Source organism: Aedes aegypti, chromosome 3 (assembly GCF_002204515.2).
Source record: "Aedes aegypti strain LVP_AGWG chromosome 3, AaegL5.0 Primary Assembly, whole genome shotgun sequence".
In the NCBI taxonomy this organism is placed as follows: Eukaryota; Metazoa; Arthropoda; class Insecta; order Diptera; family Culicidae; genus Aedes; species Aedes aegypti.
Genome location: NC_035109.1, coordinates 9742405 through 10017119, shown reverse-complemented (window position 1 = coordinate 10017119; position 274715 = coordinate 9742405). Strand labels below are relative to the sequence as shown.

The 274715-nt window shown below is 38.5% G+C and overlaps 5 protein-coding genes and 1 long non-coding RNA gene across 7 annotated transcripts; 3 read left to right on the top strand and 3 right to left on the bottom strand.

Annotated features, from left to right (window-relative positions):
- Positions 1-14692: 14692 nt before the first annotated feature.
- Positions 14693-23309, top strand: LOC5570229 (fatty acid synthase). Its single transcript, XM_001658958.2, has 5 exons — positions 14693-15993; positions 16059-18265; positions 18330-18750; positions 18811-21311; positions 21372-23309. Exons 1-5 carry the CDS (start codon positions 15724-15726, stop codon positions 23128-23130), a joined length of 7158 nt encoding a protein of 2385 aa, XP_001659008.2. The 5' UTR covers positions 14693-15723; the 3' UTR covers positions 23131-23309.
- Positions 23310-30946: 7637 nt separating this feature from the next.
- Positions 30947-49651, bottom strand: LOC110679308. Its single transcript, XR_002502378.1, has 2 exons — positions 49048-49651; positions 30947-31149 (listed from the first exon to the last, which is right to left on the bottom strand). It is a non-coding gene; the product is annotated as an uncharacterized LOC110679308 (long non-coding RNA).
- Positions 49652-65546: 15895 nt separating this feature from the next.
- LOC5570228 (arrestin domain-containing protein 17) lies at positions 65547-92320 on the top strand. Its single transcript, XM_001658957.2, has 3 exons — positions 65547-65956; positions 86175-87152; positions 91140-92320. Exons 1-3 carry the CDS (start codon positions 65842-65844, stop codon positions 91289-91291), a joined length of 1245 nt encoding a protein of 414 aa, XP_001659007.1. The 5' UTR covers positions 65547-65841; the 3' UTR covers positions 91292-92320.
- A 21432-nt stretch (positions 92321-113752) lies between these two features.
- Positions 113753-205527, bottom strand: LOC5570227 (jmjC domain-containing histone demethylation protein 1). Of its 2 annotated transcripts, XM_021852704.1 has the most exons (6): positions 205349-205527; positions 202735-202918; positions 202263-202607; positions 166814-166974; positions 142365-144297; positions 113753-117131 (listed from the first exon to the last, which is right to left on the bottom strand). In XM_021852704.1, exons 3-6 carry the CDS (start codon positions 202308-202310, stop codon positions 115593-115595), a joined length of 3681 nt encoding a protein of 1226 aa, XP_021708396.1. In that variant the 5' UTR covers positions 202311-202607; positions 202735-202918; positions 205349-205527; the 3' UTR covers positions 113753-115592. The 2 variants fall into 2 exon arrangements, with proteins under 2 accessions (XP_021708396.1, XP_001659006.2); XM_001658956.2 differs by lacking the exon at positions 202735-202918.
- Positions 205528-215578: 10051 nt separating this feature from the next.
- Positions 215579-236202, bottom strand: LOC110678426. The gene is made up of 3 exons (XM_021851283.1): positions 235779-236202; positions 235488-235712; positions 215579-216420 (listed from the first exon to the last, which is right to left on the bottom strand). Exons 1-3 carry the CDS (start codon positions 235847-235849, stop codon positions 215802-215804), a joined length of 915 nt encoding a protein of 304 aa, XP_021706975.1. The 5' UTR covers positions 235850-236202; the 3' UTR covers positions 215579-215801.
- Positions 236203-240906: 4704 nt separating this feature from the next.
- On the top strand, positions 240907-254845 carry LOC5570226. The gene is made up of 3 exons (XM_001658955.2): positions 240907-241842; positions 252610-254371; positions 254431-254845. Exons 1-3 carry the CDS (start codon positions 241059-241061, stop codon positions 254768-254770), a joined length of 2886 nt encoding a protein of 961 aa, XP_001659005.1. The 5' UTR covers positions 240907-241058; the 3' UTR covers positions 254771-254845.
- The last annotated feature ends 19870 nt before the right edge of the window (positions 254846-274715 follow it).

The window sequence follows — 274715 nt, the reverse complement described above, 5'->3', positions numbered from 1 at the left end:
AAGGGTCGGAGGAGGAGATTTTTCCGTGAAGTAACCATGTATTCTTCTATTCTCTTGGTCAGAAAAAAACATTTACGCTCTTTACTTTAATTACAGAGAGGTATTGAAATCATTCCCATTTTTTACTGTACACCCTTTAATCCAAAATAATGTTTGTCAGATTCTGAAGATGGCCGCCACAATGGCCGACATGTGCCCCTACTCACGTTTTCAAAGGCATCAAACTGGAAAAATAGTTGGCAAACGATCCTGATCTTCTTATTTTATGCTTTCTGTTAGTGCACAAAGTCAAAATAAAAAGTGCACTGTTGTTGGATGCTTCCTTCGTGAGATTTGGGCCTTTGAAGTTTTAGTGCAATCTTAGAAGTTGGTTCCGAACTGTTTCACCTTAAGGTGATTATAAAACGAAGCCGAACTTCGAATTTTCAAGTGCACAAGACTGGAGAACATGACAACAGTTCGCGTTGAAAATCAATCAAATTACTCGCTTGCTGGTGGTGACCAATCGGATAAATTTTCAACGCGGAGCGCTGTTTGTTTCTCAAGTTTTGTGCTCTTGACATTTTGAGGTGTGGTTTCGGTCTATAATCACCTTAAAATAACAAAAATCTGCAAAATTTTATTGTCATGCTGATTTTGTTTGAGAAACTAATCGAGATGTTTTTTTTTATCATCAGTGGCCGAAAATAGTGACTTTTAAGTGACCATTTCTGTGAAAAAAGTTACTTTTGTGTTTTTTTGTTGCGAATAGTGACTTTTTAGTGACCAAGTCATGTATTTCAAACCGAAGAAAGTTATTAAAACTTATCAAAGAAATGAAAAAAAAAGTGTGTTTAAACATAGCATAGTTAGATACAGTCAGCATAGTCAGATACAATTCGTTCTACATTTTTAATATAACCCAAAATCGTTTCTGGTTAGAGAACAATGGTCAAGTCATAATGTACGCATAGAAACACTTTACAACATATTTGAACGTGTAGGGGGATTAGGGGCATAATGAACATACGGTGTACGGTAATTTTTTACAGTTTTCGGTAAAATTTCACCGGAATCCGTTGAATTTCGACGGAATTACGGTGTTTTATTTTACCGAACTGTTCAGCTGTTGAGATTACGGTGAAATTCACGGATTACGGTAAAATAATTTAAGTATGTAATAGGTGCAGTCGACTCTCCACATCTCGATGTTCTACATCTCGATATCTCTCCCTATGTCGATAATTTCATAAGTCTCTTCAGTCTGCATACATTTTCACTCTCCATATCTCGATATCCTCCTTATCTCGATATCTCCATATCCCGATGTGTTTCTGTTGATTTTTCGTTCTCAATTTTCTCTCCGTATGTCGAAGGTTACTAGACCGAAGTTTTGGAATTCAAAACAAATTAGGAGCGTAAAATGACGTTTGTTTGTGTATTAAGGACTGTTCATTTTATAAAGTGGACACTTTGTTTATGCTATATCTTTTTTATTTATTGATAAAATCGTAATCGGTTTTCTGTGTATCGTTGACCTATTATTCTAAAATGCTATGAAAATATAAAATCTTTGAAAATGCTTTTGGTTGAAGAGCTAAATAGTTTTTCCAAAAACTCTTAAAAAAAGCTGTCCGTCAAAGTTTAACATTATTTTTCGCAAAACAAAAATCCTTATTTTTATGAACGAATTGTATGTTTGTATTTACTATTCTACTAAAGATTAAAAAATATCAATTATATTCCACCATTCTATGACATTAGGTAACTTTAGTGATTTACCCATTTATGGCCAAATTTACACCATCCTTTCACTCCCAGCAAAAGAGAAAAGTAAAAAGCGTGTTCAAAACTAGTTTGGATTACTATAGAAACTATATTAGTATAAACGAAAGCTAAATCGTGAGATTAAACTACAGTCTTAAGTATAAATTTTACTGTTTATGGTAGTTTTACTAAAAAGTCTCATACTTTTAAAATCATGTACGCATATTTATCGATCTACAGCAAATTGTAAACAGTTTTCTCCGAATTTTTCAATTGGTAATCTCAGAATAACATATTATGAAAATAATATGTGGAAAATAAAATCGATTTTATTACAGCAGTGTTGCCAATTTTGATGATTGTCAATGTACTTTGATAGGTCTTCTAAGAATAAAACAATTGTGTTTCTGTTGTGCTTTGAATGTGACGTGGGGACTTACTAAGTAACTCTATGAAGGCGTAAGTTATTTTTCATATTCATACTATATTAGGACTTTCGTCAGGACGTACTTTTACACAAAAAATTCTACTCATATCAATTCCCATCAAATTTTAAAAAACATTCTTTAAAAATATACGGGAAAATTGATTTTATTATATCTGTAAAATTGTTGCTCCAAAAATAACTTGATTTTTTCCATCAGGCTTCTGATTGATGATGTTTTCGAAGAACAAGCCTTTTTTGAAAATAGAAAATATAAATTATCGAATTTTACAGCCAATTTCTTACAATCATTGATTTTGATAACCTCAAAAAATCGACCGATCTAATCGTTGTTCCATATTCGTGTGAAATTTAATTATTTTGGAGAATTTTTATTATCACAACATTGTACAATACTAGTCGAACGATGTGCAAAAAACCGATTGAAATTTCATTGATTAATAAGAAAGATACAGCATGCACAAGGTGTCCACTTTATAAACACTTTATTTATTTTCATGGCAACGGAGTGTTTTTCAATTTAGTATTCATTAAAAATGTGTTCTTTGTCTCGTTCTCTCCCTATCTCGATGGTCCCTTCGATATCGAGATGTGGAGAGGCGACTATAGTAGCATTTCTAACTGTAAGCCGCTCTTTCTCTATTCGCCCCACTTTTTCACTTCGTTTATGGTAGTTAAATTAACGATTTGAAATTCCTTTGAGATTATTTCTTGCACTTTTTAGGTGTTGTCTCATGATGAATAAAAAAATAAATGGCTTAGAATAACGAAACAATTGCTGGAACGTGCAAAAAATGTCACTGTATCAAAATTAGATAAATGAGCGGTTCCACAGAAAATGACAACTTTTTTCCCAAATTTCATTTTTATATTTTTTGATTTGGATGAAATTTTGCACATGCTTTCTTTATGCCCAAAAATGCATCATCGGCTCGCCATTTTGACTCTAGCCTTACTTTTGAGAAGGGCCTAAGAAAAAATCCTTAATAATTTTCAAAAAATCAAAACTTAGAAACGGTTTGTCCGATCAGTTTGGTGCCTTCCGCAAAGTTTTAGGTTATTGTTGGAACTATCTGGAAAAAATATACACTGTAAAAAAATGTTGTAATTTTTTATATATCGAAAATAAAGCTTAAAAATCAATTTTCTCAAAAATCATATTTTTTATTTTTTTTTTATTTTTTTAATATGTTAAAGTAGAAATCATGGACAAAAAAGTTATGATTTTTTAAAAAAGGTTGATTTTTCAAAATGGTCTAAATAAACTTTTTGAATGCTTTTCGACCCGATTTTATGAAAGTACGCAAAATTTTCAACAAAAAAGGTATATGTGAAAATTTTGCTAATTGCTACCGAAACATTTGAAAAGTTTATCATGACCATTTTCAACAAATTCACCTTTTTTTAAAAAAAATCATAACTTTTTTGTCCATGATTTCTCCATCTTGACCCACTGTGCAAAAGACTTCATTTTTTGTCTACTTCAACATAAAAAAATAACAAAATCATAAATACGATTTTTGAGAAAATTGATTTTTAAGCTTTATTTTTGATATATAAAAAATTACAACAACCTAAAACTTTGCGGAAGACACCAAACTGATCGGACAAACCGTTTCAAAGTTATATTATAATGAACGAAAATTGAAAATTATATCATAATTTTGTATTAAAATCGCTGTATCTTTAAAACGGTAAAAGTTAGCCTGATTTTTCCGTATATCTTTTTTGTTGTAAATTTTGCGTACTTTCATAAAATCGAGTTGAAAAATATTTAAAAAGTTTATTATGACCATTTTCAAAAATAACCTTTTTTTAAAAAAATCATAACTTTTTTGTCCATGATTTCTCCATCTTGACCCACTGTGCAAAAGACTCCATTTTTTGTCTACTTTAAAATATAAAAAATAAAAAAATTCAAGAAAACGATTTTTGTGAAAATGGATTTTTAAGCTTTATTTTCGAAAAAAAAATACAATTTTTTTTTACTGTGTATATTTTTTCCAGATAGTTCAAACAATAACCTAAAACTTTGCGGAAGACACCAAACCGATCAGACAAATAGTTTCTGAGTTTTAATTTTTTGAAAATTGTTAAGCCTTTTTTTCTTAGGCCCTTCTCAAAAGTAACGCTAGGGTAAAAATGGCGAACCGATGATGCAAATAGACATTTTTGGGTATAAAGAAAGCATATGCCAAATTTCAGCCAAATCAAAAAATACAAAAGTAAACCGACATTCGAATTCAAATGGAACCGCTCAAATGCCTTCAGTGAACCTGCAACTTTCGACAGAAACGGAAAGTATATTTGGTATATAGCACTCAGTTGGATATTGTATAATTTCGTATATTGATTTCAAATAAATTACTTAACTAATCGTTTCATCACCATTAGGTACCGCGGGGCAAGTGGGAACGAAAAAAACGATAGTTCAAACAAATTGTTCAATCAAATTTTCAAATGTCAATATTTTTCAAATCCAACAACACAATCACGTTTTGGCCACATATTTGCTGGTGTGTGCATGAAACTAATCGAATAATTTCGAAATTGTGAAAACCTTGGAAGAAAGTTTTAGAATGAGCCAATGGTCCCACTTGCCTCGCTAAACGGGGCAAGTGGGACACATCCAGTTTCATGCGTCAATCCACATCAGTAAGTCAATCATTACAATAATAGGATTGGTAAGTCATAGATTTTTAATTTTAAGTACATATTTGATGTACATAAGGGATCAACCATAAAATACGTTACGTTTTAGGAAGAAACCCTTTATTTAATAGTATGTCACCTCACATTTAATGTTAACTGAAAATTCCTCAATAAAAGCGTAAAGAAGAATTAAACATGCTCAAAATATAAAATTTATAAGTTGTTAATTGAAATGTAGCACATAAACAATCAATAATTGACGAAATTATAAATATGTTTTTTTATTATTTATATGCATGGCAGAAAACCACTACTACTTAATTTGGTAGAAATAACAAATAAAGTTTAAATAAAATAGAAAAGTAATCTTTCTCATGATGCATTTCAAATTTCAGCTGTGTGTTTGTTCAACTTTGATGTCGTATTTCAAAAATAAAAAATAAATTAAAAAATAAAGAATAATAACACTTTTCTTCTCCCTCTTATGCAATTACGTAATTTGAGGTTGATCTTTTTTGATAAAAATCATTTGTTTGAATGTTTTAGTGCTACTCGCTAGCAAAATGTATGGAACGTGTACGAAAAGTTTTGATTCTGGTTTTTGTTTTGATAGGTCCCACTTACCCCAGGTACAAATATATTTTGGGGTAAGAAGACCAAGAAGAATTTCATATGAAATGAAAACAAAATACTGGTTTATCATTAGCAGCTTGTAATAATATTTAAAATCATAGCTTACTGATGGAAATTCGATTTAAAACACATTTATTTTTTGCGAGTCAATGCAAGACGTGAAACGTGTCACAATTTATCATACAAGTTGAAAATGGCGCTGAACTGACAACTGTTACATGCACCACATGGTAATAAAATATCAATATGTTTAGTACTAAATACATTCCCTGTCATTGTATCTTCAACTTTCTAGAAGAATACCCCCACGAAAAACTTTTCCTAGATGAGCTATGACGAAACGCCCCACTTACCCCGGATTCTCACTTGCCCCGGGGTACCTTACATCAGTGATTCCCAACCTTTTTTGAGCTTCGACCCCCTTTGTTTTTTTTTACGAACAACTCACGGCGAGTGAGAGTGCGAAAAAATGCGAGGATTTTTTCAGGTACTCTCTCTCTCTTGTTGCGATGCTCACCTTTACTCACACTTCAAAAGAACTCTTGAGTGTGCCGCCCGAACAAACAGTCCTCAGGGAGTTGTGCGAGCACCCTTTTTTGATGGAATTTTACTCTGTTGTCTTTTGTGGTGCATCTTCCTCGCTCATTTTTCGTTGCCTCTTTGCTTAGCATTTTTTCGCTCCCTCGCAAAGATGCAAAGGCAGCACGCTGCTCTAGAGTACGTCACAGAACTCTGATGATGTTGAGGAGAATTATCAAGCCTGCTCATCATGCTAAGGCCAATGACAATTTGCAAAATTTTCCGATTGTAGGCCCTCTTGATGAAGAGAGAACCCAACATTGGCCGTTTCGAGCAGGGGCCAATGAATAATTTGGAAAAAAGCTGTTATTGGCCGTTTTGAAAATCGAGTTTATAACGGTAAGTTTTATGATTATGTTTACAATGTTTGCATAGTTTGTGGGTGTTGGGAGGTGCTATCGAATGGTATCAAAACCCGATTTGTTTACAATTTGATCATTGGCCCTTTAAAATTGTTACGCGAGATTTCCAATAAAAAAAACTTTTAAAAAAGATTTCGCCAAAAAAAAAAAAAAATGTCAAAGACGTGTCACGAATAACGATGAAGATTTTATTGAAAACCAGTACAAAAGATTATCAAACAATTCGAATGACTTATTCGGGTATCCCCAGAGGTCATATCAGATTCTGGGAAGTTTTATTTCCAAAAATTGGTTATGTATTCCCTTAGCGTAATCTCTGCAAGCAGCTTTGCATATTTTGCGAAAATTTCTTACAGGCATCTTAGGACCCAAACTACGACCGTTGACCATTGGAGGGACCGACAGGAACTTTTCAAAACCTTTTTGGATACTTGTCTGCAGAAATAGACAAAGTAATAGAATTTTGAACTTCTTCAACACCATCCAGTGAGTCTCTGGTCAACCAACACGTAGCAACAAAGCCATTGTTCGCTCCTATTTTAATTGCAACAGTATTATTCTGCAACAATAGTTTATTAAAACTTGAACCGAATATGATAATGATCGCTCAACGCGTAAGTAGCGACATTTCGGGTTTTTCATTGCAATTTTTGAGAATTATCTTCGTGTTGGTACACATTATTGGTACATTATCAAAGAAAATCAATTCAACAAATTGGATTTTCTGTTCAAAATAACTAATTATTCAAGAGTTTAACAGTTCGCAACTATGTTATCATCTGTTTCTATCGTATTTTTTTTTTTAGATTTATCCCAATCCACACAAAATGGGACAATGGATTTTGAGCTCGTTCGATATGTAGTTAACTTTGCGTCAGCAATGAACTTTCAAATATATTTTGTATGACCTCAAAAAAGCTGGAAAAAAATTGTCAAAAATTACGCCAAAAAATCTGTTACTATAATAGTTTAATCTTTATGTTCGCACTGAAAAAAAACATGCAAACCCGGTGCGGTAAATTTAGAATTTTAATCTTTTAAAGGCATGCAATGTTAACGTTTCACCAGTAAATATGTTGATGACAAAACACAAATAAATTGATATAATAAAATTTAAAATAACATAAATGCAAACCTCATCAGATCTCTTGTGCAATCAGCGAGATAAGAGATTTCTCTCAGTTTTTCATCAATCAAGAAAAATGACTTCGTGGACCCCCTGTGAAGTCGTTACGGCCCCCTAGGGGTCCGCGGACCACTGGTTGAGAAACCCTGCCATCAGTGCCGTAGCGTGCGGTTGGCCAGATTGGCACCCGCCAAGGGCGCCAGCCTAGAGGGGGCGCAGAAAATCGTTAATCACTTGCTAAAATTTTGGAAAATGCATATAAAATTAGAACTTCTTATTAATTACAATTTCAAGAGGATTTCAACCAAATCTAAAAAGCTTTTAACTAAATATTCAATTAGCATCTCAAAAGTTTTTTCGAGTTTAAATAATTACACTTAAATTAAGTTTGTAAATGAGCAGAAACAAAGATTTTCATTATTCAGATTTGTATGTATTCTGGGAGTTAGAGTGTATGTTTCGTTCACTCGATTTGTTCATTGAAAATACAAGAAACCCTTTCTCACTTACGAATCTTTGATAAATTGAAAGGTAAAATAGGAATTATACTGAGCTTAGGCTGCTGCACAAAAACTACATTCGTCAAACAAGATTTCACTGAATCTAAAGCTGGATCATAAAAGAAGTTTTCATAGAATAGAAAACATGAATCTAACACTTTCCTGGGCGGGATCCACGAAACTCTGGACAGGGTTTCTACAGAAAATTGGGCAAGATTCTCACAGAATCAAGCAAAGGATACTGACCATTATTTTAAACTGCTTGACGGATTTTTCACAAAGTTTTCAGAATTTTCGAAAAATTTAAACCTGGCCAAAAGCTTTGCTTTGTTTTTTTTAATATATCATCGAAAATAATGGGGAAATCGCATTTGATAGATCCTTGACAAAATTTCTTTCCCACCATGAAGTGAAATTTGATTATAATATTCTAAAAAAAGTTTTTCAAATATTTCTAAAGATTTACTTGGTTACTTACTGTACAAAAAGTTTTTATTTTCAAGAATAACAACAATTCCTTGAATATTAATTGAGAACCCTTTGACATTTTTCAAGCATTTTTTTATTGAATAATGACATAATATATGATTTAAGCCCAGCTTGCTATTTTGCAATGAAACATTTTGAGAATATATTGACTACGCTTATTTTCTAAAACATCCCTTGAAATCTTTTTTTTTATATTTTTCCAAGAGTTCCCTGAAAAATGAAATATATTTACATTTAGGAAAAATCTAAATCATTCTATGACGGATTTCACGCCAACTCGACACGCGATTGGCAGCACCCCTTCAGAATTCAATGAAACTTTCTGGATTTCAAAAGTATGTGAAACTAAGATACTTTGCATACTTTGTTTTTTCAAAATCGATCTAGACTAACATTTGGAAAGGGTCAAAGTTTTTTTTACTTTTTTTTATAAACCCGTATAACTCAAAAACGGTAAGACCTACAAAAAAGTGTTGTATGAGGGACTGTCGTGAAATTTCCTGACGTTTTAGAGAAAAATATTAAAAAAATAAAAACACATGTTCTACACTGAAAAAAAGTTATTCAAAACTTTAAAGTCGATTTAAAAAAAACGGCCACTTCAGATTTTGATCATCCTTAAGCAAAAAGTTTCGTAATTAAATTTACTAAAAGTCGCCCATACATTGCAAATTGGGCATATTTTAGAGAAAAAAGTTTTTCTAACATCGAATTTTTTAAGTCCCAAAGTTTTTTTTTTACTTTTTTTTTATAAACTCGTATAACTCGAAAATGGCAAGACCTACAAAAAAGTGTTGTATGGGGGACTGTCGTGAAATTTCCTGAAGTTTGAGAAAAAAATATTGAAAAAATAAAAACACATTTTCTACACTGAAAAAAAAAAAAAATATTCAAAACTTTAAAGTCGATTTAAAAAAAACTGCCATTTCAGATTTTGATTATCCTTAAGCAAAAAGTTTCGTAAATAAATTTACTAAAAGTCGTCCATACGTGGGCAAATTTTAGGGAAAAAAGTTTTTCTAACTTCGAATTTTTTAAGTCCAAAACTGAATTTTTTTTTCAAAGATTTTGTTTTAAACCGTCAAATATGATCGTGTTTTCAAGTGATAAATGAGTTTGAATCAGAAAATAGATTGTATTTTTTATTGAGAATAGTTAAAAAACTAAATTATACAGTGATTATGTTTTTTAAATGAAGGCAATCAATGGACTTCGCCTCTGCCTATGAGGAAATAAATTCCGTCTAACAATCCGACGGATTTTTATGGTTCTAAAGGTATCACAACAGTATTGCAAACATTGAAAAGTTACAACCTTATCCATATCCCATTAAATTCTCTTCTAGAAAAATTTTTGTGAAAAATAACTTACTAAACGTACCTGCGTTAAACGCCAGATGAATAAGAAATAATGAATATGTTTGTATTGCTATCTACCTAACAAGTTGATAAGCTCATAACTCATGATTTTATTTGCAAAAAACAGTCTTCTTTTTCACGAAACAAAAGAGACTCCTTAAAACAAGGTTAAATACTGGTAATTAGCGACTTTTCTGAAAATTATAACGCTGCTCAAGGATATCACTAGAATAATTCCCAATTCTAAATTTATCATAAAAAAGATAATAAATTGGAAAATGTTAGTTTTATTATAATATCAGACCCATGACACAGTAGCAGTTCAGCTATTTATTTCAAAATTGATAAATTTTGTTAAACAAATCAGAAGTTATTTTTAAGTCAGATGGAGCTGCAGCTCATTATAAAAATAGAAAAAAATTGCCAGCTTATGTAATTTCAAGAAAATACATGGATTGGAAGCAGAGTGGCACTTTTTTGCCACATCCCACGGCAAAGGCCCCTGTGACGCTATTGGTGGCACTCTCAAGCGAATGGCAAAAAAAGCAAATCTTGCAAAATACTATGGAAACACAATCGCAACTCCGCGAGAACTATTCGACTGGGCAGTGAAACAAACTGATACATGTATCACCAAATTAAATTTCTGTTATATATCTAATGAACAATATGTTAAAATGTCAGAGGAATTGGTGGAATTGTTTGATAAGGTTAAAACTGTCCCTGGTACCCAAAAATATCATTGTTTTATGCCTACTAGTGATACACAAATTGCAGCCAAACGGTATACCAATTCAGAGGATGAACCAAAAATATTAAATTTATTCAGTAAAGCCCAAAAATAATGTAAATATTCATGTGCAGATACTACGTTTTAGGATATATAGCAATAATAAAAATAAAAACAAACCACGACTTTTTTCATAAGCATAATATTGACCCTTTCCAGACACCTGTTAAGATTGGCTTTGACCAAATAAGAAATTAAATATTATTGTGATATCTTTCCAACCATAAAAAAACCCATCGGATTGTTAGAAGGAGTTGATTTTCTCATAAGCGGTATGGTGCGAGATCAATTGAATTTAATTTAAAAAAAACTGTATAATTCCGTTTTATTTCTTTTAACTACTCCCAATCTATTTTGTGATTAAAACTCATTTATCACTTGAAAGTTGAAAATATGATCATACTAGACGATTTGAAGCGAAATAAAAATTAAATAAAAAGTTCATTTTGGACTTAAAAAATTCGATGTTATAAAAACTTTTTTCTCTAAAATATGCCAAATTTGCAATGTATGGACGACTTTTAGTAAATTTAATTACGAAACTTTTTGCTTAAGGATGATCACAATCAGAAGTGGCCGTTTTTTTAAATCGACTTTAAAGTTTTGAATGTTTTTTTTTTTCAGCGTAGAAAATGTGTTTTTATTTTTTAAATATTTTTTTCTCAAACTTCAAGAAATTTCACGACAGTCCCCCATACAACACTTTTTTGTAGGTCTTACCGCTTTCGAGTTATACGGGTTTATAAAAAAAGTAAAAAAAAAAAACTTTGAGACTTAAAAAATTCGATGTTAGAAAAACTTTTTTCCCTAAAATATGCCCAATTTGCAATGTATGGACGACTTTTAGTAAATTTAATTACGAAACTTTTTGCTTAAGGATGATCAAAATCTGAAGTGGCCGTTTTTTTTTAATCGACTTTGAAGTTTTGAATATTTTTTTTTTTCAGTGTAGAAAATGTGTTTTTATTTTTTTAATATTTTTCTCTAAAACGTCAGGAAATTTCACGACAGTCCCTCATACAACACTTTTTTGTAGGTCTTAACGTTTTCGAGTTATACGGGTTTATAAAAAAATTAAAAAAAAACTTTGACCCTTTCCAAATTGTAGTCTAGATCTATTTTGAAAAAAACAAAGTATGCAAAGTATCTTAGTTTCACATAGTCTTCACACCCAGAAAGTTTCATTGAATTTTGAAGGGGTGCTGCCAATCCCTTTGTCGAGTTGGCGTGAAATCCGTCCTATCTATCGCGAAGAATTTTATAATTTTTACTTTACTATGTACAGTTAACTCTCCCTTACTCGATATTCTGTATCTCGATATAGAGTTAGAGAACCATAGTAAGAGTTGATTTTCATGGCTACCTCGATGGTCCCTTGAATTGCATTTGCACTGGTTTTGTATTCTGTAACTCGATGGTCCCTTCAATATCGAGTTAGGAAGAGATGACTGTATTACCATATGAGATAAGTTTCGGTGAAACACTCTAAATTTTTAAGGAGCTATGGCCTTCAAGTTCTATTTCAAGCATTAGTACTTCAATTCTCTCCTGTTCATCCGAACAAAAAAAAAATTAAAGCTCTATTTAAAACAAATGTTTTAAAGAATATGCATATATCCTTTCAGGAGCTCAGTCAATACTTGAATGTCAGTTTTGACAAATGATCGTTTCTTAATAGAGCCTTGAGAAAATATGTTAGCTATTTATGATACTTTTGATGACTTTCGTAAAAAAAACATGTAGAAGCCGTTCTAGAATTCTACGAAGAATTTTAATTATATGTTTTAATAAGATTTGACTAAGGGGCGCTGAAATGAAGGTTTGCCAAGGGCGCCATGAGAGCACGCTACGGCTCTGCCTGCCATTCATACTGCCGTTCTACGCATATTTGTTCCGCGGTCCAGAAGGTTTACATAGAACATGGAACAAGTAGGCGTAAAAGAGCAGTTCCTATAGTTGACCACTTTTTCGTCGCAAGAAAAAAATGGACAAAATTTCATTCATCAACATCTGTATAATAAAACATATAACTTATAGTTCAAAAAGTAAATTAGGTCCTTCAAGAAAACTAGTATATTCAGCAGCAACAAATTAATGAATATGATGGTTTACAAATGAAGTAAGATAAATATTTTGCTCAAATTGTTGTGTAAGTTACTAAAAAAAAGATCAAAATACTTATGGCAACACTTCAGCGAACAATTAAGAACTCGGTGAATATAGAAGAATACCAAGATCATCTACATGTTATGACAAAGAATCAAACAAAATATGTTCTCTTCTAGCATAACTCTCGAACTATGATGATAAAACCGACTCAAATACAGTGGCTCAATTTCATTTTCGTACGGGGCACTGTTTTCATATCAAGTTGGTATAAAACTATTAAATGGTGCATGGACTTCGATATACTTTATCAATAACGAAGGTTATAGGTGTCATCTATTGTTTGGCAATGACAAACTGTATTCATTTGCTTAAATCTTTGGAATAATGGAAAAGTATTGAGATTGTGTCTATAATTGACCCAATTCCATATTCGTACACCTAACAAAAAAGAAATATACAGCATTCAAAACTAATTTATAATGGACTAGATGACTACTTAAGCTCTTCGTTGTGTTGTTCAGATGCAGTAGAATACATTTGGAAAATTTATAAACGGATATATTTGAAACTTAAGTAAATTTAAGAAAAATACCAGCTTTCCCATGTTTTTTGCTAAAATATTCGGTAAGTCGAAAAATAAATTGCATTTTTTTCATCATCACTTCCTCAAGAATGATAATTGCGAATATTGCAGAAGTTTCAAAAAATTTTAATCAGTTTTAGAGTAGCTAAGAGTGGATATCGACAACTTATACTTTTGAATCTTAGGTAATATAATATTTATAACAAATCCAAAACCAAAAATTTTAGTCAATTTCTTTATGTTTGGCTCCTAAATGTATATACATATATGCCATAGTTAATGCTCCTATCAAAACATTGCGTAATTATCATTTTTAATTTACATTTTACTACCAAACATGATTATAGAGATTTATAGAATAAATATTATTGCCATAACCGCAACACAAACGTGTTTTTAAAATGATGAAAACAACAGGATATATTCTATTAAATAGTGTATCAATGCTTTCTGCTCATTCAAGTTATTTTGTATTTTTCTTATAAAATCAATAAATTGCAAAATAGGGTGCTATTTTGAATATAATTTTAATATTATTTCAAAGATAATTGAATATTCCGATGACATCAATTATGTGGAGGTATGTACAGCGTAGTTTAGGGTACTTTATTGTAAAACGAAGTTCGTAGTTCAAATTATTTTTACAGACAAATTCGAAATTAACATTTACCTGTTGTTTAGAATGAAAATTTGGTTTACATTGATTAAAAATATCATTTTAGAAGAGTTTTGAACTTATGGCACAACAATTTTCTGAACTCAAAAGAGATAAAAAATGTTTATGATTTCTGTAAAGTGTATATATTTCAACTAAATTTCTATCAGAGCTTACGAGTATAATCTATAGATTGGATCCAATGACAAAAATAAACGTAATTGTTCAAATTATTGGATTTTATAGCAAAAATCATTGGAAAACTGGCATTTCTCATAATTTTACCTAAATTTTATATATGTCCACTAATAAATTGTCCAAATGTATTTCACTACATCTGAACATCATAATAAAGCACTTCAGTAATCAAATAGAGCTTCTAAATTTAGTTTTTAACGTTGTGCGTTTGAATTTTGGTAGGTGTACGAATATGGAATTGGGTGAATTTTAGACATCAATTCAATACTTTTCTATTAATCCAAAGATGAATGTAAATGGAAATATTTTGTGATTGGCAAACAATAGATGATACCTATTACCTTCAATGTGGATAAAGTATTTGTAGCTCAACACTTCATTTAATAGTTTTTTACTAACTTGATGTGGAATCAGTATCCTATACGAATATGAAATTGGGCCACTGTATGTTCAATCCATGTTAACAAATTTCACAGCAGTTCATCAAACTTTCATTGTGATTGAAACAAAACGAAAATAACAAACGAAATTTGAATTGAAAACTTCTAACTGGTATAGTCGAGCTAATCTGCATTAAATTCGGTTATTTGCCCGAATGCTTACTGCTGATGGTAGGTAACATGCATTTCTCACCCTTTCCATGTCACTCGAAGTACGTTTATTGCCATTCGGTACATACAAAGCAAGTTTCCATCGTTGATTCTAAGGGGGGTTAGAAAGGTTAAACATGGCTCACGACTTCTTCATTCCACAGTTACGAATTCGGAAAACTGTGTGGTGGCAGCACGTGAAACCCTATTTATAATAATATTTCTGAGTTTTATTATTTCGGACAATATTCGTTTTCGACAAGAATGAAACAAAATGCTGAGGGGTCATTCACAACTTACGCAACGGGATAGTCCCCGGTCGGCGTATTGACGCAGGAAGTTCTTTTCCCAGTGTCGCACGTTCACCGGTCAAAGCTTAATGAAAGTAAAGCGTCGCTAATCAGATGCATGGAATCGTTAATCGAAAGTCGATGCAAGAATCGTAATCGAACCACAGCGTATTGGTCGCACAGGTCAACGCTATAAAACGGCTTCCCACCGTTGGTTCTTCGTTCACAAGCGTATTGGTCGTTGCGCCGCTGAGGTCTTACGTTGGGTTTTTCGTTGAACGGTCATCGCGCGGATTGTGTGCAAATTTCTTTCGGTTGGATAACTTCTGCTGGTTCGGTTTGCAAGTTCAATGTCAATGTCTGCCTAGTGGATTGTCAGCTCAACTAGGACCGGATACGGACGCAGGACTCAGGCAGACGCTTACGGGAACTCCTCTGGCGGAATTTGGAATCTAACGCTTTGTGAAGATCGAGTTGGTGAAGTGACTTTTAAAGGCTTGTATTTGGGAACGGTGCTAAGCATTTGGTGATTTGTGGAACTATTTGTAAGGGATAAAATTGGTGTTTTTGTGAAGTGATTAGTGAACGAACTGATAAACAGTACAAATTGATATAACAATGGGTTCGAGAATTGAAAATCCCGCGATCGAACATCGCGCCAAGCCTCCTATGCCCGGTGAGGAGATCGTGATAGCTGGTATTTCCGGTCGTTTCCCCAATTCGGACAATGTCCGTGAATACGCCCACAACCTGTACAACAAGATCGATATGGTGGACGAACTGGAAACTCGTTGGCGTCACAGCAATGTGGAAATTCCTCGCCGTATGGGAAAGGTCAACAACCTGGAGAAGTTCGACGCTACGTTCTTCGGTGTGCATTTCAAGCAGGTAAGTCAGCGTAAGGAAATCTACGCAACATGAAGCTCAAGGTTACTTTTCGTTGATTCGTGTAGGCCCACACGATGGACCCGCAGTGTCGTATTCTGGTGGAACACGCCTACGAAGCAGTCATCGATGCCGGTGTCAATCCAAAGAGTCTTCGTGGATCGCGTACCGGAGTGTTCGTCGGAGCCTGCTTTGCCGAGTCTGAGAAGACTTGGTTCTACGAGAAGATTTCCTCCGGTGGATTCGGTATTACCGGTTGTTCCCGTGCTATGATGGCGAACCGTATTTCCTACACCATGGGTCTGAACGGTCCATCGTTCTTGTTGGATACCGCTTGCAGTAGTTCCATGTACGCTTTGGATTGCGCTTTCAACGCTATCCGCAACGGAGAATGCGACGCAGCTATTGTTGGCGGATCTAACCTGCTGCTGCATCCTTACGTAACTCTGCAATTTGCCCGTCTTGGAGTCTTGGCGGCCGACGGATATTGTCGCCCGTTCGACAAAGACGCCTCCGGTTATACCCGCTCGGAAGCCATTTGCGTTGTGTTCTTACAAAAGGCTAAGGATGCTAAGAGAATATACGCTGACGTCGTCTACTCGAAGACCAACTGCGATGGGTTCAAGGAGGAAGGCATCACCTACCCGTCAGGCCCGATGCAACGTAAGCTGCTTTCGGAATTCTACCAAGAAATCAACATCGATCCATCGACGGTTGACTACGTAGAAGCTCACAGTACCGGAACAGTTGTTGGTGATCCAGAAGAGTGCAACGGATTGGATAAGGTGTTTTGCCAAGGCCGCAAGAAACCACTGCCAGTCGGATCGGTCAAGTCTAACATCGGTCATTCCGAATCCAGCTCGGGTATCTGCTCTATCATCAAGTCGGTTTTGGCGTTCGAAAATCAACTTATTCCACCAAACATCAACTTCAGCGAAATCAGAGGAGACATTCCATCGCTGGTCGAGGGACGTTTGTCGGTTGTTTCGGAGCCTACACCTTTGGACGGCCCATTGATTGCGGTCAACTCTTTCGGTTTCGGTGGTGCCAATGCTCATGCTCTGCTTAAAGGTAACCCGAAGTTGAAGATTAACGGCGGTATTCCGGAGGATAACCTGCCACGTTTGGTCACATGGTCCGGTAGAACCGAAGAAGCCATCGATGTAATTCTAACTGAGCTTAGCAACAAACATCTGGACGCCGAATACGTCTCCTTGTTGCACAGCGTTCAGAGCGAGTCTATTCCCGGAAATGTGTTCCGTGGCTACGGAGTCTACGCCAAGAACGGAACGGAAAACGCTCTGTGCCTAGGACGTGATTGCCAACATTACACCGGTATGAAGCGCCCGCTGGTTTGGGTGTTCAGCGGTATGGGTTCGCAGTGGACCGAAATGGGTACTTCTCTTCTGGAAATCCCAATCTTCCGGGCTTCTGTTGAAAAATGCCATCAAGTGTTGGAGAAGAAGGGCCTGAATCTGATGGAGATTCTCACCTCTAAGGAATGCAAATATGAAAACATTCTTCACTCATTTGTGGGAATCGCCGCTGTTCAAATCGGTATAGTAGATGTCCTGCGATCGCTCGATATCGAACCAGACTTTGTGATTGGACATTCCGTCGGTGAGCTGGGTTGTGCGTACGCTGATGGATGCTTCACTGCCGAGCAAATGATTCTGTCTGCATACTCGCGAGGTATGGCCAGTTTGGAGACGAAGACCGTGTTTGGTTCGATGGCCGCTGTTGGTATGGGCTATCGCAAGATCCGTACGATGATTCCTCCAGGCATTGAAGTTGCATGCCACAACGGTCCGGATTCGTGTACCATTTCTGGACCCAAGGAAAACGTAGAGGCTTTCGTAAAGGAGTTGACTGGCAAGGGCATATTCGCCAAGGAAGTTCCTTGCTCGAACATTCCTTACCACAGCAAATACATCGCTGAAATGGGCCCAAGGCTGTTGGCACGACTGAACGAAGTCATCCCAGAACCGAAGAAACGCTCACCGAAATGGCTGAGCTCATCCGTACCGAAGATCCGCTGGGATCAACCGGAAAGCCAGTACTCATCGGCTCACTACCATACGAACAATCTGTTGAGCTCGGTACTGTTCGAAGAAACTTCCGCTCTGCTCCCGAACAACGCCATAACCATTGAAGTTGCTCCTCATGGATTGTTGCAAGCCATTTTGAAGAAATCTATGCCGAATGCTATCCATATTGGATTGACCAAGCGCGGTAATAAGGATAACGTGCAGTACATGTTCAACGCTTTGGGAAAGTAAGTTTCGGCCACGTACTCTTCGACATCTACATGACTATTCTATACTTTCCAATTCCCACAGATTGTACGTCAATGGATTGGACATCCCGGTTTCGCGTCTCTATCCTCAAGTGGAATATCCCGTCTCCCGAGGAACGCCCCTGATTTCCCACCTGGTCCGTTGGGATCACAGCGAAGATTGGTTCGTGACCAAGTTCGAAATGCAGAAGTCTTCGAAGAGTGGCGAACGTCGTGTCAAGATCAAACTCAGCGATCAGGACTTCAGCTACATCGCTGGACACGTTATCGACGGTCGAGTGCTGTTCCCTGCCACGGCATACCTTCATCTGGCGTGGGAAACTCTTGCCATGGTTAAGGGCCCGATGTACTTCGACTTGGAGGTTGAGTTTGAGGATGTTAAGTTCCTGCGGGCTACGTCGATTGCCAAAGATCAAGAGATCGAGTTCACCGTGATGCTGCAGCCGGGTACCGGCCGATTTGAGGTAAGAATGAGAACTTTAAATTTGTTTTTTCGTTTACTAACAATGTAACTTTCGATACAGATCACCGAAGGGTCGGCAGCAGTCGTTACAGGCTACGTCAAGCACGTTGAAAACATTCAACTGTCGGAAATTCCAGACCCACCAGAAAGCGACTTCCCCATGCTGTCCGCTCGTGACTTCTACAAGGAGCTGCGTCTGCGTGGTTACCATTACAACGGTGCTTTCCGCGCTGTCCAGGAAGCTCGAGCTGATGCCCGTTGTGGAAAGGTCAGCTGGGATCTGAACTGGGTGTCGTTCCTTGACTGCTTGCTGCAGTGCTGTATTGTTGGAAAGGACACTCGTTCTCTGATGATTCCAACCGGAATCGAACGCTTGCGCATCGACCCGAAGATGCACCTGGCCATTGCCAATACCATGGAGGAAGGTGAACAGGTGTTCGACTTCAAGTTCTCCGATGTACTAAACACGATCCGTTGCGGTGGAATCGAAGTGATTGGTCTGCAGGCTAGTACTGTTGGACGCAGGAAGCCACCAGGTTATCCAGTTTTGGAATCGTATCAATTCATCTCGCATCTTCCAGCACCGAAGATGACCAAGGCCGATGCCGTACGAGTGTGCGTCCAACTTGCTCTGGAAAACATCCCAGTACCGAAGGTTAAGGCTGTGGAAACTGACTTCCATAACGACACTCCGATTACGCCGCTGTTTGCTGAAGCACTTGGTGATCTCCCATTGGTAACCGCCGATTTGATGTTCCTTTCTCAGCAACAGCTATCCCTCACTGGAGTACATGTTGAAGACGGTAAACTATCCACTCAATCGAGCTGTCTGTTCTTGATTTCCGTGAACTGTCTCGGCCGTCCGGAATTGATCGAAGAAGCAGCCAACAGCTTGCACGATAGTGGTTTCATCCTCTCGCGTGAAGCCGCAAACCTGGCCTTAGATAGCGTCGTGGCTCCTGCTGGATACCAACTGATTGCCCTAATTCCTGTTGAAGATGAAACCTACGTACTATTGCAGCGTATCAAGCGCAAGTATATGGGAAGTCCAACTATTGTCCCCATTCCTAATGATGACAAGTATGACTGGGTCGCTAAGCTGCGGGATGCGATGAAGCAAGGATCGGTGATCGCTGTGGCCCAAGGAGATAGCATGTCTGGTATTCTCGGACTGGTTAACTGTATTCGTAAGGAGCCCGATGGTGGCATGGTGAGCTGCGTGTTTGTTGATGATCCTAAGGCACCTGCTTTCGAACTGGACAATCCTGTATATAAGTCGCATTTGAAGCTTGGACTTGCATTGAATGTCTACCGTAATGGTCGCTGGGGATCCTACCGTCATCTTCAACTGTTGCAACCGATTGTCACCAAGCCAAGACGTGACCATTGCTATGCTAATGCTCTCACTAAGGGAGATCTCTCATCGATGACCTGGCTCGGCGGACCGTACAATCAGCGTAGACCGACACGTGAACTCGTCAAGGTTTGCTACAGTTCGTTGAACTTCCGTGATGTGATGTTTGCTTCGGGCAAACTTACGGCCGACTTTGCCAATCTGTCACGTCTCGAGCAGCAGTGTGATCTTGGTTTCGAGTATTCCGGAGTTACGGAGAGCGGAAAACGATTGATGGGAATGCTTACGACCGGAGCAATGGCAACTCATGTTGAGAATGATGAGTCGTTGACATGGATTGTTCCCGAACACTGGACTCTGGAGGAGGCGGCTACAGTTCCGGTAGTCTATGGTACAGTGTACACTGCATTGTTCCTCAACGCAAACATTCAGAAAGGACAATCCATCCTTATCCACGCTGGTAGTGGAGGTGTTGGTCTGGCAGCTATCAACGTATGTCAGGCATACGGATTGGAAGTGTACACTACGGTGGGAACACAAGCGAAGCGGGACTTCCTGCTCCAAACCTTCCCGAAACTAAAGCCTGAGAACATCGGAAACTCTCGTGACACTTCATTCGAGAAGATGATCATGCTTCGTACTAACGGCATGGGAGTTGACTACGTACTGAACTCGTTGTCCGAAGATAAACTGCAAGCTTCGTTGCGCTGCTTGGGCAAATACGGGAAATTCCTGGAAATCGGAAAATACGATATGGCCAACGACAGCAAACTGGGCCTGCATAGATTCTTGCGAGCCCTGTCGTTCACGGCCATCTTGGTAGATTTCCTGTTCACAGCTCCATTGGAGGAGAAACAGGTCTTGCGCGATCTGGTCGATAAGGATATCAAGGCCGGAATCGTCAAGCCACTGAAGACTAACGTTTTCCCTGCCAGTGAAATTGAGAATGCCTTCCGATATCTTGCTAGCGGTAAGCACGTCGGTAAGGTTTTGTTGAAGATTCGCGAGAACCCGAACGACGTTGAATCGGTTCCGATTGCTTATCTGCCGAGAATGTACTGCAATCCGGACCATTCGTACATCATCGCTGGAGGTTTGGGAGGATTTGGTTTGGAACTTGCTGACTGGTTGGTATTGCGTGGATGCCGCAAACTAGTGTTGAGCTCCAGCCGAGGTATTACCAAGCCGTACCAAGCCTACAGAATCAAGTGAGTTTGTTTTGTGCCGTATATTTGATACGATTCGTAATTTTTTTTTTTATTTTACAGGATGTGGGAACAGTATGGAGTTCAGGTGGTAGTGAATACCGAGGACATCACGACCAAGAAGGGTTGCGAGGCATTGATAATGGCTGCTATGAAGTTGGGTCCAGTTGGTGGTATCTACAATCTGGCCGTACAGTTGCGCGATGGTATCTTTGAAAACCAGAGTGTGCAGAAGTTCATCGAGTGCATGGGTCCAAAGGCCGTTGCGACCAAGCATCTGGATGAGCTCAGCCGTAAGCTGTGTCCCAACCTGTCGTATTTCGTTGTGTTCTCCAGCGTGTCTTGCGGTCGTGGAAACGCTGGACAGAGCAACTACGGTATGGCGAACTCCGTCATGGAACGTATCATTGAACATCGTCATGCGAATGGACTGCCAGCTAAGGCTGTTCAGTGGGGAGCCGTTGGTGAAGTCGGTTTGGTTGCAGACATGCAAGAAGACAAGCTCGACATGGAAATCGGTGGCACTCTACAGCAAAGAATCTCATCTTGTCTTCAGGAGTTGGATCCTCTGCTGACAACTCCAGAACCAATCGTGGCCAGTATGGTTGTTGCTGAAAAGCGTGTGAGGAGCAGCGGCAAGGATAATATCATTGAATCTGTTATGAATATTATGAGCATTCGTGATATTAAGTCGGTATCGATGGACACGACGCTGTCGGAACTGGGAATGGACTCACTGATGGCCGTAGAGATCAAGCAGACCCTTGAACGTGAATACGAACTTTTCCTGACACCGCAGGACCTCCGATCGCTGACTTTCCTGAAACTTCAAGAGCTGACCGAAGCCAAGGCATGTTCCGACGACAACGTTAAACTGAAGCTGGCTAATGAAAAGACTCCAACTGGCGTTGCCATGTTGTTGCGTAACTTGGGCGATGAATTCAACAGCGAACATACGATTCTACGTCTTCAGTCCGAAAACGACTCGAAGAAGTACAATGCTTGCGTGCTCTTTACACCTGGAATTGAAGGCGTTGCCGGTAATGCCTGGCATAGTATCGCTTCGCAGCTGACTCTGCCTACGTTCATCACTCAACTAACCAAGACGATCAACATGAGCAGCATACCGGAGATTTGTCAATTCCTGTCCCAGGATGTGATCGAGAATGTGTTCAAGGGAACGGAACACTTCTATCTCGTCGGTTACTCGTTCGGTGCATTCATTACGCTGGAACTGGCACGATTGCTGGAGGAGACTGGTAAACGAGGAAAAATCCTGCTGATTGACGGAGCACCCAAGTTCTTGCACAAGTTGGCCCTGGATCAAATGTCCGATAACTGGACCGAGGAAACTGTTCAGATTGTTCTGTTCGCTGGCATCCTCAATACCATCTATCCAGATGAGACTACGGATGTGCTACCCATAATCAGCGGCTGCCCTTCGTTCGAGGCACGAATGGACAAACTGCTCGAACTTACCAAGGATCAGAACATCTACTCCGAATCATACCTGAGGATGATGACCAAGGCATTGTTCAACCGTATCAAGATCACCCTGCTCTACGACGTCAACAAGATTACCCCACTGGAGTCCCCGATCACCTTGGTTCGCCCAACGGAAGTGTCCGTCGTGGACATCGAAGAAGACTACGGACTGGCCGAGTACACCAAGGGAACGGTTAGTCTCAAGTTCCTGGAGGGTAACCACATCACCATGTTGGAGAACCCGAAGCTGACACAAATCATCACCGAGTCGGACCCAGTGCTCGAGTCGGATCGCTGCTTCCAGAAGTACCTTCAGAGCAATGTAATTGCCGAATAAGAATCGACCACGCCACGCCGATAACCGATAAAGCAACCCTAACAGCACGACCACTTCACCTTTTGCTATCGATTGTTGTTTGACAACCCAGGCACACACCTCTACTCCCAAAGAAACTATCGAATCCCAAGAAAAATCCAATCCCAAGTAAAGTTAATAAAAGAAAAGTTAATTTATAATTATGTTATCTATTGATGAATGACATCGGCCCTAAATAGTTATCCAACTTCAGTTAAGCAAGGATATTGTGTAAAACTAACAAAAAAAGGATACTAAGAGCTTTGAATACTACTCCTAAAAAACTCTCAACTTGAAAGATATTTGATGAATTAAGACCTTCTTTCGACTTCTTTCAATACCTGTATAAATATTTAAGCTAAAGTTGTTGTAGCTCTTAGGCTCATCACAGCAAATGCTGTCCATCTCGATACAAAAAAAAAAAACAGAGGAAGGGGATGGATTTGAAGATAATTCAATTTTCTGAAATATCTGCAGGAATTGATGGTTGCAGAAATTTCAGATTTAATTCCAAATTCAAGAAACTGTATTTAGACTTTTTCGAGATTTTTTCTTGGTAACTTTTTTGAAAATACGCCAAAAATGTTCATAGCCAGCATTAGAGAGCTTTATTTATTTATTTATTTATCAACAATTTCACGCCACAATACTCGGTTCGTGGCCGCATCTCTCCATCCTCGGTTCTGCCCCACGCTCGCCAAATCGATACGCACTTGATCCGCCCACCTAGCTCGCTGCGCTCCACGCCTTCTTGTACCAACCGGATCCGAAGCGAACACCATCTTTGCAGGGTTGCTGTCCGGCATTCTTGCAACATGCCCTGCCCATCGTATCCTTCCAGCTTTGGCCACCTTCTGGATACTGGGTTCGCCGTAGAGTTGGGCGAGCTCGTGGTTCATCCTTCGCCGCCACACACCGTTCTCCTGCACACCGCCGAAGATCGTCCTAAGCACCCGACGTTCGAAGACTCCAAGTGCTTGCAGGTCCTCCTCGAGCATCGTCCACGTTTCATGCCCGTAGAGGACTACCGGCCTTATGAGCGTTTTGTACATGGTACATTTGGTGCGGGCGTGAATCTTTTTTGACCGCAGCTTCTTCTGGAGGCCATAGTAGGCCCGACTTCCACTGATGATGCGCCTCCGTATTTCACGGCTAACGTTATTGTCAGCCGTCAGCAAGGATCCAAGGTAGACGAACTCGTCGACCACCTCGAACGTATCCCCGTCTATCGTAACACTGCTACCTAGGCGAGCCCTGTCGCGCTCGGCCCCACCAGCTAGCATGTACTTTGTCTTGGCCGCATTCACCACCAGTCCAACTTTTGCTGCCTCGCGTTTCAGGCGGGTGTACAGGTCTGCCACCTTTTCAAATGTTCGGCCGACGATGTCCATATCATCCGCGAAGCAAACAAATTGACTGGATCTCGTAAAAATCGTACCCCGGCTGTTAAGCCCGGCTCTCCGCATAACACCTTCTAGCGCAATATTGAACAACAGGCACGAAAGTCCATCACCTTGTCGTAGTCCCCGGTGGGATCCAAACGAACTGGAGTGTTCGCCTGAAACCTTCACACAATTTTGCACACCTTCCATCGTCGCTCTTATCAGTCTCGTGAGCTTCCCGGGAAAGCTGTTCTCGTCCATGATTTTCTATAGCTCTACGCGGTCGATACTGTCGTATGCCGCCTTGAAATCGATGAAAAGGTGATGCGTTGGGACCTGGTATTCACGACATTTTTGGAGGATTTGCCGCACAGTAAAGATCTGGTCCGTTGTCGATCGGCCGTCAACGAAGCCGGCTTGATAACTTCCCACGAACTCGTTTACTACGGGTGACAGACGACGGAAGATGATCTGGGATAATACTTTGTAGGCCGCATTTAGAATGGTGATAGCTCGAAAGTTCTCACAATCTAACTTGTCACTTTTCTTGTAGATGGGGCAGATTACCCCTTCCTTCCACTCCTCCGGTAGCTGTTCTGTTTCCCAGATTGTGCCTATCAGCCAGTGCAGACAAATGGCCAGCCTCTCCGGACCCATCTTTATGAGTTCAGCTCCGATACCATCCTTACCAGCAGCTTTATTGTTCTTGAGCTGGTGAATGGCATCCTTAACCTCCCTCAAAGTGGGGGCTGGTTGGTTTCCATCTTCCGCAGTACTAACGAAGGCATTTCCTCCATTGTCCCGTCCTTCATTGCCTGTGCTCTCAGCACCATTCAGGTGCTCGTCGAAGTGCTGCTTCCACCTTTCGATCACCTCACGCTCGTCCGTCAGAATGCTCCCATCCTTATCCCTGCACATCTCGGCTCGCGGCACGAAGCCGTTGCGGGATGCGTTGAGCTTCTGATAGAACCTACGTGTTTCCTGAGACCGGCACAGCTCTTCCATCTCCTCGCACTCCGTCTCCTCCAGGCGGCGTTTTTTCTCCCGAAAGAGGCGGGTCTGCTGTTGCCGTTTCCGTTTATAGCGTTCCACGTTCTGCCGGGTCCCTTGCTGCAGCATGACCGCCCGCGCTGCATTCTTCACCTTCAAAACCTCCTGGCACTCCTCGTCGAACCAATCGTTCCGTCGACTCCGTCCTACGTACCCGACGTTGCTCACGGCTGCATCAATCAGAACGTGGTCGATTTGCGATTCTGTCTGCTGTGGTGACCTCCAGGTGTATCGGTACGAAAGGCTGTGCTGGAAGTTGGTGCTACGAATGGCCATATTCTTGGAGGCGGCAAAATCAATTAGTCGTAGGCCGTTTTCGTTCGTCAGCCGGTGGGCGCTGAACTTTCCAATCGTCGGTCTGAATTCCTCCTCCTGGCCAACCTGAGCGTTTAGATCTCCTATGATGATTTTGACGTCGTGGCTTGGGCAACTGTCGTACTCGCGTTCAAGCTGCGCGTAAAAAGCGTCTTTATCATCATCAGTGCTTCCGGAGTGAGGGCTGTGCACGTTTATTATGCTGAAGTTGAAGAACCGGCCTTTGATCCTCAACTTGCACATTCTCTCATTGATCGGCCACAGCATTGGAGAGATCCGTAGCGCAATTTATTTATTTCATATTTTTGAATTCGTTGCGAAATTTTAGTACGAATTAATGAAGAGATTTCTATGGAAAATCTTGAAATTTATAGAATTCTTAGAAATTTATTCAAAAACATCTGTAGAACTCTATGACAGAGCTTTTTTCTGAAGCTGAATTCCAGAAGAAAATTCTGAAAGAAGTGGTTATGAAAATGTTCCATACGAAACGAGTCGTAAACATGTGCGTCTTAAACTCACCCTAGTACAGCCCCTTACCAAGGATGGAAACAAAGATGGTTAGAAGGAAAAAGATAACCGACTCCCATCTTTTCTAGGCGACATGAATAGTGCCGCCCTAGTGAGTCAAAAGCCAACTAATATGCAACGTTCTCCTAGTGACCACCAGATGTTGAAGTGTTTGTTTATGATATTCACGCTTGAAAAAAGGTACACAACTCAAACGAGGATGTCCGACAGTGCCATTCATCTCTAAGTGGCATAAAATGTAGGAAAAGAAGAAAAAACAGCACATGAACATTTTTTAGTATGTATAAAAATTACTCAAATTTTGTATTGATTCAGAAGAGCCTGATGTTATGTGTGTCGTACTCACTTCTGTGTAACATTTTTCAAGCGTGTTTGTTTTGATTTCTTCCACTTTTCGTTTTTTTGATTGCACGATGATTTAAATTTAGCTGAATATAATGTTTACGCGCTTTTGACTCAACAGATGGCAGTAGTGTTACTTGAATAGCGTGTCGTCGTGTATGGCGTGTATGGCAAAATAAAGAGTCGATCATCTTTTTCCTTTCAACCATCTTTGATGGAAATCTAGTGATCATGACAAAATCCATGATGCATCGCGGTTGTTCGTTATCGTGCGATCATAGCAACAACGATTAACCTTATGTCGTTAAGTAATCACAACAAACTGCGCTCGCCGAATAATGCATCGTTCTGCATGTGCGCTAGCGATTAATTGTTCGCGATTCAAAGTTTATTATTTTGAGGATTTTTTCATTTTTCCTTTGTGATTTGCCTTTGTACATGCTATTTGTGGTTCTAAAATCATTTACACATGGTCTGCGCGAAAAACACAAGCGCGAAGGTGGCATGATTCGAGTTGATCGCAACTTGTAACAATATCCGACAAACTCTTTGTCCCACGACAAACGATGCATCGGATGCTTCATATATCGGTAAAACGCAAGTGTCATGAAGTGCTCAAATCATGCTGCTTCAAGAGCGACGGCCCTCTTAGACCATTCAAATACCGTGTTGTTTGTCGCTAGAGACGATTTTTTTTTCCATCCTTGCCCCTTACACAACCTACCCAGCCAACGCCTCTGTGGTCGAGAGTTCCCACAGCGAATGAATGAACTCCGTGAGTTACCGAGTGATCACTCGTCAGTTCCAGTACCACGAGTGAGTGAACGCGCATCGCAACTAAAACGCGTGGCACGGTGCTATGAACACGCGAAACCTTCGCGTAGTTGAGTTAAGCCCCAAACACAATGTGAACGGCAGCACGGTGCAACGGCAAGCCCATCTTGATCTACATCATACTTGTCAAGTCAAGGTTGAATCTGATTTGATCAAAACATTGACATGTCATTGAAATCGGTGTTGCCGTTTTGCCGTTCTTGCCGTAATGCCGTTGCATTGTGTTTGACCCTTTAGTCTTGATATTATCGCCGCGAATTAAACATCGACAGTGTGATAAAAGTGAAAGTACCGTCAAATGGGGTAACTTGCAACAATTTTCATCTTTAAAGCTATATGGATGAAACATTTGAGGATTAAGATGAGACAAATACTATTTGTTACCCTAATCAAAGTTTTTTGAAACATTCTAACTACAGAATCTTCTCAAAAATAATTTCAAGACGAATCATTTTGGAATTTCCGAATGTTTTCTCGGAACAACCATCATGATGTAACTTTATAGTAGACCTGTGCGCCGCCGCGCCACGCCGCCGCCGCCGACCCATTTCACGTCACGCCGACGCCGATTGATACATCGGCGGCGCGCCATACGCCGATCAACGTCTCGCCGCCGATTTTGCGTTTTCACGCCGATAAATACAATAACTCAAATAATTTATATAATAATAAAAAAATGACCCAGGTTATTTAGGTATCGTCTAAGGACAAAAAAAAATGGTACATCAATGTTCAAGGGATTTTTTTTTCAAAAATTTGTCCCGAAAATCGCCCAGTGGATCCTTCAGAATTTTTTCTACGGATCCCATGGAGAATCTTTTCAAAGTTTCTTTAAAGAATACCTTCTGGAAGTGAATAATTCTTGAGATTCCACCAGGATTTTATTTTTTAAGATTAAGTCTTTCGTGAAATTTTATTTAAATTAGGCTGGTACAAATATTAAATTTCTTTTATGTCCGAGACCGCTTGGAAGGTACAAGAGGGGGATATAAATAAAAAAGGAACAAAAAAATAAAAATGAAAAAAAAGTTATTTTTTCGAATTTTTATTTTTAATGATAGTTGTTCAACTGTTTTAAATCGTCCTCTGGATCAATATTTTACTTGTTTTTTTTTAATTTTTAAATTGAAAAAACCTAACTGATGTCAAAAAAACTATGAATCTTTTTTTTTCTCCCCTTCAAAATTTTCGAATTTTTGAAGGCAAACCACCCCCCCCCCCCCCCGGGTGACATAAAAGAAAATCAATATTTGTATCAGCCTTATTCTAGTGATTTTACCAAGATTTTCTTCGGCGTTTCCTTCAAAAAATTGTTCTCCAAAAATTCCTTACTTTTCAAGAGCTCATGTATACATCGATAGATTTCCACCTCAATTTTTATTATGAATTCACCCTTATTCATATAAAATCGTTCAAGGATTGTCCAGAATTTTTGAATGGATTTCTCTATTATTTTTTTCGAAAAGAGTCGCTGAGACACCTAGCTCTTGAAATTCTCATAGTATTTCTTTAGGATTTTTTCAAAGAAATTTCTTCTGGAGTTTTTCTAAGAATTGCAAAATTAATTATTGTAGGAGTTGTTTCTAGCACTTCTTCAAAACTGTTCTAACGATGCGGCATAAATTTATTCAAAAATCTTAATCAGCTTACCAGTGTGTGAGAAAAATATCGCCTTAAAAATACTACTATGAACTAGGAGAATAAATAACTTACGGCACATTTATACTGTCAAAAAGTCCTGTGAGATTTCCTCTAGAAATTTCTTCAAAATTTGTTCAACTATTCCTCTAAGTTGTATTTTAAGGAATCCTACCATTGATTATTTTTAGAGTTTTTCTAATAAATCGTACAACAATCACTTCAAGAATTCTAACAGTAATTCCGCATTGCATTTTCTCAGGAATTATTCAATATGTTTCTTCATTTTTCCTGGAGTTTCTTCTGGGATTTCTCCGATGAATAGGGTCCTTAAATGTTCAATGAAATCTTGTGTTTATTCAATAACACGGAATAGCATGTTACTGCAACTTCTTTAGCAATTTTTCGAGCTCAAATAACGGCTATATCATATTAAAACTTTATTTTAAAAATAAGGTCCATAAATGAACCTTTGATCATGTTTGACGTTCGCTTAGTCGATAAAAACACCACAGGGGCTGTAGTTTTAACACTGGGGTTGTTCCTATCTGACATTTCGGAATGGACACGGAAAACAAAATACACCCGAAATTTGAATTTAAGCCAAGAGGTGTGACAAAATCTAAAATAACATAACAAATGTTTTTTGGACTTAAACAAACCAAAAACATTTAAAAATTGAGCAAACATTTGTTTTGAACCTAAATTTAAGCGTTTGGCACTAGAATTAGGATCCTATTCTCCAGAAGTTCTTACACGGTAATCTTGAGATGTTTTCTTCATAAATTTCGTGCAAGAATTTTTCTAGATTATGCTTGAATTACTTCAGTGGTTCAGTTAGAATTTTGTTGAATATTCTTACACGAATTACTGCAGAGCTTCATGCACTTACTTTCCAAAATTTCATTCTGAAAATTCTTTTAATATATCCTTACATTTTTTTCACTTAATGCTCCACGAATGCTTGAAAAGATTTTTCTATATAATCCTTGAATTATTTCTCCAGAGTCTTTTAAGGAACTATTTCTTGAGCATTTTCAGAGGTTTATAAAGAAAGTTTGCAAGAATTCCTCAAATAACATTTGTAGATATTCCACCAGGGGATCTCGTAAGAAATTCAGTGTTTCTTTGATCTTTGAAGAATATTTCCATAAATCAGTGAGTTGCTCTTCTCTCTTTAAAAAGGTGTCATGCCATCAATATTATGAAAACTCCTCTAAAAATATATTTTACTATTAATTCTCAAACATATTTTTCAGGGTTTGCTACACAGCAAAAAAAGTTGTTGAATATTACATCGAAACCGCTGCAACCAAGTCGTTCCCTAGGTTGTGTAATATTACACGGCTCGACGTACTCGCGGGCTATTGGTGTAATAGATGCAATCAATGTAATTCTTCCGATGTAATAGATTCAACGTACACAATACGATGTAATATGTGCGATGTAATATGAAAACTATGTAATCTAAGCTATTTAAAAAGCGATAAAGCAATCACGAATTCTTTTCAATGGCTTTTTTTGAATTGCTTTATTTTTATCCTTTTACGCGAGATTTTACGCTCATAAACTTCATTTGCAAGTGTAAAAACGATTTTTATTGAATTAAAATATTATTTTAGTAATAAAAGGATATATAGCAATTCATTCGGCCATTGAATAGAATTCAAATGTAATCAGATGCATGATAATTGAAACGAAGAAAATACGTTGATCTTTTATATTTTCTTTATTTTCTTTATAATTATTTACATGATTAATAGATACGTCATGGAAGTATGGCCCAAGAGGTCGTTGATGGATGAACTTTTGATCTGAAGGTATTGATAAATACAAAATGTGCTTATTTCCTAAAAGCAGCCAATTAAACGGTTAGTACAGTTCGATCAGCAAATCCAAACTCGTTGACCTAGCATGAAGAAATAAAACAAAAAGAGAAAATATTAATTGAATATAAAACATAACATTCACGTGTTTGAAGATAAGTACGTTGATAGACAAAATAGTTATGCTTAAGTGCTTCTAGTTTCGTGTACTAATGCCTATACAAAGTTCTGGATGTGTTTTTTCGTGAACTCAACCAAGATTTTTACGCATTTTTATATGAAATGGCCAAGAAACTCTTGCATTCACTATAACTTCTACTGGAATTCTATAGGGATTGCCCTAGAATCAATCAATATGGAAGCTTTAAAAACGTTTGTGTAACAATTGTATGCGGTACCACGATTATTTACAAAATGTCTTAAACGTTTTATTGAAAAAAAAAGATGTAGAACATCGTAAAACTTTTCTTTTTTTATTGTATGGTATTCAGTTGAAGCTGCCTGACAGCTTAACTTGTCAAGGCTGAACCCTCGATTAGTCTTTTGCCAAGTTTCCCCTCTACCAGGACCAATGGTCTTATTCACCGGCGTACTAAATTCACTCGGTTCAAGAATTGTGACACTTGAGCGGGGCACGCTCCCGTATGATCCCCACGTGATCTGGACCCGCTCTGGTGTCAAAATTCTTCGACCGAGCTAGTTTAGTACACCAGTGGACAAGACCATACTCAGATGAACTATGCTATCCCACATGAACACTGATTTTTATTAGTATTGTGACGTAGTAGTTTTGAAAAATACCCATATTCCCTTGCTTCTGAAAAAGGAAGCATCGTTAAAATCAGCAGCTCCATCATTTGTTTGAATTAGTAGTGTAGTAGTGTCATTACTAATACTGTCTAGTCGAAATGGTTTTGAATAATTTGTCATTTAAGTGCTATTTTGATTACTCCTGTCTTTTACGTAAGATAAGAGTCTTAAATGTCAATTGTCGTCAAGTCTTAACAAAATTAGGCTGTTTAGTAGTAGTTCTAGTTAATTTAGTTTTTTGTTGTTAAAAGTATTTATTGGTCATTACGTTCATACATCCTTAAAAAAAAGACACTTTCCTCGTCTGTTCAACAATTTCTCGAAACTAGCAAGTGTACCCTAATGATCGATCTCAGCGTCTTACTTTCCATAGTCATTATTATAGTGAATATTTAAGAGTAAAGTTACCTTAGACTTCTATTACAGTCTCCTACAGGATTCACTTTTCGGTGGCAAATGCAATGCTTCACAACGCCTACTTTCTACTTGTAAATTTTGCGAAAATGAAGCTGGAATTCGATTGTTTATACCATTGTTACAAAAAAGGTATTCTTTGTTATGGTAATGTAAAAACCATAATAAAATAAGATTGTCGCCACTTATTTGTACTCAGTGAATCTACTGGTCATTTTCTTCAGAGTAATATTCCCTAATTCGTATATGAGAACGATGTATCTAGCTAGCTAATAGTAAGAGTGGCTACGGATCATTCTGGTTAGCAAAAGGCTAACTGATCGTCGCGAATAGTAGGTATTTATTATTTGAAATGGGCATCAATGCTATCAACGACGCAGAACGTCCGTTGGATCACATCCGAGATATTAGTGCGTTCTTCTTCTGCTTGGCATTACGTCCTTACTAGGACAGAGCCTGCTTCTCAGCGTAATGTTCTTATAAGCACTTCCACAGTTATTAACTGAGAGCTTTCTTTGCCTTAGTTGCCATTTTCGCATTCGTATATCGTGTGGCAGGTACGATAATACTCAATGCCCAGGGAAGTCAAGGAAATTTTCATTACGAAAAGATCCTGGACCGACCGAAAATCAAACCCAGACACCTTCAGCATGGCTTTGCTTTGTAGCCGTGGACCAAAGACAAATTAAAGACCCCCATGTCCCTTGCAATTGCCCAAAATTTTATGGCTCATAAGGTAATCTAGAATGCCGTTCAAAGTGTACTGCGATCTGTCAAACTTGGGTACCTTTTGCACTACCGAGGGACCAAATGCAGTACTAGAAGTGGTACCCAATCTGAGCCCGAGTGGGACGGACCTGCGTGGACTCTAACCACTCGGCTAAGGCGTCTATGCCATATAAATTACGCGGCTTTAAGCAAACATGCCAAAATGTGATACCACCACTACAGGTTACGCCTTTGATGTCCATCTAATGGGCTAATGGATTGTGCCCTCCCATCGCGGCAAGGTCGCATAACCAAGGGGAGGGATAGAACATCGTAAGACTTTTCAATACATTATGATGACCTTGCGCATGAAACAATAATCGGGTTTGTTTTAGATATTTTTTTAAGAAGCTCTTCGGAAACTTTTCCGGTCATCCAGGGTTCTACCAATTTTGTGTATGACTCGCTCGTGAATGCCAGAAATATTGTCAGTACAGACAAACTCAAGAAAAAACACAAACTTCGTTCAACTTCTAATTTTAGTGCTCGAGCGACACAGGCAATATCGATACTGCAAAAGCACTCGCCAGTCTAAGCGACGCGACAGTTGAGCGACGTTGCAGCGATTACACGGATGCACTAATTCCAACGAAGTTTCTTCTTGCAGACTCTCAGAACTTTAATTGCTGCTAAAATTCTGCAACGGAGTTCATTGAGCTGTATCAAAAATATCTCCAGGCTAATTCAATTGGGACCTAAAAAATAAAAAGAAATATTAGTTACGGTTACTTTATGATTTTTAATATCTATTTATCTACAGCCAATTTTGAGATTCGTAGAATGTACATAAATATTGAGAAAAGTTTATACAACATTTTAGTATAAACACCTAGGTATTTCACAATTACCTATTTCTAATAAAAAAAAATCATGAAATGATAGATTTTCTAAACAAAATATACAAATTGGGAATGAATGAGACGGAGTCGTAAATTCGTTTTTAAATGTCATAACATCTCTTGATGGAATTCTGAGGAAAACATATCTAGTACCTAATACTTACATTAGGTACTATGAAAATTTCTATTCGGAAAAAGGTGGAAACTCGTGGATGTTCTAGCATAATGCCTGAAAAAAAAAACGTGTAAAAATGGAAAAATATCTGGATTTTCTAAAGATAGCCTTCAAACATTTGCGCAATAAATTGAATATGATCAATAGACTTAAGCACAGCTTTAAAATAGCTGAGTAGATTCGCCAGATTTGTTGGTAAAAGAATCGCATAAAAGCTTTCGTTCGTATGTACAGCACATTTACTCAGCATAAAGCCTTATAAAGAAAGCTTCGAGAATGTTTACATCCGCATAAAAATGTTAGTTGCGTTGCTAACATGTACGCAGCCGAACACACAGAATAATGCACTGGTTAAAGAATTAAACCATTACACTTCCTTATTTTCCAGATAAGAAATGCATGGAACATTTTTAGCGGAATTATTTTTGTGTATTTTGGACGGTTGCTAACAGAACCCACAAATTTCTAGAAATGGTACAGAAATGTGTAGATACAAGTATTACTAGGACAATCTTTATTTTAATTACTGAAGAAGTTTCGTAGCGCAGTTCTTGGAAATGTTGACAATGATTCAGTTTTTTTATGGAATTACTTGATGAAAGTTTTGAAATAAACTTAGATAAATTCGTCAAAACATCCCTGTAAATATTTTTGGTGGAATCCTAGTAGGGAGCCGAATTCTAAGCTTGGCACCTTTGATTTGAATCGGCAGGGGGTTCTATAAAAGGTATCAAATTCATATCTATTTATAACTCCGAAAAATTCTTCTGGATAGGTAGTTTGGTGATTTTCCTAGCATTTTTAGGAATAAGGAATTCATACACAAATTTTGTTTTAGAAACCATCTAGAATTTAACATGATTTTTTTTTAAAGATCATAGAATCACAAAAACCACTAAGAGCTTCTGTCAGCAATTTCTTAAGATTCTTGTAGACAAATATCATTAGATTTCTTAAGATTTTATCTAAGATTTTCGGTTTATAACATTTTCAAGTGTATGTAATTTCTACCTCAGGGATTTTGAAGTATTTCGTAAAAAGTTGTCGATCAAGATTTCTTCAATTTTCAACTCGTTCAAAGATTCTTGGAGAAATTTCCCAAGAATGTCTTGTTTTTCAGTAATATTTCTTCCAGGGATGTCTCCAGGGGAATGTTAAGAAAGTATTTCAAAAATTATTGGAGATTTCGAGAGATTGGACGGAATTCCTGAAATGTACAAATTATTGGAGGAATTACTAGGATAATTGCAGTTTTATCGACTGGCCTGGGAATTTTAAATTACATGGAGATTTTACTTGACAAACTACTTTACAAAGGTCTGAAAGAGCTGCGGGAATAATCCATGGATGAAATGCTGGAGAAATCTCCGGACTTTTTTTTTGACGAAAATTCGTGAAAAAACTAAGTTTGAATTTATTAAGAAATTTTTGGAAGAGTTGGTAATAGATTTGTGCGGATTATAACTGGAGGATTTTTTTAACAAAATCGTCGTAGGAATTTAAAGTGAAGACGCATCAAAGCCACAGCTCAAGTTTTCAAGACCAGAGATCAGGAAAGCCATTCACTCTGAAATTGTTATCGATTGGCCACTAAGTGACCAATGGAATGCCCAATCGATCGAATTTTCAGATAAAACGATTGTCTGGTTCTCCAAATTTGTGCTTTTCAAAATTTGAGATCGAAGCCAAACGATTCATCTTCATCTTAACCCTCTGTTTCTCACGTTTTTGATCGATTATTTCTTTACGAAAAAAGCGTATCTATAAAAAAATATTTTTCGAAATCGGGTTTTTTTCATAGTAAAATGATTGTGTACCAATAGTTTTACTATTAAAACAGCTATAATTGATTTTTGGATTAATCTGATGAGTATATAATCATATTCTAGTAACTATTGCTAAGTATTCATCTAATTCGGTTTGTCTCAGGAGCTACAATGGGGAAAAGAGGGTTGAACAATTGCCTACAATAAAACTTGGTCAATTTTGTTGGAAGAACTCAGAAGTGATCGTTGAAATGTCTCTTAGAATCTGAACTGGAAGAATAAGTGTAAAATTATTTGAAGGTAATCCTGGGATAGACTCTGGAAAACATTTCAGGGTAATCCCTATGAAAATTCTTGGAGATACCATGGAAGTGAATCCAGAAGGTGGCCAAAGCTGGAAGGATACGATGGACAAGGCATGTTGCAAGAATGCAGGACAGCAGCCCTGCAAAGATGGTGTTCGCTTCGGATCCGGAGGCGTGGAGCGCAGCGAGCTAGGTGGGCGGACCAAGTGTGCATCAATTTTGCGAGCGTGGGACAGAATCGAAGATTGAGAGATGCGGCCACGAATTGACCATTTTGGCGTAAAATTGTTGATTCAATGTTATCCGTTGATGTTAACTAAATAAATGAAATGTAATGAGCTTTGAAGTGCTCAAGAGCAAATTCTGGAAAAAATCTTTTTAGCATGCCTTTGAAAATTGTTGGAAGAATTTCTAGAAGAATTGGTTGAAAAATTTTAAACGTGACATAAACCCGATTCTATTTTTGCACGGCCGTGCAAAAAAAGTTTCTATACTCTTTTTTTCACAAAAATCTTATTTTTGCATGATACGTGTTACTTTTTTTGCACGGTTTTTGAAATTTTGAACTGAAAACTTTTTTTGCACGGTGCGCATCCCTTGTGCAAAAACAGAATCGGATGTAAAATTTTGGAAGGATTCCTGAAGTTTCGTTGAGGAAAGCGAGAAGACATTCCTGAAAAACCTGTCGAATATACCCAGCCCGCCTTCAGACGGGATACCCTCTGGATATTGTGTATTTTTCGTAGTTCGGAAATCAAAATGGTTCTATTTTTGGCCGATAACATGTATATGATGAAAGGTCTGAAAAAATTAATGATAAACTCCTGGAACAGTGAATCAACTTATCATCAAAATAGACAAATAACAAACAACAAAGCAAGCTCGCTCACAACCGTTTGTCGCAACTGTTGCGGATAAGGACACAATCAAAAGCAAAATTGTCATGACAATCGGAGAGCGCAACATTGTTGCAACCTTTTCAACTCGCGATTAATCAGTTATTTGAAACACAAAACCAAATTTGTTTTATGGATGCTGTTTGAAAATGCGTCAATGTTTACCAACACGTAGAAAGTTCTCGAAAATTGCAATGCGAAGCCCAGAAAATCGCTACGCGCTTGGTGATCGATCTTTGCCATATTCTGTGCAAGTGATGATAAACTCATGTTGCGGAATAAAATTGTTGCAACAAGAATAAGAGGTGACAATGTCTTTGTTGCTGTGTGTTGGGTGACAATTGATTCACTGTCCTGGAATGATCTCTGAAAGCACAAGTCCTGATGAAATTCGTGTGGAAATTGTCGGAACAAATGCTAAAATAATTCCTGTAATATTTGCTGGTGTGAAACCATGAATTGAATTTGAAGATATTATTGAATTTTATTGAAGAAAGTACTCAATAAATGTTAAGAATAACTGCAGTAGTAATCCCGAATAAAATTCTGGGAAAATGTTTAGAACTAAACGAATTTCTTCAAAAGCTGTGGACTAAACCTTCGAGAACTTTCTTAGAAGAACTCTTGAAATAATCACTGGCATACTAATATTGACTAATATTCCTAGCACTTAAGGCTAACAGTGACTTCAAATGCATCTGATAGGCATAAATTAGCTGATATTCGTGTAAATTTTAATTTCTTCACAAAGTCTAACTGTTAGCTGTTGGATGTGCCGTTAAAATTGTTTGTTTAAACTTGTTTGGTATTGTTTTTACGTAAAAGTTTGGAACAACATTTTCGTTCAAATGCCGAACACTGTGTTGATTTTGTAACATTCCAACCAAATCGCCATACAAGAACCGAGTGTTCGGAATTTGAGACAAAACGGTATACCTATATAAATAAAAAATGGAGTGGTGTTCGTATGTCACGAAATGGCTTGAGAACGGGTCAATGGATCTACGCAAGTTTTTCACTGTTGCCCTCCACAAGGGATGCGACGTGTTCGTACGAGGAATAAGTTCGGGAAAGTCTCCGGAATAATCGGGAAAACGGGAGAAGACCAATGACACCTTATGGGGGATTTTTTGACGTATTCCAACAGCCTACTTGATGGCAAGACGAAGTTTGCCGGGACAACTAGTCTATATCTATATAAATAAAAATGGAATGGTGTTTGTATGTCACGAAATGGCTTACGAACGGGTTAACGGATTTGAATGATTATTTCTCCGTTTTGTTCGTCAAGGGTTCCGACATGTTCGTGCGTATAAAAATCCCAGGATATTTACCGGGAAAGCCGAAAAATCGAGAGTGGACGGAACTGTTATTTTGTATAGGACGATCCATAGCGTATACAACAGCCTACTTGATGGCATGACGAAGTTTGACGGGACCACTAGTGCTAGAATAACTACTGGAGACAGGGTGTCAACTCATTCACGGAAAAGAAATTCCCTGAGATTTCCAGGTTTTAAAAAAATAATTCCAGGTTGAAGAAATCCCTCAAAATATAAAAATAGTAAATTTTAGATGACTAAACCTTTTTTTCAAATGAAAGGTATCTTTGAAAATAAATGTATCTAACAAAAAATTTCAAAGTTTTTTTTCACTTCAATAAAAAACAATTTTCTGTTTTGTGTTTCGTGTAAACATAGGAAAAATTAAAAAAAAATGGTGATTTTTTAAAGACACTGACACGTTAATGCTTCCAGTGGGCATTTATGCCCTTTGAAGGAAGCACCACACTAGACAACGGACTAGCATGCAACGCCCAGTGGCCCAGTCTGAAAACAGTCCTCACGAAAAGTTTCGGCCTGAGGTGGAAATCGAACCCACACTCCCTAGCACGATGCGGCTAAATGCCTGGTGACACTAACCGCACGGCTACGAAGCTACGATTTCTATTAAATTTCCACGGAAATAAAGAATGTTTATCAAATGATCTGAAAGTGCCTTAAATCGTCAAAGTCAGATATGAAAAAAATAGTCTATTCGATCTAAGGAAAAAAATATCCTTTCCCTTAAAATGGGATTCAGGATTTCTGGAGAGCATTTTTGGGGAAATCAGAGCTGGTAGTATGACCGTATTAGAAATAAAAACTTTGTAGACCTCTTCCTTGACAAAAAAAAAACGAGGAGGAAGCACGAGATGAGCGTTTGATTCCTAAGTTGAACAGACATTTTTCTAAATATAATTCTGAAGTCCTTTTCGGAACTTCTCATGACATTACGACAAGTAAAACAGCTCGCAGATCTCTTCCAGAGTTTGTCACGAAGTTTCTAAGTATTTTTTTTCATGAATTTCGTTTTATATACCTTCAATAATTCAATCTGGATAATCACATCTAAAATTATCCATCCAAAAGTTATTCCATTGATTTTCTTTTAGAGCATCTTCAAGAATTCAAAATTCCTTCAGGAATGCCCCAATTTTTTTTTATTTCTCAAAGTAGTTTTTAAATATTCTTTCATCCAGCGAAATATTAAGGATTTTTTTAGATTGTTTTGGAAAAAATAAAAAAATAAATGAGTTTGATTTCTGAAGAAAATCCTTGAGTAACCTCAGATGAATCTCGTGTGAGTTCTAAGTACGTCTTGATGAATTCCTTCGAGGATCTCTTTGATAAAATTTTTCCTAAAATATTAAAAAAATTATAAAAATCTTTAAATAATGTCCTACAAGACGATTTTAAGATATTACTTGGAGAAATTCGAACCGTATCCCTGAACCTTGACTAATGTTTTGAAGAATTAAAGGAAATTTGGTTAATTTTATTTGAATTTTTTTTAGAGAAATGTTTGAGCCCCTGCAACAATATTTCGATGATATGCTGGAGACATTACAAAAGTAGTTTCTGGAGGAACCTGATGAGGAATCCTATGCCAAATTTATCGAGGAATTATCGAGGAATGTTTATAATACATATCATTTAATAATGCCTGAAGGATTTTTGGAGCAATTCCGGAGAGTAATTGTGGATGAATATTTGAAAAATCCTTATCAAAATGCCTGGAATAAATGACACAATCGGCTTAGGAATTATTGTAGGATTTTGTGGAAAAAAGTCGAAACGATTTTTTCCAAAATCTCTGGAATAAACATTTGTGGAAGCGTTGGCGTGCTCTAAGAGTTTTGGACCCAATTCTGAAGAAATTCCTCAAAGCAGCCAATGAAAAATCGCTGGTAGCATCTCTGGAGTAATTTCTGAGTGTATTAAAGAAGGAACCCCTCGATAAATGACTAGAATTAATGGAACATTCATCGCGAGATCTAAGAAAAATATAATTAAGAACTTGTGGAAAATTCGCCAAAAAGTTTTTATAGATTTCTTTTGAGCCTTCAGAATTTTGGACCAGAATTCACTGCAAGCAGATTGAAAAAGTGACTTGAGAGATAATTTTTATTGAAATAGAGACTTTAAGGACCATAATCAAAAATGGAGACTTGCATTAAAACAGTGATCAAGACTTTTAAAGAAAATTTGTTTACTTGAGAAATGTACTATGTACCGTGCCTGTTGTAATTTTTGCTCATTTCCTACAAAGTTTATTATTTTTGTATAATAGGCGAAAAATCATTTCTGTTAAATTTTTTGAATGTTTTTAACTTATCAACTGCTCATGAACGCCTCCTTATTGGAGCTGTACTTGCCTTTACCAATTTGGCAATCTTAAGATTCCTGGTCGAAACATGTTTTACGCTGATTAATTAAAAATCGTTGAAAGGTCTGAACATGTCAATTAGCGTTTTATTGTGCAGACCAAAGTTCATTAAAAAAATGTAATATCCCCAACAAAAGTTCGCCGAAGTTCGGCGTCGGCATTCTACCGAAGTGCTACGCCGACAGAGGTATTGCTTATGCGTCGGCGAAGCACTAAATTAGAATGCCGACGCCGAACTTCGCCGAAGTTTTGACTACCGAACTTCTGATTGTCACTCGAATTGTGAACAATAGCGGCGCAGCCGAAAATTTTTTGATTGAGGAGATTTTGTGTCACAAAACCGACATATTCTTCCATCTATTAATGTTTCTAAATAACTTCCCTGAGTGTAGCCAAAATTCCCTGAGAATTCCAGTTTTTTTCCAGGTTGAATTAAATTCCCTGATAATTCCAGGTTTTCCAGGTTTTTCCAGGTAGTAGACACCCTGTAGAGATATCAGCGAAAGATGAAGTGTAAAATATGTGAAGGAAATCCTAGAAAACATTTTTAAAATTTGAATCGCCCTAGTGGTCAATTCCATCTAAGAATTAGAAAAATTTTGACGATGATACATATCTGCAACATAGGAGACCGATTAGTTGTTAGAGGAGCATAGAGGGGAGCTTTCTTCTAATGATCAATGAAAAAAACGATGCATGATCAATGAAAAAGAACAATGCTAACCAGTTATTGAAAGATTTTGCCAAAACATATTATTATATTGCCCATAATATTGCCAGCAGCTCAAAACAAAACCATTTTTGGGCGATGGTTTCGTTAATGGATCTATAAATAGGATATCTTCGGCAATAATCTAAGGTTTTTTTTTCGAGCACTCGACACTGAAGAAGTCTGTAAGTGGCTGGCAAACATTTTAGATTTGTAGTGTTTTAAACTAAACTAATGTAATACCTCCTTAATAATGATCTTGTCGTAAAGCATCCATTTTATATACTATGGGTACATGTTAGATGTATGGGGGAGAGTATACTCGAGGAGACAATAAAAGGGCATTCGTATTCTAACTAGTAACCTGACTTCACGTGTTTTACTCCAGCTTACGAAAATACTACATTTTGGCGGCGAGAATAAAAAAAAAATGGCCAGCTCATTTGGTAAGTAATTGATATTCAAAATTCGTATATTTGGAACTTACTCGGAAGAGGAAAAAAGACTTTGAAGATTAATCAGTAAAATGAAAATTGGCTTAAATGCGGAAACATTATGTCGGATTATGAGTTAATATGCGTTCAAGCAGATTATTGGTTATGGTACAGATGCTTAAATGCAGTGAGTCGAAACCTGTTTTGCGAAAGAGCAAGGAATGTTTGCAAGATGGTCGCTTCAATGCGGAGATAAAAAAAAAAAAAAAACATCTGATCTATAAAGAAAAGGGCACTGATTTCCAAAGTGAGCAGCCTATATGGTAGTATTGGTATAAGACGACAAAGGTACGATGCACATGATCTGCCAGTGAGCGAGCCGTATATTTTGCACTGGGGCAAACGTAACCAATACTGATGCACACGAAAACTGACAGATGATTTGACAAGAAGACGACGAGGTTGAAAGTTGGACAGAAAGTGTTGTTTTGAAGAAAGACGTGTTTACAGTTCCTTTTCTGTTCTGCAATTGCAAATCGTAAAAAGTATGTAAACAGTGTGATTAATTAATATTTATTGAGACCTAAAAAGTTGAAAACTGATAAGTTTAAGGAAACGCTAAAGTTGCCGTGTTTGGATCTTTTTCAGACATGATACGCTCACTCGGATTGCAGCTGCAACCGTTCGATTATGCCACCCACACGGACGATGTGGGCATTGAGTGGCGAAAGTGGTTAAGATCGTTTGAGACAATGATCCGCGCGAGTCGGATTGATGATGAAGAATGGAAAAAGGACTTGTTGTTGCATTACGCTGGATCGAACGTCCAGCAGCTATTTGATACGCTACCAGAAGTACCTGGAACCGAGATGCGTGGTCCGTTGCTGAACATCGAACATTATACACCGAACATGACGAGCTACGAAGAGGCTAGAGCGAAGCTGAACGAGTTTTTCTTACCGAAAGAGAATTCGACCTACGAGCGGCATTTGCTACGGCAGATGAAACAACGAGCGGGTGAGAATATTGACGCCTTTACTATCAGACTGCGAGTCCAAGCAGAGCGTTGCGGCTTTGGCGATAGGGTAGAGGAGAACATTAAAGACCAGATCATTCAGAACTGCCAGTCAGCTACGCTACGCCGCGATTTGCTGAAACGAGGAGATGCCAGTCTTGAGGAAGTGTTGAGCATCGCAAAAATTTTTGAGACTGTTGCTCAGCAAGAAAAGTCTTTTGTTAGTCGAAGTGAATCAAAACCAGACGTCGATGTTAACAGGATTGACACTACACCCTATGGAAAAAGGAGGAGAATCAGTGATTTAAAGCAGCTTGAATGCCATCGCTGCGGGTACTTCGGACATGTCGCTAAAGATGACAGATGCCCAGCAAAACGGAAGGTGTGCAATAAGTGCGGCGGCAAGGACCATTTTGCTAAAAAGTGTCGCACCAAGTATCCGATCAGTCAACACGCAAGAACGGATGGAAACGAGAAAATTCAACCACAAGGAATCGGTCGCAGCAATAAAATTGATCGCAAAGATGACGAAACTCACACGGTGAAGCACATAGTCGATGAGCATGTGGAATACGTCTTCCATTTAACCACACCTGATGGTAACGGAGAAGTGCAGTGTGAGATTGGCGGTGTAAGCACATATGCTGTGATAGACTCAGGATCCAAATACAATCTGCTCAGTCAGTCGAACTGGGAGCAATTAAAGGATAAGAAAGTGATTGTATCGAACCAACGACGGGAAGCGCAGATGGTGTTTAAAGCTTATGGAGGGCAGTCGTTGCCACTGATTGGTGTATTTACCGCTACAGTTAAACTGGGAAATGCGCGTAATTCAGCTGAATTCTTCGTTGTTAAAGGAAACGGTAAAATCTTGATTGGTCGCGATACTGCCACGGCAATGGGTGTTCTAAAGATCGACATACCTGTGAACGAAGTGGAAGTTGGTGCGAAATCCAAGAAACTAGGAACCATAAAGGACATCGTGGTGGATATTCCGATCAAAGCGGACGCTGTACCAGTTGTTCAACCATATCGACGCATTCCGGTTGCGCTGGAAACTATGGTCGATAAAAAACTTGACGAATTGCTTCACCAGGGAGTTATCGAGCCGGTGAACGAGCCGGCAAAGTGGATTTCTCCGGTAGTCGTGGTGCCGAAGGGAGATAACGATGTACGCATTTGCGTGGATATGCGACGCGCGAATGAAGCCGTGGAAAGAGAGAATCACCCCCTTCCAACGTTTGAAGATTTTCTACCGCATTTGGCGAAAGCTAAGGTTTTCTCTCGTTTGGATGTGAGAAATGCTTTCCATCAGGTATGTCATCCTTGTTTTGAGTAATTTCAGTCTGAATTGACACGTTTACGTTTACCGATGTGCAAACAATTGATCATAATTGAATTCGATTTATTTTTTTTATTTTTTTCTCGATGCACTACCTGAGATTTGTTTTACAATAAAACTGTCAGTTGTTGACTCCAATAAAAGAGATTTCAAACATTGGAAAATTGAGCTAGTTTGTTTTATTTTAGGTTGAAATTTCAAAACGATCGCGTGAAATTACAACATTTATCACGCGCAGAGGCCTGTTTCGCTATACCAGACTAATGTTTGGTATAAACTGCGCGCCTGAACTATTCCAAAAGACCATGGAACAAGTTCTTAGTGGTTGTGAAGGCTGTTTAATTTTCATTGACGATGTCATAGTGCATGGCTCTGACAAGGAAGAGCACGACATGAGGCTTAAAATGATTCTTCGGCGGCTAGATGACTGGAATGTGGCTCTAAATGATGGTAAATGTATGTATGGGGTGTCTGAAATGAAGATTTTGGGACATATTCTCTCGGCGGATGGAATTAAACCCGATTCAGATAAACTGGAATCCATTCGGCGCTTCCGCGAACCAAAATCCGGAGAAGAGGTTAGAAGCTTTTTGGGTCTGGTGAATTACCTTAGTAAGTTTATTCCCGATCTTGCGACACTAACGTATCCACTACGGCAACTAACGGTTCAGAAGCAATGTTTTGTCTGGGGAGTGGAGCAACAAACAGCATTTGAAAAACTGAAGGAACATATGACTCGTCCGACGACGCTTGGTTACTTTGATGTTTCGGATCGCACACAATTGGTGGCTGATGCTAGCCCAGTTGGTTTAGGAGCGGTCCTTATTCAGATAAATAAAACGGGCCCAAGAATTATAGCATATGCCAGCAAAAGTCTTTCAGACGTGGAAAAACGTTACGCGCAGATTGAGAAGGAGGCGCTAGCTCTCGTGTGGGCGGTTGAGCGCTTTCATTTTTATTTGTACGGTCGTTCGTTTGAACTGATAACCGATCACAAACCGTTGGAAACTATTTTCGGATCACGATCAAAACCATGCGCTAGAATCGAGAGGTGGGTAGTTCGGCTGCAATCATATAAGGCAAGAGTTGTTTACCGCCCGGGAAAATCGAATATTGCTGACCCGTTGTCCCGATTAGCAATTACGGGTAGCACGACTGGAAAAACTTTCGACGAATATGCTGAGCATTATATTGCATGGGTTGCTTCAAATGCATTACCGGTGGCGATTAAAATTTCAGAAATAGAGAAAGCTTCAGATTCCGACAAAATAATTCAGTCGGTTCGAGTTGGTATTGACCAAGGTGTTTGGTCCGAAGATGCGGATCCATTTAAAATATTTGCTACGGAACTATGCTTTGCTGATAAGATTTTGTTGCGAGGAACTAGGATAGTGATACCAGAAACCTTGAGGGAGCGAACGTTAGGCTTGGCTCACGAGGGTCATCCTGGCATGACCATCATGAAGCAACGGTTGAGAGCGAAGGTATGGTGGCCAAAACTGGATAAGCAGGTTGAGCGGTATGTCAGGAGTTGTCGTGGATGCATGCTGGTCGCAGCCCCATCTGCACCGGAACCAATGAAACGGAGAGAGTTGCCATCGGGTCCATGGCAACATGTAGCCATTGATTTTCTCGGCCCGCTTCCTTCAGGGCACTATTTGTTTGTAGTTGTTGATTATTTCAGCCGCTACATAGAAGTCGAGATTATGACAAAGACTGATTCTGGCGAGACTATCAAGCGTTTGAATTCGATTTTCGCACGGTTCGGCCTCCCTATGTCCATTACTGCTGATAACGGTCCCCAGTTCTCCAGCGAAGAATTCCGTATTTTTTGTGACTCTAGCAATATCAAACTGATCAGTACGACCCCGTATTGGCCACAGCAGAATGGCGAGGTTGAGCGACAGAACCGATCTCTGTTGAAAAGGCTAACGATCAGTCAGGCAACAAATGCTGATTGGATCGAAGAATTAAACAAATATCTGCTTATGTATCGCTCATCCCCTCACTCAACTACGAAGAAAACGCCATCGGAAATGCTTTTCGGCTACAACATACGGGATCGGCTGCCATCTATCTACCAACCGAAAGATGATGATGAAGAAACTGCTGATCGAGACAAGATTGCGAAGGAGAAAGGAAAATTGTATGCCGACGAACGCCGGAGTGCCAAACCAAGTCCAATCTCCGAAGGTGACAATGTTCTGTTAAAGAAAATGGCAAAGACAAATAAGCTTACGCCAAATTTTGAACCAAATGTTTTCAAAGTCTTAAAAAGAAAAGGCGGAGATGTCATTGTATCTTCAGAAGAATCCGGCGCAAAATACCGCAGACATGTTTCTCATCTACAGCAGATCCGCAGTGACGATGATACACTTTCGATTCCTGAAGAAGCAGATGACACACCAACCCCAGACAGTTCGTTGAGCAAGGAGAGCCGTTCAGAGGATTTGACTAGGAAACAAGTACCTGGACTTAAACGGGTCATCCGAAAGCCTGCTTATATGCGAGACTATGTTCAAGCGGTTAAAACTGATTAGAGTGCCGAGAAACTAAATTTATATAAAAAAGAGAAAGTGAATGTAGTGTTTTAAACTAAACTAATGTAATACCTCCTTAATAATGATCTTGTCGTAAAGCATCCATTTTATATACTATGGGTACATGTTAGATGTATGGGGGAGAGTATACTCGAGGAGACAATAAAAGGGCATTCGTATTCTAACTAGTAACCTGACTTCACGTGTTTTACTCCAGCTTACGAAAATACTACAAGATTGAGAGAAATTGTTTTGAGATTTATAAATAGATTCAGATAATTTGATCCTCTTCATTTTAGATTTGATAAATATTCACTCAACTTCTGAGCACTCATAGAGTGTTCATAAATATTCATAGAATTTCAAATATTCCATAAACATTTTCAGTTTGTCGTTGTCTTCGAATATTTTTGCAAAAGCTCTAATAACTTTAAGCTATAAGCTCTAAACTACTCAGAAATATTTTCATAATTTTGAAAATAATTTACTAGCATTCTAGGTTGACTCAAATATTATGAATTCGGCAGAAATCAGATACAAACATTTCTCGCGTATCTTCAGTGATCGATTTTCTTTTTGAATTAATACAAAAGTTCAATCTATATTGGTAACTTTTTACGATGCACCATGATAAAGGACGATGGGTTCTTTCTACTGATTCCAAAATAGCAGTCGAAAACTGTCGCTTGACCAAGTAATTATCTTAGATAAAATCGATGAAGAGACATAGACCATTGCAGTTATCCCCTTATGGTACTGAACGCGAGACTTTTAAATTTAACAGTGCGCTATGCTCATAATGCGACAATATGGAAGCCCTACATACTTAGTTAAGATTAAAAAAAAGTTTCCTTGGGGTGGTCAAGTCGAGGGGAGAGTTTCACAGTAGGCTCAAATATTCACCTAGAAGTCCCAAGTAATCATCATTAATTTTTAATGATTCTCAATATTTCAAATAACTGACAAATATTCTTAGTTTTTAGCGCTCCAAAAGTATTAGATTTAATTAATAGGGTGCCGCTACCAAGTGGTTGTAATGTACCAGTAGATTGGACTATGGAACAAAACGTAGATTTTTCGATAACAACGACATGCACTATTTTTTGGTAGGTAGATCGCCTCTAGTTTGATCGATATGCCAGATTTCAGCTTTTTAATTAACAAAGTTTGCTCCCTTGCACCAGTAGTTGCGTTCGTGTTCCAGTCATGGATCAAATGGCGGAAGCAGTTTTTTAAATAGATGTACAAAAATAAAGAATTGTCCCAGAGATGCTTCATTCGAAAAATTTGAGTTGCTGCTCCGAAGGAAAAAAGTTAAACATATGTAAAATTAAAGCATTTTGTTTAAAATTCCAAAGTGACTTTAGAAACCTATTTAGAGACTTGCTGTGAAATAGAGACAAAGTCTCTTAAAAGACATGCTACCAGCCCTGGAACTATTGAGAATTGAGTAATTAATACTGTTAACTGAATTTGTATTTAAATCAATGTATTTGGAATCTGAGACAATTAATAGTAAAGCAAGTATTTTCAGCAATGCCTATTTATAATAAACCACAGAAATCATTCCAAATTTTAGAGAACACTCAGCTTCTGTAAAAAAAAATCACTATCAAAACGTTTGAAAAAGCTGTAAAATTTCTTCAAATTCAAGGTATTTTCATGTTGATCGTATAACGATACGATAAAAGAACATATATGGGTTTATTCACAAGTTTCATAACGCCGAAAATGACGCCATTTTTGATAACCACCCATCCCTAGTAACACTTTTTGTATGAATATTCCACACATTTTGTATGATCTATAACAGTTAATCCTTCCTCTTCAGTGTCATGAAATTTGTGAATGGGCCATATAATTAGCAAGGAAAGTACAGCTCATAGAACACTAGGCTGAGACGTAGGATATAATCCAAATGGAACGTAACGCTAAATAGAAGCGGGCCCAGATAGCCGTAGCGGTAAACGCGCAGCAATTCAGCAAGACCAATCTGAGGGTCGTGGGTTCGAATTCCACTGGTCGAGGATCTTTTCGGGTTGGAAATTTTCTCGACTTCCCAGGGCATAGAGTATCTTCGTACCTGTCACACGATATACACATGCAAAAATGGTCAATTGGCATAGAAAGCTCTCAGTTAATAACTGTGGAAGTGCTCATAAGAACATTAAGCTGAGAAGCAGCCTTTGTCCCAGTTGGGACGTAACGCCAGAAAGAAGATGAAGCAGAAGTTGGAAAAGATATTAATATGAATAATTACCCTTTTCACTGTCGTCGCTGGAATTAGATCCATTCGAGCCAAACAAGCTGACGAAGATCCTTCATCGTCCCATAATGATAAACAGTGTTCTAGTTCAACTCCCTTGGTGGTCGATAATTTCCCTTGCACATAGGCAAATGTGTCCCATGGGCTGTGGTAATCACAAATCACGCCGCGTTTCTCCAGCTTCTTGAAATTGGTATCCCTTTCGCCGGAAAAATCGCCATCGGCAAGCCCAGCTTCTCCACAGAGCAGGGCACCCTAGTGGAGTAAACCATCTTGTAGCGCGGATCGGAACCGATCCCTGCACCGACGGTGCAAAACTGGTCGAACTGATTCTCCGACGCAATCAATTTGAAAGTCTTGTCAGCTCCATATATTTGGTTTATTCCCCTGGTCCCTGGCGGAAGATCCGGAATGGTCTGAGAAAGCGGAGGCATCGGAATAACTATGTCCTTCGGGGGCACATTGATGGGCACCTGTCCGGATTGCTGAAGTTACCGTTGGTAGTGGGCCAAGCACCGGATGTATTGAACTTCTTCCTGATCCTGTTGAATGAGAGAAAATATTCACATAAGTTATTTTTGGTGGATTTCGCTCCACGGCCGCTGGGACATTTTTCATTTTAACCCCCGGTTGATCGAAATTCCGATCCCGTCGTATCATGGTTTTTTTTCGTCGAAATCGATACTTACCACAATTACCACAATTAATACACGTTTTCATGGTCTAATGCACTAAATTTTCGATTTTGTTTTAAATTTTCCTAATATAATCACTTAAAAAGATTCGAACACGAACAGCTCCGAGAAAATGGCGCCGTCACTTGTCGACTATCAAACAACAACTTGCGGACAGTGTTGCGAGATTTATTATCGCATTGAGATTGAATGTGAAATAACATCGGTTTTGTGTAATATCACTTGAGCAGGTCGGAATGATGTGGTTTCAGCAGTTTATGTGTAATATTGTTCATGTTTCATATGTAAATATTACACAAGACCAACGTACTGCAGAGTGATGATGTCGTTTCAATGTAATTTAAGGGCAATGTGATATCACACAGCAGATAATATTATTATGCATCTGAAATTTGTGATTACATTGATTTTTCGTTACGTCGGCATTATTACATCGAGCCATATTACATAATTTTTTGCTGTGTATAGTACCGTTAAGTCACCAGTCACCGTGCGGCCTCCATTCAACGTACACACAAGCACTGGGTCCAGATAGCCGTAGCAGTAAACGCGCAGCTATTCAGCATGACCAAGCTGAGGGTCGTGGGTTCGAATCCCACCGGTCGAGGATCTTTCCGGGTTGGAATTTTTTTCGACTTCCCAGGGCATAGAGTATCTTCGTATCTGCCACACGATATACACATGCAAAAATGGTCATTGGCATAGTAAGCTCTCAGTTAATAACTGTGAAAGTGCTCATAAGAACACTAAGCTGAGAAGCAGGCTGTCCCAGTGGGGACGTAACGCCAGAAAGAAGAACAAGCATGGGGAAATTCACTCACTCACCCGAACGCCGCCGATAAAAAATAGTAAAAAATCTGCTGCTACCGAACATTCAGTGATAGCTGAACCGTACTGGGTGGAGTGTAGCATGAAAGCGTCGAAACCGATAGTGTAAAAGCGAGAATTGGAAGGAACACGAAGAGAAGTGAATACAAATACACTTATATCTGTGAGGTACGAGTGATCGCATTTAGCATCCATTCGCCGAATGCATTGAACTGACTGAGCGGATTCCCAATCACTGAGTCATTCCGTGGTGTGGATTGCCATTCAGTGAACGCTCATCAGCACTCAAACCCGAATGCCACTCCAACGGAATCAGAATGTAAACAATCATTCGGTATGCATTCGGTTGGCTTCAGCTTTCAGAATCGGTAGCGACTTAATCAGTTGTCGTTTTTTGTTTCGCTTGGCGTTCGTCGAAGAAGCAGAAAGGGCACTGGAAATTGAAACGTTCGGGTTGGTTACAGAAACGACTTTCTCGCTCCTGACTGTGCGTGGAAGCGAGTGAGGGAAACGCAAAAATTGAGTGAGTGTTTCCCATGCTTGCGTACACATATGCAAATTCCTACAGAATATTTATACAATATTCGCAAATTATTCTTTTGGCAGCAAAAGAAGATAGAACTGATGAAATGAGGTAGTTCTTGTCACAAAACATTTTGAAAAACCTAGTGTATGCAGTCAAAATCATGTGAACTCCGTTTAATAATGCGATTTTTCAATACTCTTAGTAGAAACGCCAAAAATTAACATTCTTCATTTCAACGTTAGAGTATCACATTTTTCATTATTTCAACAAGTTTTCGCTGCAGATACTTCTAGTAAGATGTATTTCATCGTATGAGGTGAGCCATAAGGTTTTATGCAAATCAGATTTTTTTTCTTGCGATTCAGTCGAAACACAAATGCACGGTGAATGGACCCTTTTCCTATTTATGGTTCCTTTTACCGTACCTTAGTATTAAAGGCTTGAAATTATTAGGTAATATTGAATTTATTGTTATATCGCGATTTAACTACTTTATATTTAGTTTTTGAGCAAATATGAAATGGTTTGAACAAAACAGTCAAACCTCCTATAACGATTTGGATGAAAAATTAGTGATTTTGTTATTTTTTAAACTTTCTATGATTTTGATTTCAATACAAGATTTGAATACTCTTAAAAGTGAGTGCGCATACTACTAGCAACATATTTTCTCCACCAACAACGTTTCGTCAAGGTACAACATTAAATCATGTCGAAAACTATACGCACGGTGAATGGTGATATAGAATAGTGCGAGGCGACCTTAACATGATATTTGTAAACATAATTTTTGAGTATTTTTTTGTTATGCATCACTGATTTTTTATTTTTCCCTGAATTATGGTATAATTGCACGCTTCGTAGTGGTATTCTAGTTCGCCTATAATGATTTGTAAAAAAATATAATTTATTGAAATGCATATATTTTTTTTAATGCACGGTGAATTGTAGCTTGACGGTAATTTATTCTGTCATTCTCATTGGAAACCTTGAAAAAATGGATGAACATTAGGCCGTCCCTTATTTTTCGAAAATGCAAAATGTTAAAAGTTCGTCATTGTAAAGTGCTCGTTTTGGTAAGAATAAATTTGAAGTCCGTACGTGGACGCTTAGTGGTCCCCTAAGTATTAGGTAGAGATGAACCCTGTGCGACAAATCGAGCTCGCTGCTCTAGTGTACGCAACATGAGTACGAAAAGCCACTAGTAACAAATTGATAATCAGCATGGACTTTTAAGTAAAATAATATTTTATATTGTGGATATCTTCATAACACTGCACGCTGACATAAAATTCAAAACTACAAAGGGATCGTTCAAATATTACGTAACGCAACAGGGGGAGGGGGGTCTTCCGTAGTGTTACGGTCCTTACATTTTTTTTTTCATACAAAAGTTGTTATGTGGTAGAGGGAGAGGGTCTAAAATTGACAAATTTTGCGTTACGTAATATTTAAATCAACCCAAAGAAAACAAACTTCTATGCTGATTATCAACGCGCGCAGAACAATTTGTTACTGGTGGTATTTTGTACTCATGCTGCGTGCACTAGAGCAGCGAGCACGATTACGCTCAAGGGGTCATCTACACCTAATGAATTCAGGGCCGTTGGGGGACCACTTGGCGTCCACGTACGGACTTCAAATTTTTACCTGATTTTTTTCTTACCAAAACGAGCACTTTACAATGACGAACTTATAACATTTCACATTTTCGAAAAATAAGGGACGGCCTAATGGACATGGATTTTCCTTCGAATAAGTACCTTTGGTATCTTCCGTTAGTATGACAGGAACAAATACGGGATAACAATTTCAGACGCTTGAGTACGGTCGTCCCGCCGCTTTGGATCAATGTTTGATGAAGTACAGAATTATTCATCATATAATTTTGGAATACAGTACTAACCCGATTTTGTTAGTCCCTTTTTTCAGAAATCTTTTTGTTCTCACTGTTTGATTAATGAATTTCAACCAAGTATTTTTTTAGTCATGTTATAGCTACTATCAATATTAATAACAAGGCAAATATAGAATATTGATCAATTGTTTACATTTTGAAGGAGAGCATCACAAAGTTTTGAAAAAGAGGCTGACAAAATCTGGGCATCTAATGTAAACAACATTTTAACTACGTGAAATGATACCAGAATAAACATTAGTTATATTGGGAACTAATGTTGATACTGTGATGCCGCAGATTTTGATTACTCAGCTTCTTATCATTTTGATCATTTTAACAGTTGAAATATCAAAACTGAAAGCAGAAACCTGTTCCTAAAAAATCAAATTAAAAACGATTTCTGTCATAAGTGACAGTGATGTTAAATGTAATGAACATCACGTGACTCTGACAATTGAATAATGCGAATATCTTCCATTCCCGCGGAAAAAGTCATTGGAAAATGTTTTTCTCTGGTGATCATATCTGAACTACTTGCAGTTGGCCATATATTGGCTTAGAAAAACGCTATAAGCACTTCAATGTTTCCGAAATTTCGACATTTAACAGCTCTTAGTGAAAGCAATTTAAAAATTTGCAAACTTTTTCCGCATTGAGAACTCATTGAGGTTACACATATTTTTGACTGGCATTGAAACGAAGTCATCAAAATAAAGACTTTATTTTTTATTAGTATGTAGCACTTTTGAGTTATAGTAGAAGAACAAAATATGATATCGAACTTAAGATAATAATAAATTGATACCAAACAAAGATATCATCTTACTGCTGAAAACAAGATATGTTTTCAACATGCTTTCTTCATGATGTTGAACTTTGCTCGAGTAATCTAAACAGCACGCAAGAAACTATGATAGAAATTTGTACATTTTTTCTGTTCCGAGAAAATATAATACCGACAATATCCAAGGCTGTGATTATTTATTGTGGAATATTATGAACGATTCTATAGATATGGATATCAGATAAGTTAGTTCAAAAAGTAACGCGAAAAGTCCAGTAGACTTCTACAAAAATACAAACAAAATTTTGCACAAAATTAAATTACTTTTCGTCAATTTTGTTAAATAAAAAGTTCGAATAATCAGGTCAGATAATATATCTTAGTAGCAACAACGGGGATATAATTTATTATATGATAGTTTTACTAGTGTTGAAACTAGGATTTTTTATATAAACTTCCAAACTTTGCATTCTTACCAAAATGACTGAAAGTATTCCTGCACTCTATTTCAATCATAAGATTGTAAGGCAGATATGGGAAATGGAATTTCAAGTTCGGTTTCGATTGCATTTGTACGCATACGGTTTCATAAGTTATATGTTCGATTTTTTTAATGTTCAATTTTTGTCCACGCCGATGTACGCCGCCGCCGCCGCCGCTGAAAATAGTCAACGGCGTGACGCCGATGACGCCGCCGCCGCCGGTACAAAAATGCTCTGACGCCAAAAATATTTCGGCGCACAGGTCTACTTTATAGTACCGTCAAACGAGGTAACTTGCAACAGGGGAGAACCTTGCAAAACCTCGACATGTAACCAAATTGTCGTTCAGCATTGAGTTAAATTTTCAATATTATTTTCCGCCATTTATTGACCTTAGGTATACTACAGAAGATTTAGGCGAGGGTGTTGTTTCTTTTTTTGCTTGGTTTGTTGGAGGTGAAAATCATATTAAATGTTAGATTGCATGAAATTTATGCTAGAAACGTTCCACGTACCACACAAACGGTAGAAATATGTCATTCGAGGCATTTGCTATCAGTTACAGTACTCAGTAGTGTACTAATCGACAATACAAAAGTTTTGGTAATTTGAAACTTAAACACTATAAAAATTCAAAAACGTTTTTGACTACCCTTTGTGGGGTAACTTGCAACAGCTATTTTGATTTCAATTGTTTGATATTTCCTGCCATTTATCATCGAAAACACATGAATAGGCAAAATTGAACATAAATGTGTTCAGTAACATTAAAGTTTTTGCACCGTAGTCAATTCAATAGACGTTTGGTAATAAATATTGAAAATATTACATGAATCGCATTATTATTATATTTAAATTTATTTTCTTCATGAAAATAATGAAAACATTTGATAATCTATATAAAAATTTACTTGCAGATCTGCCATTGGGAATTTTCTGCATGAAGTATGTGTCAGAACACAAACAGAGACCATTTCAAACAAACATATCAATATGTGATACGTCGTTTTGATTTTAATTTGTATAAAAAATAAGTTATGTGAAGCATAACCTAAAGTACAACTGTATTTGTAGAAAAATTGCATTAAAACGTTTGGCTTTCCAATAACTGTCAAGACTTATGATATGCTAGAATTTCCCCGTGTGGACCAATGCAATACCAATGAAGTTTTCAATCAAATTGGATTAATACTCATAATTCAATCAATAATAATTAGTTTTCTAAGAGTACAGTAGCTGTTTCTGATTATTGTCATACTTTTACTGCAGAAAATTAATGAATGATCATAATAATACGATAGAGGTTAAGTTTTCAATAGTGTACTTCAAGTAGTACTGTGTGTTGCATGTTACCCCACATCAGGGGTTGTATGAAAAACATATATTTTTCGTCTCTCCTGATCCCAGAAAACCAATTACCTACTGATAAAATTAATACCGCGTGGTATTCTTCACGTGGCGATTATGATACTAGAAGGTTTTTGTCTCATCTGAATCCTCCAATTTTCCATCCATATAGCTTTGAAGTTGAAAATTGTTGCATGTTACCCCGTTTGACGATAGTTAATTTTGAAACTTTGATTCCCCGTTGGTCCAGGATTGTAATAAATTTTTTCTTGGCTAACCTGAGCTCAGAGTTGGCAAAGGAACACTCTGTGAATAACTGTGAAACTGCTAGTAGAACCAGGAAATGAGAAGCTGTCCCTGTGGGAACGTAATGCCAAAATAATGAAAAATAATTAGGAAAAAATAACTAAGAAATTCTTTGACAAATCATGAAGCAACTTCCACAGACAAACAGACGTAACAGTTAGAAGAATGTCCTTCAAAATCCACCTATGTTGTACAATACGGTCAATAATTAATTTATTGCTGAATTTGTTAGCAAAGTTGAAACATTTATTGTTCTTAGTGTAAAAACACAATTAATTTTATTGCATCAATAAATTTTATTATTATTTTGCAGTTTTCCAGATCATTTTATTGTTGGGAGGAAATACAATCAAACTTCAATTTTATCAAAATGTGTAAAAATATTTATGAAAATTGTAAAAACTCTTGCCGATATCCGCAATGTCTGCGCTATAGTTTTTAAGTGCCGTGTCAGTACCATATTATAGACAGCGTCATATTCTAAACGATCTTTTCCATATAGGGTAAATGTGCCAATAGTGGAGGTAATAAGCACAATTCAACTTCATTTTACCCTTTGACAGATACGTGTATTTCGACCTCAACTGTAAGGCCGTCTTCAGTGTCGTGTACTATACTCGACTTCAAAAAATCAAAAAGTGCAAGAAATGTAAATATTATTGTTGTAACGGTAAGTAATGCCCTTTTACTTAATGAGGCAAATAATTTCATCGCAGAAACTAACGGCAAGTCAGTAAAAAATAATGTCACCACTTTTGTAAACTGTTCCTTTACTGCCCTTAACTGCATATTTGTCACATTCGACATTTTTAACAATTTCGAGTTAACACCGGGTCATCAGAGTCATCAAATGACAAATACTTTCGATCAACTTACTGAAATCTGTGAGATTGTTCTAAACAATTCGAAAAAAAAATACCAAGTTGTTTTGACACATTGGCAATTGTAACCGCATAACAGTCACATTGAGATTTCACATGAGCCTCATAATACAGTAGCAACGAAATTTCTATCAGCATTTTTTTCTGGCTATTCATCCAATATGCGATATAAGATGTACAAAATTTCTGCCTCAAATAAGCACTTTTAAATTCCTAGTGATTTTTTTAAATTTCAGTTTCCCCCCATACTGCAATAAAATACAAACTTGGTATCCCATTTACTCAATGCCTACATTTGTCGAATGTTACAAATATACAGTTATAGACAGTTTAGACGGCCTACTTTCCTGTACTGAATTATGCAGTGTTTTTTTTTGTTTTTTACAAGGGGGAAATCTGCAAACAGATCCCCTGAGAAGATAACTCAGGGAATGCAGGGATGACGCACCAACGACGACCCGCTAAAACCAGCCTATGCACTGTGCATGAGCAATTCATTTAGAATTGCTCAAGTGGTGAACAGTGCATCGACATGACCCTTGGACTCAGACCCTCATCTCCCCGGAACCACCTTACGGTATTTCTTCGGGAAGGGACCAGTGCATATAGCACAACACGTGTAGCAGAAGTAGCCTAGGCAAACTGCTTCTCCTAGCCGACTTAAACAATGTTACAAGGGACCAGCCTCGGCAGGGCTAATCCTCTGCAGCCAACTCTTGGTCGGCGCGCCATAGACGCTGCAATTCTAACATAATGTGAGTGACAGCCGTAGTTACTGCATTCCAGCACTCGGCATCCGCACACATTCTCTCTATAATATTGTCGGGGGACGTGTCCCCTCCGCATGTAGTGAGCATGCGACCTCTCACAACAATGAAACGGGGGCAATCGAACACGACATGCTCCGCTGTTTCCTCTACACCAGCACAATTGGGGCACGCAGGAGATTCTGAGTGCCCGAACCTATGCAGGTACTGTCTATAGCAACAATGTCCTGACAGAAACTGCGTCAGGTGGAAGTTCACTTCTCCATGGCTTCTACCATACCAATCTGACACATTTGGTATTAGTCGATGGGTCCATCTACCCTTAGTAGAGTTATCCCATTCCTGCTGCCAGCTTCTGAGCGTTTCCTCTTTACACGTGTCGCGGACTCCTCTGGTACCCCTTTGGTTGAAGCATTGAACATCTTCCTTGATGATGAGCCCGATGGGCGTCATCCCGGCTATGATGCACACGGCCTCTTTAGATACCGTCTGGTATGCACTTGCTACTCTTAAGCACATTATCCTGTACGTGCTTTCCAACCGCTTTAGGTTTCTGTTCGTTCTAAGCGCTTTTGACCAGATTGGTCCTCCATACCTTAGTATGGATAGCGCCACGCTTGCCAGCAGCTTGCGTTTGCTGGCAATTACAGCAGAGCTGTTAGACATCATCCTCGAAAGCGCCGCTATAGCCGTAGATGCCCTTTTACAGGCATATTCAACGTGGCTAGCGAAGCTCAGCTTGTCATCGATCATTACCCCAAGATGCCTAAGGGATCGCTTGGACTCTATGGTGCAATCACCTACCGAGATAAGCGCCTGTTGCTCGGACTTGCGGTTGTTGACCACCACCACCTCAGTCTTGTGACGGGCCAGTCCTAGTTTCCTAGACTTCATCCATTCCTCAACCAGGGAAATAGAGTGCGCTGCTGTCAACGCTACTTCCTCCATCGATTCACCATAGACCACTAGGGTGATATCGTCGGCGAAGCCAACAATCTTAACACCCGTCGGAAGGGGCAGCCTCAGTACGTCATCGTACATCGCATTCCATAACAGCGGGCCCAGGATTGAACCTTGAGGTACTCCCGCGGTAATTCGAACGCTTTTCTGCCCCTCCTCTGTGTCATACAGTAGAATCCTACCATCAAAATAGCTTTCTAAAAGCTTACACAACTGCACCGGTACCTTGAGGCGGTGAAGCGCGTGTGCTATTGCTTCCCAGCTTGCGCTGTTGAACGCATTCTTCACATCCAGAGTGACAACCGCGCAGTAACGGATGCCGCTCCTTTTATGCTCGATTGCCACCTCAGCTGTTTGAACGACCGACTGGATGGCGTCCAGAGTAGATTTACCTTTTCTGAATCCAAACTGGTTGTTGGACAGGCCGTCCGCACTCTCCGTATACGGTACTAGTCTGTTGAGAATCAACCTCTCCAATAACTTGCCCGTCGTATCTAGTAGACAGATAGGTCTATACGCCGACGGGTCACCTGGTGGTTTCCCCGCCTTTGGTAGTAGCACCAATTTCTGTCGCTTCCATACATCCGGGAAGATTCCTTGATCAATGCAGCGTTGCATCGTGGTTCCGAACATGTCCGGATCCGTGTTCACTGCCGCTTTTAAGGCAACATTCGGGATACCATTGGGTCCCGGTGCCTTGTTTGACGCGAATGATTTCACGACTTCTGCCAGCTCTTCGTTCGTCACTCTCGCCACTTCTTCTCCTTCATCTGCCGCATACGGCGCTGGGGGCCATGGGCTTATAGGATGGTGCGGGAAGAGTACATCGATTATCGATCGCAGCAACTCGGGCGATTTCTCTTGGGGCGCTATGGCTCCTTTGGTCTTAGCCATTACCACTCTGTAGGCGTCACCCCATGGACTAGAATTGGCACTCTCGCATAGACATTCAAAGCATGCCCGTTTTCGACTCTTGATTTCCTTTTTGAGAGCCAACTTTGCCTCTCTGAATGCTGCACCGCGTTCCTCTCTTTGTGCTTCTGTGCGTGCGCGTTGCATTCTTCGTCTAGCCCGAAGGCAGATTGCTCGAAGATTTGCAATTGATTCGCACCACCAATACACTGGCGGCCTGTTCTCTCTAGGAGGGGCTTTTCTCGGCATGGAAGCATCACACGCTCGTGATATCATAGCAACTAGCTCTTCACCGTTTAGGTCCAGAGTGTTTCGTTCGCGCCTCAGGGCTTCAGTGAATACTTCGCCGTCGAAGCGCGCTATTTTCCATCCTCGGGCTTGGGTCGAGTTACATCGCGCTGCCTTCTGCCCGCCTGGTATTATACTATAGCGAATCGATTGATGATCGCTATGAGTATAACCGTCATCAACGCGCCAGTTCATGGTACCTAAAAGGCTAGGACTACAAAACGTCACGTCGATGATCGATTCTGCACCATTTCTGCGGAAGGTACTCACTGTACCCACATTTGCCAGCTCTACATTTAATGCGGCCAGGGATTCCAACAATAGCTGGCCTCTTTGATTGGTGCAGCGGCTACCCCACTCCACTGCCCATGCATTAAAGTCGCCAGCTATCACTACTGGCTGCCGATTAGCTAGTTCGGCCATCATCCTGTCAACCATGTGGGAAAATTCCTCAATCGACCACCTTGGGGGCGCGTAACAACTGCAATAGAACACGCCGTTGATTTTTGCTATCGCACAACCGTCATTTGAGCTAGAGACTACTTCTTGGATTGGGTATCGTCCTGTCGTCCCTATAGCTGCTAGCTGTTGAGACCTATCCGCCACCCAGTTCCCGTTGTTGGCTGGTATGCGGTATGGGTCCGATAATAACACCACGTCAGTCTTGGTTTCCGAGACTGACTGCCAAAGCAGCTGCTGGGCTGCATCACAGTGGTTTAAATTTAACTGTGTTACTTCCGTTTTGGCTGCTTCGATACTCCGCTTGTGCCCGGACATTTGGGTCCGCCCGTTAAGTGTCCGTTGTCTGCTCTGTCGACACATATTAGGCACTTAGCGATTTGCTTACAATCGCTTGCCCTATGGCCTTCAGCGCCGCTTTTTCTGCACATCTTACTTCTGTCGGGACCATTGCAATTCCACGACTTATGGCCCTTCCCGAAACACTTGAAGCAAACTTCAGGAGGCTGTTGTATGCTCAGCCGGCAATCCGACCAGCCTACCTTGAGTATGCCCAAGTTCTTCGCTTTGTTGGCCTCTGCGACCGGCAGCCTGATCGCCGCCACCTGGGTGCCCTGCGGGCCCTTTCTAAGGTGGATGGCCTTACTGGCTACGTCGATGTCACACTGCTCTTTGAGGGCAGCCGAGACCTCAGCTGCATCGGTGACCTCATCCAGATTTTTACACTGGAGAGTCGCTTCAGCAGTAAGGGATCTTACATCAACCTCGTCACCAAGTACTTCTTGTGCCAGTTGCTTATAGACTGCACCCTTTTCCTTGGCGTCCTTCTTTAAGACTAGGATCATTTCACCAATCCTAGTTCGCCTTATGCTTCGCACGTCTGCGCCCAATGGCGATAGCTTCTCTGTGCTTCGCATCGCCTTCAGAACCTCGGCGTATTTTGCTTCCTCCGTTTTGATAACGAGGGCTTCGCCTAAATTCCTACGTTTCGCTGTTTTCGGTTTAGTGCTCTCCTTGGGCTCCGTTTTCGGTTTCCTCTGTTTTTTCTTATTTCCAACTCGTATCCACGGGTTGCTGTTGCCTTGCGCCCGTGGTTCCTGCGGATGCCCTGCCTGGTTCCGGTTAACCCGTGGCTCTTTTTTCTTGGCTTTCTTGGCCTTAGGATTGGTGTTGGCCTCTCCTTTGTTGCCATGTCCTCTTGATCGCGGGGCTTGGCTCGTGCCAGCTTTTCCGCTTTGGAGGACGGCCGCGTAGGTCACTTTTCCCTTAGCAACCATACGTCTTTTCGCCACGTATTCATCCCCGGAAGCTTCCCTCTTCCGCATCGCGTATCGAATAATATCATCAGATATATTCGCGTTGCCTGTGAAGGAAAACACTTCGGTCTGACACGACCTAGTGTCTTTTTGGCCTTCTACCTTGCCCAGTTGTTCCTTGGCTTTCTCGTAGTCCTGCTTTGCAGCTAGGACTGATTGTCGCAATTTCAGTAGACTTGTTTTCAAGTCTTTGCTGATATTTGTTTTGCTTTTAACATATTCGATGATGACATCAAGTTGCTCAGCAGCTACCTGCATTTTTGGGAGGTACTCCCTATTGCGATCCATGGCCTCGATTAGTCCCGGGCCATCGGTCACCACACATGTTGCACTGGAGCGGCCAGTGCCTGCCGTCGTCACAGTATCTAGGCTTTCCCGACCAGACGGAAGAAACAAGATTATAACAGAATGTGTTCTCCTGATATGATTATTTTATATCACCAGTTGTTATAAAACATGTACCGTTAGTAGTTAAAATAACAAAAATTCTAACAAAATTTGCACCAATTTAAACTAAAATATAACAAACCCTGTTACAAATATAACAAAATTATTACAGAATGTGTTGCAAGGATGTTACAAAATAACAAAATTATAGCAAACTGTGTTACTGTTTATGACATCGGATGTTATTTGCAACATACTTACAAATGCGATGTCAAAAATATAACGAATGTTGTTACAAACGTGTTACTGAAAATATAACAAGTTGAGAAAAAGGCCATTTTGATAACAAAATTATATCAAATTCTGTTACTTTTAACTGCTGCTGATAGGAATGTGTTGTAATCTTGTTAGGTGGTTCTGGTCGGGTTTGCCCACACTGTTTTCAATAAAGTTGGTCGCCTCCTTCCTTGGCGAGAACCTTAGCCGGTTACTGATAGGTCCAGAAGCCTCTCCTTCACATTCCGCTAGTTGTTTGTTTTGGTTGATCATCTCTTATGAGTCCCCCTAAGAGCCGCTATCCATCTCCGCTGGAATAGTCGCCTTTATAATCCCATGGTTATCTATGCAAGCAGGGAGGCCATGCTAGGGTTGACATAGTCCTTTATGGGGTACTATGTTCAGAGCCGGATCGGCGCAGATCAGGTAATGGCATCTGAGCCTACTCCCGCCCAGTTGGAACAACCAGGCGACGGATTTGGAACGTACTCTAAGGCCTGCCACGGTTTTACGGGACGGGGGCAGCCTGCGCCATTAACCCACTCGCCGTTTCGGGCCAGTGTCACCCGACCCTACTAAGGGAGTAGAATGCCGCCGCTGTCAGCCTCAAAGCCTATTATCCAGTACATATACCGTTACTTGTCCTTTGTCGTGCGCTGCCAGTATACATAATTGGGGCCGTACTGGCGTTGGTCCCAATGTTCTCGAAGCACTCCTACTCGTAATTCCATGCCTTGTCCGTTTGTATCGCGACCAGTATGCCATAATCAGGATCTCACTGGTATCAATCCTGATGTGCCGGTTGGCACTCCTGTTAGTTTGGGCTAGGGTACTTTAAGCGGCACCGGTCGCTGTGACAGAGTTGCATTCGGATTTTTGTGGTTTTTATGAAGGTTCATCAGAGCCCACTGCGAACTTCACCACATCCTGGGCAACTCCCCAACTCGCAGAGGACCTGGGGGGGGGGGTCCGTTAAGCCCCTGGACTGTCGTCCCTGCTGCCCCAATGCAGTGTCATTATAACCATTACGCAACTGATATACATAAGTTGCGTAATGACTATTACGCAACGCTTTTTCATTACACAATTGTTTTCAGTTGTGTAATGAATCATTACACAGTATTTTTGAGAAATTTCTAAATAATGTTGAATGCATCTCGATATGTTTTCTGAGACTCTGATAACCTCTGATAATAAAATCCAAAGAATCTCAATTTCTACAGCACTCGTCGTAATTATCCAACTCGTCAAACTTCGTTAGATAAATGTACCGATCGTGCTGCAAAAATCATCATTCTGCAAAATCATCTTCTACGTAAACTACTATAATTTGTGTATAGCTGTGGTATCCGTTGTTCTCTTATATGGTCCTCCATTATAGGAACACTTTTGGGTTTATTCTACGAGTGGCGTGGGGTGACAATTGTCGGTGTCGTATAGCGAGGCGACAATTCTCGACTCGAGTGAAGTGACTCGCCGTGCAAATCAAATGGAGAGTCACTTCACGCGAGTCGAGAATTGTCACCTCGCTATACGACACCGACAATTGTCACCTCACGCCAGTCGTAGAATAAACCCATTTATCGCAACTATTGATACAAATAGAAGTGTTGGTGATATTTCACAAATTTAAAAAAAAATTGAATGATGTTTTTAATTATTTCGAGTATCAACAAACTAATACGTCGATTGGCAGTGTCGGTTCTGTGGCTAATTCAATGAAATCAGTATGCCATTTATACTACCGCAACTGTAACCCATGAATGAATCATTTACCATACTGCACATTTGTCATTTGACATTCAAAATTGTAAACTGAAAGATTTAAACATGATTCATTGTAACATATCGTCCCCTTGATGCTACAACTAGATAACTCGAAATTTGAAATTTTTGACTTCAATATGTCAAAACATTTTTCTTAATTAGATCAGCAAAATATCCACAGGTCTTAAGCGTGTGATTCAAAATACACAAGTTAAAGATTATTTTTCAATCATAATCTCTGCGATTAACCATCACCTTGTTAAACGATCCTTCAAAGTTGCACATCTCAAAATTTTGATTTTCGAGTTATCTAGTTGTCGCATTAAGGGGACGATATCAAAACTAGAAGACACGATTAAGTTATTTTTTCAACAAATTGTATATGTCCATAATTAAGAATTTTGAATAACTTCAATAATTAAGGATTTCTACTGATAGGAATTTGTTTTGTCTTGTCGTTGCATTTGTCTAACAATCTAATGTCTAATCACAACGTATAGAATAACAAAATAAACATATAGAATAAAATAAGAATGTCAATTAATCAACAATCGTTAAAAAAAATCATACTATATTATGTATAGTCTGTCCCAAGACATATGATTTTTTTCACGATCGTTGATTAATGGACATCCTAATTTATTCTATATGTTTATTTTGATGTTAGAGAAATGCAACGACAAGATAACACAATATCCTAGCAGTTGAAATCCTTAATTATTGAAATTATTCAAAATGGATTTTCTTAAGCGTTCATGATATGATACATGCACGGAATCTAAGAAACAATCTCGCATAAGTCATCGATCAGATTTTTAATAACTGCAGACATCTACAATCGTTTTCAAGTTAGCTTACGCGAGAATTTTAATCACAACGTATAATAAAGCAAAATAAAAGTTTAGCACAATTGAAGCACAATACAAAACAACAATTTTTATTGTTTTGTAAGAAAGATGCCTTGAAACCATCTATACCATAAATTCTATTATTTTGGTCTCAATTTAATATGCGAAGTGTTTCAACCTCTATTTTTTATTAATTGTTAACCCTGACCGAAACTAGTTAACTCGAAATGGAATGAAGTAAAAAAGAGATACCTAAATGTTATTATACTGCCCTTCTACGTCTACTTGTCCCATGTTCTATGTAAACCTTATGGACCGCGGGATAAATATGCGTAGAACGGCAGTATACTATATTTTTTATATATACGTACAAAAATATTACTTTTCAATTTGAAGCAGTAAAATTAACAAATAAGTTTCAGAGAAAAATAATACAACATTAAAATCAATGGAAATATAAAACTCTTCAAAGGATTGTTGATAACAACAGAAAATTAAATAAGGAAAAAATAATGAAAATTTAAATCAGAAAGTACCTATATAAAAAAATTGGAATGCTTGAAAAATTGCTATGGCTTGCTAAACGAACCACACACCAAGAAATTCAAATAAATACACTACCTCACGTGTACGTTCCGGCACTCTAAACTAGCAGCTGATGATGACGACGATGATGGATAATGATGACAACAGTGCACTCTGAAGTTTGAGGGGTAACCAATACATATTAGCCCTCTGCCATCATCATCAGCATCATCATCCTCCGCCTTCAGTCAGTTCTGTCCGAACAGTCATACAGCCAGGGAGAGTAAACGCACGGTGGACGGATCGGGAAAACTCTGAAAGATATTTCGTTACCATTTGGGGCACTTATTAGAATCTAAGTGCTATATGGGACATTAGTTTGTGTTGTGATTAGTCAAATTATGGTAAATTCCTGTCGAAGTGCGTAGTCGACCCCAAAGATCCTAGTTCCTAGCGAAGAAAAATCTTGAGTGCTACCACACTGAACCGATTTCGAGCGGGTGGTGAAGAAAACCAGCCAAGTGCCACAGCAGGATGGGTCTGAAGGACTGTCAAATAGAGTTGGATAATCCCTGGAACACGTATTATGCCGGCCAGACGGTCAATGGGAAGGTCACGTTTACATTCGACTCACCGAAGAAGATTCGAGGTAAATCTTAGATTTAGGAAGCATGCATGATGAGCTGCAAAGCTTTGGAATACCTACGTACCATAAATAGCACTTTGATGACATCATTCGAATGCCGATGATGGACACCCCAATAGACTGCATACAGGAAGGTTGGTTTGGGTTGCAGCGATACGCGAGGATCGGGTTGAATGGGTTCGGGAGATTCTGCTCGATAAGCGATACAATTAGTGTGTCAGGAAGTTAAGGCCTTCAGGTGTTCAGCGGGCAATACGATTCAATGTCGAGATTGGAAAACTGCAGGCCCACAAAGGCGCTTGGTAGGTGTGCTTGATGATCCGGGTGGTTAAATTGATGATCCGGTTTCAAAGATTAATGAAATCTTAAAAAAATGGACCAAATGGCTTGGATTCTGATGAATCAATCAATTAGACAAGGAGTTGTTCAAAGGATGTTCACAGCAAAGTTTTAAAGCACTGGGCAATGATGCCAATAGTGAATCACCCTAAATTACCCACCCATACATACGCCATGTACTTGTTCGTGATATGATTCAACTCACCAGAACCAAGGTTGGATGCTAAACCACACAGAACAACATAGTCGAAAACCGGTGTTCTTCAAACTTAGCCGCACATGATGACAAGTCTCGTCTTATGTGTCGAGTCGAGTAGCTGGCCCACTCCCATAATTCGGCACTGCAGGTTACGAAGATCAATTGATTCCACTAATAGTGATAAAACGGGTTAGATAAAACCGAAACATTTTGTGCAACACATGTCGTTCGTCGGTAGATAGCTGTGGGTAGACGCACTCGCACACATTGTGTATCTATCTACAACTTTGAAGCAGCATGATCTGCACTGCTCTGCTCCACTGGCTGTTGGCATACCTAGTCTGTCTTCTTGAGAAACGAGCGGAATGATAATTATTTTTATAAATAGGATCCCTCGATGTGTTATGAAGCGCGACTTTGCGGCTACAAAACGCACTACTGATTTAGGTAGCTGGTGTGCATCCGATGTCAGTGCGGGAGGTGTTGGTGATGGCATTTTGAAGTGATTCTCCTTAATCCGGATGCGTATGCGGTTTATGTCATTTTGACATCGAGTGCATCAGTAGAATGTGAATAATAGTTTGTATATGCAAGACATTGATTTTGTGCACATAATCTGGAGCCTTTTTCCTTATGAAATATATTAATTCATGTATTCGTTTATGAGTCGAAAACCTAACGGTGATACACTGCCCACACACTTAAAATAAATCGCAGTATCCTGTGAAATAAATCACCGAACTCGAACTGTAAACAACAAAAATACAGATTTTCCTGTGAAATCTGATATTTTACCGAAAAAATCCGTGAAATCGACTGCTTTACAGGAGAAAACCCGTGAAATCTACTATTTCACCGGAAAAAATCCGTGAAATAATAAATTTTACTGTAACCCTGTGAAATACTAACGAACAGTTCGGTAACAGCATTATTTTCACCGAACTTCTGTGAAATCGTGTGACAGTCGCTCTGACAGGCATGAGCTTCCTTTTCTTTCAGTTTTTGCACATCTTTATCATGCAGTGAAAGCTGGCTTAGTGGTGGCAAGCCTGCTTCCTGATCGGAAGGTCGGGAGTTTGATTCCCAGTCGAACCATTTTCTTGTTTTTCTTTAAGATTTTGTTCAATCATTTTACAGATTGTTCGGTGATTTTTCACCGAACCTTCAGCTGTTGAGATTACGGTGAAATTTCACCGTAATTCGTATTTTTTTTAAGTGTGCATAATCGCATAACAGTCCCATGTCGATTTTTGGTTTTGACCGATTTGCATTTTTTGCATAAATCAATGCAACATCGTCAGAAGATCGATAAAAACTGCTAAAAAAGTAACCTTTGTTCCTAACTTTTACAAAAACAAACCCCACTTGTGTTGTCCCACCTTGAAAATATTCGCATAACAGTCACATCGAAGTCCGTATAGTAGTCGGGCTCAGAATGGGTACCACTTCAAGCACTACATACGGTCTCTCGATACTACTAGTCATTCACTTATGTGTAATGAAGTAAAGTGAAATCAATTATACTGTGAAACCTCCATGAGTCGATGTTCTATGTCTTAATATTGACTCATGAAACCATATTTAAACAAAATTCCATGGTAACTACAGTAAAACCTCCATGAGTCGATGTTCCATTACACGATATCGACTCATGGAACCATACTGAAAACAAAATTTCACGGTTACTATGATGGTCCCCTCAAACAGCTTTCCAAGGATTTTGTTTCCACGACTCGATATTTCCATGAGTCGATGGTCCCTTCAGATATCGACTCATGGAGGTTTGACTGTATGATGATTCGCTCAAACAGCATTCCAAAGCATTTCTGTTCCATGACTCGATGTTTCCATGAGTCTATGGTCCCTTCAGATATCGACTCATGGAAGTTTGACTGTATTTAATACACACTTGCTTACGGCATTGTAAATGTCATGTATTCACGTTGTTTCGAAAATATTTTTAAAGTAGTGGATATCACACATAATTATGTATTTTCAATTACAATGCATTACAGATTTTCATTTTAGATAAGGCTTATACAAATATTAACCTTCTTTTATGTCCGTAGTTAATCATTTGGGTGGTACAAGGGGAATACAAATAAATGAGGAACAAAAAATAAAATAAAATAAAGTTCATTCTACATTTTTCATTTAAATTTTGTTGTGATTCTTTGCTGTTGCTCAGAAAAATCGAACTAACTGTTAAAATTGACTTAAGGAGTACTTGTTTGTAAGTGTACAAAATAAAAACTTTTTAACGCAAAGCAATATTTCCATATAAATACCATCAGCAATTATCGTCTTCTTCATCTGCTTATTGGGAAAATACAGAAAGACTTTGGCTCGGCACATCCCATGAGCCACTGTATTTTAGATCAGCGGTCAAGGCTTACAGAAGTTACCTGAAAAATTTGTTTCGTCATTCTGGATCTCCCATATAACAGATTAGCTAGATTCGACCTGAATCAGGTTGTTCTGGAACATCTCGAATCATTTCCATCGGATTCCATTTCCGCACTATCAAAAAGATGATCATCTGGGTCTCTCATGACTGGGACTCATGACTGTAAGCACATTCCACATCATAACGTGTGTTTTGAGAAAACATTCAATCCGATGTTTTTTTTTATCTGGCGATTCATCCATGGACATACAGTATCTTATCCGTAATTCGCTATTCCGTATCTCGATATCGAGTTAAATAACGTGTAGTAAATGTGGGTTTTCATGGATACCTCGATGGTCCCTTTAACCAAAGTTACCCTGACTTTGTGCTCTTTAACACGATATTTCCCTAACTCGATAGTCGCCTTATCATCGAGTTACGGAGATTTGACTGTACTATAATAACTATGTTTTACGGCAAAAGAACATAAATAGCAAATGAAACAACCAGTGCATTAATAACAATGAGTGTTTTAGTAGCTGTCAAACGAGCCGATGAACATGATGGGACTGGTATGCAAAAACATTAATATATTATATTGTATATAATCGCATAACAGTCTCGCTACGATTTTTCTGCATTTTAAGGCAAATTTTCAACTTGAATTGAAAATAAATTTATTAGGTTTGTTCGTGTTCTCTACAAACAGTGATATGTAGAACATTAACACATTTTAGGCCAAATAGAGACTCAAAATGCAGCGAAATTGTTTCCACATTTCAATCGTCCTTTTTCAGTTTGTCGTTTTCCAACATGGGACTGTTGTGCAAAGAGGGGCAGTACAGATCTTTGATACTTGGAGTCGATGCACGGCCATCGCAATAAAAAAATCATCTACTTCAAACATTTAAATGGTACAAAACGCTATTTGGTATGTCATGTGATCAGGATATACTCAGCTTAAAAGATGTCCAATAAGGTGGTTCAAAAAATCGTTTTTGTTCCATACCGCTCATTCGATTCTAGCTCAAGTTGAGTGTCCTCCCAAAATTTGAGCTCATTTAGATAAAAAATTGAGACTGCCTTTGGCAAAGTTGTAGCTAATAAATGTATCTAATAAATGTCAGCATAGTTCTAACCCTCAATAGCACATGCACAAACACTGTGACCGATTGAATGAATTGCTTGCTTTTCCCATAGTAATTCCCATACAAACTTTGAATGGCTTGTGCAGTGTCAGATTTCATCCAAATGAGCTTAAATTTTGGGAGTACACTCAGAATTTGATGTGGAATAGAATGAGTAGAGTGGAACAGAAAACGTTTTTTTGAACCACCCTAGACTGTCCATCTTTCTCCCTCTCCGGCACTCAGATGCAGTTCTGAAAACACTTTAGGTTACAACAAGTCAGTCACACGTTCTGAGGCTCAAAACTGGATGAATTCAATGAGATAAAAAATAAGTCTGCAACCCGATCTTAAAAGCTTGATTCAAATATTGGATAAAAATGACAGTAATTTACCATTTATCAAATAACTTGAAGTTACAGTCAGTGACAAAAGTTAGTAACCAACATGCTGTTTTCACATACAACATGCCCAAGTTTGGGGCTCTGTATCTCTGCTTCTGGTTTTCCGATTTGGTTGAAATTTGAATAATGAACTACACATAACCTGATTTAGTCTGTGGTAAATTCATTAGGTTGTAGTCATTTTTTCAAAAAGTTTCATAGTTTAATTTAGGGGTCTATTTTATAAGACGAGTCGATCAAAATGACTCGACTGGAGTAACTGTCGACAAAAAATTTCGCTCGACTTGAGTTTATTGACAGTTGTAACTCTATGTGACTGGATTACTATGGACCAATGCACGAGTTAACTAATTTGACTTCTGAGCGGTGCCGAATTCACTCGTTGCCATGGTTACATAAATAACACGGCACCGCTCAAACGTCAACGAGTGAACGCGTGCATTGGTCCATGGGCGACTGGTGACATCTGAAATATGCATGCTAACTTTGATCGACAGTAATTACAGACGAATCACATGAATCTGCTCGATTTAAAAAAATAGACCCCTTAATTTACAAACTGTAAGCTGTGAATGATTGGTTTGTACGGAAATGATATTCACTATCAGCGTTAGCGTTAGCGTAGTTACGGTATACTTCGTAGATTGGATATTAGGTTGGTTGGTTGGTTTGACTTTATTAACGAGATTTTTAGCCCTGGGCTAGTTCATCTCGGGACCAACGGCTTTACCTCCCTTCCGAAGGAAGTCGTCACTATAACTTTTTACGTCATAAGTGACTATGTCGGGGGATGGGATTCGATCCCAGGTCCTCGGCGTGAGAGGCGAGTGTTCTAACCACTACACCAGGTCCGTCCCCAGATTGGATATTAGCAACATTCATGTTTTTTTAATAATCTCATCCTGACTACTTTCAGGAACAAGGCAGGGGAGTATACCTTGTTCAAATCATAAACAAGAATACTAAAAGCATGAATATCACTATTCCCGGCCACGCCCATCTTTACTGTAACTTGGGATAGGGGAAGGAAATGTTGATGTAGCACTTACTTAATGAGAGGCCACCGACTCAGCGACACCCTCATAAGTGCTACGGAGTGGTAGGTTGGGGAAGGTATATTGTCAGGATTCGCCTAGAAAGCTGGCGATAGACCATAAACATTTGTTGTTTAAGTGTTTTCAATTTAATCTTTTGAATGCCGGCAATCAAAAGAGAAAACAATAGTTTATTTATAGTATTTCGCGAAATGCTTGTCGATTGTGCAGTACTATTTTTGCTCAATAGCCAGTAAAAAGCAAAACCGATCCCTCCAGGGTCATCGGATTGTATTAAAAAAAAAACAAAGTCATAATTAAACTCTCAAAAGCGCGCCCCTTAATCAGGTTCAGCCACTAAGCTGGATACTGATTTTGACCATGCATCGGTACTCTAGCGTATCAAATTATTGCTTCTACTTATAAGGTTCAAAGTCGTTTTTTGAAGCTGTGAACAGGTTTCATCGCATGAGATATTTAGATTCCTTGAAACAAAAAGCTTATTTTAGAAGTTAAGAGGTCTGCTACTCCACTGATTCGGAATCGTTTCCCTCCTAGATATCGAAAGATAAACTCTTGAACTTGGAAAGAAATTGTCTCATGCGTTGAAACCAACCTCAGATGCTGATTGAGCCATTTTTCCACTTCGACCTCCTCATCATCTAGGACAAATAGGTGGGTCAGTGGCTTGTTACTCTCTTATACTCTTCCGACCGTAACTTATAAGTATTCACAAGAACAGATACATCAAGAGTACAATTTGGTAGATCTTACCCCGTAACGAACCTCGAACCTCGAAAAGGTGATCTACCCGCGTTACGGGTAGGAAATGATATTCACTATCAGAAGTAACGCAAATATGCAAAAAGCACAACTTATAACAAATTATTTTTTAAATTAAATTAAAAAAATCCCTCGATTACTTACTTTTGTCTTCAATTTTTTCTAACCTGCAAATAAAGAATAAACTATTATGCTAATCTGTCTACAGTCTGAGAAGTGATTAAGATAGAAGCACTGTCCAAGCAGAAGAAAACTGCTGCATAATACCAAGACGAGGTAGTCAACAATAGATAATTTCAAATACTCACCACCTGAATGAGGTATTACATAGCCCTATATAAGAGGTAAAAGTCCTCAGATAATTGGGCTTATTCTACGAGTGGCGTGAGGTGACAATTGTCGGTGTCGTATAGCGAGGTGACGATTGTCGACTCGAGTGAAGTGACTATCCATTTGATTTGCACGGCGAGTCACTTCACTCGAGTCGAGAATTGTCACCTCGCTATACGACACCGACAATTGTCACCTCACGCCACTCGTAGAATTACCCCAAATAAAATTTTATTACCACAATAATACCGAATTGAAGTGTGGACAATAACTGAACTTCTGAACCTGAATACTTAATTCAGTGTGTCTAGTCATTTACAAAAAAATAAATTCCCTGATGTTTCCCGATTTTTCCAGGTTTTATAAAATAATTTTAGACTCTACAAAATCTCTAAAATACATAAATGATGAACGAACATTGAATTTTACTTTTTGACTAAAGAATATTTTCAAAGATAGGTAGTTTGGCTTAGTAACACTTGAACAAAAAAATCTAACGATAAATTTCAAAGCATTTTTCACTTCTATAAAAACATGTATGTTTGTTCTAAATGTGTAAACTGCAAAATAATATATATTTTGTTTTAACTTTCAAAAGCCCGGAACGAGACTTGCGTGCTTTAAATGACTTGTTCTCAGAAACTACCCAACCGAATTACGAACCTTTTGAAGCTACTTCAAGGGGAAGAGTGGGGCTAAAGGATGGCATGCTCGGGTTGATTTTTTTTTTTTTGTTTCTGTTCGGGATGAACCACTGCGACCAGTTTTCTTCGATCTTTTGTGGTATACCCGTGTCCTTTGTTTAGTGCATGTCGTTCTACTCCATTACTATTGAGAAATAATGAAGTAGTCGTTTTTTATACAAATATCATTCTTTACCATTTTGCATAGAGCCTCTTTAGAAAAAGATACCGCTATTTATACCTTTTGGAGAAAACAGTTTGTCACCATTAAACGCTCAAAAGCGCGCCCCTTAATCAGGTTCGGCCACTAAGCTGGTTGAATGATACTGATTTTCACCATGCATCGGTACTCTAGCGTATCAAATTATTGCTTGTACAGTATGGCCCATAAAAAAAATGCGAAAATCGTCATATCATGTTTTATGGTAATTTTTGCATAGAAAATGTGTATGAAACATAAATATTATTCATTACTTGTATTGTTTAATCTATTTAGACTCAGTTTTTCGCTTTGGACATGATTTTTATCTGTTACTTTTACCTTACCAGAGAGGAATAGGAAGCATACCTTCAAATTTTTTCATGCGGACGTCGAGATCTATATCTTTGTGATGAAAGCTTCTAAAACATCAACGATGGCGTAAGATTCTTCACAAGCCTTGTCTCCAGCATACGCCCATATCAAATGATAAAACCGGTTCATACCTGGGTAAATGCAGACTTAAACATATTTTCGAAAAAACGACTCATTTTGGAAAGCTTTGATTGAACCTTCATATAAGTGTGATAAGCGGCTCCGTTTTGCTCAAAACCTATGAGCTAGTATTGATATAAGTTGTCTCTAACCGAAGAAACAAATTTGATTCTCAAAAATCTGTTATAGGCCTCCGTATTTATTTTTTACTCTTCTTTAACAAAAAATAAAGGCATATCAAACCTATAAGACGCAAATGCTCTCAAAACTATGACCCTGGCAATATATTTTATTGTGATCATGAAGAACACGTTCTCTAAGAACTCCTCCATCCTCTGATACCAAACAAACTAAAATTTTCAATAATAAAGTGTGATTTTTGAAGCTGGAAAGTTTATCACCAGAGTATACGACAATCAGACGCTATTTCTAGCTTTGGGCGGAAAAACCCTTTGAACTTATTTGCTTTATTACATTATTTAGAACAGTAAGAAAAACATGAAAAAAATTGTCCTGGATAGCGAAGTTGTGTCAGAATATACTACAACAATCAGAAATTACATTCAATTTCAAAAACAATGTAAATAACGCCTGTGGATGCTATATTTACGTTCAAATAATTTTCGCATTTTTTTATGGGCCATACTGTACTTATAAGGTTCAAAGTCGTTTTTCGAAACTGTGAACAGGTTTCATCGCATGAGACATTTAGATTCCTTGAAACAAAAAGCTTATTTTAGAAGTTAAGAGGTCTGCTACTCCACTGATTCGGAATCGTTTCGCTCCTAGATATCGAAAGATAAACTTGTTGGGGTTGATTTCTTGATCCTCCCCTTTTTCTGAGAGGCAGATGTAGGTGTGACATAAGGCATAATTTTAACTAACCTTGATTATATGAACATGACAATAACAAAAGATCGTAGTTTTCCAGGGGCAAATCATTCTGAACTAGTAACGTTTTACTTATGTTATTAAAATAGACACATTTTGGCCATCCAGAGGCCCCAGAACAGGTTCTGTAAGCCCTTGAAACTTTTCTGGGGATGAACGATTCTTCTAGAGCTATAGAGCCTTTTATGTGACGCATATATTTTGTTTTTGATTTTCTGGCTAATCTAAAATTGGTCAAACATAATTTCAGATTGATCGTCTGGAGACACATTTGGTACAGGATACCCAGGAATCCCTGGTAGAGGGGGACGACATCTCCAGGAAAGTGGCAACTTTTAGAATTATTCTGAAACTTTTCTTGCGATACGTTAAACTTCACGGTCACGTTACGCAAAACAAGTTCAATACAAGACATTTCAATTACTTCTGACGACATTGAACACCTACTGGCAAATCCCGGTGATTGTGCCGTTATATTCGGAGAAACGACATTCGGGGAAAAGTATCTGATTGTCGTTTCTCCGAATATCATTTCCCCGAATGCCAATTCCTCGAAAGACCAATTTCTCCCCGAATTACCCATTTCCAAAAAAAAATGATGCAGTTCAAGAATGGACAAGAATAATCTGCATTGATAGTGGGAAGAATGAAGAGCAATCCAAAGAAGGAGATATTTTGACCTTCTCTACTAAACACATACAGTACTGACCCGATTTTGTCAGCCTATTTTATGTATATAAAATAATGTCTTTGTCATGTTTCACCACGTTTACATTAATACTGATGATAATGTTCGATGTCATTCACGCATGGGCGTAGCCAGAGGAGGTATCGGCAACAGGGTTGGGAAAAATCTCGAAATCTACTCTACAGTAGCCAAGCAAAGCAGTCAGCGAAGCCAGTAAAATTCACGCCCATGGACCAATGCACGAGCTCACTAATTTGACGTTTGAGCGGTGCCGAATTCACTTGTTTCCATGGTCACGTAAATGACACGGCACCGCTCAAACGTCAACGAGTGAACGCGTGCATTGGTCCATAGTTGCTGTAGGAAAGAAGCCTTGAAAATAGCAAAACACCCGTTGCTAAGGGCAACCCAAAATTTTTGTAGAAAAATATTCTATTTCCCGCTGCATTTCCCGAATTGAGAGCCTTCAATGACACTAATGATTTAGAAAATTCATGCACCCAACATAGGCTGCTTGATGATGTTCACGTTTTTGAACTACTGTACTAGGAAGAGCCACGTGATTTTCGCGAAATTGAAGCCTACTACTATTACCATTCCCAGCACTGATCGGCAATACCTCCTTCTTTCTGTATGATAGAATTCTTCAATGATAGTCTTCAGCACTCGTATTTATACAATAATTACGTCATGATAGATTATAAAACATATAGAGTCTACCAAACAATCAGGCATTTTAAAAACAAATAGTTCGAAGATTTTACCAACAACCCACAATGGAGATATGCACAGCCCAGTAGCGCAACCAGGATTTGGCTCTAGGGGGGGTTTTGTGAACTTGAAGGTAATGTGTTTTTGAGAAAGTGAAATGGGTATGAAAAATTCCGAGAAGAAAAAATTAAACATATTGCCAGATTAACATTAAAGAAAAAACGTAACAACATATGCAAACTTAAGCTTTTCTCGTCCACCCTTGGCATATTTTTTTTATATAAATTCACAACGCTACTCAAAGGAAATCTATTGTAACTGGTGAACTTTTGCTTCCAAAAGTTTTCCGAAATATGGAAAATCTTCAGGTTTCAAAGAACATTTCATTCGTTATAAACATTGCCTCAGATTCTACTTTTTGGATATGAATAGGTAAACGGAATCTGATATCGTTTAAATCTACTTTTTTCGTCGATAGTTCAAAATTTTACCAAACCACATTAGGATAGCGTTCGATCATTCTCCGTCTGTCCTGTTCCTTGCATACGTTTTCAAGTTTCTTAACGAACAGACTTATCTTTCAGCGCAAGTCACAGTAAAAAGCATTGCGATTTTCATTAGCAGTTGAAGACAAATCAACATTGCAGATTTCAAAGCATTTCCAGATTATAGATGAAAATTTGTGATTTTTCAGCTACGTCACGGAACCACGATCTCCCTTAATATTTCCAAGAATTGTTATTTGTTATCATTGAAAATTGTTTTCATGTGCTCTTTGGAGGTCATAAAATTTGGCTAAATGCTGAGCCAACTGAAAGATTTTTCTAAACATTGTATTTTGTACCGATCAGCTTTTCAAACGGTCCCGATATGCATACATATCTGCTTGTTTGTTTGGCAATATTCTATTGAAAAACCTGTAGCTTATTTTAGTGCCAAACGCTTTAATTTAGGTAAAAAACACATATTTACTCGATGGCTTAAACTCCCATTTTGTTTTCCGTGCTTCTTCCGGAATGTCAGATAGGAACAACCCCAGTGTCAAAACTAAAACCCCTGTGGTGTTTTTGTCGCCTAAGCAAACGTGATCGAGGTTCATTTATAGACTTAATTTTTAAATTTAAAGTTTAAATATGATATAGCCGTTATTTGAGCGGGAAAAGTTACCATAGTAGTTGCAGTAACATACTCTTTCGTGTTATTAAATAAAAACAGGATTTCATTAAATATTTTAGGACCCTGTTCCTCAACATAGAACAAAATAATTGTTAAAACAACTTACTGCTCCGGTGTTTGTTAATTTAATGTTGAATTTCAAAACTATTCAATAATTCTTATGAAAATTTTCTGCTCTGCGCAATCAAGGGGGGATTTAACCCCCAAAATCCCCCCTTGATTGCGCCACTGAGCCGAGTAGTCGACAAACGAATTTTATAAGATCTCGAGTAAGTTTTAGTAAATCGTGCTTCGTTAATTCGCAACCTGATAATTAGTTCATGAAAAAAAAAACTAGGTGTGTAGGTTCCTTCATGAATTCCTCCAAGAATTTTTCATGAGGTGAAGATGCATCGAAGCTAAACCTCAAATTTTCAAAAGCACAAATCTAGAGAACTTGTCAACCGTTTGTGTTGGAAATTTAACTCACTGGTGACTTGCTGGTGATGACGAATCGTTCACATTTTCAGCGCGTGCGGTTGTCGTGTTCTCTAGATTTGTGCTCTCGGAAATTCGAAGTATAACTTCGATGCATCTTACCCTTAATACTTCTCCAAAAATTATTCTATGGAATCCTGGTGAAACTTTTTTTTTCAAAAATGTTCAGGGAATAATTTTTTGAAATGTTCCAGAAATATACTGGGTACATTGAAGAGATTTTTTCAAAATATTCGTTTAAGATTACATTTCTTCATGCGTTCCCTATTACGTCCCGAAACGTCCAGAAACTACACCGGAAATTCCTATAAGGTAATAAAGGAATGACATCGATTACTTCAACTCTTTTTCCATTCTTTAGATTTTATCTTCAGTAATATCTTAAAATATTCCTTTAAAAATTGCAACTAATGCTTTATTGAGAAGCTCTTGAAAGGATCTCATCAAAATTACATTTTGTTGAAACATTCATAATCATTATGGAGTTTGGCCTAGGACTTATAAAAAAATTTAGATAATTTCAAAATTCCTCTTAAAACTGTCTTAGAGATTCCTTCAGAAATTCCTTTAATTGCATTTCTTTTTTTTTTGCAAAATTGCTAAAATTGTTGAAGGATTCTTCATGGAATCATCTCACGAATTTCGACCAGGAATTTCCCTGAGATCCTTTTCAAGCCTTTAATCGAATGTCATTTACGAATATCTTTTAGAACACGGAAAAAAAAACAGAAACTAAAGAAAGTTTCTAAAAATTTTACATTTTGGTTTTCTGTAAAAAAAAATTTTTACAACAATTCCAGGTCAAATTCTTGATGCTTGTAAAATTTCTAAAATAATTCTATAAAGATCTTCAAAACACTTCGGGATGAAATATGTTTTAGGAAAATTTATACAGAAATTTACAATTGAAACATTCTATGAATTATACTTAAAGGAATTCCAAGAAGAGCTTTGAGGCAATTACTGATGTCATTTTAAAGGAATTTCTTGAGAAAAACTTTAAAGAATTTTCATATGATTTTTTTTATGAATTTCGGTGTCCTAAGAGAAGTTCTTAGATAATTCAACGGTCATGTAGAACTAGGATCCAGGTTGATTCCGGTTGTCTTACTAGTCAGAGCAAAATTAACGATCAATACGATTCGTAGTTTCCAATAAGTCATTCTCCAAAACGTAAAATGGGCCCGTTACTCAAGACGCGTTCAGGACCTTTCTTTGCTTACTGTGAAAAAGTGGGGTGGATACAAAGATTTATGGCACATGCCAAAAAGGGCACGGATGGAGTGATCTCCCCCCTTATAAACAAAAAAAGCTGGCTACGCTTATGTACATCGCCCCCTTAAAAGAAGGTTGCAAACGCGGTTCATGAGCACATGTTAACACGTCAAAATTAGAAAAAACATCAATAAAAAATATGACCCGATTTTGTCAGGTGCCCCATTTTGTTAGCCTACAGGGTGTCCGCAAATTATCCGTACAAACTTTGAAGACATGGCTCCATACAATCAAGCATAATAAATTCAATGTTCTTGCATGGTTTTAAACATTGGCTTATTAAGAAGTAAAGTTGGCTAAGAAGTAAGTTTGACACATTTCCGATTTCAAATATTTGCAAAACCAAGCTAAATGTATTGAGGTGTCTTAACTCTCAAACCCCCAACGTCTGACTTTTCATTAAAAATCATAACTCGTTAACTTCGTTTATCGCGGATTTAAATGTTGTTTTAGCGATTCGATTATCGAGTCCGACCTGTATTTGAATCTACAGACATATTAAGTTTAGTTTGTTTTTCATTATACAATGCAACTAAATTATCTATTGGTACTACAGATCGGACTCGAGTATCGATTGTATTTCACTCCGGATAATCGAACCCTCCTTCATTCGTTATTATATTTATATGATGCAGTGGCGTAGCAAGATATTATTTCTAGGAACATTTGGGGGTCTTGAGAAGAAAAAACATTTTTTGACCAACGTACACAAAAAAAACTTTTTCAAACCCCCTTTTCTTACCTACGTCCAAAACTGCTAAACCATCCATATTGTATAGTGCAATACTAAAGTATCTCAAATTTTTGCACAAATACTGAAAAACAAGAATATCAAATATCGTACTCCGGATAATCGAGTCTAAAATTCTGGATAATCAAATCCCGGATAATCGAGTCCGACTTGTACTGAAATTTATATACAAAAAAAATACATCATGGGTTAGTCCCCGATCTTGGTTATCTTAATGTTTCTTTGTTTCTTTTTTTTTTTCAAAATAAATAAATTTTATCCGTGTTTATAAATACAAAAGTATGATTAAAACAACTGTTTGATTTTGACACGGTTCGATATTGGCAACATGATTTTTTTCTGGAATTCTGCCAAAATCAAACGGCACTATACCTTATCAAAATTTATTGAGTCCCTTTCATAAATGTTGTTGAAAAAACGCTACAAATTCTTTTGACTATTTCATCCTATATATCCTTTATGACATCATGTTGTTTTTTGGAATTCGTTCTCAATGCTAAATACATTCTTATACAATTTATTGTTAACCTTGATGTAATTGACTAGAGAAAAGTATAATTTTATTTTTAGAATATCAGTTAATCTTGTGGCAGAAGTGCTCCAAATTTAAATAATAAAGAAATTTGAAAATTTATATAGAATGTCATATGATGAAATTCTATATCATTTGTTAAGCTTTGATGCTGGTTCATAAACTACATCATTTTATTAATTTGTATTCGTCCTTAAAATGAAGCCATTTCATTATACCTTGTATCCCTTATTATAGTTGCTAACGACAGTATTGAAATTAGTTGCCAAGCTCTTCCGTGAGCTCCTCCCAACCAAATCCACCTAGCATCAATTTCTCCAGACTACCAAGTTCCTTCCAACACTGTTGGCCAGTTCCTTAGATGAGTCAGCATTCGCATCACGCTGAATTTGTTCAACGCGTATTGACCTTCAAATCTATATTAGATTTTCGTCCATGCTAACTCTTCCTCCAGACTTCAGCTCAGCCTCCAGGCTCTATCTCCACGAAGTGGTTCTGCTTCCGTGTCCAGGCTCTGTGTCTTAGTCTAGGTTCTTTTTCCTTTGAACCAACCTCAGCATTTCACTAAGATTTCAAGTATCTAGTCAGAACCTTTATATTGATTTATGGAGTGATGCTGTTGGATAAACAATTCGAGGCATTATATCTATGATATTCCGGATAAAAAATCAGGAATTTTCAGCCGTCGCACGATATGAGTGAGTAGGATTACAAAAGTGTCCCACTGAGGGCTTGCCGGAACCGATTCCGGGGTATCCAGACGTGGCGAGAACCTCATATTGGTCTTTGGCATTATATTTAAGATGTTCCGGATAAAAAATCAGGCATTTTGAGCCGTCGCACGATATGAGTGAGTAAGATTACAAAAGTGTCCCACTGAGGCCCCACCGGAACCGATTCCGGGGTATCCGGATGTGGCCAGAACCTCATATTGGTCTTTGGCATTATATCTATGATATTCCGGATAAAAATCATGAATTTTGAGCCGTCGCACGATATGAAGGAGAAGATTTACAAAAGTGTGCTACTGAGGTCCTGTCGGAACCGATTCCGGGGTATCCGGCTGTGGCCAGAACCTCATATTGGTCTTTGGCACTATATCTATGATGTTCCGGATAAAAAATCAGGAATTTTGAGTCGTTGCACGATATGAGTGAGTAAGATTACAAAAGTGTCCCACTGAGGGCTTGCCGGAACCGATTCCGGGGTATCCGGACGTGGCGAGAACCTCATATTGGTCTTTGGCATTATATTTAAGATGTTCCGGATAAAAAATCAGGCATTTTGAGCCGTCGCACGATCTGAGTGAGTAAGATTACAAAAGTGTCCCACTGAGGCCCCACCGGAACCGATTCCGGGGTATCCGGATGTGGCCAGAACCTCATATTGGTCTTTGGCATTATATCTATGATGTTCCGGATAAAAAATCAGGAATTTTGAGCCGTCGCACGGTAGTATTCTTTGAGTTTCAGAAAATGTCCTCTCTGGGTACAATCAGGAACCGGTGCCAGGTGACCGGGTATCCGAAATGGCCAGAATCAATGAGAACCAATGTCATTCGACCTTCTGGCAGCTTTTTACTTATAGAAAGTACACAATGAATAATTTTCTTACCGCTAATCTTGAAAAATCTAAGGGAACTATCACTTCCGGAACGAATATACCCCATTTGAATCCGGAATAACTCCGGAACCAAGTGGCCAATCCCATTTCTTCCGGAACACAATAAATCTTGAGGAGTATGCGGTTTGTTAGGTTCCTTCAAATAATAATAGGACATTTGGATTCATCTCTTTGAGATTTTAGGGATGAAACATCTGCAGTATGACTAGCGGCCCTCAGGAAAAACGTCACCGAAAAATTTAAACTTACCTATCTCAGTAACAAGAAATCATTTCGAAATTATTTGAAGTTGTGTTTTGTGTTAATATGTAGGGTGATGTGTTAGTATCCATCGTATTAAGCATTGATCAGTGAGAACTGCAATTTTACCAGTATTGCAGTGAATGATGCTGATACAAACCGATGTCAAACAATTCTTTCTCAAAACGGCTTTAGCATTGTACAATAACATTTTGATAAATCTTGATCTCTTTTTGGAAATAATGCAAAGAAAATGCATCTTACCGTATTCTCAGTCCGTCGTATCGTTTTCAACTCCGTCGCAATCAGTTTCCAGATTCGTCTCACAATTTACGGCTCACTGTGTGTATTGAATGGTTAAAACACAACATATCAATGCTATAATAAAATGTTTTACTAGAATATATAGATCTACGGGCATCTCCCTCCATTCCTTCAGCATGATGGAATATACTAATTTCCTTTAAAATTAATTGTTCGTCATCAAAATTCAGCCCAAACATATGAACACAATACCTTTTGACCGTACAATTATGGCATTTGCTCACAGTACAGCGAAAACAACACAATCAAAGGAATCGTATTTTTACGTCGAGCGTCGCGCACACATTGATGAGCACAAGCTTTTTTTTCTCAGTACGACGGATTGAACTTTGTTTACATTCTCAATTATTCGCGGCGGTTGAGGAAATTTCGTAAAATTTGGTGATTTATTGGAGTTTTACGGCGTGTGATTGGAATGAAATCCTTCAGTGAAGAAATACGAAGGTTTTCCATAGTGAAAATAAGTGCCCGGCGAAGTAAGTCACCCACGGGGGCGGGAAGAAACTTGTGTTGGAAAGTGGTGTGTGGCTCAGTCGATCGCTAAGCATTTCTCTCAAATCGTATTCGTCCATGCGATTTCGGTGAAAAAGTGCAAAGTGGATAATTGAACTGAAGTTATTTACCGAAATACAGTAGTTTTATTGCATTTTTGGTGTACAAGTGTACAAACCATAACAGCTTTCACAAAATTATACTTGGATAATGAATCCATGTTGCAAGTAAGTTTGAATATCCGCCGTAGTGGAACATTTAAAGTTTGATACGACGAATAGTAACGCTCACGACGAAGTAGAACAAAACCCTAGCTGTATTACAAAAGGTACATGGACATTGATTGTTCATTGTTTCTAATACGAGATCATGTTTCCAATATTTTGCTGTTCGGATAATTTGCGGACACCCTGTAAAATTCATCGAGGGGCTGACAAAATCGGGTCCCTACTGTATATCTACGACAATTAAATATCGAGTGAAAAAAGCTATACAGGGAAATGGGCTATTCAAGGAACTGGGTATTCGGAGAACTGGCGTTCTTGGAAACGAAAATCGGGGAACCGACATTCGAGAAAAAGTAGTACAACCATTCCGGGGATGTGGGGCCCTCAAGGAATGCCCACTTTGAAACTTTCCTTGTGACACACACCACTTAAAAATTTTACAAAACAAGTTCAATGAAAGACACATCAATGACTTGTAACCTACTGGCATATTTCGTCATTGATGTCTCCTTTGTTTCGTAACCCCATCCCATATATTATTTTACGTCACAAGTAAAGTTTCAGTATAAGTCATTCCCATGAGAGCTTTTGATAGGGGAAGGGGTGGTAAAATGAACACCTTAAGGTTATCATCCTATTTCTGGTAGAAAAACGAGGAAATTGTATAGTTCTATCGCACAACATCAAAAATAGGGATGTTATCTATAGCAGCGACACGAATTCAGACTGAAATAGTTAAAGTTGCACATATTTTTATCTATAATGATTCAAAAATAAATCTAAAGATTACAAATTTGGCATCATAGCATAACGATATTGACCTCAATAAAAATTCTCAAGACTTCCGAGCTAAAAGTTACGTCAGTTCTAGTTTTCTAAAATCTTAGTTTTCGTTGACATTTTCACTTCAGTTGACCTCCGTATCTACCCAAACACTCCGGTTCATGTTGCCACCACTTCCCTTAATGGTATCAGAATGAATTCTGAAGTGGCTTGTTTCTTGAAGGAACCGCATCCCGGGAAAATACTAAGCGATACCCAATATCGCCAGAAGTCATTGAAACTTCTTTTGTTGATCTTATTTGCAGAACAATTGAGTTTGCAACATCCTCGGAATATGCCAGTAGGTGGCCAATATCGCAAGCTATCATTGATATGTCTTTCAACGAACTTGTTTTGCGAAACCATAAAGTTTGGTGTGTGCGATGATAATATCATGCGTGAGATTTACGAAACAGATCTCTAATGAGTTTGCTCGCGCGGGAGGATTCAATCTGGATTTTTTCTAGATAACCGCAGAAATTACTTCGTATATTCCGTCCGAAGATCGTTTGACATTTGTAAAGGGGAACCCAAGTTCTCCTGAAATTTATCAATTGATTTTCCTATGATTTCCTCCAACATTCCCGTTAAGGCGAAGTAGGCCGTCATTGAAATTTGTATGCGTCGTTGATGATTGTTGCTAATTCATCTTACGATTTCGAATCAAAGAAAATCAGTTGGTGTTGCACTGACACAGCTGAAAAAGTATCAGCATACTTTCTGCAAGTTAGCACGTACAGTGATACTTTTTCAAGTGAATATAAACTATCAAGACTGAGTTTTATCACTTTGAAATGCATGCTGAACAGTCATCATTGGTGCCAAAACGAATGACGGGCTACTTAGCCTTAAGAGCATCATCAAAAATATAAAATGTCATCAAGAGTTCCTCCAATTTTTTTTTTTTCAAATTTCTCAAGGATGTCTTCAAAAAATGTTTAAGCCATTCATCCAGGAATTTCTCCAGGAAAATGTCAAGGAAATGTTTCAGATTTTTTATGGGGAATATTTTGAAAACATGCGCGAGGAATTTCTAAAGATAATCCTAGAGCAATTCCTGATGAAACTTGTGTGAGTTCTAACTTAGAACTTCTAAGTATGTCTGGATGAATTCCTACGAGGATCTCTCGAAGAACTCCTAGATTCTGCTTGAAATTTTCATGGTTAATTGATAACATAACTAAAAACCCTTTTGATTTCTGAATAATGTCCTACAAGACTTTTTGAAGACTTGTGAAATTCTGAAGACTTGTAGAAATTCTGATAGAGTCCCTAAAGAAATTTATGATCAGAACAATGACTATAATAAATGCTGTAATATTTTGATGAAATGCTGGAGTAATGCCAAGAGGAATTTCTGCAGACACTTAAGGTGAAATAGCTTGAAATCAAATCTCAATAATGTACCAAAACTTTGAAGGCACAAATCTCGCGAAAGAAGCATCAAACTACAGTGCAATTTCTATTTTAGCTTTGTGCACTAGCAGAAAGCTTAAAATAAGAAGATTGACTTTGTGCGTTCATTATTTCAGCAGATTAGTGCCTTTGAAATCGTGAGTAGGGGCACAAGCCGGCCATTGTGCCTGCCATGTTTGGATTCCGAGATGTGTCACCTTAAGGCGGAATCTCTGTGAAAATTAATGTAGGTTGGAGTGCTCTAAGATTTTACGTACCAAATTCTGAAGACAATGCTTGAACAATCGCTGGTGCTTGAAAAATGCCCTGGAAATGTTTCTAAAAGTGTTCCAGAAGGAAAAATCACTAGAATTCCTGAATCATTCCTTAGGATCTGAGGATAATATTATTAAGAACTTGTGGAATAGTCGCGTCATAGTCTCTGATGGAGCCTCTTAAATTTTGCAACAGGTTTCAGTATTAGCAGATTAAGGCTAAAAAGTGACTAGAGACCATTTTGACTAAAATAGAGACCAAAAGGTTCCTAACCTTACATAACAAGCAAACCTTTAGAGAATTGATAACTTAAACACTGTTTTTTTCTCTTCATTATAGGCATAGTGATCAAGTTCTCGGGAGAGGCGGAAACCAAATGGAGTCAAACCGAAACGAAAACCGACCAGGAAGGCAAACAGTATGAATCGACAACCAACCTTACCGGTCAGGAGGAGTACTTCCAGATCCAGTACTATCTGCTGGGCGGCAAGAACAGCAAGGAAATCGATTTGGAGGCTGGAACTCACAGCTATCCGTTCACGTGTGCGTTGCCCCCCACTCTTCCGTCATCGTTCGAAGGGGAATGGGGCTTCGTGCGGTACACGATCAAGGTTACGCTGGATCGGCCGTGGAAGTTCGATCAAGATATTAAGATGGCCTTCACAGTCATCTCGCCGGTAGATCTCAACGCGAATCCCCGAGTCAAAGACCCATTCAAGTTGGAGTTGGAGAAAACGTTCTGCTGTTTCTGCTGCGCTTCCGGACCTCTTAGTATCATCGTGCACATTCCCGTGACTGGGTTTGTGTCCGGACAGACAATTCCTTTGACGATCGAATGCGACAATGCAAGTAACGTAGGGGTAGAATCCGTTAAACTGGTACTCCGCAAGTTGCTGGCTTTCCACGTTCACACTCCCCGTCGCGAGACGAAGAAAAAGAAGGAAGTCGTGTCGGAAGTATCCGTAGGACCGGTGGAGGCCGGAAACAGCCAAACGTGGAATCAGAGCATTCAAATACCGCCGCTACCGCCGTCTAATCTAGTCAACTGCGGGATCATCGACGTCGATTACGACATCAAGGTGGAGGCAGTCGTTTCCGGTCCCCATGCCAACCTGGACGGAAACATTCCGATCGTGCTGGGAACGGTGCCGTTGAGCACGTTCCAGCCGCCGCCACCGTACACGGACAGTCCTCCGGAGGTGGACCCGTCGATGGCGCCAACCCAGCCGGTTAGCCCAGCTAGTCCACCGAATGGGGCCGGAGGGGCTCTGGGTTGGAACATCGCCGATGGAGGCGAAAGCCTGTATCCCAATATTCGTAAGTATGCGTAACTTGTCCTTGTGGGTGTACTTAGGGTTTTGTAGAGTTACTGCCACGTTGGTCTAGCGGTTCTATCTGAACGTTTTTTTTTACTGGAATTTTAGCACTTCTAGCAAAAATTAGAAACTTTCACCTAACCCGGCTAGCTGGAATGCAATGGAGTTTAGGCTCTGTGGTTTTCACTTACACGCTGTGGTTCTCTGGACACCACTGCGCTGTTCGGACAGACTGGTTAGTTACCGAGATCGGCCTTGCGATTCTGGTTGAGGGATGACTTCCGGTAGGCAAGCGCCCTGAAGATCCAATGTCGCGATTCGTCGTGATCAATACCGGTAACGTTACGCGTTGCCCTTACTCTGTTTGTTTACCGGTGTTACAGTGCCGAAGTCGGCCTAGCGATTACAGTTGGAGGATGACTAGCGGTTCACTGGCGCTCTGACAACTCAAGCCAGTGATACATTACGTACTATTCAGAATAGTCCCCGGCGGTGGAACTCTCCTACTCCGACGAAAAATTCCTCGGCGGCGGAAGATCTTCCGAACCGATGCTATCCGAGCAGATGCCGAGGTCGGTCCTGCGATTCCGGTGGAGCGAAACCCCCGGTTCAGAGGCGCCCCGACAACCTTTTGCCGGTGCTACTTCGCCACTGATATTCTCGCCATTTTTGTTGCAGCGACGACAAGATTTGCGTTATCACTCTGTTCACCGCGTGCCACGTACTTACGTGTTGACACATTTTCTGTACGATGTTGTCGGGATTTAGATCTACGTCGCTGCTTCCGAGCATTTCGTTCCGCACTTCCGCGAATCTTTGGCAGTCAAAAACTACATGTTGCGTTGTCTCCTCGATGTTTGGACAATTTGGGCTCTGCGGGCCCGAATCTTTTTAGATACTTTCTGAAATATTCATGACCTGGTAGGAACTGTGTCAGGTAGAAGTTCTCTCTCCATGCTTCCTATTCATCCACGTCGACAGGTTTGGGGTGTGTGGGTCCATCTTCCTTTCTCCGCGCAGTCCCATTCGTGCTGCCATAGATCCGAGCCTGACCATCTTCCGTATGTTTCTGACGTCTTCGTTGGTAGCACTCGATATCCTCCGCCAAAGTGATGCAAATGGGGATCATACCGGCTATAACGCATACAGCATCTGATGATATCGTTCTATATGCACGCGCAACTCGCACTGTCATTTACAGAAACGCTCTGTTCAGCTTTCCGTAGTTCCACTTTCTATCCAATACCTTTCCTGAAGCAGGAACTCCATACCTCAGTATCGATGACAAGACATTGGCTAATAGACACCTCGTATTGCTGCTAAGACCACCCAAGTTTGGCATGATTCTCCCTATTGCAATTATGTTTTCTCGGACTTTTCGCATGCGTAATAAACGTGGCTGTTAAAATTCAGCCGATCGTCGATCATTACTTCTTCTTTAGTGCTTCAATACGCGCTTCGGTGCAATCATACCTTCCGACGTTGATTTCCATCTGATGAATCGCCTTGCAGTTGCTGACTGACAGCAGCTCTGTTTTGTGGTGAGTTATCTGCTGTAAAACTCCGCTCATCCAGCCCCCGTTCCACTCAATTGTTTCTATCTCCGACATCTCCACTTCTTCCAGCGTCCCGCCCATCACCGTTGATGAACGCCCGCTGTCACTTGCAATGACTTCTGCCCTTCATTTGTGTCGCACACCATGATTCTGCTCTGGAAGTAGCTCTTCAGGATCTTGTACAGATAGTCGGGGACCTGAATTCTATGAAGTGCTACGGCGATGTCCTTCCAGCTGGCGCTGTTGAATGCGTTTTTCACATCTATTATAATCACGGCACAGCATTGATCGTTTCTGCTTCGACGCTTTCTCAGCATACTCGAGTACGAAATGCGTCTACTGTCGATACTCCTTTGCAGAATCTAAACTGCATTTTCGACAACCGGTGCTAACTCTCCGTACACTTTATCAACCTGTGGAGAATGATTCTTTCCAGGAGTTTTCCGAGCGTATCCAGCAGGCGAATGGGCCTAAACGAGGCTGGATCTCTAGCTTTCAGCGCCACATTCGGTATTGCGTCTATACCAGGGACTTTTTTCGATTTTATGCGTTTCACCATTTCTTCGAACTCGTCATTAGACACTTGCTGGTCCTCGGCGATTGCTTCTGCGTCTTCACCGTACGGCGTTGGTGGTCAGGACGTTGGATCGTGTTTCGGGAAGAAACCTTCCACGATCACCTTCAGCTTGTCTTGGCACATCTCAGCTGGCGTCGAAGGACCCTTGATCTTTGCTATAACGAATCGATTCGCATTACCCCAAGGACTGTTGTCTGCATCTCAACAGTTCCTCGTAGCAATTGTATTTACTAAGCTAAGTTCTAATAGAATGCGGTCCTAGCTTCTCAAAACCCGTCTTTTGCTCCCTTCTATCCATTTCTTTCCCTGCTCTCTGAGCTTACCTTCTGGTTTTGAGTTAGCGAAGCGTGCTGAGCGTGTCATTCCACCAGTGAGTTGGTCGCCGTCTGTTCCTCGGCTACAGTTATTGCGCCATAGTTGCATCACAAGCCGATACCATCTTATGTGTTAGCACGGAGGCGTCGATATCCTCGTTATCGTCGAAGTGCCTCAACGAATAGTTCCTTGTTAAAGGCTTTTGTCTTCCACCTCCGCTCGTTATTCTTCCCATTGTTGTGCTAACGGAACCTTCATTGCACAATCGTACATTCAACTTCGCTAAGGTTTTCTGCAGGATGTATCCTCTTGCGTTGGTCACTCTGCTGCCTCACACCACAGCCCAGGCATTGAAGTCTCCTGCAAGGAGTACCGGCTTCCTTCCGATGAACTTGTCAGTTAGCTGATTCACCATCTGGTTGAACTGCTCCAATGCAATGTCATATATAACAGGTCCGGCTCTTAGTATGTGTTTGCTTGTATTAGTCACGAAAAAGATGTAAATAAAACAAACAGCTGATGGTGACGACAAGTTTGCCAAAAATGTTGTTCGCAGATTGCCAACATGACGCCATCTTCGTGTAACTTCGTGAACTTTCGGCTCGCCGAAGTTGGCATTGCACAACTACCACTTAAAAACTGATGTTATCACAAATACTAATTTGAACTTCACCCGCACCTCTAATGTGGGGTATACATCGGCTCCAATGTCCACATTTGAGGTGCAAAACAACTGCATACGGTTCATCTGTATAACTACTCTTATTGACCCTCATCAATCTGGCCAGTTACCAAAGAGAACCTTGTTCGAAATCGAACTGGATAATACGGAAATAATGCATTGGAATATTTCCTGACTTAAACTATATAGAAGATTGGCTTTGTTAGTAGTTCTGTAAAGGTTCGCGATGGTCCACAAAAGCATACAAATGACTTCAATAGTTTCTGGGTATTTTTTGGCTACTTTAGTGAACCGCTTATGAATGAGGAAACCGTATGCCGAAACTATCTCTAGCATTTTCTTTCCAAGATTGTAATTCTTCAGAAGTCTTCTGATTCGTGGAAGAATGAAGTTTGCCTCTTCGAAACGAGTCTTGCCAACTATCGCTTTGTAGGGCTTTGGCATAAGTTTGATAATTCCGTTAGTGAGTTCACTCTCAAACGTCAGCAGGGGCTATCGTTTATCTTTTGCTTCATCTGTTTGCCGTAATCCGCCTTTTCCACAACAACGACCGCATTTCCTTTGTCCATTTTGATACTGACAATCGGTTTGTCCTTCAGTTGTTTTGCAATCCTCGTCTGCTTTTGTATTATTCTGCCTCAAAAAGTTATCAAAAGGTGGGTCTTAACGTAACAAACGGTCAAATCAGTTACAAATTCCTTATAACGTTTTTCCATTCGCAATAGGTAAATGCTGAAAAGAGCGTTATACAAACAGACGTTATTGATACAACATTTATGTGTTCATCATTGTACTGCTTCCACCTTTCAATAATCTGACGTTCACCCGCCAATTTTCTCTATTTTCTTCCCCATACAGCGCCACCCACGTTTGCGGAAGCCACATTCAAGGCACCCAACATCTCCAACAAGAACGACAGCGAATTTACTCGCTTTGTGGGACCATCTGAGTACGCTCCACGCTATCCAACGTACGCATTCACGCCATCGGCCCCACCAGCGGACTTGTAGACCCTTGAGCACAAAACCATTTTGTGCCGGATTTTGCTCGAACAAAAAGGTGCAGCCAGGAAAACAAATGTCAAACATTTTTTGTTACATATTACGTAGACATCATCACTGAACAATATATATTTTTTTCGAATAATATACCATATTGCAACGATACGAAAGGTCAAAACGCACATAAAGTTTAAAACAGTCTAGGAGGAACAAATTCACCAATTCTTAATATTTTAGTACTGTATCATCCACTTTTGTGACTGCAATTTACTTATTTAGAGACCGGAGCGATACAAATAAAATAAATTGAGTTAGGTAGTCGAACATGAAACAGCAGAGGGAGTGAGATAGAAGCAATCTAACTCTCATAAAAAACACATCACAAAATCATTAAACTGTCTCATTGTTGACTGCTTTTCCCTATCTTATAGAAAACCATTATCCTCATACTATTACTACTACTAACCAACATATAAAGGTGCAGCTTACCGTCTTTACCACTACTACCTTCCTAGCCTTACCAATTTTAAACAGCTAGAAGTAGACAAGCATAGCTCGAATAATCAAATTCAGTAATTTGATTCGGACTCACATCACATCATTAGAAACAAGCTTGCTACCATATATGTAGCACGTAGATGTTATATTTTACGCAGAAAAAAAAAACTAGGAAACTATAACGACACAAATATTTCACTTTGAACAATCGTCAATGCCAAATCCGGTAACCAGAACAGAATATAAACTGTGGATAACGAAAAGCCGTTCTACATCAGAGTGCCTAGGTTTCAAACGAAACTAGAACACAAATCAGTGGAAATGCCAAAACATGTGAAGTTTGAAAATAACAAATAATCATCTTCCTAAAGAAGACAGAAAAAAATGAATGAGAGTTAGTCAGGAGTTGAACAAAAGTGCATGATAACAATGATATTTTTGAACTTTGGTCAAACCACAAAATACGCCACACTACCTGTATGTGAGGACAGCATACCGTCGTACTGTAGGAAAAAAAAAATATTTTGCTAAGGAATCGAACGAACAGTGAGCATAAGCAACTAAGTAGGAGTCCGTTTTAGGTAGGTTGTTAGTAGTTGTTGCGTATCATACCAATTAGACTGGCCCAGTTTAGTATGGGAGAAAAATAAAGTTGTATGATTCCACGGGGCACCCCCCAGGATTATTCCTTGGGGTTAGAGGAAGGCTTTCTGAAAAGTTCAGCTCATTTGGTCGTTCCATGAGCTGGCGCATTTGAATTAAAGTTAATATGGGATTGAAGTGCATCATGCAATACTGCTTGTGTTTCTTAAACATAGCTTGGAGGTAGCCAATAAGCGCATCATAGCCACCTATGACGCTGGGCGAGCTGAGGCACATGTCGCATGCATATAAGTGACTGTACGGGAGTGCTGATCTAAGCCTAACTTTCAACAACTGAAATAGTAATGAAAATGAGACTAAACCTAGATACAACCTTCTGCAATTATGTTCATTAGGGTATCAACTAGTGTATTTGTCTTTCTGAGTTAAATTGAACGCGAACAATCAGTATACGGAACGAAACAGTGACATAGGGTCAATTTTCAATATATTTGAAACGAATATCCCATACAAACTTCAAATCGAATGCGCCAGCTGGTGGAGCAACCAATTGAATTGAAATTTCGAGAGAGAGTTTTTCTTACCCTAAGGCTCATATCTAGGGGGTGCCCCATCGAGTTTTACAACTTTTTTGTTTGAGGGCCAGTCTAATACCAATGCTTCCGAAAGTTTCTGTTCTTTGCGCTTTTTCAAAAAGTTTATCTTTTTTTGGAACAAGCATTATGAAGAAATAAAGCATTTTCTTACTGTAATTTGTGAGTTTTATTCCATGGGTTAACTTATTTGTGAAAACATGTAGATGTTTATTGTAGTATAGGTTCCACCTTTTAATCCGTATAGGCCTGAGTGAAAGAAAAATTACTAAAACTCTCACCGCTCAGCGAATACTCAACGGATTTCAATTATTTTTTGTCAATATACTGGTACACATATCTAGTTTCTAAAAGTGGTCATAGGATATCGGGAATGTTCCTGTGGCCGGAGTAATTGCGGTGGATCACTGGGTCAGGTCGGGTGACAAGGGTTCTGTTTATGTTTATAATTATGTTAACTGCATTTGATTGACCCTACAACTGACCATTTCCGGGTTCCCGGGATGCCTCAAATTTAGGATAAAATGCACAATTTGTATCTCAACATCTGTGACAACCATAAGCTTTAGTGAACTATTATGTTCGATCTATACTTTTAAGAGATTTGAAACAGTCTAGTACCTAACAAATCTAGAGCCGGTTCTTCCGGGCATTAGCATTAAGCATTTCGCACAAATTCGTAGGTGTTACAGTCCTAGACCAATGAGGGTTGCCTCCTTCCCGTCCGTTACCAAAGTTAGAGATTTGGGACTAACCTCTAACTCTTGGACAAGATTGACGCATCCTCCAATAATCGAGAGCTGTCCTGGCCACGTCCTTGCGAAAGCTGGGGAATGTGAAAGGATGATTGATTGAACACCTACTTAAGAAAGATGCAGATAACTCTACGACCTCTCATAGGTGTTACGGGATGTTGTGGAATGTTGATGGAAAGGGTAGTGCCATAGGATACGTTCGGTAGACGTTCTGACCGACAAATGGTTAGTATTTACGCATTGTGATTTTGCGCTGCTGATCAGAACAAACTTACCAAATTCCTTTTTCGAAAATCCGCTGCAATCTGTCGCTGAACAATAGCGTGAGCCGTAATTTAGCCCTGCCTATCAAAATGCACGCACTGTAGTTCTTAATTCATCCCGAATCGAGCATCCACGAACCACATTCAATTTTTGAATTAACACGCACGGGAGATAAAAAAACGAGTCACGCGAAATGAATTCAATTGATGGTACCATTACAGAGCACTCTCGAGCAAAACGCAAGCAAATCGAATAAAAGTAAAAAACAAAACTTCACAAAACATCTTCAGATATAATCTCCGATAAAAACACATCTATCACTTCTAAAAACTTGTTTCCACAGAACATTTGCACGTGGCGTAGCACCGCCGAATCAAATTTTCTCCAGCGGAATTGAGAAAAAAAAAGAACGCGGACGAGGTAAACGTGACACAAAGTTCAGAACGCAGCCGTCCGCGCGCATGGCTTGCTGCGATCCATAAATTAAGATAACTTGGCATGTCCCAAAAAAAACGCCTTTTTCTACCCGACTTGACCCAGTGACCCACCGCAATAACTCCGGGTACAGGAGTATTCCCGAGTTCCTCCGACCACTTTTAGAAACTAGATATGTAGGCCAGTATTTGCTGAGTGGTAAGAGTTTTAGTATTTTTGCTTTCACACTCGGGTTAATTATTTCACATGAATTTATTCTTAGCCCAGTACATTTCTCGCATAACTAGTGATCTCGCCTTAAAAGCCATTGGCAACCAAGTGTCTAGCTTGATGTTACTGAACAAATTAATGGATGTACACGTTATTTAGCAATGCTGCGATGAAGACTAGATCGTCCTCTATCTCCCAGAAGGGATATTTTTTTATCTTGATCCATTTATTTGGTAAAAAAACAACGAGCTACACACTCGCTTACCAATAACTTTTGAAGCGAGATCATAAGATATGCAAGATTCCGACTTTGCACTGTGAAAGCCATTGCTGGATGGAAAACCAAATATTATTTCATCTATTTTCTAATCGAATTTCTTTCTATTCTGAATTCTGCTTCAGGAAGTAATCCAGGAGTCTTAGGATAAAAAATCTCTTAGAACACATTCCGGATTCCGGATCTTTATGCATCATTCGAAAGATATTGATTGCTGTTCCGAGGGAAAAATGTTGAAACAATGTAAAAATTAACTATTTTGTTTAAACTTCCTAGTATCATTCCTGAACGTCTATTACTGGAGCACTAGCGCAACTACTGAAACACGTGTACCAATAGTGGTTCAAATGATGTCATGCTAAAAATAGTTTTAGTACTCTTTTTATATTTTCCCATGTAGCAGAGGTTGAAATCTGTCTGGTGACGCCAAAAGATCTCTGTTAAGACTTTTCGCTATTATATTATGAATTTTTATAGCTTAGGTAGTCCACTAATGGCACCAGCACCGGCATCCTATACCTTGATTTCCTCCTAAAATTCCTTAAGAAATTCGTCCCAATTTTTTTTTTTCAGGAAAATCCCAAGATTTCAATCAGGAATTCTTCTAAGAATTCATAAGCAATCACTCCAGGGTTTCTCAGACAGCCACCCAGTAAAGTGACTCGTTCAAAAGGTACTATAGATATTTATCTAAGAATACCTCTAAGGACATTATTAATAATTTCACTAAGGAATTATAAAAACCCAAATTTCATTGACACCAGGAATTCCAATTTAAAAAATTTAGAGTTTTCATTTTTGAAAATTCTCTAGGAATTCTTCTGGACTTTCTCCAGAATTTTTAAAGGATTTCTTATAGAACTTTCGCAGCGATATCTAAGGACAGCGATTATCTAATGCAAACTCCACAAGAAATATCTGCAGGCACTGTTCCAGAATTGTACGGAAATTTTCTGAGAGAACGATGAAAAACTATAAATTCTGAAGCAATCCACTATATTTTTTCTCGAAGAATTTACGTAGAAAGTTATGGGAATCTTTAGAATATCTGTAAAATATTAAAAACATACGAGGATTCAGTTAACCTCGGGAGAAGTTCCGGAAGAATTTCTAGAACAACTCTAGAAAAAGATTGTCACACAACCAATGAAGGATTGATAAACTCGAAAGTAGAAGAATGTAGCGCGGATCTTTCGGGAGAAAAAACTCCGCTTGGAGGAAGAGAAGTGTGATGAGATGGAATAGCCGTGTTGGCCTCAAGAAAACGGCAAGTCGAGATGTTTAGAAATAAGGATGATAGCATCTTGACGGACGGAGGTAAAGTGATCGAAAGGTGGAAGCAGCATTTCGATGAACACCAGAGTGGTGCTGAGAGCGCCGATCGTGAAGATCAAGACAACAATGACAATGTACACACCAGTTCAGTATATGGTGGAAACCAATGCGATTCAACACAGCTGAAAAACAATAAAGCAGCTGGTAAGGATGGCATCGGAGCTAAACTCATCAAGATCCAAACCATCTTCGGGCCATTTGTCTGCACCGGTTGATATGGAAGGAAGGGATAATATGCCGCATCTACAAGATGGCGACAAGTTAATGTGAGAACTTCCGAGCGACCACCGTCCAAAATGCAACTTATGAAGTGTTAGAGATGTGTTTAGTTTTGAGTGTGTTATCTCAGATCAACTTCCATCTCTTATCATCTGTAGTGAACACGATTTCGTTCAAGCGTTATCAAACTGGCTTCCTTGACGTCCTATCGACAACAGACAGGATCTCCAATTACTGTTCAGTGAATATCAGGTCCCAACGAATTATCATCGATTTCAAAGTAGTATACTATGATATTGAGCGCGTAGAACTATAAAAATCATGGACGAGATCAACTTGACAGCTCACAAGATTGATCAGAGTGTAGCGTGTGCATTTCCACATGTCATTAAACCTCGCAGAGCAACTGTGTTGCTAACGAAAATAACACCGTTTGCACAACGCCGTAAAAATCCAATACGATCCCATAGCATCGATCTACTTAGGCGACAATTGCAATATGTGCATAAGTAGACCGATGACCACCAATTCTGATGTGAGAAGCTCATGTTTCACTTTCCCAAGGCACGTCGTAAAATAGTTACTAAGCGCCTTTGGCCTTGAACCTGCCTTCTCCATATATCCGCTCTCTGGATATTCTCTCTCTCTTTCCAATACCGATCGCCGTCGATCGTTTACACAATTGATATCCAACATTCCAATAAGGCTGGAACAAATCCTAAAATCTGTCAAAATGTGTCGAGGGGGGGGGGGGTGGTTACAAAAAATAATAAAATGGAAATTCAGGGAAATCCATCATTTTTTATTCTCATATGGTGAAAAACCATGTTTTGCCACATATATCCGTCAAATCAAAATGTTTGAATAATAAACACGACATTTTTTCGATGTTCGTAACATCGATCGCATAATATTTTTCATAAAACGGCTTTCAAATTGTACTCTAGATAATAACAATTTCAAGAAGACTGCGAAAATGTTGCACTTAGGGTTTTGTTCTTCTTCGTCGTAAGCGCTACTGTTCGTCGTATCAAACTTTAAATGTTCCACTACAGCGGATATTCAAACTTACCTGCAACATAGATTCATTACACAAGTGTAATTTTGTGAAAGCTGTTATGGTTTGTACACTTATACACCAAAAATGCAATAAAACTACTGTATTTCGGTAAATAACTTCAGTTCAATTATCCACTTTGCACTTTTTCACCGAAATCGCATGGACGAACACGATTTGAGAGAAATGCTTAGCGATCGACTGAGCCACACCACTTTCCAGCACAAATTTCTTCCCGCCCCCGTGGGTGACTTACTTCGCCGGGCACTTATTTTCACTATGGAAAACCTTCGTACTTCTTCACTGAAGGATTTCATTCCAATCACACGCCGTAAAACTTCAATAAATCACTAAATTTTACGAAATTTCCTGAACCGCCGCGTATAATTGAGAATGTAAACAAAGTTTAATCCGTCGCACTGAGAAAAAAAAAGCTTGTGCGCGACGCTCGATGTAAAAATACGGTTTCTTTGATTGTGTTGTTATCGCTGTACTGTGAGCAAATGTCATAATTGTACGGTCAAAAGGAATTGTGTTCATATGTTTGGGCTGAATTTTGATAACGAACAATGAATTTTAAAGGAAATTAGTATATTCCATCATGCTGAAGGAATGGAGGGAGATGCCCGTAGATCTATATATTCTAGTAAAACATTTTATTATAGCGTTGATATGTTGTGTTTTAACCATTCAATACACACAGTGAGCCGTAAGTTGTGAGACGAATCTGGAAATTGATTGCGACGGAGTTGAAAACGATACGACGGACGGAGAATACGGTAAGATGCATTTTCTTTGCATTATTTCCAAAAAGAGATCAAGATTTATCAAAATGTTATTGTACAATGCTAAAGCCGTTTTGAGAAAGAATTGTTTGGCATCGGTTTGTGTCAGCATCATTCATTGCAATACTGGGAAAATTGCAGTTCTTACTGATCAATGCTTAATACGATGGATACTAGCACATCACCCTATATGCAACTTGAAATCATATTTAGATTGTATCAATTTGGTCCAACATGTGTAACATTAAGGCGAATCAAATCTTAAAAATGTTTGAAAATCCAATTTCTCATATCTTTTTTATAATCTTCACCATAAAAATAGTGTTCTGTGAAATTTTCAGCTTTCTAGGTAGTGATTTAAAGTTGGCCCAAAGACGATGTAGGTTTATATGAAAATTAATATGCTGAAATTCTGAAAAATGTTCCAATTACGTTAGTACTGTTAGTACAAACATATCATTCCATAGGGAAAACTTATTCTTCAAGTCTTAATGAAGGAAGTTGGTGAAGAAACAAATCAGTTTTGAGCAAATTTTGTTTGGGATTTTTGTAGATTGCAGGGCTGTGAAGCTTAATAATAGCTAACAAACTCATGAATATCTTTTCTCCTATCGGTCGGATTGAATTGCTCTCTTCAGCAAACTTTTTTATTATGGTTTGAAGAATGAGTTTTTACTATGGGATGATAAATTTGTACTTACATTCCAGTACTACACACTCAATATGTTCGGTAAAAATAACTGGGTTTTGGAACTACCGAAAAAGTCAGTAAACTAAAAAAAAATGTCAAAAATCGAAAAACAGAGATTTTTTACTGAAATTTTGCAGTGAGCTTTCTTTTTATATCATATATCGATAAAAAATAAAACATGGTGAAATTTGCTTTTCAATTACACGTGGCGACAGTTTTCATTTTACTGACTTTTTCGGTAGTTCCAAAACCCAGTAAAATTTTACCGACCCCAGTTATATAATCTAAGTGTGTAACGTGCTTGGAACATGTTTCAACATTTCTTCATAGTAATTTCCATGTAAACCAACATCGTCTATGGGTCACTTTAAAATACCACCTAGAAAGCTGAAAATTTCACCAAACTCTATTTTTATGGTACGGATTGCAAAAAAGATTTGCGAGATTGAATTTTCAAACTTTTTTTTAGATTTTGAACAGCCCTAATGTAACATTCCCAGTTGGTCCAGGATTTTTTCGTTATGGAAATTTCCTTGACTTCCCTGGACATTAAGTGTCATAGTACCTGCCACATGATATACGAATGCGAAAATGGCAACTTTGGCAAAGAAAGCTTTCGGTTAATAACTGTGAAAGTGTTCATAAGGACAACAAGCTGAGAAGCAGGCTCTGTCTGACGAAGAATAATGAAAATCTACACTGAAAATAAGATGTTTTATTTATTTTCCCCTTCTGATTTTTTGAAAATTTTGAAGGGGGGGGGGGAGAGAAAAGTAAAAATTCAAATTTGTTCCGGCCTAATTATAATTATACCGAATTGCAATATAGCCCGACAGTATAAATCCAACCATAAGTGAAGCAGGTCTGTCTGCCGATAGTAACATCACACCCAGAAGTGCAGTTATAACAAGAGCAAGGAAAGAAACTGTGGGAAGATTTCTGGCAAACATTTTAAATCCTTAGTTTAGTGGTGAAGTCCCGTAATACAAAGCAAAACCACAGTGAAGGTGTAGTTTTTTTCTAATATTTCTTGCAGAAACTTAAGAATGTAAGAACCAATATTATTTCGAGAAATTTGCTTTGAATTATGCAGATGATTTCATTATGTATTAATAGGTAAATGATAGTAAAGTAAAGAGAAGCTGGCCATTTGTTTGCACCGGCTGATAGGCACAATCTGGGAAACAGAACAGCTACCGGAGGAGTGGAAGGAAGTGGTAGGTAATATGCCCCATCTACAAGAAAGGCGACAATTTAGATTGTGAGAACTTTCGAGCGATCACCATTCTAAATGCGGCCTACAAAGTATTATCCCAGATCATCTTCCGTCGTCTGTCTGTTCGTGGGAAGTTATCAAGCCGGCTTCGTTGACGGCCGATCGACAACGCACCAGATCTTTGCTGTACGGCAAATCCTCCAAAAATGTCGTGAATACCAGGTCCTAACGCATCACCATTTCATCGATTTCAAGGCGGCATACGATAGTATCGACAGCGTAGAGCTATGGAAAATTATGGACGAGAACAGCTTTCCCGGGAAGCTCACGAGACTGATAAGAGCGACGATGGAAGGTGTGCAAAATTGTGTGAAAGTTTCAGGCGAACACTCCAGTTCGTTTGGATCACGCCGGGGACTACGACAAGGTGATGGACTTTCGTGTCGTTGTTCAATATTGTGCTAGAAGGTGTTATGAGGAGAGCCCGGGGCGATTTTTACGAGATCCAGTCAATTTGTTTGCTTCGCGGATGACAGACCTGTAAACCCGCCTGAAACGCGAGGCAGCAAAAGTTGGACTGACGGTGAATGCGTCCAAGACAAAGTACATGCTAGCTGGTGGGGCCGATCGCGACACGGCTCGCCTAGGTAGCAGTGTTACGATAGACGGGGATACGTTCGAGGTGGTTGACGAGTTCGTTTACCTTTGACGGCTGACAATAACGTTAGCCGTGAAATACGGAGGCGCATCATCAGTGGAAGTCGAGCCTACTATGGCCTCCAGAAGAAGCTGCGGTCAAAAGAGATTTACGCCCGCACCAAATGTACCATGTACAAAACGCTTATAACTACCGGCCGTCCTCTACGGTTATGAAATGTGGACGATGCTCGAGGACCTGCAAGCGCTTGGAGTCTTCGAACATCGGATGCTTAGGATGAACTTTGGCAGTGTGCAGGAAAACGGTGTGTGGAGGCGAAAGATGAACCACGAGCTCGCCTAACTCTACGGCGAACCCACTATTCAGAAGGTAGTCAAAACTGGAAGGATACGATGGGCAGGGCATGTTGCAAGAATGCCGGACAGCAACCCTGCAAAGATGGTGTTCGCTTCGGATCCGGTTGGTACGAGAAGGCGTGGAGCACAGCGAGCTAGGTGGGCGGGTCAAGTGCGTATCGATTTGGCGAGCGTGAAGCAGAACCGAGGATGGAGAGATGCGGCCACGAACCGAGTATTGTGGCGTGAAATTGTTGATTCAGTGTTATCTGTTTAGATGTTGACTAAATAAATGAAATGATAGTAAAACCTGAAGTAAACATTAGAAGAAGTTCTGGGAAGAATTCCTGTTGAATAATTGGACGAATAATTGGAGTAATTATTCTTTTTCTAAAGGAAATCACTAAATCTCTGGACAAATCAATGTGTGTGATACGTTTTAGATGTAATTTCCGTAGGAAATAAAATTATATCACTTGTAGTTAAATTCTTCCGTTGTTTTCTTATGAAGGAACTCTTGAAATTTTCTATAAGGATATTTGAGAAACATTTTGAAATCTCCAGTAAGAATTCTTAGATTATAAAATAGAAAAAATCTCATGTGGAATTTCTTAAAAGTACCTGGAGAAATTTCTGCAAGAATGGCCATAGGATCTTTTCATTGTAATACCTAGAGTAATTCCTAGAATAATCCGGGAACGCATGCTGAAAAAATATAAAGGATATTCCTACACAAATTGCAATTATCCACCAATTGGTTTGAAAAAGCTCAAAAGGTATTTCTGAAAAAAAAAAATTAAGGAAACACTGTTTAAAGCAAATTACTGTTAAGAATCCTTGGAGCATTGTCTCTAGCAACCCCTGCCTAAGACAATGCTTGGAGATGTTACTAGTGATCAAATTCGCAAAAACCTGCTGGAACATTTCCTATAGGCATCCTTTGATAAAACTGCCGAACACATTTTTGTCTCGAGCACCAAAATACCGTTATTAACTAAATTAAGAATTGCACTTTTCAGCACTGTTTCTTTCGGTAGGAAAAGTAGGCCGTTATGTTGATCAACTTCTCAATGATTAGCAACGGAATTGCAAAAATATAATTTTTGTTACGCTGTGTAATCTTAGTAGCTAGTGATAGAGTTTCCTTCAATAATCATAAAGAATTGGGTTTTCCCGAAGAATATTTAAGCTTAAGCATAAGCATAGATGTCCGTCCAATTCTAGTTGCTACTCCGTGATTGACTAGAACGATCGAAGTTGCACAGAGATTTAATGAATAGGGCTTGGGATTAGCTTACCATTCTCAATGTGCACAAATCGAGAGCTCAAATTTTATAACTCAATAACGGCGCCGGCTACGTCCTTACGGTCATCGGGAAAGGGAAGGAATGTTAGTTCGACAACCGTTGTTACTAGAGACCGAGATCACCTCTGCATCTCCACAGTTGTCATGGAAAGGATATTGGGTTAGTGGGATAAGGTAGAGATCTGGGAGTCACCAATGTTTGGTGATGCGATCCATGATATAATCACGCCTAACCGGATTCGCGAAATAATTCAATAATCGCATTGTACGCCTAACAAGTGTTCGTCACTCGCCCACGCAGGAGCAAGCGAGACGATCAATAGATCAAACACTACTAACGGACCGAGCACTTTCTCACTACTGTACCACCGACGCGCGACATGTTTGATCCTGCCATCATCGCCCGCCCCCGCATGAGCAAGCGTCAAGGACGAAGGATCAAACACTACTCAGAAGAAAAAAAACTCTGGTGATTTCTAAAATTATACCAGTTCTAAAGCGAAATGAAAAACGGGAGAAACTTCCGACAGAGTTCGGGGGAAAATGTATTAAGGGTGTCTCATCCTAGACGAAAAGTTGGACATATACCATTGAATTTCCCAGTAAGTGCTTTGCAAGAACTCTTGAAAAAATCTTGTAGCAACTGCTTGTGCTTCGAAGAAATTTTCGGCAGGATATCAAAGATTTATTCCATAAAATACCTTGAGGCAAACATTCCAGCATGATAGTTGTAGAATTGTTTTGATTAGTCTAAGATTGCATTCCTTTTATGATTTTCAGTGAAACTGTCAGGAAAACGGACTCTTGAAGACATTTTTAGATGAGTTTATGAATCTCAAGAGTGTTTTATAAGTGGGGAACTCTTCAAGGAAAAAAAAGGCCACGTTAACAAAGAAAAATAATAATAATCCCTGAAGAGTTATCAGGAGCACTTTCTGAATACCTTCAGAAATAACTGAATAAATTTTAAAAGAAAAAGGATTTTTAAAAATATATGATTTCGAAAGCGAAATGAAAAGCGGGTGAAGTTTCCGACGGAGCTCGAGGGGAAATGCATTAAAAAAATCTTTAAAATATGCAGAAGTATTCCTGAGAAGGTGCCATCAAGACGAATAGTTTAACATATCCCTTTAAGTTTCCCAGTAAGTTGTTTGTTAGAGCTCTGGAAACAATTTACGTAGCAGCAACTTGTGCTTTGAAGGAATGTGTGACAGGATATCAAAGCTTTATTCTATAAAATACCTTGAGGCATTGCTTACAACTAGTTGGAGAAATTCGATGCACTCAGGGAAACGATTTCTAGAAAAAAAAAACTCTGGAATGATTATTGAAGAACGTCTAGACAGATCTAGACGAATCCCTGTGTTCCTGGAATAATTCCTGTAGGAATCGTTTTATAATCTTAGTAGCTAAGAAAGAATACTTTCAGAAATAACTAAATGTTAAATTAAAAAATTCTTAAAAATATGCAGAAGTATTCCCGAAAGTGCCATCTAAGACAAATAGTTTGAGATATCCCATTGAGTTTCCCAGTAAGTTGTTTGCTAGAACTCTGGAAACAATTAATATAGAAACTCCTTGTGCTTTGAAGAAGTGTACGGCAGGATATCAAAGCTTTAATCTATAAAATACCTTGAGGCATAGCTTACAACTAGTTGGAGAACATCGATGTATGATTTCTAGAGATAAATCCTGGGGTGATATTGAAGAAATTCCTTGAAGAACATCTAGAGGAATCCCAGGTGAAATTCCTGTGGAATACGTGAAACTCTCTTTTCAAATGCTTCGGTGTGTTCTTCTAAGAATTCCTGGATGAATACGTTTTAAGATGACTTGGCACAAAGGTTTTGTGGAAAGATTTTGGGCAGAAGTCTGATTTTATGTTGAACTCCAAGAATTATCCGATTAGCTTATCATGGCGCAATTTTATATAAATATGGTTACTGGAAACAATCCTTGAAACATTCAAACACAGGGTGTCGACTCAATTTTGAAAATGAAATTCCCTGACTTTCCCTGACCTTCCAGCCGTTTTCCCGTAAAATTCCAGACCACTGAATTAGTTGAGTTGCCTAAGACGAAATAAAGATATAGTAGTTGGGCTCAGAATAATCTGGTGCCACATCTAGTAGTACGTTTGATTCCTTGGTACTACAAAAGGTACCCAAGTTTGACATATCGCAGAACACGTCTCACGGCATTCTAAATTTTGATCTATTACTTGAAGAACCATAAAATTCTGAGAAACTGCAAAGAACAGGTCTTTATTTCGCCATTAATTGAAACGTATTACCGTAAAGTGCCGTAATTCAGCGCAGTTAAGGAATAAAACGATTCAAATGGTTTACTTAAAAAATAGTATTGCATCAACAAAAAAAGCTTTATGGGTGGATCGCTAGCAAATCTATTCTAGATTATGGGAAAAATATAAACTAGACTGTATTCATAATTTACATTCGTGAATTTTTTGAAATAGTTCACTCGTTGAAATTGCCTAATTCCGCGCATTTTTTAAACGCTTTTCCATATTCCACGCAGAAGAATGCCTAATTCCGCGCACTCATGATACAATCAAATTAACATTAATTTTAATGAGGGGCTGCATCCATTCGTTACGTAACACTTAAAATTGACAATTTTCAACCCCCTCCACTTCCGTAACACTTTTTGTAAAAGAAAACGTAGTTTTGTATGAACCGTAACTTTTAAGTCTACGTTCAGTTTTTTTTAAATTCTATAGACTATTTTTTTGGGGCTGTGCATAAACCACGTGGTATTTTTCCCTGTCAGGGACCGTCCATAAATGACGTAGCATTTTAGGGGGAGGGGGAAGTCTACGATTTTGCTACGAACCATGTATTAAGTATGGAAAAAAGGCTACAAAGGGGAAGGGGTGTCAAAAATTAGTCAAAAAATGCTACGTCATTTATGGACGCTGCCTATGTGGGTACTGCCGCTTGTACATGAAACGTATGCAGGCTTCCGAATTCTCACTCACTCTCACGATAATGGATTCATCCCTCACAGCCATTTTCAGCGATAAGCTGCCTTGTGATTTTATCCGTCCACAAAACAAAGCGAAAATAGATAATTTCTCATTTCCGCAGCTGTGAGAAGTTTGTTTTCCGATCCATTGAGAACTTTTCCTGTATCCATCACCACGAGCAGCAGTTGCTTTTATGCACCAAATTAACAACTGCTTTCGTCAAGTTGGTGTGGAAGCATGGTTAGCGTGCACACATCGCGGTTGTTTTTAGCAATTTTCTAGGTTCGAATCCCGTCGCCGGCACTAGTTTTTGTTTATCCACATAGTGATAATTCTCGGGAGCAGTTGGTGAGCGAAAATATAATGGAGTGAAAAACAAATTATCCCCAGAGTGGAGTGATCTTCGGTTATCCTCCATCTAAGCTCCAGGGAGAGTTAGTGTGAGCGATAAAAAATGTTCACGTGAGGCAGCGAAAAAAGCATTCTCCTTACGTGCGAAAAATCGTAGATTTCGCATCATTGATACGAAAATTCAGAACCCTGAACGCATGAAGTTACTTTTCAGAGAAATAGACAGATGTGAAGACGGTTATAACATGTTTTACTTGTCTGTTGTTATACGAAGAACAGTGCGCGGAATTAAGCATTATGGAAAAAGGACGTAGCCTAATTCTGCGCAATACTTTTTTGAATAAAACTCAATAATTTTGGTAATATTTGATAAGATTTCATAGAAGCACCATGAAACATATCTGTAGCAAAAAGTTCCATGGAATATTGCATAAAAAATAAAATATTTTTGATAAAGAAATCGCGTTTGTTGTTGTCGTACAGTCTTAGCACGGACGCTAAGAAAATTAGAAAAATGACGTCTACTCCGACGGGCCTTCGCTGATTATTTTTTATGCCGCGAAAAAATGCCCTATCTGCTTTTATTTGTGATTCAAACATATGCTAAATCAAAGTCTCGAATAGCATTAAAAGTTGTTGAAATATTAATGTGTATTTCCATATATAAATAATTTTGTATGAAATGCGCGGAATTAGGCACTGCGCTGAATTAGGGCACTTTACGGTATTTGCGATATGTACAAGAAGATACATGTCTGACTATTTTTTTTTTATGATGCTTATTAAAATGTATAAGCCGTATGAATGAACTGAGCTACATATTTACTTAGAAAAACGCCTGTTACACAATTTTCTGGAGCATTTTTTGAAGCAAGTGATTAAACTGAGTAGTTGTGCGTTTTCTTTTAATGTTTTATGATTAAATATTCCTATGGACAATAGTAAATCCTAAGTCATCAACTAATCATACTCCGTTGAAATCTTCAAGCGCAAAAGTTAGATACTGAACTACTTTAAAAATGATTTTATAAATTTCAGACGTAAACGAACATTTTTACACCTTCCGCTATCTATACCAAATTTTATATAAGATGCAAACCATAAAGATCCACCATCCTTTTTAGTGGTAGAATTGCAGGCATTGTCAAAGAACTTTCTCGGAGAATCACTTCAAAGAATTCAACAATAATTTCCCTCTTGAAATTCTTAAACGTATTTTTCCGATACTCCTCAAAGAACTCTTCTAAGATTTCCGCCATAAGCTCCTCAAAGTTTTTCTCTATACATATTTCTTTAATTCCAGAAAATAATATTTATGAACTATTCCAGGAAATCTTACATTATTCCTCCGTAATCTAATGCAAATATATCTCCAATAATTTCATTAATATTATATCCAGATTTGTCTCTAAAAATTGTTTAATAATACCATTAGGAATATCTTAAAAGTTTTTTTTTTTCTAAATTGCTGATTTTTTTTTTTACTAAAATGCATTTTTTATTTCGATTTTTTTTTTTTTCAAATGATACTTTGAGATGCTTTGTTACAACTTATTTGTTTTAATTAATATTTTAGACTTGCGATAACTGAATATTCTTTATAAATTCATAGCTCTAACTACAAGTCAGATCATTTCTGATGCCTTTCTTTAATTTGTCGTGCCTCTAGCAATTCTCTGAGGAATTGATCCAAGAATTCTATAATCCATTCTTCTGTAAGTATCTTTAAGAAATCTCACAAAATTTCAATGTATCGCAGAACAAATTCATTAAAACCAAATTCCTTGAAATTTCCTTTAGACGAATTATTAAAAAAATAATCTTGGAGAAATATCCTTAGGAAGTGTAAATCAGGAAGAAAACTAATGATGACCCAATCCATAAGAAGGTCGCAACGTCCTATAAATTCTATGGTTAACAAGTTCTGAAGGAATTGCAGAGTATATGACACATTCCACGCACATCTACGCCAGGATATCAAAAATTCAAACTCTGAAATATTTCCAAAGCATGCAGAACATGAAAGACAATATGTTGAATTGTATAAAAAACATAAATTTGATTGAAAATACAGTGAAAAACATACCTGAAAAGTTATATAAAGTTTATATAATTTATTGGTGAGAAATTGAGACATTAAACAACATTTTCATAATAGCCCTGTATCATAGTTTATCAAGTGTAATATAATTGTCTTATCCGTTGACTAGAAGGGTATTAGATGACATTGTTATGTGCGGGTTTAATTTTTTCAAACAAATTATTGGTTCTTTGAAAACGTATTTTTCCAAATAATCACATTATTATGGTGTCGCGTTACGAAAATAGCCTTATTTTTGACATTGTAAAATAAATACTTCTTATAGAACTCTTATATTTTGGATTCTCTTCCTACTCGTCAAGATACGTGTTTCCATAAAAAAGATTGAAAATCGGACCATTTTTCGAAAAGTTACACTAGGTGCAAAGTTTTGGTGTCGCGTTACGTAAATTTTTACCGTAAATTTTCAGGATTAAACTACAAATTTCAAAATGCTCGTTCTCAGCAATGCTACAACAGATTTTCGAAATTTTTGATTTTTAGTAGATGGAAAAAGTTATACTAGCTTTCAGCATTGGTGCCACCCCACTAAAACCCTCCCCGTTTATGTAAAATGTGGGTATGTCTGTTTTCTCTTGTTTTTCACTCAAATCTGATCAAGTAGCTCTGGTTTTTAATGGCTAGTGACCCAAATCTTATCAGACAGGTGCCGTTTAGTGTAGGAATAGTCTCTTACATGTAGAATATTTGGCTTCGATGGTAAACAACGTGGTTCTCCAGCGGATAATCCGGAATATCCGTAAAAATGGTCAATTCATGAAAATTATCCAAGACAGTTTTTATTTTGCAAACTCACCAGAACTCCTTATTATAAAACGCAATAGATTATTTGAATTGTTCATGGACCTAGGTGGTCACAATAATGACCTCCGGAAGATCCGGAACATCCGTAAACGTGGTCATTTCGTGAAAATCATCCTGGATCACTGCGCTTTTTTTCAAAACATATCAGAAATCAATTACTAAACATAACGGATGATTGAGATTGTTCTTGGATATAGGTGGCCATTATAAAGCTTTTGAGAGGATCTGCAGCAACCGTAAAAAATGGTCATCTCGTAAAAATCAACTTAGACAAGTAGGTTTTTTTTTTAAATCTTCTGGATGTCTTGTCATGACATTTAACTATGTTGACATTCATCCTTTACGTTGTATAATAATTAATTTGATTAATTTTGCAACAAACTTCGGTGATCAAGGTGGTGTTTAATTTCAATACAAATTATACTTTTCCTTCTTCCTGGCGTTACGTCCTCACTGGGACAGAGCCTGCTTCTCAGTTTAGTGTTCTTATGATACTTCCACAGTTGTTAACTGAGAGCTTTCTTTGCCAAAGTTGTAATTTTCACATTCGTATATCGTGTGGCAGGTACGATTATACTCTATGCACAGGGAAATAAAATAAATTTGCTTTACGAAAAGATCCTGGACCGACCGGGAATGGAACCCAGACATGACTGCGGACTCTAACCACTCGGCTAAGAAATGCCCCCAATTATACGTGTATTACAAATTTTATATGTTCTATAATTATGATTGTTTACGTGTTAAAAAAACGCGCAGTGGATTAGGATGATTTTTACGACCAGTTTTGTGGATTTTACAAAGGGAGTTGTAGTGGCCCATGGCAGCCCTGATTGGATGATTTTATAAATTGATATTTTTTATGAATATTAACCAACCATTCTTAAAACCAAACCTAAACCAAAGCTTTGTGCAAAAAAGAAACATAGGGAAAGTGTACCAGTTATGGCCATAGTAGTTCCCTATTTGGCCATATGTAAAATTTTAATAACTATCACATTTTAAATCTTTTTGAATGTTTTTACATCAAGATATATGTTAAATATACTACTACAACACACAAACATTTTCAAAATTGGAAGACATTAAAGTAATCACGTATGGCGAAATAGGGACTCACTATGTCCATAACTGGTACACCTACCCTATTTACCTCTCACTACAACGTGGAAGGTTTCAGAAGAATTGCGCCAACGCTTAAATCTGGTACAACTATTTCCTTTCAATGAAATCTCAAACAATCGGTTGAATAATTGAGGAACTGAATTTTAGGAGTTAAAATGTATTCACAGTTTCGCCTAATAATCTGATTTAATAACTCTTCTGTGCGGTAGAATTCCATGATATTCAGATCACTATTTTGAGACCATAAACGTCCTTAACAATTTTGCTAAAACATGATCCTCAAAATACTACATGGCTACGTTGAATTTTTTTTTTTTTTTTGTATGGTATTCAGTTGGAGCTGTCTGACAGCTTAATTTGTCAAGGCTGAACCCTCGGTCTGGCTTTTGCCAAGTTTCCCCTCTACCAGGACCAATACTCAGACGGACTAGGAAATGGCGCCCACATGAACACTGTTTTTTATTAGTATTGTGAGGTGGTAGTTTTTGAAAAGTACCCACATTCACTTGCTTTTGAGAAAAGGAAGCATTATGAAAATCAGCAGCTCCACTAGAATTTGTTTGAAATAGTAGTGTAGAATTTGTTTGAATTAGTAGTGCATTACTAATACTGTCTAGTCGAAATGGTTTTGAATAATTTGTCATTCAAGTGCTATTCTGATTACTAGTGTCTTTTACGTAAGATTAGAGTCTTAAATGTCAAGTGTCGTCAAGTCTTAACAAAGTTAGGCTGTTTAGTAGTAGTTCTAGTTAATTTCATTTTTTGCTGTTAAAAGTATTTATTGGTCATTACGTTCATATATCCCTAAAGAAAAAAGTCGCTTTCCTTGTCTGTTCAACAAATTTTCCAAACTAGCAAGTGTACCCTAATGATCGATCTCAGCGTCTTACTTTCCATAGTCATTTTTATAGTGAATATTGAAGAGTAAAGTTACCTTAGGCTTCTATTACAGTCTCCTACAAGATTCACTTTTCGGTGGCAAATGCAATGCTTCACAACGCATACTTTCTACTTGTAAATTTTTCGAAAATGAAGCTGGAATTAGATTGTTTATACCGCTGTTACAAAAGCGGTATTTCTTATTATGGCAATGTAAAAACCATATTAAAATAAGATTGTCGCCACTTATTTCTACTCAGTGAATCTACTAGTCATTTTCCTAAGAGTTCCTAAGTATTCCCTACGTCGTATATGATAACGATGTATCTAGCTAGCTAATAGTAAGAGTGGCTACGGATCATTCTGGTTAGCAAAAGGCAAACTGAACGTCACCAATAGTATTAATGTCCACTTCGAATAGATTAATTATTTGAAATGGGCATCAATTCTATCAATGACGCAGAATGTCCGTTGGATCACATCCGAGATATTATTGCGTCTATGCCATATGAATTATGACGCGGTTTTAAGCAAAAAATGCCAAAATGTGATACCACCACTACAGGTTACGCCTTTGGTTTCCATCATATGGGCTAATGGATTATGCCCTCCCATCGCGGCAAGGTCGCATAACCAAGGGGAGGGAGGCATGGCTACATGGCTACGTTGAAATTTTATTGGCCCAATATCTGGTTCAATTACACCCCTGTGCCACAAAAATCTGTATCCTTCAGACCACCTTTAATAAATCATAAACACTTGCACACGGTATGTCTGAACCAGCCGATTATAAAAATTGAATGTACATCGGATATTCTCATCATCTTCAAAAGAGATCAAAGGAACGATTAAAAAATTTACACCCAAAAACAAGTGCAATTACCCCACTGTACAGCAGCTCTACATATTTTTCGTCCCATCATTGGGAAGCTTTTATGGTCGTCTACAAATTTCTGAAACAATATTCTCAAAATAATTTATTGAATCTTTTTATAATTTTACCCATTTATCAGATCCATTAACTCCACTGTGTTATTGAATTTCGGATAGTTCCGACAATCATAAATGTCTGCTTGTCGACTTTGCCGAAAGCATACTTTTAAAAGTACATCGTTGAAAGGTTTAAATAATTTTATTTTACAATCAAATTCAATCATTCTAACATGTATCAAAGCTCAAGATTATTCGCGCCGCCATCCGAAAGCACTGTACCGAAAACATTCTTAAAAAATCACAGAAATATCTTAACATTATTGCAAAGCATTTAGTCAAATTTATATGGTGACCACAAGTACCATCTACGCTTTAAAAAGCACGACATTCTCAAAAGGTTTCACAGAAACATTCAATTAATTTTAACCAGTGTCGGATCAAATTACCCCACTGTGAGGCAGAATGTCGAATGTATTAAACAAATAACAATACTCGATATACATTTTTTCTTAAACCCGAAAGCAATATTACCGATTTTATCAATATAAATAAAAAATGCTTTTTGCGTAACGCGACACCATTTGCAGAACACTGTAGGAAGATAAGCGTAACGCGGCGCTCATAAAATGAAATCAATGATTTCTGCAATTATTCATTATTTCCATCCAGTTTGAAGTCACACTCTGATTCTTATCAATACATAGAAGGATTGCCTAAAACAAACCCGGATTGTAAAAAATATAGCAGAGCAGATATAGGCGATTATAGAGTGACGTTTAAAAAAGTGCATTTCAGCGATGGTGTCGCGTTACGAAATGCAACTGCTTTTAATTACCATATATGCAGTGTTATGTTTCAAAATGAATGTCACAACATCAAGTACATTTAATATGCTGTTTTATCACATGGTCACAAGGCATATTTCCGAGAACATGCCTAATTTGATAATGAAAGTCGGTTCCTCGTGGTGTCGCGTTACGCTGGAATGTGTCATATACTTGAGGAAATGATTAGAAAAATTACATAAGGATCTCCAGAATTTCTGGAGAATTTTCTGAGTTTATTTTAATTAACCTGGAAATCACTATAAGTAAGCTCCTGATAAATATCCTGAAGTAACGCTTGGACCCTAATTCATCACATTTACAAAATTTGAAATTCTAAGGGTTTTATATATAGCCAAATATAGTTCACTCTACTACGAACAGCAGCGTTTTTCAATGGTTAACTGCTATTTTGATAGATTAATAACCCATTTCGTCCAGAAAAGCTATCATATTCAATGTAAACATCATGATTATTAACTATTGTATTGCTGAGTTGGCCTAACTTTGCAGATAAGCAACTCGTTTAATGTTGTAGTATAGTATTGATAGATAATTTTTCCCTGACTTTAAGTGAAATTCCCTGACTTTCCCTGACATTCCAGGTCAAAAATTGAATTCCCTGACATTCCCAGACTTTCCAGGTTTTTCCAGGTAGTCGACACCCTGAAACAATAGGCAGCCGGATCCTGTTCTTGGCACTTTTGATTCACTTCGGCAGTGGTTTGTTTTTGGAAAGCTACTGAGCTCTTATTTGCCCATAATATGCGTCATATTAGAATGCTTCTCATTGCAAAGTTTCAGACAATTCGGCCGAGAAAAACTCCCCATGCCAAAGTGAATCATGGAAGTGCCCAAGTAGCTCTGCACCCTATATTAACTTTCGTAGCAAACTAGTTGGTTTTTTTTTTTTCGTCGGCCTTCCTCTGGCTACGCCCTTGATTCCAAAGCTTCCAAGACTTCAAAAAATTGAATTTAAAACTGGGGTCAAAACTTACCGGATTAACAGCGTTCAATGAAGTAGTAGAAACCCGCCTCAAACACGCGGATCTTCCAACGAGGACATCTTGTTTCCTAGACGAAGAAATCATAGGACTGTGAATCTACTTTTCGCTTTGGACAAGTTTCATAAAACTTACCTCGAAGTTTCTACATGCAATAAAGTTTCAGCAGGGCTTTCTCTATATGCTTCCGAGGCGATGCTCGACTTCGACGAGAAAACTGCAGCCATTATTATTCATCCAATTTATTTACAAACATTAGATTGGGCGTCTCCAGGGATTAACTTTCTCTTGCTTGCACTACTGGTATTCTTACTATAGACTATACTTAAACAGAAAGGTACCTCCTTCTCGTCTGACCCTAGATCTATTAATGCTTAGTTCCATCATATTTGTGTGTTTGCTTCAACTATTCGGAGGGGGCGCTAAACTATGCTTCTTTTTCTAATCTGTACTATCTTATACTTATGGGAATAAGGTTTTCTGCTCTGGTTTGCATGCAATAATAGCTGTGTGTTTGTGTGTGTGCATTCGATACCTATCGTCTACGCTAAATATAACACGCGGAAAATGGTCGCGGACACAATACGGTGCGAACTACTGTAACACACATTCGAAAGTCGTTAAGGTAAATTCGTCACAAGAAATATATTGGTTTACTGAGTGTTTGTGTAAAAATGGCTCATCAGTGGGTGTTAAAAGTAAACGTAATCTAAGGCTTTTTTGCTACACGTCCTTTCCTAAATACAACGTAGCAACTAGGTTACACAATAGAATCGAGATGAATCCTTGCCTTTTGGACGACGGTGTGCAACTAAGCGTACAAAAAGGATTCTTACCATATGCTTTAAATCAATCAATCACAACGAACAAACGACAAACACTACCACAATTGTTGATACTAACGTATCTAGATCGATTTTCTACACATCATTTGTTGAAAATAAGCTAATCGAGGAGAAGAAGACTTGGAACAGGACTGGCTAATATCTCCGGCGAAACGAATGAATAATTCTCGAAAAATTTCAAGGGTCGATCGTACTAGAGCAGAATATTCAAAAAGAACTTGACATTGAAGGATTCGTTCCGTAATAGATGTGCAACTGTTAGTACGGCCAACAGTAGATCGACCGCATAATGTATTCATCTTCCATGTTAAGTAACACCGCTTCGCTCTTAGTATTATATGCATCGGTACGAACTTTGTGTTTTGAAAGCCTTTACGTAGTCGTCTTGATCTATCTTTCTTGTTTTAAGGGATGTTTTTCGCAGAAAAACGGAAATCTTTTACTTTAACATTACACGCTTTACTTCGTAATGGCTAGTCAGAACAGAAATCGCTAATATTGGAACAGGAAAATTAAACTTGTTACTCATCATGAAACTTAGAACGTAGTCTTTGGTATAGGTTTGTGTGTTACGACGAAGACGTTAGTGAAAGTGTGACTAACTGTTGAGAAAAGGAGGAAATTTGTTATCGAATAGAAGACATACAACCAAAGATTGACGCGAAACGGGATGCTCGCAATAACAATCACTATGCATTTCGGATGGCTCTCATTAATTGCGTTTATTTCAAATGCAGTTTCCAGCAGTCACACATTCACCTCACGCCATTGTCTTCAACCTTAAGTTCTTACAAAAAAAGGATAGTAAAACTAGTCTATGTTACATACACACTCAAGCACAAACACATACACACTTATCTCTTCATTCTTCAGCAGGTTTCTAATTCTTCTGCGGTCACACTGATCTGCCCGAAAAGTTGTAAATTGTGTATCCTTAATTGTTTCAAATCTACATTACTACAATATTGTGATCAAGAGAAAAATTTGTGAGGAAAATCACTAGCACAAGGTTTCCGGTACATTGGCTCCTCCTACCAACGATCATCACCCTATACTTAATTGTCTCATAATTGCCTTAGTGGGTAGATGATCAAATGCATTGCCAGCCAGCTTACAGCTCTTCCCCGGTTTTTCTATTAAACTCTCAACTAAATTCTAAAGATGGCAGCGAGCGCAGTAAGAAGCGTATTATCTCAGAACAATGTTCCTTACTCATCCCATCTACTGGGCCGTTTTCCGCTTGTCCACCAACTTGATGTCGTGCAGCTGGAGATCGTTTTTGGACGTCGAAGCAAACTTGATCACGGCCTGGGTCGTCACCTGGGGCACGTGGCTCAGATCGAGCCGCGTCAGGGCGTCGCACTTGGTCAAGTGATCGAGGGACGTCTCCGTGATGAGTTTGCAACAGCTGAGATCAAGTTCCACCAGGGTCTTAACCGACGCCGGCGCAGTACCAATTTGGAAGATTCCCGCATCGGTTATCCTCTGGCAGGAGGACAGATCCAAATGGGTTAGGCTCGGTAGACCCTGGGTGATGTAACGCAGAGCGACATCCGAGATGTCCGTTCCGGCCAGTTTCAGAACTTTGAGGTTACGCAAGCGCGACTTGGAGTCCGCCAAACCTGGACGGGAATCCTTCGGAGGTGACAAAATTTCACGGATGGCCGAATCGTTTAATCCGGCTACGAAGCTGAGATCGAGAATTTGCAAAGGAGGACACATACAGGTGTGGAGACCCAGAATCGCTTGGATCGGTGTTCCCTGGAGGGATAAATGCTTCAATCCGGGGATTCGTGAAATCAGCCAAGTTACCTGGCGCTTTCCCAGACTGATCCAATCCATGATCAGGTGCTCGGGTTGACGGCGAACAATAGCCGTCAGTAGACTAGCAGTAAGTTTGTACTCAGCGCAGTTCATGCGTTTCCACAGTGCGGGATCCACCGAAATGTTGGACCAGGTTTTGCACACCAGCGAACACGTCACCAATGTTTCGGGTGGCAAATAGCGGAATACTGCCAGTAAACAGGTCGGGTCCAATGCATAGTTCCCGGGTTGTGACAGGACCGGTGTGTGGACATGGGCCGGCCTCACCGGATACAACGGTTTCTTCATAGTTTTCGTCGATGAGCTATGGATCTGATGTGCCAGTTGGGTCCTCAGCGATGACTTCTTCCTCGGGAGACTGTGATTGTGTTCACTGATGTCCACCGAATCCTGCATACTGCTACACATACTGTTCCCGTCATCACTCTTCCGCCTTTTCGGTACTACCATACCGCCCACTGGGTGCGCTCCCATTCCTCCTTCGCCGTCTCTCTTCAAACCACTGCTGTGGCCAGCTTCCATCGGTTCTTCTTTGATTTCCATCTTTACTGGAACATTTGCCGGCATCATCATACCCATTTTCTGACCGTGATCTTGCTCCGATCCACTCGAAACGTCCTCGTCTTTAATTTTCGGCTTCCGCTCCAGCAATATATTACCCCCATTACCACCGACAATCACCGCATTCCCAGAAACGGCAAAATCATACAGCATATCGTTCTGGAACCGTGGAACCACAACCGGACTCCTACCGGCCATATCTCCCGGTCCAGTGCCGTGGACGCCGCCTGAGGTGACGCTGCTACTCACGGCCTGCTGGATCACCGATGGACCACCTATCCGGCCCAGGTCGGCATTGTGAACCGAAGATGCATCGCTGCTGACCGACATCCGGCGAATGTCCGAGGATTTCTGGCGCGCTCGGAAGTGGCGGGGCTGCAAAGAGGGACATTCAGAATTTATGGGGAATTAGTTTTATGACATAATGGTAGTTTAGCAGAATGGAAATTTGCTATAACCCTATCACGAACTTAACATAAAACAAATCATATGAATAGCTAGTATACTAATAACCTATTGAGAATTAACGCGTATCCGACGTTGGAGTTATTGAATTTCATAAAATATAGGTTACATAGCGATGCCTACCCTCGAAAATGCTTAGTGCTGGAAATAAGATTCGTATTTATAAACAAAATTAGGAATTCCGCAAGATAGGTAGAAATTCCGGGAGGCGGCTGTAAATAATGGGGGGAAAACTAGATCAGCGGAGGAATATTTCTGGATTTCCGAGACATCTTGAGGGATTCCTATAAGCAACTAAGGTTATTAGAAAAAAAAAATCAGAGATGGGTTTTCTGCAGGCAAGCTGGAGCTTTTGAAAAGGAAGCATTTCAGAAAAAAAACCTTGGATTCCTGTAAGGAGTTTGGGATTTTATAAGGTAGCAGGGAATACTAATAAAAAGTAAAAGTTTTTGTTTTTTTGGAAAACTATTTTTATGATTTTTATCAGAAGGTCTGCTCTGGAATAAGCCTGCCTAGGATAGCAAAACTCTCTATCCCTCTTACAATTTCACCGACAATCCCAAACAGCAACTTTTTCTTGTGAATCCTAAATTTTCTCAAGGTATGTTTGGTAGAATTCCCTTCGAGTAATTTTCATAAATGTCAGGTTCCTGATTTATTTGATTCCTCTAAGAATTATTCCAGATATTTCCCAATGAGAGATGCTCTGGATATTTCTGTCATGTCTACCTATCTCAAGTGATGTTTCTTATGACTCTGGTACCTTTTACTTGTTCGTACCTACGGGATTTCTGAGCTATAAATACTGGCTACCGTAGGCGCAGAAGGGAGACTTCCCAGACTGTGGATTGATTAACATATTATTTTATTTTTTATTTACAGGATATAAAAATTTCTTCAGAAACTTCCACAAGAATTAAGTAATATTTCCATGTTTTTTCCTCGTCTGTACATCGCCAGGCATTCTAAGTGCGATTTTTCTACGATGTTCAGGGATCCTAAAAGAAATTTTTCAGGAAAGTGCTGATAATTCTTCCCGAAGTAATCCGTAGCAGAAGTTCTGGCAATATTTCATTTTCATTTTCATTTTGCAGCGTTTGGTGGGGCAATGAGGGCGCAAGTCAGTCCAAAGCCGGGGTAAGGGATAGGTAATGGCCGTAATAGTCTATGCGGACCACTTGAACACCATCGGAAAGGATAAGAAGGGTTGGGGTAGGGTATAGGGAATGGAGAAGACTTGACACAGTAATGCGATTAATGCTGCAAAATGTAAATGTGCTGAAAGCAATTTAATTTGAGTTTTGAAGTTTGATTTGACTTATTAAAATTCCAAATAGATCGGCCATTGTACAAGTAAGAAAGAATATGCTGATCGCTTTCTAGAAATTTTATAAACAACAAAATAATAACAATATGAGAGTGATGCTAAGGGCTGCTGATGGCACAATGCGACGCTTTAGGAGATTTTGATACTGAATGAACATTACTATACAGAGCGCAATTGAATCGATGGTGATAACTTTACAAACTTTATCTGTTTTTACACTGATTGACGATGCTGATTTATATAAAAATATTTAAAAAATATTTGATATTAGTTCATTTGTTTGTGTGATCTAGGTGTTAATAATGGAAAAATTTTACATACCCTTGATGAAATACTTCCCTGACCAGAAATATTATATTTTGAGCGCCCTTTTCGAAGCTATTCTATCCAGGTATCCATGTACTGCTTTCAATCCTGAAATTATTCTTATTGTGCATGCTCATGCATTATATTAGTGATGCTCATAATCATGCAACAGATAAGAAGGAGAGAAAAAGAGAAAATAGGAACAGTGATTAGTAATGAGTTAATTATGTAGTTTTGTTAGAATTATAAACAATTAAACAGCAGTAATGAATAACTTATAAAATTACTTTGCAGCATAGCTGAGCCTTTCGGAACGTAAGACCGATGTATAAAAATAATTTGTTTCGAAATTGTCCGCGTGGTCTTCTAGTGCCCCTATTAGATCAGAATCAGTCATAGACATACATATCGAATGCTCGCCATGACCCTATGACCAACATTTGTATATGTATAGACTTAGCTGATGTGACTTTTCTAATAGGTAGTTCTTTCACTCATTGATTGTCTTCAAAACCTTGTCAAGTATAGAAAATTGATTTTATTTCATTTATTACTACATTAAAGCTACATTGTACTTATTAAGTATTAGGTATTATTTTATGTTTTTATCACTTTTGATATGATCAAGGCCAGAATTCCCAGTGAGTGAAGAATTTTATAGTACTAGAACACCATAGAAGATCGCTTAACATTACCTAATCATGGAACGGCTTTTTGCTCTATTATTTTAGGTAGATGCTATTGATCTCCCTTTGCTCCTATCCGCAACCCGGTGCACGCGCCCTGTTGGTTTTCGAAAACCTCGTAGAAGATTACAAACCGTCAATGGCATTCCCAATTACTACCCCACATTGCACATTCAAGGGTCTGATTGTGCTCCTAACCCACCCTCAGTCTGTAATCTTCTCGCCAGTTTGAAATTATATTTTCCCGAAGTGAAAGTAATTTTGATGAGTGATAGCGTAGTGCAGCCCAACTGCATAGTACAGTAGTTTAACCAGAATCTTTAGGTCAGAAGATAAAATCTAAATTTTGTAATAAAAAGGTTGCCATTGCTTTGAAATTTACCCAACATCTAATCAAAACTACTAACAACAGCGATCAATTATCAAAATTCATCGCTCCCTGGAAAATATAATCCCAAGCCCAGGGAAGTTCTGGCAATATTGCAGCAGAAATTACAGCACATCGAAAGTAATTCTTCAGCGCAACCAATAGAGAAATTTCAAGGGAAGTTTCGAGTGAAATTCGCAAATAAATTTAGATGCACTCATAGAAATAATTAATAAGTCAAGTGGAACAATTCTAGGAATCTGGGACTCTTCTCGTTGTGTATTTTTATCCACGAAATCTTTATGATTTTTTTTTTGGTTTTTAGGCAAGGTAGCCAAGAAGTCCATTGTTTATAAACAGCTTTTCCAAAGGCTTGGACGGTGTTACGACGGAAACGTTAGTGAAAGTGTGATTTATTGTTTAGAAAAGGAGTATCTTTTACATCAAATAAAAGATATACAGACACAGTTTGACGCGCAATGGGATGCTCTCAATAACAATACTTTAGCTAAACCAATAGAGTAATATTTCACTAGATAGATTAATTCCATAAATCACGTGGCCCAATTATAGGAAAATGAGTGCTCTTTTCTCCACAAGTCGCTAAAAGATGACCATCTAAAGCATTTCTGCTAATTTTGAATGCAGGTCATAATTTTAGGCCCAGTATCAAAACCCAGATTTTGGTTAAAAAAGGCCGATTTTCATCATTAAAAACAGTTATTATGCAAAATATCAAATATTAAAAACTGTTTCAATAAATTGGAACTTTTAAAGTTGGAACATTCTGAACGACCAGGAGTCATTTTGTATTTGATTCAGTAGCTCAGGTATTTGGTTCCGGAATACAAATTGATATTTTTAGGAAAAAAAATCTTGTGACACAAAAATGCAAATTTGAAGGATGTTCTCATCGTGAGAAATACAAAAGTTTAGTAAATGTAAATCTACCGGAAGCTAAATAAGAGTAGTAGTAGCTAAGTAGAGTAGTATACGGTCGAACATTATGCCTGAACTCAGGTTTGATAACAAACTTCCACTTTTCTATTTCGGTAGATCAATGCTTTGTTTTTGAACTTCCTATTATACTGGGAGGGTCCTTGTGAGAATCCTTAAACGATGTCAATAATTATCTTGTAAGGATTATAATAAGAATCGTGAAGGAAGCTGATGAGAATTCTGAATGTGTTCGAATAAGAATCCTAGGAGGTTTCTAATGAAATCCCTGGAAGGATTCTGATATGTTCCCTAAAAGATATCTGATGAAATTCCTTAAAGGTTTCTGATAAGAATCCTGGAGTGTGTCTGATGACAATACTGGGAAATGTCTGATGTGAATCGTGGAATTGTGGAAGAATTGTTATGAAAATCATGATTTCAGGTGAGATATTTGCAATGTTTCTAATAAGAGTTCTAGAAAGGATTTTTTTCTATATTTATCAACGAGATTTTTAACCCTGGGACCAACGGCTTTACTTCCCTTCTGAAAGAAGACGTCACTAATATTGTTAGTGACTATTTCGGAGAAGGGATTCGATCCCAGGTCCTCGGCGTGAGAGGCGTGTGTTCTAACCACTACACCAGGTCCGTCCCCTTGAAAGGATTCTGTTTCGAATATTCAAAAGATTCCGATGGTAATCCTGGATGAATTCCAATAAGTATCTAGGAAGGATTATGTTGAAAATTCTATATAGACGTTGTTGAGCATCCTGGAAGGATTCTGTGGAAAACCCTTGAAGCATTGAAGCAGCATCCTGCAAAAATTTTGAAGAAAATAGTAAAGACATGTGATATGAATCCTGGAAGGAGTATTCTGAAAACAAATTTGGAAGGTTGAGATTAAAATCCTTGACGATTCTGATGAGAATTCTGTTGGAAACAAGGCTAATGTGTATTCTGAGAGGATGCTGAAAGATTTTTAAATTATTAAAATATTCTGATAAGAATTCTAAAAATTCTGAGCAAGTGGTTTTTAACAATTTCTGTAAAACATACTATAAATATTTGGAATAACAAAATTTTGAGTTCAATTTTGACTCCTCAAAAAACGTCAAAATCATCTCATTCCTGAGGATTTTCTGTCAAGCCTGTTCTCAATATAATCAAAATTAAAAAAAAAAAAAAAAAAAAAAAAAAACAAAAAAAAACAATTAATTTAGCGTAGGTAAGGTGAAGATGCATCGAAGCTAAATATCGATGTTTCAAGAGCACAAATCTAGAGAACCTGACAACCGTTCGTGCTGAAAATGTGATCGATTGGTCACCACCAGCGAGTGACCAGTGAGTTTTAGCACAAACAGTTGTCAGGTTCTCTAAATGTGTGCTCTTGAAAATTCGAGGTTTGGCTTCGATGCATCTTCACCTTAAGGAATAAAATGTATCAAATGAGTCGATCTGTCGACAGCTTTGTTTTATAATTGGTCCGAATTACATATGAGCACGTGATTTATAATGATTCATAGTTTGATCAGCTTTACACACGTGAAATGAGTTTATTGCACTTCCCACTGGAAGTATGGGATCGTTGCAATACTGAGTAGGGTGCAGAGCTACTTCGGCACTTCCATGATTCACTTTAGCATATGGGGTTTTTCTCGGCCGAATCGTCTGAAACTTTGCAATAAGCACTTCAATACGACGCATGTTGTGGCCAAATATGAGCTCAGTAGCTTTCAAAAAAAAAAAAAAAAAAATGCCGAAGTGAATCAAAAGTACCAAGAATAGGATGCAGCTCCCTACTACAGAACTTTAAAATTTAGCATACGCGAATCAATATGTATGATGGGTAGTGTATCCTCAGGTGATTTCTTCGACACATGCACAATGGTTTTCGCTAGAAATTTCAGAATCCTGAAGAAGTGTTCACAGATGTCTGCATTGGTACTTTGAAAGTTTTTTCAAAGCTATTTTTATACAATCAAGGTTTTATTTCAGAATAGGTTTTGGGTCAATCTGCTGTAGTGCTGTTAAAGTTACTTTAAGAATACAATTAGTGATTTTGTCAGTAACAGATGTTAGAACTTGCTGAAGTTATCCAAAAAAATGCATAACGAATTCTTCTTCCTTCCTTTTTAGATTAATCAAGCTGAAATATCTCCAAGGATGCCTGCAGATGTTACTCATGGGTTTTTAAGCGTTTCAATGAATACCTAAGTTTCTAAACTTCTCTAGCGATTCATGCAGGCATTCAATAAAAATTACTTCAAGAAATTTACGTATTCCGTACAAAAATTTGTTCAAAAACAATTCAGCATTGATCAGGTAGGGAACAGGCACCAATTTGCGACATATCATGCCAATTTTCGGACTGTTATGTGAAGTGGGCCAGAATTGTATGAATGGTCCGAAAATAGTGATATGTCGAAAATAGATGAATCTTACTCATCTTATCAGGGATCTACTTAACATCTTATCTAGTAAAAAATCCTCCGAGAACCTCGCCGAACTGCACACGGGACATCGGGACCATTACAAATATCTACAGGTATTCATAAAAAAAAACATCAGAACTCTTCAAAGGGTCTCCTGTTTTTATCAAGACTAGAAAAATTACACACACTAAGATTTTTTTCACAAGTTCGGCTGTGCGAATCTCGGTTTTCCAATTTTAATCGAGACTCAGCTAACAAATTGTCCGGTTGCTTAGCAACGAAGCACGATTTACTGATACTCGAGATCCCAGGAAATTTGTTTGCTGACTACTCGGCTGTGCGGATCTCGGTTAATTCCTTATGCCTTGAAAAAAAAAGATACCAAAAAGAGACCCAAAAGGAACTAAAAAGTGACCAAAAAAGACAGTCCGGGAATCAATAAGCTACCAATAAAAAAAACCAAACACAAGATTAAAGTCTTCATAAGAATTTTTCAGAAAATTCGTCCAAGGGGCGGTCCATTAATTACGTAAGACATTTTTTGGGGTTTTTTAACCCCCCCTCCCCCCATGGTAAGATTTTTTGTATGAAAATTAAAAATAAATTGTATGGCGCGTAAGAAATCTCAGACCCCCACTCCCCCCATAAACCCTTACGTAATTAATGGACAGTCCCCAAACATTTTTTCTATGGATATCTATTTGGGAATTACAAGTATAACTGCTCATATTATTGTATGCGGGTATTTGTTCTAAGAATACATGTAATGATTTTAACAGCATACATAAGGAATTTCCTATGACATTAGTTCAATATACCTCCAAGAAATTCATATGGATTTTTGGGGGAAATCCCCAGAAAACACTCCAGAGAATCCACCATGATTTTCTTCAAAAATGATTCCAACAAAAACTTGGAGTTAATCCAGAGATTTCGTCTATGATTTTTGTTTAGGACAATTTCATGAGCTCAGAATTGTTGTTCAGTTCAACCAAGATTGCAACCAAGAATTTCTCAGAGGATACCTTTAAAAATTACTCCAGAGATCCCTCCTATGATTATTTATGAAAGTCAAGCAAAAATTCATTGAGATTCAAAAAAATTATCATAGATTTTTTTCCAGGGCATTGTCAAGGAAATTTTTAAAATATTATTGCACAACTCACAGAAAAAAAAACTAATTATTGTTATATCAAGAAAATTTCAACCAATGATTGAATTTCTGGATAACATCTCGTATAATTTTCTGGAGGTATTCCTTTAAGGTGAAACATCTCGGAGTTCAAAGATGGCCGTCACAATGGCCGACTTGTGACCCTACTCGCGTTTTCAAAGGCACAAAACTGGAGAAATAGTATGCAAACATTACTGATCTTCTTATTTTAAGCTTTCTACTAGTACACAATGCCAAAATAAAAAGTACACTGTCTTGGGATGCTTTTTTCGCGAGATTAGTGCCTTTCAAGTTCCAGTGCAATCTTAGAAGTTAGATTCCAACCTGTTTCACCTTAAAAACATTGTCTGGGAAAACTGTAGAAGTTATTGTGGATGAAATGTTTAAGAATTTTTTATAGACATTTTTGGAGGATACTCATGATAAATCACTAGTACAATTTAGTCAGGAGTTCCTGGAAAAGTTCTAAATGGATGTTCAGGTAGTTCCTGGAAGAATTTTGAAGCCATTTCTAAAATAATCCGTATATAAAGTCACTAAGGAGTTCATATGAAAATGGCTGGGGAAATAACTGAAAAAAGACGTAAAAACTCCTTGAGGAATTATTGTAGGAGTTCCTGGAAAACCCCTCAACGAATTTCTTCAACAAGTCTGAAATAAACCCTTGGAGATATTTTTTTTTTTGGAAAACTACTGTGGGAATCGAATGATCTAGAGTAATTACTGGAAAAATCGGTGGAAAACTGGATTGGCTGGAAACAACTCTGAATGAAATCCTGGTATAGCATTTTGGAGAAATTTTAGAGCTGAAATGTAAATGTAAATTTATAGATAAAAGTTTTATCATAAAACCAATTTCGTCAGAAATCCAGCTTTTACTTGAAATCCAGCAGAAAGTTGTCAAACATATTGTTATCTTGCGAAGAACCTGCTAAATGTCTCACGTGGCATCTTTCAGCACTTATCTTGTTAACATATCTACTAAATTAGTAGTATTCGTTTGGCCGAATTACAATATTTTAACTACCGTAAAACGGGGTGAATAGAAAAAGTGGGGCGAATAGAAACAAAGTGACCTACAGGTAGAAATGCGTCTATTATGTAAAGATAAACTTTAAAAACCTACTGAAATATATTTTTTTCCCATTAGTTCAATAGTAACAGAGTATCGACAGACTATTTTCAAATCATAAATTTTGCTACATTTTGCTTAAACAAAATAAGAAGAAAATAGTGAAATCTCAACAATTTTAGATAGCTTGAAACATCCGCCATTTTTGACAATTTGCAACATGATCAAAAATTGAAATTGTTTTTAATAATTTCATTTTTTTTTTCTTTACTAGGTGATTTTGTTATGATATTTCTTTAAGATGCACTCGAACAAGTGTTTATTTTTCATTTAAATGAAAAAAGTATTGATATTTACTGAACAGTGTTTCTATTCGCCCCATTGCGGGGTGAATAGAAACATACCACATTTTCACAAATATTTGTATGAAATAATTTTTGTTTTATTAACGGCAATTGGGGTCTCAGCTAAGGAAGACGGGATCCATATTTGAGAGTAATAAAAATGGTTTTTATCTACACGGTTTAAGTTGTACACATTCAAACATGTCGGAGAGTGTTTCTATTCGCCCCATTTTACGGTACCGGTATTCGGACGAAGGCCGAAAAGTGCTATTCGGTACATCTCTACTACCGTCGTTGGGGGTGACAATGGGTCAAAAAGGGATATGTGCGATTTATTTTTTGAATAACTATCGCAATTTAACTCCAATAAACTTCAAACTTGATGTGTAAAGCCTGTCCACGTTAAATTTCGGACACCCAAATAATGGCAGCAAAAAAAAGTTACTCATAATTCAACAAAAACAATTGTTTATTTCAGAATAAAAGAGTTATATCTACAAAATAAACAGTTGACAAGGATGTTAATCCTTCTTTCTGTAAAATTCTCGAACTTTCTGTGGTACACCCGCCATCCGTGTCCGAAATTTATCGTGGACAGGCTTTATGTACTTTGATGGTACACAGGGTGTCCACTCAAAATCAGTTTTCCAATTCCCGGATTTTTCCCGGATGCCCATGAAATTAAAAAACCGGTTGACAAAATGACCCTACGACTTGATATTTTAGTTTTTTTCATACAATATGAACAAATTGACGGGGCCCAGATAGCAGTAGCGGTAAACGCGCAGCTATTCAGCAAGACCAAGCTGAGGGTCGTGGGTTCGAATCCCACCGGTCGAGGATTTTTTCGTGAAGGAAATTTTCTCGACTTCCCATTGCATAGAGTATCTTCGTACCTGCCACACGATATACACGTTTCCTGGAGAAATTCTTCGTCTGTTAAAACTCATCTAAGGAAAGATCTGTTTAACAGTTCTCCTCTCAAACAGTGGCGCGGGAAGTGGGTAGGAGAAGTAGGACATGTCCTACGCACAAAAATACCTGGGTAGGACAGTCAAATAATTATCCTACCTATGATTTAATACGAAGTGATGTCGTTTATATAGCCAGATGTAAATATTCTTAGATTAATTGCCATAAGCATTTCAGGAAGTATTTCTTGAGAAATAACTGTAATAAAATGGAGAAGAGGTGTTAGATGCAAACATTCAAGAGTTCCTAAAGAATCTTTAGAACAATTCATATATTAAATCAAGACTGGTAGCACATATGCTGGTAGCATCGTGTATCAAGGCATCATTGGAAGAATATATTGAACAATTCGTTCAAAACTCCCGAAGCACGCTCTGTAGAAGTTCTTGGCTTTAATTGCCGTAAACATTTCTTCAAGACATTTGGTTGAATGCAGAGGCGACTCGTAACCTCACTTTACCTGTTCTACGAATCTAAAAATGAATAATTCAGTAAATTTAGTTTATAAAACACAAAGCAAATGATTGTTATCTTCCTTTCTAACAAAGCTCTATTTGTTAGATTTTACCGTATTAATTTTACCGTATTAAATTTTAGACTTGTTGATTGTTCCGTTGTCTACAAGATTATATTTATTTAGAATCATTTTTACTTACAAGAAGTCTTACAATCATTGAATTGCTTATGTTCTAAAAGTGTTCTAAAAGAGGCGGTACTTGGAGTTAACTTTTGGTATGTAAATATAAGCCAATCAGAATTTAGCACTATGCATTATAAGCGAAAAGAAATATAACCATTGGCCTCTTGCATCGTGAGAACGATGCACTTGGCGTAGGCAAGGAGATCGAATTACGCTATTGCATATATCGATTGTCTGGAATGATCGTTGGCGTCAGAGTGTAGTGACAATGACATGGGTCATTGCCTGAGTTGTAATTTGGAAAAGGTTGGCAATAATTTGGTTTGAATGTTAGCATGATATGAATGCTTGGGAATTGTGAAGTAAGGTTTTTATGATCGTGGGAAGGTTCAGCATTTCAGTTGATGTGAAATTTAGTTTTACTGTTTTATGCTTTTCACACTCTTAAGGATTTGTGAGAGCTATGAAACGTTCTGTAATTTGATATTCTTTATGAACATCGGAACATGAACATGTTCTAATGCTTGAGATGAATTATTTATGTTTTTTGAATATTAACTTTGTAATGCAAGTCTATCATGCTACACCTCCACCCTTCGGGAGAGTAATGTATCGAAGAAAAATTACTCGTGTATAGCTATGCTCCAAATACCGTTTACATAAAAAATATACTTATTTGATCCTATCGAATTTCAAGCTTCTTAGTGTTATACTAAGAAATTTTACCTACCCCATTTGATTGTCATTTTTTTTTGTGTTTTATTCTCTTTTTTATGGGTGTTAGGCTCGGTGGATCTCTTTTGTATTAAAATTTATTGTTAGTTATCGATACAATGATTAAATCAAAACTTTGTGTTTTTTTTTTTTTTTTTTTTATTTTTATGCTTTAATAAGTCGATTTTTGTGAACTGTAATATTCTCATTATTTTGTGTCAAATAGTGATTAATTTTACAATTTGGGTCATTGATTTCGACTATTTTATAAGGTCCTGAATAAAATGAATCAAGTTTTTTTTTTGTTTTCTACGGTTAAATATACTAAATCTCCAATATTTAGATTTATTGGGTTGATATTTTGATTTGCTTGATTTGTTCGTATTAATTTTTGATCAATTAATTTTCTTCTAGCGATTTCATTTGATTTCTGAATTTTAAATTTAAGTTCATGATAATAGTCCTCGTAATTATAAAGTGGTTCTATGCCTTTTTCGTATATTTCGTTGGGTAGTTGAGCTTTTCTGCCAAAAACTAATTCAAATGGTGTAAATTGATGATCTGAATGTGGAGTGGTGTTATAGGAAAAACTGTAAAATTTTAACCAATCATCCCAATCTGTATGGTGTTCATTTGTAAAGGATCTCAGATATTCATTCAAACATCTGTGATTTCTCTCTAATGAACCAATAGTTTGGGGATGATAAGCCGTTGAAAAGTTTTGTTTAATTTCCAAAATTTTGCAAATTTGTTCTAAGGTTTGATTTTTAAATTCGGTTCCTTGATCTGACCTCAATTCAAGGAAATTTCCGTACACTAATATGAAATGATCGACTAATGCCTTGGCAATGACATTAGCTTCTTTGCTTGCCGTTGGTATTAAAACAACATACTTCGTTAAATCACATTGGATTGTAATTATGTATCTATTTTTGTTATTACTTAATGGAAGTGGTCCAACTGTATCAATTGAAATCACTTCAAATGGTGTGGAAGGTGTTGTGGTAACTATCATATTTTCTTTAGTATGTTTAGTAATTTTATTTTTTTTACATAATTCACAGGATTTTACGAACTGTGATATGCAACCTTTCATATCCTTCCATTTATATTTTTCTCTTATCTTGAGATAAAGTCTATGTTGTCCAATATGACCTCCTAATGGGGTCTCATGGTTAATTCTAATTATTTCATGTATTTCATTTTTATCCGTTATGAATTTTGGCGGATTGTAAATTATTATTTGCACGTGTCTAACTTTTTCATTTGTTATTTTTTTGAAAATATTTATAGGCCATAACTTGAAAAGTTCATTATCCGAAGATAAAGCAATCTTTTTAATTTTCATCGTAAATAATAATTTCTCTAATTTCAGAAGAGCAAACTCAAGTGTTTGACTTCCGTTTCTTATAAACTGTTGTTGCACTGATGCAACATGTTTTTTACTGTTCTTTGAAAAAATTATCATTTCAAGAACATTGTTATCATAACTAATTCTTAACTTATGCAATTTGTTGGTAATGCTTGGATTTTCAGTTACGTAAGTAGAGAGGTGATCAGGCTCTTTACTAACAGTAACCTTTGGTGTTTCTGCGGGTGTTGTAGTTTGATTTTGTTTACGGGTCATTGCTCTTGTATTAACCTTCAAAATATTTATTTTTTTCAATTCTTCAGACGTTGTGACAATACGTGACAGTGCGTCTGCGATTACATTAGCTTTGCCTTGTATGTATTCTACGACAAAGTCAAATTCTTCTAAGTCTAAACGCATATTTGTGAGTTTCGAGTTTGGATTTTTCATTCCAAACATGAATACTAGCGGTCTATGGTCTGTTCTTACAACGAACTTTTTTCCATACAAATAAGGTTTAAAGTAGTTAATAGCCCAATGTATCGCTGTTAACTCTTTCAAAATTACTGGTTTATTTTTTTCTCCTTTCGTAAAGGTTTTACTTGCGAAAGCTATCGGTAGCTCGCTATTTTCAAATTGTTGAGACAGTACTGCTCCACAAGCAATGTCTGAAGCATCTGTCGTCAAAATAAATTGTTTATTAAAATCAGGATATTGAAGAATCATTGGTGACATTAAATAATTGCGTAATGATTCGAATGAATATTGACATTCATCCGTCCACATAAATTTTGAATTTTTCTTAAGTAAATTATTCAAAGGACTAGCAATTTTTGCAAAGTTTGGAACAAATTTCCTGTAGTAATTGCAGAAAGCTACAAATCGTCTAACATCATCCGCATTGGATGGAACTGGATAATTTTTAATTGTATCAAATTTAGAAGGATCAGGTAATATTCCTTTATCAGTTATTTTGTGACCTAGATAAGTCACTTCTGATTGAAAAAATTTACATTTACTTAGATTGAGTTTTAAATTATAGTGTCTCAATCTGTCAAAAACTTGTGTAAGATTCATTAGATGGTGGTTTACTGAACAACCAATCACAATGATGTCATCAATATAAATAAAAGCTAATTCGGGTGTCAATCCAGCCATGGCGATTGTCATCATACGCTGGAAACTATTTGGACTTATATTTAATCCAAATGGTAAACGCGTAAAATGATAATGTCCAGACTGTGTTGAAAACGCTGTGAATTTTCTTGAGTTCTCATCTAGTGGGATTTGATGAAAACCAGACATCAAGTCCAACGTGGAAAAATATTTAGCTCTTCCCAATTGATCCAAAATAGTATCAATCCTGGGGAGAGGAAATTTATCAGCAAGGATTTTTTTGTTAAGCTGTCGAAAATCGACAACTAAACGCCATTTCTTGTCATTAATATCCGATTTTTTCGGTACCAACAAAATTGGAGAATTATATGGGGATACTGAGTGTTCGATAATGTTTTCACCCAGCATCTTATCCACTTGTCTCTGAATTTCATTGGTTTGGGCATGTAAGTTTTTGTAATTCGGAATATATATCGGACAGTTGTCCTGCAGAGGAATTTCCTGAGTATAAAAATTGTTAAAGGTTAAAACATCATCAGGTAAACTAAAAATGTCGTGATATTCTGCAATGAGGTTCTGTAAACCTTTTACTGCATCTAAAGGTATTCCAATAGTTTTAATTTGATTCAGAATGTCTTGCTGACGATTCTTCTTATTTTTAATACTACTATTAATTTTCATTATATGGTAATTATAGAGTGGTTCCATTATAGGTTGGAATCGTGAATACAATATATGTACAGGATTTTCTGTAGTGTTGATAAATTTAACATAAGGGTTATTAGATGATATGATAGTATTTCCACAGAAAACGCCTGGCAATATTTCCGAGTTCTGTTTGATCTTTCGACCTTGACACTTGCTTTTGCCGGGGCGAGCGACGAGGGCAGGATCAAACATGTCGCGCGTCGGTCTAGTAAGTGAAAAAGTGGCGTGATCGGTGAGTTCGGTTGGAGTAACTGAAAAAGTGCCGCGATCGGTTAGTTCTGTTTGATCCTTCGACCTTGACGCTTGCTCCTGGGCAGTGCGTCAAGAAAGCCCGAACAGTTTTTTTTTTTATTCTTTTTGGGTCGCGCGCTTATTTTTTTTTCCTGAGTGCTTTTTTATAGCCGAGCAAACGAGTGAAGCCGAAAGTGGATTGTGGCTGCTCAGTCAAGGATAACGGATCAATTGGTGAGCTCGTTTCATGCTACTATTTCTAATCTATAAAATATGTATGACTGCACATTCAATCGTTACAATGGTGGGATGTAAATATGATTTTTCAACAAACTATGGATGGTTCGTCACTGTGAGTGTCGACACAAACTCTGATTCATGATTTATTTATGTTTAACATTTTTTTTCAGAACACCTCTTATATACCTTTATTTTTGTAATTAAAAAAACTTTGAATGGTTCGACACTACAAGTGTAGACTTGCGAAAGGTTCACTTTATTCAACAAACTTTGGATGGTTCGCCACTGTAAGTGTCGGCATAAGAATAAGAGTGTTCTATGATGTCCCAACCAATCGAGTTTTTTGTTTCTTTTCAAATGAGTAAAATATAATAACACATGCTTTCGTCCTGACAGCTGTAGGAATGTTACATTTAGGTATTTGTTCAACAAACTTTGAATGGTTCGTCACCTCAAGTGTCGGCATAATTTTCCTCTACATAGAAATTGTTCATATCAAATGAAAATATTATATTTACGTATAAGCATGTATATATCTCACAAATCATTGTTTATTATGGTCTAATCGCTTATCAAAGTGAATCCTATGACCCAACGATCCTCCCCATTAACAAACATCCCTCCCAGTAACCTTTGTGGAGATGCAGAGGCAAACACGGTCACCAAAAAGCAAAGGTTACACACTAACATTCCTTCCCCCAATCCCACCTGACTGCAAGGACGTGGCCGGCGCCGTTATTGACCCTGTATAAACAGAGGCACTGAATTATGCACACTGAAGAAGATTATGGCCAATCCCAGCCGAACTTCTAGTTGATTCTTTGTGCATTTTCACTGACTTCGGTCAATCACGGAATAGCAACCATTGATATGTGTAGTCAGTCTAAGCTAAGCTAAGCTAAGCTAAGCTAAGAAAACGCCTGGCAATATTTCCTGTGAATGCACAACCATATCGTATGTATATGGAATATTTATAATTCGCCTAATGACTTCACTTCTTTTCGGTAAGATAAAGCCATTGTTTAAGTTGTCTTGAATTGGTATAGTTATTTCTTCATTATTTACATTAAACTTAAGTAACCAAGACTCATAATCAATTATGCATCTATGGGAACTTAAGAAATCGCGGCCTAAAATGCCGTCTGTCATAATAGGGAATTCATCATTTACAAGGTGGAATTTATGCTTGATGCACAGTCCTCCTTCAAAATATAGGTCAGTTTCTGCTGACGCGATGGTTTCAACCGTGTCATCAGTGATACCTGTTAACTTGATCTTCTCCGTTATATTTATTAGATAGTTGGGGTGTATTTTACTACGTTTGAAAATAGATATGTCTGCTCCACAATCTATTATGAATGTGTTTGTAGTGTTTGTCATCTGAACATTGACCGATATGAAATTGGACGCGTTCAGATTCATCGTGAGTACGGGAACAGACCTGTTGTTCCTAAAAAATGATTTGGAACTTGTTGAGGTTGTTGGTGTTGCCTTTGCGGTGGCATCATGTTACTTGGCACCATACTCACCGGTTGAGGCAATGCACCGTTTGGCGCAAATTGACTGGAAAGCATTGAACCATCTACCTCATTCATATGATATAATCGTCTATTACCGGAATGGTTCCAGTTTTGTTGTCTTGGATGTTGATGATTGGTATTTTGGTGATTGTATCTTAAAAATCTGTTTGATGATTGTTGAGGAAAATTTGGTGTGGTTTGACGCGTATTATTACGTGTGAAACCTCTAAAATTACCTCTAGAGTTGTTGCCATTGTTGCGATTTTGATAATTTGATTGATAACTTGGCTTATTTTGAGGAAATTTCTTTCTCATCTGTAACATTGACACAGATGGTTCGTTGTTAAAATTCTCGTTTTCCACAACGATATTCAATGCCTCAGAAAGCGAATCAAATTTTCCAACTTTCAAAAGCATTTTTGTTTCCTGCTTCTGTGATGCGATAATCAAGGATTGAATGGCAGCCTTGTTTGCTAATTTTTTTGCTACTTCATTAGGTACTTCTTCTCTAATGTAAGCTTGTTTCAATTTATCTGCTAGTATGTCTACTTCCTTGGTAAACCCAGAAGTTTCTTGGCCTTTTTTTGGTTTAATATTTTTCAAGTTAGCGAGAGCTAATTCTGAACTGCTTTTGTCAGTGCAGTCAGCAGAAATTTTATCCACAATTTCTTGGTAATTAGCCGGAACGCCAGTAAACAAATCTCTGGCCTTACCAGTCAACCTAGTCAAAATGAGCTGAATGGCAGGGGCTTGCTGATCTGCTGGCACTATAGTTTGCACCAATCTGATAGCATCAATAAATGATTTTACACCTCCTGGATTTCCATCGTAAGAGGGAATCAGTGATGCTAATTCAGATGCTGTTTTTATGTTCAATGCCATTTTAACTTTTTTTGAAATCTTGATCAGTCTAATATTGAATATTATTGCGTAACTAAGTGATTTTAATGATATTGGTTTTGAATATTTCTTAAGTTTTGTTTCTAGTATATAAATTATTTCATCATAATCAAGACGTGCTGCTTTTATAAAGAAATCAACATGTCTATTATCTAAAACATCTTCATATTTCAAAAGAGTTTGTACGACTTTATTGTATATGGTTTTAGTTAAAAGAATTTTATCCTTTAGAGTACTTTTAAGGTATCTTCTAAAAGGAGATTTTTTTAAGTTTGTTTTAATATTATGTAGTTTTCCAATTAAATTTTGTATTTCTAATTCAATTCCACTCATTGAAAACTTTTAAAGTTGATCATAAGGTTAATTGCATAATAAAAAAAATAAAATTTTTCTTTTATGGTTTTTCGCTCAGGGGCAACCATGTGATTGGATCGTCTCCTGGCAAATTTTCAATTCTTGCTATCAATTCTTCCCACGTACGGGGGGTTGTGTTTCTTTCAAAAGGTGCAAATGGTTCTGGACCATTACCCTTTTCAACTTCATTTAAAAATTTGAGAAAATCTTCCCATTCAATGTCATTCATTTTAAAATTTTAATTATAATTCATATAGTTAAGAAAAATATCAATACCAAATGAAATTTACTAATAAAGGCATAAACTTTCATTTATGTTCACCATATAAATCATAACATATTATTTCTTAATGGGGAATATTCATTCTTCTGTTATTTTCCAATATAATTATAAAAGTAGATTTACAATGCACAATTCACATATGAAAATTATTAATTAATGTTAGTAATCAATTACGGATTTGATACGCTCACCAATAGTTGTCTTCCTACGGGTAATTCTGCTCATCGCCATGTTCCTGGCTCTGGCACGATCGTTGCACCTCGGTCACTGCTGCTGCTTGTTGATGTTGTTCTAACTGTACGTTCTCATCTTCGTAGGGGCAGCTCCATGTTGCCGGTTTGCCCTTTGTTGGGGCGGCTCCAAGTTGCCGGTTCGCCCGTGGATAATTAATTTTCGTTTTCAATTCACTGCACCGCGGGATTTTCTTGTGTCACGCGATTCTGATTTTCCGCACAATTTGAAGATTATTTTGTTCACTTACAAGAATTACACTTATTTGAAGATTATTTTGTACACTTACTCGTTACAATTGTTCAGTTTATTTTTATCGAATGATTTAAAATGTTTATTTTTATTCACTGCACTTGATTTCTTACTCAAACTTTTTCCAGTACAGCAATACTCTTAGCTGCTTTGAGTGCATTTTTTCGAGTGTTCTTCTTTATCATGTTGTAAACCATTATCACTGTTTGGATACCAACCATCACCAAAATTAGCCACAACTTTAATGCATTTTCCTCATGGAACTGTTGATGGTTTTCTAGGAGATTAGTTATTTGAACATTTGCGTCGCCTTCGTTGGACGACTTTGATGCGCCTTTTCCCATAATTGAATCTCACTTATCACTTGAATCTCACTAGCACTGTTTGAAAAACTTCCGATTTTTGTTTTGTTTTTTCACTTGTTTGCTTCATGCAAAATCAATCACTAGATCATCTAGTTGGTGATCAATAATAATCCACTTCGGACTCCGAAAGATTCGAAAGTCACCGGTCGCCATTTACCGTATTAATTTTACCGTATTAAATTTTAGACTTGTTGATTGTTCCGTTGTCTACAAGATTATATTTATTTAGAATCATTTTTACTTACAAGAAGTCTTACAATCATTGAATTGCTTATGTTCTAAAAGTGTTCTAAAAGAGGCGGTACTTGGAGTTAACTTTTGGTATGTAAATATAAGCCAATCAGAATTTAGCACTATGCATTATAAGCGAAAAGAAATATAACCATTGGCCTCTTGCATCGTGAGAACGATGCACTTGGCGTAGGCAAGGAGATCGAATTACGCTATTGCATATATCGATTGTCTGGAATGATCGTTGGCGTCAGAGTGTAGTGACAATGACATGGGTCATTGCCTGAGTTGTAATTTGGAAAAGGTTGGCAATAATTTGGTTTGAATGTTAGCATGATATGAATGCTTGGGAATTGTGAAGTAAGGTTTTTATGATCGTGGGAAGGTTCAGCATTTCAGTTGATGTGAAATTTAGTTTTACTGTTTTATGCTTTTCACACTCTTAAGGATTTGTGAGAGCTATGAAACGTTCTGTAATTTGATATTCTTTATGAACATCGGAACATGAACATGTTCTAATGCTTGAGATGAATTATTTATGTTTTTTGAATATTAACTTTGTAATGCAAGTCTATCATGCTACAAGATGCTAATTTGTTGCTGAAAATCCAGAATTTGTAATCGTGCAACAGGTAGATTTGAGGTTAGGGAATCGCCACTGGTTGAATGATTGATTGATTGATTCGCAGAAAATGATTAGATCATATTCCTATAATTCATAGTGTATTTTAGACTATTTCTGAACCATTTATCAAGAATCCTCACCACTATCCAGAAATTATTAGTTTTTTTCCAGTAAGCTCAGTTAAGCTACCTCGAGAATCTTCATTTCACAATTCTTCGAAGGATACAAAGAAAAACAAATAGACAGATTTCATAGTATTTTGATGTTTTAATAAGGAAATAATAGAACAATATCACTGACTGTTGAGATTCAGAGTGTATTCTAGTTTTTGTCAAATCTGGTCTGAAAAAGGATATAAATTTTGATCAACCAATAAATAACTAATGAAGTTGATCTAACCCAGGCCTGCCTAAACGATCTAAAACCGAGGGCTTTCCGAGCTAAAATTGTGTGGCGGGCCATTTTTTTTCTGCGCTATGGATTACAACATTGTCAAAAAATCGATCAAATCAAGCAGTGGAAAAAGGGTCGTTTGAAAAATTGAAGGATATTTAAATGGTTTTAAGCATCATACTAAGAGTTCCATACAAATAATTGCAGCTATTTAGTTATAATCTTTCCCAGCACTCTGTGTCAAATATAATCATGAATGCTTAACAATCCTTTTGAAAATCCTGCTCTGGATTATGTAAAAATGATGTCTAGGATTTTATAAAAAAAAAATACTCAGCGTTCGGTAAAAATTAAAAAAAAAAAAACTTACTTTATCTAACCTGCTAGTATCTTAAAAATCTGTATTCAAATTCAGATTCGAGCTCTGGATCTTAGCCAAGATGTTTTAGAAATTCCGTACAGGCTTCTGCATGGTGCTGTATGAATTGTAAAGTAAGGTGGGGCAAAAGTTCGACCTTAGTGGTATAACCAAAGTTTCCAGGAAAACAATAGCAGATAAAACAAAACAAATACCATACAGTGAACTTTCAACATATTGGCTATAATTTTGCAGAACAAACTTGTGTCAAAATATTTACCCATTTTCAGTTATAACAGTTTCAAAATTGATTGTCTTATTCGAACTTTTGCCCCACCGGTGGGGCAAGAGTTCGAATCTAGTGTGGGGCAAAAGTTCGCTGGCTAAAACCCAAAATATCGATCCTTTTATGACAGGCATACTTTACACCAGCCGTAAACTTAAGTTTGCCGAAAAATACACACTAAATTTTTATCAAAAAATTGCCCAAAACCGGGTTAATTGTAATATACTCAAAAATAGCAGTTTTTCGCAAAACTAAGTGGAAATGTAAAATTTTGGTGACAGTTTTCACACGATGAGACAAATATAACTAAATTTGAAGATAATATGTGGATTTTAGGCAATTTGCAAATTTTTCCATGATTTTATACATGGGTCGAACTTTTGCCCCGCTGATTCGAACTTTTGCCCCACTATGGGCCAAAAATGGTTTTCACACTTCACAGTTCAGTTTTCACACACACTTCAAAGCAACCTTATGATAGGCCTATAAACGCCCTTACATAAAATATTGAAAAAGATTTTATCTTCAATTGGTTCCATGCAACGAAAGTTTGACCAAAAATTACAATATTCACGTCGAAAAACAACAAATAGCCATAACTTTTACAAATCTCAATCGATTTTATGATATTTGGAGTAAAAGTCTCTTACTTGAATAGCATTCGAACCACAATGACATTTATAAGATTTGTTTTGAATTGAGCTAGAAATCTTAAAAAGAAACTCTTACCCCACTCGAACTTTTGCCCCACTTTACTCTACCTGTGATTCCACCAAAATCATGCACAAGACTCGTGTTCTGTAATCATTACGAAAGCTTCCGAGGAATGAGTTGCGGATTCAGTGTTTATCCTAAGATCCTGCGGATAGCTTATAAAGATTCTGTTTGAGTTTTCATGAACGAGGATTATATTGAGGATTCGGTGAGAACCCTGCTCATCATTTTTGAACAAAAAACCTTTTTTTTTGTGAAAATTCTGGCCAGAATTCTGCAAAAATCCACTACAGGATTGTGTAAATTCCATTACCAAAAAATTGGTAATATGATTCAGTGAATTTGAGTTTCGTCAACTAAGCCTTCCTTCAAAAACTAGAAATTCAGATTTGTCTATAAAATAATGAAGAAGGTCTTAATAGAAAAATTGTTGTCCTAATCAATTCAATGTTATTATTGAAATATTTACCTATATCTCATGGTTGATATGTGTAAGAATGGTTTACTGAACTAAGTTTACTAAAAATCAATAAATTCTATAATTTTGACATATCAATTCAGTTAATTTTAAAGAATCAAATATATAATATACAAAATAAATTTAATTAAATCGCGATTTGAGACTTGGTATGTTTCAATTAGAAATAGATAGAATATTCAACGGGCCAGATATGTGAAGAGTCTTGAAACTGTTTGTGGGCCGCACAAAATGAAGCCGCGGGCTTGATGCGGCCTGCGTGCCGTACGTTGGGCAGCCCTGATGAAACAAATGATCTTGAAGCTTTCTCATGAGAACTAGACTGCAGTCTAGTGTAAATGACTAGCATGGAAACAGTCACTTTCAGTTTGCTGTCTAGGATTACAATTTTTTTTTTCTAGACTTCTGTGACAAAAAGATTTTGCCAAAATTTGTCATACACATAGTTTTGAATGTGGACGCGCCTCTGGAAACTGGCTATTACTTTTGAGATTGACATTGACTTTTGTTGCATCTTCCAAGAATTCGTCAAAAGGTTTGGTCAAGAGTCTCATCAAAAACATATCAAGAATGTGGTCAAGACTGCCATGAAATTTATTGGGGATATTTGGCAGAATTCGCAATAAATCTGTAAAAATCCATACAAAATCTCGTAAGTGCCTCATCAAAACTTTGTCATAGATCAAGGACTAGTCGAACTAGTAATTTAAACAAAGCTTCATCAAGAATCAGTATCACCAACAGCTTCAAATGAAAATCCGCCAAACGGAACTCTTAATTATTCTGCTTAGGATTTCAGTAGATTTCCCAAGATATATGTTTTTTTTTTGTTTAGCTTTTCGACAATTTCTATGAATCTACTAAGAATTTTAGGCAATTCTAGAATCCACTAAAAAGCTAATTAGGATTAGTTAGGAATTAGTTAGGATTCCAAGATTAAACATTAAAAATTTACAAGAATTTAAATGGAAATCTAACAAGTATCTCGCTAAGAACCTTGCCTGGAATCCCTGAGTACCTTTTTAGGAATGTTGATCCTTATCGTTAACTATCTCTATACGAACTCACCGAAGATAAGTCGTGATGCGAAGTGTGAATGACAGGTAGACGTACACTTCCTGAGATTTTTTTCAGTTTCGCCCATAATGTGTGTGTGTGTGTGATCCATCTAACCCCCACTGTCCGGCAGTGGTATTATGGAAAAAAGTTTTCAGCAAAAATGTAGTACATTTTTGCAAAAAGCTTCAGTCCGGGAGTTAGAAGGTGATAGCTCTATTGCAGATCCAGTGACCCATTTCAGAATGGCTGGAGAGACACGTCCATTCAGAAGTCACTTTCACTAACAACAAGCCCCGCATGTATGCATAACCGTTATCAAATGGATAATGATAATACATACACACTTCCTGTTTTGAAGATGTTTACTTCGAAACTGGCGCGTATTTAATTTTTAAGTAGCAATAAATATGTAATCAGAACAATCTCACCAAAATCCATCCAAGGCGGCGGTGTCATCAAATCCAATCAGTAATCGATTTTCTTCTTCTTCTTTTTTCCTCTGGTTGGCATCCATTTCCTTCTCCTTGTTACGCATATACCATTTCTCGTTGCCAGATCACATTTCGAACATGTTTTATCACTACTAATTCTTACTTTCACTTATTTTATTTAACGTAACCACTTAACATCATTTGTTCTCGGACCATCCGTCCTTGAGGCGTAGTGCCGTCGGCCGCAATACAAGCGCGACGGCGAAAGAAAATCACGAGGGTGCACAATATTAACAAAGCCAGTAAGAATCGGCCAAATAACATCACACTGAACGCGTCTGGAAGGATTATTCACGGCGTTTTTTCCAATATTTACTTCCGAATTGAAATCCGGATGGCGTGGCACCAGCCAAATCATCGGCCAAATTGTGAAAAAAAAAAGTTTCGCCCATAATGCTTTGAAATTTAAACCAACCGGTAGTTTTAAGTTTGAAATACACATTTTCCCGGGGTGTTCTTCAAATTCCCGGGTATTTCCAGTATTTTTCCCGATCATTTGTAATTCCCGGGTTTTTCCCGCTTTTCCCGGATTTCCCGGATGGATGGACACCCTGGGTACATTAACAACTGTTCAATAAATTAAAGACAAATATTTATTCACAGCGGCACCACAAGTGAATGAAAAATGACCCAATCTCACCCCATAGAGGGGGTGACATTGGGTCACTGTAATTAAAATAACTTGTTTTTGAGAATATGATTTCAAAACCATTCACAACTGAAAAATATTGATAAAAAAAACGATGCAAACAAGACAAAAAGATATCTAAGATGTTTCACAAGTATGATAAACCCACTTAAAAGAAAAATTATACAGAAAATTGAAGAGCTATGAGAAAAAATGTGTAAACCCAACATTTATCGTCAAGTTTACATAAATTTTCTTGGTTTTTCCCTCAAATTGTCTTCAAAGTCTCATCTCCATTGCTATAAAGCCCATTCAGTTTCCCCAAAGGTGTACTGAAACAGTGATTATTTTAAACCTTCGCAAATAGTTAAAATTCGGTGCGACATTCCACGATCAATAAATTTCAGGCAGAAGTTGACGTCATAATCCCAGTATTTCAGCGATCCAACTCATTTGTACTTCCGTGAGATTATAATATTATATGAAAACACTGATAAATAATCAAATTTAGAAAAAAAACACCCTTTTGATAAAAATTAACGATGTTGCTGCGCACGAAACACAGTTGCTGGTTTGAGAAGTTGTCAAAATGCGTTGTATTGTTATTCAATGCACGGAATACTCAAGTGGACTTGTTTGATGTTTCAGAGATGCTGTATATAGAAAGAATAAACACATCTTGATGAAACAAGAGAACACCCGACACCGTAAAATGTCAAAAAAATGGACTTGGAATTTTATTTACTATCGTTCTTGCTTGACCCAATGTCACCCCCATTTTCAATGTTTTAGACATCGTACCGAAAAAAAATAATTGTTTTGTGGGAAAATCAAACAGATTCCGGAAAATACCTGTGATGTGTAATGAAAAGACTTTCAACATTCTACTAATACAACGATAGAGGCTAGAGTACATGCGTGATACTTTGTACAGGAGAAATTTAATGTTGTAAATTTTAGCTAGTTTCAACATGCAAGTTTATAGATGTAGTAAACAAAAACTACTATTTCTAAAAATGTATATTGTTATGAATTATGTGTAATAATATGTTCCCTAACATATGGATTATTAATTTTAGTAATATCAGCGTTATTAGCTGAAATATTTCACAAAACATATTTTTCCGTTTTGACCCAATCTCATTCCCTAGACCCATTGTTACCCCCATCGACGGTACTAATGATTTTGGAAGACATTCAGTTTTTAGGTTCTTGTCAAATAAGGTAATACTTCGTTCTGTGTCCATCGTTCGTTCTTAGGTTAATATATATTATAAATATAAGTAAAGCTTCACAAGAAATAAACTCCCTCTATCTTAAAAGATACAAGCACATAAAACATCGAAATCAACTCACCCGATAATCCGTATTCTTGCCGGACTTGCAGCAGCTGGGACACTCCCAACTGTTCGGCAAATCTTCATTCACGATGCCGTTAATCTCCGGCGCCAACCGCTGGGCGCAATCCGGATGGGTGATTTCGTAGCAAACCGAACACTCCATCAAGGAGGACGGTCCTTCCTGCATTTGTGCTTGTAGTTTCGCTTGTGCTGGTGCCGTTATGGGCGCTTGCCGCCAACCATCCAGGTGACAATGGATACACTGGGCCGTCACCGGAAGCATCGGCTGCAGACACTGACGCATCATACAGGTCTGCTTGGCTCGGCCCGGTCCACCAAACTTTACCATGTCTAAGCAAAAGCTGCACTCGCCACAATCCGACCGTTGACAGGCTTCACAGTTCTTGCACCGAGTTCTTCTCCGCCTCGGTCCATTGCCATCGCGTTTCTCCGCACTAGATCTTCCGCCGCCACTGCTAGCGTTGCCACTGCTCTTCTTGTAGGGGCCACGTATTGCACCGCCTCCCGGACGGGTTGGTTGCGGCGAGACGAAATTACGATCATCGTCGTGCTGCTGCTGTTGACTGGGCGGAGCGGCCATCACCGTTCCGTTGGTATTGACGTGATCTTCCTGTCCGACTGGAACCTGTTGGATGGTGGAAGAACTTTCCATTGGAGGGGCTAACCTTTCCGTTGGTTGAGGGTGTGATGGCATCATATCTTGGGTGTTTTCCTCTAGACTCGCTTGGGAGCCTTCTCCTTCTTCTTCGTGCGAAAGTGGCGTTTTGGTTCCACTTTCTCCGGCGTAGTATTCGTAGCGCTCTCGCAGGTACGAATTATTGCTCTTGTTGAGATCTGGATGGAGTACGGGTACTCCGGTGATTGCCTGCTCTGGATTGTCCTTACAGTGACGTTCGACCAGAGTGCGCACGTCTTTGATGAGAGCCACAGGATCCTTGATCAGATCCGGGACGTTCTTCTTTTGCGGTGGTAGATCGTACAAGTACATTACAATTTCCTTCAGTCCGAACAGTTCGTAGTGAGTTAAATGCACATGCGGTTTCCCGGCAAGTTCGGTCTCCCGGCCTGGTTCACCTTCCAGATGAGAGTGCCCCAGCAAAGTGTAGACATACTTCGCCAACACGTACCAAAGCATTTCTGTGAAGAACGGATACCGGAACTTTTGCGGTACCTTGGTGTTGTCTTCGACTTGGGCGATCTTCAGCTGCTTCACTATTCCAAACGAGTGGAGGAAGTTTCCTCCGAATACTAAAGAATCAGTCGGTGTATAGACGGCGTGAATCCAGCCAGTTGGAATGAAGAACGTATTACCTGCCGTCAGGTAAACCCTCGCGCACTTTTCTACCGTATCACCGAAAAACACATCCGACTGCTTGCCGGACAGGACCCACTTTTCGTACAACTGTAAATTCTTCTCCGTTGGTGGGATCAACCAAAACACTTTGCTACCTTTGAGAATATGGTACCACACTGACGTCCCACCGAAATCCACGTGGAAATCCGTGTAGCAATTTTTCACTGACATCAAACAATACTTTTGCACTTTGGGGTACATCATTTCGTTTAGCACATTGGTCCCCTCGACCTGCGATTCTTTCAACTGTTTCGGCCACACCACATCGACCCAGTCGATCTGGCGCACAATGTTCGGGCTCTGCACGTAGTTTTCCAGCTTTGTGTGCGAGAACTCCAGCGAAATCACATTCAGCAGCTTCTTCTTGTTGGTATCTTCGTAGTACCGTTCCCACTCCTTCATGGTCATTTCGACGTTTTTCTGCGTGTTGACGTCCATCACGTCCAGGACGCGGCGCGATCCGACGCACATCCGCACATCGTTGATGGTGAAGTTGGCCGAGGGCACCTGCAGTCCGAGGCCGGTCTTCTCCTTGAACAGCAGGGGAATGTTGAAGCCGTACTGCTGGAGGAAACTGCAATGGATTGAAATGAAATGGCAATATTAGATTTATTCAGCGCAATTCATGAGTTTGTTAGGTATGTTATTGCAACTTATTTTTAAAGTTTGTTATGAAATGCTAATATTAGTATGGGCCACTTTCCTCTTCTAAGGAATCCTGTGTCAGCATGCTAAGAACTACTTTAAGAAACTGATTCACAAAGCCCACATTAAGCACTTTTGTACTAATATATTTGAAATGTAAAGCTGCGTTACAACGCATTCTTTACGTTATGTAGCTCAAAATAATTTCTGGGTTCGCTTTGTCAGCTCAGCAAACGTTCCTATTTGGAGAGTCAGAAAAACTCGTCAATCATTTGTAAGTAATCTACCAAGAAATTCTTGTAAATTTAGATAAATATATTATCAAAAAATCAACAGGATGTTTCTGAATTAATTCAATTGAAAGTTTACCAAAGACTTGCCACAAAACTACTTCTATGACTTCAAAACTAATTCCATTACATCTCTCCGAAATTCCACAAGAAAGTAAGATTCGGGTTTACTGCCCATATTCGAATAACAGTCCCATATTATATGGGATTTCCTATTTACATGGGACTGTTATGCGAGTATGGGCAGTTTAGGGTTAACTGACAAATCAATAACAATGAGAAAATAACGAATGAAATCTGTGAGTACAATTTCAAACTGATTTGAAAGTTTCCTTCTTCCTTTCCTTTTGATGGCGCTACGTTCCAGTTTCTCGATCGTTCCACACTTCCAAGATCCTGCTTTACTCGATCAAACCACCTAGCTCGTTGCGCCCCTGCTTCGTCTTGTACAGGCCGGATTCGAAATGAACACCTTTTGTGCGGGTTTGTTGTCTGGCATTCTCACAACGTGTCCCGCTTATCGTAACCTTCCAGCTTATTTGACTTTTTCGATACTGGGTTCACCGTAGAGTTGCGCAAGCTCGAGGTTCATTCTTCTCCTCTGTAAGCCGTTCTCATATACTCCACCAAAGATCTTCCTAACGCTAAGCACCCGTTAGCGTTAGCGTAGTTACGGTATACTTCGTAGATTGGATACTAGCAACATTCATGTTTCTCTTTGATAAACTCATTCAGACTGCTTTCAGGAACAAGAATAGCAAAATCATGAATATTGCTATTCCCGGCCACGCCCATCTTTACCGTAACTTGGGATAGGGGAAGGAAACGTTGATGTAGCACTTACTTAATGCGAGGCCACCGACTCAGAGACACCCTCATAAGTGCTACGGAGGTGGAGGTTACGTACCAGTCAGGCTAAGGCCTGGGTGGCCTCTGCTGTACGTAGGAGACGTCTCCATTCGACTCGGTCCATGGCTGCCCGTCGCCAGCCACGCATTCTGCGAAGGGTCCGCAGATCGTCCTCAACTTGATCGACCCATCTTGCTCGCTGCGCACCACGTCGTCTTGTGCCGGTCGGATTGTTTTCGAGAACCATTTTCACCGGGTTGGTATCCGACATTCTGGTGACATGCCCGGCCCACCGCAGCCTCCCAATTTTTGCGAGGTGGACAATGGTTGGTTCTCCCAGCAGCTGGCGCAATTCATGGTTCATTCGCCTTCTCCACGTTCCGTCTTCCATCTGCACTCCGCCGTAGATGCAGTGTTGTGAAAAACTCAATTTCTCACAACTCACGCTTGAGATTTTTCATGCGTGAGTTGTCAATCATGCATTTCAGCAGTCAAAAAATCATGGATGAGTTGGCTCACCTTTTTAACTCATTGTCTCGTATTTCCACAGTTTACTCACCCACGGCAATAATTTCTTGTTAGTCTGGTAAAATTATGTTAATCCTTTCTAACGTAAACAACAACATTCGGGTTTTACGAGTTTTTGCCGGGTTTTGCGACTGAATCATTTTTTACGGTTTGAGTTGATTGAGTTGATTTTGCATCAAAATCTCAAGCGTGAGATTTGCGAAGCAGATCACTAATGAGTTTGCTCTCACGGGAGAGCGTATTGATTGAGATTTTGAGTGTGAGTCTATCAACACTGCGTAGATGGTCCGCAACACCTTCCGTTCGAAAACACCAAGGGCGCGTTGATCCTCTGCACGTAGGGTCCATGTTTCGTGCCCATAGAGGAGTACCGGTCTAATCAGCGTCTTGTAGATGGTCAACTTCGTGCGATGGCGAACTTTGCTCGATCGGAGCGTTCTGCGGAGTCCAAAGTAGGCACGATTTCCAGCAACGATGCGTCTCTGGATTTCTCTGCTGGTGTCGTTGTCGGCGGTCACCAGTGAGCCCAAGTACACGAAATCTTCGACAACCTCGATTTCATCACCGTCAATATGAACTCGAGGTGGGGGGCGTGCCGTGTCTTCTCTTGAGCCCCTCGCTATCATGTACTTCGTCTTTGACACATTGATGTTCAGTCCGATTCGCCTAGCTTCAGCCCTTAGTCGGATGTACGTGTCCGCCATCGTCTCAAAGTTGCGTGCAACAATATCAATGTCGTCGGCGAAACCAAGTAACTGAACGGACTTTCTGAAAATCGTGCCACTCGTGTCTATCCCCGCTCTTCTTATCACACCCTCTAAAGCAATGTTGAACAGTAAACACGAAAGGCCATCACCTTGCCGTAACCCTCTGCGAGATTCGAAGGGACTCGAGAGTTTCCCTGATACTCGGACTACGCACATCACTCGCTCAATCGTCGCCTTGATCAATCTTATCAGTTTGTCCGGGAAACCGTATTCGTGCATAATCTGCCATAGCTGTTCTCGATCGATTGTATCATAGGCCGATTTAAAATCGATGAATAAATGATGTGTGGGTACATTGTATTCGCGGCATTTCTGCAACACCTGGCGGATGGCGAATATCTGATCCGTTGTTGCTCGTTCGCCCGTAAATCCTGCCTGATATTGTCCAACGAATTCTCTAGCAATTGGTGATAGACGGCGGCATAGAATTTGGGAGAGTACCTTGTAGGTGGCGCTCAAAATTGTGATCGCACGATAATTGGCGCAATCCAACTTGTCGCCCTTTTTGTAGATGGGACACACGACACCTTCCATCCACTCCTCCGGCAATACTTCCTCCTCCCAAATCTTGGAAATAACCCAGTGCAGCGCTCTTGCCAGTGCATCACCACCGTATTTTAGCAACTCACTCGGAAGTTGGTCCACTCCAGCGGCTTTGTTGTTTTTCAACCGTCTAATCTCCGTTTCTACCTCTTGGAGATCTGGAGGCGGAAGTCTTTCGTCGTCCGCGCGTGCTCCCAAAGTTATTTCCGTGCCACCTCCGCTACTGGCCACATCATCATTAAGGTGCTCGTCGTAGTGCTGCCGCCACCTTTCGACCACCTCACGTTCGTTCGTGAGAAGATTTCCGTCACAGTCTCTGCACATGTCGGCTTGTGGCACAAAGCCTTTGCGCGAACGGTTAAGCTTCTCGTAGAACTTCCGTGTGTCTTTAGCGCGGAACAGCTCTTCCATCGCTTCGCGATCTCGTTCTTCTAGATGGCGCTTTTTTCTTCGGAAGATCGAGTTTTGTCTGTTACGCGCCTGTTTATACCGTGCCTCGTTCGCTCTCGTGCGGTGTTGCAGCATTCTCGCCCATGCTGAATTCTTCTCATTCTTCAACTGCTCGCATTCGCCGTCGTACTAGTCGTTTCTCTGATTCGGGGCCGCTGGACCTAGTGCTGCTGTTGCGGTGCTACCTATGGCGGATCTTATGTGCCTCCAGCCATCTTCAAGAGTGGCGGCGCCAAGCTGCTCTTCCGTTGGTAGGGCCACTTCCAACTGCTGCGCGTATTCTTGGGCTACTTCTGAGTCCCGTAGCCGCTCGATGTTAAGCCGCGGCGTTTGGCTTCGACGCGAGTTGTTCACCGTCGAAAGTTTTGAGCGCATACATACAGCAACTAGATAGTGATCCGAATCTATATTCGCACTGCGGTATGTGCGAACATTGGTAATGTCAGAGAAGAATTTTCCGTCGATTAGAACGTGGTCGATTTGGTTCTCGGTTAGGTTATCGGGTGATCTCCAGGTGGTCTTATGGATATCTTTGCGGGGGAAGAAGGTGCTTCGGACTACCATACCACGAGAGGCTGCAAAGTTGACGCATCGTTGGCCGTTGTCGTTAGATACGGCATGCAGACTGTTCCGTCCGATCACCGGTCTGTACATCTCCTCTCGTCCTACCTGTGCGTTCATGTCGCCAACAACGAGTTTCACGTCACGCGGAGAGCATGCGTCATAAATTTGCTCCAGCTTCGCGTAAAACGTCTCCTTCTCGTCGTCGGGTCTCCCTTCGTGTGGGCAGTGTACGTTGATGATGCTTTAGTAGAAGAAACGGCCTTTTATCCTCATCTTGCACATCCTTGCGTTGATCGGCTGCCACCCGATAACGCGTTGTCGCATCTTGCCTAACACTATGAAGCCAGTTCCTAGCTCATTTGTGGTGCCACAGCTTCGGTAAAAGGTAGCCGCTCGATGCCCGCTTTTCCACACCTTCTGTCCAGTCCAACAAAGTTCCTGCAGCGCTACGATATCGAAGTTACGGGGATGTAGTTCGTCATAGATTATCCTGTCGCAACCTGCGAAACCAAGTGACTTGCAGTTCCATGTTCCAAGTTTCCAATCGTAATCCTTATGTCGTCGCGTGGGTCTTTGCCGATTGTTCCGGGTCGTATTATCTCCTATGTTATTCGCAATAAGGTTTTTTACGGGTGGCTTATTGGGCCTACGCCAACACTCCTGTCTCGCCGGAGCGCCATCGTGCCAGCTCTGTTTAACGTCCCAACTAACACTAGGACGATCGCGCTGATGGGGCTACCACCTTGGATTTAGCTGTGCGCGATTCAGCATTTCTTACTCAGCCGCTGGATACCAGAACAGACGCTGTTTGAGCCGCACCTCCTGGTGAACAGACGCTCGAGACGTACCTCCTCAATCTAGCTGATGTCAGAAGGACAACAGTGCCCAGGAGGTGGAGGTTGGGATAGGTATAAAATGTCAGGATTCGCCTGAAAAGCTAGCGGTAGAACAAGGGCGATTGTTGTTTAGGCGTCCTAACCCTAAGCACACGTCGTTCAAAAACTCATCTTGACGAGGTCCTTTGCGTGTTTCAAACAGGTCCGTTGACGCTCCGATATCTTCACACAGCACTGCATATTATTCATCGTTGCCTTGATCAGTCATCAGTGTTCATAGTAGTGCTGCTTCCACCTTTCAATCACCTCACGTTCGTCCGTCCAAGATACATCCATCTTTATCAAGGCACAATTCGCGGTACAAAGCCTTTGCGGGATGCTTCTGCTCCACCCTTACTCCAACCCTTCCAGGCGGCGCTTTTTATCCCAAAACAGATGGGTTTGCTGCCTTCGCTTGTTTGTATCATTCCACATTTTGACTGGTTACTTGCTGCATCATCATCGGTCACGCTGCATTCTTCTCGTCCAAAACCGATTGATATTCCTCGTCGAACCAACGCTCCGTCGATTTCCTTCGACGAACTCAATGACACTTTCTGCTGCGTTGTTAATGGCTGCTTTGGTACTACTCAAATAATCCTCAAGAAGAGCCAAGGCTCTCGCTCGTCCGGCAACGCTGCTTCAGGGCTTTGTGGATAATCAGTTGCGACTTCGGGTAGCTTGAGTCGTCTCAGATTGTACCGTGGCGGGCGTCGATACCGAACGTTGTTCACAACGGAAATTTTTTGAAACACTTTAACCATCACAAGGTAGTGGTCTGGATCGATGTTTCCGCCGCGATAGGTTCTGGCCCATAATATCCGAGAAGTGTCTTCAATCAATAAAAATGTGTTCGTGATTCAGTCTGTTGGGGTGATCTCCAGGTGTATCGATACGGGAGACAGTGCTGGAAGTAAGTACTATGCCATGTTCCGAGAAGTGGCGGAATCAATGAGTCTAATTCCGTTTTCGTTTGTGAGCTGGTGAACGCTGAACTTCCCCATAATCGTTCTGAATTTCTCCTCCTGGTCAACCTTAGCGTTGAGATCTCCGATAACGAGAATGTCAGTATAGCCCAATGTCATGAGTTTGTTAGCGATATCATTTTCCATATCGCCTATTACACAGACATGTTTAAAAAAGCGTGTTGTTTTGCATGAAATTTCGTCTTAAAAAATAGGGTTTTCAAATAGTTAAACTATCAATAGGGGCAAAGTTTGTGAGTAGTTAATAGACAATAGGGCGATATTCAAAACCGAAAAGGCAATAGATGGATCTTTTTCAGTGGTAGTAAAATCGAAATCCTGAAGCAAATGAAGCACCATGGAACATGAACTAAACACGGACACGAGGGGTTTAAAATTTACTTGGTGGCGCTAGTGACAATATATTTCCAACTGTCTGTATTTCAAGATCCTTATCAGCTAGAAGGTTGGTGTCTTCGGAAAAGCTGTTCAGCAAATCAAGAGCTATCTGGCGGATGATTGGAAATGCATCCGTTAGGTGGTGTTAGTGGGAAAAATGCCAATCTTCACTACCTCAAGATCCTTATCAGCTAGAAAGTTGATGTCCTTGGTACAGATATTCAGTAGATTGGGCGCTATCTGTAGGTGAACAATCTAATTAGGAATTTATCCGCTAGGTGGCTCTAGTACCAAATTGTCTTCAATAGTCTGTATCTAAAGATCATTTTTAGCTAGAAAATTGGTGTCTTCTGTAAAACTGTTCAGCAAATCAAGGGCTATATGGCGATGATATGTCTGAACGAGGTGTTATCCGCTAGGTAACAAATTGTCTTCAAATGTCTGTATCTTAAGATCCTTATCAGCTAGAAGATTGGTGTCAGACAATTGAAGAAAATTTGTCACTAGCACCACCTAGCGTGAAAATTCTCAATCAGGCTCTTCACCGCCAAATAACCCTTGATCTGCTGAATACATTTACCAAAGACACCAATATCCTTCTAGCTCATTTGTATGTTGAGATATCTGTTTCATTCGCCAATTAAGTACCCCTCGTGTCCACGATTTTTCCGTTACCTAGAAAAAGGGGAGGAGTGGGCGGGGATGTCTCATCCGAGGATTATAAGATCAACTAATCACATTTACTTCTAAATTTACTTCAAATTAATTGTTCTACTGGTTTCAGAATTATGGCCATTTAAAAGGTTCGTCTCGGGCTTTCAAGAGTTAACAGCGTAGCTACATAAGGCTTTAGAAGCATATATTGAAGCTTGAGCAGCATTATAACTTTGGGTGTCATTCGACGGCCTAAAATTCACAATTTTTTATCCAGTAGAAAAAAGCATTTAACTGTCATTTTACTTTTGACTACAACCGTGCTTTTAGGTATGGTTCCGACAGGCCTCCAGGAACTCTTCCATGGTTTCCTCCAGGAATTCATAAATAAATCCTAAAAGCATTCATCAATGGTTTTCCGGATTTTTTTCCATAAATCTATACAAGCATTCTACCACAAGTTAATCCAGCAATCCACCCGGGACTTCTTCAGATGTCCAGATTCCCTCGTAGATTTCTCTGGGGTTCCTCCGAGAATTCCTTCAGTGATTCTTCCAAGAATTCTGTCAGTTCATCAGGCATCCTATCTGTTGTTGCTCATATGATACTCCAGAAATTCCTTCTGAAATCTCCTCAGAAATTCCAGCAAAAAATCTTGCAAAAATGCTTCTTGAGAATACTGAGAATGCGTCCAAGCAGTACAGTCAACTCTCCCTAACTCGATATTGAAGGGACCATCGAGATACAGAACATATACTTTCAAATTTTTAAAATTTTCTTCAATTTGACAAAATACGTTCCAAATAGTAATACAGTGAAACCTCCATGAGTCGATATTGAAGGGACCATCGACTCATGGAAATATCGAGTCATGGAACAGAAATCCTTTGAAGAGCTGTTTCAAGGGACCATCACAGTAACCATAAAATTTTGTTTCTAGTATGGTTCCATGAGTCGATATCGAGTCATGGAACATCGACTCATGGAGGTATCACTGTATTAACATGAAAAATAGCAAAATTCCTACACAATCATCTTTTGACACTTTTAGACAGATTGAAAATTTTTATCATTTTATCACTCCGGAGTGGGTTGCGTAAACCTCCATATTACTATTTGTATAACCATAATATTCAAATTCACGAATTTGATCAACATTTAAAACAATATGAAGATATCGAGTTAGAGAGGTAAACTTGCATAAGAAACTGAAACAGATTGCATCGAGTTAGGGAACATCGAGTTAGAGAGGTATCGACTTACAGAGGGATCAAAGTATTTCGTCGAGTTAGGGGAAATATCGAGATACAGAATATCGAGTAAGGAAGAGTTGACTGCAGTTCAAAAATTGTTTCGGGAATTAAGGCAGGAATTTCTCTATCAATTAATCCAAAAATTGCACCCCCTTCTGCACATGATCCTGCAGGGGTTTTTTTTATGGAATTCCCACAATGATTTTTCAAAAAGTTCCACCAAAATTTCCTTCTGAGAATTATTCTAGAAAATAAAACTTAATAAATTCTTCCTAGGATTTCAGCAATTCTAAGCGCCAATATTGAAAAGCATCCTGAGAATACCAAAATCTCTTCGGATATTTTCTTGTCAGCATTATTATTTGCAACATATCAATGATTTACAAATATTAAAATGGCCAGGCTCAGTGTTCTTCTTAGGTTTTCAGGAAGTCTTCAATTCACTATCCTTTTCACAGATGGGTTTTCGGTGAACTTGATATAAATCGAATCAGACGAACACTATGCAATATTTACTAGAATATGGTTCTATCTTAATCAGATTAAACCAAGCTGTTTCAATAAAAAAAAAATTATTGGTAAACAATCAATTCACTAAAAATAAACTCACTAAAAGAAGAAGTCGATCAAAGATGTGGGAAAGACAAGGGTCAATTTATTCAGCAATTCCTCCTGGGACTCAGAAGGTATCCTCCGGAGATTTTTCTGTGATTCCTTTGAGAATTTATTCAGGCATTTTCCAGGTCCTTCCTCATTTGTTGCTCATATATTTATTTATTTATTTTCGTCAACCGACGTAGACTAGTACATTTTACATAAGGTACAGTGGGGGAAGTGTATCAGTGGGGGAAGTGTATCAGTGGGGTAAGTGGATCATTTGTCAATATTAAGCATAAATGCTTGAATATGTTGAATGTTTTCGCACCATTGCTTCGTTTTAGGTTATATTCTTACGCCCACACTGATACTATTGCAAAACTGGTACTACACGTACACTAACACAAGCAAACTTGTTAGCTGCAAAAAGTAATTAATTTGAAAATTGTTTTCCATCAATAAAAATCCATTGTATCTCTGTCTTAAATCGAATTCTATTATTTTTTTCGACACATGGTGAGCACTTCAGTTCTAATTGAATGAATCATAATAAAAAATATGTGATTTTAATAAATAAATACAAATACATTGGGCATGGTACACTTACCCCCACTTTTTAATGGGGTGGGGTAAGTGGATCAAGAATTATTACCATTTATTGGCAGACTGCTTACGAGAATTTTATTAAGCTTTAATATCCGCAAATGTTGTTTTCCTTAATTTTCTTCCATTCCCAGCTTGAATTAGTCAAATTGACCATAGAAAATTTGAATTAATCCACCTAAAAGTTTTTTTAACCTTTCTGGCATAAAAAAAATAAAAGAATAATAATTTCAAAATGTACACGAAACTTTTCGTGTTTTATCTAAGTTGAGTTGTAAAAAAGCAAAATATACTATTTTCCAATTGAACGCTTAGTATTATTTGACCATAGAAATTGTCATAGACAGATGATACACATATGTTCATAAATAAAATAGAAGTATTTCAGATTGTTATTCCAAAGTAAAAGTAACTAATATTTTTAAACTAAGAGTGTTTTTGGAAAATATCGTTAGGAATAATCCAACAATACTTCTGTGTAACTTATGCGTATAAATGGATGAATTTTCTCCAAATTTTTCTAGAGTCAATGTTTTTTTTTGTTAGATTTAGTATGAACTAATATATACATACTTTTTATTATATTTTGATTAAATAAAGGAACTTTTTTTAATTTTAAAGTATTATAATGTAACATTACTAGCACTAATAACAAGAACGAGAGTAATATCATTTTTATTATACATAATCACACCACATTTGTTTCGAGAACAGATTTTTTTGATTGGTGATCCACTTACCCCACCATGGCACAAATTTTTAAGTCTCTCATACTAAATACATAACAATCAGAAAAATAAAAATAAATGACGATTTGAAGTATAATAGTCCCTCATTTGTTATCCACAGAAAAAAGTTTGAATTACATTATTCTAACTGTACATAACAATGAAGTTAATTTTTGATTTTTCTGTATCCACATATTTTTGTTTTATTTCTTAATACCAAAATTATGAAATTTATAAAAAATATTGAAAAAGAAAGTGTAGTGTAAAAAATGTTAATTTCATTTTGTTTTATTTTACGTGTTGCAATTTCTAATGGATTTGAAGTATGTTTTTAGATTTTGCCGAGACATGGTAAAGTCAATAGTTTCGCAATGTTGATTGTAAATGACCATCATTTGATTTAGAGGCCCGTTTTTGGCATAATTTGTTCGATGATGATTTGTTAAGAATAAGTTACGATTTCGTAATTGCCTAGAAGGAGCGTAGAAATTTAATTTTGATAAGATTTCTGTAGAATCAATACGTTGCGAAACGATATGATTTACAAATGAAACTCTTGCGATTTCACGCCGCTCTTTCAAAGTTTGTATATCAATAAGCATGCAGCGTGCTTTGTAAGGTGGAAGTAGAAATGATGTCCAACCTAATTTACGAAGAGCATATAGTAGAAATTTTTTATGTACAGATTCTAATCTTTCTTCGTGTGTCATTGAGAAAGGAGACCATACAATGCTGCAGTATTACATGATTGATCTTACATATGCAATATATAGAGTTTTAATTGTGTATGGGTCATGAAAGTTGTAGCAGAAGCGTTTTATGAACCCTAGCATGTTATTAGCCCTGTGAATTATTGTATTGTAGTGGTCTACGAAAGAAAGCTTAGTGTCTAAGATTACTCCTAAGTCCCTTACTCTTTCACATTTTTCCACATTTTGATTTCCTAATGAAATTGAAATTCGTGGTGTTGTTCTTTTTCTGCTAAATGATATTAGGTTGCATTTTTTTACATTCAGTTCTAATAGGCTTTTTTTGCACCATATGTAGATTTTTTCTATTTCATTGCGGAATACATTGATGTCTTCTTCATTTCTTATTTCCAGGTAGAGCTTCATGTCATCGGCATAAATTAACACTTTGAGTTTATTGAAAATGAAGGAAATGTCGTTTACATACATAATAAAAAGAAGAGGTCCCAAATGAGAGCCTAGAGGGACACCCGAAGTGACTTGAATTGGTTTTGATTTGTTTCCTTCGAATTTTATTATTTGTTGGCGGTCAGTTAAATACCATTCAAGCCATTTCAGCAGTCTTGGCTCGATTCCATTTTTTTTAGTTTGGTATGTCTATGCGATCAAATGCCTTGCTAAAGTCCGTATAAAGAGCTTCTACGTGGTTTCCATTGTCCATTGCATTCAATGAATAGTCAACAAATTGAAGTAAATTTGTTGAGATCGAGCGACCTTTGAAGAAGCCATGTTGTGTGTCTTTAATTCTATTTTTGATTTGAAGAAATAGTTTTTCGTTGACAATTGACTCGAAAAGTTTTGGAATACAAGAGATAATGGCAATACCACGATAATTACGTATGTCAGATTTTCGGCCAGATTTAAAGATAGGCACTAAAAAGGAGCTTTTCCATATTTTAGGGAAGATTCCGGATTCAAGGGATTTATTGAAAAGCCAAAACAATGGCGCTGTAAGTTCTTTTGCTAAATTTTATATGGGTTTGCCTCAGGGCTCTTGTCTGAGTCCACTTCTGTATAACATATATGTGAGTGAGATTGATAATTGCTTGGCTGAAGGATGTACTCTCAGACAATTAGCTGATGATTGTGTTATTTCTGTAATAGGTAAAGATAGAGAAGATATGCAAGCTCCGCTTCAAGCTACATTAGATAGTTTGTCTTCATGGGCAACTGATTTAGGAATCGAATTTTCACCAGAAAAGACTGAAATGGTTGTTTTTTCTAAAAAACATCATCCAGCAAAATTTGAACTACAGCTATCAGGGAAAAAAAATAATCAATCTTTATCTTACAAATACTTGAATATTTGGTTAGATTCTAAGTGTACATGGAAAAAACATGTTCAATATATAAAATCTAAGTGTGAGCAAAGAATAAATTTTATCAGGTCCATTACTGGAAGTTGGTGGGGAGCTCATCCAGAAGATTTAATAAGGTTGTACAAGACAACGGTACGATCTGTGATAGAGTATGGAAGTTTTTGCTTTTATCCAGCTGCACGTACACATATCCTTGTTCTAGAAAGGATTCAGTATCGATGTCTTCGTTTAGCTTTGGGATCTATGAATTCTACTCATACTAAAAGTTTGGAAGTCCTAGCGGGTGTTCCTCCTTTAACGATTAGGTTCTATGAGCTTGGGAGTCGGTTTCTAATTCGCAGTGAAATCATGAATCCTACTATCATTGCAAACTTTGTAAAACTTCTGCAATTAATGGTACAGTCCAGACGAATGCCACTTTATTATTGGCACATGTCTGAAGATATTTCACCTGATGTAATCGATTCTGAACAGCTCAATATGAACTTCCTTCAGTTTAACAACGATAAAGTTACATATGACATTTCTATGAAACAAGAAATAAATAATATCCCAGATTACTTGAGATCCAAAATAATACCTTCAATATTTTCATCGAAATATGGAAGACTTTCTTCTGACAAATGTTTTTACACTGATGGCTCTAGCATAGATAATAGTGTAGGTTACGGTGTTTTCAATGAAAACGTTTCTATATATCATCAGCTTAAGAATCCATGTTCAGTATTTGTTGCGGAGTTGGCAGCAATATATAATGCTTTAATTATCATCCTTAATTTATCGGTTGGCAGCTATTACGTATTTTCCGACAGTCTTAGCTCTATTGAAGCTTTAAAATCAATAAAGCCACAAAATGCAACATATTTTATTATTGAAATGAGAAAACTATTGAATACATTAACAATGCGCTCTTTCAGCATCACTTTCATATGCATTCCATCGCATTGCCTCATCAATGGTAATGAAAAGGCAGATGTTTTAGCCAAAAAAGGTGCCATAGTAGGTGAAATTTTTGAAAGAAAAATTGATTTTATGGAGTTTTTTCAAACATGTCGTCGGAAAGTAATTGCTGAATGGCAAAGACAGGGCTGGTAGCAGTTAGACAGCAAAATAATAGTGACTTTAGTGACCAAAATGATTAAAATAGTGACCAAAAAGTGACCAAATAGTGGCGTGACCAAAAAGTGACTTCAAAACTACAAGTATTGGTCATAACAATGGCTAAAAATGAAATGACATTTTTGACAATTGGGTTGTTTTGTGGAAAAAAAAATCACAGTTTTTTGTAGCTTTATCGAAAGAGCACATTTTTTAAGTATGACACAATTTTATTGCACTTCTAAAAGGTATATGATAAATGATTCAAAAAGATTTCAATCCGTCGACCCAATGACATTTTAATTTACATGACAACTCGTCCCGAAGTAAAATTTGCCGTAGGGTACTTCTAAAGTGACTTTTATACTGAAAATACACTCAAATAAAGATTTAAAAAAAAAAAAAAAAACTTTTATACTAATTTTAAACGTGTTTTTAAAATAGTTCTAGGCCACGGAAAATTTTGAAACTTTGGATTCTTGCTCAATTTTTAATGTAGATTCAGAATATGTTAGAAACTGGATATCCCTAAACAAGCCAATTTCCTGTTAATACCGTGGAGAGTAGAGTGTTCATACCGGGACAAAAAATTCAGGGATTTTACAAATTTCGAGATTTTTTGTTTCCCGGGATAGCAGTTCTGACATCCCGAGAATCTCGGGATTCCTGAAATGCACGTAGAATTTGATGAAAACCACTAAACTTCAATAAAAAACAATGACATTTTTCTTATTTGATAAAATAGAAAACCATCATTGGAAAGAGTAATTATTTTCAAGATAAGACGAATGTACCAAAAAAAGAAAATCGCTTGATTTTACACTGAGATAACTAAAAAAGCATTGGCATACTTTCTACATGTAAGCGCAAGTAGTGATACTTTTTCGAATCAATATTACTTATGTTGACTGAGTTTTATCACTTTGAAATTGCGAGCTGCAAAATCAACATGGCTGCCAAAATGAATGACGGGCTACTTAGCTTTAATGCTTTTCTCTCCATCATTAGCCATTTTTATAAGCAAATTCTGAGAAAGCTAATTTGAAAGTACATCTAAACTTCAGTCAATAATTTTCAGTTATTAACATTTGGCATGATATTCTACAATACCTGCAATTATCCTTAATTGTTTCTTTTGTTCTAAAGTTTTGATGAGTTTTGAAATGTCTGAATCAAATTGCTTCAATATTATGACTTAATTTTTTACCATACTTCTATTCATAAGTGTTATAGAGAATTTGAAAAAATCACTAGCAAATCCATCATTAGTCAAGCTAAGTTTTGATTTTTATTAAGTTACATCAACATAATACGAAAACCATATGTCAAATACTATTTGTTATAATTAATGGAAAACTACATTATCTTTTTATTTCATTTAAAAACATTATATTGTTGGATTTGTACTTCCATTTCTATCAAAATACTAGTTTTATTGAACATTTTATAAATCCCGGGATCCCGGCATTTCCCGGGACAAGCTAAGATTTTTGTTTCGAATCCCGGGACGAGAAAAATGGCCGGAAAATTAACACTCTAGTGTAGAGTCATCAAATGATCAAATCATGTTGAGTATGTTCTAGAAAATTAAAAAAAAAGCCAAGTTATTTTGTCACATTGCTACATGTAACAGCAAAACCGTCACATTGATAAATATACATGAGCCTCGTAATGCAGTAGGAAAGAAACTCCTATCAATATTATTTTCTGACTATTCACCCAATATTGGGTATGAGCTGTATAAATTTTCATCCAATAAGCACTTTTGAGTCTCTGGTAATTTTTAGAAATTTTAGTTTCTTCTCATACTGCCATAAAATGTATGGTTTTCCATTTACTCAATGCCTACTTTTGTCGAATGTTACAAATATGGAGTAAACAAACTCGGGATAGAATTTTTAGCAAAATTCCTGATCATGAGTAAGTTACTGGCAAAAAATCATTGAAGATTTTGAAGTAGAGATGCAAAACAAATTACTTGAAGCATTTCTTATCAAATTGTAAACACAATTTTGGTGACATTCGTAAATGAATTTCAAACAAGTCTGAAAAAAATCCTGATGGAATTCAAAGTTCAAAAGCTAAATTCGTGGCAGAATTTCTGTAAAATTAAACCATTTCTTCCAAATAAACAACAACAAAGGCTCAAACGCAATGATAACGGAAAGCGGAACCGGTTCGCCAGCATGGATCACACCGTCTCGACTGAGCTGTCAACGAATAAAAGTGAACTGACACTGAATCGACAAGCATGTTATAGTTCATGCTGGTGAACTGGTTACGCGTTCCGTTGCCGTTCCGCTATCATTGCGTTTGGGTCTTAACTCCAAAACGCAACTGATTATTGACGAATTCGAGATAAACCGAATTAGAAAATTATTCCATTCATATTAAAATATCTATATTTCAACTGATCGTTTGAATGAATGAATTAGGTTTTGAAAACAATCAAATCACTCAGTGGCGGCTCGTAATCACACGTTTTATCTGATCTGCGATCCTGAAAATGACTAATTTTACATACTTAGATTATAAAACAAACAGCAAACGCTAATTTTTTATTGTATGAACATGTGGATTTGATGATTTGGAATAGCCACTGATATCACTAGTGATTAATTAATATCGTCCAACAACGTTCAAGCATTCATTATAGAGACGTGTTTATGTATAGAAATAGTTGACCAAAGCCGTATGAAAAACAGTGTCAAGAGTTGATTAATGGATAAATGTATAGTTTGTTTGTTGGAATTTCAAATATAATTTCTTAAATTATTTATAGCACTCGCTTTAGAAGTTCTGTACGAGTTTCTGACAAACTCTTTGAATTTTTTGTTGTTTTTTTCTAACCATGGTTGCATGGTTGGAAAGCTAACCTGCCTTTAATTTGATAATCATCAGATCACGAAAAAAGTGACTTTAGTGACCATTTTCGTGAAAAAAGTGACTTTAGTGACATTTTGTTGGAAATAGTGACTTTTTAGTGACCAGGTCGAAAAAAGTGACCAAGTCACTAAAAAGTGACTTGCTACCAGCCCTGCAAAGATCTTGGGATGAAGGATCTATGGGACGTTACTTATACGGTCTTGCACCAAAAATATCAAAAAAATCATGGTTTAAAGATTATAATCTGACTAGGGACTTTATTAAGGTTATTTCTAGACTAATGTCGAATCATTATAGATCTAAGGCTCACCTTAAGCGTATTGGTTTAAGTGATACTAATCATTGTGACTGTGGTGAAGGATTTGAAGATATAGAACACGTTGTTTGGGTGTGTTCTAAATATGAAGTAAAAAGACAAGAATTGATTGATTTCCTTCCTGTTTTATGGACACCACCCAACGCAATGCTCTGTTTTCTCACAATCCTAATTTCCTAAATCCTATATATAAATTTCTAAAAGCTATTAGCTAAATATGTCACTTTTGTCTTTAACAGTGAATTACTATTACCTGCGACTTGAGTGATTGACGGATGTCTTAAGCCACATATCAAACCGATTCCGTTTCCTCAAATTTTCCTCAAGTCATCATTTTGAACTGCACGACGCCTCCAATAGTACCACTGAGCTGATCATCACTATCTCATCTGAGCAACTTCACAAACCCATTGAGAAGATGGAGTGACAAGATAACCGTTCTACGATGCATCCCAAGCCCCGAGTTTAGAACTTCTAACTTGTCGTGAGAGTATGACAAGATGTAGAAGCTAAATGAAATTAATACAAACATTGTATATAACGTTATTAAAATGGCACCTAATACTTTATGGTAAGGGCCTAAATAAAGATAGGTTTGAGGGTTTTATGCCTATAGGAGAAGAGATTTTTTTTCACTCCTACAGGCTTTCCCTCATTCCAAAAAAAAAAAAAAAACAAGAATTCACCAGGTACTTATTTCAATATTCTTCCTGTGGATCCGTCCAAGATGTTCTTCACAAATTGTTACATGTCAGAAATTTCTCTAAGAATTCCTACAGCAGTTCCCTAAAAAAATGCTGCAGAAATCCCCACAGGATTCTTATTAGATTTTTCCTGCGATTCCTGCAAAAACTTCTCCGAGGATTACACCTCTAAATTCCATCTAAGAATTTTCCGTATTTAATCAAGGCATTCCTTAAATTGTTTTTCCTGTGGTTCGTCCAGAAGTTGTCTAAAGTGTTTCTCTAGATATTCAACTTTTGGCCATTGAACTTTTATTCTTAAGGATCTCTTCAATTTTTTTCACCAAGTATTCCACCAAGAATTGAGGGATTTCTTGAGGAATTCTTCCAGAGATTCAACCAGGAATTTCTTTAAGGATATCTCCAGGAACTTTTCTTGGGATTCTTGCAGTGTAAGACCTCAAAGCACGTAGGAAACACTGTACTAAATTACTTGCTGGCTTACTTTGCCGATAATTATTCACATAAAACTTCGAATGGCTAGTAAGGCCTATGTTTCAATTCATAAGAATTCAAATTTTGTAAGTTCGCGGCTTACTCTTTAAAAATCCACTGTAACGTCATAACATTATCAACAAATTCCCTGGCCTGGATCATGGGGATTGACGGTGCCAAAGTGAAGGTGCACCGTAAAATAATATCCGTTTGTATAAAATATCACCTTCCCAATACTTTGGCACACCTCTAACGGATCATGATTTATCATGAAACGGCTGCTTGCAGGCTGAGGATCTGTTAATATGTTTCTGCATATTATCAGGAACTCTTCAAATGGAGGGACCGCCAGGGCTCAGTAGTTACTTATGCACCACTACTTGTAGTTGCAGTTTGTTAGATGAATTGTAGCATCCTTTGTACTAATCGGTAATGGTGGATAGGTTTCGAAGCTAACGCATGATCCAACTTTTTGTTATGTGACTTAAAAGTGAGTATTCGGTGAGTTTCTGTGTAACATTCGTCGTTATAAAATTAATGATTGTGAGGGTGATAATGATACTTGATGAATTGCATAGTGATGATGAACTGTTGAAATTGCATTTGAAGTGATTGTGAGGGTTACGTTAATACCACAGACATAATAATAACAGTAGACACTTATTTATTTAAACAAAAACACTATTGCCTAGTTCTTTACACTTTTACAATGACAGTGTTCATAATAACAGCGAGTGCAATAGAAGTGATTGAAGTATTTTTTGTTACGGTCGTTGTGATAATTCGTAGTTCAATTAAATAGTAAAAAAATAAACACCCTTCAATTATTGGTAATAAAATAAATTGGTATGAAAGTGGCGTGATGTAATATTGGTGGAACTTTTAGCTGTGATGGTGGAAAGTGATAACGAAAGTTCATACATGATAATCTGATATAGAAGTGCTAGTGTCAAAAACAAAAGTGACGACAGCAACAGTGAGGCAATTATGTGACAGTGAATAATAAAATAAAATGGGGAATGGGGACCTTTTCATAAAACTATTTCGTTCTTCACTTTAACCACTCTAGTAACATTTCAGGCCTTATCATAGTTTGATAGTAGTCTGAACTACTAGACTGCAAAACTACGGTAAGGGCTGATTGCTGCTAGGGTACACAGTGACCATTTGAGCAACATTGCTTAGGAACGTCTGTGTGATGAACGCAATAGAGGCTTATAAAAGCAAATGCTGGGAAGGAGCTTAGGGCAGATTAAAAGTGCCAGTACTGCCCCTATCGCTACCGACAAAAAAAAAAAAAAAAAAAAAAAAAAAAACATTATCAACAAATTAGTACTCAAATTACAGTACCATCGGTTATTTACATTCAAGAGCAGATTCCTACTCTCTGCTTTTAATCGTCTTAATTTCAGAGTACACCGTTGAGGAAAGTGTGATATGTACAAGAATCATTACGCCACCGACAGACAGACGGTTGAACATGTGAATTAACCTTCATACGCACATTGTACGGCGAACGAAACCTATATCCAATCCAATCCCAAGCAGCATGCAGCTCAGCAGTAAACGATTAGCCGCCCGTCCGAACCTATTATTGATGTTTTGATTCGTTCGAACGAAAGCAAAATGAAAAGTACCGAGAAAATTGATGGTAATCGAAAGCGAAAATAAACTTTGAGTATACAGGCATCGTAAACCCCGGGGAAGACGCGTGAAGTGAGCCGAGAAAAAAATCGGCAAACATTCCGGTTCTGTACTTTTTTATGGTTGGGAAGAAGATGTGATTTTTGATGAAATTTATAAAAATTGTCTTGACTTCCAGAATAGAGAAATGGATTTTTATCGGACACGACCCTCAAAACATACTGAGGCAAAAATAATAAAATTATATATACTGAAAATTCTAAGTATGACTTATGATTCTGGTGGAGAATTTCGTCATGTACGTCAATGTACGAATGCTCGATAACAGACCAGTTGTTTTAGTGATTCTTACGAAAAATATTTAAAATCATGGTTCCTAAATAATTCATTGTTTTCACTTATGGAACTTATATCACTTTTGAAATGGATCAGTGTTCAATATAACCATAATTTGACTTGTTCTTAAGTCATGATTTATAAAAAAAGCTTAAGTATTTTTGGCTCAGTGTACAATTTATAGCTAGTAGTGAAATTGGCACACCAATCTGAATAGAATTAATATTCCACTATGAGATGAACGATAGGAACAGCAACACTATTATCTCTGTTTGACCCCGTCCCTTCCAGCCACACTCTCCCGATTGATGTGGCGAACGTGCCTATACAACATCCAATGCCTCTAGGTTACAGCATATCTTTAACACGTCTGTCTAGTTCACCTCGTTCGGTGTTAGGAGAGCCTACGAATGGGTGACGGCTTGGCTTGGCTTCACGTACCAAAGTAGAATAGATAGTACCGTAGAACGGGGCATCTTTGAAAACGCGGGTAACTTTGATAGTGTAGGCGTTTCATGAAAGGTTGACGTGATGAAAAATAGCCTATTGCCTTCCTTGATACCTTGATGGCTACAACGTAGCATCACGCCATTGCCGGGCGTGTTGTAGAGCTTCATCTTCGTCGGTCTTGGGCGAAACTTCTCCAGTTGTCCCGAACATTCAGGGTTGTATTCGTGGTCTTCCCCGAAGCCGCCGACCTCTACCTGGTTCCCTGCTGAATATTATTTTTGCAATTCTTTCTTCCGACATTCGCACTAAGCGACCAGCCCACTGAAGTCTGCCATATTTTACATGCTTGATAATATTCGCATTTTGGAAAATTGATACAACTCGTGATTCATGCGTCTGCGCCACACCATGTTCGACTTTCCCACCGAGTATTGTCCGCAGAACTTTACGCTCGAAAACACCGAGAGCTTTCCGGTCTGACTCTATCAACGTCCACGCTTCGTGTTCGTAGAGAGCCACCGGAAGAATCAATGTTTTATACACGGCGAATTTTGTTTCCGTTTGCAAGCTGCGGGACCTAAGCTGGTTACGTAGTCCGTAAAAGGCCCTATTCGCAGCCACAACACGTCTTTTCACTTCGCGGGAAACGTCGTTGTCACTGTCACAAGTGTTTAAAGGTAAACAAATTCTTCAACAACTTCAAACACAACCTCAGCACCTACACCACCATACCTGACTCTATGTCTACCTGCAACCATGTACTTCGTTTTGGTAGAATTAATGGTCAGGCCTATCCTCGCTGTCTCCCTCTTCAGAGACACAAAGGTCTCCTCCACTGACCTGCGATCGATTCCAATTAGGTCTATATCGTCCGCAAAGCCAAGGAACATGTGCGACCTTGTGATAATAGTGCCATTTCTCTGCACGCCACATCTCCTAATCCAGTGTAGAATCAGCCAAATTAGTTTCGCCGGAAAACCATTTTCAGACATTAACTGCCAAAGCTCATTTCTTTTCACTGAGTCGTACGCAGCCTTGAAATCAATAAACAGATGGTGAGTCTGCAAGTTACACTCCCGGAATTTGTCTAGGATCATTCGCAAGCTAAACATCTGGTCCGTTGTCGAACGGCCCTCACGAAAACCAGCTTGATATTCGCCGACGAATTCAGCAGGGTAATTCCTCTGTAAATGGCACACTCCAATCTGTGCCCTTTCTTGTAGATAGGGCGGATGAGGCCGTCCAACCAGCCAGTAGGCAATTCTTCGTCCTCCCATACCTTCAAAAGTACTCGGTGGATCGACTGGCAAAGCTGCTCACTTCCGTGCGTGAGAAGCTCGACCGGGATATCGTCCTTCCCAGCAGCCTTACAGTTCTTCAGCTCGCTTATAGCTTTATTATGGTGGGTGGGTCCACAGCTTGGTCGTCATCATCTATGTTCATCCTGTTCCTCGCTACATTTCCATTTTCACCGTTCAACAATTACTGAAAGTGCTCCTTCCACCTGGCAGCCACTGCCGTTTTATCGGTCAGCAAATGCCCTTCTCGATCATTGCACAAGTACCCGCCGGTATGGTATTGTGCCGCGCACCATTGACCGTTGCATAGAATCTCCGCATATCATTCCGGTTCATGCTTTCTTGAGCGTCAGCTACCACACTTTATTCGTGCTGCCTTTTCTTTTTGCGGTGGATTCGCTTTTCTTCGGCTCTCGCTGACCTGTACCGCTCTCTGTTTTGTCGGGTACCGGCCACAAGCATACTGGGTTAACTGGGTTAAACTCCCATGAGAAACTAAATTTTAGGACTCAAATTAATAAATATCTTATTCTGCAATTTCTGATCGTAATAACCTGTTTTCCATCACGTCAACTTCTCATGAAATGGCCTACTTTCCTGCACTGAATAAAGCAGTGTGGTTATATTTATTACGCAACTGAAATCCGTTGCGTAATGACTATTATCGTTCGTACTGTAAAAATCGTCATTCTGCAACTTGTTACGTAAACTACTATTCTCCTATTCATCAGATATATTTATTCTCATCAGCAACTTTTTGTTCTATTGTTTGAGGTACAAGTTGGAACCTAGGGAGAATAAATTTGTACTAATGTTCTGCAGTGTTTAGGACGGTTTTCTAAATTTGTAAAATAGTAATTGCCATATTTTTACATAGTAGTCTGAAGTAAAAATAAATCTAGCGAACTTGCATCTTGTCACCTTCATTCATTGAAGGGAGGATCAATTTAGAGAAATCGATCACGTTGCTTACGCTTGTATCCTAGCACACGCTTGATATGAAAAAAAAAATCCAAGTTTTCCAATAATACCGAAGTTACCCCGTTTCACGGTGCGCTGTAGGTAGGCTCCAAAGATACGTGAGTACGATGATTTTTGTCTCTTACCCGACGGTGAGATCGGTCCCTTTCATCTCGCGCACCATCCCGGACTGCGCAAAACGGGCCGATTCCAGCTTCTCGGCAACGCTGAATCCGCGCGCCCCCTCGTAGTCATCGTCGCCGAGGGCCCATTCGTCCGAGTAGAGCTTCCGTTGTTTCCGCTCGCGCTGTTGATGGTGTTGGATTGGGTGATGTGTGTCGTCATCGTAGCAAGGATTGGCAGCAGGACCAGGCATGAAACGAAAACGAGAAAAAACACATATCGGTGGATGAGTGTTAGGTTGCTAATCGTGGAAAAATCCGCCGGGAAAAAAGATTTTCTTTTCGGGTGGAGGAGAGGGTGGTAAAGAAAAATGGTGGGACGGGGATGAAAGGCTGCTTAGCGCCCAATAGACAGTGATAGATAAGGCAATTTGTGATAGGAAAATTTCTTGTTTGAGATTGCTATACGTTTCAATTGGAACTTGTCCTAAGCTTGTGAGCATGGTTTCCACGATTGTATTTTTTGAATGTCGTTGCTTGGACTTTATGCAGTGTTACATACTACAACCAGGATTTAGGGAAATTTCCCAAACGAACAGGTGTCGAACAAACCGGGAATTAATATCAAAAAGCAATTAGGGTGTCTGATCCAGTCATAGTGTGTGTACCAATAATAGTGGTAGTGCCGTTTCAAGCGTGTTATAACCAATTTTTATTTTTATGTGTATTTTTCTAACATGGACATTGTCAAAATGATATGAATGTGTGAAAAAAAATCTTGTTAAATAGTAAGGAAATAGTAGAAAACAATTAAAATCCTTAACTTTTTTGCTCCTTTGCACCAGTTATAGTGGGGCGTTCCTATAATAGTGAGGCTCAATGGGAAATCAATGTAAACCACTATTATGGGAACAGACGTTAGCAAATACCACTATTACTGGAACGTGTTCCAGTAATGGAGGAAATGCTTTTTTTGATAGAATTAATGATTTTATCATTCTAAGATTATTTTTTACGTGAAATATAATAAAAAAGCTTTCGAATGACGTATTCAGATATAAAAAACGAGTTTCCGTTATTTTTTGGCGATTTTGTATTCCTCAACCCGTTACTATTGCCACTATCACTGGTACAGACGCCCTACTAACAAAAAACGATTATGACGATAGTGGACACAAAAAGGGATTTATGTTACTGTTTGACCTGAATATAACGACTTCAATTATTAATTGCGATAAATTGACCTAACATCAATTAAACACAACATTTCTGGGAAATGAAATAAGCAGTCACTTCATTACTGATAAGCATTGCATTATCAATCGCACTTGATGGCATTTGAGTTCATTTCGTGCAAATAATCGATAGTCCATAATTGGTACACTATTAGGGCGAATGCCAGGAACACTATTGCCATAATTGGTACAAAGACAAACAATTAAGATGCTTTCAATCGATTAAACACTAAAACTGTTTATTTCGTCTGATTCGCTTGAAACTAATAAATTACATCAACAAGTAGATGAAAAAACCGAATTTAGTACTATACCATTTAATTCCACTAGAGTTTGTATCCTTTGACAGATACGCGTATTTCGATCACAACTGTAAGGCCGTCTTCAGTGTCGTGTACTAGTACAGGTAGAAAAACAAAGGATACAAACTCTAGTGGAATTAAATGGTATAGTACTAAATTCGGTTTTTTCATCTACTTATAGGTATTCTACTGAACAGTTCGAAGATTTATTATACATCAACAAGTTAGGTTTACGTTTTAGAAACGCAACCAAAATCTGGTTTTAATTATGTTGACATATTTCATCCATAATTGGTACACCTACCCTATCTGAACTTCAAAACATTCGGTTTTTCTTTGATGAGTCTAACAATCGTAGTTCACATCCATATGCTATCCTTCGATATCAATTATTTGCCGTCCGTGATCTTCTTCACGTGTCTCTGCTTCTATCAAATCGCGTTTACTTTTACAAATCAACGTAAGTAAGTTTCATACGGTTTTGAGGAAATATTTTAGAATAGAATTAATACGAATATTTGTTCTTATCTATGCTAAGCTATTGGTACACATGTACATGCTTTCAAACAAAGGTCGGACAAAACCTCAAATACGTCCTAAATCCCTTGATAATGGTAATCTATTAACTATCTTGGAAACCTGATATCATCACGTTGAAAGTAACTGCTAAATTGAAAATTCGATTTTCTAGTGAAATTTGCCCATATTAAGTTTTTTCATTCAATCGAATAAAAAGGCTATAATTACACAAACAATGGTTGTAATGCTGAGATTTGTGTATAAACCTTAATTAGAGATTCATATTTAAGTTTCTTGCAGTAATTTCAGTAAAGTTTTAAACGAGTTATGACGCATTATACTGTGTAAGGTACAGCGGGGCAAGTGGGTAAAGGGAAGGGAAAGATGGGAGGAAATAGGAGTGGGGTCCCTTGAAGAGGGAAAATCGCATAAGCGAAATGAGAGCATGTAGCTCCATACCACAATGGGTTCGAACAGCGCCCTAAAAAGGGCACTGCAAAACACATGAGCGTAGAGAGCCTATAGCTCATTACCACAGCGGGTTAAGAATAACAGAATGTCCTGAAGATTCAGGCTTCTGAATTCAGTTTCACTTAATAAGTGTTTACCAAGTAATTGGAATCGCATTTGCGCAAAAACTGGACAGTTACATATCAGGTGATATGAAGTTCCATAATCGGAGTCACAACTATCACACACAAATGAGTCAGCACGCTGAATATTTACCATGTGATAGTTGATTCGGCAGTGGCCTGTCAACGCTCTGACCAAGAGACTGCAATTCTGCTTTGACAGATTTGTTAAATACTTTACCACCCTTGGAGATGGCTCAGTAATGTACAATTTTGTTTGACGACATGACTCCAAACTATTCCAAGATTGCTTGTGCTGAGTTGCCGCCCAAGAGTTTATCTGAAGCTTCACCCAGCACTTCGAAATTGGAATAGCCGGCTCAGGGCCAATGAAGTCATGCGATGCTCCATCGCGAGCTAGCTCATCAGCCAATTCATTTCCAGCGATGGAAGAATGGCCTGGTACCCATACAAGGTTTACACTTTACAGAGTTGACTGAATTCAGTTCCTCAATTTGAGTTCGACATGCGATAACAAGCTTCGACCTTGAGTTGGCCGAAGCGAGAGCTTTTATAGCAGCCTGACTATCTGAACAGAAGTATATGACTTTACCCATTACGCGCTGCTGAAGTGCTGATTGCACTCCACACATAAGAGCAAATATTTCCGCCTGAAAAACGGTGCAATTTCTACCAAGTGAATAAAACTGATTCAGCCTTAGCTCACGAGAATATACTCCTGCACCAGCTCTACCTTCAAGAAGGGAGCCATCAGTGTAACATACTATATTGTTTGATATACTTCTTTCCAAATAGCCGGACGTCCACTCTTCCCGTGAAGGGAATTGTGTGGTAAATGTCCTGTAAGGAAAGTTACAAGCAATTGTGAGATCACTTGGAGCAAGGACAATTTTGTCCCAATTCACCAAAAGTGGAAACAACGAAGTGTGTGTAGATCTACGATTCACTGGATTTTTCTCCAGTAGATCCAGTACCCATAAACGGTAAGAGCAAGAAAGTGCTTCTTGTTTAAGATATTTGTGTAGTGGCGCAACGTCGAAAATGGCCTCAAGCGCTGCTGTGGGAGTTGTAGAGAACGCACCAGACATCGCCATCAAGCACATCCTCTGGAGATAGCCCAATTTTGATTGGATTGTTCTCACTTCGCCCTTTTGCCACCACACAAGACATCCATATGCCAATATTGGTCGAACAACTGTTGTGTAAATCCATTTGATATATTTGGGTTTGAGGCCCCAAGTTTTACCAAAGGTTCGCCGGCATTGACCGAAGGCCATGCAAGCTTTTTTGACTCTGAAATCAATGTGAGCTGTCCATAAAAGTTTGGAATCTAGAATGACTCCGACATACTTTACTTGATCAGTCACATTAATCTCAGTGCCAAAAAGACGTAAAGGTCGAATTCCATCGCGGTTTCGTCTTTCCTTAAAAAGAACAATAGATGTTTTATTCGGGTTAACCGAAAGGCCATATTGGCGACACCAACTCTCGACTACCTGAAGAGCACTTTGCATCAGGTCGAATAGGGTGCTTATGCACATACCAACTATCAGAGCTAGATAGTCGTCGGCAAATCCATAAGTTGGAAAACCGCAATTATTGAGTTGCCTCAATAGCGTATCTGCTACGAGATTCCACAAAAGTGGTGACAAGACTCCCCCTTGGGGGCATCCGCAAACACTCAATTTTCGAATCGCTGCGTAACGCAATGTCGAGAAGAGATGTCGGTTTTTGAGCATTTGATGAATCCAATTGGTAATCATTGTAGGTAGCCCAGCTGCTAAATTGAAAATTCGATTTTCTAGTGAAATTTGCCCAAATTAAGTTTTTTCATTCAATCGAATAAAAAGGCTATAATTACACAAACAATGGTTGTAATGCTGAGATTTGTGTATAAACCTTAATTAGAGATTCATATTTAAGTTTCTTGCAGTAATTTCAGTAAAGTTTTAAACGAGTTATGACGCATTATACTGTGTAAGGTACAGCGGGGCAAGTGGGTAAATGGGGTAAGTTAAAATAATTGGTATATTTTAATGAATATGTGAATTAACGATTTAAACTCGTGCGTAAACCTTTGAGGCCATTGAAAACATTACGATAGGTAAGAGATTTCTGAGATTTTTCAGCCATTATTGCATAATAGAGCAAAATTTTGTTAACCTGTCAACTGTCACTCCGTAACAAGTTGGCGGCGTGCAATCTTATTTTAATATTTTCAGTGGAAAAAAGATCCTGAAAATAATTTTCTGAACCGCTTTTAAGTTGTCCCCTCTGACAGTTTTAAACTGCAAAGAATTATTTCGACATATACCTAAAATAACAAAATTGAAACACTGTCAATTTTCTAATCACGTGGGGCAGGTGAAAAGTTTCTCATTAGAGATTGAATTTGTGTTTTCTCTTTAGGTAGCCATAAGTATAAAAGGTTCGCAATTATCATAGAATAGCAGAACGTGCTGATAATTCAAGAAACACTATACTCAAAACGTTGAATGCTATTATCATGGCCAAATCATGGAAATTCTCTAAAAAAAAGGTTGCCAAATATTACGATATTAATATGTTTATTTCGGACAGCCGATTAAAAGCAAGAAGTTGATTGAAAAGTTCCAATATAAGAGAACGCACGGAAATCTTGTAGAATGTTTATGTAAAGCTAGTTCAAAACATAAAAAATGGGATATAGGTGTATCCACATAAAAAAGTTTCTATACACTTTATTGAAGGATTTCTCTTGAAAAGTTATCCGACGTCATACCCGATTTAAAAAAAAAAATAACTAGCGAAGGAAATTCTACAGAGCAGAAATGTAATTGCTGTCCCATGATGTGAGAACTAACATTAGAAATGTTGCAGTTATAATGTTGCCGAATCATTTAAATTAAAAAAATACTGTACAATGATTTGCAGATGGGAGATTTCTTAGTTTTTTTTTGTCAGAATTTCATTCAGACACATTCGACATCTATCGAGTTCAAAAAAGGCGGTAAATGATACACGTGATACGAAAAAAAGGGTTGAAATCATGTGGTCCATAATTATGTTCCACCCAAGGAACCAGCAGCTATACAACCACTATAAAATTGATTTACGACCTCCAGAGAAATGAAATCAGGTCACAAGCCGCACAAGAGTTGGAAAGGTCTGACCCTAAGCAGAACAGCATAAGTACATTGCCGGTCGACCCCGGCCATTCAATCTACTAATCGCCCAGTCTTCTCATATTGCACCCTCTACTGCACCGGCGGCGTCAACATTGCAGCTTTTCCAACTCCCCGTTGCACATGTTCGTAAACACGTAATCGCCTATTTACCTTTCGCTTTCCTCCTACTCTTTCAGAGTCGACTGCGAACGAGTCAGCGAATTATTAACTGCTGCAGAAACCGCCCGGCTCGAACAGTACCGCGAATAGTCAGCGGATTCTCGCGAACACAAAACAAACCCAAACAGAGTGCGCGCTGCTTCTCGAATCGGAATCTCTCTCGACTTGGGCACCGCATTATCAGATCGCGAACAGCTCTTAAGCCTGTTTAAACTTAAGGCGAGCGTCTTCTCGAATGTGCGGGTATTGTTATTGCCCTGCGTTTAACCGCGTTGAGATCCGCGCCGCTCAGCGTAAGTAAATCGAGTAAATCGCAGGGCTGGTAGCAACTGAGTGTCTTCAGAAAAAGAACATTATAAACTTGAAAATTTGGGCCTTCCTTAGCCGAGTGGTTAGAGTCCGCGGCTACCAAGCACAGATATGCTGAAGGTCTCTAGGTTCGATTCCCGGTCGGTCCAGGATCTTTTCGTAATGGAAACTTCCGTGACTGCCCGGGCATAAATTATCATCGTACCTGCTACACGATATACGAATGCGACAACTTTGGCATAGTAAGCTCTCAGTTGATAATTGTGGAAGTGTTCATTGAACACTAAGCTGAGAAGCAGGCTCTGCCCCAGTGGGGACGCAATGCCAAGAAGAAGAAAAAGAAAATTGAAATGAGGAAACCAAAAAGAGTCCGAACAGGAAACAAACAAGACAAAACAGTAACTAAGAAAACAATACAATCTAAACTGGAACCAGAAGATACAAGTTTTCCTATAAAAACAAGTTATCTTTATTAGTCAATCCAGAGATTGATGATTCCTTCAGGAAGTCCTCCAGAAGGTCTTTAAGAGTTCTCAAATATTTATTTTTGTAATTTTTCATCTTAATAAGCTGTTTTTCCTCACATCAATCTTTATAGTACTCCTCAACATGAAATGAAATCAGCATCGTAATGTCTATTACGCAACGTTTTTCCATAACACAACTGATTTGAGTGACGTAACGAATCATTACCCAACCATTTTTAGAACTTACAAAATAATTGTGAGTGCATCCCGTTATGATTACTGATACTTTCAAGTGTTTCTTCTACGAAATCGCAAAAAAAATTGCACACGGGCCGCTGTAGAATTCATTTTGTACAAAATCCTGATTCTGCAATTTGTTGCGTAAACTACTAATTCAGGAGTTCCAGGGAATTGCTGGATACTTTGAAAGAAATTTTTAAGGCCAAGAAGCCTTTCATTTGTTTTGACAGCCATGTTAACATTACAGCTCGCAATTTCAAAGTAATAAAATTCAGTTCTCGGAGTTGATATTGATACGGAAAAGTATCACTACGAGCGCTTACACGCAGAAAGTTTGCTGATACTTTTTCAGCTAGGTCACTGCAATACCAACTGATTTTCATCAATTTGAAATTGTGACATGATTTGATAACAATTATCAACGACGGGTACACATTTCAATGACGGCCTACTTCGCCTTAAAGAAATTTTGAAAACATCTGGGAGATATTTCTAAAACAAATTCTATGATTATCTTTGATGAAACTTCTGTAGAAATTCCTGATAATTGCTTGGATCTCTGTCTAGTTAGTGGCGAACTAGCCAAGAACAAAAACTAAATTTAAAAAAAATAAATAATAAGAATAAAACTCTCTAGTTCGTGAGGAAGGCTTGGTAGGCTTTCAAGATAAATTGCTGAGATAATTATTGAAAAATTAACCAATCGAACTCCTCGATATTATCCTTTAGAATTGCCTGAAAAAAATCATAGAAAAACACAAAATGGAACTCCTGAAGAAGTTTGTGCAGCCGGAATATTTGCTGTAGTATTTGCTGCTATGAAACCATTCCTTAACCCTCTAATACCCAAATTTTTATTTTCGATTTAAGTATTATTTTTCGTTATCTAAAATCGTTCTAAACACGTTTTGGGCACTTATTTATTTTTATTCACAAATTTTTAAATTTTGGTTTTTGATTTTTTTAACTTTTATTTTTGAACATCCCTAGCTTTTTTCATTTTTTCTTGAAGCCTTTTCTAGATGTTGATTTTTGGCAATAATAAAAATTTAAATTGTTACGGTATTTTTAAAAATATTAACTTTTTATTTATTTTTTCGGAGCGTTTTTTAGGTTTGAAATGATTTCAATACCACCAGGCTCTTCGTTTGGGATAGGTTAATCGTAGAAAAATATAAAAGGTACGATTTTTTATATTACACGTTAAATGAAGCCCAGGCATTTGTAGGTTATATAAGAATGCAATTTTTCAAACAATTTCTAAAAATACAAAAAAGTTTCAAAAGTCTTAAAATTTTTTTCTTATATGCGTGTTATGAGTCAAGGTATAAGCCAAAAATAAAATCATGTTGATTTCCGAGCTACGAAAAAATACACAAAATTCCAAAGTGTACCCCGTCTAAAGGCAGGGTTGGGTATTAGAGGGTTAATTTCAAATCTACCTGTTCTACGAATATAAATGTATAAATTGTTCTACGGATATAAATTTATAAATTGCGAGTCTATTAAGTAGGGAATGGTTTGAATAGTTGATTTCAATGAATTATTTCTTACATTAGTTTGTAAGTTTGTGAAAACATCTATTTATAGTACGTAGATCAGACAAAAGTGAAGTTACGACAAATCCCCTCGGGCAGAACCTTAATTAAAGTTAAGAAGAAAGAGAACAAAAGAATTGAATGTTGCTTATTAGATTTCCAGTAACTATCTCAGGTGAAATTGTGGAGCTACTCCTGAGACAAACCTTTGATGAATTCATGAAACAATTCATATCAAAATGGCTGGAAAGGTACGACAAAAATCGGTGTAAAACACCTTGATGAATTGTGGTTGGGTTTCTTGGAAAGAACCTTCGAAGATTTTTTTTAACAGGAATAAATCATTGAAGATTTTCTTAAAAGAATTAAAGGAATCAGTGGAAGATTGATCTGCCAGAGCAACTATAGGAATATAGGAAAATAGGTGGAAAACCTTTGAAGGCAGTCCTGGAATAATATCTGAAAATAGATGGAGTAATAATCTCTGTTGAAATTATTGGAAGTAGTTGCGCTGGATTTCCTAAAGGAAATTGATGACAAATGCTTTTAATTATGACTAGATAAATCTTTGAAGGAACTTATGGACGAAATGTAAAACTCCAGGAAGAATTTGTGGTATATCCTTAGAGTCCCTGAAAGTATTCTAGAACAAATCTCTGGAGTATCACCAGATAAATTCCTGTAGCTTTTCCTCGAGCAATCTTATAAGGACAGGAATCAAAAGATTAAAGCTTTTTTTCTTTTTAATCACAAACTAATTCAGGTATATAATTAATCTATTGTTTCTTCAATAGCCTCTCTTTCAAATAGGTTCAAAATACATTCAAAAATTCCAACTGCTTTTTTAGAAAACCCCCATAAATTACTCCATGGACTCCATAATTAATTTCTTAAGTAAAAACCATTGGTAACCGAGTCTGTAGCTCGTTGTTTTGGAGCAAATGAATTTAGTAAGATAAAAACTATCACACTATAAAGGAAGATCTTCTCTTCATTATCAAGCATTATAAAAAAAACGTGTAAATCCATGAGTCTAGTACACGACACTGAAGACGGCCTTACAGTTGAGGTCGAAATACGCGTATCTGTCAAAGGATACAAACTCTAGTAGAATTAAATGGTATAGTACTAAATTCGGTTTTTTCATCTACTTACAGATATTCTACTAAACAGCTCGAAGATTTATTATCAATGTAAATCTATTCGTTTGCCCAGTAACAACAAGCTATACACTAGGTTACCAATGGCTTTTAGGGCAGGATCTAGTCAATACTTCAATAAGATTTCGTCCAAGATTTCCATTCAGTACATTTTCAAGAACCTGAGCAATAATTTCTCCAGATATGCCTCCACTAATTTCCTAGGATTTCCTCCAGAATTGGCGTTCAGAAGTTGTTCAAGATTACACCAAGAATTTTTCTGGAATACCTTTAGAGATTACTGCAGAGATTCCTTCTATGATTTCTTAGGAGAGTCCAGTGAGAAATTTCAAAGGAAACTCATATTATCCGGACAATTGCCGAGGACATTTTTAAAGACATTATTCGAGAAGCCTGAAAAAATCTAAAAAAAAGTATCGCTAAAACAAATTCTATAGTAATCTCCTATAGAACTACTGTAGCAATTCCTGATGAACTCTTGCGAGGACCTCTAAAAAACTCTGGATGAGATAGGGTGCAGGTGCCATTAGTAGACTATCTAAGCTATAAAAAATCATAACAAAATAACGAAAAGTCTTCACAAAGATCTTTTGGCGTCAACAGAATTCAAACAGATTTCAATCTCTACTATATGGGAAAAATATAAAAAAGAGTGTTAAAACTATTTTTTAAACATAAAATCGCTTGAGCCACTATTGGTACACGTGTTCCAGTAGTTGCGCTAGTGATCCAGTAGTAGACGGTGGAGAATGATACAATAAATTTTTAACAAAATGGTAAATTTTTACACAGGTTTAACATTTTTCCCTTGGAACGGCAACTTATATCTTTCGAATGAAGCATAAAGATCATCTCTGGGGCTTCATTTTTATACATCCATTTTAAAAACTAGTTTCACCCGTTGATCCACTACTGGAACACGACGGCAACTACTGGTGCAAGGGAGCAAATTTTTTGCAGAAACTTAATTATTTATATAACTTTTAGATAAAATAAAAAGCTGAAATTTTGCATATCAACTAAACTAGAGACGATCTATCCACCAAAAATAGCACATGTCGTTTTTATCGAAAAATGTACGTTTTATTCCATAGTCCAATCTACTGGTACATTACAACCATTGGTACCAGCACCCTACTCATTAAAAATTATGCAGGTGTTTGAACTAGATAAAATCCTGCAAGGTTTTCTTGAGGCAATTCTTGAAAAACATTGAATGGTATCCCTAAAAAAAACTTATGTAATAAGCCGGAATAATGCAAGTGGTATTTGCTGCTATGAAACCTGAAATGAAATTTGAACGTAACAAGGAAATTTTACTTGAAACATTGCTCGAGCATTGTTTGGAAGGATCGATTTTTTTATAGAACACTAATCTAGAGAAGCAGACAGCCGTCCACACATTTAGCAGCAATCAGCGAGTGACCAATCGATCAAATTTTCAATGTGAACGGCTGTCTGCTTCTCTAGATTTGTGCTTTTTCAAATTCGTGATTTGTCTTCGATGCATCTTCACCTTAATGTCAAGTATGATTTATTGAGAAATTCCTCAAAGAGTTCTTAATATATTAGGAATGATCGCTGGAAGTATTTTGATACAATTCCTGAGATAAACCGTAAATGAATTCGTGAAAGAACTGTTATGGAAATGGCTGACGAAATAACTGAAAAAATCTTCCTGGTTAAGTATTTGGAATCAGAATTCAGAGAAGTAGCTTTAGACACCATTTTGGTTAAAAAAGATACTTAAAAGACCTGCTTCCAGCCTTGCGATAGTTGCTGCAACATAATGAATTTAATCGTTATTGTTGAATTCAAATTTATTATTGTTGAAACAACAATCTGCACATTATAATCTTAAACACACATTATTATTACAAATAATTTCATGTTACCAACTAACGGATTCGAAGTAGACGTAAGTTAAGTCTCATTCCCATAATAAAAGTTTGTATTCCAGCTCCCAAATTTATTTACATTCGTGTCAATTTTAACGATATAACATCAACAATAGTGTCGTTATTTTGATTGTATTTTGAAATCGTGTCAATCATATCTGTGGTTGATTCAACTATTTTTCAGTTTTTTTATGATTGATCGATCAGCAAATATGATTGACGGGACAATTGGCTTGTTTAGGGGTATTGTTCCCGTTACAGGGAACAATTTGGACGATAGACTTCCGCAAATCTAAACAAACTCGCTAATGTGTTGTTTTCACGTAATGTATTGGCGAATTAGTTAAATTTTTCCTGTAGGATACAATTTACTTTAATAACAAATTCGTGGGTAGAACAACTAACATAATTGAATTGGTTTAATTGTTACTTACGTTTAGTGTCTACGTTACTCTTCGTTATGTCCAGAATGCGGTATGCTACGGTACGCTCTCTGTTATCAGTGTTTAGCTGTAGTTAATTTATAAGTATAGGAAAAACTGTTCAAATTAATTTGTAACAATTATTTTTCACATCAAATTACCTCATTTAATACTTTTTCCATAAACACTTGCAATCGTGATCATGCTGCAACGCATGCCTAACTAAACTTTTACTGAATGAAGTTGATCTAGGATATATCAAGGTAGATTTCTATTAACTATTTCGAATAGGCTTTAAATTCATTTTACCTTTAACTGGTATCCACTGCTCTACTTCCTAATAATTTTAATCGGCTTTTAGCCAGTTGAAACTTTTACTGAGTTATTAATATCAAAATTCGTTGAGTAAATAGAACGATCGATAGAGATCTTTCACATTTGTTTACTGTTTTTATATATGTTCTTATTTATCTGACGTTCCACTGCTCCGTCGGCTACGTCGATCTCAGCCATTGACGGTGACTCCCGATGGGGGCTCGTTGGTAACGGAGGCGCGTCCGCAGATTGCGGAACAGTCCCCCCAGTACACAGGTTTCAGAATGCTGAGTACCTACCGTTGCGCCGATGACCAGAACTTCAAGTTTTACCTCTGGACGTTCATAGTTGTTAAAGAGCGAATACACTGTTGCACTACGCACTTGACTGTTCTTGTAGCTGACGTCCACGACACGGCCTCCTCTCTGCCACGGAATGGTCGGCAGGTCCTTCTCTGGATAGTGCCACTTTGTCCGACGGATAATCGACGGCAGATATTCGCGCATCCGACGTTTCCAGAACAAGCTGGCGTAAATTTGGGATGGCCTCCAGTTATTACACAGAGTTGCGGGAATATCGTCGTTTGGATTTAAAGTTTTTTCAACGTGTTGAATCTGGAAACCACCGTATTTACGCACATCTTTCTTCATTGTCGTTTGCTCTAACGTCGAACACGGACCATAAATCACCCAGCCTAGTCTGGTAAGAACTGCTGTTGGCTGGTTTTGCCCACCTTCTCTGGAGTCGAGAGGATATTCGAGTCTGGAGTTGTCAACACCTAATAAAATTCGAGGTTTGACCTCAGTGTACGAATTTACAGGTAAACCGGAGAGATATTCAAAGCGTTTCGCCAGATCCGATGCTAACATTGACTGCGCAGGAAGATCTAGACTATGTACAGTATGTACCTCCGAAGATGAAAGCTCTGTTCAGGAGAATGAGCACCTGAGATTTCTACCGAGAATACTACTGAACCTTTCTCACTCCTATTTTGTCCACCAGTCCACGAGATACACAAAGGGGATTTCTCGCCGCTGAGGTTCAATTCTTCCCATAAACTGTGCTCAATTAAAGTGGATGTTGATCCTGCATCTAGAAAAGCGTACGTATTAATTGCTTTTCCATTGCCGTGTAGCGTAACTGGTATGTATTTTAATAAATTCTTTCCCAGCTCACTGTAATGAATGTTGCATGATGCAGTGTGTGTTGGAAAGTCTGATTGATGCTTCTTATGTTTGCTGTCATCGTGCAACAACCAGTGATGTAAAAAGGTGCATCCGTTCTGGTTACATGGAATCCTCCTTTCGCATGTCGCAACGCCCATCGTGCGTTTGGTGACATTTCTAGAAAACTGCTACACTCTTCGAGCATGCTGCACTCATTACCGCACGCTAAGCATGAATTATGTTCTATCTGCTCCGATGGAACGGTGGAATGTGCATGGACATAGTTTTCTTTTTTCCGAGTTTGTCTTTCCAACTTGTTGTCAGACCGTTGCGGTTTAATCCACACTGCAGGCCTGATTACCTTGCTTAACGCCTCTACAATTCCTTCAAGCCAGTTGTTAAAGTTTATCATTGTGGATGTTCCGATGTCTTTCCGGTATAATGCCCACTGCATTTTTAGTGTAGACGGCAAGCTATCTACCAACTCCTGCAGAATAGCAACATTGTAAAGTCATTCGTCCATTCGACATACTTGTATCGTTGCACAGAGATTCTGAACTGCAACGCCAAAATCTACAATTGATTCCAACTTTTCTGCTTTTGGTGGCGGCATCATGCGAACCTTCTGGATCAATGTTTCCACGATAAACTCTGGATTTCCAAATAAAGTTCTCAGGCGATTTATAATGACAGGAACGTTTTCTGGAAGAAGTAGCAAACTCTTGACGGCGGCTAGTGCTTTATCGTACAGGCTCCGCTCCAGTCGATCAAGAAGCTCGTCGTTACGAAATGCGCACATCCTGGATGTGCGCTCGAACGCCGCGATGAATCGAGGCCAATCTTCGGGATCTCCACCGAACTTTGGCAGATCCTTAACCGTCTGTCTCGCCGCAAGATGGCCACTATTGAGCGGTACCGTATCGCTATTTGTTTGTAGTTGATAATGTTGCAGACTTTGCTGTGGAGTTGAAGTTACAAGCGGCGGATTGCCAACCCTCTGGGAGGTACCCATATTATGAGGCAAATGGGTTTGATAGTTTGCCGACGGGGTGGCTGTCGATACGATTGGTTGCTGAGATGCTAAGTTGTACATAGGCTCTCGTAACATAGGGGAAGTGGTGGTAAAATGAACAGGGGTGGTAAAATGAACACCGTGACTTTTACCGAGAAAAAACAAATTTCGATGATATTTTATGACACACGGACGATTTAGAGCATAAATCAAAGTGTTCGAGTTGATACGTAGGTCAATTGAAGTGAAAATATCAACGAAAACTAAGATTTTAGAAAATCACCTTTGAAAATCAGAACTGACGTAACTTTTAGCTCGGAAGACTTGAGGTTTTTCAGTGAGGTGAAAATCGTTATGATATGATGTCAAATCTGATACCTTTAGAATTCTTTTTGAATGGGTTACCATCTTTAATGGATGTTTTTTCGGTGGGGCAATGAAAGTTTTCAGAAATATTTGTTTTGCTCAGTTTTTTGCATGGTGTTCATTTTACCACACACAGCTGTTCATTTTACCCACATAGTGCAGGTAAAATGAACATTTGCATCGCTTTTTGATAGCGATGAAAATATGTGAAAATTTATCTATTTTAGTTTAAATCCATGTCGCTGCTATAGATTACATACCTATTTTCGATATTGTGCGAAAGAACTATACAAATCCCTCGTTTTTCTATCAGAAACAATATGATTTCGTTAAGGTGTTCATTTTACCACCCCTTCCCCTACCAGATACTGCTGGTCCATAAATGTCAGACTGGTGGCACGATGTGACTATGGACCAATGCACGAGTTCACTAATGTGACGTTTGAGCGGTGCCGAATTCACTCGTTGCCATGATCACGTAAATAACACGGCACCGCTAAAACGTCAAATAGTGAACTCCTGCATTGGTCCATTGGAACGTTTCTACTGGTTTGTGGATGCCTCACATTTGAATCAGGCGCGTAGCTGACACCAAGTTGCTTCGGAACGGCGTGCGGCTGTGTCGAAAAATATTGTCCATGCTGCTGCTGATGAGTAGATGGCCCAGCTTGATCCCCGCTACTGAGGAAGTATAGTTGCGTTGGAGGAGCCACGGTTTTTCGCAGTATCTCGTTGTACACCGGCAGCGGCGTATCATTTAAGACGTTTCCTGCTTCCTGTCCGAAGTGTTCCGTTTTCTCCAGCCATTCACTGATCTTTTCCAAACTTATGTTGGACTCCGCATCGGAATCACTACATTCCAGCATTTCTCGTTCCAAAGCCAGTCGCTCTTCTAACTGCTTCTTCTCTAATGCCTGTCTTGCTTCCAGGGCTTTCGCTTCGAGTAGTAAAAGCTTTGCTGATCGCTTCGACGACTTCGAAGATGTCTTATCGGATCTTCCTGATGTTCTTTCATTATTGGCGATGGAGGTAGCCAACGGTTCGGTGTAAAGTCGACGATCTGTCGAAAATCCTTGCGGCGCATCCGTCTCCACGATCTTCACATGCTGCTTATTTTGCTTCGAGATTCCACCAACAGATTTCAACGGTACTTCAAGCTCAGTTATAGCTTTTCCCAACGGCATACTCGGCTCTTGTAACTGCAACTCTCCTAGCTGCATGCGGACGATTTGCTCTTGCTTTCGCTGCTGAAATTCTTGTTCATTTCGCTGCTTAAGTTTCTGCTGTTCTTCCAACTGCTCTAGACGCTTTTGTTGCTCATACTGCCACTGCCTTTGCTGCTGTTCAAAAACTTCCAACTGCTCACTCAAAACACGCCTCTGCTTATCCAGTGCTCCCCGCACGCATTCATTGCAACTCCAATCGTGATTTCGAACACTGTCGTTCACGTTCACGCAGTCGTAGTGATACCAAACATCGCAGTCATCACACTGCACCATCCGACTATTATCAACACGGCGACATGTTCCGCAGCTCGCTCCATCACCGCCAGGAGAATCACTTTTACGCCGTGAATGGATCCCGGCACCCGCTACACTTCCGCTCGACATTCCGGAGTAAACGAAAAATTTAATTTGTTCCCGTTACAGGGAACAATTTGGACGATAGACTTCCGTAAATCTAAACAAACTCGCTAATGTGTTGTTTTCACGTAATGTATTGGCGAATTAGTTAAATTTTTCCTGTAGGATACAATTTACTTTAATAACAAATTCGTGGGTAGAACAACTAACATAATTGAATTGGTTTAATTGTTACTTACGTTTAGTGTCTACGTTACTCTTCGTTATGTCCAGAATGCGGTATGCTACGGTACGCTCTCTGTTATCAGTGTTTAGCTGTAGTTAATTTATAAGTATAGGGAAAACTGTTCAAATTAATTTGTAACAATTATTTTTCACATCAAATTACCTCATTTAATACTTTTTCCATAAACACTTGCAATCGTGATCATGCTGCAACGCATGCCTAACTAAACTTTTACTGAATGAAGTAGATCTAGGATATATCAAGGTAGATTTCTATTAACTATTTCGAATAGGCTTTAAATTCATTTTACCTTTAACTGGTATCCACTGCTCTACTTCCTAATAATTTTAATCGGCTTTTAGCCAGTTGAAACTTTTACTGAGTTATTAATATCAAAATTCGTTGAGTAAATAGAACGATCGATAGAGATCTTTCACATTTGTTTACTGTTTTTATATATGTTCTTATTTATCTGACGTTCCACTGCTCCGTCGGCTACGTCGATCTCAGCCATTGACGGTGACTCCCGATGGGGGCTCGTTGGTAACGGAGGCGCGTCCGCAGATTGCGGAACAGGTATCAAGATTCTTACATATTCTGAATCTATCTATATAAATAAAAATGGAATGATGTTTGTATGTCACGAAATGGCTTGAGAACGGGTTAACGGATTTTGAAAATTCTTCCATAGTTATGTTCCTGAAGTGTTCCGACGTGTTTGTGTATATAAAAAGCAAAGGATATTTAGCGGGAAAGTTGAAAAAAAACAGAAGTGAACGGAACTTCCATTTTGCACGGGGCGTTCCATGGCGTTTTTCAACAGCCTACTTGATGGCAAGACGAAGTTTGCCGGGACCACTAGTATACGTTAAAATTAGAACTAGAATCCAAAGTTTCAAAATTGTCCGTAACCTGGAAATATTTTTAAAACACGTTCGAAATTAGTATGAAAATCACTTTTGAATCACCCCTCTGCAAATTTTACTTCGGAACGAGCTGTCATTATGTAAATGAAAATGTCATTGAGGCGACGGATTGTAATCTTTTTAAGCATTTATAATATCAACAATGAACAATTGAAGTGCAATAAAATCTTGTTATAGTTATAAAAATGTGCTTTTTCGATCAAGCTACTGTGTTTTTTTTTTACTAAGCAACCCAATTCTTTTTCTCTGCGCTGAAGTAGTGACCAAGTCTCTAAAACGAGCCAATTCTACCAGCCCTGAAATCGGCATTCTTCTCACATCATCATCATGCCTTGACCATCCATCTACCAACCGATCCGTATCCCATTCTCCGAAAAGTGACTTGAAAATTCGTTTTTTTGCCATTGCTTTGCTAACCGTATACAGATAGATTCCGTCCGTGCGTCCGTCCATCCAAATCAAGCACGTTGGTTGGTATTACCTGCAAACCAGTTCCATCACTGCTCTCCTTGGCCCTTCTTCCTGCGGCGCCGGGTCGCCCCCTTCTGGCACGCACATCTTCCTCCGAGCAGCAGCGAGGAGCGAGGAGCGTATCTGTTTTTCATTCTGTTTATTAGCGCTACGTTTTCGGCGCGATTCAGTCTCTTCTTCCAAGCTCCAACGATTCTCCCGGCGCAATGGCAGCAGCTGAGTCCGCAAACGAGCGGGGGGAACCGAATCAGGGGATGACCAAACCGAAAATTAAGTATTTTTATTTATCGCATGCTCTCGGGGGCCTGCAGCGGGCACCTATTTATACGGCGCGCGGACAAACATTTTCGAGTCGATGTTTGCCTCTGTGAAATAGCAGAAAATATCGGATGGGTAGCACGCACGTCCGATCCGTACGACGTACTCCGCGGGAGTGAATCAGAATCACCCAGACCAGCAGTGTTGTAGAGGCGTATCTGGTGGCAAGCCTAACCACTCAGTGTGTTTGTGGGAAACTGGGAAGGTGTTCTGTTCGTGTCTGATTCACACTCATCCGGAATGGACTCGTGATTGTGTTGCTTGCTGGCTTGGACGGGTTGCTAGTTTGACGATTATTGAATCATTGTATTCGTTCTGTTCAGGAAGATCTTCAGAACTTTTTGGAGCATCTTAGGGCAACTTCACCCAAATGGGCTCAGATAGCACGCAGCTATTCAGAAAGATCAAGGCAAGGTTCGTGGAATTGTATCCTACCGGCCGAGGATGTTTTAGGGTTGGAAATTTTCTCAACTTCCCAGGGCATAGAGTATATATCAAGCCTAATTTTTCAAATCGGCGTATCTAACACTTGGAAGGATTCGAGAAAAATGCGATGCAATATATTGTAAAGCATTTTAAATCCTGTTTAACATGTTTTGCATTTTTTCTATTGCTGTGTCTTCTATAAGTTGAAAAAAAGAACACCGTTTCTAACCACTATTAAACAATTCCGATTTGTTTTGAATTAGATTGAAAAACTGGTGAAATTATCGAATAAACCCTTTTGCTTTGTGCTGCTCACATACACCATGATGATTCGTCGATATCATACCTTGCTTGATACATACACCTTGCTTGATGCGTCGGTTTGACAGTTCATTTATCACATGCGTCACGTCATATACACCAGTATTGTTTTGAAGTTGCACATACACCGGTTTGCAAATTCCCATAAAACATAATAAAGTTTGTTCTATTCGTCAGTTTCTACGTTCAACTACAACGAATATTGAATGTTTCCAATTTCAACTCGACTAACAGGAGCACCGGACGGAGCCGTGAGTAACAAAAGTAAATGGAGAACAGTTCTTGTAAGAAATTTGGTGAGAAATATTGTCTAAAACCGAATACTGATGATGTTCCACATCAGCTTGCCGACCCGTCAGCTTACTGCAGCTGTGAAAATCCGAATCTCTCGATTTCCAACATGTTTAGTAATTCGAAAACAGTATGACGTATCTGCTGATTAAAATTTTATGTTTTGATTCTGCATATAGGTCGCTTTGCTATGAGCATATGTACGGTGTATGTGCTAGCATGAAAAATGTTGACAGTTGAGTCGCTTTGCAATGGTAGGGTGTATGTAGCCAAATTGAAAACACTGAGTAAAGTGCACATAGGGCAGAATTGAAATTTATTTCAAAAAATCAAAAAAAATGTTTTAGGATTACTTTTTTGGACTCAATATGTAGATTATGCGTTTGTCAAGCCCATGCAAAGCAAATCTCGATTTGTTTATTTTTGCAGTTACGTCGGAATGAAGAATTATGCTTGATATATATGGATGCTACAGGGATTCCTACGGGAATTTCTTTAGTAAATTTTCCAGCGGTTCCTCTAGATTTCCTCCGGGATTCCATTTAGCGATTCCCTCGAGAATTCCTTCGGGAACACTCCAGGGATTCTTCTTCTTTCTGGCGTATCGTCCCAACTGGGACAAAGCCTGCTTCTCAGATTAGTGTTCTTATGAGCACTTCCACAGTTATTAACTGAGAGCTTTCTTTGCCGATTGACCATTTTTGCATGTGTATATCGTGTGGCAGGTACGAAGATACTCTATGCCCTGGGAATCGAGAAAATTTCCTTTACGAAAAGATCCTCGACCAGCGGGATTCGAACCCACGACCCTCAGCATGGTCATGCTGAATAGCTGCGCGTTTACCGCTACGGCTATCTGGGCCCCTAATCTCTGGAGAAATCGTGGTTAAATCCATGAACACTCCAGGGATTTAACCACGATTTCTCCAGAGATTAATAAAGGAAATACAGTTAAGATTTTTCAGGATTTCTTTCAGCATTTTCTCAAGAGACTGTTTTGGGGATGTCTCCAATTTTTTTTTTAAATTTTTTTTTCTAAGTTTTTTTTTAGAGATACTGCCAGGAATTTTTCAAGAGATTCCAGAATTCTTGGAATGGTTTCTCAAGAGTTTCCTCGAGAAATCTCTCGGAAATTTCTCCAGGAGTTCCTCCAGAGATTCATTTAGAAATTCTTCCCAGGATATTCCCAAGATTTTTTCTAGAATCCCTCATGAATTCTTTTACTTTTTTCTACAACATTTGTATTTAAGACAAAGTAGGCATGTCAACATTTGTATTTAAGGCGAAGTGGGTCTTTGAAATTTGTACACGTCATAGATGATTGTTGCTAATTCAATTCAAAGCAATCCAAATCAATGGGTTTCTCACTGATTAAACTGAAAAATTATCAGCATACATTCTACGTGCAAACGCATACAGTGATACATTTCTGATTAATATTTATCATGTGGATTGAGTTTCATGAAACATGGGTGCCGAAACAAATGACGGGCTGCTCAAAATTAAGAATTTGTCTTGGAATTATTCCAAAAATGTTTCCAATGGGAACTCTTCGGATTTTCTCAAATGATTCGCATAGCTTTTTCTAAAATTCTCAATGATTTTTCATGAAGCTTTTGAAAGATTTTTTTTTTTTTGCAGGGATTCTTCTGAGGAATTCTCCTCAGGGATGTTTCCAGTATTTCTTAAAAACGCTTCCTTAAAAACTCAGGATTTTCTTCTCAGTGATTCTCCTGAATGTTCCTCAAGCACTTTTTCTATAGATTTCTTCAGGATTTTCAGAATTATCTCTAAGGATTTGTTGAGGGATCCCTCATTTCTCTCTGAGATTTCTCAAAAAAATACCTTAAGACATTTATCAAAAAAATCAATCAGAGATTTTTCTATGATTTTTTATAAGTATTTCACAAAGAGTGTTCTTTAAGTCCAGACAATCATCAATCTAAATAGATCGAAAATGGAATGCAGTTTAGTGTATTTAATTTTGACTGATTCAACTTAGATATAAATTCAAACCAAATATGGAATTGCACTTACACACTCTTTAAAAGAAAAGGTTCTTCCCTTTACTAGCCACAAATGACTCAGTGAATTCTGATGGCATCCCTGCGTCCGTATCCTATGGACCGTGGGTGGGAGAGCGGACTCTTCGGTAACCTTTCGGCATTTGTGTGCTCATCGACTTTGACCGTTCTCTCCCTCTCTCGTAAACAGCTCTGCTTGTATAGATTTCAATACATAGCCCGCTGCAAGCTAGCTAGGGGCTGATCTGTGTTTGTAGAACTTAGCACCGAATCGAACCCGCATTTTCAGTACTCGCATGACCCAGCATGGAATCGGACGTGTGAAGTTCTGACCGTTTCATCGGAACGTCGGTTCGCCCTTGCGTCGTTTTTCGTCGTTTGTCACATTTTTATTTTGCCAGCCTCAGCAGCGTTCATTTTCGTATACATGAGGAGACCGAGCATTAGCAGGGCTTGGCGTTTTTCTTCTTCCCGCTCTCTGCTCTGCTCTGCCTGCTACACGTACGTGGTCGTAAGGCCTTTCGTTTGTCTTTGCCTGTGCTGCTGCTGCTGGCTGGTTCCCACTGCCTCCGGACCACGGTTGCCTTTCAGTTGCCAGTCCAGCCTGCTCTTGAGCAGCTTCATGACAACGAGCTCTGCTAGGCTCGCTTCGCACGACGTAGGTAGGCATTAGTCGAGGCATGATGAAAAATGAATGAAATCATTCTCTCGAAAATGCCGCAATGCATGTGATGGCGGATCGACGACGTTTTGCTGTTTCGAGTGTTGATCTAGAGAGCTTCCGTCGCTTTGTTGACACATCTTCGTAGGTTCTAGTTCCGGAGGGGTTCGCCGGACACTCCCGCGTGGTTCGATCAATCGTTGACGATGTGCTCCATTTCCGAGGCACCTCACGATTCGTTCGGGAATTTTTATTTCTGACCATGGCGTCGCACCTCTCTCGTAGTCTACGACGTTCTGAGGCGGCAATCGTTTCCTCCGCCGAGACTAATCAGCATGCACTTGATAATCGGTTGTGTTCCATCATTGGGCCAAACAACACCCCGCCGTGGCAGCAGCAACCGGGCAAGTGCCATGCCTCCTCCATTTCGGATCGGTGTGTTGTATGCTACGCAACACGACACAGCCGCACTGGCCAGGAACTGAAACTAGGGATGTCCGGAAATCAACGGGGATTATAGCACAAGCTGGGAAAATTTCAACTTTTAGAAGCGTGTCTTGTGGTACGAGAAACTATACTTTGATTCAAAATATCTAGAGCAAAAAGGACATTTCAATGGATCTTGATGACATAAGACATGTTGTCTTAGATTCTTCAGAAAAAAACAATCAATAGTGTGTGGCTTCTCATCTTGCTCTTCGGGCAGATCGGATGATAAGGTCGTTTCTGTAAATCCGGTTAGTTCTGATAGCAGAACCAGCGTGTTGTCACAAATATCCTATGTACTCAGCATAGGCCCCGATTGTAGCTGTTCGAATCCGGTGAAAACTTTCCTGACGAAGAATATCTCCTGGAACCGATAATATAACGCGTTATTCTTACTCGATTGCTGGCCTACAGAGTGTTGGAATCAGTCCAGCTAGTGATGCCGAATGGATAATTGCTCCTGGTTCACTGACGTCCCGACAAACCTAGCCGGTAATGCGCTACGTACTATTCAAAATAGCTCACAGTACATCCGGGCAGATGCCTCTCCTACTAGGGTTTTGTTCTTCTTCGTCGTAAGCGCTACTATTCGTCGTATCGAACTTTAAATGTTCCACTACGGCGGATATTCAAACTTACCTGCAACAAATGTTCATTATCCAAGTGTAATTTTGTGAAAGCTATTATGGTTTGTACACTTGTACACCAAAAATGCAATAAAACTACTGTTCTTCTTTCTTTCTGGCGTTACATCCCAACTGGGACAAAGCCTACTTCTCAGCTTAGTGTTCTTATGAGCACTTCCACATTTATTAACTGAGAGTTTTCTTTGCCGATTGACCATTTTTGCATGTGTATATCGTGTGGCAGGTACGAAGATACTCTATGCCCTGGGAATCGAGAAAATTTCCTTTACGAAAAGATCCTCGACCAGCGGGATTCGAACCCACGACCCTCAGCTTGGTCTTGCTGAATAGCTGCGCGTTTACCGCTACGGCTATCTGAGCCCCTGCTACCAAAACTACTGTATTTTGGTAAATAACTTCAGTTCAATTATCCACTTTGTACTTTTTCACCGAAATCGCATGGACGAACACGATTTGAGAGAAATGCTTAGCGATCAATTGAGCCACACCACTTTCCAACACAAGTTTCTTACCGCCCCCGTGGGTGACTTAATTCGCCGGGCACTTATTTTCACTATGGAAAACCTTCCTACTTCTTCACTGAAGGATTTCATTCCAATCACACGCCGTAAAACTTCAATAAATCACCAAATTTTACGAAATTTCCTCAACCGCCGCGTATAATTGAGAATGTAAACAAAGTTCAATCCGTCGCACTGAGAAAAAAAAGCTTGTGTGCATCAATGTGTGCGTGACGCTCGACGTAAAAATACGATTCCTTTGATTGTGTTGTTTTCGCTGTACTGTGAGCAAATGCCATAATTGTACGGTCAAAAGGAATTGTGTTCATATGTTCGGGCTGAATTTTGATGAGGAACAATTAATTTTAAAGGAAATTAGTATATTCCATCATGCTGAGGGAATGGAGGGAGATGCCCGTAGATCTATATATTCTAGTAAAACATTTTATTATAGCGTTGATATGTTGTGTTTTAACCACTCAATACACACAGTGAGCCGTAAGTTGTGAGACGAATCTGGAAACTGATTGCGACGGAGATGAAAACGATACGACGGATTGAGAATACGGTATGATGCATTTTCTTTGCATTATTTCCAAAAAGAGATCAAGATTTATCAGCCGTTTTGAGAAAGAATTGTTTGGCATCGGTTTGTATCAGCATCATTAACTGCAATACTGGGAAAATTGCAGTTCTCACTGATCAATGCTTAATACGATGGATACTAGCACATCACCCTATTCCAGTGGAGGATGACTTCTGGTTCGCAGGCGTCTTGTTTTTGGTTGATTTGATGCCGATATCAATCCAATGATTCCCGTAGAGAAAGACTTCCGACTTTCCGATTCCCCGATGACCTATCACCTATCCTATCAGTACACGTACTGATGCAATCAATTCTAGTTCTGCTCTAGAACGGTTTTGAGTTTATCAAACATAATTTTAAAACGCTAGTTGTCAGCAATTTTGCTGCCGGCGTGGTAAGCCTTGCGTTAGTTGACAACACAATCGATGTTGTATGGTTTCAAATGAAGTTACAATCAACAAAATAGGTTGAAAAATCGACCGAGTGCTACTCCGACGTTTATGGGAGTTTACCACAGCATGGTATTCATTCAAAATCAGTTCCACAATTCCCATATTTTCCCGGAATTTGGAGGAATTGAGCTTGAGCTTGATTGGCCGCCCGTGGATGCTACTCCAGTATCGCCAAATCAGCTGCACTTACTCAAGGAACCAACCGAATGACTGCTTGGGACTAACAGGCATCCTCAGTGTATAAGTGCTGGTGATCTTCTATTTTTAGTCGACAATGGTGCCTGCCACGTCAGAATGCAGACCAATGTGGGGAAGGGGGAGGAATTGATGATGCATTATACTGGCTCCCACGTAGACCGTATATACCACTGCATCTACGCCAGATCATGCGGGAGTGTATGGGATTGGGGAAAAGGTATGGCAGAGAGGTTTGCTTTTGTGGTTAGCAGACTGCCTATGAATCAGGCGTAAGGAAAGCATGCGCGTGGAAAAAATGGAAGCGTTAGGGAAACGGTTTCTTTTCCGTCTCTGGTTCTAGCGTTTGCTATGAACGATACTATATAAGTGTGATATATTTAGAATGGAAGATAGAAGCAAGTGAGATATATATAACTACAAAGTACGAGGAAAGAGACGGGCCTGGGATTGAACCCATGACCTTCTGCGTATTAAGCAGAAGCGGTAGCCATCAGACCACCAACCCCGTCTTTTCCCGGAATTTGGAGGAATTGATTTAACTTACCTATAAGTTATTTTTGATTAAATTCATAAATTACTGTGAGCTTAAAACGGTTTGAATTTTGAGATGCAAATTTTGGAATTTTGGCTCCCCTATGCTTAAACGGCTTATTTTATAGTATATAGCATCCTCCCAAAATTTTAAATGAATCGGAAGAAATTTGACTGTGCACAGGCCATTTGAATTTTATATGGAGATTACTATGGAAAACCACCATTATTGTGTGTTCAGCCCTCTATCTCTTCATCATAATGTTTTATGGAAAAGTGAACACAATCTTCTTATGTGAAATCCTTTCAGCTACAACTTAACCGAAGACCACATTTTGATTGGAAATTCTTTTCGGAAAGTCTCCAGTTTTTGAGAAAGTTATTAGAGCAATATTTTAGGAAAAAGGGTATTTAGCTTAGGGAAATCCTAATGTAATCTCTGGTAAAACTTCTGTAGAAATTGAATTCCTGCGAAGATCTCTAAAAGAACTGTTGGACTTTTGAAGATTTTTGCAAGGATTTTCTAGATAAATTCCTAAGATAATTATTGAAGAAATAATAAATAAAATTCCTGGATAACTTCTGAAAGCACTTGATGATAAATTCCTTTTTAAAATCTTTTGATGAATTCCTTTAAATGTTCTAAGTGGCGAACTCGCCAAAAGCGATAAGTTACTCAAATGAAGATAAATTAACTAACTTACTTTAGAAGTTTTTAAGTGATTTACAAATATGGTGGAATTTTTGGAGCAATTTCTGGGAGAAATCATATCAAAATGCCTAAAAAACAACAGAACAAATCGATGCAGGGCTTCCAGAAAAAAACCCTTGTGAGATTTATGAGGAAAAACTCTTGTAGGAATCTAATCTGGAATCTTTGTAATATTTCCTGAAGCAACATTGGAAAATTGTTGGATGAGTTTGTGAGAAAAACCTCTGGAAAAAATCCTAAGATAGTTCTTGAGAAAATGTTCAGAGTTATCCCTGTGGATATTACTGAAGGTAGTAGCTTTGGAGTGCTTAGGGTTCATTCACAAATTTCATAATGCCAAAAATGACACTTTTTGACACCCACCCACCCCCTTGTAACGCTTTTTGTATGAATATTTACAGATTTTTTGGGACCTTAGCCGAGTGGTTATAGTCCGCGGCTCCAAAGCAAAGCCATGCTGAAGGTGTCTGGGTTCGATTCCCGGTCGGTCCAGGATCTATTCGTAATGGAAATTTCCTTGACTTCCCTGGGCATAAAGTATAATCGTATTTGCCACACGATATACGAATGCGAAAATGGCAACTTTGACATAGAAAGCTCTCAATTAATAACTGTGGAAATGCTCAAAAGGACACTACGCTGACAAGCAGGCTCTGTCCCAGTGAGGACGTAAATGCCAAGAAGAAGAAGAAGAAGATTTTGTATGATCTGTAACATCAAAAGGACACCCACCCACCCCCGTCAGCGTTATGAAATTTGGGAATGGGCCCTTAAGGTTGTTCTTCAACAAATTTTGTTGAAATCAATGGAAAAACTTTTGATCGAATGCCATGGCGAATTTGTAAACAAAACTCTCTAGGAGAATTTCTGGAATGAGCCCTTGAGAAATCTTTGCAGGTGCTCCAGAAGAAATCTCTGGAGAAATCACTCGAGAACTTTTCCTTGAGGAAACTCCGCTATAAATTCCGGTATAACGCGTGCAATAGTCGCACAAGAATCCCTAAACGTTTCCCTGGGACCTAAAAAATTTTGCACCAGGCTAATAGAAAAAGACAAAATTTATTTTAGAGACAGTAGAAAAATGTATTACTTTGTTGTTGGAATTTATAATGTAATTTGTGAGATGATTTCAAGCAAAATAAGTATGTACTCGCTATTGAAGTCCTAAAGGAGTTTCTGACAAACTTTTTTGATTTTTTCAGTTACATTCCTAACTGTCTCCGGCATATCTTCCGGAGAAGTTTCTATAAAGTCAGCCTTAAATTTGATTATTAGATCACGAAAATAATGACTTTAGTGACCATATTTCTGAACAAAGCGACTTTATTGATTTTTTGTTGGAATGGTGACCTGGTTGAAAAAAGTAATAGTCACTATAAAATGACTTGCTACCAGCCTTAGAAATATAGCATGAACTAAGAATTCGGAAAAGGTCATTGGGGGACAAAAAATTGATGACTTTTTCCACAAGGAAGGATGATACAGTACTGACCCGATTTTGTCAGCCCCCGATTTTGTCTGCCCCCGATATTGTCTACCCCCGATTTTGTCAGCCTGTTTTAAATTTGTCAAAAAATTGTTTTCGTGGTACAGTCACCCCACGCAGTTGACTCACCCACAATTTATGAATCAGCTGACTTCAAAAGACAAAATTATTATCAAACTTGTCACAACACATCTCAGAATTATTTTTAGTGATAAGAAACTATGTGTAAAAATAATTATGTGATGTTTTGTGACAAGTTGGATAATAATTTTGTCTTTTGAAATCAGCTGATTCATAAATTGTGGGTGATTCAACTGCGTGGGGTCACTGTATAACACATTTTCATTAAAATTGATGATGATGTTTAATGTCATGCACGCATGGGCGTAGCCAGAGCGGGCAATGGGAATGCCTCCTCCCCTTTGGACGATGCTAAAAACAATATTACGGGAATTAATCATGTGTTTGTATTCTTAAAAGATTGTCTCCAGCACTCATATTTATATAATTGTTACATGATGATAGATTGGAAAACTTATGGAGTATACCAAACAATCAGCCTTTTGAAAAACATCTTGCCATAAATTATTCAAATCTGTTGGGAAACTCAAAAAGGTTCTACAAAATTTATAGTTAGCAGAATATTATCATTAAAGTAATCGGATAAAACTCCTCGTATTTCCTCCAGAAATTCCACTCGAGATATCATTCATAATCCTCCAGATATTTCTTCAACGTGTTTCTCCAATTATTCCTAAAATTATTCTATAAATCGTTCCTGGCTGTACCTCGAATTTCTCCAAAGATTCCTCAACAAAATTTAAAGGTGTTTTCTGGAGATGATTCTAAAAATTCTTCCATAAAAACTCAATTGCCAAATATGCCAAATATTAAACGAGATATGTACAGCGATCTCAAGTATCATAAAACTGTGTTTCGTTACTAAGCAACTTGGCAATTCGCTAGTTAAATCATGCTTAAAATAAAAAAAAACGGTATTCATACAGTCGAGTTTATGACAAAAAAACATGTATGTAGGTTCATTCATGAATTCCTCCGAGAGTATTGAGAGAACTCAATACTATTTCAAAAATTTGTTGAAACTTTTTTTCAAAAATTTCCAAGCAATAATTTTATAAATTGTTCCAGAAACATACTGGGTACACCGAAAGGGATTTTCTTCTAAATTAAAATTTCTTTATGCTTGAACATGAACTCGACCACAAACTTCACTCAAAATTCTAATAGAATATTTTTATTTTTCAAGTAATTACTTCAATAATTATCTTCTTTTAGTCCTTGTTGAATTCATTCCATTTTTATCTTCAGTTTGAGATAAACTTCAAAATTTGCTCCTTAAAGTTTTATTGAGATTGTGCCTACAATGAAGTGTTTAAAAGGTTCCTTAAAAAAAAAAAAAGTTTAGTTGAAGCTTTCTTAGGATATTCTTGATGAAGTTAGACCTAGGGCTCATCAAAAATCTATTTTTCTATAATTCCGATATTCTTCTAAAAACTGTTTTAATTAATTTTTTTTTGGAAATTCATCCAATTACCCTTCTTTTTCTTTTTTTTTTTCTCTTTTTCCTTTTTTTTAATTTCTATGCTTATTGAAAGATTTCCACAGGAATCATCTCACGAGATTTTCAGGAACTTGACTAGGAATTTCACCAAAAACATTTTGAAGCATTAAATCATCCCTTAGGTATAGGCATAATTTATGAGATTTATTCACAACTTCATGTTATGTACTATGAATACTTCTGCGCTGAAAACCCAGCAAAAAAAATCCATGAAAACTGAAGAAAATTTCTTGGTTTTCAAACAGTGAGAAATATTTTTACATACATTCCAAACATTGAGTTTTAAAACAATGTTTAGGAAAAAAATATGTGAAAACTCCGTATGAAACATTCTTTGAATTATACTAAAATGAATTCCAAGAAGAGCTTCGAGGCAATTATTTATGCTATTTCGAAGGAGTTTCTAAATCAAGAGGAATTTTTATATGAACCTCTTTGGGAATTTCTTTAGAGAAAGACGTGTGCTCAGTAGCAAGGTTGGTTTATTAATGATTAAATTTTCACTAGTTGATAGAGGATAAACAACTCCCAGTATCCAAGGTGGTCATAAAATCAACTGCTCCTTCGATACGTCTCTTCACCCCCTCTCAGTTGATGGTCTCTAATCCAATCTTTGACCGCAATGTAATTAGTGCTGGAGCAGGTAACGGCTTTGTAAGAATGTCCGCCTCCTGCCTCTGGGTTGGTACATACACGAGCTTTACTTTTCGTTCTGCAACAGCTTCTCGGATGAAGTGAAACTTGACATCAATATGCTTGACGCGTTTTGTTTCTTCCTTCTCTGCCATAGCAATAGCACCTTGATTATCCTCATGAATTGGTACAGGATACAGTTTTGATTCTCTCAGGTCCGCCAAAAGTCCACTGAGCCAAATGGTTTCACTAATTGAAGAACTCATCGCAATATATTCAGCTTCTGTTGACGACATAGCTACTGTACGCTGCTTCTTCGATGACCAAACGGTTGTACAGCCAAATACCTTAATAAGGAATCCAGACACACATTTGCGATCCAGCTCATCACTTGCATAATCAGCATCTACAAATACTTTGATTGGTGGTTCATGCAGGTTCCTCTTGAAAGTCAGCTTCATGTCCTTGGTAGCCTGAAGGTAACGTAGCACTCGCTTAGCGTGCCTCCAGTGTTCTTCTCCTGCAGCATCTTGGAATCGTGCTAAATAACCCACAATGAAGCACAGGTCTGGTCTTGATCCCAGCATCAGGAACATTAGGCTGCCAATTAGTTCTCGATATGGATGGCTACAACCTTCAGTCGATAGGCAAAGTTGCAGCTTCGTTTCAGCAGGTGTATTGACAGGTTTACAATTGTCCATTCCAAACCGCATCAGTATCTTCCGAATCAGTGCTTCTTGGGAAAAATGCATAGCACCATCTTCATCTCGTTCTATCTTGATGCCCAGAAAATGATGGAGTTCGTTCATATCTGTCATCTCGAATTCTTGTTTCAGTCTCATCTTGATTTCGTTTATCGTCCGGATATCTCCAGCAACCACTAGTAAATCATCCACGTAAATCACGATGTAGACGATCTGCCTTCCTTGTCCACGAACGTATACACAGTAGTCATGGCGGGAACGAACAAATCCCATGTTCACCAGAACTTCATTAAACCTACCGTTCCAACAGCGAGGCGATTGCTTGAGGCCGTACAGGGATTTCTTCAACAAGCATACTTCATTAGGCTGACTGCATACCCCCTCTGGAACTCGCATGTGCACCGTCTCTTGTAGAATGCCATTTAAAAACGCCGTTTTAACGTCCATTTGGTGAACCTTCAGGTCCCGATTTGTCACGACAGCCAAAATTGTCCTTATAGTCGAAAGTTTGGCCACTGGTGCAAATGTCGCTTCATAATCGATGTGCTTCCGCTGCAGGTACCCCTTGGCAACCAAACGGGCTTTGTAGCGCACAGGATTCCCATCAGCATCAGTCTTCAATGTGAACACCCATTTACTTGGTACAGGTTTCACCGCATCAGGACACTTCACCATCGTCCAGGTTTGATTTTTCTCCAAGGACCTCAGCTCGTCATCGATTGCCTTCCTCCATTCTAACTCGTTCGGATGCCCGTCGACCTCAGCGTAGCACGTGGGTACCTGTTGGGATTCATCAGCAGCAGAAAGCGCCCTATATGGAGCAATAAAGTCAGTAAACCAACCTGGGGTCCTGCGCTCCCGACCACTAGACCTCGGAACAATCTCCTCACAGATGTTCCCATTATTCAATTGTGGTGGGAGCGCTGATGCATTTTCTTCACTGATGTTATCAGCAGTGTCCTCAAATTCATCTTCATCAGCGCTTGAAACCACTGGACTATCGTCATTCGTAGCATCGTTCTCAGCTTCAACAGTTTGTAGCACATCTTCTACCTCGACCGGTTCAGGAGCAGGGATAACTTCCGGAATAACCAAATTTGAAGGCATTTCTTTCTCCGGTGTCTTGAACGGAAAACTTGTCTCATCGAATTTCACATCTCTGGCCACAAACATTTTTCTGGTTTTTAGATTCCACAGGCGATAACCAGTCGGTGCATAACCGAGCATCACACTTCGCAGACCAGTTGCATCCAATTTGCTTCTTTTTTGTTTCGGAATCCATGCAAATGACAGACTTCCAAATACTCTCAGCTTTCCAACATCCGGTTTCTCACCATGCCAACATTCAGCGGGAGTGGTATTGCTTTTCAGTGCATCAGTAGGACTTCGATTTGTTACATACACCGCGTTCAATACTGCTTCTCCCCACATCGTCTTCGGTGCTCCGGATTCTGCAAGCATTGCTCTCATTTTTTCCGCAATTGTTCTATTGAACCTTTCTGCCACTCCGTTGTGTTGAGGGGTGTAGCCAACCGTTGATTCCACTTGGATTCCTTGCTTCGTATAATACGCATTCTGCTCGTTCGAAAAATATTCTCTTCCAAGGTCACATCTTAAGTTGGCAATCTTCAATCCAAACTTCGCCGTCGCCATGGCTTCATATACCTTGAAGTACTCGAAAACTTGATCCTTACGCTTCATCAGATAAACCACAGCAAAATGGGTATAGTCGTCGATAAATGACACGAAATACTGATACCCATCTGCCGTCTTCGGTGTAATCTGGCCACAGACATCTGTATGAACACGCTCCAAAGGTCTTGTTGTTCTCGGTCGAGTCTTGTTGAACGGCATCCGGATCATTTTGCTTTCCGCGCAGGGTTCACAAAATCCTCCCTCATTGCTGACTTCACCTAGTCCATCAACCATCTCGTACTGCTTCAGGCGTCGAATGTTCTTGTAGCTTAAGTGTCCAAATCGTTTGTGCCATAACTGCAGCTCACCTTCGGTTCCTTTCGCAAGCATTGCCGAGCCAGGCGCCAGACAGTTCATCTTCAAATAGAATAGGCTTCCACGTAACATCGCCACGGCTATAATTTCACCATCTTTCGATAGAACTGCTCGATCTGGCTTGAATTCGACCTTCACACCGGATTTCAGCAAACGCGATAACGACAGCAAATTGAATTTCAAATTCTTCACACATAGCACGTTTCCGAAGGACAGCGTCAGTCCATTACCAGCCACCTTTCCTTTCACTGTGCCTTCTTTCGTAGCGATTAGCTTCTCACCTTTCTTCGCACTTTCAATCACCAGCGGATTATCGAACTCCTTGAAATCTTGGAACAGCTCTTCGTTATACGCCATATGACGACTTGCTCCCGAATCCAGGATCCATTCGATTTTCAATTCCTCGTTCAGATCCTTTCTTTCTTCCTGAGATAGTACTAATGCAATTTCTCTATCCACCGGGATGGTCGCCACTTGAGCCTTGTCGCGCCGATTCTTGATCTTCGGACATGCGAACTTTTTGGGTCCCACTTCTCCGCAAATAAAGCATTTTCCTTGAAACTTACTTTTCTCCGAGTTCCTCTCCTTGCTTCTCAAAGGCTTCGCTGCTAACGCTGAACTTGATCCATCCGAAACACCATTGACCTTGAAACCGCAGTCTCTTCCCGATCGCTTCTGCTCTTCGGCTAAAAAACGCGCCTTCACCGTGTCCATCTTTAACTGATCATCTTCCAGGTTTTCCATAGCCGTTGTTACTACATCATACGACGATGGTAACGAAATGAACAGCTGGCTCACGGCATCCAATCCCGAAATAGTAGCTCCAGCTCCCTTCAACTGTCGAACTAATTCATCAAATCGGCGGAAATGGTCCATTAACGGTGTTCCTTCTTCCATCTTCAGCGTTGCCAGAGATCTTCGAATATAGGTTTGCGCCGCAAAACCCTTCTTCGCGAACGTACTTGCCAGGGAGTTCCACATTTCCTTTGCAGTGTTCTTGTCGCGCACGTACTCCAAGTGAGAATCAGCGATGTATGCCACCAGAAGCGCCTTCGCTTTTTCGTCCTTTTCCCGAAAAGCTTCCCGCTGCTGTTGTTCCGTGGGTTCATCCTTCGTGATCATTTCCTTTACGCCATGGGCCGACAACTGCGTTTCTACCCGGAACTTCCATACGTCGTATCCTTCGCCAGCAAACTGAACAATTCCTACTTTGGCTGCACTCGACATCCTTCCGTCTTCTCCGTAAATCCGTAACAATCTTCACAAACTTGAATTGAATTGATCTTCAACGGCCAGACGCTACTGGGCCCATAACCTTTAGAGAAAGACGTGTGCTCAGTAGCAAGGTTGGTTTATTAATGATTAAATTTTCACTAGTTGATAGAGGATAAACAACTCCCAGTATCCAAGGTGGTCATAAAATCAACTGCTCCTTCGATACGTCTCTTCAATTTCTTTGTTCTGTGACAAGTTCGATCATGTATAACTAGGAACTTAGGTTGATTCCATTTGTCTTACTGGACAAAGCAAAATTGCCGATCAAAGGGACCACAACGAATCGAATCTTTGGAATTTTTCCAATAGGTAAATCTGCAAGAGTTTAAATAGACCCGTCATTCAACACTGAAAAAAGACGCGTTTAGGACTTTACTTAGCTTACTATGAAAAAATACGGTGGGTATCTTGTATAGTTTTATGTTTCATGCAAAAAGAGTGTAATGTATAATGATCGTTTTGTCGTGAAAATCGTGAATGAAATGTTAAGAACCGAACTTCTCAAGCCCCCCCCCTGATAAAAAAAACCTGGCTACGCCAATGGTCATCGACTCCTTAGGGACCGTTAAAATATTACGTAACGCAACAGGGGGTCTTACATAGAGTTACGGTTCATACAAAAATTTTAAATTTGCTATATGTTACGTGGAGGTGGGAGGGGGTCTAAAATTGACAAATTTTGCGTTACGTAATTTTTGAATGAACTCTTAAAAGTCCATGCAAGTTGTTGACGCGGTTCACAAGCAATCATTAACACGTCAAAATTTGAAAAACAGGAACATAATAAAATGACCCGATTTTGTCAGGTTCCCCATTTTATCAGCCTAAAATTCATCGAGGGGCTGACAAAATCGGGTCCTCACTGTATTAGCAATATTTGATTGTCAAAGTCATGTGACATTCATTACATTTAACAACTCTGAGCATAAGCATCGAAGGCAGTCTACGCTTTGTTCAAAAGAGATTGAGTTTAAATTTGGTTTCTCAGTTTTGCAGTTAGACCCTTTTCAAATACACTACATCATAGACTTTTTACTCACAAAAATAAAGTTCTAAAAAGAGACTCGTTACCAGCCGTGAGAATCGTTTATAATTTTTCTTCAGGAATTTCACTCAAGTCAAATCGTTAAGATTTTCGAAATAGTAGAAAAACATATTTTTAAATATATTTAAAATTTAAGCTATATCTGAAGTGCTTTCGAAATTTCATTAAACTCGATTCAAAAATAACTAAGATCCAGTCTGCCAGAATTGACCATTTTGTATGTAAAATCGGAGCAGTTGGTAATGTATTATCCATGCTCTTCTTATACTTTACTGGAAAATACTTAACAACAATTTCATAAGCAAAAAAATAATAATTTAACAGAGAACAATAATGATTCCAACTTTTTGGACACCCCTACAATAAAATCGGTCTTTTCTCTGTTCCCTCTTCAAAACGTGCAATCGTGGAGAACGAAACGAAGGGGAAACGGAATGAGTTGGCGAGGGGCGGCTGTGGTGAAGCGGGGAGGGGTTGGTAAATGTGAAAAAGAAGAACAACCATCACTTACTAATTGCCTCCGACTTTTGGATGGCGATATCGACACTTTATCAGACATCGTCGTCGTCGTCGTTCGATATTCCTCCTCCGGGTGATCTATTTTCGATCTTCGCGGCCCCACCTGGGCACCGGTAACACACTCCAGATTCTGGAACCACTCCGCGGCAGCAAAAGCAGCGACCGCCGCCGATCGAACGCAAAATTTTCAACCACTGATTTTTTTTCTTCCACACTTTTTCACTCGAGAAATTTACTGCGATTTAGCACACGACACATTACGCACAATATTCTGTGCACCGAGAGGCTCCGCCACCCAGCAGAGGGCACTTCCGAATCTCCACCACAGAAAACCGCACTGGAATCGAGAACTTTGAAAACTTCCACCGTGTGCCTGTATCAATAATTTTCCAGTCCTTTTCACGGACTTTTTTTTGCTTTCGATTAGCTTCTTTCCACTCTAGTGGCAGCGGGCAAAAACTCACCGACTTTACACTTGGGCTGACGTTCTCTCACTGACTGCCTCTGTAGTCGTCGTCGTCGCTTTTGCCAGGCTGCTGCGATTCGACCGTCCCTCCTCTCGTCTTTCCGCCCCCACACCTACCACTACCAGTAAACTCTTCTCGCAAGTCACAAACGCGATCTCTTCACATTAGGGTGAGTCTTATTCTGAATTCAAATAACAGGGAAAGATATTTAGAGTTGGTGCAAGAGACTTGAAGATAAATGAGAAAATAACCAATGAAATTTTCATGTGCAAATTTGAATCCCAATTTATTGGAGAAAATATACTCAAACTTAATCATAGGTCATTTCAAAAACCTAGTTTAGAAACCCCCATAAATACCACACACATTTCCTACAATTTCCTTAGCTATTTCGTACTCAAAAAATCTTATAAAATTTCGCCTAAAACGTACTCGAGAATGTCAATATCGCCATTTGTTATGAGCCTGTCATTGATATTATTTTCAAAATCGTCTATTACATCTTGGCACGATTATTAGTCACTTAGTTTCACATAACTTTCATAATATAATATTCAGTTCAACATATACATATATTTTTGAACGACTTTTCCATTCACCAGTTCAAAAGCAATAATGGCTTGACTAAAGTGAAGATTGACAATTTTTTCTTGATGTACATAACTTAAAAAGTTTAAGTGATTGCTTTATGGTATCTTCAGAAAAGTTGTAAGTATGGATAAGATGAACAGGTGTTCTGAAAACAGTGTTCGTGTAGGACTTCCCTATTTTCAGGTAAACCATTTACCATTTTTAGTCAAAAACTTTACTTTAGTGAAACCTTAATTACGTTTGAACTCGTGATTGGAAAAACCATTCAAAATATATGTTGTGATTTAAGTTATGTCTGGAGTGCTGTAATTTTTTTTTATTTCTCATCGTATTACGGTTCGATTAAAAATTTTCCGTTCTGCGGTAGCCGCCGAGTTCTACCGCAACTGTCAAAGTTCTACCGCAGGCTTGAAAATCATTGTATCATTGAACGAAACCAACCAATCAAAGTATGCTTGTAGAATCCAAAGCTTTGGAAAACAGTATAGAAAACAACAGTCATTAGCGTGGTTTCCAAGGTATCATCGCAGTCGATCGATGATCCCGACCAACCAGTTTTCCGATTTCTTTATAGATCTTTGTCCAACGATGGCGATCGCCAACGATTCAAAACGAATCGGTATCGATCGCTATCGAAAATCACTGACTGGTTGACCGGGATACTTTGTGAAAATCAGTAATGTGACAACTGCTGTAGCTTTCTGTTCAACCGTAGAACGGAATGTTTAACGAGAAACTTGCGACGATCGACGCGCCACCATAATTCATGTAACGGTGGGAATTAGAACTAACTTGGAGGTGATGATTTCGCAATTTGGAGGTTAAAATCACCTCCAAACACTAGCGATTTTGCGGTGGGATGTTGACGTTTGATCACGAATAGTCATCAGAGTTATTCATAACGCCAACCCGTCAAGGAATGGCCTACTTTCCCGCATTGTCGTATGAGATCATTACTTAACTGAAAAGCATTTGCTAATGACTCATTACGCAACGCATTTAAGTTGCGTTATGGTTCCTTACGCAACGGTTTTCAGTAACGTAATAAAACACATGTTATTTATTATTCTTGAAAAAACGGAAAAGGTGCTCTTAAGATTTAGATAATTTTCATTATTAGGACAAAATTAAGACTTCAGGAGAGTTCAATAAGTTGTTCTTCCTACTGGCTCTGGAATCTTCAGCTGAAAATTCTATGACTTCTACCGCGGTTATCAGCAGTGAACTCGGAACAGACGACGAGCGAGGTACTGGGCGCACATTTTGGAACATCAACGCTGTAGTGTAATTTCTCATAATATAGCCGCTCTTGTTTTTGATACCCATTGAAATGGTTGCCTTAGATTTCCCCGGTAGGAGACCAGCCAAAGCCTTTTCCGCTGCCGACTCAATATCAGTCAGATTCGGAATCGCTCATTGTTTTGAATAATGATGCTATTCGAAAGATGGTTTGGATAATTGTCACAATTGCTCAGTACAAACTACTATGATCAGAATTTTTCAAACATTGCTACGAACTAGGGTTCAAATCGTTCCATATATACGATCTAAGCTTCCAAAGTTGATCATTTTGTATGAAAAATCGAAACAATTGCTAATGTTTTGCGCAATACTGTATGTATTTAACCTTCCAATCGTCGCGTGGTTTGCCACCGTCAGAGCCACCACGCTGCTGTTGTGAACGAAAAGCGAGGTTGTTCCAACAGTGTTGTACAAAATACAACAGCGCGACGACTGAGAAGTGTTAACTTGAGTATTCATATTCAAGTTGCTTACACCACCTCTAAATCATAATATTTTTGGCTCAAATTTTAAGGAGTTCCTATCATTTATTGTGATAAAATCACTTAAATTTTAAGTTCAGAAGAGCACACGAACTTTTGGTTTTGACAACACTTTCGAAAAATAAGCCGCACCCTACTGCACATCCACACATCCGAACACATTTTTCGGTTCTTCTCTCACACCTTCCTTGCATGGCATGGTATCGAAGCAGCCAGCCAGCTCAAAATTTACGTACCCAGAAGACCGAACCGAAAACCGAACAACGCGCGGTATTATTTTTCGCCGTTTCTTTTCCTCTTTTCCGACCAGGCTTTCCGCCGATTTTCGACGCGATGATGGACGCAAACAGCCAAAACGAAGGAACGCGCACTAAACTTCGACCAGTCGGTTCGAGCGCTCGTCGCGGAATGATATGAGAGTGTGTGTAGGTGTCTCACCAACCAAACCAGACGCCGAACCGGTACTTTTTGTCTGCGAGAGAGAACCGCAACCGCATCGACAGCTAGTGACAGTGCTGCCAGACGTTTCCTGTGCAGCGTTTCATCAATGAATTTAAAGCCCCTTGGTGTAACGGTACTGCACAGTGGGTTTGAAGTGAATTTTGAAGTCAAATTCTAGTTCGATGTCGAAATTCTAATTTATTTAGTGATATTTCATTTCTCTCATGAACTTCGGTCTAAAGTTAATTTGAATAAGCTGAAAGCTTCATTTTCTTCGGTGTTGGACGATACTTTTCCAGTTGCCCCGAACGTGTACGGATGTTCCATCATTTTTCGGGATTTCTAGACAACCTCCCTACCTCCGCTTTTAACGCTTTTTCCAATACCTTAGGGGAAAGTGGGGCAGTTTGGCCACCTTAAGAAAAATTCGATAAAAGTGATGAAAATATTATGAATCTTTCGAATGTTTGCATGATTTCCAACAATTTTTAGATAAATACACTAGATCCGCATGTTTTCCTTTGTCTTATAAAGTTCACGGATGAATGATTAATTTTTCAAAATTTGTCATTTTTCGAGTCGATTTTTTTTACTGATGGGGTGATATGAGCACCCCATTTTTGATTGCAAAATAATCTCATATAATCTAAAAATTCAGTTATGTTCAAGAGTCATTCGGGGCAATATGGGCAGTTTTTTCGAACATCGTTTATTTATTTTTCTTTGAGTATTGAACACTGACTTATAACATGCCTATTGCTTCATTTCCGCATCAGCTTTGGGGTTGCATGTTATTTCAGTTAAAATTTTAAGAATTTATGCAGTTTTCAAGGGGTGCTCATTAGACTGATGCAAATTTTGAAGTTTTTGCTCCCCTATGCTTAAACAATGGCAATTATGATAAAAATGATCCTCCCAAAATTTGAAATGATTCTAAAGAAATTTGGTTGTGCACACACTATTTGAAGTTTATATGGAAATTACTATGGAAAACGCAAACCTTTTGTGTTCAGTCCTTTAATTGCTCGTCATAATAATCTATGGAAAAGTGAACAAACTCATCTTATGTGAAAACTTCCCAGCTACAACTTTGCCGAAGACCACATTTTGATGGGACGTAAGGAAAATTTGTTATTATTGATAACAAAGTCTAAATCATGCTGAGATGATCATTCAATTACTTTCAGACCAACACTGCTTTTTTGCTGTAGAACATAGTAGTCTGGATTACTTTGATCTATTCTTTCCGCCAGGAGCACCACTGTTGCCTGCTGAACAGGTGGTGAAGCATGTAACATGCAAACCAACTTTATGATGATGAATAACAATTTATCCTGACGTCTAATCGAAAAGTGGTCTTCGGCAAAGTTGTAGCTGGGAGGATTTCACATTAGAAGAATTTGTTCACTTTTCAAAAAAAAAAATTATGACGAAGAGATAGAGGGCTGAACACAAAAGATTGGCGTTTTCCATAGTAATCTCCATATAAACTTCAAATGGCGTGTGCACAGTCAAATTTCTCCCGAATCACTTCAAACTTTGGGATGATGCTATTTACCATAATTATAATCATTTAAGCATAGGGGAGCTAGAATTTCAAAATTTGCATCACTCTAGTGCTCATTCCACCTAGGGTTACCATTTTGCTCTCACTGAAAAGAGTACATTTTTTCAACTCCGTAAAAGAGTACTTAAGAGAACACTAAGCCGAGTATACCCCATTAGGCATAAAGACGTTAGGCATAAGGACGTTAGGCATAAGGATGTTAGGAATAATGGACGATAGGCATAAAGACATCTGGCATAATGGATGTTAGGCATAAAATACGTTAGGCATAATGGACGTTTGGCATAAAATAACTTCCGTGTATACCATTTGAAACTCGTCTTATATCGAAAATTGATCGGGACCATTTACAAATTTCATTCCGCTGATGGGGGTGGGTGAGTGTCCTCAAGATGTAACAGCTCAAAAAAAAAAAATGCAAAATGCATACAAAAAGCGTTACGAGGAGGTGGGTTGGTTGGGTGATCATAAATTAATACGTTCGATGTTATGAAATTTGCCAATGAACCCATTATAGATATGGAAGAAGGTTGTAGTCATGGTCATTATTATCATCATAAAATGCAGCTTAATCCATTTTTGGAAGTTTGAATTTATATTTACTACTTACGATATGCAATAAAAATTTTTTTTTTCTTCTAGAAATAATTAAATATTTTAGAGATTATGTGATATTTTTTGTTTCATTTATCTTACATAATTACGTTAATTCTGAAGAAGGTAAACGTTCCATATACATGTTAGTACGAATAATACAAAAGATTTACTTGAAGACAACAATCAAGAGAATTTGTCACATTTTTGCTAATGTCTCAACCATATTCTTGGCGTTACATTCCCACTCCGAGTTTCATCAATTTAATGTAGTGAGAACAGTTCCTTTGTCTTTTCTGCAAACAATTTTCGAAAAATCAATTTTGATCAGCCGCATATGTAAGTTTCACCGAAAGCACTATGAAACTATTCGAAATTCGTCGAGTTTGAAAAGGTAAATTGGATTAAGTTTTTATTTAAGATACAGAAGCCATATTCAAATTTACCATCAGTGCGGGGAACGGAAATAGTAGTAGCTTTGAATTTCGAGCTACTCACGTGGCTCTTCCCAGTACAGTAATTCAAAAACGTGAATCTCATCAATATTTTGGGTGCATGAATTTTATAAATCATAAGTGTCACTGAAGGCTCTAAATGCGGGAAATAGAACATGTTTCTACAGTAATTGTTGGTTGCTATTAGCAACGGGTGTTTTGCTATTTTCAAGGCTTTTTGCATACAGCAGTGACGGACGCAAGTTTCACTGGCTTCGCTGACTGTGATTTGCTTTGCTTAGCTACTGTAGAGAGAATTTCAAGATTGTTTTCCATAGCGCACTATTCAGCATGGCGTGCCTTCAGGTTCAAAATAGTATTCCCAATTTTATTTCATAGAGCCCCCACAACTTATCTTGTTCTACTTAACAATTCAAGAGCAAGTCGAAACGAAAAAACTATAAGGGTACATCCCTATGGGGTTGTACGAACTGGTGACGTAGGACCACGATGATTAATTTAACTGAATTTGATGTCGTTCTTGTTGCTCGTTTTGACTTCATACTGTGTTGCTCGAAACTTTCGTAAATATTTATGCATATAACGATTTGCAGCCAAGTGTACGTTCAATCATGTCCCAAATATACATTATCTTTATTCGATGAATTCTTCATATTTATCTATGAAGATGTGAAATTTCACTTCAGGTTGTTTGATTATTTTGAAATTATATTAGTAACCTCCTATGAAATATGTGGTAGCATTGGAAAGAACAGAAGTGATTGAGGCTTGTTCAGTATGCTGAAGCAAAATCTAAGTAATTCTAATTAAAGAATATTTAACAGCAATGTGTATAGGATGTTATTCGAGGATTATAATGAAAGCTTCAGTCATCGCTTTGTTGATCTTATGGTTTGAGAGAAATATTATTCATAGCTTGGAAATGTGATAAATAAAGTCGGAAATATTACTTTGTTAACTCTCTTATACACATTTGGTGGCCCTGAAACGAGCCAAAGGCTTTGTTATCTCGGATGCTGTCAAAGATGAATCGCACTACAGGATGTTATCAGTTGATTGCCATGGTTAAACAAAGAATCCCCAACCAGTTGAATGTTTCGTGGTGTGGATGGCACACATCGGCAACAGTTATTAGATCACACGGCTGAAGTCGAAATCTGAAAACGTAGCCTAAGGGCTCATTCACAAATTTCATAACGCTGAAAGGGGTGAGTGGGTGTCCTCGTGCTGTTACGGCTCATACAAAATTTGAAAAAATTTCCTACAAAACGCGTTATGAGGGGGTGGGTGGGTGTCGAAAATGGCCATTTTTAGCGTTATGAAATTTGTGAATAAACCCTAAGTTTGAAATCTTGAGCGATACCACAAGCCGGACGCTCGATTTGTCTAATAAAAGTAGTAATGATGCCTAACGGGCTTGATTCTTGACTGCACCACAGATGAGTTTATCACGAGCCGAAATCTCATAAACCAGATGCTGATCAACAGCTCAGCAGGCTTCTGGCTAGGAGGTGCTCCTCGCTAAGCAGGTTCGGAGAGCTCTTACCAGCTCGAAAGCGAAAATGGAATGAAACCGAATCCGGTGATGGAAGCATGCTTTAAACCCTTAGATTAGCAGATGATGCTCCTCCCATTCGTGCTCTTCTCTTCTAGTCGACCAATCTGGAAAATAAGTATGTGCCAATAATGTGTTGGGCTTCGAATTACTTTAAAATTGCGAAAAATGGTATTGCGTGAGAAATTGATCAAATATGAATAGTAAGAATGCTTGACATTTACTAAATATTCTCTAGTTAGCTATTGATAATCAATAAATTTCTTTAGTATGAAGGTGAATTTCTGATTACTACTACTCTACTCTCTGGCGTTACGTCCCCACTGGGACAGAGCCTGCTCTCAGCTTAGTGTTCTTATGAGCACTTCCACAGTTATTAACTGAGAGCTTACTATGCCAGTGACCATTTTTGCATGTGTATATCGTGTGGCAGGTACGAAGATACTCTATGCCCTGGGAAGTCGGGAAAATTTCCAATTCGAAAAGATCCTCGACCGGTGGGATTCGAACCCACGACCCTCAGCTTGGTCTTGCTGAATAGCTTCGCGTTTACCGCAACGGCTATCTGGGCCCCAACGGTCTGATTAATGGGTGCCAAAATGATGAAAATTGTTCAATCAGAATTTCTCTTGAAAACCATTCTAAGTATGTCGCAGTTTTGTTACATGTGATAATCTTCATAATCGAAATGCTCTCATAAAATATGGCAAATCAAAGACACTGTTGGAAATGCCACTCTAGTTTACAATCGTTGTGAAATGTAGAGCTTCCACCCCGACGGCACAGCAGCAGCGTCCAAGAATAGTCTCAAATTGTCGTGCCATCAATTATTCATGACAAATTAAATTTTGTACGAAGCTGTGAGATTGATTGAGGAATATAAGATGTAATAAGGTTGGAAATATTATTCTTTCAACTCTTTTCCACAAATTTGATTGCCCTGACAAGGGCCGATGGCTTTCTTAGCCTCGATGCGGTCACAGATAAATAGCATTGCGGAATTGATCAGTTGATTGCCATGGTCCGTGGATGGCGCACAACAGCAACGGGTAGTGGATCACCGGGCACAAGGCGAAATCTGGAAACGATGCTGACTCTTGAAATCTTGAAATCAAGTCCGACGCTTGATTCGCAACAGCTCTTCGGATCAGCAATTCTGGGGGCTTCTGGTATTTGGCTCCTAACGGGCTTGCTTCTTGACCGCCGATCACCAGACGCTGGATCGCTAGCTTGAAATCAGCAAGTGCGGACGTCGCTGCACAGGATCGGAGGAGCTCTTTCCAGCTCGGAAGTCGAAACGGAATGAAACCGTATCCGACGAAGGAAGCATGCTATATACCCTTAGATTAGCAGATTATGCTCCTCCCATTCGTGCTCTTCTCTTTCTAGTCGACCAATCTGGAAAATGGGTATATGCCAATAATGTGTTGGGCTAAGAATTACTTGAAAATTGCGGAAAATGATAACGCGTGAGAAATTGATCGAACATGAATAGTTGGAAGGGTTGACATTTACTAAATATTCTCTAGTTAGCTATTGATAATCAATAGTTTTCTTTAGTATGAAGGTGAATTTCTATATAATGGGTGCCAAAATGATTTTTTCTTTAATATGAAGGTAAATTTCTGATCCATGGTGCCAAAATTATGAAAATTGTTCAATGGGAATTTCTTTTCAAAAGCATTCTAAACATGTCAGAATTTTGTTACATGTGATCATTTTCGTAATCGAAGTGTTCTCATAAAATATGGCAAATCAAAGACACTGTCGGAAATTCCACTCTAGTTTACAATCGTTGTGAAATGTTGAGCACTCACCCCGACGGCACTGCAGTAGCGTCCACGAATAGTCAATTATTCATAACAAATTAAATTTTGTATGAAGCTGCGAGATTGATTGAGAAATATAAGATCTAATAAGGTCGGAAATATTATTCCTTCAACTCTTTACCACAAATTTGATGGTCCTGACAAGGTCCGATGGCAGATAAATAGCACTGCGGGAAGTTATCACTTGATTGCCATGGTCAAACGGGAAATCCTTAACGCAAACAGCTACAGCAACGGGTAGTGGATCCCCGGGCACAAGTCGAAATCTGGAAACGATGCTCACTCTTGGAATCTCGAGCGATTCCGACGCTCGATTAGCAGCAACTCTGGGGGCTTCCGGTAATTGGCTCCTAACGGGCTTGCTTCTTGACCGCCGATGCTGAATTTATCACGGGTCGAAATCTGGGAGCGCAAATAAATTTGCGGCGGCGACGACGATGGCTTGGACGCTTCGCCGAGCAGCAGTAGTTTGCCGCTCGGAGAAGCGCCCAAGCCATCGTCATCGCCGCCGCAAATCAATCTTGCGTCTTCCTCTTCCGACGACACAAATTGAACTGTGACGCGGGTGCAAAAGCAAAGCGAGAATGACTCGCCCGACCGTGTTCACAGTCCGACTGCATAAAGAAGACTGAGGGAAGAAGCAGGGACCCGTTTGCTTTTATAGTAGGAAGCGACACCGTCGAAAAGTGCTCGAACGTGATTGGTTGGATAAGAAAGGGGTCAACATTTATCAAATTTCCAATAGTTTAACAACAAAATTCACTTATCGGATATATTACTAACGATGCGTAGATACATTTCTGATCGAATGATACTAAAATCGTAATAATTGGTTCATAACCAACTGAGTTATTAACGTTCAAAATCTCCCCTAATTTCGTTACATGTCTCATTTTCCGTACTTTTAAAGTGCACCCCAATATAGAAAACAAAGACGTAGTCCTACGTCAAAAGAATTATGGAAATATTTCTATCTACAATTCCAATAGATATGAGAACAGCAATAATCCATAGAACAGAATGGAAGAAGGTGATTTTCCAGCCTTTCTCTCCAATTATTAAAAAAAACGTATAAGTATAAAGAATAGACTATGATTTAAAGAAGGTAAAATGTATGATGGGAATATTTAAGCAGTAATGACATTAATTTTTGAATGAGCGAAAACAAGCTTATTTATATAAGAAGAAATATTTTCTGGTTTATACATTAGCAGCAGGAACTCCAATAATTATATCGACAGTATAACTATGAAGAACAGCCTTCAATTTAAAGAAGGGGTAATCTCTGATGAAATATTTGCCAGTTATATGTATACAATCAAACTCGAAAGATGAGCAGCAGATCATGTACAGCGGCGTTCTTATTCTTGACATTACACCTCGACACATATTCGTAGCTTAGTGTTCTAAGAGCACTTCCACAGTTATTAAACAAAAGTTTGCTTTGTCAAAGTAGCTAATTTGCATTCTTATTTGTGCACGATACACTAACACGATTATATTTCATGGTGAAAAAGGAAGTGAAAAAAGGAAAAGATTCTAACTAAGATACCTTTGGCATGGTTTTGCTCTATGGTCGCAGAAGTTGCCACAAAGCTAATGAAGGTCCTTTACAGCATTGTCATGTTGATCATTAAAAAAAAATGTCCTGGAATTTTACCTCAAAGGATTCACAACTATGGGACGATCATAAGGCAACTAATTGCATTTAAAAGGACTCATTTTTGATCTTTGAAACCCTTCACAATTGTTAAAAAAGTCAGCTCGCATTTCGCATAAAGGATTTCAATTTTTATTTTGGAAATTATGCCTAACGTCCATTTTCTTGCAAAAAAATGTTTGATTCTTAATCACAGCCACTTTTCCTGCATTTCAATTAAAATTAAGTTTTTTAGGGAGACACTATTCTCAACTTTTCATCAATGATTTTATGAAATTTAACTCTTACTTTTCTCACCAATTCTGTATTGAACAATGACTCGGAGTGAATAGATTGTTTCAATCATTTTTTTTTTAAATTACTAGTAAATGTAAGAAAATGTCGTTCGACTTTTTGTAACAATATTGTCTTTCTGTTGAAAGAATTCTTTCCTTAGTACTTTGCAAGAATATTCTTAAGAAAGTGTAGAACAATATGAGTTTGTGAAGAAACCAGAAGAACTGAGAAGAGTGAAATGTGGATCTAAAAAGAACCTCAAGCATTGTCTTCGGTTTAAATTTTATAAATTTAGTTTATTTTTGTGATTTCCATACTACGCTTCAAAGTGAAACCTTTTCATTCGCACAGCTTTGATCATACAAAATTGCATCGCCAAAACGTCATTTCTAGAAAAAGTGCTTTATAAAAAAGTTGTTTCATAAGATTAAATTGTTCAAAACAAAGTGATTTTGAATTGTAACCGACTTTTTTTAATTGAAAATGAATAGTATACAACCAGTAGATTTACGTAGCGTATAAGCATATTACGTTTACGTAGCGTATATATTTTTTCTAATCATTTTTAGCTGATCGTGCCAATTCGATTCAGCCAGTTTTTGTCAGGCGCCGTAGGGCATAACAGAGCCGAAATCTTTTCTTTTTTACATTATTTACAGTTTAAAAACTATGTTAGTTTGGGAAAGTTTTACGGTTAGGGAATACATTTGTACAATAGGAAAGGAAAGATTTGTTTTTTTGGATTTCTCAAGCTACTTAGACTACTAAGCTGATGAAGCTTGAAGAGACAGGATGTCCAGATCTGTAAAGAATCTAAACAAAAACGGTTTGTGGGAGACACGACGAGAAGAGGACAATTTGAAGGGGAAAAAGAAAGACGGGGAACGAACGACAATCAAACTTGGATATTGATACGCTTCAAAAACAGATAGATAAAATTCATATTTTCTAAATCAAGGCTCGCCTACACTTCCCTGACAGACTTCTGCTGATTTCCTCGGATCCGGTGAGTTTCAGTCAGCTCAGATCTGATGCCACGATGCTCACCGCATCTCCACACAACATGTTCGATATCCTGATAAGCCACGCCGCAAACACAAAGATTGCTTTCTGAGATCCCAATACGGTGGGTATGTGCGTTCAACGAATAGTGATTGGACATAAGCCGACACATGACACAAATGAAATCACAGCTCATGCCCAACCCCTTAAACCATGGTTTTTTCGTCACCTGAAATATGGAATACAGCCATCTACCTATTTCTCCATCTCTCCATTTCATGCAAAAAATTCATCAAAGGTGATTTGACGCTCGTAAACATCACATTCTTTAGCGCCTACCTTAGCCAGATAGTACGCTTTCTCATTGCCCGGAATGGAGCAATGGGAAGGGACCCAAGCTAGGGTAACAGTTTAAGAGCGATTTGACAAAGCACTCCATGCTTGGCGTATTCCATTCAAGAAGTACGCTGAGTGCTTCACCGGCTTCATTGACCGAACAGCCTCTAGAGAGCTTAGACTGTCGGAAAAAAATGAAGAAGTGCTCGGGTGGGAGAATACTGATGTACTCTAAGGCAACTATCTGTGTTATCCTGGGAAAAATGTTGATCTGGATTCTTCTAAACGTTATTTTATTTGTCGATTATCGTCAGTAATAACTGAAAAAGAGTACATTTGAGCCCGTTTAGTAAAAAAGAATAGTACACATTTTTTTAAAGCAAAAAAGAGTACTTGTACTCTAAAATGAGTACGTCTGGTAACCCTAATTCCACCCCAATTTCCAACCGCCCTGACTACCCCTATACATTCCAATACCTTATGAGCACTTCCACGGTTATTAATTGAGAGCTTTCTTTACCAAAGTTGCCATTTTCGCATTCGTATATCGTGTGGCAGGTACGATGGTACTCTATGCCCAGGGAAGTCAAGGAAATTTTCATTACGAAAAGATCCTGGACCGACCGGGAATCGAACCCAGATACCTTCGGCATGGCTTTGCTTTGTAGCTGCAGACTCTAACCACTCGGCTATCTATATAGTAAACTATTTGCTTTGACCAAGGCTTTCGGACAAACCCACCACGCACGGATCGAGATTGAAAATTTCGTCTATATTTCGTATTTTTGCACCCCAAAAAAGTATATATCAACAATCTTTTCGACCGCAAGCTTAATAGCGAACCTAACGGGTTAGGATCCTTACGCCTTATCGACTACATATAAGTATGAATAAAAAATAAGAAAACATTGTACATGACATGCATCAATCACCACCGATCACGATTTCGCGCCATTCCTCCCCTGGTCCCCATTCTACATCTCAACGTCCATGCTATTCATATCGCTTACCGTGGCCACGTTATTATTATTCTCCTCAAAATCGAGATCATCGTCATAATCCGGCAGATCGGGCAGCGCTTCCTCGTCTTCCCCCATGGCCACCTCGTTGGGCCTCCGGGCGGAAGATTCCTGCTGTTTGCCGTGATTTTTACCCCGTTCTTCCCGTTCCTTCAAGGCCTCACTCACATTGGTCAGGATCTTCTCCAGCACCGGCGGGGGTTGCCACAGAACCAGTGCCGTGCAGGGCTTCTCGATCCTCTCCAGTAGCACTTGGGGAAGGATTTCGGTGCGACTGTCCAGCTTGCGAACCTCCTCGCAAAGTGTGATTCGTTGTGCCTTTTTGAGCCGTTCCTCCAGTTCCTGTGGGGACATGTAGACGTGCGACGAGGCTGTGGACGTGGAAGGGCCTGCTTCACCCAGGGACATATCCTCGTCTAGGGAGGATGACGACGCCGAAACGGACAGGGACCTAAGCGTTTCCTCCGATGCGATATTCGTTGTCTCGATATTGTGCGATGTGTACTCGGTTGATAAATGGAGATTGTTCATGTGGATAGCCATCGATTCATCGGTGAAAAACTGCTTAGATGGTCTGAAAGGAAATGAACATTATTAGGAGACCCTAGTATTAAACCATTCAAAAATGGGCATTGGCGTAAATAAGACGGGGGGGGGGGGGGGCAGGTTGGGCCAGGCCCCCCTGAAACTTGGGTTTGGACCCCCCAAAAAATGGAAAAGAAATGACAATATATTTGAAAACTTGTCTCTAGGTGCATGTATGATACCCTTACGATACTGATAAATGTCTGTGTAATATAAATTTTCTAAATTTCTGGATGTAGTATTCAAGCATCTCTTACTACCAAACTGTCTCTTTCTTATTTATTATGTTCTTCACGTTGAAATTCACAAAAGCTCATTTTAGAATTGGCAGAATTGGTTTGATCCATTTGTAGTCATATTGTTATTTAGAAAATCCAGTTCTCTTTAGTTATTGAGTATGTCAAATCATTTATTTTGAATTCTAGTACCATTTTGTTACTGGGAAATTCTTGTGTATAAGATTTACTTAACATCAATTCTGTTCAGAAATTTGTTGCAAACGAACTGTTCTTTTTGTTTCACAGAACTACGTTTGTGTAAAATATCTGTAATTAAAATACGTGGCGTTACTTGTAAAAAAATATATTAAATTTGCTTCCAGATTGATGACGAGGATTTGATGATATTTTAAAACCCTTAGTGACAACTTTCTCGTTCGTCTTTAATCTATGTTTTAATGCATGTTTAAAAAAAAAATCGTGAAATCTCGAAGACTTATTCAAACAGACTCAAGTCAGAAAAGTTAACAAACTTACTTTATCAATCCTACGTGTTTCGCAGACGAAATTCTACACGTTCTGCTGTAAACCAACTCGATTTTTCACTTTTGGAACGTTTAATTTCCGGATTTACAAAACGACGGAAGTAAGATTCTCCACTTTCACAACCTAACCGCTACTTTCGCCGCTCCGTTGTATGGGAGCCAAAGTGACTTAACCATGAATCAAAACTAAACACTACTTGAGTCGAATTTACACTGGTACAAAAACGTCGTAATGTTTTATAATTCTGCTAAAATTCTAGTTCAAACCGAACTGGAACGATAACCTTGTTACCTGCCTTCAGTGCCGTAGCGTGCGGTTGGCCAGGTTGGCACCCGCCAAGGGCGCCAGGCTTCAGGGGGCGCCAAAATGGGAATTTTAAGAAGATTACTATTCAGCAACGGGATTTTTTGGTGATAAATATTTAGTTAGGGCATTTTTGATGTCATAGAATGTAGAAAAACAATTATAGACAATATATATAATATATAATACAATAGTGTCATGTCTACCTATCTCAAGTGATATTAATTATTCTGCCTTTTGGCTTGGTACCTTTTATCTGTTCGTACCTACGGTATTTCTGACAAGGGAAGGTCACGATGGTGTTACACGGGGTTTTCAACCGGACTATTTTTGTTAGATTCTACATGTCGAAATATGAAAAACCCCAAAGCCTTTCGGGTGATGGACCAGTGGTGTAGCCAGGAGGGGCTCTGAAAGGGGCAATTTTGTACGTATATTATTTTATTAAGCTAATTGAAAGTTTGACAAAAATATTTTTTTAGTATTTATTGTGATAGTAGAGAACAGAATTGATATTAATATATATTTAAAATGTATTTTTTCCATGCCAAAGGCGCAATCGGGATGGGTTTCTTATTGGTATACTATTCTAATAAAACCAAGTTTGTTCTGGTGTCCATATTCCATGTTAGTTACGCCAATGGCATAAAAATACATTATAAACATACATTAATGTCAGTTTTGTTCATTACTATCGTACAAAATACTGAGAAAAATCTTTTTGACAAATTTTCAATCGACTCAATAATATTATATTCGTACAAAATCGACCCTTTCAGAGCCCCTCCTGGCTACACCACTGGTCCATCACCCGAAAGGCTTTGGGGTTTTTCATATTTCGACATGTAGAATCTAACAAAAATAGTCCGGTTGAAAACCCCGTGTAACACCATCGTGACCTACCCTTGTGAGCTATAAGTGCTGGCTGCAGTTGGCGCAGAAGAGAGACTTCCCGAACTGTGGACTGATTAACATATTATTTTATTCTTTATTTGCAGGATATAAAAGTGGCGACAAGGATCATGGAAACGTGTGTTGAAGATAATCGATTTTCTTTGGGGTGGCAAATTGCCAATTGTTTCTGTTTTTGAAAGTGTGGTGAAATTGCCAATTTGTGTTGAACCAAATTGTTCTTCAGAGCTGACGAAATTGTCGTTTATTGTGAACATAGTTGTTCTTTTGTGAAGCGATTGCTGTATGGAGATGAACGAAATTGTTCTTTAGTGTTGACGAATTTGTCAAATGTAATGTTGAGCAGTAAAATACAATGATTTGAATGTTTTGTTGTAGTCTTGGAATTAGCAAATTTGCGTATGTCAAATAAGATGGTGGAATTCTTTGGATATATTTTCGATTGTTCGTTGTATGAGTTGTTGCAACTTGTAGCTGGCTTTTAAAGAGTTATTAGAAAGTTTCTAAAGGGGAAAGGACTGTCATGTCTACCTATCTCAAGTGATATTAATTATTCTGCCTTTTGGCTTGGTACCTTTTATCTGTTCGTACCTACGGTATTTCTGAGCTATAAGTACTGGCTGCAGTTGGCGCAGAAGAGAGACTTCCCGAACTGTAGACTGATTAACATATTATTTTATTCATTATTTTATTCTTTATTTGCAGGATATAAAAAATAGTATAGATGATAAGCTCTATTCATACATGGCAGACTAAAAATATTTCTGGAACGATTTCATCAAAACATTTTTGAAGTATTTAAGAAGGTGTTAAATGGTTTGTCAACAAAGGTACGGTCAATAAAAATTCATTCCAAAATATCGAAAATAGTTCTCCATAGCAATGATAAATCAGCTTATGCACAATGCCTATGTTAAAGCATCCACAAAACTAATATGTACATTCTATCAACCGATAGTTAGTGAAAATAGTAGGATTTCACAGAACTGTTGAAATAATTCTCACACAACTCGGAGCATAGTTTCCACGAAAAAAAAACATAGTTCGACAGACTTATAATGATTAATCCATATCATATAAGAGTATTAGGCGGGTCCCGGGCAGATTTTTGAGCAGGATTCTTTGGTATGATCTAATAATGTTTTCACAGAACCTCAGACCAGATTTGAATAGAATCTAATCGAAAGTGTCAATTCAATCATGTGCGCAATTATCAGTGATTTATATAACATTGAAATTGAAGCAAGAGTGAGAAATAATGGAATCGGATATATTTCGTAACAACAGAAATTTTATTTTTTCCTCCGAAAACAATACTCTGAGCCGACTGATTAACGTTTGTATCAGTATATAATTTTCCATAACCTTGATTTTATTGATTGACAACATTTACTATTCAATTCTTCTTTGTCATTTTTTTTAATGACACTTCTAGAAGATATAGAGGAAAGATATTCTTAGAAACCTTTTTTTGATCTACTTGACTATTTCATGAGAACAAACTTCAACTTTTCTACACAAGTTCATTGCCTAAACTTTACGCTAATACTCCTCTAATTCTTAAAAGGGATTCAAGGAAAAAATATTCGACAAGTTCTTGGTTATTAAAGGAATCACAATAACAATTGCCCCTCGTTTTTTTAGTCAACAAAATATTACTAGTAAATAGCAATAATTAGATTTGTTGATTTTTTTTTTGAAGAATGTGCTATCAACATAAACTAAATATGCTGTTTCGCTCAAAAAACGGTAAATATTTTTTTGACATAAATGGTCTAAACTCTAGATTTTTTTACAGTAAGCTCCATTTGAAATTACATAAGTACTGCGATTACAGAGAAATCATTTTCTTGACTATTTCCTGCGAAAAAAAATCCTACGCATTGAGATAGGCGATAACTTTTTATTTCAGGTACATAGTCTTACTTATAGAGAAATAAATTAACCAGCAATGTATAAAATATGATTTCAAAAGAGTATGAATTTCATTGAAATATTGTCAAAAGCATATAAAAAACGTGATGCAATGTTCTGGGTAGTAAATCAAGTGAGTTTCTTCAAATTTATCTCTGACCCAATTTTATTTGCATTTATTTTTCGAAATCTTCATGAACTTCGAGTAGGGTGCCAGTGCCATTAGTGGACTATCTAAGCTATAAAAAATCATAACAATACAACGAAAAGCCCTAACAGAGATCTTTTGGCGTCAACAGAAAGATTTCAACCTGTACTATATGGGAAAAATATAAAAAGAGTGTTAAGACTAATTTTTTAACATAAAATCGCTTGAGCCACTATTGGTACACGTGTTCCAGTAGTTGCGCTAGTGCTCCAGTAGTAGACGTTCGGGAATGATACAAGGAATTTTGAACAAAATGGTAAATTTTTACATAGATTTAACATTTTTTCCTCGGAACAGCAATTAATATCTTTCGAATGAAGCATATAGATCATCTCTAGGGCTTTTCTTCATTTTTATACATCCATTTTAAAAACTGCTTCCAACAGTTGATCCACTACTGGAACACGACGGCTACTATTGGTGCAAGGGAGCCAATTTTTTACGTAAACTTAATTATTTATAGGACTTTTTGATAAGATAAAGAGCTGAAATTTGTCATATCGACTAAACTAGAGGCGATCTATCCACCAAAAATAGCACATGTCGTTTTTATCGAAAAATGTACGTTTTATTCCATAGTCCAATCTACTGGTACATTACAACCATTGGTACCGGCACCCTAATTCAGACAGTTTAGCTTTAAAAAAGATTTGAATCATTTTTACGCCTTCTTGTACAAGTCTTACTAATGTAAACTAATATTTGGGTATAACTTGAGCTTTACCATACTTTTTTAAATTTCGATAGATAATTCTTAAGTAAATGAAAAAACCGAATTTAGTACTATACCATTTAATTCCACTAGAGTTTGTATCCTTTGACAGATACGCGTATTTCGACCTCAACTGTAAGGCCGTCTTCAGTGTCGTGTACTAGACTCGACTTGCTGATAATTCTTGCATTCTAGGGCCTTTAATCCTTGATTTTTTAATTTCATGTAAGCAAGAGCTTTGAATAAGGGGCGCTCAAATGGCGGTTCGCCAAGGACGCAAGAAGGCTACGCTACGGCTCTGCCTGCCTTAAGTCTCCATTTAAATCTTTGTATTTCATTCGAGATCTATGTGATTGGAGAAACTACGTTAAAGTATAATAATAAATCTTCGAGCTGTTTAGTAGAATACCTATAAGTAGATGAAAAAACCGAATTTAGTACTATACCATTTAATTCCACTAGAGTTTGTATCCTAGTAGTCTAGTACACGACACTGAAGACGGCCTTACAGTTGAGGTCGAAATACGCGTATCTGTCAAAGGATACAAACTCTAGTGGAATTAAATGGTATAGTACTAAATTCGGTTTTTTCATCTACTTACGTTAAAGTATATCGAAACATTATAGTTTTAATTAAGTTTACTCTTTTTCCATGAAAGTGCATAGAGTAGAAAATAGAGTTGATCTATCGATTTGAGACATTTTTCAGGTTTTTATCTTAATTTGGTACTATGTATAACGTGTCGTGCACTAAACTAGACTAGACTTTTAAGCATTGCAAAGTTATGTAAATCCTATACGACTTCTATTTTTAATAAGAAGGGGCCGCGGCCCCCCTCAAGTCCGATGGCTATTTACGCCCATGAAAATGGGTCTACGAAAGTGTGACAGTGCGTGTATTAGGTATTGGAAAAAGCGTGACAGAGGGGGGAGGGAGATCTGGAAATCCCGAAACACGATGGACGTCATATTTGAATCATCCCTAGCTGGAGTGCTCAGGGATTTCCTGGCGCAAATTCTGTAAGAATTTCACAGAGAATCCCTTTGAAAAATCATTGTAGGAATTTCTGGACGAATTATTATAAGAATGAGCGAATTTTTAGATGAATTCTAGAAGTGATCCCTGAAGGAGTCCTTGAAAGTATTTCGAAAGAAATCACTCGAAGGAATCCTGAAGCACTTCCTCAAGTAATTTGAGCAGAAATTGCGAAAGAATCTGTGTAATATTTTGGAATAGCGTTCTCTAAAGCCTCTAGAATTTTCAGGATTCACTGCAAGTAGAAAAAGGAAAAAAGTAACTGAACAAACCGCTTAGACCAAAACTAAGACATTCGATACCATCTTGTAAAAATAAAGACTTGAACTATCAAGAATACATAAATTTCCCTACCTTCAGATACTTTAAAAGGTACCTTATTCCTGGTAGATTTTTTTGAGGAATTCTTGTCCCTTCTAGCAATAATTCTTGATGGGAAAATGAATGAAAGAATAACTTAAAAAATCAGCGTAGGATGTCCTGCATCATGCTCGCAGGAATTCTCAGGGCCCATTCGCAAATTTCATAACGCTGAAGGGGGTGGGTGGGTGTCCTTGAGGTGTTACAGCTCATACAAAATTCGAAAAATATTCTTACAAAATGTGTTACAAGGGGGTGGGTGGGTGTCAAAAATGACCAATTCTGGCGAAATTTGTGAATAAACCCCTAAACGAATGTTATAAAAAAAACTCTAGAATAGAATCATGTAGGAATCAATAGAAGATTTCGTAGAGTAACAACTGCAAAATTAATAGTGAAAAATCCTGTGGAGGAAATCCTGGAATAGTCCCTGGGAAAATTTGCAGAATTATACCTGCGGTAGTAGCGTTGGAGTATTCAATTATTTTCTGGCACAAATTCTGCAGAAATAGATAAGAGACTCGTTCAAATATCACTGGAGAAATTCTTCAGGAATATTGGAAGAATATGTGTAGGAATCTTTAGATGAATTACTAAAGTGATGCCTGGAGTTGTCCTTGAAAGTATTCCGGAAGAAAAGTTTGGAGAAATCATTCGAACAATTTCTGGAGCACTTACTCTACAAATCTGAGAAGAAATTCCGGGACTGCGCTAGTAGCGACTAAGTGTCTTCGTAACATTACGACAAGTACTTCTGTATGTTTTTTTCATGATTTTCGCCAGAAAATTCATTAGAAACCAATTCAGGTATTTAACCAAAATTTCTTTCATGTACTACTTCGAGAAGTTCATCAAATGATTCTTTTACGGACTTTCTTAAGCACTCCTCCAAGAATTTAGTTCAAGAATTTAAAATTTACCTAAGGATAACTCCAAAAAATACGCTAGAGATTCCACCAAGATTTAGGTTTTTTTCGGGAATTCCTCCAAATATCAGAAGTTTTACAAGATAGTCCTAAGTAGAGATGTACCGAATATTCGGCCGGCCGAATATTCGGGCCGAATATCTCAATTATTTTGATTTTGCCGAATATTCGGTCTGCCGAATATTGAAATCTGTTATTCGGCCGAATAGGCCGAATACTGACCGAATAATAACAAAATAAACTAAATTGTAATAAAACATTATGTTTCATACGAAGGAAAATTAAAAAAAATACGATTAATTTATTCAAGTGATGATACATCAAATTTTCCTTTTGATGGATTCCATGGATGGAGATTGATGCTAAATGTTTAAAAACGTATTTTTTTTCTACGGCATTACGGTGCTGCTCAATATACAAGCCGTTCAATCTTCCACTCATCTTGCATGGGTTGTATTGTGGCATTTTTTTTACGTGATCTGAAAGTGCTTTCCATCTTGGTTTTGTAAAAAAATTTGAAAACAACGAAAATTCATATGTTTGCATTTATTATCGCTTGTGTCACTATAGGAACACATGTGACTATAGTAGCTCTATTTCTAATTCCTGTTCCAAACGCAATACGGCGTAGGCAAAACAGAAAAAAAATCGTATTTTTACAAACCTTTTATATTTTTACTTTATAGAATGGCTGTTGATTAAATCCAAATAGTTCTTAATTCTTCATTTAGTTTATCAAAAAAAAAAGTTTCCTTACCATAGGAACAATAGGTGTACTATAAGTGCAAGGAACTAGAATTTTAAGTAAAACGATATATTTCGATCATTTTTTGAACAAAATCGAGGTGTGAATCGATGGTATTTAGATAAATAGCTCCTTCATGGCAAACAATATTTTGCAACGATTTATAGCAAAACGGTCGTAAAAAGCTACTAATGCGAACTGTCTACTAAGAGAACACCGACACTATGCGGTGTATTTGCTACAATTAATATGAACTTCCAGATATAACTTCCAGAAGTCGGATGAGAAATAAAGCGACGTATTAACCTAGTTCCTTAAAAGTCATATGGATCAAAAACGCAATCAATAAGATACAAATTCCTTACTTTAGAAATATAAATCCTCAGAACTTATGATTTTCGTTTTTTCTTCACACGATTTAAAAAGCTTACAATGATCATTCCGATCAATTCTTCACCGTGGAAGCTATCCCTATTTAAAAACTAGGTGTTATTCGGCCGTATATTGATTCATTATTCGGCCGAATATTCGTTTGGCCGAATAATAATTTCTCAACTATTCGGTATTCGGCCGAAAGCCGAATAGTGCTATTCGGTACATCTCTAGTCCTAAGTCCTACAGGAAGAAATGATTCTTCAACATATTGCGCGAGGATTCCATTCAACATTTCGGAAGAACATCTTCGAGATCTCAACCAGTAATTTCTCCTGAGATGCCTACAGTGATTTCCTCCAAAATTGTTTTTTTCTGGAGGATTTCGAACAAAAATGTCTCTTTCTAAATTTTTGAAAAAAATTCCAAATCTATGAAAACCAGATCTTTCACCAGAAATTTGTGAAAGGAATAGTGATTTTACCAGGGATAGTTCTTGGTAAAATTTTCAAAGTAATCTCTGTGGAAATTACTGGTGACAGTAGCGTTGTACTGATTGTACTCAACGATTTCTTGGCGCAACTTCTAGAAAAATGTTTACAACAATTTCTTGAGAACAGTGCTGTAAACATACGACATTTTGCGCGACGTTCGTTTCATTGCCATAGTCAACAGTCACAGCACGAGTTTTGGATGAACAAAGACAAATTAAAGACCTCCATGTCCCTTGCAGTTGCCCAAAATTTTATGGCGCATAAGGTAATCTAGAATGCCGTTCAAAGTGTGCTGCGATCTGTCAAACTTGGGTACCTTTTGCACTACCGAGGGACCAAATGCAGTATTAGAAGTGGTACCCAATCTGAGCCCGAGTGTGACGGACCTGGAATGAACGTCGACAAACACAAAAAAGTGTCAATTGAATTTCGTCTGACACGATGGCATTTGCATAAATCATAAGTTTTGCATAGAATCCAGACATCGGATCATAATCAACATGAATAGTTTGATCTTGCCTCTTATGTCGAATGTGACACACATACAGTGAAAGCAGAACAGAAACAAACAAAACCGTAATGTTTTCAAGCGAAGCTATCGTGGTCAGTGGCATTCAAATGACATTTTTCTTTTCGACATTCGTTAGATCGCTCGTGTGCATTGTTGTTGTGCCGAATATCAGCGAAAACGTGTCGACAAACGTGATTGCTTACAACACTGCTTGAGAAACTTCAGAAGGAGTCCCTGAAGGTATTGCAGTAGAAATTAAAAAAAAAGAAAAAACACTCGAGGAATTTACCCCTCGCCCCTTTTTCTCTGGCCGACGGCAAACAAAATTCAAAATCAACTTGTTACGAAGGTTTATATATTGCCTTGGTTGGTAAACGGCTGGGCATGGCGTACCATTGGTACCACGCGAACCTGAAGGAATAAAATAGACCCCTCTGCACGGTCCTTAGCCTTTTGTTCAGCAACTCCTATCCCTACCTCCTAGCGGTACTGGCCGGGGTACGAGTAACCTTAGGGAAGATCGGGTAATCAACCCCCGATGGGAACTTTGGTCGTATGCTGACAGGGAAGGGGGGGTTTGCTTTTGCTTTTGCTTCTGCAAACCTTGAGTGTCTGTACTCCATGTTAGGAGCGGCTCACAACAGCGTCTGTTCCCCATATCATGGGTGGCTGATCATCGTCCGAGTGCCAGAGAAAGACTCTAAGCTTAACTGTGCACTATGGTCCTCCGAACATTTAGGGGGAATGGTCCTCCGGAAATCTAGGGGGTTGGTGTCAGGCCCTGCAAGCCAGCCGTTAAAAAAATCAAGCAACGAATAATCAACGAGAGAATACGAACCGGGACAATCGGCAAAGACCACAGCGACGTTTAGAGGTAACCATACCATCTACCAGAGCTGCGGCAATACACATAAGCTGAGAACAGCTTTTATAGCGATGGTGACATACAGAGGCGCGTGATCGGGTGGTGGCCGATCAATGAGAGAATGAGCAAGTTGAGGATCAAAGGCCGGTTCTTCAACTTCAGCATAATAAACGTGCACAGCCCTCACTCCGGAAGCACTGATGATGATAAAGACGCTTTTTACGCGCAGCTCGAACGCGAGTTACGACAGCTGCCCAAGCCACGACGTCAAAATCATCATAGGAGATCTAAACGCTCAGGTTGGCCAGGAGGAGGAATTCAGACCGACGATTGGAAAGTTCAGCGCCCACCGGCTGACGAACGAAAACGGCCTTCGACTGATAGATTTTGCCGCCTCCAAGAATATGGCCATTCGTTGCACCTACTTCCAGCACAGCCTTCCATACCGATACACCTGGAGATCACCACAGCAGACAGAATCGCAAATCGACCACGTTCTGATTGATGGTCGGCACTTCTCCGACATTATCGACGTCAGGACCTATCGTGGCGCTAACATCGACTCTGACCACTATCTGATGATGGTCAAACCAAAGACAAATTAAAGACCTCCATGTCCCTTGCAGTTGCCCAAAATTTTATGGCTCATAAGGTAATCTAGAATGCCGTGAAAAGTGTACTGCGATCTGTCAAGCTTGGGTACCTTTTGTACTACCGAGGGACGAAATGCAGTACTAGAAGTGGTACCCAATCTGAGCTCGAGTGTGACGGACCTGGTCAAACTGCGCCCAAAACTCTCCGTCGTTAACTACGTACGGTACCGACGGCCGCCCCGGTATGACCTAGAGCGGCTCAAGCAACCGGATGTCGCAGCGGCATACGCGCAGCAACTCGAGGCTGCATTACCGGAAGAGGGTGAGCTGGACGAAGCCCCTCTTGAGGACTGCTGGAGAACAGTAAAAGCAGCCATCAACGATGCAACTGAGAGCAACGTCGGGTACGTGGGACGGAGTCGACGGAAAGATTGGTTCGACGAGGAGTGTCAGGAGGTTTTGGAGGAGAAGAATGCAGCGCGGGCGGTCATGCTGCAGCAAGGGACCCGGCAGAACGTGGAACGCTAAATACGGAAACGGCAACAGCAGACCCGCCTCTTTCAGGAGAAAAAACGCCGCCTGGAGGAGACGGATTGCGAGGGGATGGAACAGCTGTGCCGGTCTTCGTGCCACGAGCCGAGATGTGCAGGGATAAGGATGGGAGCATTTTGACGGACGAGCGTGAGGTGATCGAAAGGTGGAAGCAGCACTTCGACGAGCACCTGAATGGCGCTGAGAGCACAGGTAATGAAGGACGGGACAACGGAGGAAATGCCTTCGTCGGTACTGCGGAGGATGGAAACCAACCAGCCCCCACTTTGAGGGAGGTTAAGGATGCCATTCACCAGCTCAAGAACAATAAAACTGCTGGTAAGGATGGTATCGGAGCTGAACTCATAAAGATGGGTCCGGAGAGGCTGGCCATTTGTATGCACCGGCTGATAAGGCACAATCTGGGAAGCAGAACAGCTACCGGAGGAGTGGAAGGAAGGGGTGATATGCCCCATCTACAAGAAAGGCGACAAGTTAGATTGTGAGAACTTTCGAGCGATGACCATTCTAAATGCTGCCTACAAAGTATTATCCCAGATCATCTTCCGTCGTCTGTCACCTGTAGTAAACGAGTTCGTGGGAAGTTATCAAGCCGGCTTCGTTGACGGCCGATCGACAACGGACCAGATCTTTACTGTACGGCAAATCCTCCAAAAATGTCGTGAATACCAGGTCCCAACGTATCATTTTTTTATCGATTTCAAGGCGGCATACGACAGTATCGACCGCGTAGAGTTATGGAAAATCATGGACGAGAACAGCTTTTCCGGGAAGCTCACGAGACTGATAAGAGCGACGATGGAAGGTGTGCAAAATTGTGTAAAGGTTTCAGGCGAACACTCCAGTTCGTTTGGATCCCACCGGGGACTATGACAAGGTGATGGACTTTCGTGCCTGTTGTTCAATATTGCGCTAGAAGGTGTTGCGGAGAGCCGGGCTTAACAGCCGGGGTACGATTTTTACGAGATCCAGTCAATTTGTTTGCTTCGCGGATGATATGGACATCGTCGGCCGAACATTTGAAAAGGTGGCAGACCTGTACACCCGCCTGAAACGCGAGGCAGCAAAAGTTGGACTGGTGGTGAATGCGGCCAAGACAAAGTACATTACGATAGACGGAGATACTTTCGAGGTGGTCGATGAGTTCGTCTACCTTGGATCCTTACTGACGGCTGACAATAACGATAGCCGTGAAATACGGAGGCGCATCATCAGTGGAAGTCGGGCCTACTATGGTCTTCGAACGTCGGGTGCTTAGGATGATCTTTGGCGGTGTGCAGGAGAACGGTGTGTGGCGGCGAAGAATGAACCACGAGCTCGCCCAACTCTACGGCGAACCCAGTATCCAGAAGGTGGCCAAAGCTGGAAGGATACGATGGGCAGGGCATGTTGCAAGAATGCCGGACAGCAACCCTGCAAAGATGGTATTCGCTTCGGATCCGGTTGGTACAAGAAGGCGTGGAGTGCAGCGAGCTAGGTGGGCGCATCAAGTGCGTATCGATTTGGCGGCGTGGGGCAGAACCGAGGTTGGAGAGATGCGGCCACGAACCGAGGATTGTGGCGTGCAATTGTTGATTCAGTGTTATCTGTGTAGATGTTAACTAAATAAATGAATGGAGTCCAACTTCAAAGCAGACTTCTGTCAAAGTTCTTTTTATAAATAATTCATGGAATTTGTCATTGCCTTGCTCCTGCCTAGTTGAAGGAAAATTTTTCGCTCGATGATTAACTAATCTTGTGTTTGAATTTATCCAGAAGTATTTTCATCATTTATTTTTCTAAAATAATTGCATCGTGATCGATTTCTTAAAGAATTTTTCGCCAAACATTTATTTTCTTTCAATGACCTTACCAGAAATCATTGTACAGTTTGCCAATGTCAGTGTGCATCGTACCCTCGTGCTGTGCGTACACGAATTCTCTCTGCTCTTGGAAGTTTTCTTAAAAACTACCTAAAGCAATAAAACAGTACTTTTCAGTGCTAAAATTAAAAAATTAGTAGAGTATAATTCAAATGAACGACGTGGTGGCCAGCATGATTTCTCTATTTCAATCTGTTACCTAACAAGTTACATAATTATTATTGTAAAAAATAGGTAAAATTCAATTTGAAACATTTTGATAGATTTCAATGAAATCAAATAAAACGAAGTTCTTACTCTTTCATTTTACTTTTCTTGTTCGCTGCTTTCAATCAGGTAACGAAACGAATGAGTGTGGAAAGAAGAACGAAGCGCGTCACCATCGAGACGACACAACCAAGCCTTCGTGTTTCACAAAATGCTTTCGAAAATGCACAGCCCTGTATAAAACATCAACTGTTTTCGTCATTTGAAACTAAAGTTTTTGAAACTTTAGGTGTTTCTGTTGAAAAACAGTTTGGCAAATATACTTTCATAGCTGCCTATTTGCCTTTTCAATGCTCTGGACAGCAAGTTAATTTGCTCCAAACTGACTTGCGAAAATTGACTCGCAATAAGTCAACATTTTTTGTCATTGGTGACTTTAATGCCAAACATCGGTCATGGAATAATTCTCAAAGTAATTCCAACGGCAGAATTTTATTTGATGAGTGCTCTTCAGGATATTTCTCAATTCAATACCCTGATAGCCCTACATGTTTTTCCTCTTCTAGAAATCCATCTACGATTGACTTGGTCTTAACCGACTCTAGCCATCTTTGTAGCCAATTAGTTACTCATGCTCATTTTGATTCTCATCATGTCCCTGTTACATTTAAAATATCCCATGAAGCGATTCTCAATCCTATCAGCTCCCCTTTCAATTATTTTCGAGCCGACTGGAATATATATGAAACATATACCGTCAAACGGGGTGACTTGCAGCACTTTTCAACTTCAATCAACCAAAACCATGATCTAAACGTAATCTAAAAATCTAAATTACTTGTAGAACTTTGAATGGCCGGCTCGCTTACAGAATGAGATGATAGAAAATTGTATCGAATTATTTTGTCATATCAAAAATCATCAAAAAGGTGAAATTTTTTAAATGTCCTTGTGCGGGGTGACTTGCAACACTCACTGCTAATTTAGTTTTTTCCAACAAAATGTTGATATTTTTTATTAGTCACACTTGTTAAGTATTGTTATTCATGTATTCAAAGCATTCGAACCAGTACAAGAACATTTAGAATACATTTTTATAAGAAAATAATTGAGCTATTTTTGTATGAGAAAAAGAGGCGTTAAATCATCAAGGTCCAATATCTTAACTGAACAATATTTTTAACCAGTATTTGTAGTTGATTGATGAATTATTACTCTTTTGATTATAAAGTAGACCTAACACAAATTTTTTTAACGTTTATAAAACTCTAAATTGCTTAGAAATAAAGTGTTGCAAGTCACCCCGCATAGGTACATGTGTATAAAAATTATTTTTATTAAAAAGTTGTTGCTACAATTTCGTAAAATAAAGTTCGTCATATTATCACTTATTAGTTATAGAAACAACATGTAGAGTATTACTTTTGTACATTAAATCTATCTCATGTTTTCAGGTCACGATTTCGAACCTCCATCAAGTATCATTTTTCTAGACATTTAAAAGAATTATGTTTATTGTATGAACATATTTATAATAACAGTTTTAATCGTGGCCCTACTTGAATTGTGAGTCACACGTATTGAAGCACCGATTTAAAACGAATTTTCTATTGAAAATTGTGTTTTATAGTGAAATTTAGTTGTAAATTACAATGTGTTGCAAGTCACCCCGTTTGACGGTATTGACTCTAATCTTGATGTTAACATTTCTTTAGAAACAAAACTTGATGTTGACAATGCTCTTGAAACTTTAACAAATTCCATAGTTGAGCATTGCAATTCCAAAATGAGAAATAAAATTTGAATTTGCGATTAAAGACGATGATCTTGAACTCTTGATCCGTCTCAAAAACGTGAGGAGAAGACAATTTCAACGAACTCGCGATCCTGCTATGAAAATTGTATGGCAGAATCTGTGAAAAGAAACTAAAAAACGATGTTCACAATTAAGAAACAAAAATTTTGAAAATAAGATTTCTCAATTGGACCCTGGCTCTAAGCCCTTTTGGAAATTATCTAAAATCTTGAAAAAACCTCAGAAGCCTATACCGGCATTGAAAGAGGAAAACAAATTATTACTAACTAATTGCGAAAAAGCTCAAAAACTTGGTATGCAGTTTGAAAGTGCTCACAATTTTAATTTAGGACTTACTAGTCCAATTGAAAATCAAGTTACTCAGGACTTTGAAAATATTCTCAATCAAGAAAACGCTTTCGAAAATGCGTGGGGGACTGATTTGGAAGAAGTGAGAACCATTATTAAAAAAAATCAAAAATATGAAAGCCCCTGGCGATGATGGAATTTTCTACATCCTCATCAAGAAACTTCCAGAAAGTAGCTTATCATTTTTAATTGTAATTGTAATTGCTCAATCCACACCCTGGCAGACAATTATCCGCCCATCTAGACACGGGCTGGGTGAGGACCTACCAAGCCTCCCCCGTTAACATGTCCTATACCGTTTAGCACACCGGGATCTTCCACAAGCAGGCGCCGGAATTAAAGCGGTCCCACAAGCTTCAGATACATTAAATAGATATAGTCCCTCTGGCACTAAACCGAATTGCGCCCTCCGCTTCACCACTAGTACTGCTTCCCCACACGCCAAGCACAATATCGAAAGTAGCGCGTTGTATAGCAAATACAGTACACCACCTCCGACACTATGCCAAATGTACAGGAAAAACAGCACCAGTAAGAAAGCGGAAGGCGCACCACTCGGTTCAGTGCCAGAAGGACTATAAGTATAACGAAGAAGAAATGAAAAGATAGTAGAGTTGGTTCGGTTATTTGATTGCTGAAACGAAAAAAACAGAAAAAACAGAAACAAAGTGTTAACATTAAAACGGGGTTTTATAATTGATAAATGTATCGATAGTTTCTCATCTGTTACGTTTCCTTATCGTAGCGCTGTCGATTTTTCCATCTCCAGGGTGTTCGTCTCCGCTCGAGCAATGAGGACCATGATGAAATGAGAATATAAAAATGTGAGCATTAGTGTTGATCTAGTAATAGATTAATTTAAACTGCTTTTCATGTGCTAAGTAACTTGTAAACTCCTACTCAATTATGTTTTGTTGCCCTACACGTTTTATTTAGACACAATTTTTATTTAGAAAACTATTTGGATCCGAGATTTTAGGTGCAGATTGAGCATGTTTGATAAAACAAGCATCCTGTTTTCAGTTAAAGAACGTTCAAGAAGTTGATGATTCTGTTATTTATACTGGCTACTTACAAGAATTCACTATTGATGTAATATATGGATATTGAAAGTTCCAACGCGCGATTATAATACTTCAGTTTTCGTGCTGTTGTATTGGTGTAAGTAGTGGGAAACCAATCAGTTTGGTGATTCTAACGGTAACAAATAGCAAGACGAAAGGAAAGTTGATAATCTATCATCATTATGATTTCAGTCCTAATTTCATGATCCGTTTAATAAATTCCGCGTATGATTCGGCAATTTTAACAATTTATACATGTGTATTCGAAGAAAACAGACTACGAGCATTCATTACCTGTTGCAAGGTTCCTAAGTGATCAGATATTTATCATTTTCTACAGCCCAACTCAATAATACCTACATTGGGTTGTAACAAAAATTTGATCTTGGGATGCTGATTTGCCTCCTAATCATAGTTTCGACAATAGTCACATGCTTACTATCCCTTATGGCAGTGTTGTTGATTCTATTGTCTATCGCTCATCAGATTCGCGCCAACCGGCAGGGACTTGGTCCTATGTACCCAATACTCTGCTGTGTCTTAACTTCACGCAATACATTCTGTAGATGTGTGATACAGTTTGCGGAATATTATGATTTATCACTTCGTTCAGATGGAAAATTCTGTTATGGTACCATATTCACATATCAGATAACTCCCACCTGGAACGATGTAATACATCGGAGACATGTTGATTCAGATGTATGTATACGATCTATGCCTAGTTCGGCTCTGATCGACAGGCAATCAGTGTATTCAGTTTTTCAACTAGCTTGAAGCGATGAACGTTTCAAGACAAGCTCTCCACTACATCTGCTAGCAATCACCGGTCGTCGATAGACATTTCGGTTCTTTTCTGCTAAATATAGATCCGATTGTATGCCAAAGACTATGGCTCATGCTTTTCAATACAGCTGGAAAAACAAGAACTACACCCAGCACCAAATAGTACGTAACTATGAGGCGGACCGGAAGGTTTGATGAGCAATCCCCACCAAGAAACTTCCAGAAAGTAGCTTATCATTTTTAGTTGATATATTTAACAAATGTTTTCAATTAGCATATTTTCCTGACAAATGGAAAAATGCTAAGTTTGTTCCAATTTTAAAACCAGACAAAAATCCTGCAGAAGCTTCTAGCTATCGTCCAATCAGTTTGCTTTCCTCCATCAGTAAACTTTTTGAAAAGGTTATTTTGAACAGAATGATGGCCCACATCAACGAAAATTCAATTTTTGCCAATGAACAGTTCGGATTCCGTCATGGACATTCGACCACTCATCAACTTTTACGTTTAACAAATTTGATACGTTCCAACAAATCTGAAGGCTTTTCTACTGGTCTTGCTCTTCTTGATATAGAAAAAGCATTCGACAGTGTTTGGCATGAAGGTTTGATTGTAAAATTAAAATACTTTAATTTTCCAACATACATTGTTAGAATAATTCAAAGTTATCTGTCAAATCGTACACCTCAGGTTAATTATCAGAACTCCAGGTCTGAAAGACTTCCTGTTAGAGCAGGTGTGTAAGGCAGCATTTTGGGACCAATATTATACAATATTTTCACATCTGACTTACCTGAGTTACCTCAGGGATGTCAAAAATCCTTGTTTGCGGATGACGCAGGCCTCTTCGCCAAAGGACGAAGCTTGCGTGTCATCTATAGTCGATTGCAAAAAAGTTTGGATATTTTTTCTTCATACTTGCAGAAATGGAAGATTTCTCCTAATGCTTCCAAAACTCAACTAATAATATTCCCACATAAACCAAAAGCTATTTATTTGAAACCTTCAAGTAGACATGTTGTCACGATGAGAGGGGTTCCAATAAATTGGTCAGATGAAGTTAAGTATCTAGGGCTCATGCTAGATAAGAATTTAACTTTCAAAAATCACATTGAGGGCATTCAAGCCAAATGTAATAAATATGTAAAATGTCTCTATCCCCTTATTAATAGAAAATAAAAACTTTGTCTTAAGAACAAGCTTTTGATATTCAAACAAATTTTCAGGCCAACCATGTTGTGTGCTGTACCAATATGGACTAGCTGTTGTAATACCAGGAAGAAAGCTCTGCAGAGAATTTAAAACAGTTTCAGATGACAGGTTGTGATTCTTCTTAATTGTATTTACGGTAAAGATGCATCGAAGCCAAACCTCGAGTTTTCTAGAACACAAATCTAGAGAAGCAGACCACCGTTCGGGCTGAATATTTGATCGATTGGTCACTCGCTGGTGAAACCACTGAGAGAATTCTCAAAGCTATAGCTCTACAAATCTGGGAAGACATTTCTGAAAAAAGTGTGGAATAGTCGCTTAAGAGTCTAAGACCAGCACACCAGCATTACTTGTGTAAAAAATTGACTTTAGACACCTTTTTGATTAAAAAAGAGACTTTGGGCCACCACCCACAGGCATCAAAATAGTGACCAAGTCTTCAAAAAGAGCCCTGATACAGGTATTCCCAATCTACTTAGCAGCTAGCTACTCACATCGGAATGACATCCGGTTCGGTTTTCCGCTTCCGCATCTCCGGGTACGGCAACGCGTGGTGCAGTGATGGTCCTCCTCCCTGTAGGATAGGACTCGGCCGGATCACCGCGTTGAATTCCATCAGCTGGCCGGGCTTTCCACTGTAGGACCAGGGCATGTCCGCAATATTAAAGGGAACTCCGCTTGGCGATGGCATAATTTGCGATGGGCTTATGCTTGGATTTCTGCAGAAACAGGAAAGCTAGGCGTTAGAACAAATCGTGTGTTAAACAGCAGTCTAGAACCCTCACCGAATCTTGAGCGGCGCAATCTTTCTCGTTCCGTGGTTGAACGCAAAATGATGGAATGGCGAAGAAGACATCTTCCGGACTCTTTCTCGTTTTGTGTGTGACGAAGGAGGGGCAAAAGACGAAGAAACGATACCCCTTTTCCCAGAAATCTCTGGAATCCTCTGGACACAGGATGGCTAGCACTAAATTTTTACCTTGTTCGCCGTTCCGGTCGATTCGTACACACTGAACACTTTAAAATCGAAAAAATAAAGCACTAGAAAATCAAAAAAACTATCAGCGACTCGCAACCCGGTGCTAGGCAGCCATGTTTTCGTGGTCAGCATCAAACTGATCAAACTCAAGAGCAACAACGTACATTGGCCTAATCATATTAGGGAATTTTTCCTCCAATACTAAAATGTGTTTTAGCTAATCACATCAACCCGAATTGACTTGCTGTACTGCAATCCAATAGTTTGCAACCGTTTTTTTGTTCGAATAACTGTTGTTATGCGAGAAAAGAAATTTTCCGGAGAAAAATATTTCGCCTTCATCGATTGTTATTCCGCAAACGGTTCTTTGTTTACAAACATTGAGCTGTCAGTGGGAACCACTTCCCAGTGGGAACCAGAGATGTTTGCTCGTTATTTTTCAATGGGGTTGTATGGGCGGTGTCAGGAGGCTGGCGACTCGTAAATATTTTGTTAGGTACTCTTTTTTAGGATGGCTGATGTTTTACTTTTTCTTATTCATCCAGCCTCCTGACACCGCCCATACAACCCCATTGAAAAATAACGAGCAAACATCTCTGGTTCCCACTGGGAAGTGGTTCCCACTGACAGCTCAATGTTTGTAAACAAAGAACCGTTTGCGGAATAACAATCGATGAAGGCGAAATATTTTTCTCCGGAAAATTTCTTTTCTCGCATAACAACAGTTATTCGAACAAAAAAACGGTTGCAAACTATTGGATTGCAGTACAGCAAGTCAATTCGGGTTGATGTGATTAGCTAAAACACATTTTAGTATTGGAGGAAAAATTCCCTAATATGATTAGGCCAATGTACGTTGTTGCTCTTGAGTTTGATCAGTTTGATGCTGACCACGAAAACATGGCTGCCTAGCACCGGGTTGTATTCATCGCGATGGGAGCAACCCGGTGCTAGGCAGCCATGTTTTCGTGGTCAGCATCAAACTCAAGAGCAACAACGTACATTGGCCTAATCATATTAGGGAATTTTTCCTCCAATACTAAAATGTGTTTTAGCTAATCACATCAACCCGAATTGACTTGCTGTACTGCAATCCAATAGTTTGCAACCGTTTTTTTGTTCGAATAACTGTTGTTATGCGAGAAAAGAAATTTTCCGGAGAAAAATATTTCGCCTTCATCGATTGTTATTCCGCAAACGGTTCTTTGTTTACAAACATTGAGCTGTCAGTGGGAACCACTTCCCAGTGGGAACCAGAGATGTTTGCTCGTTATTTTTCAATGGGGTTGTATGGGCGGTGTCAGGAGGCTGGATGGGAGGCGTTGCGAAACGTCAGATGTGTTGTGTGTTTTGTCGGTGCATTTGTTGTGGTCTTTGCATTCGCGCGGTATTCAGTTTGTGCCGACAGGTTGTTCTACCGACTTTGAAATTTTGAAGACTGGGGATGTACATGGGAGTGTTCTTATCGATTTACTGAGGATGTGGCTCCTAAACCCTTAACCTTCCAGTCGTCGCGCGGTTTGCCATCGTCAGAACCACCACGCGCTACTATTGTGAACGAAAAGTGAGTTTTTTTCAACTGTGTTGCGACGACTTAAGTTTTGAGCTATGCGTTTATTCCGTTCATTCACAAATTAGGATAAATGATCCATTAGTTGTGGGTGTTCCTATAGCTGCGGTAGTGCCATTTTCACTGATTTTATAACATTAGGCACAAAACCGAAACTGCCAATCGACGTTATGGCTTATTGATACACGGAATAGTTAAAAAGAGCGTTCAAATTGCTTTAAAACCGATGAAATAACTCTAAAATTACTGAAACTTTTCTTACTTGTACCAATAGTTGCGGTAAAGTGTTCCTATAGGGGAGGATCCCATATGAAAACCACGTATACCGCAACTAAAGGAACACAAATTAAAAATATACCGCAACTAAAGGAACAGTGTACCAATACAGTCGAATTTCGTTCGTTGCACTACGTTTAATTGCACTTCGATTTAATTGGGCTCCCGTTAAGTGGGCTATAGCCCACCTAGGATAAAAGATGTTTTGAAGTAGTTATCAACTGGAGAAAGCAATAAAATAATATAGAAAACAAAAATACTGATTACTGTGATGCATCAAAACCCGGACACCTAAGATGATACACATATTCAAATGCTTGCATACGATTGGTTAATCGTTATTTTATTGTGTATTTCTTTCAGTACTAGACTGCGAAGTGCGGCCTCATAAGTGCGAAAGTGTGAATAAAAGTGCGGGATTGCATTGAATCTTCTTGGTGGTTTCAGAGCACTTATACTTTTATTTACGAAGAATAAGTCCCCCGAAGACAGCTACCCGAATTAATGCAATTGCGCACTTTTATTAGCGTTTCCGCACTTGTAAAAACTTCTGCGATAGTCCAGTGGTGAAAGAAATGCGCAATATTATGTATTACTTTGAGATGATAGCTTTTAGGTTAGAACTTGATAATTTTCAAATTTACAATGAATTTAATGAAAATTGAGTTAATTCTGCATCATGTCGTGTCCATAAATCCGGACACATGAATCAAAATCCGGATATCGGTGCATCAAATTCCGGACATTCAAAAAATCGCAGTTGTTCTTAAAAAAAAATAAAAACCATTAAACATACCTTGATATCACGATACAAAGATTCATGGATGTGTAAAAATAATGTTGTTCCTCTGTTGGATTATACAGAAACATCATAAAACGTAGGTTTTGAAGTCTTCAAAAGATACTTGTGATATGTGCATCGTTCCCCCAATAATTACACATAATTTACAAACATTTTCAGTTAATACTATTTAAAATTACAACGGTACAACATTCAACGAGTTTTCCAGGTTTTCGAGTAATTTTGATGTTGTATTTCTTTTTGAACTTTGAAAAATTGTATGCTAACACACTGTGTCAGGATTCGAAACCACACATATAAGTATCCGGACAGTCTTCTTCTAGCACAGAATTACATGCATTTCATTAATTTCTTCGAAACTATTGACCTTATCGAGAACAAAATACAAACAAATCACTACAGAACATGAATCACATATGATAAACACATAACAAACGCATGATGAATCGCCGAAACGCGATGGCGCATTGAGTAGAATTTCTTTGGTTATCGTTAATTTTGAAAGCAAACGCGTCCTAGCGGAACCGACTTTTGTTTTTGTCTTTATTAATGTTTTACAAGGTTAACTTGGTGTCAATTCATGTTATAATGGTCAACAATAGTTAACATTAATAGTAGGAATAATATTCTCACACTAGGAAGGATATTTAACATTGAAATGATTGAATTTCATCAGAGTGTCCGGATATTGGTCCTGTTCGGATTTTGATTTATCACGGTAACAGTTTATCAATAAATCAGTTGTAATTATGATAGCTTACAAAAGTTAATTCATTTAATTATAAAATTCCCTATTTGTGAATTTAATTTACTAGCAAACGTTCTGATCTGTGCTCCATTTACGCCAAAAACGAGCGCAGTCCATATCATATTCCTCTAGCGTTCACTAGCGTTCTTGCGCGTCGAAGCAGCAAATGATTTCCACAGATCTCTTTGAACCTCTTCGCTTCGCCTTCAGTATACCAGGTAAGCGCGTTTTCCATATAGTTTGCATTGAGAGAGCTTTGACTCTTTTCTCTTCTATTCCTTTATCCCTTCTGTACTCCTGCAATATGTCATCGCCCTTAGTTGTCGGGATGAGAGTCCGAAATACTCGCGGCGGCTCAAGGTTAGATGGGACAGGGGTGGGAAGGACTCACAACTCAGAAACTTCGCGTTGGCGCGAACAAATGCTTTTGGGAGACTTGACTACGCTAATGTTGAGACCGATGTACCGCGGTGGTTCTGCAGGTGATAATTCCAGTCTTCATTTTGCGTTATCACTGCTTAACGTTCGTTGAAAGACTGATTTTTTCATGACATGTATCTTTACTTGACATTAATGTGTAAGCAAAGCCTTCTACGATTATTAACATTCAATGGATGATCATGCAACGTAACTTTTACTCTTGAAATTTCTTGAGCAATCCGCAGCTGATAAGTAGAGCCGATTACGTAACATCGGTAACGCCTGCCGGGAAAATCAAATGGAGCTGTCACTTATCGTTGCGTATAAATGTTCCGCTCAATTATTACGCAAGTAAAAGTGACATTTTGCTCCTTGGAAATCAGTTGTCAAAATTATTTTAGTGAAAAGCAGAATTTTTCTTAAGCTCATAGCTGCGGACTACGCTTCTTCAGTTATTTCTAAAGAAAATTTGTGCATTATATGGTTGTAATTCATAAATGAATTGTTAGGTAAATATAACTCAGTTTGTTTACCTTCGCCAGTTACGCCGTTGAAATGATTATGGTGATTTTTCTTTCAAATTTATCACTATGATGCAGAAATCACCATTCTAAAACGACATCACCTTCGCATTTTAGCGTTGAGGCCTTTCACAAATTTCATAAGGGATGGTACACAAATTATGTCACGCTAAATTTAAACTTTTTTGACCCCCTCCCCCCCTTTGTCACGTTTTTTGTATGAGTCCTCCAACATTTTTGTAAGGCTTGTCACGCTTGGCTTGACCCCCTCCCCCCCCCTTGGAGCGTGACGTAATTTGTGCATGATCCCTAACGCTGAAAGGGGTGGGTGTACAGCTCATACAAAATTTGTAGAATGTTCATACATAGTTCATTCATAGAGATGTTACAGCTCATTCAAAATTAGTGAAATATTCATACAAAATGCGTTACGAGAATTACAATTTTCGGTGTTATAAAATTGGTGAATAAACCCTCTGCGTTAGATGACGATTGTTTACCGATGTTTTATAGGGTCCTCTTCGAATGTTAGTCCGGGGTTTTTGTGCCGACTCTCTTTTAATCGAATGACTGAATTCTATACCTGAGCACCCCTAGCAAAACACAACTCGCGCGGATCGCAACGATCACAACCGCGAGTAAACAAACAACCGTTTTTAAAACCGCTGAAGTTCGGGAAAGTTTCCGTCCGTGTTCCTTGATTTTCGCGTTTAAAAAGCCGGATTTTCGTCCGCGGGAGACGCTGTGCTATGTCCGAGTCCGACTCGCCGCGAAGCATCCTTGCCCGGTTGGAACAGCTCAAGCAATGGCAGCAGGAAAAGCAGCGCGTTTTGTTGCAGAATCAAATGGCCCAACGGGAACTGCTCAGCCAGGAACAGCAGAAAATGTACGCCATTCTGGGGCTGAATCACGGGGGAGGGGGAACTGACCCCTTATCGGACGGTGTAGATGAGGAGGATTCGGAATTTGAACAAACCAACATGCAGCGACAAGTGGCAGGGGAACGGAGGCGAAGCGCTAGGGAACAACCTCCGGTTGAAAGTGAGGAGGAGATTGAGAGGGAACCAGTTAAACGGAGGGGCAAGTTACCCGATTCACCCCCCAAGAAAGTCCCGACGAAGCCCTTCCTCAAGCGAGGCGAGGGGCTGAAAGCTAGGTTTAAAGTCGATCCCAATAGGTTTAAGTTGGACAATTTGCCCAAGTATAAGTATGCTAATCTTGCTAAATCTAGAGCGCAAAATGCCAAGAAACAGAAGCAATCCGAACAAACGATGGACAAGTCTCAAAACCATTCGGGTAGGAAACCCGGAATTCCGAGAGAAGAGTCGCCGCCGAGGGTGGCTTTGGACATTAATAAGGTGCAAGACCAGAAGCTAATTGTTCGTCAGCCGGAAGGGCACCGAATTCCGGTTGATGAAAACGGTCATGACGAGGAGAGTGTGGATGAGACGGATGACGGCGAGCAGATTAGTTTACTTCCCAGTTTGGAAGCGCTGAAGCTGAGACACGTTGGCGGGGAATCGCAGGACGATGGTAAGTAGGGTTGATAGCAAAACGGTTCTTGATATGTTCAGTGAGGATCTTTTTGGGAATGAAAGTTTATCGACTTCTCAAGAGTCATGGGTCAAGACATGGTTGAATTTTAGGAATTAGATTTGATCAGCAATTCATTTACACATCATTCGAAATTTGCAAAACTCTAAAATTGAATTTGGAAAAAAAAATCTGGAATTCAAACAACTTTATATGTTAAATGTCGTAGCTATCAATTTTAGGGATGATAGCAGGTCTCTGTTAAGGCGAAGTAGGCCGTCATTGAAATTTGTACGCGTCGTTGATGATTGTTGCTAATTCATCTCACGATTTCGAATCAAAGAAAATCAGTTGGTTTTGCACTGACGCAGCTGAAAAAGTATCAGTATACTTTATGCATGTTAGCGCGTACAGTGATACTTTTTTAAGTCAATATAAATTATCAATACTGAGTTTTATCACTTTGAAATGCATGCTGAAAAGTCATCATTGTTGCCAAAACGAATGACGGACTACTTAGCCTTAAGAGACTTGGCCTCTTTTTGAAACAAGTCTTTTGCCTTACTTGCGAACTGACACTTGTCTGGGGAAGTTGTGTGAGCATCGCGTGGAGGGTGATTCCTTTCCGTTTGATAATCTAAACTCTACAAAACCAAGGACTATTTCGAAGGGTAGCATTCCTACAACACGCATGATATCTATCGTTCGTGGAAGATAACGAGCCATGGACGAAAACAAGACAGACAAACACCACCCACTTTTGGTGCCGATTACTGTGTGCCACCACTTGTAACTTTCGCTGGCCTCTACTTAAATAGGTGGCATATCATCATTATCCTTTCCTTTCCTCGTAAGTTACGAGTCGTAACGGAGAAGATGGGTGTGGCCGACAATGTCATGTCTTATCATTTCTGATTTCCGATTGGATAGTTATTTCATCGCAAATAGTTTTTCATAAGTAATTCCCTCTCCTTGGTGATGCGACCTTGCCACGATGGGAGGGTATAATCCATTAGCCCATTATGCACCTAGAGACGCTCAGACGGTTTAACCAACATCGACTCCGCCAACGCCTGCCGCCCGGGGGGGGGGGGGTTCGTCTAGGGATTTCATTAGGAATTTTTTCAGAGATTCCATCTGGAATTCTTCCAGAGATTCGATCAGGAGTTCTTTCAGGGATTGCACCTGGAACTCAACTAGGGATTTCATCGGAAGTTTCTCCAGGGATTCTATCAGGAGATATTTCAGAGATTCTACCTGGAAATCCTCCAAGGACTCTGTCAGTAGTTGCTCTAGGGATTCCATCAGGAGTTCTTCTCGGGATTTCATCAGGAATTCCTCCAATGATTCCATCAAGAGATTCTTCAAGAATACCTTAACAAATTCTTCCAAGGATTCCTTCAGGAGTTCCCCCAGGGATTTCATCAGGAGCTCCAGTAGGGAATCCCATCAATCTTTTTTTTTTTCAGAAATATTATCAGGAATTCTTCTAGGGATTCTATCAGGAGTTCTATCCGGAAACTTTCCAGGAATTCTTTCAGGGATTTCATCAGGAGTTCCTAAAGAGATTCCACCAGAAGTTTCATCTATGGATTTCATCAGGAGTCCCTCCAATGGTTAGGAGTTCCTTCCAGAATATCTATAGATATTCTTCCAAGGAATCCATCAGGAGTTCCTATAGGGATACTATCAGGTTCCTTCAACGATTGCAACTGGAACTCCTCCAGGGATTCCATCAGGAATACCTCTAGCAATTCCATTAGAAGTTTCTCCAGCGATTCCATCAGTAGTTCCTTCAGAGATTCCACCTGGAATTCTTCCAGAGATTCTATCAGGGGTTCCTCTAGGGCAGCGGTTTTCATATCGTGCTCCGCGGAGCACTTGGTGCTCCGCAAAGCCTTGCCAGCTGCTCCGTGACAGTTTTTGAAAATTTTAAGTTATACCTTGAAATATCTTAACTTTTTGCTTCAAAATACGGTTTAAATTATACCAAACTATGCCAAATCTAAAATTTTCTTCTAAGCCCCTTGTTTTGTTTTCTAGATCTCTCGATGTTTGTAATCTTGAAAATCTAGAAGTGGCTTTTAGTTTATCAGTTTTTTTTTGACGTTATGGTGGATGATATAGCAATGTTTTTATCAGTCTACGCAGCGTCGACACAGCGGTGTCAAAATTTCGATAATTATTACACTGTGGAAAAAGTGTTTGTCTTAAGCACCAAAATAGATCTGTGTACTTTATTTGAGGTAGCTGAATCTATTGCCGTTTTCAAAAATGCCATAACAAGTCTGGTTTATGAGATATTGATTGTTAAAAAAAACATTTTACCCTTCCAGTCGTCGCCCGGTTTGCCACCGTCAGAACCACCACGCTGCTGTTGTGAACGAAAAGCGATTTTTTTTTACTAAAGTTGTACAAAATACAACAGCGAGATGGCTGAAGTGTTAATATTGTATTTGGTTATATAAAAAAATGTTGAATTTGGTATGGACATGTTCAAAAACTCGAGTATATCCATATTAAATCGGGAAATTTCAATCTCATTATGTCTAATACAAAAATATATGTCTTATTTTGCATGCCTGGTAGATTTAATTACCAGAAAATTTCATATAAGGTACCGCGGGGTAAGTGAAAACAATTGATATATTTTAGTGAATATGTGAATTAACGTTTTAAACTCATGCGTAAACCTTTGAGGCCATTCAGAACATTACGATAGGTAAGAGATTTCTGAGATTTTTCAGCCATTTTTGAATAATAGAGCAAAAAATTGTTAACCTGTCAACTGTTACTCCGTAAAAAGTCGGCGGCGTACAATCTTATTTTAATATTTTCAGTGGAAAAAAGTTGCGGAAAATAATTTCCTGTACCACTTCTCAGTTGTCCTCTGTGACAGTTTCAAAATGCAAAAAAAAAAGTTTTAGAATTAATTCGACGTAGACCTAAAAATAACTAAATTTAAACACCGTCAATTTTCTTATCAGGTGGGGCAAGTGAAAAGTTTATCATTAGAGATTGAATTTGAGTTTTCGTACTTAAGTAGCCATAAGTAAACATGGTTCGCAATTATCATAAAAAACATAACGTGCTGATAATTCCAGAAACACTCTACTCAAACGTTAAAAGCTATTAGAAATCATGGAACTTCTCTAAAAGATGTTGCCAAACATTACAGTATTAATATGTCTACTTCGGCAGCCAATTAAAAGGAAGACGTTGACTGAAAAGTTGCAATATTAGAGAACGAACGGAAATCTCGTGGAATGTCTATGTAAGCTAGTTCAAAACATAAAAATGAGGTATAGGTCTATCCACATAGAAAAGATTCTAAATACGTTATTGAAGTATTCCGTTTGATTTCTCCCGAAGAGTTATCCGACGTCATATTCGACTTTCTCAAAAACAAATAACGAGCGGTGGAAATTCTACAGAGCAGAAATGCAATTGCTGTCCTATAATGTAAGAACTAACATTGGAAATATTGCAGTTATAATGTTGTCGAATCATTTCAACTAACATAACTGAACAGAAGAAAATTCAAGTGAAAAGAATAACATTTTCTTTGTGTACATGTTACTTATGTTATTGTTCATTGGGAAGCCTTAACAAATGTTAAAGCTAATAGAAATCGTGAATATAATTGTTTGTTTTTGAAATTATTGTTCAAAACGGTAAACTTTTCACTTGCCCCACTTTTGGGGCAAGTGAAAAGTAAGGAGACATCTTTCAAAAACTATTTCTGTATTTTTTTCTTCAATTTTTCATAAAAATTAATTTCAGCATGCTGATTATATTTGGTGGGAGTCAACCCAAGTAACGCAAGCATTAAAGCATTACCGTAATTTAACTGTAATTCAGTGAGTGCAATGCATCATTACTCTTATTCAACAATATGCGTGCAGTAATGCTCTAATTCAACATTGTGATTGCAATGAAGCATTGCTTTATTGTTGCAATAAAATGTACATTAATGGGTGATATACGGTTACCAATCAATGCTTCATTGCAACAAATACGGCGAAGTCAATGCTATCAGGGTGGCCACCGAACCGGGAAAAACGGGAAAAGCGGGAAAAAGACGGGAATTTGAATCCATCGGGAAAAAGACGGGAAAAAACGGGAATTTGAGATGGTCACCGGGAAAATCATTTTGAACGAACATCTTTAAGCTCTAAATCTACAAACCATCAAAAATAAATTTTAGAAAGTTGATATGGCTGATCATATTGCCATCTGTTATCTTGGATAGATAGGTTTCAAACGCATGATTTTCTTGTAGAAATAGTCTAGTTTGCTACACTAAAGTTGGTTGGTAATGTTTCGAAATATTTTATGATTTTTTTCTCTTACTAACAGGGCTTAACTTTTACTTTAACTTATCTGACTCAGATTTCTGAAACTTTTAACAGAAGGTTTAAACACTCAAACATATTTGATTCATAGTTTACTTAAGTTATTTTAGTATTTTAGTCTAGAGCGGCTTTGTTCCATCCTCACCTTAAACATATTTACTTTGGTGGACTCTTCATATTTATGAAGAAATAAAAGAAAAAACACTAAAAATTGAAATACTTTAAATAGGGTAATAGGATGCACAAAAGGGACATATCTAGGTATTAAAATTAAAAATGGAATTGTGTTTGTATGTCACGAGTTGGCTTGAGAACGGGACGACTGATTTGAACAATTCATTCACTTTTGTTTTCCTCAAGGGTTCCGACGTGTTTGAGTGGAAGTAAATTTTTTGAAATCCTCCAAGAAAGTTGAGAAAACAGGAAATGCGAATTTGACATAAAATTCGGGAATTTTTCCCAAAGCCTCTACGGCCTACTGGGCAATACGACGTTGGCCGGGACACTAAATGTTTAAGTGAATCAAAAGTGCCAAGAATAGCAGCAATGGGGTGTAAGTGATAGAATCCCACTTTTGAGAAAAACGACTTTTAAGTTTTTTCAACAATTTTTCATTCCATACTAATTATACGAGAGCCAAAAAACACATGCCAACCTTCTACGAATATTATTTGTTTCTTATTGGACGGAAAAATCACCCAAAAATTCCGTTTAAAAGCTTAAAGTACAGTTTTTTGGTATGTTCAACTAAAAAACCGATAAATGGGTTATTTTTGTGCGTTCGGGCCCATCAATAAAAAAACGGGAAAATTTTGAAAATTATACCGGGAAAACCGGGAAAAAAGCGGGAATTTCATAACGGATTTTTGGTGGCCACCCTGTGCTATATTTTTACTTCTTCTTTTAGCTTAGCGGTAACAAAATGGAGCCATGACGGTATCTGGATTCAATTCCCTGTCGGTCCAGAATATTTTTGTAATGGAAATTTCTTTGACTTCTATGGAGATAATGTATCATCTTTTATCTCTAATGATATACGTAAAAAAGAGGGAACCAGTAGCAAATCTAAGGAACTGGAGAAATTTTCGTTAAATCGGAACTCCATTCGTTGGAATAATGTGATCTTTAGTTTATTTTTGACTAAACAGTTAACGTATCGCCCATTTCAACAAATTCCTGCTGCTGCATACTATTGAATTTCAGAGTTTTGTTGAGGACGTAGATTCAGCATCAGATCCACTATATCCTGTACACCTCCGGCAACAGATTTGTCGAGATTGCGGTAAACAGTGGCTTTTCGCGGGGTATTTATTGCTGTCCTGGGCATTCCTAGAAGCAATTGAATGAGTACTAATATAATTATGTGGAATAATCCCTGATAACTCACTGTTTTTGTGAAAAAGATCCTAATGATAAGATGCAGAAATGGTTCAGCCGTACACAATGGAAACAAAACAAAGTCTGAACAGCAAAAAAGTGACAGACACAGTTACAGCTTGGGCGTGCAAGAATGTTCACCAACTTACAACTGGAAATGAGCGGGTGCTGTTTTAAGTGTTGCACATTTTTACCAACCAAGACATACAGCATATATGGTTCAGAGCATAGGCGCGCCAGGTCATCGATAATATGCCACTGGTACTCTAGGTTCGAATCCCGGCAGAGGAATTAATCAAAATGGTCTCATTAGAAAAAAATATATATATGAACTAATAAATTCCAATAGCAAATTCCAACAACGAACAACCAATGGATTAAAACCAAAAATACTATTTTTTAATTGTATGTTTTGTTCTTCATGCATGCATGCAAATTTAAACATCAATTTTACACTTGAAAATGCAATGAAGCCTCAAATGTACATCACCTATTCTTTCCTTCATGCATTAAATACACTTTGTCTAAAGCTGTTGTACGGTACAGGCAGTAACTATACTTTAGCAATAGCCAATAAAGTGCTATTAAATGTAGCCGTATTGAAACTGTAGTGGCGCCCTTTACCACTTTAATACTGCTTTAATGAGACATATAACGCAGTATGACTTTATATGATATATTTTATAGTAGCATATAAAGTGAGAATAATGCAACTATATACAACTCTATGGTTACTTGGGAAGCTAAAAAATATACACGACCTCATTTGTTTCAATTTAAAGTCTCTAGAATTTGAAGAATCTCAACTATGCGAATTCCATTACCCACTTGCCCCACGGTACCTTATCATAGTTTAAAATATCGACTTTGACGAACTGTAGCAAAAAATGTGACATGCTGAAACATTTCTGAGGGCGGCAACGGATCCAGCAATCCCAAATTTAGTGGAAACATATAATTTAAACTTTCTAACACGCGAAAAAAGTTATTTTTGTTACGCAGTGTCATTGATCATTCATGTAGCTCGGATTTTTTTACGAAAACCTTCAACATTTGGGCTAAGATTTTCTTATATTTGATGGTTAAAAATATTATGTGGGTGAAAATTTTAAGATATTCAATTAACCCCGACAGAATATATTTTAAAACTTTCTGGGTGTGAAAGTTTTGTCGGGATACATATCCTCGTCTGAAAAAATATCAGGCAATGCAACTTCGATATTAATCAAAATTTTACCGTGATAATAAAATTAGGTATATTTCACGAATTTTATCAAAGTTTTGAATAACTTCGTGAGTGTTGAACTTATAGTTTATCTACTGAAACACAATTATGTAAGCTTAAAAAGAAATATTTCGCTACCTTTGTCACCTAGTTATTCGAACTGAAAAAAGTTGAAAATTACTTAACCAAATCAACTTTCCCGTTTACAAACCAAGAATTTTGAAATATTTAACGAAAACCCAAACAAAGTTTCATTTAGATGTCTAACTGTCACAGTTTAAGCCTGAAGTAAGATAGTAGAAATATTTTTAGATACGAATTAAAAGTTTGAAAGAAATCTAAATTTAGGTGAGCATGAAACCTCAAATTTTCTCGAGTCCAAATGTGGAAAACCGAACATTCGTTTGAGTTGAAAACTTGATTGATTATTCGCCAACAGCAAGTGACTAGTCGATCAAGTTTTCAGCTTCAACGAATGTTTGGTTGTCCATACTTGTGTTTTTGAGTATTTTAGATTTGGCTTCAAATCATCTTAACCTTACCGAAATATATAAATCTTATTTCAAGATTTTCGTAGAAATTATAGGGTCGATTCAAGCTTGTATAAAGTTTAGTTTTCCAACGGAGTGGTGATGAAGACAGGTGCTCCGCACAACAATTTTATTTTGAAAAATGCTCCGCGAGCCGATAAGGCTAAAAACCTCTGCTCTAGGGATTCTATCTCTAGTTATTCTATGAATTTCATCAGAAATTCCTCCATTGCTTTCTTCTGAGATTTCACCCGGAATTCCTCAAGAGATTCTATCAGCAGTTCCTGTAGAGATGATATCAGAAGTTTTTCGAGGAATTCCATCATTCTAGGAATATCATAAAGAGTTCCTTTATTGATTCTATCAGGAGTTCCTTTAGGAAACTTATATTAATTTCTCCAGAAATTTCATGAGGAGTTCATCTAGAGATTTCATCAGGAGTCCCTTCAATGATTCTATCAGGAGTTCCTCCAATAATATCTTTATATTACTCCAACCAAGGATTCCATCCGGAGTTCCTCCAGGGATTCTATCAGAAATTCCAATAGGTATTCTATCAGGAGTACCTTTAGGACTACCATTAGAGTTATTCTGAGGATTTCATCAAGAGTTCCTCCAGGAATTTCATCAAAAGTTCCTTAAGAGATTCCAGCAATTATTTTTACTGAGATTCTATTAGAAGTTTCTCCAGAGTTTATATCAGGGGTTCCCCTACGAATTCCATCAGGATTTCTTCTAAGAATATCATAAGCAATTCTAGGCATTTTATCAGGAGTTCCATCAGGGATTTCATCAGTAGTTCATATAGCGATTCCATAGGGAGTTCTTCAAAGGATTTCAACCGGAGTACCTCCAATGATTTCATCTGAAGTTCCTGCAAGAATATCTTAAGAAATTCCTAAAAGGTTTCCACCAAGAGTTCCTCTGGATTCCATCCGGAATTCCTTCAGAATTCATAACTAAATTCTTCAGAAATTTCAACTGCAGTTCCCTTAGAGATTCCATCAGGAGTTCCTGTAGAGATTATATCAGAAGTTTCTTCAGAGATTTCACCTGGATCCTCCAGGGATAACATCAGAAGTTTCTTCTAGAGATACCATCAGGAACTCTTCTGGGAATTACATCAGGGATTTCAAGAAGGGTTCCTTCAGGGGTTTCATTAGCTTTTTCTTTAGACATTCCTCCTGGAATTCCTTCTGGGATTCTATCAAAAGTTTCTCTAATGATTCCATCCGGAATTACTCAAGTTTTTCCAAGGATTCCACCCGAAGGAGTTTTTCAGTAGATTTCATTTGGAGTTTCTGCAGAGACTTCATCGGAAGTTCTTTCATGGATTCCATTAGAAAAACTTCTAAGACTTTATTATAAAATCCTCCTGGGATTCCATAAGAAATTCTGTCAGGGATTCTATCAGAAAGTCTTCTAAAGGTTCCTTCAGGAATCCCACTAGGGTTATTCTGGGTTCCATCAGGCAATCTATTATGAACTCTTCTCGAAATTTATTAGGGGATTCTACCCGAACTTTTAGAAAATGCTTCAAGAACTCTTCAAGGTAGTCCTCCTGGAATGCCTTAACGGACTCCTTCCGGAATTCCTGAAGGCATTTCTCCCGGAATTAATCAAGGGATACCTCCCGAAATTCATCCCGCAATATTTCCAACGATTCTCGAGGATTATCAGGAATTTCTTGTAAGGATTTCATTACCGGAATTACTCAAGAGATTCCTTCCGGAATTTCTCAAAGGATTCCTCGCGGAATTCATCATGCGGTTCCTCCCGGATTTCCTTAAGGAATCAATCCCGAAAATCCTCAAAGGATTCCTCCGGATTTTTCAAGGAATTTCTCGAGGAATATCTCCAGGGATTCTTAGGGGTTTTCAGGAAATCCTCCAGCGATTTTACCAGAAATTTATTATAATCATTTTACCTGTAATTTGGGAATCCACCAGTATATCATCCAGTGACTCTATCAGGAGTTCCTCCTGGGATTCAAAACAGGAATTCCTTCAGGGATTCCACTGGTGATTTCACCAGAGGTTCCTTCGTGAATGCTGCCAAGATGAACTCCAATGTTCCATAATAACGAATTAACCTATGATAACGAACGACGAACGAATTTCCTATGCGATTTGATCACAATTTCCTATAAAGATTTCACTAGTAATTCCTTCAGATACATCAACAGTATTTTCCCAAATTTCACAAGGAGTTCTTCTAGTTCTTCACTGGGAATATCACCAGAGACCAGAGTTTCGCTAGAATTACCACCAGAAAAATCTACCAGAGTTTGGCCAGAAGTTCAACCAGAAAATATTTCATAGGTGTTACTAGAATTGTGCTTAAGTATTATCAGAAATTCCTCCAGAGAGTTGACTGATATTTACTGCGAGGATCATACAACACATTTCTCTGAATGCCTTTAGGATGAATCCCTAAAGTAGATCTAAAAGATTTTATTTTTAATTTCTAAAAAAAAATCCATGAAGCAGTGACGATTCCCTAACCTCAAATCTACCTGTTCCACGGATAGAATTTCTTGAATTTCAGCGACAAATTTGCATTCAATGGGTAGAGATTTGTTAGAAAAGATGATTTCAATCATTAACTTTTTGATTAATAATCTAAATTTGCCAAAATAGTCATTTTTAGAGTCGTAGAACTGGTAAAAAGTGTGGTTACGAGTCGCCACTGCCACGAAGATTTTTTTTTAGAATTCCTAGGAGGTATCACCAAAGAAATCATTGGAGAAATTTCCAGAGAATTTCCTTGAGTGATTCCTAATTATATTTCTGGAAGAAATTTTAAAGCAATCCCTGAAAGATTCTGGTAGATTCATTGAAAAAAATCCTTTAAGAAATACTGTACGGAATTGATGAATAAGTTCCTTTAGGAATCCTCGGAGAAATTTATATTAGATTATTGAAGTAATTCCTGCAGAAATCCCAGGACGAGTGCCTCGAAGGGTCCCTTCAGAGATACAAGGACGAATCTTTGGAGGAAACACTGATGTAATTTATAAAAGAATTTATTCCCTAGAGAAATACCGAAGGATCCTGGGGGATCCTCTCAAAAAATGCAAGTGGAATCTTTAAAGGAGTTCCTGCTGATATCCCGTGTACAAAGTTGTGGTGAATTCTTTTGTAGTATTTCTCTTGGAATCTGCTACAAGCCATGCATTTTGCTAAATGACCCTTTTACTTTTTACATAGTTTGAATTTATGCTAAAAAGCTGTTGTGCCAAACGATCCGTTTCAATTCATATCCTACGTTTATTATCCAGCACCACCCGCTCAGCCATTAGTCCGACCGAACGTGCCATGGAAGCAGCAACTACAGAATGACCCTATGCTCCTGCGGCAGTTGAAAGAACTGAAGGACCTCAATCTCTTCGAATTGCTCGAGCAGAGACTGGCTTCCGGCAATTCTAGTATCAATTCCGACGCCAGTACCCTATTGAAGCTGCTGGCTGACAATACCATGGACCTGTCTGGACTTCTGGGCCTCTCGGATTCCACTATAGCTCCTCCGGTCGTTCCCAGTCCACCGGAAGAGCCCTTGGTGCAACCGGAAGAAGTGACCGCGTGTCTGACAATCCATCCCATTCCGGATCCCAAGAGACACTTCCTCAAGGATAGTGATCTGTCGAGTAGTTCAAGCTCTACTGATAGCGATTCCGAGGATGAGGAGACTGTGCACGTGCACTTTGCAGACGAGCAAGAAGTGCAAGAAATAGAGGAAACTGAAACCGATGTCGAGTCTCACCTAGAAACCGTGAACTACAGTCGAATGTCCACTCCGAAGGACAAACCGAACCGTGCTTCGGTGGAAGCGGAAGATCGACGACTAGAACAGACGGAAAAGGTGGACGAGGAACAGAAACGAATCAGAGAGGACATTCTGGAGAAGAGCGAACTGCTCAAGCAGCGACTGGCTGAGCTGGAGACAGAAATCGAGAGCTTCCGCAAGGAGAATGCCGAGCTGATGCGTATGAAACAGGAACATGAGCTGGAGAAAATCAAGCTTGAACAAGATCGGGAAGAAATGATGGAGAAGCTGAATGACGAGCGCATCAAGATGGAGGTTTACTTCCATGACGAACGCATCAAGATTGACGAAGAAAGGCAGAAGGCGTTGAAGGAAGCCATGAAGCCGACGAAGAAAGAGAAAGAGGAGATCCTGAGACTGAAGGAACAGATAGCCGAAATGCAGAAGGAATCGAAAGCTAAGGAGGCGAAGCATGCGTCCTCCTTGTCACGTTTTCGTTCGCAAATAAAGAACCTGGAGAAGGATCTAAAAGAAACCCAGCTGGAACTGGAGGTAATCAAGAAAGACAACAAGAAACTGGAAACGGAGAATGCTCGTCTCAAGCGACAGAACAACAATCGCATGCTGCTGGAAATCAACAAGAATCTGGCCAAGCTGGCAGGTCCTCCGGCGGAACCTTCGGGAGAACCACGACGCAACTCATCGCCGGAAAAGCCGCGAAAATACACCGGCATTGTCAAGATGAAACCCATCGAGGTGGTGGAAAAGAATGTCGTTGGTAAGGTGACGACAGCGAAGGTGATAAGCCATCCAAGGCAGAGCACAGATAGTAAGAAAACGAAAGTCTCGAGTAGTGACGATGACTCCGAGTCGGATTATTCTTCAAGTGTGAGTGAAGGAGACTCCAGTGGTGACAAAGGGGACCGAACAAGGTCATCCTATTTTCGTGGCAAGGCGAAGAAGGAACTGTTTCAAACAGAGCCCCAAATGGATCAGAGTCAATCGGAGGCACCAGCGGACAGAAGCCCAAAAACGGCTGAATTGATCAACAGCCTAAAGCGTGAAGTAGTCAACGAGGACGGAAGCCGAGATATTTGGTATCCGAATGGGAACCTGAAGAAAATTTCACCGGACGGATTGGTGATACGGATGCTGTACTTCAACAAGGACATCAAGGAGACCAACATGAGCGAAGGAACGACCAAGTACTACTACTTCGAAACAAACACCTGGCACACGACCTACCTGGACGGTTTGGAGATTCTGGAGTTTCCCGAGTAAGTCCTTAATTCTCATGGATTCGATTGAATCTTTCCAACAATCTCAATCTTTTCAGCGGCCAGACGGAGCACCGCTTCAAGGACGGCTCGACCGAGGTGCACTTCCCGAACGGATCGATCCGCACGACGAACCCGAACAGTGTGGACATTGCCGAGGAGTGGAAGTATCCGGACGGGTCCACGGTGATCATCAAGAAGAATGACGACAAGGTGATCAACCTGCCCAATGGGCAGGTGGAGATCCACACGAAGGCGCACAAACGGCGGATCTATCCGGACGGGACGGTCAAGTATTTGTATCCGGACGGGAGCCAGGAGAGCCGGTACTCGAATGGACGCGTTCGGCTAAAGGACAAAGACGGGAAGCTCATTTCCGATACGGGTGGCCCGGGATGATCGGCGCATTAGTACAAGTAAGTGGCAAGATCTTTGTTGTAGATTGTAATAAATTTTTATTTTTTTACTATATTACTTCGGTCGCTCATGGTTGGTTTGTAGAATTTGTCAGAACGAATAATGACTGGTTTTAGCAAGCTCTTTTGGACCATTTTCATAATTCAAACACGTTTGTCCTCCCCACTGCATTCAACCAACGTATTCGTGGCCTTCCGCGAAGTGACCTCTACTCAGTTCCTCAGCTGATAATTTTGTTTCGCGATTGTTCTTCCGGCATCCGCATTAGATAACCAATCCAGTGTAGTCTGGCCGCTTTATAATATTCACCAAAATACCGCAATTTCTTCAAATTTAGGGTTGCTGAATCCATTGGCGTTTTCAAAAATATCATAGCACGTAAAGTTTTTGAGATGTTGGCTGTTGAAAATGCAGAAATTGTCGATTTCAGCCAACTCCTATGCTATTTGTTTGCAAAATTTACCAAATAATTCAAACTTCATGCGTCTTACTTTGCATGATTGGTGGATTAGATCACTAATATTGTGTTGTATGACAATTTAAATTTCATGTAAACATTAATGTTAATCAGTTTTTAGCTCAACATTTACTAGAGCCACGTAATATGGTTCTTGAGACACGCAAACTCATTTTGTTTGTTAGGTACACTGTATCATATTGTTCTGAGTTTAAATAGGTATTACTTAGATGAAATATTGCGGAAAAAAAAAAATAAATGAATGTATAGAGAAATCCTTGACGAATACTTCAAAAAATAATGAAGATTAATTTTAAAGATAACTGGTGGAAAGATCCGCGGCAGAAAACTTTTGAGTTTCATTACAAATTTTTGTCCACTTTATCAGTTACCACTTCAAAGCAGAATGGAATAATGATTTCTTGAGAGAATCGTATTCCTTAACATTGGTACAAATGATAAAGATGAAACCAATGCCATTCTACCAAAAGTATTTAGAGAACCTCAGATACAATCAAGCTCAAGCTGGGGGTCCATGCACCGGAAAAGTGGTAGGGATGATCGGGGCATTATGGGCCGCCTAAGGAAAACGTCATGGAATGCGTAGAAAAAACAGCAGAAATTATGGTTTAAATGCAAGTGACTTGTACTATAAAATGTTATCTTCCATGTTACGTCGATAATTAATGTTAACATCAACTTGCAAATCATTTCAGGAACTTTTTGGAAAGCCATGTTTTTCTACGTGGTCACCAACCATATGGGGCATTATGAGCCACCCTACGGGCAATATGAGCCATCTCATTCAATCAAATGATTTTTTATTTAAAACAGTATAGATAAGAGTTAGTGGTGAAGAGTACATTATTGGAAAGGAAATTGTATTAGCTTTGCTTTAAATTGTTGATTCTAGCGGCTTATTTTTTAAAGATACATAATACATAGTAAATCGACCATGTTATACTAGTACTAAATTGCGATACTTGGTTCAACGTATTTTCTAGCGTGTTCCACTTGTAATGGTGCATAAAGATGACTATGAAGTAAAAGAATAATCTGGTATATTTAGGCGAAGCATTTTTATGTTCAAAACATCGTTTGCTTTGCTTAAATCTAGGTGGCTCATTTTGCCCCGGCCCTTCATGTAGTCTACCTGTCAACTCGTACTTTGCATCATGACTAACTTTTCGTGAGTTGGTAAAGAGATAGCCAACGATTTGTAGTATTTTTTTATATCAAAATCCTCCAAAATAATCGTTGATTTCCTGGGGTGTTTGGTAGATTTGTCTAACAATTCTTACAAAATACCCAAAAATTTAGCGTGGCATATTTTGTATACCATTCCTTCCAATTATCGAGGGAGAAACGGGGTTGGTGGTCTGATGGCTACCGTTTCTACTTCATAAGCAGAACGTCATGGGTTCAATCCCAGGCCCGTCCCTTTCCTCGTACTCTGTAGTTGTACATTAGGGTGCCAATGGAATGTATGGGGAAAATTTTGCCATCGAATTTCAAAAAATGGTAGTGCTCAAAAGTTTTGTCTTCTCGAAAAAAGTCCCCATGCAAAATTTGAGCTCAATCGGACTTCATTAAGTGGACCCCCAAAGCGGTCAAAGTTTGGCTTTTTTGACCCATGAAAAATCTCCAAAGGGAGGGGTACATGAAATTTCCGAAATCGATTTTTTTTTTGATGCCAGATGTCTTAGAAATGCATGAAACGTCGAGATCTGGTGTTATTTGGAAAAATTTTTTTTTGAAAAAATCGACCTTTTGGGACTGGGACTGGGAGTGAATTGAATTTGAAATGAACGATTTGAATTCAATTGCTGAGAAATTCAAGGCAATAGTATTGAAACATATCCTATATCATTGTTGGCCTCTGAAAGCATATTATATGGGATATTTCATTAGGGTGGTTCATTTACTTTCCATTAGGGTGGTCCTTTTTGTTGAAAAATAAAAAAAATAGAAAATTGAATTTTAATTGAATATAGAAGACAATAGTATTGGAACATCTCTCACATTATCGTAAGCCATTTTCTACATTTAATATGAGGTATTTTATTAGGGTGGTTTACTTATTTTCCATTACGGTGGGCCTTTCTGTCGAAAAATCATAAAAAACAATAGTATATTATCACCTCTTTCATCATCGTAGGCCATTTCCTTCATTAGATTCGTGATATTTCATTGGGAAGGCTCACTTATATTCCATTACGGTGGTCCTTTAAAAAAATTGAGAATTTGAATGGAATAATAAATACAAGAGTAATTAAACATCTCCTATGTCATCGTAGGCCACTGTTAACATATAATAAGTGATATTTCATTGGGGCTATTGTCCTCAGTTTTGCATAAGGGTGATCATTTAATTTGTAAATTAAAAAAAAAAAATATTCTCAACAGATCTAACAAATCAACTTTGTTTGTATAGTTTTGAATCATGATTCTTCATTGGCATGCAACTCTTCGTTAAGATATTTTCATTAAGGTTTTCTTTTGAATAGTTAAAATAAAACGTTCCAATAACAACAATAATCAGTGAATTCAGTGAAGCACAACTCTAACTGCCATAATCAAAATACAGATAAAAAAGAAATGAAATAATTTTTGACGTTTTAAAATTATGACAATAGCTTGATGGGCGACGATAAGGGCAACAAAAGTGTTAAGTTTATATTTTCAAAAGAGATTCTCAGCCTTGGGCTCCTTCATTCCCAAAACAAAAGTTCGTTGCCTTCTGCTTGCTATAGTACACGCGATTCGGTTGTGACAATGTAGGCAATTCCAGTTTTAACAATCAGTTCTCGTTTGTTCTTCAAAGATGTAACAAAGTTCCTTATAGAAATTTCGTCGGAATTTCATATGGATTTTTGCGTTGGAGTTTTCAACGGAATTTTCTTTGGAGTTTCCTTTGAAATTTTAATCGGAATTTCCTTCGAAATTCCTTTTAAAAATTTTTATTGGACTTTTCTACGAAATTTCCTTTGAAATTTTCTACGGAATTTTCATCAAAATTGGAAATTTTTCCTGAATTTGCTTCGGAATATCCTGTGGAATTTTCTTCGGTATCTTTAGAAGTGCCCTTTTGAATTTTCTGTGGTATTTCCTTCGAAATGAAGTGTCCTTAGGAATTTCATTCTGAACTTTTCATTGGAATTTTCTTCGGAGTTTCTTTTTGAGTTTCCTTCGAAATTTGCTTTGGAATTTTCTTTGGAATTTCCTTCCGAATTTCTTCTAGAGTTTGTTTCGGAATTTCCTGTGTAATTATCTTTGGAGCTTCCTTTAGAATTGTATTCGAAATATTATTTGAAATTTTTTTCGAAGCATTGGAATTCACTTTGGAATTTCCTTCGAAATTTTCCTTGGAGCTTTCTTCGAAATTTCATTTGGGATTTCTTTTGGACCTTGGAAATTTAGTGCGGAATATTCTTAGAAATTTCCTTTACAATTTTCTTTGGAATTTCTACAGAGTTTTCTTGAGAATTTCCTTACAAATTTGCTTTCGATATTCCATAGAAAATTCCTTAGAAATTTTCTACGAAATTTCCTTTTAACTTCCTTTTTTCATTGCAATTTGATTCGGGATTTGCTTTGGAATTTCCTTAGAAATTCCCTTTTGAATATGCTTCGGATATTTTTCAAAATTGTCGTCGGAATGTCCTTTGGAATGTGCTTCAGAATTTCTTTTAGAATTTTATTCATTTTTTTGTTTGGGGTTTTCCTTATATTTTGAAAGTTTCCATCGAAGTTTCCTTTGGAATTTCTTTTGGAGCTGTGATTTTGACGTAGGACTACGTCTTTGTTTTCTATATTGGGGTGCACTTTAAAAGTACGGAAAATGAGACATGTAACGAAATTAGGGGAGATTTTGAACGTTAATAACTCAGTTGTTTATGAACCAATTATTACGATTTTAGTATCATTCGATCAGAAATGTATCTACGCATCGTTAGTAATATATCCGATAAGTGAATTTTGTTGTTTAACTATTGAAAATTTGATAAATGTTGACCCCTTTCTTATCCAACCAATCACGTTCGAGCACTTTTCGACGGTGTCGCTTCCCACTATAAAAGCAAATGGGTCCCTGCTTCTTCCCTCAGTCTTCTTTTTGCGGTCGGACTGTGAACACGATCGGGCGAGTCATTCTCGCTTTGCTTTTGCACCCGCGTCACAGTCCAATTTGTGTCGTCGGAAGAGGAAGACGCAAGATTGATTTGCGGCGGCGTTGACGACGGCTTGGGCGCTTCTCCGAGCGGCAAACTACTGCTGCTCGGAGAAGCGTCCATGCCATCGTCGTCGCCGCCGCAAATTTATCCGCGCTCCCAGATTTCGACCCGTGATAAATTCAGCATCGGCGGTCAAGAAGCAAGCCCGATAGGAACCAGATACCAGAAGCCCCCAGAATTGCTGATCCGAGGAGCTGCTGCTAATCGAGCGTCGGAAGCGCTCGAGTTTCCAGATTTCGACACGTGCCCGTGGATCCACTACCCGTTGCTGTTTGCGTTGAGGATTTCCCGTTTGACCATGGCGATCAAGTGATAACTTCCCGCAGTGCTATTCATCTGCCATCGGACCTTGTCAGGACCATCAAATTTGTGGTAAAGAGTTGAAGGAATAATATTTCCAACCTTATTACATCTTATATTCCTCAATCAATCTCGCAGTTTCGTACAAAATTTAATTTGTTATGAATAATTGATGGCACGTCAATTTGAGACTATTCGTGGACGCTGCTGCAGTGCCGTCGGGGTGAGTGCTCAAAATTTCATAACGATTGTAAACTAGAGTGGAATTTCCGACAGGGTCTTTGATTTGCCATATTTTATGAGAACACTTCGATTACGAAAATGATCACATGTAACAAAATTGCGACATGTTTAGAATGCTTTTGAAAAGAAATTCCCATTGAACAATTTTCATAATTTTGGCACCATGGATCAGAAATTTACCTTCATATTAAAGAAAACTATTGATTATCAATAGCGATCTATTGAATATTTAGTAATTGTCAACCCTTTCATTCATGTTCGACCAATTTCTCACGCATTATCATTTTTCGCAATTATCAAGTAATTCTAAGTCCAACTCATTATTGGCACATATGCATTTCCCAGATTGGTCGATTAGAAAGAGAAGAGCACGAAGGGGAGGAGCATAATCTGCTAATCTAAGGGTATATAGCATGCTCCCTTCGTTGGATTCGGTTTCATTCCGTTTCGACTTCCGAGCTGGCAAGAGCTCCTCCAAACCGGCTCAGCTCCTCGCTACCAGAGGCAAGCTACGAGATGGCTGAAGAACATCGACCAAAGCCGCTTGTTGAAGCGCACATCGTCATCCGCACCGCAAATCTCATCGGGCGAGGAGGATTGCAACCAGTGCGCCGTCAAAGTGTGTCCGATCAGCAAGCGGCGGCAAGTTTGTACGAGATGGCTGAAGAAAATCGACCAAAGCCGCTTGTTGAAGCGCACATCGTCATCCGCAACGCAAATCTCATCGGGCGAGGCGGATTGCAACAAGTGCGCCGTCAAAATGTGTCCGTGTTACGCAAATTCAACAGTTCAATCGGCCCTTTTCAGAGCCAACAAATGTGTTTCAAAGAGTTGATTGTGTAATATTCCCTAATTTGTTCGAGATGATCGTCATCCGCACCGCAAATCTCATCGGGCGAGGAGGACGCAACAAGTGCGCCGTCAAAATGTGTCCATGTTACGCAAATTCAACAATTCAATCGGCCCTTTCCGGAGCCAACAAATGTGTTTTAAAGAGTTGATTGTGTAATATTCTTTAATTTGTTCGAGATGGCTGAAGAAAATCGACCAAAGCCGCCAAAATGTGTCCGTGTTACGCAAATTCAACAATTCAATCGGCTCTTTCCGGAGCCAACAAATGTGTTTTAAAGAGTTAATTGTGTAATATTCCCTAATGTGTTTACCACATACTTGCTATAATTTCTTAATTCATCTCATAGCAGCATACAATAATTGATTTATTACGAATAATTGACAATACGGCAATTTGAGGATGTTTCCGAAGACGCTGCTGCAGTGCCGTCGGGATGCAATAACAGCATAATGCTAATCTTGTAATTCCCTTACCCAGACATCAGTTTCATATAGCCTATTTCCCAGATAAGAAAACGAAGAATTTGAAAGGAGGAGCATCACCTGCTATTCTAAGGGTATAAAGCATCCCTTCTTCGTTGAATTCGGTTTCATTCTGTTTTCGCTTTCGAGCTGGTAAGAGCTCCTGCAAACCTGCTCAGCTCCTCGCTACCAGAGGCAAGCTGTTTGTACGAGATGGCTGAAGAAAATCGACCGAAGCCGCTTGTTGAAGCGCACATCGTCATCAGCACCGAAAATCTCACCGGGCGAGGAGGATTGCAACCATTGCGCCGTCAAAGTGTGTCCGTGTTACGCAAATTCAACAACTCAATCGGCCCTTTTCAGAGCCAACAAATGTGTTTTAAAGAGTTGATTGTGTAATATTCCTTAATTTGTTCGAGATGGCTGAAGAAAATCGACTAAAGCCGCCGAAATGTGTCCGTGTTACGCAAATTCAACAATTCAATCGGCCCTTTCCAGAGCCAACAAATGTGTTTTAAAGAGTTGATTTGTAATATTACTTAATTTGTTCGAGATGGCTGTAGAAAATCGACCAAAGCCGCTTGTGGAAGCGCACATCGTCATCAGCACCGAAAATCTCACCGGGCGAGGAGGATTGCAACCATTGCGCCGTCAAAATGTGTCCGTGTTACGCAAATTCAACAATTCAATCGGCACTTTTCAGAGCCAACAAATGTGTTTTAAAGAGTTGATTGTGTAATATTCTTTAATTTGTTCGAGATGGCTGAAGAAAATCGACCAAAGCCGCCAAAATGTGTCCGTGTTACGCAAATTCAACAATTCAATCGGCTCTTTCCGAAGCCAACAAATGTGTTTTAAAGAGTTAATTGTGTAATATTCCCTAATGTGTTTATCACATACTTGCTATAATTTCTTAATTCATCTCATAGCAGCATACAATAATTGATTTATTACGAATAATTGACAATACGGCAATTTGAGGATGTTTCCGAGGACGCTGCTGCAGTGCCGTCGGGATGCAATAACAGCATAATGCTAATCTTGTAATTCCCTTACCCAGACATCAGTTTGATGTAGCCTATTTCCCAGATAAGAAAACGAAGAATTTGAAAGGAGGAGCATCACCTGCTATTCTAAGGGTATAAAGCATCCCTTCTTCGATGAATTCAGTTTCATTCTGTTTTCGCTTTCGAGCTGGAAAGAGCTCCTGCAAACCTGCTCAGCTTCTCGCTACCAGAGGCAAGCTGTTTGTACGAGATGGCTGAAGAAAATCGACCAAAGCCGCTTGTTGAAGCGCACATCGTCATCCGCACCGCAAATCTCATCGGGCGAGGAGGATTGCAACAAGTGCGCCGTCAAAATGTGTCCGTGTTACGCAAATTCAACAGTTCAATCGGCCCTTTTCAGAGCCAACAAATGTGTTTCAAAGAGTTGATTGTGTAATATTCCCTAATTTGTTCGAGATGATCGTCATCCGCACCGCAAATCTCATCGGGCGAGGTGGACGCAACCAGTGCGCCGTCAAAATGTGTCCGTGTTACGCAAATTCAACAATTCAATCGGCCTTTTCCGGAGCCAACAAATGTGTTTTAAAGAGTTAATTGTGTAATATTCCCTAATGTGTTTACCACATACTTGCTATAATTTCTTAATTCATCTCATAGCAGCATACAATAATTGATTTATTGCGAATAATTGTCAATACGGCAATTTGAGGATGTTTCCGAGGACGCTGCTGCAGTGCCGTCGGGATGCAATAACAGCATAATGCTAATCTTGTACATCCCTTACCCAGACATCAGTTTCATACAGCCTATTTCCCAGATAAGAAAACGAAGAATTTGAAAGGAGGAGCATCACCTGCTATTCTAAGGGTATAAAGCATCCCTCCTTCGTTGAATTCGGTTTCATTCTGTTTTCGCTTTCGAGCTGGTAAGAGCTCCTCCAAACCGGCTCAGCTCCTCGCTACCAGAGGCAAGCTACGAGATGGCTGAAGAACATCGACCAAAGCCGCTTGTTGAAGCGCACATCGTCATCCGCACCGCAAATCTCATCGGGCGAGGAGGATTGCAACCAGTCAAAATGTGTCCGTGTTACGCAAATTCAACAATTCAATCGGCCCTTTTCAGAGCCAACAAATGTGTTTTAAAGAGTTGATTGTGTAATATTCCCTAATTTGTTCGAGATGGCTGAAGAAAATCGACCAAAGCCGCTTGTTCAAGCGCACATCGTCATCAGCACCGCAAATCTCATCGGGCGAGAAGGACGCAACCAGTGCGCCGTCAAAATCAAACTCATCATCTGTGGTGCAGTCAAGAATCAAGCCTGTTAGGCACCATTACCACTATTATTAGGCAAATCAAGCGTCCGGCTAGTGAAATTGCTCAAGATTTCAAACTTGAGCCACATTTTAAGATTTTGACTTCAGCCGTGTGGTCCAATACCTGTTGCTGATGTGTGCCATCCACACGACGAAACATTCAGCTGGTTCGTCGTATAAGCACAGAACTTGTTCATTGCATTGCATTGAGGATTTTTCGTTTAACCATGGCAATCAACTGATAATATCCTGTAGTGCCATTTATCTATAACAGCATTCGTGCTAACAAAGCCTTTGGCTCTTTTTAGGGCCACCACATGTGCGTAAAAGAGTTATCGGAGTAATATTTCCGACTTAATTTATTACATTGCCAAGCAATGGATAATATTTCTCTCAAACCATAAGAACTACAAAGCGATGACTGGATCTACTACTGAATCACTACTGTTCTTTCCAATGCTACTGTATATTTCAGAGGAGGTTATTAATATAATTTCAAAATGATCAAACATCCTGAAGCGAAATTTCACATTTTCATAGATAAATATGACGAATGATTGACCAAATTGCAAATCGTTATATGCATTAATATTTACGAAAGTTTCGAGCACTGAAAACAGTATGAAGTCAAAACGAGCAACAACAATGACATCAAATTCAGTTACATAAACCATCGTGGTCCTACGTCACCAGTTCGTACAACCCCATAGGGATGTACCCTTATAGTTTTTTCTTCGAAATTTCCTTAGAAATTCCTTTTTGAATTTCGTTCGGAATTTGCTTTGAATTTTTTTATGGAATTTCCTATGGAGTTTTTGGAATTTCCTTTGGAATTTTCCACGGATTTTTTTCGGAATTTCCTTTGGATTTTTTTCGGAATTTCCTTTGGAATTTTCTACGCAATTTTCGTCAGAATTTCCTCTGAAATTTGCTTCGGAAATTCCGTTGAATTTCTTTTCTAGTTTCCTTCGGAATTAACTTTGGAACTTCCGTCGAAATTTCGTTAGGAGTATCCTTTAAAATTCCTTTGCAGTTTTCTTTGAGACTACTTATCAAATTTTCTTCAGAATTTCCTTTGGACTTCCTTTATTACTTCCTTCAAAATTCTCTTTGAAATTTCTTTCGGAATTTCGTTTGAAGTTTACTTCCAAATTTGTTATAGAGTTTTCTCGGAATTTCCTTTGGAATAACCTTTGGAATTTTCTATGGAGATTTCGGAATTTGATTTAGAAGTTTTGATTGGATTTTTTTACGGAATTTTCCTTTGGACTGTTTTACGTAATTTTCATCAGAATTTCCGTTGAATTTTCTCGGAATTCACTTTGGAATTTCCTTCGAATTGTTTTTTCGGAATTTTCTTAGTAGTATCCTTTAAAATTCCTTTGTATTCTTCGGAACTTCATATCTCATTTACTTCAGAATTTCCTTTGGAATTTTTTCATGAATTTCTTTCAGTAAGTTGCTTCAGGAAGTTATTTTGGATTTCTTTGGAATTACTTTCGGAATTTCCTTCTTCAGTTCTTCAAAATTTTCTTCGGTGTTTCCTTTGGAATTTTTTTCGGAATTTCTTCTGGAATTGCCTTCGGAATTTCCTTCGGAATTCGCTTCGGAAGTTCCTTTGAAATTTCCTTTGCAACTTCTTTTAGAGCTGGCTTCGGAATTTCATTTGGAATTTTCTGCGCAATTTTCGTCCGAGTTTTCTTTGGAATTTGCTTCGGAACATCCTTCAAAAATCCATTCGGATTTATTTTTATGGAATTTCTTTTTGAATTTGCTTTGGAATTTCTTTCAGGATTTGCTTTGGAATTTCATTTGGAATTTCTTTTGGAGCTACCTTCGGGATTTGATTTGGAATTTTCTACGTTATTTTCGTCGAAATTTACTTTGCAATTTGCTTCGGAATTTCTTCTGGAGTTTCCTTCGGAGTTCCTTTTGGAGCTTCATGCTAAATTTGATTCGGAATTCCATTTGGAATTTATTTTGAAGATTTGAAATTATTTCGGAATTTTCTTCGGAAGTACCTCTATAATTTTCGTTTCCTCTGGAATTTCCTTCGGAATTTTCTCTGGAATTTCCTTCAGAATTTCCTTCGGAATTTCCTCTGGAATTTCATTCGGAATTTCCTTTGGAATTTCCTTTCGTATTTCCCCTAGAATTTTCTTCTAAATTATCTATGGAATTTCCTCTGGAATTGCTTTCGGGATTTTCTCTGGAATTTCCTTCCAAATTTTCTCTGGAATTTCCTTCAGAATGTTCTCTAGAATTTCCTTTGGAATTTCCTCTGAAATTTCCTTCCGAATTTCCTCTAGAATTTCCTGCGAAATTTTCTCTGGAATTTCCTGAGAAATTTCGTCAGGAATTTCCTTCGGAATTTTCTCTGGAATTTCTTTCGGAATTTCCACTGGAATTCCCTTCAAAATTTCCACTGGAATTTCCTTCGTTATTCCCTCTGGAATTTCCGTTGGAATTTCCTTTGGAATTTCCTTCGGTATTTCCTTCAGAATTTTCTCTGGAATTTCCTTCGGATTTTGCAAAACTAAATTGGAAAGGTCACTGAGGCTCAATGCTTGATCATTGAGATGAGTGCATCTGAAATCACGAAGTAGCAAGCGGATTTTTTATGAGACGAGGACTCCGAACTAGTTCAGCTTAGTGAAGTGTTGCATTCCGAATGAAAATCACGCAAAACTTTTCAAAAGGACCTTTCTAACAATGAGAGGCTTTGTAGAAAACTCTTTCGTTGTTAACTAAGTTACCTTTACATTTTTCGTCGAACATTACGCAAATATTATGTAGTAGTCCACACAATCTTTCGGTCTGTAGATATTAAGGTTGAAATTTTTACAATGACACCATAATTAAGGAAAGTGGACGAGACTTTTTCGAGAAATCATGGTTTCAAACTGTACGAAAAATAATGCACCCTAATGGAAAATGAGAGAAACTCCCTAATGAAATATGTTAACAGTGTCCTACGATGATGTCGCATATCAAATGGAACTAGAGGCGCATGAACTCAGAGGAATTTAAAGCCTCTCTAAACAAAAATGAAGACAATGGCCTACGATTATAAAAGACGATACGATACTAAAAGCATCAAATTCAAAATTTCTTGATTTTTTTTTTAATTTTCGGCAAACACCAATGGAAAATAAGTGAGCCACCCTAATAAAATATCACGAATCTAATGAAGGAAATGTCCTACGATGATGAATGAGGTGATAAAATACTATTGTTTTTAATATCCCATTCAAATTATGATTTTTCGACAGAAAGGCCCACCCTAATGGAAAATAAGTGAACCACCCTAATAAAATAGCTCATATTAAATGTAGAAAATGGCTTACGATAATGTGAGAGATGTTTCAATACTATTGTTTTCAATATTCAATTAAAATTCAATTTTCTATTTTTTTTTATTTTTTAACAAAAAGGACCACCCTAATGGAAAGTAAATGAACCACCCTAATGAAATATCACATATAATATGCTTTCAGTGGCCTACAATGATATAGGATATGTTTCAATACTATTGCCTTGAATTTCTCAGCAATTGAATTCAAATCGTTCATTTCAAATTCAATTCACTCCCCCAACTCAAAAATTTACTAAGTCCCAAAAGGTCGATTTTTTCAAAAAAAAATTTTTCCAAATAACACCAGATCTCGACGTTTCATGCATTTCTAAGACATCTGGCATTAAAAAAAAATTTCGATTTCGGAAATTTCATGTACCCCTCCCTTTGGAGATTTTTCATGGGTCAAAAAAGCCAAACTTTGACCGCTTTGGGGGTCCACTTAATGAAGTCCGATTGAGCTCAAATTTTGCATGGGGACTTTTTTCGAGGAGACAAAACTTTTGAGCACTGTCATTTTTTGAAATTCGAAAAATCGATTTTCATTGGCACCCTATTGTACATCTCTCACTTGCTTCTATCTTCCATTCTCAATCTATCACACTCAAACTATTCGTTCATAGCAAACGCTAGAACCAGAAACGGACAAGAAATCGTTTCCCTAACGCTTCCATTCTTCCACGCCTGACTCATAGGCAGTCTGCTAACCAAAAAGCAAACCTCTCTGTCTATGCCTTTCCCCCAATCCATACAATCCCGCATGAACTGGCGTAGATGCAGTCGGACTCCACGGTCTACAGTGGGCCAGTATAAGTGCAGCATCATTTCCTCCCCCTTCCCCACAATTGGTCTGCATTCTGACGTGGCAGGCACTATTGTCGCCTAAAAATAGAAGATCACCAGCACTTATACACTGAGGATACCTGTTAGTCCCAAGCAGTCATTCGGTTGGTTCCTTGTGTAAGTGCAGCTGATCTGGCGATACTGAAGTAGCATCCACGGGCTTAAGCTCAAGCTCATCCCTTACAATCATCTGGGAAGGGAAGGGATGTTAGTGTGACTCCCATTGCTATTAGAGATCGAGATCACCTCTGCATCTTCATGGTCCTCCATTCACAGGAAGGAGTTTTGTTAGTGGGAGGGTTCAAAAGCTACATGATCAGGATTCACTTTGGCAAGTGATGCGATTCATGTAGTCTCAATTTAAAAGGTTAGCTATCATTGCGTCGACATTTTCAATGTCGAACTATTCAAAGCTTATTTTTAACAACTGCGACAAATAAATTAAATAATAGGTACGTGCTACTCATTGTTTTTGTATAAAACAGGGGTATGGACTAATGTAGGCTTACCAGAAGAATATTTCAGAGAGGAGGATATTCTGCTCTACTGGTAATGAAAAAGGAGGACATTTTCAAAATTTGTCATTTCATAAATAAAAGATATTTTTTAAATAAAAAAATGACATTGTGAAATACGAATTGTTATAGGGGGGTCCGTAGCCTTGAGGTTACGCTTTCGCTTCATAAGCGGAAGGTCATGGATTCAATTCCCAGCCCCTCCAAAAAATAACCCGTCCAGCCACCAGAAGACGCCGCACGGAGGACCGTGCTTAGAGGAGCACATCCATCCTCCGTCAGTATCAGATGGTGACTGAGACAAACTGACCCACTTCGCAGGCAGCTAGCCTCAAACGACTCAGGAACACGGCAAAACGAACCACCGCAAGAGCAAAATGGACTATGGCTTATGGAAATCGATTGGACCAACAGCAGAGCACTCTCCTACCTGCTCGGTGTGAGAGCAAAAAGAGCAGAAGAGAGTGAAAGCAGATGTAAATATAGATTAGTTAAAAATAGAACTGTATCGGTAAGGAAGATACAGATAAACTGATTCCGGCACAGTAGTGGCCACGAGCACGGAGTGCCTTAAAAAAAAAAAAAAAAAAAAAAAACGAATTGTTCGAGAAACAACATTAGTCCATCAAAAGCAGTTTTAAATAATCTGTTCATGCATCAAAAATCCTATGGATTTAAATATCACAATGTATCGTTTTTGAAAAGATCCATAGGCTCCGTAACTCTTTGAAAAAGAAATTTCGCAAAAAAAATTTCATTAACGGGTGTGATAGCTTTGCATAATGTATTACCATAATTAGATAATTGTTATATATTTGTAAGTTATGAGCATAAAGTATTTATTGAAATATCTAAAAGTATTTTCACTTACTAGTGGTCCCCAGACAGCATCTAAAGTGTCACTATTGACTGAACATGAACAACGAGAAAACGAAAATAAGTTAATAGAGGTATCATTATCAACGTTAATCGAACGTTAGAAAATGAACTAAAAATACTATTCCAAATGGACCTATGCACGAGTTCATTATTTGACGTTTTTGCGGTGCCGTGTTATTTATGTGACTATGGACTGATGCATGAGTTCACTATTTGAAGTTTGAGCGGTGCCGTGTTATTTGTGTGGCCATGGCAACGAGTGAATTCGGCACCGCTCAAACGTCAAAATAGTGAACTCGTGCATCGGTCCATGGAAACCAGTGAATCTGGTACCGCTCATACGTCAAATTAGTGAACTAGTGCATCGGTTCATTCGATTAAAAAATTATAGAAAATGTACATCTAAAAATATTTTAAATTGAAGATTCACAAATGTGTAGAAAAATGTGACGAAAATTTATCAAACCTAATATTGAAATTCAAGTAAAATATCCATCATCCTTACTCAAGACTTTATGAAGAATAGCTTTAAAAATTTTAATGAATAAATAATCATAAAACTAATAGATGTGAAATTGAATATTAGATTAATTTGAAAAAGGAGGACATTCCCAGCCCAAAGGAGGACGGGAGGACACATGATCAAAAAGGAGGACATGTCCTCCCAAAGGATACCATCTGGTAAGCCTAGACTAATGCCGACACTTATAGTGACGAACCATCCATAGTTTGTTAAACGATTAAATACATGCAGCATTGCCACGATACACACGATTTCAGAAGCATTAAACGAGCTCACCAGTTGGTAATCCATCCTTGCTTGTATTAGTCACGAAAAAGATGTAAACAAAACGATCAGTGAATGGTGACGACAAGGCTGCGAAAAATTTTGTTCGCTGCTTTCCAAACATGACGTCATCTTCGGCTACTTTGTTTACTTTCGGCTCGCCGAAGTTGGCATTGCACAACACCACTTCAAAACTGATATTATCACAAATACTCATTAAGGTTTTCTCGATCTTGTTCACTAGCGTGTGCAGTGCTGAGACCGTTGATTTTCCGCTTTGATAAGCAAATTGTGATTTAGAAAGAGGCATAGTTTTCATAAATTTAGAATCTATATACTCGCATAATACCTTCTCCATGATTTTGAGCATTACCGAGGATAGGCTTATCGATCGGAATGCATTAGGGTTGGTTTTGTCCTTTCTCCCTGCTTTTGGAATGAAGACAACTCGAACTTGACGCCAATCGTTTGGAATGTGTCCCAGAACTAAACTTACCTTAAAAATCTCTACCATGTGTGGAATCAGTGTCTCTTCCTCTTTTTGGATAAGCGCTGAGAAGATTCCATCCATGCCAGCAGATTTGAATGGCTCGAAAGATCTCACTACCCTAACAACCCTATCGTGAATAAAAGCTTATTTGGCAACCTTTATTGCGTCCCTTTTGCTCCTGAGTCCCCTGATAGGAACCCGTGTGGAACTGAGACGTCAAGTCTGGCACCTTCAGCATTTAGACTCGTTTGGGGGATTGAATCAGGAAAGTGAACTCTTAGCATTTCACTCAGTGTTTCACGAGGTTCCACAGTGAATAAACCGTCAGTCCTTTGAGGACTTCCCAAACCATTAGAGTGATCCTTCGAAAGAGTTTTATGAAGTCGAGCAGCTACGGGAGTTTTCTCAATGCTTTCACACACGAGAACCCATGATTTCCGTTTTGCTCGTCTCATTTCTTTGTTATACTATGTCAGAGCCTTTCGGTATAGACTCCTAAGTGCGTTTGGCTCGGTTGAATTCCTTCCGAGCAGTTTTTCTGAGTTTATCAAGGTTGAAGTTCCACCATGGAACATCTCTGTTCGAACTAACTGTTTTGATCGGACAGCTCTCTTGATAAGCATTTAGAATTTTGTTTTTAATAGAATCCGAAGCTGATTCTAACTGTATAATAGTCTGAATATTCGGCTCTATTATATAGTCATCAGAACGGAGAATAGCTGAGAAGGTTTCCCAATCAGTTTTCTTGGGATCTTTAAACGACTTTTGAATCATTAAACCCCCTTCCCATTCGAAGACTATATGTTTAAGGTCTGACATAGATATTTCATTAGAAACATGCCAGTTTTTTATTTTATCCGAGACGGATTGACTGCATAAAGTCAGATCAAGGACTTCTTGCCGTAAGATGTTTTCAAATTTAGGCTTATCACCGACATTGCATATGTCAATATTTTTGGAGGAAAGAAACTGCAAAAGATGCTCACCTTTGATATTTGTGTTTGTACTTCCCCGTTCAAGGTCATGACCATTGGCGTCACAACCGATGACGAAGGGGATGTTGTGTTTTTGACTGTAAGAGACAAAGGCAGCTATCTCTGGCGGAGGAATGTCTTCTGCGTCGTCAGGGAAATACGCCGAAACCATAATGATCTCAGTACTGCCCCTAGCAGTAGAAACCTCCATCCTGACCGCCACGATGTCCCTTTTGATGAATTCTTTAATTGAGTGATTCCAAGCAACAGCACCAAAATTTGGTAAATTTTTTAATTCATTTTTTTCTATTGAGCTGAAACTTTGCACAGTTTTCCAGTTCCATCTAAATCGTCATTTTCCGATATCAAATCTTCAAGTTGAGTCACGACTAACTTTTCAAAAGGTGTATGTGAAAATGGTTCAAAAATATTCAAAAAGCTGCACAGCAAAAACGGTTCGTTCGATTGTTAGACAACTAAAGAAACAAAGTTAGACAACTAAATAAAGATTCAAAAAAAAAAAATACACACAGTGTAATTTTTTTTTTTTTTTGAATTAAAAAACATAATTTTTGACACAAAAACTCAAATATCTCAACCCTATCGGAATACCAACGTAATTTTTTGAGGGAAAACGGTCCATTATATTAGCTATCTACCATAAAAATTTGGTGATGGTAAACCAATAAACAAAAAAGTTATGACATTTCAAACATGTCACAATTTTCACATTTAGTAGAAAAAAAATTTTTTTTTCGGTGTAATTTATTACGGGAACCGCAGTTTGTTGCTGATTTTATTGTTAAGGGCCTTGCGTGAATTAAACAAGTCGTTTTCATGTATTCATTAGTATTATGTATATTATATGTATAAATATTATGTATATGTATAAATATTTTATGTATATGTATATATGTATAAATTAAAATGAATTAACAGATTACACGAAAATAATTTTTTTTTTACCAGGATATTTTTTTTTAGAGTATGATCGATGAGTTTCTAAATGTTATATATAAACCACAGACAAACAGACGTAACACTTAGAACAAATTTCGATCAAAATCATAGTCACGAGGAGATGTACGCCCAATGCTAAAATCGGTGTGTTTGGCTGACGGGCCAACAGATGGCGGTAGTGTGTAAACGTCAAACACGAACAAAAACGATGCGAGCGCTGCGGGTGGCGGATTGGCCACCTAACATATTTTTGAATCGACCGTTAAAAAGGTGGTCGATGGACAATGATGAGAGTGTGACGTCTGTTTGTCTGTGTATAAACTTTAAAAGTTTTGGATTTGGGTATGCGTTATGAGATCATGAAAACATTTTATTAATACTTATTTATTTATTTATTGTTATTCAATTTTTTTACAATATCGAACACTTTTGCATCATTATCAGTACAGTTCGAGTATAGTTTTGCTTTAATTTTATTTTCTGACAATGGAATGAAACAGTGAAATTTTTGGGTTCCTTGGATCGTTTTCGCGTTATTATATTGCTCGCTGAGCTCTGATGCCGTTAATTCGTACTCTTCAGTAGTAGTAAAACAAAATGATAATTTTGTTAAATCTTCTTCTTTTCTGCGATTCGCCCAATCAAATAGTTCTTTTGCAGTTTTAATTGGATGCTCACGTTCTTTGGCTAAACTTGCTCTTGTGGCCATGCGCTTTATGGTTCCTCCAATAGCATCACAAGAACCTTTGCCATGTGACGTAGCAAAGAAATGCCATTCTGCATCAATTCCGTACTTTGATTTAAATTGACATAGGCTCGAAAAATTCTTACGGTTTTTGTACTGCGATGCTGCTCCATCAGACATGAAATATATCTTTCTGATTTCTATATCCTTATCAACGCGTAAAAAGTTAATCATTTTGGCAATGAACAAATTTACAGATACTGAGTCGTGTCTTAAATCTTCGGAAATTACAATAAAACTAAAATGTTCAATTTGCGTACTTCCATTGAAATAAATAACGAATGGATGAATTGTAGCTTGTTGTACGTTCCAGTGATGGGACTGCACTTCATCTTGCAATACAAAGCTATAGTTTTCAGAAAAATCACAAATGACTAAAAATTCACCATCTTGTAATGTATTTTTCGTATTTTTAAAAAGCGGGATTGCTCTGTTTTAATAAAGTCGTGAGGAATTAAACTTTCTAATTTCAAGCAAAAAAATGACACAAACTCATCTACAGGTTTTACAATAGTTTCTAGGTCACACCTATCCGTGGTCACCCATTGCTCAAATGATAACTGATCAATATAATTTTCTTCAAACTCAGCGAATAAAGTATTTTCCAATGATGAAGAATCTGGACAATCCGAACAAGATCGTAGATAGCAATTTGATGTTGTATTTTCACACAAAAGACTACCAGTTAACATTTTAATATCCTTTGATAAATTGATTCTTTTCAAACTATGTAAGATTAGGTTAATATTTTCGTGTGTTGTGCACACACAAACATTATGTGTTCCTGAATTGGATAGAAGCTTGCATTGCCTTGGACGAAGGCTTGCAAATGAGGAAAAACCTACCTTAATATTTTCGTTAATTTCCTTGAAGCGTGTATACGCTTCTTTCAAAGTAGTCATCATTAATCGTTTTTGGATTGCTTGACGCTTTCCATCTTTTTTTACAGATACATAATCTTTTTGGCCAGGCATAGCTCTACTTACTTCATCGTCTTCAAAATATTGAATTATTTTTTCTTTTGTCTCACTTGTAATGAAGTACTCGACCTAGCATTTTTGGTTGCAAGATAGTTATTTTTGAATTGTTTTGCCTCTTTTGCTGTATTTCTATTGGTTTTGAACTCATCAATGGCGTCTTGAATAGACCACGAGCTTGGCAGCATCGACAAAATCAATAATTTTTCTTTCCTTGGCGTGGCTAGATTCGAGAACCTTTCCTTCATATTCATGATTACCTCATCGTAGTCTGTATTTTCCACATCCTCAGGTCCTAATTTGAAGAGGTTTCTTCGTACAGCTTCGTTGATTTCACGGTATTTTTTCTCGGGATAATTGACGTAACCCATCTTCGTCCATTTAATCGGAGTCACTTTTATTCCAGCTATCCCTTCGTTGAAGCGTTCGATGTTGACCTTCTGGATGCAATCATCTTCTGATTGATTTGTTGAAACAGATGTCGCTGATGGTACCGTGGCAAGACTATCTGCACTTGGTACTTCTGGTAACTTCTC

Bases quoted from the DNA above. Each gene is read 5' to 3' on its own strand.
- LOC5570229 (XM_001658958.2), top strand. From the start codon at position 15,724: ATGGGTTCGAGAATTGAAAATCCCGCGATCGAACATCGCGCCAAGCCT. The intron at 15,994-16,058 runs GTAAGTCAGCGT...TGATTCGTGTAG, and splicing joins TCGGTGTGCATTTCAAGCAG to GCCCACACGATGGACCCGCA. The intron at 18,266-18,329 runs GTAAGTTTCGGC...CAATTCCCACAG, and splicing joins ATGTTCAACGCTTTGGGAAA to ATTGTACGTCAATGGATTGG.
- LOC5570228 (XM_001658957.2), top strand. From the start codon at position 65,842: ATGGGTCTGAAGGACTGTCAAATAGAGTTGGATAATCCCTGGAACACG. The intron at 65,957-86,174 runs GTAAATCTTAGA...TCTTCATTATAG, and splicing joins CTCACCGAAGAAGATTCGAG to GCATAGTGATCAAGTTCTCG. The intron at 87,153-91,139 runs GTAAGTATGCGT...TTCCCCATACAG, and splicing joins AAGCCTGTATCCCAATATTC to CGCCACCCACGTTTGCGGAA.
- LOC5570227 (XM_021852704.1), bottom strand. From the start codon at position 202,310: ATGTCTGATAAAGTGTCGATATCGCCATCCAAAAGTCGGAGGCAATTA. The intron at 166,975-202,262 runs GTAAGTGATGGT...CACCATCAACAG, and splicing joins CCAAAAGTCGGAGGCAATTA to CGCGAGCGGAAACAACGGAA. The intron at 144,298-166,813 runs GTAAGAGACAAA...AATCCATTGCAG, and splicing joins GGGACCGATCTCACCGTCGG to TTTCCTCCAGCAGTACGGCT.
- LOC110678426 (XM_021851283.1), bottom strand. From the start codon at position 235,849: ATGTCTTCTTCGCCATTCCATCATTTTGCGTTCAACCACGGAACGAGA. The intron at 235,713-235,778 runs GTGAGGGTTCTA...CTGTTTCTGCAG, and splicing joins ATTGCGCCGCTCAAGATTCG to AAATCCAAGCATAAGCCCAT. The intron at 216,421-235,487 runs GTGAGTAGCTAG...ATTTCCTTTCAG, and splicing joins GAACCGGATGTCATTCCGAT to ACCATCTAAGCAGTTTTTCA.
- LOC5570226 (XM_001658955.2), top strand. From the start codon at position 241,059: ATGTCCGAGTCCGACTCGCCGCGAAGCATCCTTGCCCGGTTGGAACAG. The intron at 241,843-252,609 runs GTAAGTAGGGTT...TTTATTATCCAG, and splicing joins CGGGGAATCGCAGGACGATG to CACCACCCGCTCAGCCATTA. The intron at 254,372-254,430 runs GTAAGTCCTTAA...CAATCTTTTCAG, and splicing joins GAGATTCTGGAGTTTCCCGA to CGGCCAGACGGAGCACCGCT.